This window comes from Rhinichthys klamathensis, unplaced genomic scaffold (assembly GCF_029890125.1).
Source record: "Rhinichthys klamathensis goyatoka isolate OS25496 unplaced genomic scaffold, OSU_Roscu_1.1 h1tg000247l_1, whole genome shotgun sequence".
Classification (NCBI taxonomy): Eukaryota; Metazoa; Chordata; class Actinopteri; order Cypriniformes; family Leuciscidae; genus Rhinichthys; species Rhinichthys klamathensis.
Window position 1 is genome coordinate 134,024 of NW_026606769.1, and position 241,401 is coordinate 375,424.

Sequence of the window (241,401 nt, forward strand, 5' to 3'; positions counted from 1 at the left end):
GCATTGTCATAAAAGGTTGAATATGATATTTGAAGACATTTTATGACCTTGACACACAGTAAGTGAGGATCTGCAGGGGTCTTTATCATTATGTGTTTTATGATATAATATAATATATATATATATATATATATGTATATATATATATATATATATATATATATATATATATATATATATATATATATATATATATATATATATTATAGTAACATGTTGTTGACCCATTTAACAGAATCTAAATCAAACGTTTGTTTTGTAGCATTTGATTCTGATCAATTTGGTGCATTTAAATATGTGCAGCAGAAGAAAAAAAACTTGTTCTCCCTCTGTGGCCTTTCAGAAAAGGCTAATGTTTCAGATGACTTAGTGACACCTGGTGGCAGATTCATTACTCTGATCTCTGCTAATAGAGTCAGTTCCCACTCCTCCAATGTTGGGGGGAGGACAGACCACAAGCCCGTCATTAATTAAGAGCCACATAAGATCATTAAAAAGTCAATAGGGCCTTTCAAGTCTGTGAGCGTTTTCAGCATGCCAACTCAAAGCCGGACCTTTTAAATCAGAGAGCGAGAATAGCCACAAGAATTTCGCTTTCAACTGGCTTCTGTTTCACTTCCAAGTCCTCCTCCATTAGCATTTCCAGAGTTTTCTTCTGCAAAGACCATTCCATATTTGATATTGTGCCTCAGCGGGATTCTCTAAGGGTGACTGTTTTCTTGATGTATGATATTTATGAGTGTGCACAGCCTTAGAGTGCGCCATGACTACTTGTCTGTGTTGTTTTATTTGAGCAAAGACCTTCTGATGTGAAGACTTCTGGACATACCAGCTTTACTTTACGTTTTCTGTTGTGTGCTTTGAAATCAATGCGATTTACACTGCATTAAAAGTCAAAGTATGTTCAGATGTTATGTTGAAGTGCTCTACACAGAGGAAGAGACTTTGCCTCAAAGACAAACCATCGGCATACGAGACCTCTTCAGTGTAGAAGCCTGTTTCCGCCTTAGGGTAGAAAATAAAAAGGTAATTGTGCAAAAAAGTTTAAAATAAGTAAGTAACAAATAAGTAAGTCACAATTGTCACTGCCACAAATGAGGAGGCCCTGCATTAAAATGATAGATGATAAGATAATCATTTTCATGTTATGCTGATAACTAAAAAACGTCAGTTATTTTTGATTCCTTTTTGTTTGCATAAAGATTAAACACTAAAACATAAGGTCAACCATTTTAAATGCTAAGTGAATTTATGCATCACAACATTATAATGTACACTGTGAAAAGTGGATATTAATTTTGAGATTTGCTATGGATTACATTTAACAGTGTAATGACTTAATCAACTTAATGTAGTCATCTATATGGAAAAATAAGAGGAAATTAGCATATAAAAATCCAATATTTACCAATTAAAAAAAATAATATGAATCCCTAGTTGCTCAGTATCTTAACAGAATAGCTCTGATGTGGCATTTCTTATGCACAACTTATTCAAACCTTAACACTACTTGTTCACTGTCATGTAAACATTGATATTTCTTTCAGGAATTCATTAAAACACTTTGGAAAAACCTATCAAAAGTAAGGGACACGTTAAGGCATTTGAAGAACCATCAACTCTCATTCCTCCTAATTGTCATGCCATGCATTAAGTTTCTCAGACAATAGATAAGAAAGACACAGGCTATCTTTGAAGATGAGGAATGGCATGCTTGCAATGTGCAAAAGAAGTGTGCGTTTTATTTTCAACTTTTACAAGTTAGTTCTGGTGCTCCTAAGGAATAACCTTGCCCTGCTTGTGTCAAGGCAAGGCATGCCTTAGAAGGAGATATCCTCTTGACAGAGGAGGCCTCTCATTCCTAAAACACTCCATGGTACTCTTTTAACGCTTGGGTTACAGCCCCCTTACTCTGAGCTTCTCATGAGTGATGCATTGATATGGCTGATATTTATACATGTTAGACAACCACAGGTTGACACACAATGGGCAATGCCACCTTCCACGTATTTCACGTTATCGGACCCAAAATGAGGTTATGAGATACAAATTAATAACAGATTATATACACTGATACTTGTATTAAGCAATGAAAACGTTCATAGAAAACAGGCATTGTCAGGGCTCCAGACAAAAAGAAAAAGAGAGAGAAACGAGGGAAGCCACAGTGTTTTGTAAGAATGTTTTTGTCTGTTTAAAAAATATATGCTGTTATATAATTATGTAATGATTCCAACATGCCACCAAACAAACTTTAATTCAACCTTAAATCTGGATTTTATATGCTAAAAATGAACCAATAATATTTTTGATGTGTCTTTAAGTACATGTTGTCATATGAAACCAGTCAGTAAATAGACTGATGTAAGTCTCACAAATCCACACATCAACAGTCATAGGTTTCGAAATTTTGAAAACAAAATCCAGTCATTTTAATAGGAATCCGCACAATCTGAGATTTTGTGTGCGAGACATTGGAGTCATGATTTACCACTGACCAACGTTTGGCTGCTTGCTTCGGTAATATCACAATATGCTAATCTTCAGAAAGACCCATACAAAATATATAATTAGGGGAGCTAATCACAGTACATTCACTCCGTGAGAGAGAGAGACCATTTGGCAATACTTCACATAGCAGAAAAAGAGCTCCAGAGTGCAAATAATTTTGTCGCAAATATGATGACAAAAATAATTTAAAATGTAGATTGGAAGACTATGTAGAAATGTAGATTGCATTCATGGGAGATTTTGTCTGATGTCTTGTTAAGGTGAGGTCGCATTAGCGAAATATCAGCAAAATGCTGATTTACTAGCAAAAATGCTCTGTTGTCCATTGTCTGAAGTGCCGCGTACACAGAAGTCACCATCCACTGAAAAGAGTGGAAGACCCAGAGAGACTGTAATACTGTAACACGCACTCACACTTGAGTCAACCCCAATAATTCTAGATCAATTGGGAATCTACCTACTGAAGATTAAATGATCATAAAGTATTAATGTGGGGAAATTTCATTAAGGTCCAAGATAGTCAGATTAAATCTACTTGGAGAGTAACTGGATATTCAATATAAATTCAGACAAGGTTGTTGTATAGTAAATCAATTTGGCTAGACATGTTCGTCTTTCCTCCAGAAACCAAGCTAATTCATCTAAATTTAAAGTGTCTATACAGACTAAACTCAGAGTATTATAAACCTGTACTTTGTGGGATACAGACGACGCTGAGATGTCTAGAGATTATCTATGAAACGACTGGCATCATGGTACTTTGAACCCACGCCTCTGACTTTGCCAATCTCCTTCTGCGTTTTGAAATGCCACAATCAAATCTATTTGAAATCTTCTTACGAGTAAGCTAAAAAGATTAATATCTTTTTAACCTTGCAGGTTATTACTTACCTTACAGAGGAGGGATTATTACAAACCTGTCTTCTTCCCAGGAACTATTTCTGGGTATGATTATATTCTAATGTAAGCAGGACAGGGTGACCAAATAGAAGAGAGCTGGACTTGGCATATAGCAAGGTCTCGTGTCTTTGACGATACTGTGACCTACATCCCTCTTTGTAAGGTTCTGAACCCGTTTAACAGAAAGACCAAGGAAGCAAACAAGAGATGGTTCACCCAAAAATACAAATTCTGTCATAATTTACTCACCCACATCTCATTCACATCCTGACTTTCTTCAGTGGAAAACAAAAACACAATTTTTAAAGAATATCCTGGTCACCATTTGACTGCTTGTGTTAACACCAGACCAACAATTAAGTCTTTATTTTTAGCACATTTATAAGAGAATCTGAGATTTGAAAATTCATTTGATTGCACAGGTGATGAAAAAATTACATTTTGGAGTAACACTTTACAATAAGGTTTTATTAAACTACCCAACATGAACTAAGAATGAACAATACTTCTAGAGCATTTATTAATCTTAGTTCATGTTCATTTCAACATTTGTTAATACAATATTAAAATCAAAAGTTGTATTTCTTAACATTAGTTGTGAACTAACATGAACAAACTACTGTATTTTTATTAACTTACATTATCAAAGATTAATACATACTGTAACAATTGTATAGCTCATTGTTGGTTCAGTTAATGCATTAACTAATGTTAACAAATGAAACCTTATTGTAAAGTGTTACCCATTTTGGTCTTTTTTTGTCAAACATAGCTATGATATTGCTTCGGAAGTTGGAATATTGTATGAATCACTTTTATATTTTTATGATGCATTTGCATCCTTCTTGAAGTTTGACAACCCCAGTCTTCATCCACTTTCATTAGAAAAGGAAGAAGTGACCAGAATATCCTTAAAAAATTGGCCTTTAGTGTTAAACAGAAGAGAGTCAGTCAGTCATACAAGTTTGAAACAACAGTAAACGATGACAGTATTTTTCATTTTTGGGTGAACTATCCCTTTAAGGAACCCCAACATTGGACAAAGCACCATTTCGCATCTGAAATATGGTTTCCCAGCTTCGTTATTTTTCCAGTTTAATGGTGCTGCCTCTTGTGACAAAGCGTAATAGAAGGTAGCCGCCAAAGAAACTACAAACTTAACTCCTTTTCCAGCTCACATGTCACTGAGCTTGACAAAAGGTCTTTGAGGTGGCCGACATCAACTATCCATGCTCTTTGTAACCTTTGTTTGCGGGATAAATGTGTGAAGGCTGAGGTGCCATAAGACAAGGGATGACAAGCTGGACAGCTGCAGACTGCAAACTCTAATCTTTAAGCTGCCTGGCTCTCTCAGTCCAATTGTTGCGGGCATGGCCAAGGAATTTCATTTATCATGAAATAGACACCCCCTCCAAGAACTCTTCTCCTCTGTACTCACTATAAATAACCTCCATTTTTCCTGCAGTAGAAAAACAGCACGTAACATCAGAGACACACCATTCCAGGTAAAAAAAAAAGGGGGAGGGGGGGGGGGGGTTGAATTATCAGGGGTGTTGAAGGACTAATTGAACAGATGAGATCCCGATAATCTCGACTATCTTTCAACTATACTTGTAAACTCCCAAATGTTATTTGAGAATGGTAGAGTGGTGGTACCAAGTGATGGACGCGCCATCTGTCATTGTTTAATCGTATTTTAGAGGATCACCGGAGGTAATAATTATATAAACAGAGACGATCCCAGTAATACGCTAATGCTTGGGGTGAACCGGGACTCCTTGGATCAAAGTGTGCTCAGGAGAAGGGATCAGCGAGGGTGAGGGCATTGGACGTAAATGTTATCTTTGAGAAGAGACTCACTAAGGCATCCGTGGCTTGTGTTCCTCAACAACTGTTGTCGAGCTAGTTAAGAGACAATGCAGATCAAGCCCAGGTATCCGACAGCTGTTAGCCAACAATAAATGGAAGAGGGGAGGCAGCCATGGAAGAAGTTACAGCACACAGCATTTAGTCAGCCCCCTTTCGCAGTTGTCACTTGGGCTATGTCCATCAAAGTCCAATTTAGGATGGCTATTGAGGGAGATGGACAATGCCGTTCTTTTTTTTCCTCCTTGCTTCTTGGGATGCCAGGAAGATGGTGCCGCGCAAACACACATGGATGCACGCGCTTACACACACACACCATAAATAAGACAATGACACATTGTTCCCTTGAAACCATGAACGTCTGGGCTATGAGAAGGTCAGCCGAAGGAGAGCTCTTGTTGTGGAGGCATAAGCAACATGGAAAGAACACAAAAGCATGCCAACTGGCACCGCGGCAAAGCACATTCTCAATCACTATCAGCGTGTTGACATGACATGATATGTCCGCAAGAATCCGCTAGAGGAAGTCAGAAAGGTGTCACACATCTCCTTCATGCAACTTTAGCCTGAATTGAACATCTCTAGATGCTCATGAAGCTTTTTTTCTATATGAGATTTCTGACAGATCATTACACTGTTACGTTCCCTCATCTTACACGTCAACTATTTATATTCTCCATTTGCCTTTCTCGACCAGTTCTTACCAGATTATGGTCTAGACCCATAACAAAGCAGTTTAATACTGTCCATCGTATTTGTGGATGAGGTACCTTTGAGAGATACAGTAAAAGAAAGTCAATGACTGGATTAAGAGACTTCAGAATTTACATATTGTGAGACATATTGTTTTTGTATTTTCTAATCAAATGATCTTCTTATCTCATAAGCCCAAGATTGAAGCACTAATCTAAACCAAGATTAGGCTCAGGTCTACCAATGGTTTTCATCTACGGTGACCCCAATAATGTAGGACACTTATGAGAAGATTTATATATATTTTTTTTTTTTTAAATAAACATCAAAGCTGACATACATGTAAGAAATCCGTTTTAACTAAGGGTAGATGCTTAAATTATTTTCTGATCTATATATATAAAACATGTTCCTCTGGTTCCAAATGCTTTTACTTAAATATTTCTGTCAAAAAAGTGCTGTTCTTTTAAAATGTTATTGATGAGAGAACTAGAAAGGTTACTTGAGCAACAAATCAGCATATTAGAATGATTTCTGAGGGATCATGTGACACTAAAGACTGGAGTAATGACTGCTGAAAATTCAGATGCTATTAGCTAAACTCATGCCAAAAAAACAAAACAATATAGAAGCAAATTAATTTTTTATAAACAGTATAAGGGGTTACACAACATTCCCTTATGAACATCACCTATCCCAGGAGGACTTGAAAGGATTTCATGATGTAACAGCAATAAACTAAATGCAATCTATCCAGGCGCAATGAAGACATTTGGTAAATGTAATATTTTCTGACGAGGATGCTTCGGTCTTTGTGTTTAATCCACAAAGAAGCCTCCCCCCTCTCTCCAGACAATCTCATCCTTTTCATTCAATCAAAAGATAAGCACACAAGAACATGGTCAATTCATCAAATCTGTACTCTACCAGTTCAATAATATTAGGTCCTTCTACTCTATGATGGGATGATTTTTTGGAACAAACCAAATGCTTATACAAAGGCAAGTACAACAAATCATGCTTGAGTCCATTCCTCACATCAACTGAGACGTGCCAGAAAATGCTTGATAGAGAAACTTGTCATTTTAACTATAAAAAATATTGAACTAAGACAGAAATACGGCATCTTAATCGTTAGAAATTATTTATTTCCAATGTTGATCTTGTTAAACAAGAAATGTCCTCATCCATATGAAACAGGTCATCGGAACATCTGTAAATGGCTATAAAACAGCATCTGTTTAGCACACATAATGGCTTGCATTTAAATGTCCAGATGTCCCGTTTTACCCATTTTAATAAAATGATTGTGGTGGAGGAATTAAAGAAAACTGCTCTCATCAGCTCAAGGGAGACTGTGGGCTTGTAGAAGCACAGCAGGGCCTACATTAATTCCTTTATTTTGCTTTAAATTTTCTTATTTGAGATCAGAAAATAATTTAAGCATCTACCCTTAGTTAAAACGGATTTTTTACATGTATGTCAGCTTTGATGTTTTGTGGCATTTAGACTAAAAAGTGTCATTTCAATGTCCAATATGAAGTTATATACATTTGAATTGAATTTATATCCTTGAGTTATTAGTTAAAAGCTAACATGAATGACAGGTGCTCACGCTGTCACTAGTAGCTATACAAGATTTAATGTCTATGACAACTGCAACATTGTTATGTAAATGTTAGGAAATACAACTAGCTAAAAAAAATTGTAGCTTGAAACAAATATTTAATGAACATTATTTCAAGACTATAATCATATATTGATAAAAATATTGTAATAAAATGATTTAACCCATTTTAAATGATCACTTATTATTATTATTATTATTATCAAAACAGTATTGACAGCTAAAAGAATTAGTACCACATAAAATTTAAAATTAATATTAATTTATAATATTTAGTATTAAAGCAATGATATTTGAAGCATGGTCATATTTGAAGCTTCTACATTCTTATTTCTTGTATTAGATTCAATATTATGATTTTACAGTGGTTTCAATTAAATATGATTATTTTCTCAATGTAAATAGATTGATACTTTACTGTTGGCACAAATATATTTTTTCTTGTACCCAATGATGCTCTACAGTCAAATTAAATACATAATTGGATGATTAAATAAATAAACAAAAGTGTATGTTTAAAAAAAAGCACTAACCAAAACAGAAAAAGAGCTTAGACTTTAAACACCTTTGGATATGATGTGCAGCACCTTTTCAGAAAAATGAAATGTAAATGTCACAGGTGTAAAGGTGCTTAACAGTATCATGCTAATTTTGTCACTCAAAGCAGAAGTGAGACCATCACTAACTTCAACTGAGGTCAGATGTGCACCTGTTTTGAGGGAATCGGTTGAATTCAAAGCTCCATAGTGAACACAAAGATCAGCGTGGTGATAGGAGGCCACAGGTTTGGCACTCAATCTGAGCGGCATAATAACACAGCAGCGCCTACAACTGCGGGGAATTTTCTTAAAGCACGTTATGGGCCAACAATCGCACATTACTCATGTCTGCAACAGCTGCAGTTAGAATCATGTGAAACTAAGATGTGCCCTAAAGGGAACGTGGAAGAACAGTGTGTGAAATGAAGACAGGAATTTTTGCAAGTACGTTTGTGAACAGTGATTCCTTTACAGAAGACACTGAAAATTCATGTATATTATGGTAGCACTTTATTTTACAAGTCCTGAGCCCACGTACATGTACTTATTATAGTAGTCACAAAAACTGGGTAATAAATAGGTACTAACCCTGAACCTACTCCTAAACCTAACCTTAACCCATGAAGTTACCTTATATTATCGGTAAGGCTTCCTTTTACAGTACAGTACTTGCGTGTACTTACAGGGTACTTACCTAGAAAGTACTGGCTAATATAAGGTAAGTAGATGGGTTAGGGGTAGGTATAGGGGTAGGTTCAGGGTTAGTACCTTACCCAGTAATTATAATTACTATAATAAGTACATAGTAAGTACATGGGTAACAGGACTGTAAAAGGAAGCGTTACCATATTATCTAGTACGTTCAAGTACACTGTAAATACATGTAAGTGCATGTACTGTAAAATAAAGTGCAACCTATATTCCCATACAAGGGGTGTGTGTACCTGAACAACATCTACAAGGTTGAAAAAAGGTTGGGGGGGGGGGGGGGGGGGGGGGGGGGGGGGGACTGCAGACAACAAAAGAAAAAATACATTTCTGCATTCAGGGTCCAAACTAAATGAGCTCAGAGTGTAGTATTAAGCTCTACATGTTTGTTATGGGGAGATTTAAGGGTTCAGACTGCTCTCTGTCATCTGCACAGATTGAAGCATTTTATCATATCTGAGTCTCCTTCAGAACTAAATCTACTTATATATATTTTTTCATTCCTTATCATTTTCTTTCATTCAAAATGACAATCCGGACTATCTAATCCATCTTCCTTTTATTAGAAAAAAATATTATTATTATTCCCATAGGCTCTGCCCTTGCTAATATGAAAACTGATTTAGTATTTGGGACATGACGACTGGGGGAATGCCAAACAGAGGGGGGGTATATCCCAAGAAACATTGGGTTAGACATTAATCAAGAAAAGAATTGAAAATTATAGCATTATTCACAAATGGATAGGTGTATTCTTCTTTGCCTTGATGGTATTATAGAGGGTTGTGTCTTTAGATTAGAACTACTAAGAAAAAAAAACATTTTGATTGGTCTGCAGGGTTGGGTAAATCCTTTAGGTGCATGTTTGTGTCAGATCCTTGTATTTATCTGAAAGGTGATTTTATGAAATTTTAATACAGAGAAGAATAGGGCAGAGAGGGAATTTTCGTGAGTCATTTCTTAATCTTTGATCCTTCCCAAAGAGCTTGGAATAACTTGTAAAATGTATTACAAATGAATCTGACTGCCTCATGAGATGAAACTAAAGCATGTTGGAGTCCCACAGGAGTCCCCAGTCAAACTGCAACACAAATGTCCTGTCATAATATGTGAAACAGAAATGCTGTTATAAATGCCTCTGGATTGTGTTGAAATGTTTAAAAATCTTCACTTAAAAAAAAAAAAAAAAAAAAAAAAGCAAAGGTAAATAAATTGGCCAATCCGATGATACAAGAATTGAGCACATCATAGTCTGAGATACTGCCATATCCAAACCGATTCCCGATATTAAATACTTGTTATTATATTACATTTTAAAATACTTGTAATCATTTACTTTTGTATTTATGACTACTTACTTAATGTTCACAAAATGGCTCCAAATTATTCATAAATAACGGATTATTCCTAATTCTTATCATTTAAAAAAAAATCTTTTTATTTTCATTTTCCTTTCAAAAAAAGAAAAGATAAAAAAAAGCCTATTGCTTTTACATGTTCGGAAAGTCTTCCAGTTTTGTAGAATTACACAAGAACGGTCATTAGTTAGGTAGCTTTAATTACATGCAAAATTGAGAGATCAGCATAAACAAGTAAAAAAAAATGTAAGCGTTTTATTTTGATTGTTTTATTTTAAAATATATTTTTTTAATTATTATTTTTAAAAGATTTCATTAATCATTAGCATTTCAACAATTTCCGAACCCCCTGCAGTTCCTACACAAACCCCAGTTTGAGAACGCCTGACGTATGTTTAATGCCTTTCACATTGTTGATATATTTTTATATCAATATGTTACAAGCTTATTGTATTCAAATCAATATGATAAAAAAGTATAAAAAGTAATCAAAAAGTAATCAGATTATATGTGTAACATAACAGATTACATTACTAATACAGTTCTCATGTAGCAATTTGTATTCAGTACTGAATTACTGATGGTAAGTAATCTACCCAGCACTACACAGTATATATATATATATATAGGCCTATATATACACAGTGTATATATATATATATTGATTTAGGGGCCAAAAGCTATTGCTTTTATTACATGATGAACAATTGTGATGAATTATTCAACTCTGATGATAACTTAACACAAAGAGCTGTTCTGTAACTTTGCCAATTGGACTAATTGATGATTTGCATGTGAATACTGGCCTAACATTAACCACCCTTTAATGTAGGATCAGCTAGAACCATTTTGAAATAAAACGCTCAAACATCTTTGTTTTTAGGGTTGCTTTTGTAAAAAATACCTAATTGATGTGGTGGTTCGTATTTGTTTGTCATTCAGGTATTGACCATTTGGCTCCTTCTCCTTATTATTATTGAAATCATTTTTCCACACACAATTATTTGCCAAAATATATTCAGATCAATACTGGAAAACAACATCCATGTTCACAACAGAAACTCCTCTGCCTTGACAGATGAATTCTTTCAGGCTTTAATTTTCTTCTGATGTGGCAAACATAATTCTAATTCAATAATTCTTACGTACACCATCCAGGACATCAGAAAAAACAACAATCCCAGTGGGACCAAAGCAATAAATGAGTGTAACTCGCTCTTACCAGCAGATGGAGGTATTGGAGAGCATGTTTCAAGAGTTACAGTAGCAGTGCACTATATGGTCAGCAGATGGAAGCACACATCAAAGAACAGGCAACTGTATTATGGGGAAATCAGCTCACTTCTTTGTCTGTCTGACTGTAAGGAAAGAAAGAATTATAATTCATATTTAATAGTATTAATACTAATTAATATTTCAAAATGAACATTTACTGGACTAAAGCAACTTATGTTTACCTATCCATGCATCATTTATTCGAAAAAATCGTGTTAAAATCTCAACCATCATTGAATAGCATTGCATTTATATGTTTTGTCCCGAAAATCAAAACTTTGATTATAAAACTAAGCATTTAAACACATCTTATTATAATACATATTATTGGCAGATGTAGAGTGCGACTGATATTTATACGTTTTATGCAAATGGTTTGTTGTAGCTACTATTGTTCAAATCTTATTGATTAACATTACAATCTTACTTTTTGACTATATAAATAACATTCTGCACCAAATTACATATTGAAGAGTTTAGGTCTTTTGGGGTGAAAATGGTGTTTTTTCATCTTTGAGTGTAAGCTACACATTTTCACAATATCCTAAATGGGCCATTGAAGCGTGATGTATCAAATTTGATACAAAACGTTAAAATGTACTCAAACTTTTTTAGATTTTCTTTAAAGGTTCAATAAACTGATCCATTTAAATATATATTATTTTTCTGACTATTTTTTTATTGAATATGTCAGACTTTACATGGTAATACTCAAAGGGCCGCTTAATGTCAGAGGTGGACAATAACAAAGTACATTTGAGTACTGTACTTAAGTACACTTTTTGAGTATCTGTACTTAACTTGAGTATAATTTTTTTCTGGAAACTTTTTACTTTAACTTCATTTGAAAGACAAATATCGTAATTTTTACTCCACTACAATTCTGTCAAGGTCCTTGAGTAGAAAGTAGTAACGTCAGTCACGGGATGATTTTAGTTGCAGGGGTTGCATTTTGGTTGGAAATGAAAGTCAGGTTAACGTCAGAACCCGACTGATGTTGGTTTCTGACGTCAACTCGATTTTCATTTTCAACATTGGGTTTGGTCTTCCAAATGCAAATTTTGACATTGTTTTGGAGCACACTAGCTTATAGATAACAGTAAGGCTAACATATTCATACTAATAAACTTTAAATAGGGCACTATTTGAGGGAATAGCCATTTGGGTGTCCGAAAGCATTGTGGACGTTATTGAGTGCACTTATTCAATCTCACATTCAATTCCACTAGAACTATGTTCTAGAAATAAATTTGATATTGATATGAGGGTAGGTAGGCAGGCATAGTTTCAGAGGCATAGGTACTGTAAGTATTACATACAACAATAATAAAACAATACTTTTTACTTTTGATACTCAAGTACTTTTAAAAACGAGTACTTCTGTACTTTTACTTAAAGGGTTCATCGGATGCAAAATTCACTTTTATATGGTGTTTGCATTTAAAGGTGTCTTTGCAGAGTGTGGACACAACCACCATACAATGAAAAAAAAATCCATTCACTCATTTTTTTTTAATCCTCAAAAAGCCTAAACACTCTCAATAATCAAGCCGTTTGGATTTTCTGAGCAATATGATGTCATATTACTCATGCTCCGCCCACGGCCACTGACGGACTGTCCCCCATGGAGGAGAGGGGTGGGGCGAGCAGTTGCTCATTATCATTTAGAGAGACATGCACCGAAACTTGTCACTGTGAAGTGAACAGAGCTGTTTTTGAGGAGGTAAAAAGAGAGTTGTTTTCACAACCATTGAGGAGTTTTAACCAAAGTATGTTACAAATTTTACATGAAGACCCAAAAGAATCATACCAACTTGTGGAAAATGGGCATCCGATGACCCCTTTAAGTAAAAATCAGTCTTTACAACTTTTAACGGAGTAATATTTGATCAGTATCTGTACTTTCACTCAAGTAGGAAGTTGTTTGTCCACCTCTCTAAGTATATATATATATATATATATATATATATATATATATATACATATATATATATACACACACACACACAGTTTTCTGATGATATGTACACTACAATTGATAAATGAGACCCAAGATAGCAATAAATGTGTTTGCATGAAAAAAAAAGAGAGAGCAAGTCCAGGGTTTCATTCAAGAGTCATGATCGTGGCCCCATTTTCAGTTACCTGGAAGAGTGTTATCTGCTACACAGCATTGTTGACAACAGGGAATTTTTGGAAATATCTGCCTGCCGAATGATTGATCAATCAGAATTAAGTATTCCAGGCAGCTGCGAAACAAGTACATATTTATTACGGCTGCTGTGGTTAAAAACAGCTATTTGCAGGTTCCTTGGGCCATGATTAACCACCCTTAAATTACATTTTGCCATTTTAACGCATCAGATATTTACAGCTAGCCTGGCATGCCAGACCTACATCAAGATGTTACACTGGCTGCGAAATAATTTTCGCTGCCGCTAGGGTGCGTCTAGATTTCTAGGCTAATTTACAGCCCTAATATTAAAATATAATATTCAAGTAAACAGACATGTGCTTTATCTGAAGGCAGTTGAAAGTATAACACAAAAACATCTATATAGAATTTACACAAGAAATACAAACATAAACTAGGCTATAAGAAATAAAATATAAATAATCAATTAACAACTCTAAATGCATGATTAAAGACTAAACACAATGAACTGGCAGTAAGAACAATTAAGTAAAATTAAATCAAAATGTTGGTTGACAGCTAAATAAATGCTTTCACAGACTTGCATTACTAACTGAACAGGAATGTGTTCAGTTATTATACATTACAATTATTATACATTAAAAATAGTATAAGTTTGACAAAGACTTGTTTGGTTTTGATGTGCACTGACATAAACTGATTACATTTCATCATGGGGCAAACAGTGGACACTGTTGAATCTGGAGATCTGGACTGGAGTTTTTTTTTTTTTTTTTTATTAATTAATTAATTGAATGGTGTTTCAAGGGTATATTGAAGGAGGGCATTCTGGAATCCACTACTGCTTCAATGTATATCTAATGAGTGATTATAATCACGGTATAAATCAATATTTTTCCTTCTAAATATCAAATGAGTTGAATGACTTCTAAGATTATGAAATTTTACTTATAGAAGTTACCAGTGTGATTACTGAAATGTTCTTTTCATGTATTCTCTACTGTCATGTATTTGATATCTGAGAGGTGACTGGGGGTCTAGCCCATGCTAGGAATACAGCAACAGTGCTTGCTTATTTAGCCCGGCTTCCAGAAATGAAATATGGACTTGTTTTGTTTGAGAAAGGTCTTCAACGTGTGTTAATATATCTGTTCTTCTAGCTCACCATGACGACTATAGGTCACAAGGGTCATTGAAACCTATAGTTGAGTGACCATTTCTTAGTTAAAGTCTTTACTTTACTGTTAGATTAAAGTGTCCTCTCATTGGGTTTTGAGAAGACTTTCCTGTTTATAGTTAGAGCCTGGCCAAATGCAACCTTGAAGAAGCTGTGTGTCTGACAATATGACTAAAACGACTATATGAAAACTATATGAAAAACTATATGAAAACTGACTTGTTTTCTTCGACACGTTGGCGCCCAGCAACCCAGATCTGCGACCTGGAAGGTCACGCGGTGCCTATATATTCAGGGTCCGAGTGTCAGTAGCATAATCGATGGAGATATGCTTCAGTCTATCTGTTTATGTGTGGAAAATCTGTGTTTATCTATTTCTTAGCCAATCAGAATCATTCAACCTGAAGCAAGGATGTAGTTTAGACCTTAGTCAAGGATATAAGTGCTGTGACCTTTGTAACTGTAAGCGGGGCGGCCTACGAACTCCTTATTAGTCTTGAAGCTGACTTCTGCCTGATGAAACTGCAAACTATCTTCAGTAAAAAATGTCTTTAATTTATTATAATTCTGACTCTTGTCTTTATGGTGCGTTCACACCGGACGCGAATAGCACGTCAGGCGCGAATGATTTCAATGTTAAGTCAATGCAAAGACGCGTTACGCACGTAAAAAATTCCTGCGGCGCGAATGAGGCGTAGAGCGCGGCGCGGCGCGGTAGACGCGAATACGCCTCATTCGCGCGTCAAGTTCGGAGGCTCCATTTATTATCAAAGCCTCACTTTTGGAGGCTCCATTTATTATCAAAACAAAAATAAATGACAGATTAGGTGGGTGCGGGCGAGGGTGAACCTCGCGCCGGGCTGTAGAGCGCGGGCTCGACAGGCATAGACCACTCGAGGCCGAGGCCTTATACGGCCTACGCTGACCTCGTCAGTGTCCTCACCGTTAGGTCCACCAAACCTAGCTCCTGGAGCAAATTGTGAAACTACTGAAACCCTCCGGAGGGTCTGGTGGACCCGAGTACAGCGACGATGTCCCCTACGCAGCTGTTTCTGCTCTCCAGAGCATATACGAGCGGTGACTCTCTCGATTAATGCTAATGCTAAGCGTGATTTTTTTTCCCAAACCACTTCAGCGGAAATCCCGCCCTGCAGCCGATTTCATTGGTTTAGGTTACAGTGACGGGTAGGTTTAGGGATCAGTGTTTGGTGTAGGCAATCAGTACAGTGATTGACATGACCAATGAAAACTTTAGAATCGGCTGCAGGGCGGGATTTCCACTGAAGTGGTTTGGGGAAAAAATCAAGCTAATGCTAATGCTTGATAAACATCTAAAAAGATGGCCGCCAATGGGTTTCGAAACTTTCGCCTCCGGATTTCGCCTCTGACGCGCGTAAATTTCGCTTCAAACTTTTGTTTTTAGGCGTGTCAATTTTGCCATTGACACACGAATTAACACAAAGTGGTCAAGCGTATAACTAGACGTGGCAGGCGCGAATTTGACACGCTATTCGCGTCCGGTGTGAACGCACAGTTAAAGGCACAATATGTAGGTTTTTTTCGCCACAAGAGGGCGCAGTTTCCAACAATAACAAAGGCGTAGGTTGATGACGCAGTGATATGCGGAATGATAGGACTTGCTGTCAAGCTGATGGATCTAATAATGTTTATGGATGAGTGCAAACATTCATGTTTTTTAACATTACAGTGGTATGAAGCAGGTCGCGATGCTAAAGAGACAGATATCACACGCGAGTCCCGCAGATATAAAGGAATAAGGACATTTAATTCTACCGAATAACCGCAAGTGCTGGATTACTCACACAGGTCAGTTTATTTGACGAATTAAACGTGTGAGGTAACGCAGCGCTGCTTCACTTGGTCTAACGTTACACTACATGAAGTTTTATGTAACAAAGTTCGGGAGGAGCATGTTCAGGTAATCATCCAATCAGCACAAGAAGAAGCCAGTATAAATAAAGCCTTCCCTTACCTCCTGTCTCATGACTTCTTTCTCAGCATCTGACTCCGCCTCCGTGCAGGCATGTCCGAGTTAGAGCTCTTCCCCTCCGACGATGAATCTTTCATCTCGGAGTCATCTCATCCGCAAAGCGCAGATCCAGCAACTCTTCCTTCCCCAGCAGCCAACGTCAACATCGAGCCTCCATCTTCAACCAGGGGACGTCGGCCCTCCAGATCCTCTCCGCATACCCCAAGACGCCGTAGACTCCCCTCACCACCGCCAGCGAGGATCTCATCATCTTCATCATCGTCTTCCTCTGCGCCTTCCCACCTTCCAGCTCCCCCTAACATCCCCCCAATAGGGAAGTGGACGGTCAAGGGGCTAAGACAAGCCCTAATTAATTCTGATGCAAATTTCTCCCGCAGGATGAAAAAAGCAGAATTATTTAATTTATATGTCACCTTACAATCTTCTCACCCTTCTGTTTCAGCTCCAATTCCTTCAGCTCGAGCGAGCAAGGCTCGACGGGCCCCGATCGCAGCACTGGGCTCCGCCCCCACGCCACGACGTCTCAGACCTTCCGCTAGCCTGGGCCGCGCCCCGGAACCAGTCACGGTCGAGCGCCAATCTCCTCCAGGTCAACTCCTCTCCTCAGCCCCGCCCATCGTGGTACCTCACACTTTAGATCCTGGCAGTTCCACTTTCTTACACGATCCCCAATCGGGTTTCTTCCCTTCTACTTCTTTCAGTTTTCCTCCTTCCCAAGCGTCAGGTGCTCACCCTAACGTGAGGATGCCTCCGTTAGCCGGTCAATCGCCGGCGCATTTCTTTCCCCTCCCCTTTCCACACTATGCTCTCCCTATTCCTCCTCCTCCATCTAACCCGGGGGCCGATCTCCGCGTGAGGATGCCTCCGCAAACGGCCACAGCCCCGATTTCCCATCCCTTTAACCGTCTCCAAGCGCGTTCTCCTTTCTCGCTCTTTTCAGCCATTCCTCAACCAGTCCCTCAGAATGCAGTAGCTACTGAACCTCCTCCAGTGACGAACAACATCAGAGCTCAAATCTTAGCAGGTGCAGACGTTGATTTGGGTTCTCTCCTGTCCTTGTTTCCTCCGGCTGAGTCCAATCGCCAAGTAGACTGTGGCGACATTTCAGTCACTCTAAAAAATAACGCACAGGTTACATCACGTACATTGTCACTAGCCGAATTCTGTATAGCCTTCAGCCGCTATACAGAAGTCATATGCTCATCTTTTCCCCACAGACGGCGCGAGCTGAACGACTATCTGTCTATTATAGCTGAGCTCGCGTTGTCTTACGGGGGTAGTCACTTTTATACGTACCACAAGCTGTTTTCCGCAAAATGCGCCGTCCGCGTTTCCCAGTGGAATCAGTGTCCCTATTGGGGAGCGTTGGACACCGATCTCCATAACCGAGTCTTCCTCGGGTGCAAAAATATCTCCTGCGCAATCTGCAGATCCATAATCCATGCCACCACGGCATGCCCCCAGATCAATCCATCGATCCCTCCCTGCCCAGAGCAGAATGCCATAAAATCCACAAGTTACGTTCCGCGCCACGCAAGAGAAGATTTTTCAATCAGAGCACCATACTCGGCACCCGATAGACAAGTTTGTAGGAATTTCAACGAAGGGAGATGCCCAAGACAACGCTGTCGTTTTCTCCACGTCTGCGATTTCTGCGGCGGCGCACACGCCCGCGTGATATGCCCAGTTAAAAAATCTGTCAATAAAAATGCAAAAAACTATCTCTCGACTCCTGTGAATGTTTTCCGTCTAGCCGAAGAATTATCACACCACCCTGATGTCAACTTCACAAATTATCTATTGACAGGTCTCAATCAAGGCTTTAAACCCGGCGTAGAAAGCCATCCCACGCAAAATGTTATCTGCGCTAACCTTCAGTCCGCCTTAGCAGAGCCTGGAGTAGTAAATAAGCTAATTAAAAAAGAAATCGAATCCGGTTTCATGATGGGTCCTTTCGAGGCTCCCCCGTTCGACAAATTTCGCATCAGCCCCATAGGCGTGGCCACCAGGAAATTCTCTGGGAAAAAGCGGTTGATAATCGACCTTTCAGCCCCCCATAATTCTCCATATCCGAGTATCAATAGCCTCATCCCTCTCGAAGAGTATTCTCTCAATTACCACGATATCGAACAAGCCATAACCATGATTAAAATAGCTGGTCGAGGTGCATGGCTAGCAAAAGTAGATATCTCCTCTGCTTTTAAAGTAATGCCAATCCACCCCGATTCATGGCACTTGTTCGGTGTAAATTGGCAGGAAAAGTATTATTTCGCCGTGCGCCTAACTTTCGGCTGCAAAAGCAGCCCAAAAATCTTTGACACTCTCTCCGAAGCCATATGTTGGATCCTTTCTAATAATTACGCAATTCCTCATCTTCTCCATCTGCTCGACGATTTCCTAATAATTTCACCCCACGACACCGTCCCCGAAGCTCACCTCCTCATAGTGAAAAAAGTTTTCGCCGAACTAGGGATTCCGTTAGCTCACGAGAAAACATCGGGTCCAACTACGTCCATCGAGTTTTTAGGCATCAATCTAGACTCAGCAAAATTCCAAGCCTCACTGCCTAAGGAAAAAATCGATCGCATTATTTTAATCGCATCCAATTTTACTGACAGCACAGATTGTGCAAAACGCGAACTTCTCTCGCTGCTGGGCCACCTAAATTATGCGATGCGCATTATTCCACAGGGCCGACCCTTTATCGCGCATCTCCTAGCCCTCTCTTCATCCGTTCATGCGCTGGAAGATCGGATCAACCTCTCCGACGAGTCAAAAAACGAGCTTAAGTTATGGATTAATTTCCTTAATCAGTGGAATGGCTTAACTTTTTTCTATGATGACTTTATCTCTCTCCCCCTCGATATCAAACTGTTCACAGACGCAGCTCCCTCGATCGGCTTCGGCGGCTATTACCAAGGACGCTGGTTCGCGTCCTCCTGGCCCCCCCAGCTCCTAGACACACCCCAGTCTTCAGCCTCCTCTGCCCTTTTCGAGCTCTACCCGATAGTCGTCGCAGCTTCCCTATGGGGAAAAGAATGGTCATCCAAAAGTATCCAAATCCATTGCGACAACGAAGCAATCGTGTACTGTATCAACAAAGGTCGTTCTCGCTCACCTGCGCTTATGCCACTCCTTAGACGCCTCATTTGGACCTCCGCATGCGACCAGTTCTTAATAACTGCAATCCACGTCCCAGGGGCTCAAAATCAAATCGCTGACTCTCTCTCCCGTTTCTCGTTTCAGAAGTTCAGGATGCTGGCACCAGAAGCAGACCCCACTCCAACTCCAGTACCTCCTTATTCTCAGCTGATCTTCCCATAGATCATCCGCTAAAATCCCTCCTGGACACGTCCATCGAATCCATCCTCCAAGCCGTTTCTCCCAGAACCCTGCAAACTTATTACACCGCATGGAAATCGTTCAAATCATTCCACCTCTCTCACAACCTGTCGTTTCCCGAATTTTCGCTTCTAACAGTTACTTCATTCATATCCCATCTTCACAGTTTTAAAGGTCTCCAAGCCGGATCCATTAAAAGCTATCTAAGCGGCATTCAATTTTTCCATAAATTAATCCACGGTAAACCTACACCTGCAATAAATAACTCCCAAACGTCCCTTCTAATTAAGGGAATCCAAAGATCCCGCCCCACGCGCCCAGATACCAGACAGCCAATCACAATCGATATACTCACCAGATGCATCTCATCACTCCGTCTTGGATACCACTCCATCAATACCGCATATACGTTAGAGGCCATGTTCATCCTAGCATTCTTCGGTTTCCTCCGCTGTTCCGAACTGACCATAACTTCCTTATTCGACCCAAATATCCATCCCGCAATTTCAGACCTTCAGATCGTAGATAACGAAACCATATCATTTTTCATTAAACAAAGCAAAACGGACAGAGACAAAAGAGGCCACTTCGTCTATATTTTCAATCTTCAAACTCCCATCCGACCGTACCATGCGCTTTTTAATTACCTGCAGTACAAACTTTCCTCGTCCAAATCCCCACTCGACCCTCTTTTTACTAACGACTCCAATCATCCAGCTACGAGATTCTGGTTCCAAAAACATCTAAAAGCAATCCTTACCAAATCCGGCGTCTCAGCAGAGCATTTCTCTAGCCACTCATTCCGCATCGGAGCAGCCACCACAGCTGCTCAAAAAGGTCTCTCCCAACAAAAAATCAAAACCCTCGGTCGCTGGTCATCGGATGCCTTCAAAACCTATATTAGGTCTAGCCGTTTTTTCATCAAAAATGCTCACCAAGCCCTAACTAATTAATTAAATTACCACCTGCTGCTCCCCTTTTCAGTTACATCCGTTTACACCTTCCGATTACATCTGGGCTCGCCGCTTGCACACTCGCTCAATATTCATAAGGTACGTTTTTCAATCACATGCAGACTCCCCCGTTCGCACGCAGCGATGACTCACCCGTTCGAAGGCCGGGTTCCGTCCCCCTTCCAAAACGCTGGTTGAAACCTCCCGTTCGAATTGCAGTGAGAGTCTGCCCGTCTTAGTCGTCGCCGGACGTCCGCGCTCGTGTCGCCAGGAGGGCTCCCCATTCGTCGGGACGTGAGGAGTCTTTCCCGTGACCCAGCCCCCCCTTCGAAGCGCCGGTCGAGCCCTCCCGACCGAGTCCAGCGGGCGCCCTCCGTCCAACCCAGCGAGGCTTACCCGTCCTATGCCGCGAGCATATAAGTTCCCGTCGGACGCTGCGAGAGCTCTCCTGGGTGAACGGTTAAATTCGTCCACAAATTCACGCTCGCATAATTCCTGCGTCAGCGAGCTGTCAGTTCAACTGCAGAATGGGCTTATCCGACCGATGCCGTGAGCATCCAAGTTCCCGTCGGTCGTCGCGAGAGCCTTCCCAGTCGAACTGGCAAGCTCGTTCCTTGGTAAACACATACCCTTCACTTTTTGGGGGGTTAAATTCTACGCTCGCTGTCCTCCGTTTATCTGGCATTTTGGGGAGTACTCTGGGGTCGGGCCGAATTCTGAGCTCGGAGCCCTCCCCCCGGACAGCAAGCCAAATACGCATTATTATATTACATCAGATTTCATTAACATGTAAACTCGTGAAATGAAGTTTTATGTAACAAAGTTCGGGAGGAGCATGTTCAGGTAATCATCCAATCAGCACAAGAAGAAGCCAGTATAAATAAAGCCTTCCCTTACCTCCTGTCTCATGACTTCTTTCTCAGCATCCCTCCACCACCCCTTCACCCCACATTCGGCGGGGTCCGCTCATAGATACCTATGACCTCTAAGGTTAGGGGGGAGTACTCTGGGGTCGGGCCGAATTCTGAGCTCGGAGCCCTCCCCCCGGACAGCAAGCCAAATACGCATTATTATATTACATCAGATTTCATTAACATGTAAACTCGTGAAATTTAAATGTGTGTTGAAAGTTACAATGTTATACTACGTGTTAGTTCGTTTGCTATACGAAAACTAGCAGTAAGCTAGATCAACATTAGAATAACATACTGACCATATTCTAACATTTCATCATGTTGAGCTAACGTTATACATTGATTTGTTTTATGTACATTTGCTCACCTGTCTAATAAAGCTGTCAAGTCATGACTGAAGCTCTGTCAAGTCCAAGTTAGTCGCGGACGTGGAGCTCTAGGCATCTCAAAAACGCCACGCTAATATTGATCCTCATTTTAGTTCTCCTTGTTTGTCCCAAAGTCTGCTTCCCATGGTCTATGTTTGAAAGAAACAAGAACTGCGTGCCGCTAAACGTTACGCACTATGCAGTTGTCCACGTCTGTCGCCATGGTTACGTAATGGCTATGGCAGTATGAACGGAAACCGAGGATAGCGCGGATATTGCGTCATTGACAGGCGACATTTTTTTCCGGGACGGCCACTTATTTAAAATTGGAATTTCTCTGAAATAAAAAATCTTTGGAGACTTTTGGGATATTGTAAGTACACAACTGCAGGAAATTTATCACACTGTGCAAGTGATTTTTGGATATTTTATTACAAAATTCTTACATATTGTACCTTTAAATTGACTGCACTTCTAACTCCTGGTCTTAATTGTTCATATCGGTCCTTGGGTCTTTAACTGTAAACCCCCTAACAATATGTTTACACGACAACAATATCCTCAAAACAGACAACAACGTTGTCAAACAATCCCCGTTCATGCGGATCTGCAAAAAAATGACTAAAAAGGTTGTATCTTCTCCTGGTTACTGTTTGTGTGGGACCGGAAACACCAGGTCCGACAGTGAGTCTCCAATTGTTCCAACTGCCATAAAGGAGCTGATGGCCACAGTACTCCTGGACAAAAGTTCTTGTCATGTATGACATTTCCTGTGCCAATGCCTCCCCTGTCCATCCAAAACTTGAAAGTATTGCCACCTCTCTCTCCCAGCTTGCCTGTATTGTTATTTTAATTGGGTGATCACACCTTTGACCCATCAAATTGACCCAATAGTTAGCCTGAAGCTGCTTTCTTCGCAAACAGAGTGGCATTTCTCCAGTGTATACCTGCAAGGAGCACACTGGAGAAGATCCCACAGCTCCTGTACATAGTCTCAGTGCCCAGCTTGGATTATATCTAATCCATCTAAAACTGACTAGGCTGCAGATCCATAAACCAAACACCCATATTCAATTCTTGCTCTAATTAAATATATATAAATTTGCTTCAAAGAAGCTATATCTGCTCCCAATTCTGTTCCAGCAAGACATCTCATTCAATTCATTACCCTTTTACATTTGTCTACTACGTTTGATACATGATCCCTCCATGTAAGTCTTGAGTCAAATAACACGTAAAAAAATGTAAAACCTTTCCAAATTCCTACCAAACAGCTCCAGTTTTATGCTTTTGTCTATTTTCTTCCTAGTAAAAACATAAACTTAGTCTTCTCAATAGAGAATCTAAAACCCCATTTCCTTCCCCAATCCTCAACTTCCTGTACCTTCTTCAGGGTATACTTCACATTTTACCCCTTTTCCATAGGCTACCATCGTCTACAAATAGTGACTTTCCAATTCCTGGCTGAACATTAGAAAAAACATCATTAATCATTATGTTGAACAGCAATGGAATAATAACACCTTGTGGTGTCCCATTTTCTACCAAACACCTTCTAGATGTCTCTATTTTCACCTGAATATATTTCTATTATTTAAAAAGTCCATTACCCAGTTAAACATATTTACCCCAATTCATATGCATTTTAATTAAAAGACCTTCTACCCATAGCATGTCATATGCTATGACATCCTCAAGACATATGATTGAGTCAATACTTCACCCCTTTCTAAACCACTCTGACAACCAGCCATCAACCCCCTTTCTTTAATAAAGTACTAGCCTACATTAGCCTTCCATTCACCAACCTTTCCATTAATTTACCTAAATGAAAAGTTAGAGCTATTGGCCTATAATTTGCAGGATTAGGCTACAATAGCATCTTTTCCCGGTATTCTTAATGGAAAAATAACTGCCTCCTTCCATCCTGCAGGAATCTTTCCTTCAATTTCCTTTCCACGTTTAAACATTTACCTAGAGTAAATTACCGCCATATTTATAGTGATACGCGCTAAATTATCTTTGAAAGAAAGAGGGCCCCTTGGTGGTTCGGGAGCTCTATGCAACTTGCATACTTTTTGTTATAAAGAGAACAACATCGATGTTGTGGATCCAAGCAAAAGATTAATTAATCATATTTGCAGCACAAATCGAAACGTATCAATGTCCAAACTTCGTTAAATTAACTAACATGAATAAAAAAAACTGACCGAGATCAGTTAAAACCTTTAGAACCACTTCACGGGTTCACCAGATCAACGCCATCCATTTTAAAATTATTCGAAATTCGAACGTAGGCCTATGTCGTATTCATTGGATCGAATCGCTCGCTTAATTGATTCAAGCTCTGGACCTAGGAAGTCAAATGGCTTTCTCAGTTGTGGCTCCCAAGCTGTGGAACAGTCTTCACTCTCATTTCCGGCTAGCTCAGACCATAGACATTTTTAAGTCTCAATTAAAAACGTATCTTTTTAACCTAGCTTTTAGTTAAGTGCATTGCACATTGTAGATAATTTACTCTCTTTTAGTTTTCACTATTTTAATTATTTCTACACTGACCTAACTACTGTTATGTGAGGGGGGTATGTCTAAGAGTGTGTGGTCTTACCTTCATGGGCCTATATGTCTTTATACATGAATGTCTTACTGTTTTTAGTTAACTGTGAAGCACTTTGGGCAACAACGTTGCTATTAAATGTGCTATATAAATAAATAAAAGTTGAAGTTGAAGAACCACTGATTGTTTCGAAAGCACCTATTACTAAAAAAACTGTCATAAAATATTTTAAAATGCATAATAATAATAATAATGTTTATATTAAAAGAAAGGACTTTGCAAGAGGAAGGTTATTTTGATTAAAGATTGCGAGCACAGGCTACGTAGCTATTTAAAAAAAAAAGATGTGTGAATGGATAAAGCATTTATAATAAATACTGCAATATTCCAGTAGAAAATATTAATTGTCATTTTTGATTTTATGGTGACTGATAATTTATTCATATTATTATTATTTAAATTTTTTATTTAGGAGATCAGTTTGAATGTTTCACAATCTCAAATGGCTCACTTTCCCCTGATGACCACGCGATGGCGCCATGAAGCCAACTATCGAGGTAGGCCGGTGGTGGACGCTGCTAGAGGACGGGCTTTAGGACCGCTGGGTGTGTGGGGCATTGCCGTAAGCCGCCTGTCTTCTGGTGCAGCTCGTTGTTCGGAGTCTTTTCGCTGAACATGTGGTGTGATAGTGGCGTCACTACACTTGCCGCAGTCACTAACGAAACCGATTGAGACCGAGGCACCGCTTTCTGACGAGTGCAAGGAAGTGTGACACGCGAGCAGCAGGTCAAGAGCAATGAAAACCGAGGGAATTGAGGGTACTGAAAGATTTCTGAGCCCTGGTAAAGGCCGGGGACTCAAAGCCACTAAGCAGTTCAAAGTTGGTGATCTAGTGTTCGCCTGTCCGGCATATGCTTACGTGCTGACAGTGAACGAGAGAGGCGGACACTGCGAATACTGCTTTACCAGGTCAGCGCTCCTTTTAAGTCCACGCCTGACACTTTGTGTACGAGACTAGATCCTCCTGACTTCTTGTGCTCGGATGTTTAATTTGACAATGCATGCACGTACACCAAGAGCTTTATAATAATGATTGTTAACTTTTATAATAGTTCTTGATCAACTTTGTTTTGGTCATGACATATTTGACAGGAAGCTAATCTGCATTCACTACAAGGCTGGTCCCACTTAAAGATGGCTGGCACATGCTTTCTATTTTCTCTGCGTTTGAATGCTGCTGGGTCATGCACTGTGAAGGGTGACCCACTTTATACACACCTCCAACACGGACACTGAGTGCTGTGCATGAAAGTTTAGTGAAATCTTTCTTTTCAGGCAGTCAGTCTGTAGATTTTTACAGGAGACGTGTGTGATGTGATCTACTACACTACATACATCCACTAGATACAATGGCAATACATCTATCATAAGCATATGTAAACACAAGACAATGTAAATGATTATATTATGGACTTAAATGAGAGCTTTTGGTGTGATTGATGCATTTGTCAATGGTGAACGTTTTGTTCTTTTGTATTGTTACAATGAAGGTGATGTATGACTTTGTTCCATTGAACAAGAATGGAGATGTTAAAGTTGGTATCCAAAAAAAATTCACCTTATCTGTTTTCTAAATGCTTGTTATTGATCTTATTGTGAGTGATTTATCCTTGCATATGTTTCATTATGATGTCATCAAAATGTCATAACTGGACCTTCTGGTGAAATCTTCTCTCTGGTGATGTATGCAGGACGTTTCCAATCATTTTATCTGCCTAACACGCAAAAAATGAAAATGTTATCATCATTAACTCCCATTAACCCCCATGTCGTTCCACAACTATAAGACTTGTTCATCTTCGAAAGGCAAATTAAGATATTTTTTAATGATCACTTAGAGATTTCTCTCTGAATAAACTTGGATTAAACACATGGATAAGACATCCATGTGAAACAAGTGGTTTAATCCAAGTTTATAAGGGATAGTTTAGCTAAAATGATCATACTGTCATTGTTTACTCACCTTTTTAAAACTGTAATAATTACATATTTCTATGGAACGTAAAAAATAAGACATTTTGAGAAATAATGAAGTGTTTTCAGGGTCAATATTAACTAAAACTATTGTTATTACCAACATTCTTCAAAATATCGTATTTTATGTTCTGCAGGAGAAAGTCGTATGTGGTTGGAACGGATGAGGAAATGATGATATGATTTTTATTTTTGAGTAAACTTAAGACTGAGAGAATGACAGAAATAAGATGCAATCATTGAAACTTAATGGTGACCGTGGCAAAATCTTTTGTGCTCTACCAAAGAATTAAAGTATTACGGTTTTTAAAAGGCATAAGAGTAAATAATGACAGGATTTTCATTAACTTTAACATAGAGGGAAACAGTGGCATGCTGAAGTGTGAATTGAGGATCATCTAAAAAAATAACTTTTTTTGTCATTTTATTCATAGGAAAGAAGGGCTGTCGAAGTGTGGAAAATGTAAACAGGCCTATTACTGCAATGTAGAGTGTCAGGTAAGTCTGTGTTTGTGCATTTTGTTGAGGGAAACGACATCACAGTCTCTCTGTTTGTGGATTTGCTCCATTGTCCATATTACAGAAATAGTTCACCAAAAAAAAAGAAAATTCTGTCATTATTTACTTACACATCATATTTCCTATATGCTGTGGAACACAGAGACATACAATACTGTGGATGTAATGCTGAAACACTGTATTGACCAATCAGAAACCACGGCCATAACGACCTGTTTCATAAAGTTCATTTAGCTCTGTCAGCATCTATCAGAGCTTTTTTTCCCAACACTTAGTACTTACACTACAGTGCTCTAATTGTGAGGATGGTCCCACTGGAGCAACGCTTGTTGAAGTGCTTTTCCTGTGTATGAGCCAGAGTAGCATAGTCTCAGAATGAACTCCACAGTTAATGCACTCACTTTACCTGGAAGCAAACCTGAAGCCTTTGTGTTAGCAGCGCAGTACCTCAACAACTCAACCACCCTATATGAGACTAGCTTTGATCCATCCATTCTAATCAAATGTAGGGTCGTGGGGATGCTGGACAGTTTATATATAAATAAATAAATCATTGTATATTTTTTAAGAAATATACACGAGCGTTTTCAACTAAAAACGGAAAACTTATGCATTTTGGCCGTTAATTTTTCGGGGCCTGAAAATGCATACTTCAGATTCAGATTAATTTAATTTAAATGGGGACAATGCACAAGTTAAAGCTGCAGTCCCTAGCTTTTTTTGGGTTAAAAATTATCCAAAATACATATTTGAGAAAATGCATAACCAGCCAGTGTTCAAAACGATCTGCTTGCCTTAGCTCGATTCAAAGCGGTAAGCTTGTAATAATGTTTTTAATTCCAGTGGTACTGGTGGATTTCTGCGGGATGTTTCTTACTAGTTCAGATGACATTTTCCGGTGAAAATTCTTATGTTGGTCATACTTCCAAAAAGAATAATCTGTGATTCTGAATGCCAGGATCCACATCGGCACGGCGACTGACAGCCTCACAGTCTCCTCAAACACTGTGTTCATCCGCGCTGTGCCGTGTCGAGGGTGTTGAAGTACAACTCACGTAAAGTTGATAATTCCGCGAATGACTGCAATTGCAGATTTCGAACAGAGATGGCGACAAAGAGGAAAAACGCCGGACTGCAGCTTTAACATTAACCTTGTTTAACAACAAGAAGAGATGCATTGTGCCAGGTTGTGGCACAAGTGCTATTTTCCGCCCGTAGTCCCTTGGCAGGTCAGTAACACAAATAATTCATGTAAGTAAAATACAAAACATTAAAAAATACAATTTTACTACCACAGTCACACTTAATTTGCAATTAAAATTATTATATGCTCAATTTTTCCCCCTTCCTAAAACCAACCCCACCCCAACAAAGCTAAACAATCAAAATCCCTATCTCTCCCAGTAAAAACACACACACACACACACGCACATTTCATAAATGTGTACAGTTTTGTTGTGACAATAACCATGCTTTTGTCAAACTCGTAAATGTTTGAGGATTTGTACATGTAATAAGGTGTGTGGGGAGATTTTTTGCGATTTGGAATATTGCACTCTCCTCTAGTGGCCGACCGAGTAGCTCTTTTTTTTCGGAGTTGAGCGCAATAAATCTTTTTAGAGGAGAAGCGACAGCATTATGAATGATTTTAAAAAGTAAACAAACATTCGAATGCATTATCAAATTTCCAAAATTAAAAAATTGTACTTAGTAATTATTTTGCAGTGGTGATATTGACGTGTCTTTTTATCATTGATCTTAAGTGCTATTTTTATGTTTTAACTTGGGTTTCATAGTGCAAGCTTTTGAAAACGATACTGTTATCTCCGTGTAAAATACAGAAACGCGAATTTGTGAAAACGGTGACGTCAGTCTGTAGACTTTAATGTGCCAGAGAAACAAGCGCCCAGCCAACTTTAGAATTTTGTTTTTTAACTTCCGTTTTCGCGGAAGCTCTGTATAATTCTATGGCATCGCTGTCGGAAAGTAATTTGCTGGTGAAGTGGATTTACTTATTGTAGCTTTAACGAAAGCGGATATCATAACAAATGTTTAAAGTGGATATCATAACAAATATCTGTAGACCGGGAAGATTTTAAAACGAACGGTTCATTCATAAATCCGGAAGATCTTACCTGCATACTGTGGAAATATAAAGCATAAGCATATTAGACTTAAAGGAGACATAAACAATCTTACCACCCCCAAACATTTGAATTGTAACTTTTAATTTATATATTGACTTTTTACTGTTCTAAAAGGCTTTAAAATATTTATTTCATCTCATCAACTTTGTATAAGACAAAGCACAGTTGACTCAGTTCCTCATTTATGAGTTCCTCCAGGTTGAGAAACGGGGATCTTTCTCTGTAGAAACCACAGCCAGAATGACAGCTCTGTAATTGATCATTGCGGGTGAGTGCCAAGCAGAGTCGAAAATCCAGCAGAGAAAATAAAGATCATCAATAATCCATTTGCACTCTACCACAAGGCCCTTCTCTCTTGTCCCTGCTGTTTTTCTGCGCCCTACAAGTTGTGGCGTTAGAATCAGCCTATATCCATCATCATACGGTTTTAACCTGTTCCAATTCAGGCTTGTCCCTCTGTGGATCTTTGCTCTGAATTTATTCACATATAAATGTTGATCAGCCTACATAAACAGAAGCTCAACCTTACTTGCTTGACGGATGAGGACAAACCTCTCATTGGTTCTTGTGGAAGCTCAAACGTGCTGCGTAACACAAGAATAAACCTCATTGGTTCTCGCACATCAAGCAAACATGCTTAAGCTTCCGTTTACCATGTCTGATGTGTCCGTTGATTAATGTTTATATGTGAATAAAAGCCTAAATTCAATCTGCTCATCATATAAAAAGCGAACATGTCTCTTCAGAAAATGTGGACTGCACCGCTCAATTAATATGGATTTGATTTACAATCTCTTTATGAACTTTTGAAGCGTCAAAGTGGTCATTTCATGGACTCAATGGAGAGACCGTGTCTTGAGGATGAACGAAAATCGTTTGGAACGTCATGATGATGACAGAATTTTTAATTTTGTGTGAACTAACCCTTTAACGTAAAGTAATAATGTAAGGTAATTTGTAAAAATGTAAGTTTTATGCATTATCATTCAAATCAGTTCCTTCAACATAAAAATGACAAGCATTTTTACTTCATCTAAAATGCAACGCTCTATTCCCTGCTAAATGACATACAGGAAGTCCCGCCTCAAAATCACATCAATGATCTAAGACTTGCAGCAGAACAATGATTTGATAGCACCTCAGTGTTTATACTGCGGAAAGGGAAGCTACAAATGGTTGTCTCTGGCAAAGAAATTACACACTGTTGTCCATTTCAATATAAAAAGCAAAGGTAGAAAAAAAGAACAACAGACCAATATAATTAAAGCAGTGATCATGGAGAAAATCTGCGTAGCCTGTTTATTTTAAGGGACTTGGTTGTTGCTCTATTCCTAAATTGAGCTGAAAGGCGTTCTGGCCACACTGTTGCTATGACAATCCGTCTCAAATGCATTAGGGATCAGTTTCTGTTTGCTCGCCAGAACACAGGATTTAGTTTATTCGTCGCCCAGTAGCCTGTGAGGCAGGCTGAGTCTAATTCAAAGTCTTATCTCTCAGGAATTCTCGTATTCGCCTTGAGGTTCCATTCCATTTGAAAGCATGACTCATCAAACGGAAGCGAGCCGACATGCGATTGGTTATATCAAAAGCATATCATCTCAAAAAGAAGAGCTGTGACCCTTCATGCTGGGTGTGGTATTCATCTGTTGATGAAATATGAAAATATGCTATATTTTTCCAGTTTGTGTGAAAATAAACAATGGCCTTGTCCTTTCCTCAGAGAGGAGACTGGTCCATGCACAAGCTGGAGTGCTCAGCCATGTGCGCATACGGAGAGAACTGGTGTCCATCAGAAACCGTACGACTGGTCGCCAGAATAATACTCAAACAGGTGAGGACAACCAGGCTTTTTTGGCATTGCAGTATAACTTTTTGTTTTCAGCTTTAAAGGAAAAGTTTATTTTACTATTGAATGCTATATATTATTTTGAATTAGCTATTTTATTAGTAACTTTTAATCGTTGTTTATGTCTATTTAGCCTTTATTTTATTTAAGTTTTAGTATTTCAGCATTTCTAATATGAAGTTTTTCATCAAATATTATTTTTATTTTATATCAGCTTTATTTCAATTACCTAGTATGAGTTTAATAGTTTTAGTTAACAATAACAACAGTGCTCTGAAGTCACCTATTTCCAGGTAACTTTTCATGCACGTACTAAATGCAGTTATTATTACACAGTACACTTAATGATATTTTGCTTACTAACAGTCTTTGCCTAGGTGGCAGTGAATTTACTGCAGAGTAGTAGCAGCAGAGACAATTTATATAGAGACATGCCACTTCCTCAATCCTCAATACAACTATATAGGGAAAACCCATAACGCCAAAGATGGTGGTTGTATGCACATGCCCCGCCCCTCCCGCTGGAAAGCCAATCGTCTGCTTTTAACAGTCAAGCCGGGAAACGTGTAAGCCTATCGTCTGGTTCCACTGACGCATGCGCACAGTTGAGGTTTGCGACAGCGGAGACGAGAACCCTTGCGCATGCGTAGTAAACGTATAACCTGTGGGGAAAAGGACCTTTTAAACCTTATTTTGGGGCAAAGTCATCAAACTTTTTCAGTGATTTTTATCATATTTTACTGCTGTTTCTATACAAGCAATTTTTATGTCCCGGTGACCAGTGAAAGTGCAGTTCTGACTCTTTGCCCATTCATTTAGATAGGAGCCTGGTCTTGTTAGTCCGAAATAGCTGTCCGGAGGCGTTGCCAAGATGGCGGCCAAGTGGCATGACTTGCCTAAAAGGACTTTGGTAGTAGTTACAGTACATTTTATTCTCTGCTAGAATTATATTGCCTGTTAGATCTTAAACGTTTTTTTTGGCTGTGGAAGTATGTTGAGGAGGCAGCTCTCCAGCTGCTCTGCTGTAATAATGTCTATAGCTACTACAGCCACTCTACTCATGAGTACTTCAGTTCAGAGAGTAAGAGAGGTCTAGTGCTTTCACATTCCTCACCTGCCAATTAGGTTTTTTTTTTTTTTTTGTAGTTTGAATGTAGTTTTAAATTTGCAATGCATTCAGACCCTGCAACTGTACATGTCTGAATGCCTTGAGAAAAAAAAAACTGTTATAGAGGGTTTAGAGAAGAGGCGGCTTGCTCAGGGTTGGTAAGATTTTTAAATGTTTTTAAAATATGTCTCTTATGCTCATCAAAGATGCATTTATTTGATCAAAAATGGTTTTCTATATTTTAAAATGTATTTTTTTCCTGTGCTGATTTTCCTGTGCCTCATGCTGATTTAGTGCTCAAGAAATATTTCTTATTATCTGTGTTGAAAACCGTTGTGCTGCTTAATATTTTTGTGGAAACAATGTTTTTTTTTTCAGGTTTCTTTGATTAATAGAATGTTTAAAAGAACAGCATTTATTTGAAATAGAAATCTTTTGTAACATCATGAATGACTTGTCACTTTTGATCCATGTAATGAGTCCTTCCTTGCTGAATACAAGCATTCATTTCTTTAAATAAATAAAAAGTTACTGAAACCAAACTTGAGCCTTCTTAAAAAAAATCTTAAAAATGTCAATGATGGAAATTGTTTTAGAAACTAATAAAACAAACATTAATAAATGAGTTTGCTCCTTTTAGCCACATCTTTCGATGCTATTATTATTAATGCGCCTGATCGTGAGATTATAGGCAGCGAAGACCGCACACATCTCTGTTGTCTTCAGAATCCAACCAGATCAAGGAGTTCCACTAGACAGGCTGTTACACAAACATTGGATTTAGATGTGCCTTGTTGCCTTCCTCACTCCATATGTTGCTTGTGAAGGCAGCATTTATCAGGTTTCAGACACATCTAGAGTGAGTCTGAAGGAACTCGGCTCTTTCTGCTGCACCTGTTCAGATGATTAACCTTCACAGGTGGGAAAACACGGATGGCTTTTCTTTTTCTGAACACACTGATGCAAAGTTCGCCAATAGTAATATTCAGTCATTTAAGAATCGGTACAATCCGTTTAGAATTAGATGTAGAATTTTCAGTGCTGCTCTGGCACATATGGTGCTACCATGTGTTTTTTATGGATGTGTCGGATCCGGCAGCTCTCCGTGACTCACTCTGCCGACACATGGCGCTTTGTGTCACACAGCATGTGCCCGTTACACAGTTGGCCAGAAAACTGTTCGGTCTCATCAAACACTGAAAAAAGGTTTTGTTTTGCATGTTTGACAGTTTGCGAGGATTGTCACATCTAACTTTTAAACATGTTCTTGCTTTCCAGAAAAGCCAGACAGAAAGGACTCCCTCAGAAAGAGTTTTGACTCTTAGAGAATTAGAAGCACGTAAGTGTCTGAGAGAGTCAAACAATATCCTTATAAGGTTTTAGAAATGCAAAGTCTGTTTCTTTTGCTTAAAAGAGGGTTTGAAGTTGAAGTCAGTAAAAGGCTGGTGACTTTCCACACCTTTTTATTGACCCTAACCATCTGCCCTGTTGGCTGTCACAGATATAGGACGCCTAGAGTAGGACTTGAAGTCTGTGTCTGAAATTGTAACTGGTGGAGCCATGTGACAAATAAAAAAATGTCAGACATTGCATGTTTAATGATAAGAGAGCTAATTCTGCTATTGTCCTGATATTCAATTATATATTAACATTCTATCTAATTTGTGGCATAGCCATAACTATGTAAGACTGGAGTCTTTTTGAAGATGAAATGCTAATTTAATTTTCTGTACAATGTTTGTCAGATCTGGACAAGATGGATGATGAGAAGAATGAGATGAACGATACAGACATTGCTGCACTACATCACTTTTACTCCCGGCATCTCGATTTTCCCGATAATGCAGCTCTTACCGAACTCTTTGCTCAGGTAAAGTTAACTGTAATATATATATTTTTTTAGTTGCGTGTAGTTTTGGGACTCTGCATGTTTTTAAATAAATGAACACAGAGAAATACTATTTAATCAGTTTAATGCATCAATGAAGAAATGCAGTAAAACAAGGAATAATTGAAGTATTATCTTATATTTTTACTGCAACATTTTAATAACTCATCAGATTTTGTAATAGAGTAATTGAAAGTGACAGTTTGAAGATATATTTACAGAAATGTATATATATTTTTTGCTTCTAAATAAAAAGGCGAATTTAAAAAATCACAATATTTACAGGATTGCTTTATTTTATATTGCCAGCAAAATCATGCAAACTATGTATTAAAAGAGCTGATTATATTCTAATCACTTTATAAAGTATGAATGCGTATCTATAAAAATATATTGTATTTATATTTCATAAAATATAAATTAAGTTTACTATGTTTAAATTATTTTAAAGGGATAGTTTACCCAAAAATGAAAATTGTCACTGTTAACTCACCCTGTTTGACTGACTTACTTTTGTGCAACATAAAAGATATTTTGAATATAAAAGAATATATTAGTGTTTTCAATGTCAATGGTAAATGTTTAGTTAGCAAGATTCTTCAAAATAAAGGCTTAAGAAAGTAAGTCATGTTTTATGTTTAGAATGACATGAATTCTCATTTTTTGTATGAAAAGTAAGGAGAATGTCAGACATGGAAGAAAAAAAATGCGATGAAAGTGAATTGTGACCGTGGCTTTCATTCTGTCTAGCATCTCTTTTATGTTCCATGGAAAAATGAAAGTATTATGGGTTTTGAAAAAATGATCCCTTTAAGTAATCCTAGGTTAGTCTAACATATCTAATAGTTCTCACTTCAGAAAGCATGACATTTGTTCCAAAACCTTGTTCCCTATTTGTGGATAGTTCCAAGTCTGTGTGTCTATGCTAATTCCTCCTTTTTACATCACAGGTGAATTGTAATGGCTTCACCATTGAAGATGAAGAGCTGTCTCATTTGGGTTCTGCTGTTTTTCAAGAGTAAGTCTCATACTAGAAATCAAAACCACTGCCTTGACCAAAATATATGAAGTACTTGATAGTAATTGAATGTCTTTCCATGGTAGTGTTGCTCTGATGAACCACAGTTGTAGTCCAAATGTGATTGTGACGTATAAAGGTACAGTAGCTGAGGTGAGAGCGGTGCAGGAGATCAACCCTGAAGATGAGGTGAGACAGGGCCACGTTATGCTTGTTCTTAATATTGTATTGTATTGCAGCATGTCTTGTCATTGTTTGACACTAAATAGTGACTAAAATATTACACTTATGGTAATGCTACATTTTGTTATCTTCACTGACTGGCCAGACCTCACATGATTTTTATTGTCACATTCACGAAGCCTTTGTTGTTTGTTATTTAGCATTATAATCATTGTCATTAAATTGTAATCTGAAATGCTCATGTAAAATGCAGTATTATCTGACAAGTCAGTATTGAATTCTGACCAGTGATGGGAATAACGGCGTTATAAATAAACGGCGTTACTAACGGCGTTATCTTTTTCAGTAACGAGTAATCAAACGAATTACTGTTTCCCCCGTTACAACGCAGTTATCGTTACTGACAAAATAAATTGGGCGTTACTATAATTGAACTCACTGAAGCGGTTTTCATCCGAGTAGGCTCTCTCTCCGCCATAGGACCTGCAAAGTTTTTTCTCGTGTGTGTGTGTGTGTGTGTGTGTGTGTGTGTGTGTGTTTGAGGCGCCGGAGTGGACCAAAGCGAAGCGAACGCCGTGAGTGCGCTCAACACTGCAACAATGCGCGAGAGACCGAGTGTGTCCGAGAGCGCGCTCAACAGTTGCGCAAGGGAGACCGAGGGTGTCCGAGCATTATATAGTTTGTTTATAAATAAATGACAAATTTCAGCATTAGAACAATCTCTATAGCCTATTGGTATCATCTGCAACGTTTTAATTAATTTACATGGTTATACAAATAAAATCTAAAAAATAACCTGCAGGGAACGTTCTGGGAAGGTTATGAAAATAAAACCTAAAAATTACAGGGAACGTTCTGGCAACGTTCTCTTTAGGTTATAAAATAAAACCACAAAATAACCTGCAGGGAACATTCCCAGAAAACATCTTTGTTTGACCGGTTGTAAACACGTGCGGCAAACATGCCTAGAATTTGGCTTAAATAACCTCTGATGATGACGTTCTCCGTAGGTTATAAAAATAAACCCCAAAAATATTATATTTATTTTATTTTTTGGTAAATTGTGCAGTATTATATTGAGAGAGCACTTCTTGTTAAACAGTTTACTTTTGTGAGGAAGAAAATACTTAGGCTACAGTATGTCTACTAGTTGTGAAGTTGTGTAACAGTTTTAGCATTTTAATATGCACTACAAAGAGTATGTATATTTTTTATTATTATTTATTCATTTTTGGTACATTTCTTAAGTAGCATCATTTATTTTTAAATTTATTTGTTAGCCAGTTGTGGTCTGTGCGATATTAAGTATAAACCATCTATTATGTTTTATTGTTCTACTATAGTAATGATAATATATTGAATTTAATAGGTGTCTCTCACATTGTCCCACAGCAACATTAAAATAGTGTAGATTAGTGTTCAATGTTTTATAATAATAATTTATTCTATTAAGTGTCCATTTCATTCATTTAACATATTTAATACTGGGGGCATCCAAGTTATTTGACATAGGCCTATTTGAACATTTTTTTAAAAAGTAACACACTAGTTACTTTCTCTGGTAATTAGTTACTTTTATAATGATGTAACTCAGTTACTAACTCGGTTACTATTTGTGAGAAGTAACTAGTAACTATAACTAATTACTTTTTTTAAGTAACATGCCCAACACTGATTCTGACATCTATTATAGCATTGCATACTCATCTCATTACTAATTTAATTGTTGTATATTGTGTGACGGTCCTCTTTGTTTCTCTGGGATAGATCTTCAACAGTTACATTGACCTCCTGTATCCAACAGAGGATAGAATTGAACGGTTGAAAGATTCTTACTTCTTCACCTGTGACTGTAAAGAATGCACCTCTAAATCAAAGGTGAGTGTCATTTTAACCCTGTAATAAACGACTTTTCATATACAGGTGCGTTCACACTTTTAGTTCAGTTCTTTTGGTCCAACCCAAAAAAAGATAATAATACATTTAGTCCTGGTTTGCTTAACGTTCACACTGTCATTTTTATGGCCGAGCCTAAAGATAAAAAAAAACGTATTTTGCGACTGAACTTACCGAATATCCAAAACAATGTTGTGTGCTGGGCTAAATGTGCTCGTTATATGTGTGTACATATGATGGCATTTTGTCCAGCTGAGAACTCGTGATCTAGAGTTTATAAAATGTGTAAAGGAGTCAAAACACACGTCAGGAATTCCTCTGTTGCACACAAACGAAGATCGAAGGAGAAGGCGTTTCTGACGCCTGTACCGAACTGTTATGGCTCCTATGACGAGGAAAAAATCAGGTATGCTTCAGCATTCTGTCCTTTTTAGGGTCGCATCTGGTGACATCACGTCATGTTTTGGTTCGTTTATGTCTTTGGTCCTTGTTGCGTTCATATTTCTGTCGAAATGCACCAGAGTTCGTTTGGAAGTGAACCGAGACCCATCTTTTTATATGTAATAACAGTATGAATAAAAATTAACACTAAGGAAACTCAAGTGGATATATGTGGAATAACACCTCCTTTTTTATTTAGGACAAAGCCAAAATGGAGATCCGTCAGAAGCTTAGCACACCTCCAGAGGATGAGGAAATCACACAGATGGTCATGTATGCCAGAAATGTCATTGAGGAGTTCAGGAGAGCAAAGCACTACAAAAATATCCTTCATTGGCCTTTTCTTTTTTTTAATCTTTATAGTTTTGTCTGTGATATCAGGCAATATTTTGAAGATAGAGCAATGGGGTCTGGGATGTAAACAGAGGCACTGGGATATATTTAGTCTCCACACTTGAAGCCATACTAACCTTTGGGATACATTGTGTCACAAAACATACACTAGTGTTTTTTTAAAAACACAATTGCTGAAAAAGTCACAAAAGTCTGAGGAAAATATAGACTGAGCAATTCAAACCAAGCTCTCTTTGTCAGACAATATACACTACTATTGAAAAGTTTTGTTGTTGCTTTTATTCAGAAGATATGCATAAACATTATATAGTTTCTAAAAATCTACAAACTGTTTTCAACAATGATAATAAGTTATGTTTTTTTAGCACCAAATAATATTAGAATGATTTCAGAAGGATCATGTGACACTGAAGACTGGAGTAATGATGCTGAAAATTCAGCTTTGCCATCACTGGAATAAATGAAATTTGTAAAAAAAGAACTTTTGAACGGTAGTCTATATATCCTGAAGTTATGGTTTTGACTAAAAGTTCCTTGACCGCTAAGTACCCCCCAGTGAGCTGCTGGAAATCTGTGAACTAAGCCTGGAGAAAATGGGTTCAATCTTTGCCGAAACCAATGTGTACATGCTGCATATGATGTATCAGGCAATGGGTGTCTGTCTCTATATGCAGGATTGGGACGGAGCAATGAAATATGGCGAGAAAATTGTCCAGCCCTACAGGTAATGCTGGGTCCAGTGTGTTTCCTGTCTTTCTAACTTATTTTAATTTAAAATTACACTGTAAGAATTTAGTGTATCCACTTTACTAATAGTGTCCAATGCACATATCTTTCTAGTGTGCACTACCCTCCTTACTCACTGAATGTGGCTTCTATGTACCTGAAACTTGGAAGATTATACCTAGGACTTGAGAGGAGTACACAAGGAGTTAAAGCTTTAAAGAAGGTAAGGTGTTAGCAGTGCTAATGTAATAATAATGTAATATTAGATGTGGGCGTCCTTTTGAAATCTAAAAGCAAAAAAAAACTAAATATTTTTGGACCCATCTAGGCTTATAAATTGTTGTGGCTGAATTTATCACAGGCTCTTGCAATCATGGACATTGCCCATGGTAAGGACCACCCGTACATCGCTGAGATTAAAAAGGAAATAGAAGAACAGAAATAATGGGAACACGTGGAGGAATATGCATCAAACACTGGCATGTGTCTTATACCTCTCCTGGGAATATAAAAACAAAGTGATGTCAAAATGATCTGTTTATCTGAGATGTCATTTAAATGAATTTTGTGTTTTGTAAATAGATGGCCTGAGTCTGAGATACTTTGTTGCTTGTATTGTCTGCACTTTGAACAAATGTGCTATACTGTTTTCTGAGAAGAAGGGCTAAGAATTAAGAATCATATCATATATGCCAGGTTTTTAAAAACATTTTGCCCCCTCATGTAGCAACACAATATACATTTTTTCAATAGCTAACGAATGTAAATCATTTATATATTCTCAATAAGGCGAAAGACTCTGATTCTGTTTTACTTGTCTGTTTGCATGGTTATTGTTTTTGCACTGATTAAAATATATCATGGATACTGTTAAGATATTGGACTTCCAATCAATCAGTGCATTTCATAGTGTTACTATCATTGTTGCTTATTTGTTAAATGTTTCTTGTTTGTTTAGTATTGTGCTATTTTGACAGGTAGTATGGGGAAAGAAAAAAGATGCAGACTGCCACATGCAAAATACATTAAATTTAATGTGACAACACTAAAGTAATAAATTCCTAATGACAAACACTGACTTTATGGATTACTTTTTTTTGTGGAATACAAACTATTTAAGATGTGCAACCATATCAAAATAACACATTTATCTCTGAATTGTATCACTAAATACATTCAGCGACTTATAATCATCATCATCTGCTATTGTTTTTGTCATAAGTCTTTTCATAAGCTGTGTTGCATCCCTGGCAGTAACCATGGTGATGAAATCCATATATGGCTCTCATACCATCTGCTATGACCCAGAGCACGTGTTTGGCAGAGCCCTTTGGAAGCAGTATGGTGCCATTCATCTCTACAGAGCACTGCATTCAGGAAGACAAACAGGAACAGAAGAGTAACCATTCGGAAGTGTATAGCAGCAAGGGATTAGAAATCATTACACATAAACACAAAGCATATGTGGTGTATTGACTATGATGGTTATCAGGTTTGCTCAAGTCCAGTTTCAGATGTCACTAATTATATACAGACAAACATGATTAAAGTTTTCTTTTAATATGAATATATAAGTTGCATTTCTTTGAAGTCTTTATTTGTGTTCAGGTGTTTTTAAAAGTGTTATTTTCTGCAAGTCGTCGGTTGAACTTTTGGATGAGAGTTTACTGGTTCACCCGGCTATTCATTTAAATTCTGAAATAAACAAAATATATTATAAAAAAAAAATAAAAAAAAGAGTGGGCGGAGTTAAATTCGAATGGACAGGGATGTCCAATCAGAGGCCAATATGTTCTTACGTCTTATGCCAAACGCGCCAATGACGACGCTGCATTCGGTCGCCAACAATTTTGAACCTTTTTTTTGAATTTTCCACTTTAGTAACTGAAGAAGAACACAAGAGAAGAACCTTGAGAGTAATTGCAGAGTAATCGTGAGGGGTTCTTTCTTTATTTCTGGTAAGATAATATATTTTTGTAGAATGTAGTACTTCATTGTTGAGAGTGGAATGTTAAAAGCCGTTTTAAAGTGTCATACTAGCCGACTCGTGTATGAAACATTTCTTTCACAACTTTACGTTAACGTTACCTGCCAGGCTCCCATTAAAACATATAAGATTTAAACACATAACGTATATGTCATTTTTATTTTTTGTTCTATTAAAATATAACATTAACTAAACCTAAAACCACCTCCGATCATAACTGACTACTTATTTAGATTTCGGTAAATATATTGCAATCTATATATGTATTCTTAAATTAAACTAATAGGGTGAAGAAGTTATTGTTCTCACAGCTGTGCCCCTAAAATATTAGTGAAATTAGGTAATATTAAACTAGGTTTTCATCCTGCAGGTCCTCTTTCTATATTTCACTTGATATGATCGAGTCTAAAAAGGTTACACATCATGTCCTGATGAGATCCGAGTTATTGTTACAATAACGTTACTAATTGTATGTACTTGTAAGCACTTTTGACATGTAAAATCTAATATAATCCCTCATTTTAATTAGATCCTTCAGCATTTAATACATGTGTGAAATACAAAATATTATTTTGTGAACAGTAATTTGACAACATCGTAAGATATTCTATCAGACTGGTGACTGCAGTAGATGAAGATGAAAATAAGTTTTAAACCATCCTGTAGTCTCCATTCATTAAGTGAAGTGGATTCAAGATTTGCCAATATTTATAATACATGTGAGGAAAAAAAATTGTATCCGACAGTGTTTAATAATTTAATGTTAAATTATGTATATTATTATTATATAATCAATTGTGCCAATATGTAGCCTGTTTTATCTCGGTGTTAGGTTATGCATATAATTCTGTAATATTTCATCTTGATCATTGATTTATAAAACAATGTTGCTTATTGCATTGTTCAGAGCATGCCAGTTTGTCTTTGAGGAGCAACACAGCAGCATCTTCAGTAAGTATGAGCTGGGCTGTAGAAGAGTGGAAGGATGGCCTTCCTGCAAAGGCCTTGCAAAAGATCCAAGAGATTGAAGGGCAGCTTGACAAGTTAAAGAAGGAAAGACAACAAAAACAGTTTCAGATGGATTCCCTTGAAGCTACTTTACAGAAACAGAGGCAAAAGGTCAGTTACCTAAGAAATATCGGAGTAGATTTCCTCCGATTTTAGCAGATTTAAATATCTCCATTATTTGTGTATTGTATTTCCCTACAGATGGACAGTGAGAAAAGTGAAGCGTCTGCCCTTAAGAGGGAGAATCAGTCTTTGGTAGAGTCTTGTGAAAGTCTGGAAAAGACTAGACAGAAACTTGCACATGACATCCAAACGAAGGAGCAACAGGTGAATTATCTGGAGGGGCAACTAAACTTGTGCAAGAAGCAGACTGATAGACTAGAGCAAGAGGTCAAAAAGTAAGTGGACTGTGTTTAATACTTTGTTGTGAGTTGTGACAAAGTTATCAATATAATATCATTATTTCTTTTAAATGTATAACTAACTTTTATATAATATTATTATATAACCTAATATGCATAAACTCTGTGTCAGAACACATTCTAAACTAGCCAAATATGACTCATCTTGGGCTTGGCTTAATTTTATTTATTTTTATTCACGAATCAGGTATAAGCATGAATTGGAACGATCTCAAACTTCACATTCTTCAGAAATCCAGCAGTTTAGTACACCACAGAAAACGTTTGCAACCCCTGCAACACCTAATCATTGGCAACAAGGTAAGATATGAATTGTATAGAAAATGAAAGTGCAATTCAGAATGAATGCATCATACTTAAACATTGTAATATTGCATCTTCAGACTCAAAAATAAGTGACCTACAGGAAAAGTACAATCGAGAGGTTGAGGAGCGGAAAAGGTTGGAAGCTGAAATCAAAGTCATGCATGTAAAAGTAAGTAAAATGCATACATTTTTGGTGAAAAGAGCCTTGTAGCTAGATGGTATAATAAATGAAAATTGTATAATTTGCTCACCCTCATGTTGTTCCAAACCCATAAGCCTTTTCATCTTCGGGAACACAAATTAAGATATTTCTAATTAAATCTGGGAGATTATTGTCCCAGATTTGACAGTCTGCGCAACTACCACTTTGATGCTTATAAAAATGACATAAACTGATTGTAAAACTAATCCATTTGAATTGAGCGGTTTAGTCCAAATTTTCCGAAGAGAAACGCATGATCGCTTTATGATTAACAGATTTAATTTAGGCATTTATTCACATATAAACATTAATCAACAACGCACACATTGGATATAGTAAACTGAGCTTGCTTGACGTGCAAAAACCAACGAGGTTCACTCTTGTTTCACATCCCTTTTGAGCCTCCACAAGAACTATTAAGGGATTTATTGTCCTGTGTTACGCAGCATGTTTGAGCCTCCACAAGAACCAATGAGGTTTGTTCTCGCATTAAGCAGGTTCGGTTGAGCTTTTGTTTGTAGTCGCTGATCAATGTTTATATGTGAATAAAAGTTACATTTAATCTGTTCATCATATATAGCAACTGAGTCTCTTCAGAAAATTTGGACTAAACCGCTTTAAGCATATGGATTAGTTTGACAGTCTCTTTATGAACCTTTTGAAGTGTCAAAGTGGTAGTTGCGTAGACTATTAAACATTTCTTAATGTGTGTTCCGAAGATGAACAAAAGTCTTACTGTTTTGAAACGACATGAAGATGAGTAAATAATGACAGAATTTCTAGTTTTGGGAGAACTAACCCTTTAATTTACTAAATGGTAATAGTGCATCTCTCTTTTGTAACTCCTGAAGATTCTGAACCAGTCTGCAGTGAGCCATAAAGACATTGCAAGACAGCAGACGGGGTCCTCAATTTTCCCTTGGCAGCAAGACCAAAAAACACACAGTCATCAGTCTCAGACTGTGATGGAGACACCATCTAGGAGAAGAAACGGACCCTCTGGGATGTCATGGTCTTGTGATGACACACCAGCACCAGTAAAGCCACACCAGCAGTTCACATCAGGCACTCAAAGTGACACAGCTGGATCACAGCAGATGGAACAGCTTAAGAATATAAATCAAGGTTGGTCTGACCTTAAAGATGGATTTAAAAAAAATTTATTACGTTATTGAGAATATGCTTTTGAATATAGCACTACAGTGACTACGTTTACATGCAGCCAATAACCTGTTCAAAACCGGGATATTAGCAATAACCCGGTCGCGCACGGCCATGTAAACACCTGAAAAAACCCGAATATGCTTATATCCCGGATTTTAAAAACCGGGATATGATACCTGGGGTACCCCTTTTCTAACCCGAATTTTTGGTCATGTAAACGCACATCGGCATATCCCCATTGTGATTTGTGTTCTGCGCATGTTCTATTCGCAAGGAATCTTGGTCTTTTGAGTAGAGGAACTTCTCGGCGCATACAGAAACCTACGTGCAGTATACCGGAAGTAAACATGGCGAGACGCAGCACAGCATACTTTTGGAGCGAGGTCAGTACCAGCACCAAAGCGCAAACAAAGGCGATCGCTATCTGCCCCGAACTATTCATTATCCGCGTGCTGCTGCTGTTGTTGTTGTCTTTGGATACAGGCAGGAAGAAGAATCGGAAATGACGCATATTGCGTCTTAAGGTTCTCCGTACGTCTTGACGCTAACCGTGCGTCGCCGTTTACATCGGGATATTGCAATTCCATGTATACAGGAGAAACTCTCTCTTCTCACGCATGTAAACGGGTTATTCCTAATGTTTCAGAAACCCGAATAGTGACCTTAACCCGACCATAACCCGAAAATTGACTGCATGTAAACGTAGTCAGTGATAATCTTCATATGCCTTGAGGTAACACATTTTTTCGCTGTGTTTTTTTTTTTGCTTTCTTATACTGATCAGATCTGAGGTCAAAGGTTTCTGAGTTAGAGCTCCGTCTTCAGGCTCAAGAGAAGGATATGAAGAATCAGATCAATAAATTCAGTGAAATTCAAACACAACTGGAAATGGCCAGGAAAGATCTGGCAGACAAGGACAAACTCCTGAGCAAATCCAGAGATGAACTCACAAAGACTACAGGCCAGTATGAGCAGTCAGTTTCTAAGGTAATGTAGATCTGTTTAATACATTATACTAGGGCTGGTCCGAATACCATTTTTTGAGCTTCGAAGCTTCAGTAATAATGAACATCGAATATTCAAAGCTCCGGAATCTCTATATGTCTGTCTGTCCGTTTGCATTTTGATTATTTCGAGAACCGTTTATCCAAACGACTTCACAAAGGAGTGCAGTGTCGTATTTGGTGCAATATACTGTAGATAGACAGGCGAGACGCGACACGTTCAGAATTAATAAGCTTTTAATAAACTAAGGAACAGCGCAAGCGGGAAGCGGCGCGCCTCACGCGAGCAGAGCTTATATGCTCCGAGAACGGACACTGCACTAGTGATATAAAACACACACAGGTCTGTTAACTTAAGCAATATTTTTAAAGCTGCAGTCCGGAGCTTTTCCTCTTTGTCGCCATCTCTCTGTTCGAAATCTGTAACTGCAGTGATTCGCGGAATTATCATCTTTACGTGGGTTGTAAATCGGCATGAAACAGCGCGGATGAACACAGTGCTTTGAGGCGAGTGCTGCTGTCAGTCACCGCGCTGTGTGGATACTGTCATACAGAATCACAGATTCACTTTTTGAAAGTTTGACCAACATAAGAATTTTCATAAGAAAATGTCTTCTGAACAAGTAAGTAAAATCCATTTTTGTTCTGACCAACTAAGGGGGAAAAAGCATTCGACATGATAAGCTTCGTTAGATTTAATCAATGTGATTTACAGCAACCGTGCAAATTATAGCCTACTTTGTTCTCAAATTGTTCATGTTAACAACATCAGCATTGCGTGACTAATGTTAAATTTAATGTGTTTTATGGTTACCTGCGTAGTTCAGAATTCATATTCTCCATAATAGCAAAACGAGAAAGGCACAACAAAGGAAACTCCATAACTGTGTGAATTAAGAAAACGTACTGTTACACGATTGAACTATTGAAATGTCTTACTTGTTCAGCAGAAAAAAGCCGTCTCTTCTTCCGTTTTGAACCCCTTCAAAACACGGAGTTCACGCACTTTTCAAAAGCCCCGCCGATGTTTAAATCCTTGTGTTTGCATGAGACGGTTTCTTTCTCTTTCTCTAGCCACCTTAAATCCGAAGTACGAAGTCTTTTGGGTTTTATAACTGCTGAATCTCCAGTTGACACTGATGATTGTTGTTTGGATCTTTCTGGATGCCATAAGTTTAATTATGTAAAGTGCTGCGAGAAAAGCCTATACATCTAAACATCTCGTCACGCGCAGTATAGCCGAAACTCCTTCTTTATGTGTACGGGTGTGACGTCATGACGCAAAGACATGCTCGAATTTCCCGCGGAAACCCACCAGTACCACTGGAATTAAAATCATTATTACAAGCTAACCGTTTTGAATCTAGCTTTGGCAAGCAGATAGTTTTGACCACTGGCAGAATACGTTTTTTTTAATATAATTATTTTGGATTATTTTTAACTTAAAAAAGTTACGGACTGGAGCTTTAATAAGGTAGTCTAATATTTTTCTCACTAACAAATTACTGACAAAGTAGAGTAGATTTAAATAAAGAAGCGGCGCGCCTCACGCGAGCAGGGCTTATATGCTCCGAGAATGGACACTGCACTAGTGATATAAAACACACACACACACACAGTCTTTTAACTTAAGCAATATTTTTAATAAGGTATAGTCTTATACTATTTTTCTCACTGACAAAGTAGGGTAGATTTAAATAAAGAAAAACGAAATTTAAATAAAGAAAAACAAAAAATAAATGAACGAACTGTAATAGCCTAAATAAAGAACACGGTAGCAATAACAACCACACATTTCAATTAATGTCAAAGCAACGCAGCTTAACCCAAAATACAAGCTCAGGCATGCACTTCTGTCCATACAAACTCCGCTGTTCTGCGCTCTGGCCAGAGAATACTCCCGTTGCAGGAACACCTTTAGTAGTCCAGACCTGCCAACATGTACGCATTTTGCGTAGCGGGCACGCATTTTGACCTCAAAGTACGCTGGTACGATTTGTCACTCTAAACTACGCAAAAACCTGGTGACGCCTCTTTGCACGCGCAGTCCTCAAATCAAGCAACAGAAAAGAAGAAGAGTTCGACCAATCATAGCACTGGGTTCATTCCCCAAATTGCAAGCGGAGATGATTGACAGATGCGTAAGCCCTATAATTAAAAAGAGACTAAAAATCGACACCAATAAAGAATCCCGCTCGATCCACCCTCCACTCGCACGCGCCCGCCGTCTGACTGATTTAAGCGAGGACAGTAGTCACGGTACTTCTGACTCCTGAAGGTAAACGGGCTTGGGTGGATGTGGAAAGTTGAAATATTGTATTTGAGTTAATTTAAAATGGATTGGTTATCACACGGGACGGGAGTGATCGCATGGATTATTTAAAAAATACTCCGTAATTCATTCATGGTAACTCAGATAAGAGGAAGTCATTCAGCCATGCAAATTATAAAATGCTCAAGTAATGTTGAACAATAAATCTAAATAAAATTGAAATCGCTATGTCTTAGTGATTATGAAAGTGATGCGATTTGTGGATGACTGATAACGTTAAGCGCGAATCTGGAGAAACAGGCGTTTATTTTTTCATTCTCAGTGTTGAGAAACGTAGCCTGCATGTATTACGTTATTATGTTGATAACTAAAGTACCGAATTATGTTACATAATTATTTTGTATGAAAACTAGTGAGTTAGTTGGCATACTTATGGATTAAAAATTACCGTTGTATGATATCATGTATCAGTGCTGCGCGAGCTCTCTCACAAACACAGACTCGCGCAGACAGAGAGAGAAGATATTTATAAAATAAAAATTGACAGGCAAAGTTCTTGCTTGTGTTTTTTATGTCAAAATGTCAAAGCTTTTTGTATTATCCATTCGTGTTTTTAAAATTCGTTAAATGACGGACGCTTTACTGTTAACAGCCCTCATATGTCGGATTCGTCTTATTCGAACACTTATATTATTGGTCATGTGACAGGACTCCTGTCTATTCATTGTTAACTGTTTTCTTTAAATATGTTTGGATTGGCTAAAGTTTATTCAGATAATGCGTGTCCTGTTTATAATGTGTAGCCTAATGTTCAAATGCAAAGACAGCACGTCACAAATATAAGCCCTTTTCCCTGTGGATTTAATATCATATTTGGATATTGGAATAATAAATTAAGTAGCCAATTTAAAATAAACATGTACACACCTGTTTTTTGTTTTGTTTTGTTTTTTACTGTTATGTAGGGGTTTCTTCATTTTAGACTAATTGACCAGCACAGATTATATGCAATACAATATTAATCATGAATAAAGAAATGGTGTTGAGCAGGATTGAAACTTTGGACTTTCACTGTTGCATTGCAAGTTAAATTTTGTATTTGTGTCAAATTAAAAAACCTTTAGAGGTCAAAACTAGAATTATGAAGATAGGCATGTGTCTGTGTGTGTCTTGCATTCTCAAAATAATGACAAAAATATATGATGCCCCCATAATATATGACAATATATGATGAATGTATGAAGAAATTTTATGAGCCCCAGAAAAGAATTTAAAAAATATACATTTAATTATAGCAAGGAACATTTATTTTAAAGCTAACACAAGCAAACTTTCAAGAAAATCATTGCACAAAATTTAACTATTTTGCTTCAAAAGTGTGCTTGTTTCTTTAAAATAATTACCACTTTATATTTTATTATGATTATACGTTTTGTATAATGTATGCAGATATTAAAACATTAAGTGTCCTAATATATTTGGGGAGGTTCATTGTTTAGAGACTCAATTTCTATTGTGAATGTAGTAGTTCATCTTTGGTTAATTTTGTCGTCTCAGTGTTCTTCAGTTGAAATGAAGCTGAAGCAGGTAACAGAGGAGATGAAATGTCAGAGACATAATGCTGAAAGCGTGCATAGATCTCTGGAGCAGAAAATCAAAGACCAGGAGAGAGAGAGTCAAAAGGTCTTGTCTCCTTACTGTCAAACATAATTTAAAAATATATATATATATTTCTGAATATTGGATGAGCTGAAATTTACAAATGTTTGTCTTCTCACTAATTTCAGGAACTTGCACAACTTCAAAGCTCCCATCAAGCTCTTGAGCAGCAATTTAACCAGGTAAAAAATAAAACGAGTATGGAGATCCAGCAAGCCAAAAAAGACTACAATGTTTTGCAATCAGATATGGATAAGGTAATTAGACAATTTAACTATGAATATTATTTTATAACTGTTATGAATAACACATTTCTGTTCAGTATATTTTCTTTTTTACTTTGTTTCTTTTCAATTTCTTTATACACATTTGGCTAAGTTAATCACAACAGAATGTCATTGCTTTTAAAGGTTACTGCTCTAAATAATCGACTGGAGAAAGATTTGGAAGATCTGAAACAGAAACTTCTCAGGTCTGAGCAGGGGTTACAGGCCAGTCAAGTGAAGGAGGCAGAGTTGAAGAAGAAATTTGATGTAAGTTCTTTGTGTATCTGTTAAAGAAAAGGTATTAGTTGGCTTGTTTTAATTTAATAATAATAGATTTTACTTTATGGGGAATGTGGACTAAAGTTTTTGGTACAAAAGCATGTAAATGGCTTGTTTCTGCTTATCTTAGGAGATGCAGAGAGAGAAGAACACTCTCAGTTGTCAGTTAGACCAAGGAATGAAGAGGGTCAAACAACTTGAAGAGGAAAAACAAAATATTGAGCAAAACCTTGCCAAAAGCCGTACGATGGTGGATGATTTAAAAAGTATGTTTTAAAAGTGTAATAAATCTCATTGGTACATTTTCAATATAACATAACATTTTAGAAAACAATTCAAGGAAAATCTAAAGAAATGCTTTATCTAATCATTTTTACTCATTACTTTCAGTGAAGACACAAACCCAGAGTGAAGAACTGACTGAACTTCGCAAAAAAATGGAACGTCAAAGTGCATCATCATCTCAAGAATTGGAAAATGCCAAGAAAACTCTGGCTGAAACAGAAGCAAAGAATATGAAGACTCAGGCTGAGTTGCAAAAACTAGTTCATGAAGTTGAACTCAAAGTTAACAAGATTTGTGCTGTGGAGAAAGAAAATGAAGACCTCAAAATGACCTCAAACTCCTGTCAGAAAGAAGTTGCTGAGATGAAGAAAGAGTATGAAGCTCTTCTGGAGTGGAAAAACGAAAAGGAACAGTTGATTAACAACACCGAATCCAACCTTGAGGAAATGCTGAGTAAAATTGCAGATCTGGAGATAGACAAGGCCAAACTCAGTGATGCTCATGATGGCTTTCAGAAAAAGATGCAAGATTTAGAAAATGAGAAGATTTGCCTATCTGGTCAGATTGATTCACTCAAAGGTGAACTGCTTCTAAAATCTGTGGATCTGGAGGAAAAAGGTAGAGTGTATGAGGAGCTTCAACAGCAGTTTAGTGAGACACATCAAAAACATAATAAGGAGATGGACAATTTGAAGCAACAAATCACTCTAATGCAGGAGCAGGTGAGCGAGCTTGAAACTAAACTGCATCAAGAAACAAGTAAGGTGGAAGGAATGGAGCAGGCCCATGGTCAGCTCCTTGAAGAATATGAAATTGCTTGTGACCTGGCTAAATCAAAGGACTCCATTATTGAAATGAACAGAACTGAGATTGAGCATCTTCAGGAATCATTTGCCTTGCGAGAGCAGGAGCTAGATAAATTCAAAGAAGAGAAAGACATGTTGGCTAAAGAATGTGAAGTCCGCCTGGCACAAAACAAAGAGTTGGAACAAGAAAAACTCAATGTGGAAACATCTCTGCAGGATGTTCTTGAGAATATTGCCCTCTTAGAATCAGACCTGAAGTCTCAAAAAGATTTAAATGCAGATATTCAGGAAAAATATGATGATCTTTCTAAAGTCAAAGAAGATCTAGTAGAGAAAGTGTCTTTGGTGGAAAAGAGGGAAAAAGATCTTATTCATGAAGTTGAATCAATGTTACAAAAGAATAAGTCCTTCTGTTCTCTTGAAGAGCAGTTTAATTGTCTTGTTTCTGAAGCAGAAGAAACCAGAAGTTCCTTAGAAAAAGTAAAGGAGCTACAAGTTCAGACCGCCACTGAGTTGGAAAATCAGAAGACAATAGCTGAAAATCTTGCAAAAGAAATAGAGGAAGAAAGAAGGAAAGCATCAAGCATGGAGCAGGATAATGCACATCTCAAAGTAAAACAAGAAGAGCTTGAAAATAAGGCAAAAGATCTATCTGAGAAGTATGAAAGCCTTCAAAAGCTCAATGATGTTGTTTGCCAAGAGAAAGAAAAACAGCTTAAACAGCTTTCCATAATGACGGAAGCACTTGCTGAAAAAGATGTAATGGCAGAAAAGATTGTTTTAATACAAAGTGACCTTGAGGCCTCAAATCATTTGTCAGTCACACTAAAGAATTCACTAGAAAGTCTTCAGAAACAGTTTGACTCTACCGTAGAGCTGAATTTATGTCTGGAAAAAAATTTACTAGACCGATCTGAAGAAAAAGCTTTATTAGAGACAAGTATCAAGGAGCTCACTGAGAGACATAACAGGGAATCTGAAGTGTATGTCTCTGAAAGGGAAACTCATTTAAAAAAACAAAATAGTTTAGAGGAGCGCATCAGTGTTCTTGAGGCAGAGTTACAGAGCAAATGTTTGGAGGTCAGAAATGCTTCAGAAAAACTGAAGGAGGCTGCCCTCGAAAAGGAAAAGCTGAAGCAAGATCTTGACCTATCAAAGGACCAACATAAAGAGAACACTGATTCCTATCAGAAAGTTGCAAAGGAACTTGAAGACTTGAAACAAAATGCATTTCCTCATGAGCAGGAGATAGAAAGTCTCAGAGCTGATTTGACCGTTCTGAAAAGCCAAGAAGCCACACAATCCTGTGAGATTGAATCTTTGAGAAACAAACTTCAGGAAGCTCAGTCTGAGAAAGCTAAAGCATTAGAGACATTGAATGAAAAAAAGATTAACATGAGCAAAATCGAAGTACAGCTTGAAATGTTGCAGATGGATCTTGAAGATAATGAAACACAGGTAGAGGAGTTGCAAGGCAACATCAGTGTTCTTGAAGCAAAGTTAAGTGATAGTGAGGCTCAGAGGTCCACCCTACAAGCAGAGCTTGAGTCTGTCAAAGATGACTATAAAAAGAGTGTCCTTGAAGTGTCCCTGCTATCTGCATGTTTGGAGGAAACCCAAAAGGAACAACAATCTAGTTCTGCATTAGTCAAAGAGTTGGAGTCTCTCCATGTAACCCATGAAAATCTTAAAGTTTCCCTAGAGCAAGAGAATTGCAAGCAGACAAACCTTGAAGCAATGTACAACAATCTTATGGAACAAAAACTAAAGTTGGAATCTGATATCCAGGGATTGAAAGCAGATGCTCAGAATTCCCAGGAGCAAGTGGATAAATTAAAGCAGGCACATGATTCTCTGCTATCTCAGATGGTTGAACAGCAAACTCGCATGGAACAGCTTCTGTCTGAGAAGAATCTTGATGCAGAAGCTTACTCTGATGCAGACACAATGAATAAAGAGCCAACCGCATATGAGAATGACCAAGATATTCGTGAAATGGCATTTGCCAACACATCTATTTTGCCCTTTGAAGAAGATACTGCTGTTCAGAGTATTTCATCACCTGGAGAGCAGCTTAATTCACAAGAAGAGGCCCAAACATCCTTGTCATCAGATGAGGATATCAAACAGTTACCACTGAAAGAGCTAATGCAAAATCAATCCAGGGAGCTTGAGGAGATATCTCATGTTCTTAAGCAGAATGTCAGAACCATGGAGGAGCAAACTAGGGTTCAAATAGATCAAATCAAATTACAGCATGCTAAAGAGCTCCAGAGCATGGAGGAGCAAATGCTCAATATAAAAAATGAGTTGGAGGCCAAACTCCAAAAAGAAAAACAACACACAGAGAACTTGTCCTCACAACTGGAGACTATGCAGCAACTGCAGGAATTGGACCTTGCATCCTCCTCCTCGCTGGCTACTGAAACTTCGCAGGTAACCTATGTATTCCACAATGTAATGTCAGATGTTTTGAATTCAGATATTATGCATTATATCAGTTAAAGTGCTGACTTAAAGGTGTATTTCACTTGTGAAATAAATTAATCATGACTTTGACATGCACGTGTTTGCAATTGCATCAGTGAACTGAAAATTTCCTTTTGCGTGATTCTACATTCAGGCTGCCAGTATGACATAAACTAAAAAATTACAGAGTGCAGCTTTAAATCATTGCATTTAAACAAAGTGTTACTGGGGGAAATATATGTTTAAAACTCTGCTGATATCAAAAAGCTATTTGATTTAATTTCTCTTGATTTTTATTCATAACTCCCTTTTTCTTTTTTTCTTGTTTTCATCTTGATTAGGAAATGACCTCCAAAGCACAGAAGAACATAATCCATTATCCTGAAGAGTCAGACTCCACTCCAGATATTAGCCAGGAAAGTGAAAAATTACACGTGGAACTTGAAGCACTTAAGGAATCTCTAAGGACACGCGAAAAGGAGGTTCAACATTTGCAATCCCAGTTTGAAGTCTTGGAATCTGAAATGGCAATTAGAAAACATTTGTGCTCTGACTTGGAGGGCAAAGTTCGTGAAACGGAAATAGAAAAGACAAACAGCACAGACAAATTGATGTCTGTCACTCAAGAAAACCAGAAACTGAGCAACCACATTGGAGAGTTAATAGAAGAGATCAATTCATTAAAACTACAGCTACAGACCTCCAAATGCCAGCTCTCAGATGTTATGGAGATGATGGAAAGCTTAGAGATGGCAAAAGGTGAGTGGGATGAGAAATTTTTCCAGATTGAGAGCGAACTAAAAAGAGTACGTTCTGAAAAGGCCAATTTAGAAAAGCACATCCTTTCCATGGAGGCTGACATAGAGGAGATACAAGAACAGAAACAAAGGCAAGCAGTAGAGCTTGATGCAGCTAGGAGAACAAATTACAGCCTTGAACAACAACTTAATACAACTATGGCAGAAGGTGGGCGACTTAAAGAAGAGCTTATTTTGTGTACTGATGTAAGGGAAAGTGAAACTCACTCCTTAATGAAGTGGAAAGAAAAGTCTGAGCTTCTGGAGAAGAGAGAGAGCAATACACGAGAACTTATAAAAGAACTAGAAGAGGACATTAGAGCAGGGAAAAGACAAATCGAGGCTGCATCTAACCAAATTGATATCCTGAGGAAAGAAAAAGAGCAACTTATTCAACAGTCTCAAAACCTTGAGAATACAGTGGCTCTTTTGAATGAAGACAATAAAAATGTGTTTAGTGAATTAAACAGTTTAAAGAACAATGAGAATTTTGCTTCAAGAGAGTCTGAAAACATGTCTTCCAAAATCCAATCACTTGAGAATGAGAACGTCAGGCTGTCCCAGTCCCTTGAATCGTCCCTCTTGGAGAAAGGTGAAATAGCCTCCAGGTTGATTTCGACTCAGGAGGAAGTAGCTCAGATGAGACAGGGCATTGAAAAACTGAAGGTACGAATTGAATCTGATGAACGGAAAAAGAACCACATGAGTCAGCTGCTCAAAGCTGCACAGAGGAAGACAGATGTTCTTCAGGACAACATTGAAAAGCTTGAGAGAGAAAAAGAACTTTCTGACGAGAATCTGGAGGACGCCATTCTTCAAGCAGAGAGTGCCAAAGCCGAGCTTGAGGAAATACAGGCTGAAACGCAAGAGCTTACCAAGAAAATCGAAGAGATGGTCACTGAGCTGAAGGATCTCAAGGAGGAGAAGTATAAACTTGAGCAAGAACTTCAGCAAAAGAACAGCCTAATTGATGAATTGCAGTTGTCCAATCAAGCAGCTTCTGAAAAGCTTAAATCTGTGGAAGAGGCAACAGTGAATCAGCAACAAATAATCACGGACTTCCAATTTAAAGTTGGTGCCATGGAGGAGGAACTTCAACTCTGTCGAACAGAAGTAGAATCGAAAGAACTGATCACACAGGATTTGACCTCTCAGTTGATGTCTTTGCAATCTGAAAACGAAGAGTTTGCCCAGAGAGTTCTCGAATATGAAAGGTGTCAGGCAGAGCTTTGTTCAACCAACCAGTCAGTCTTGAAAGACTTTGAAAACAGGCAGCAGGAGCTTCGCAAAGAAAATGCCCGACTTCAGTCACAAATAGATGAGCTGCAGGCGCTATCTTCAATTCAGGATGAGCGAGATAAATTGCAAAAGGACAAGGTCGAGTTACAGTGTACTATTGCACAGTTGGAGGAGAAGATGCATATGCAGTATTCCAAGATAGAGGACATGCAGAAAAGTGTCACTTCTCTAGAGAACAATATCCAACAGCTAGAGAGCCAACTTGATGCTATGAAGCTCATGAACTCCGAACTAACAGAAAAGGTATTTTTCATTACCTTTAGCAGTTTTATTTTTTTCTCCTTGTTTTCATTTCACATATTAATTTATTTGCATTTACTTTCAGTTAAATGCACTACATGAGAGCAGTTTGCTCCTCCATACACAACATCAGCAAGAACTGTGTGAGGCAAGGGAAAGGCATAATGTATTGGAGATTAATCATAATCAATTGACTTGTCAACTGCAGGAGTCTCAAAAACAAATCGAAACATACAAGGTAAGAATTTGTCCTTCACCATGATTTACATTGGCTTCATTAGCTGCGTTTCCATTGTCGGATAAGTGCGAGTCAGGGCTTTAAACGGGCTGCGCCGGGCTAATAGCCTCGGGCCTGTAGCACAAAATCTGCTGCGTTTCCACTGTTAGGCCAGACGCTCTGCAGCGCTTAACTAAAACACGCCCGGAACAACGTCACACAAACCCAAAATTTCACCAACAAATGGAAGTTTTATCAGAAAACTTATCAGTAAGAATCACTGGAAACAGCCTGATCGCAAAGCAAACATTATAAAAGCGACCATTTGCTGGCATTTTTGTTGTTTACTTGAATATTTAAAACCTAAGCATCGATGTTTTACCACCGGTTTACAATAAAAAGTGATACATTGGTCATAATGAATTAATTTGTGTCAAAATTGCACATTAGTCAGTCACAGAAATAGAGTGGTTTACCGTTAGCATTAGGTCTAACTTATTTCACAAAAGAAAGAGGACACACTTACTTATTCAGTCGCGTCTATTTCTGTTTATTTGGTAGTTGCAGGACATATTTTCATCACATTTAGAAAAAATGATCATTTCTACAAATATGCCACCAAAAATACGACCTGAGGAGCTTTAGCACTCTCTCCCAGTAGGCTACAGTTATATTTTCAGTCAGAGAAACAGAGGAAGCTCCTGAAAAAAAAGTTGTTTATTTTTATGGTAGTCTGGTATAAAGAGACGATACGTAGGCTACTGACAGATAAAATAAAAACATGATTATGATGGCCTTTATGATTTCTCTGATTTCTTCAAGCGGTCATATTTACCATGTTTACTATGGTGGTAATGGTTAGCGTGCATAGTCTTTTGCATTGCGTATAAATATTTCTACCTTATACGGTGATCAGAATCCACATCGGATCACAAACAGAAGGCATTCAAACATGAAAGTGAGTTTTGAGGTAAATTATTTTAAAAGTCTTTAATGCTGACAGAATCATCCGGCTCAGATAAACTCCGCCTCTGTTCGTAACCACTCCTCAAGCCCGAGCTGGCCTGCTTTAGACCAAGGTATTAGGCGGGCCAGTGGAAACGCGGCTATTGATGTTCAGTCTCTGCTTGCACTACATTTTCATTGCACCTTTCAGCTTGGCATGGAAGCATTGACGATAGAGAAAGATGGCCTGCAGAAAAATATATCTGATATTCTAGAAAGTCATGATGTTCAGATGAAGGAAAATAACAGGAGGCATGAGGAGAACCTGAAACATGTACAGCAGCAGGTGGGTAGATGTACAATGTGTTGTTTTTTTATATAGGTAGTGCGGTGCATTCTGGCAGTGTTATGATAACACAATGCCTTTTTTTCTTTTCTTTTCTTTTTATACATTCATTCAGCAAGGAGTCAAGGACGCGAAATACTTTTTCATCATTACAAAAAAAAGTTATATTTTAAATAAATTATGTACTTCGTATTTATCAAAGAATCCTGAAAAAAAATTATCATGGTTTTTGCAAAAAAATATTAAGTACTATTTTCAGCTGTTATAATTAGAAATGTTTCTTGAGCACCAAATCATCAAATCAAATTTTATTTTTATAAATTTATTTATTTTTATAAATTATAAAATGAAATTTATTCCTGTGATGCCAAAGCTGAATTTTACTCAACTGTTTTATATTTTAATTTTAAAATATTTTTTATTTTAAATTGTAATATTTCACAATAATACTGTTTTTAATATATATTTTGATCAAGTTCAGTAAAAAAAAAATGTTTTGTTGTGTTCTACAGCATGAGATGGAGATTAATAAACTGAAGGAAGAAATGACCTCTGACCTCAATAGCTTCAAGTCTCAAAATTCAGATGTGGAGTCTGCCTTAAAGGAGTTACAAAATAAATTGGTATATTGTGAAAATGAAAAGGTATTGTTTTTGTTGTTTTTCTGTTCATTCTTCATTATTTTAGACACAACTTTCATTCTATATTATATTTATTGGTCTTGGTCCCTGTAGGCAGAGTTGGACTCCAAGGTTGTGCGCTTGTCCAAAGAGAAGGACAGTGCTATGAGTAAGATCAATTTGTGGATGAAGTCATGCAAACAGCTGGAACGTGAGAAGCTGGCACTTCAGGAAGAACTTCAGCAGCAGGCACAACAGATAGCAGCACTGCAGGCCTCACAGAAACAAGGTATATACTGATTGGCTTCATCACTGTCTCCTCTCCACCAGTAAGCTGGTGTGTGGTGGGCGTTCTGGCGCAGTATGGCTATATTTTGTATTAATATAACATTAGCATATATTACATTAAACATAATATATGTTTAATGTAATATATGCTAATATTATATTAATACAAAACTACTTTCATGTTTTTTAAATAAAAAAAATGCAAAGTACAAGCATATTTACTGGTGATTTCAGACTTTTGGACACAGTATATCAATTTAAAGCATATCAGATAGATGTACAGATATTCACCTTTTTGTAAAAAGAAATAATAAAAATTACAGCATCTGTCATGTTAACAGGTGATGGCAGCAGTGACGGCCTGCAGGAAGAACTACAGGAGCTAAAGGAAGCCCTGGAGGAAAAGAGCCTTGAGGCGGACGACAACATGGACCGATACTGCAGCCTCATGGTCAAAGTACACAAGCTGGAAGAGACCAATGAAAGCCTCATGAACCAGCTCAAGCAGATGAGCACCCAGACAAAGACACCCAAGAGCAGGAGGTCCCTGAGGTCTGAGAAGAGTGACATGGAGAACAATAAGCCGGTGGAAAACACTAAGAGCGTGCCAGCAGGAAAGAGACAGAGAGCAGCGGATGACACCCCCAGCAAAGCACAGGAAGCCCTGCACAGTATCACCAAGAGACTGAAAGCTGCGGCTGCCACACCTAAAGCCACACAAGACGATGAGGATTACAGACCAGAGGGTTTGCCTGAACTTGTTCAAAAAGGTGAGAGGTTATCACAATTTGTTATACGTCCTCATGGCACAGCCTTCACATTCATATGTGAGTTGTGCTCAATCAAACTTTCACAATTGAAGGAACAAGTGAAGTTATTGATTGCTATTTTTAACACATCTACATCACTTCTTTCTGTACAGGTTTTGCAGATATTCCAATTGGAGAGATGAGCCCATTCATCATTCGCAGAACTGCAGTGCAGCGCTGCAGCCCTCGTCTGGCCGTCCGAACAACTGCGGCTCAGCAGAGCTCCGTTTTAGCAGAACATCCCGTGCAAATCTCCAAACAGACAGCAGAGGGCAGGAAATCAAACACAGTGAGTAGAACTACCTGTGTGTATTTCCTGCAACCACAACAACCTATATCTTTCAAAGTAAACTGTTTACTTGGAAAATGGTGATAATGATAGTATTGATTCCATGAAAGTTTGTTTGAATCTTTGAATCTAAAAACTATATAGGCTATATATATTAACCTTTAATTTGTAACATGTAAATAGCCAGATCTAATAATTCTACTTAAATGATATTCATTAACAGTTCAGATGGGCTGTTTGTCTCTTACAATTCTACTGTTTATGCCATCAATCAAAGCAGGATTGCAAAAAAAATGGTTTCACGCGATGTTAAAAGTCAGCAAAATGTTGATACTGGATTGGAGGAAAACTAGGATTCGTTTATATAAATAATAACAATACATTGACTTTTACTTAATTACATTTACATATAGTCACTTAGTAATTGCATTTATCTAAATCAACTTACACATTTGGAAGAAAAAAACACTAGCAATTTGTCATAAAGCAGCCAATAGTATTAGCAGTGCAGTTATACCAAATTTTAAGAGTAGACCAAAATAGTTGAATATGTGATATGATATGATAAATGTTCTGTTATTTTAGGAACAAAAATGGGGAATACAAACCTGAGAGGTTTATATGTAATTAACTCTCATTGTATAGCTGAAAATATGTAGGCATTCCTCAGTCTTTAACCACAGGAGGGCATCATAGACCCTCAGAAAATGTACCTGCAGTCTGTAGTTAACTCATTATGTCGCTCTTAAAGTTACTGACCATGAAAGCATTTCCAGATGAAACTCTGCATGACATTTCAGAGTTGGAAAGCCTTAAGTGCTCTGAGGCATTAAAGCTCTCCTGTCAGCTTATAACTCCCTCCGTAACTCTGATCATGTCACCTTACCCCAGGTCACCATTTCCTGGAGATTTTCCCATTTATTCTTCAAGAATGCAGCATGTGGTCTCCGCTTCCCTTTGTTAAGTTACTCTTATGTCCCAGAAATACCCTTCACCAACTTGAATACCTGATTCAAGATATAGTGAAGCTTTTATGGAGGCCAAAGTTCTGCATTCCTGCTTCCATGTGTCAATTTAAAGGAATGATCCGGGTTCAGTACAAGTTAAGCTAGTTAAAAAATTAAGTTAAAAGAAATGTGACTTGACACTCATTTTGATAAAAAAAGAAAGAGCAAGATTGTGAGTTATAGTGAGGCAATTGCAATATGTAACAATTAAAATAATCACTTCTTATATACTCTAACCTATTTCCCTTGTGTGTCACTGTCATTTTACTATGAAGAAAACGAGAGTATGGATGTGTATGAATTAATAAAGATCTATTTGCTCAAAATTTGGCTTTCGTTAGGCCAATATACCTCTAATATCACGGCCTTATGTGTGCTTTTACGCCTCTGTGGCGGCCATGAAACCACACCGTAAAATGGGCTGAATAGTGCAATACGACGTGCAAAAGTGCTCATTTTGGATTCCGTTAGAGCAGTTCATCTAGTACAAGGCTGAATTCAGAATCTTATTTGTTTGTCATTTATTGAAGCATGAGCCTCCCCTTTATATAATACGACACTTTCTAAAGTCCTTTGTCTATGACTCTGCTAGCAATAAGCGATCTTCGAATTGAATGGAGTAACTCAGCATTTTTCCACCATCTGTAAGGATGCGTTAAATTCGAAAGTGGTATAATAAAGAGTGTTTTGACCTTGTGAAATACACATTTTTAGCACATTTTACTGTACGTATATTTGTTTTAATTGGCTGTTAAAATTTTATATGGAACAATATAAATATACTACCATAACGAAATCCAAATTTTGATTACTTTTTACTATGCCAATGTTTTTTGTTTTTTTTAGGAACAATTAAACTTCGCATCTAGGACAATGAATACTGAGCCACCTATTGCACCATCAGCCCATTATGTGGTGCGGTTCCTTGGCTGCCATGGAGTAAAATTCATTAAAGCACATATACGGCCTTGAAATATGATGTACTGCCATAAAAAAAGACACATTTTTAGCACTTTTTACTGTCAGTCTTTTTTATGGACCCTTGAACTGGGCAGGTCTCTTTAGTGTCTCAAGTCATTATGACTGTGACCTTAATTGTCTATCTATATTGTCTAATTTTATATATATATATACACAGTATACACTTTATTTAAATAATAAATCATGTAATTAATTCCCTCTAAAGATATTAAGTATACAATTGACAACCCTAATTAATAGATGACATGACAGAAAAACCAACAACTAAACTTTGAATGAAACAGATGCTAGCCGAGATGAGCAAACCATTAGTCAGCTTGCAGCACAGCCAATTTTCAAGTATTATTCAGCACTGTTTCTTCTCCAGAAAGTACATGCTGGGTATAAGTCAAGGGTTAGGGGAGAACAGAAGATTGATTGATTGCAACATCTTATATTTATACATTTTGCCCTTGTCCTCAGCTTGGCACTTCACCCAGAGAGAAATACAGTACGAGTTGTTTTGAACATTGCTGCTGGGCATTCTTGACAGGTCCGTGTTGCTCTCTTCTGACATTGTTCATGTCCTTTTAGGTCCAGGCTCCTAAGGCCATCCAGAGCAGTGCGGCTTTATTATCTCCACTCGCAAATAGTCCACGGGAAAACAGCTGTCGAAGCCCTGTGCAGAAAACTAGCAGGCGCTCTCGCGGCTTCAAGAAGACCCCTGAGAAACAGGAATGCCTCAGCGCTTCTCCGAACCAAAACGACAACTGCCAAGTTCAGTGATTACTGGGATGCCATGCAAATTTCCAGTGTTTTAATTAAATGCTATATTTTGCAGAATGTTTATACACTGGCTTTTTAGCTTGTAAATAATATTCAAGAGCCGTATCTATATTTGTTTTTTTTATAATATTTTCTATTTCTTGTTTCGTTCTTCTCATATTTTTGTTCTTTTTTTTACTATTTCAAAACATCTGATGTGTTATCATTAACACAGAATAGCAGTATCGTTTTAGTGTATGTATTCTATTGACCTGATTTCTTATATACTTTTTGTATTTTTATAAATAGAAACATCACAACTAATCACTCCATTTTACCGTATGTCATTGTTTTTTCTGACTGCTTTACTAAACTTTACTCTGCCTTACAAATATGTTTGTTTGTGTACTTCTGTTTTTCTGGAAGTGGTCTTTTGGCTGTTTATTCGCACGCAAGAAATACAGCAGATTTTATTAAGCAATGATAAATTTCAGCCCTGAATGCATTAAGCTGTGTAATATGTAAAGATTTATTTGCAGACTGTCTAATACAGTCTATTATTAATGAACACACAACAACAGGGATCTAATTCTTAGTTCAGGCTCTGACTCAATACAGGTCTACTTGGCTCTTAAATCAATTCCTTTGCTCTTAAATTCACTCAGAAGTTCTCCCCTGAGGTTTGGTTAAGGTCTAGTTGAGAGGATTTGGGAAGAAAAAGACAAAGCTGTTATAGTATGTGATGATACAATAAATGAGTGTTTCATCATGATTGACAACCTTAAAATGTGTTCCCTGAAACACTGCATCCTCCTTATTGGTCAGTCCTTTTACTTAAATAATTTGACACCAAAAGCTGTTTTGATGAGTTTATTTTAACAATAATGTAACTGGAAACATTTGCTGATATTTTCTCTTACCTAAGATAAAAAGCCATTTTTAGCATGATATGATCAGTGTTATTTAAGAATTGTTTATATAATTAAAATTTGAATTAGCTTTTATTTTTTTAATTTAAGTTTTAGTAATTGTGTTATAGGCTTTTGTCTTCTCTTTTTAAGAAAATGCCTTTTTGGCTTTAATTTATATTTATTTTAGTTATAATAATCTTAGTACTTCTAATTCAAAATTTTATTTAAAAAAAATATTAGGCAACATTTCAAATTTCCGTTTTAAGTTTTTCATGTAATGTTTATTTTATGGCAGCTTATTTATAACTAAAACTAATTTAGTTTTAGGTAACAGCACTGGATATGATGTATTCATGAAGTATCTTTGTTGTCGGAAATAAATGTGCAATGCCGTTTTTCTCTTGTAGTGCAAAGCAAGAACAAATCCTCCAGTGCATTGAAGTTTCTGCTGGTGTATCACTGCACAGTAATAAATCATGTCATGTCATCTTTTAATAATTTCAGCAAAATGCTACCACATAGGGCTTTTATTACTCCACAGACATGCTTATTACGTAATATGTGTGCATTATTAAGTTGATCCCATTGTGGGAAATTGTGGTGACAGTCAAGACAAAATTCAACCTTAATATATCGTAAATTAAAAATGCGAACACGTTTAATTTTAATGATACTAACTTGCACTACCAAAATTGCATGTCACTTCCACATCATCACATTATTATATTAAATTGCACCATTTGTCAGCTGACATTTATAGCTATTGTTTTGAGTTTGAAGAGCTGCCCTTTGGATTAGATCATAGTTCGATATTTCAGGACAGACAGCTTTAATAGAAAACATAAATACTGTCCACAAAGACATTTTTAGAATTAGAATGTGGTGCCATATTAAATCCACTTCCTTCTGTGTACAGTGCAATAAATTGTAAGGCGATTCAATCGAATTTAATATCAACAGAAAAATTATATACACATCTGCGGTTCTGTTTCTGAGTTTTGAATTTTGATGTTATATTACATCCAATTTTAAAGGTGTATGTTTAGGGAATATCAGATGGTGTATCTTTTTTTCTGCCTAACAAGCACTGTACATAATAACTGTATTACTCACTGATATTGAATTTATAATTTGCATGCTAAAAGCACATGAAAAGATTTCTTTGTATTTTCAAAATCTATTAAATCATAATCATATTAAAATAGGCTACTCCAGATTTAAAAAGCATTCTACTGTGCTCTTGGTAATTGAAGAAAATTATGCTTTAGTACTGCTGAAGAAAATTCCATTATATAACTGACTGTGCTGACTGCTAAGAATGATTTTGATCAAACTCAAGGACTGAGGACAACATGTCAAATTTAAACACAATCTGTGACAACTGTACACATGCTATCTATTGGGGAAGGAAAAATGCAGTCCATACATTCTTGTCAATAAGGTGCCAAAACTGTTAACTATCGTAAGACTTTAGTTTGATCAGATCACTGCTGAGCTGCCAGTAATTAAAATTATATATTTTTTAAATATCTTAAAATGAAATAAAACCACTTCTCCTAAAGTATAGCCTAGAACATGGTCTTCTTTTCAATGAATGATATATGCATTCTCTATAACAACTTGCATTCATTCTTTATTCTTTCAAGCAGATATATTTATTTGTATAAACAAAATATAATTAACCCTTATTAAAGCTATTAAAGAGCAGTGAATGCTTTCTCTTTTTCTTTTGTTGTTTGATTAATATTAAGGGCACAGACGGCATAAGGTTTATTACGCACTATCAAGTCAAGTCACCTTCATTTATAAAGCGCTTTTAACAGTAGGCCTATGGATTGTTTCAAAGCAACTTTACAGTTATAATATAAATTACCGTAACAGATTGTTTAGGCTTTACAACAGCATTAGGATAAAGTTATTGTCCAGCTAAAGATAGTTTTGACTAATTCACTTCCGTTGCGAAGATCATTAGTTATTAACTTAGGGGCTGCTAACACGACAGCGCTCTAATAAAAAAAACTCTTAACGTGCTCCGGCCGCCAATCCGCACAAAACAGTGCCTGGTGTCTCGAGAACGCACTCCCTGAAATAGGTTTGAAGGTGCAAATGATTATCCGTTATCTCTGCGCAAACCTCAAAAACGCAAACCCGCGAAAAAGCAGACGGCACGCACATGCGCATCACGTGTTCAGTCCATAGGTATGCTTGTTTGAATATGTGCGCAGACGTGTAGTCCTTCTTCACAAATCAACCCTCAACAAACTACTTGTCTGGCCTTAAAAATTTATAATACAGAATTTTTTGTCGTGACTGCGTAGCCACACGAACCGGAATTATCCGGACAACGTTTTATCTGTACATAGGTAAAGGGAGGGAGGCCTTCACAGGGGAGAGACTAGTTGACACAGGACTGCATTGTCGTGTCCAGGCGCTGGTCCTTCATCAGATCTAGATACGGCTTGGATCCAGCGGACTGCGGTAAACCTCAGGGACAGGGTAAACAGAGAGATAATACTAGCGTAGACGCCATCCTTCTTATGATGCACCAAGTAGGGGAGAGCGGGGCACAACGTAGCGCTTTTTGACTTTCTCAGTTTGTGTAAATCTGCTTAGGGTTTAGAGTATTTATTTTTTCATACACATTAATTTCCCACATGTCTAGTACAATTATGTGGTTTTGTTTTATTAATACAGTGTATACTTTTTTCTTAATTTACCCCGAAAGAATGGAAGTGAAATGTGACAACAACATGCCCCATAGGTGGGACCATTGTAACATGTGAGGGGCACATTGTAACATCACCATATGACAGCTTAAAATGCTATCTAATCTAATCAAAAAAATGTACAAGTCAAACCAAAATATTTTCTTAATAAAATACAATTATTAACTTTTTCATATGAAATAATGGCATTTTTTAATAATTAAAAATAAACTAATTTTTTAGTTTGACAACAAACACACCGGAAAACACCGCTATACAGCATAGTTCAAAACAAAATAATAATTAATAATTTCTGAACATTGACTCTCAGTCTTTATTTACATGTTTCTAATGTTTTCTCAATAGAATTCATAAAAGTATAGAATATAATAGCATATTTCTAAGAGGGGCACATTGTAACGCAGTGTTACAACATGCCCCAACTGCACAACTGGGGTTTAAACCCTGCTAGTGTCTTCTGCTAGTTAGCGAAGCATTAAAGAACTATGTCAACTGTTAAACAACAGATTGAAGATTAAAATAATATCAGATTTGTCTAATTTTAAATAAACACAAAAAATAGAGATGAAAAATTAACTTAAGTAAGAAATGTACTTTTGCTAATGGTTAAATGTTCAGTGATATCTTACAAAGATTTCTGAATTTTGGTGCATTTTTTTCTAGTGTTGAAATGGCAACTAGTAAATACACCAAGTTTCGTCATGCTGGCATGTGTGGAAGTATTTAAAACAAGTGTGTTACAACTAGCCCCGCGTTACGTTGTGCCCCGCGCTCCCCTACATCAGGATTTATGGGAAGTTCTGGTCCGGTTCTGGGCTGGCTGATCTAAACTAGCCTAACATTGAATTATAGAAGTCTATAATGTGTTTTATAGAAGTCTATAATAAGTGTATATGTTTAGAAAATTCATCCTCATAGCAATGAATGAATCAATTTTTTCGTCAGGGAGACTACAATGCACTGCCTGATGCAATACTGTAGTAGACGGTTGCATAGTTATAATTTTCTCCCTGATATTATGAATTTCGTAAGTAAAGAAGTTCATAAAGTAATTACTGCTGTGCTGCGGAAACTTCTGGGCTTGTAGCTTTATTTTTCGTTAGTTTAGCCACCGTTTCAAATAAATACCTACGGTTTTGTTTATTTTCTTCTAATAGGGTTGAAAAATAAGCAGATCTAGCCGTTTTTAAGGCCTCTCTGTATGCAATCGTGCTCTCTTTCCATGAAATGCGAAATACCTCTAGTTTTGTTTTCTTCCAATTGTGCTACATTTTTCTGGCTGCTCTCTTAAGGGCCTGAGTGTGCTCATTGTACCATGGTGTTGGACTATTTTCTTTAATCTTAATTAAGCGCAAAGGAGCAACTGTGTCTAAAGTGCTGGAAAAGAGAGTTAAAAGTTTCTGTTACAATATCGAGTTCTTCTACGCTATATCTGGGATGCTGAGATGATGAAACTGATCAGGAAGATTATTTATAAAGCAATCTTTAGTGGCAGAAGTGATAGGTCTAACATATTTGTAACATTGAGTCGGCTTTGCAGCCTTGGCTAAATGAAGTTTACTCGAGACTAGATAATGATCTGAGATGCCATCGCTCTGCTGGAGAATTTCAACAGCATCAACATTGATTCCATGTGATAATATTAGATCTAGAGTATGATTACGACAACGTGTTGTCTAACTCCAATAGAGTTAAGAATGTCTTTAAATGCCAATCCCAATGCATCTTTTTTAAGAGCAGAGCAGATTATCTTCTCCTGTAATGTTACCATGAAAACGCACCACTTAGCTTAACGACTCACATCTATCACCCAATTAGCTCTTAATATTTCTGTTTATGCAAATAAAAGTTTATGAAATATGCTTTAAATACATTCAAAATTAACCACAAGGACTAGGCTACCCTGCAGCATTACCATAAACTGTAAAAAATTACTTCCTTGAAGTAATAATTCCATGTACCCTTCACTAACGCCCTTCAAGCACACAAAACCCTGTTTGAAATTCGCCCAATATTGTATGTAATATGTAAGTTGCTAAAAAAAAATTATTGTTGACAAATTTATAAAAGCAATGCCTGGCTGGAATAGGAAACCAGTCAAGAGTGAGGAGTCGGGCTGGTGGATGGATGCAGAATACTGCCGAGGTGAGTCGGCTACAGGCCTCCTCTTGTGCTGATTGGATAGATCACATGAATGTGTTCCTCCCGAACTTTGTTAATAAAACATACTTTTAAGAAGATTTTAAAAAGTTTAAACTATGAAAGTGAAACCATTTTTTACGAGGAAAGGAAAAGTTTTTGTTTTTTAATACCTTTTCATATCGCTCTGTGGTATTAAAATGGTGAACCACCTCGGTCCAGATCCCGGCTTGGTTCCACCCGGACCGCAGGAACATACTACTGGCATTTTACCGTTTCTACAGTTTAAAGTGAGCAGCGCGTCAAAGCAACAGAGGTTCACACCATAAGCGCTCAGGGTCTTTTACGGTAATAATCTTTCGTCGCTACATCCTCTAATATCTGTATCTAGAGCCAAACGCGCTTGATTAAAGCTTTTTCCGCTCCGTGTGTGTTGCTTCTTTCTCGTTAAAGACTTAAAGTTATTTATTATTATTTAAAGACACGGTTATTTTAACAACAGAAACACGGTGAGCAGCAAATTAGATACTTTTGCTAAAACGCTGCAGAAACCGAAAATGCAGCAAATAGGCCTACAATTATTTTTATATGTCTCACATGGCTCCTGCCGTTTGTGACAAGAAACGTGTGGCGCCTTTAAGGCTGATTTATACTTAAGTATAAATATTTATACAGAATTCTGCGTCGGACCTACGGCGTAGACTACTCGGTCCATAGTAGATTTGCTCGTTTGAATTCAAATAACAGAAAGAAAGAAAATCCTCTTCCCTTTTCCCTTGCTGCAGCCTCTGTTTCGAGTTCTCATTGATATTTTATTTCTGCCTCTCATTATAATGCTCCCCTTGACCTCACTCTCACTCACCAAGATCTGGGGGGAAAAAACCGATTGATGCTAAGCCAACTCATCCATCCAAGCTATAAATAGAACACAGCTCACCCTAATGGGTCAGTGAAATATTCAATTCATCTAAACACTTGCAACCTCTTGCTTCTACCTGGGATTCCTGCCAGTCACTTGGCTAAAGCAACAACACAAACATACACAGAAAAAAATAAGTCAACAATATGTAAGATAAATTTAAGGAGCAAAATAGAGAGTAGCAATCCAAGTGAGATCTGATGTGGATAAAAAAAGAATGCAGTATAGATCTTTCTGAATATTAAGCGATGAACAAGACAACAGAGGAGATTGCCATGAAAGCGTTTTATTCCAGTTGGGGACAATACACAAAGAGGCAGAAGACAAAGAAGGTCAGTAGAAAGCAATAATATAACACACTCCACAATAACAATACTTGCTTATAAGTAAAAAAGATGAGAGCAAACAAAGCATGTGGGTCATACTCAAACGAGACAAGGGGGAAAAGAGAATGGGTATATACAGTCCTTGATTGACCTGATGATGAGGGACAGGTGAATGTGATTATTCTGGTGATGGGACTGTGAAGAACCAGGTGCAGGTGTGAAACTGAAGGCTTTTTCAGGATGTAGTAGTCATATCCTTGACTGTCCTGGGACATTCAGTCAAACAGCACATGCTGACTCCTCATTCTTTTCAATCCCAGAGGTGACATCGTGTTTATCCTCATCCTTGCCTATGACTTCAGAATTCCCCAGTGGAGCTGTAAATAAGCAGAAAGTGACATGAAACTGTGAGTTCCTGATAAGTCTCATTTCCTTAAGCTATGGTGGAAATAGGTAAAGGTGACAGCAAATCAACTTTTGTGTGAAAGTGTATATTTCTTCCTATCTGTTCCTTATCAACAAACAAACAGAAAGAAACCCCTTTTAGAAGTTAAGACCTAGTCTATTTAACTGTATTTTCCACTTCATGTTCAAGGCACCAATGGACTTTTCTGGAGGTTTGTTTTGCTCAACAGGCCTGCATTTCCTAGAAGGCCATATGCTTCACTATTAGCCATTGTAATTTGTATTGGCAAAGTGAAGGAGGCTCTTAACCTCTATGAAACATTTTAAATGGTTCTGTATGTAAGCACACTTATATTCCACAGCTGTAGCACTTTGCTAAAGTGGTACAAAGCAATTGGTATAAGAGCATTATGGCCATGTGAAACGTATGAAAGCTGCTTCTATAAGAGTCATCTTGTTTGACGTTGCCAATCAAAGAATGCACCACAGAGATTTTCTTTAGAAGGAGAAATATCAGTTTGTGTACTTATAATTGCAGAGAACTTTACAAGACATGTTACACTTTTGTCCCTTTTTAACATGATAAAGTATAGTCTTGGAAACTTTTTACGGTAACACTACAATAAGGTCTCATTTGTTAATGCGTTAACTATCATGTTAGTGAATACAAATGTTTGTGTTCATGTTAATTCACAGTGCATTAACGAATGTTAACGGATACAACTTTTAATTAATGTATTAATAAATGTTTAGATTAACATTTATTAAGATTAATAAATGCTAGAGAATTGTTCATTGTTAGTTCATGTTATCTAATGTAGTTGACAAATTAAATTTATTGTAAAGTGTTACAATGCCTTCATTAACAACACCATATAGTATGTGACCATATAAGTCCTCAAGGCCAAAAGTGAAAAATAAAAACGGACATCTATTCATTATACATTAATGGTGAAATGTATTATTATTATTTCAAAACAACTTCTAAATTATTTAAGAATTTCATAATAACTTTCTCGCTGGTGCTATTTCAATGTAATGTCTTTTGACTTGGAGATGGACTGATAAAATGGTCCAAGTAAACGTTTGCTCAGGAGAACTTTCCCACTGACCACACTGTATGGTGAAACTTCATGCAATGCCAGTGTTTTTCTAAGGCATAGCATAAGCTCATTCACGTGCATGGCAAACACAAGCTAAATATTTTCACACTGCATGGGTCAAGGGGTTGCTTCTCAAAATGTTATGTAACGTGGATTAGACCGTTATCTTGCTAAGATCAGAAAACGGCCCTCTATTTATATACTGTGAGCCCCTAAAAAAGAATGGGCACTGTTTAACTTTCAAATGCCAGTGGATGTTCTCCCTGAGATTTACAATGAGTCAGCAGTTTGACATTTGACCCAAGTGTTTTTTCAAGTAGTCAATTGAAGTGAAGAGTGAATGCCAATAAATGGACAGATGCTAGTCATGAGCTTAAGCACGAATGTGCTGTACATAAACATTTTTTATTCTGCAAGATGGGACAGCAGGATTAAAGGTATAACAATACTGACAGACACATCCTGTAATGTTTACACTGCTTGTTTAACAGGTTTTCTGGAAAAATATCCTAAAATTGATGATTGCCGCATTGGTTAGTTGGCCCCATTATATGAGTAAAATTACGTGTAAATTGAATGAATCTGTTCTTAAAGTTCACTGAAAAATTAAATTATCACTTATTCATCCTGATGTCATTCCAATACTGCTTAGTGTTTTTGTCCATACAATGAAGAAGAAAAAAATACGTTAATGTGAGATATAGCAGGATTCTCATTTTCAGTGCACTGAAAGGAAGGATGTGCTATAAATAGAGAATATGTCTGTGTCCCTGTGTATTCTGACTTGAAATATCGCTTAGTGAAAATGATAAAGTTCTGGAGCAAGGCACAGTTCATTTCCATTTGTTTTTGTTTTTAAAAAAAAAAAGAAGCTATATAAACACAGTCTCTAAACTACACATTACGTGGTAGAAAAAGACCAGGTGTGCTAATCTTTGCTAATTGTCTTCCTGTGGGAGGCTTACGGTCTCAATACAATCACATAGTTAGCATTTTTCCGGTTACTGGCTGTTAAAACGGATGTATGAGTCATAGGTCAAATTCTGGTCAAAAATTATATCTAACTAGAAACCTGATAGTGTAAACAGCGATTGTCTGCAGGAGTCACATCACTTACTTTACTTTAATGAGAATTTGTGTATAGCTGCTCAGTAAACTAAATTGCCAAGAGTCAAATGTATTATACACTTCCTACATAATAGCACTGCATTATAAGTTCTTGAAGATGGTTACAAGCACTACAGGGTAATGTTTTCTCTTTAAAATCTGATGATTTTCTATTAATTCAATTGAATGTGAGGGAATACCAAAATGGTGGCTTTACCTTTTATGCCTTCATGAGCAATCCAGTCATTTATAAAGATATTATGTAAATATATTCATGATATAATGAATAATCTACAGGCCTATTGAGTTATTCTGCATGTTTTTGGAATCATTTCTTAATTCTTACTTAGAAAAGTTTTGCCAAAAACTGTGATGCTTGTAACTGAGCTATAAAAGTGAGTTGTTGTTTTGTTTGTTTTGGATTTTTTTTTTTGGATATGAAAGATGTTCACAACAATTCTAAGTTTTCCATGTCGTTTAGGCCTTTGTTCTTGCTTGAAATAAGATCCATGCCAATATTATGGTTAAGTTTGGTATTGTGATTCCAAAGTAAAACTGGCAGAGGATAACGACGGGCCATGGAGGAAGCTTATGAACACTGTGAACATGGAATGTGAATGCACATGTTGTGCCTTTGATGCACTTCTGTCACTGCCCAAAGGACACATAATTTTAGCCATCTCAGTGACAGAAAGTGTGATTGCCAAGGTGAAAAGACAATGGGGAAAAGGAAAGGGAAACAGAAGCTAGTGTATATGGGAAATAAAATATGGTGTCTCTTAACAGCTGTATTTTAAAATCATGATGTCTCAACATGAGCTATGATAATTCACTACATCATCTCTGCAGTTAACATAAGGCAAGGGGTCATGCAAAGTTAAACTCTTTGAGACTGTCTACTCTAATACATTAAATGCATTGTGCATGCACATATATTGACTGTGCAGTTATTGTCATTTGCTATTGACAACCCCCTCTCTGTTCATATTCAAACAAATATATGAGATAGGATGAATCTTCCTTTTAATACGTTCAGCCTTTTCATTTTCATCTCAATGGGAGATGTATTAGGAATGTAAGATGTTAATACGTTCACAGCTGGAACATTCCCAAAGTCATTATGGAAATTTTGTTGTACTGATAGATGATTTGAACCAGAATGACACATTAGAAGAATATGCTATTTAATGCAATCTGTATAAATATTTGAAACATGCCCAAAAGCAACCTTGAACAGTGTTTTAAAATGTCTACTATTTTGTTGGAACAATTTAACAGCGACTTAAGCACCTTACGTTTTTTGAAAAACACTGCAGTTTTAAAATGCAAGTTTGGGTAAACCTGGAAAAAAAAGTTTTGTCAGTTCAACTTAGAAAATGTACTTCATGTGGTAACATCTAAAATAGCTGGTTTTGTTGAAATGAAAGAAATGATTTAAAATGACTGATAAACTGAATTCAACCAACCTGAAAAAACAAGGTTTTACTGAAACATAATTGTCAGTAGATATAACCTGCAATAAGGTAAAATTAAAATTACTTAATACGTTTGATTATAATCTTTTAATTTTAATTGTATGTAAGTCCTTTTCCACATTGATGTAAAAACACTCAAAAAATTAAGTTAATTTAAAATAAATCAGTTTAATTGGGTAAATCAAATTTAATTGATTTAGATTGAAAGTGACTAGAGTAAATTATTTGTATGTTTAAATTAATTACATTAGTCAAATTAATGTAATCTTAAATTAATTTGAATTGATATTGAACCTGGAACACTTAGTGCCCACAGCCTAAGCACAAGTGCTATATATCTACTCTTCAGCACAATGGTAACAAAATTTAATAACAGAAACTCCTCTAAATTTACAACTGAACATTAGACATTACCATAAACTACCACCAACATCTTTTCCATTACTGATAAACGCATAAAAAACACTTAATTCCTACATTTTCTCTCCTAATGCAGTCCCTTGCAAAGCATGCTGGTAACTGATCCACTGCCTAGGGCTGCATTTCTCAAAAGCATCATGAGCTAAGTTGATCGTAGTAGACCATTGCGTGCCAATGGCTTTACGATCTACTTAGGCTTACGATGCTTTTGAGAAATGCAGCGCAGGTAGTCGTCAAGAAAATTAATTTGTTAAAACAATAATTTACTTAAAATACATTAGGTGAATTGAACACAAATTAAGTTGTGACAATGATACATTTTTGCTTTAGCTCATTTTAATTAAACCGAACAAGAGGCAAAAAATGATTAGTGTATGTTTGTTTTATATTATGTATGTTCTCTTTGATGTAACAATGTGTATAATAACCCCAAATCACAATTTCTCATTGAAGCAAAATTCGCCAAGGAGCAGCTAAACAAAAACCTTTCCTTCTTTTTTCTTCAGAGCAGATGTCAGACAAGAGTCATACTTAAACCTGATTGAATTAGGTTACAACAACAAAATTAGAATTTAGAGGTAGAATCAGGTAGATACCTCCTTAAAGCAACAACTGCACATATTCACTTTTTATGCTTGTAGCTATATGTTTTATATCGAGATATAAAAATATCTCCAAATAGGGCCTAATTTTAGATTAACCAAAATCTTAATTTTACTCATAAATAATAAACAACTAGCTTACCAGAAAGATAAATCATACATGACTAGCCAACAGAAAGATGTGACATGAAACATTTAAATTCATGACACTTAAAGGCCTTGATTGATTGATTGATAAGAGCAAGGTTGATACTAAAACAAGGTGATAAGGCAGTTTTGTGACCAATGCTGTACTATTCTTGAACGATGATTGAGCTGGTTCTTTAATGAATCAAACATGCAGCTGCGTGACCATTCCAATTCCTGAAATAATGACTCTTATAAGTTGGTCCTTTTCAATGAATAAAAACAGCCCGGTCTGTCGATGGCGATGCAGTCAGATTCCTGAACAAATTACTCTTATGAGCTGTTTTTTTATTGTAAATTCACAATTGTAGTCCGATTCTCATCAAAACACTTTCAAGAATCAAACAGACCAGCTTCCAAATGGACCCTTTTTTTACAGACTGATGACGTGTTTTAATGGTCATCAGCATGGTAAATCCTGCAACGTTTTTTATATTTAGTTTTTTTGTTGAAAAATGTAGGCCTATCTAGATTTATAACACTATATAGTGTAGCCTACCTTGTATATTACCTTTGCAACAAATAACTAAAAAAAAGTTATTTGCCCTATCAATCTCTCTCTATTTTTTCTCTCTTTTTAAAAGTTGTGAAATCACTATTGTGGAGTTTTTCTTTTTCAATTTGAGCAAATGGGAACACACACAAAACATATTTATTTAATGTATTCTCTCATTCGTCGCTAAAGAGCTTTACCCAACTACTTTGAAGACTTCTGCTTCCGAGAAACCCGGAAATCTGAAAAGGGTCAATTAATCAGAAAGACTTATTTAATAACCACAAGTTCAGTTTCCGTTTCAAAACCAACAACTGTCGCTGTAATGTTCGTGAGACTTGGCCTAAATCTGGTTGTTTATTTTATCTGCTTGGTTGAAATAATTTATCTCATCACTTGGAAACCAGCTGCTATATGGTTCTTTCAAATATTTACTCCCCAAAAGTAGCTCTTAAACCAGAATCGTTCAGAGAACGAGAATCGTTAAATTCCCCATGATTTCCTTCCCTATATTATTGACTGGCAATCGATGTGACCTGCGGCAATGGAGTGGCGCGCATGAAATCGTGAAACCTGCCCACAGTTTGCGAACAAACGAGGAGCTCGAGCGCTTGAGAGCGTGGAGACGGACAGCTCGCGCGCTCATGATGAGAACAGCCCGTCCAGTTATCCGTGTGCCCCCTTTGGACACTCCCTTCTCACTTCAGTGCTTACTCAACCACGAAATCCACCGCTGGATTCCAAAATACTGCTCGCATGGAGATTTAAAACTGGACAGAGGCATGATAGTCCAGAAGAGAATACGGAGGGATGCGAGTGTGTTTGCTGCCATGATTAACATCCAGTTTTTGCTAGTGTGCTCCTGAGAACGGCAAGACAACAAGTCAAGAGGTCCAGCACTCAAAACAGCCGATGAGGAAGAAGAAGAGATTTGACAAAGTAGTAAGTGCGAGATGTCTTTTTGCATAATTGAATTAATTATGTAGTAAATTTGGCATGATAGTTAACCCATTCACACCCGAATTATGTTCTAGGGACATTAAATATGATCATGCTTTAATTCTACTCGAGATGCGACCATAAATTATATCAGTCAAAATAATCAGTTCATTTTAATAGTTCTTCTTTATTACGGTTTGGGTTTGGTTCTGAACAAATAATTGGACAAAGTTAATGCAAAATCACTGTAGATTCCGTTTGAAAAAAATAAGTTTTTTTTCTGAAATTAAATAATAAAATGATAACTATAGATTAGCTGGAATATTACTAAAAGCAGATAAAAGTAAAAATCTAACTGTAAACACTGCAATACACTTGCTACAATGGTGATGGCTATTGAAGTGCCTTCTGCAGGGGTTGAACCTTTTACCTTTAGGTGACCAGCTCAAATGATGCATCACAGTGCCACACCACACACACACAGCTTTGACATGTTTTTTCCAGATTTGTAGGATGATTATTACTGAAATCACATTTTGCAGTGTGCCTCTTCTGCTTGCTTCATTACATCAAAAAATTATATAATGTGATCTAATGACTTGTCTTGCTCATATCAACTTTAGCTTTAATGTAAAAGTCAAAATATTATTGATATACTTTTAAGTTTGGCAGTTAGAGTCCTGTTAGAATAATCAAATAAAAATATTTAAAAACACCAAAGAGAAGTGATTTGAATGGATCTGCATGGGTTAAAGTTTCACATCCACATAAGTGGACACATGCATTGCTGGAACCCTCTGGGGCTTCAGTAACTAGATCTTTAATAAGCATTGAGGTCTGTATTATGCACAGCTCTAAATTAATGCTGAAACTTGTGCTGTCTTGCATAACGTAGTTCCACACGCTGCATACTGGACACTAGTGAGGAGAACATTACGTCCACTATCACTGGTTTGCTAGAGAGGGTTTTCACACTTGGCTGGAACACTGCAGAAGTCAGCTGAGAAAGAACCAAATTAATATTCTCACAGATGAAGGGCCAGATTCACTCCTACGCTAATTTTTTTTACAACCCTGAAAATGATTTTTTTTTTTTTGTTTAATTCAGTGTTACTTGCCATTTCTTTGTAATTTATTGTGATATTTACTCAGAAAATTGTTTACATATTTTTTTTTCTATTTCTGCGATGATGCTCTTATGAAAATCTAAAGTAAATTGTAAATGCTTGTATTAAGAAATAAGCAGTCAAATGTTTCAACACTGTTATTATAACCCTATCATAAAACACCATGTTCCCAAGGAACAGAATTTAAAATGCTTTAGATTCAGAATAAAATCTATTAAACTCTAAAACCATCAAATCTATGTCCATAATCTAAATCGAACTCATCACTGTTTTAAAACCCTGCAGCTGTCTGTGCCTTTCATAGCGACTATTATTTATTGATGGCTCCATGTAAAAAACATGAATGTGTTTTCGTTCATGTACAAAGACGCATGAAAAAATAAATTTAGAAATCTATACATCAAGCATGATTCTTTAAACTGTAATACAAAATTACTAAAGCCTCATCAGCAGTTTTTTGAATTACTGCTGGCTTTTATAACCTCTCTCTCGCTCTCTCTCTCCTCATTTGCTCTCTCTTACCTCCTCTCTCCCTTTGTTCCCCCCAGTGGCTGCACCTGATCTTTTAGATCCTAAATCAGCCACACACAACACCAAACCACGGCTGTCGTTCTCCTCCAAGCCCATTGTGTATAACTCGGGTGATGATTGTGATACCATAACCACCGTAATGAAGTGGAAAACAGTATTGGCGATCTTCCTGCTGGTGGTCCTGTACCTGATCATCGGAGCCACGGTGTTCAAAGCTCTGGAACAGCCCCAGGAGATCTCTCAGAAGTACCTCATCCTGCAGGAGAAAATGATCTTTCTCTCTAGACATGCCTGTGTCAACACCTCTGAGCTGGAGGACCTGGTCAAGGTACAAAATCATTTACCTGTGTGCTTGAAATTTGAATTCAAAATATTTATTTGTATAGGTAAAAACAGCCTTTTAAATGTTGATTCAAAGCATAGTGGTTTTGTGTGTGGTACTTTGGGTGAATAGACTAATCTTTGCCAAAAATCAATACAGACAGCTCTGAAGTTGGCAGAAACAGTGTGCCATCTGATTAATTGAAGACACTGAAAACACTAAGCCGAAGACATGTTGGTCTGTTTCTGAAGTGTGATGCAACCATATTTCTTAGAAATAAGAGGGATGGAAAAGATTGCTTTGCTGAAATGATAAACATGCTGAACAATCTGTTCTGTCTTGAATGTATTTATGAAATGTTCTTATGGCTAATAACTGTATGCTTTATCTGCTCTCCTAAAAGTTGTGTGTTTGCCAGTAATTTCTTTTAAATTGGTTTTAGGGAGTTCAGTTAACATTATTTCACCTGTTGTGAAATTAAATCTGCTCTTGACATTGCATCACTATGTGCCTTCTGAGTCTATTACCTTTGTGCAAAAGTAGATTGCACTTATAAAATGTCACTTTCTATTCAGAGATTTACTGCAATTCTAGCAGCAGTGTAAAGGTCCTGGATGCCTGTGTGTCATTAGCTGGGTTTTCATCCACAAAGTCTTATGTAAATCTTAGGATATTGCTTAAATCCAGGACAAAACACCAAAAAGTTTTTTTTTTTTTACTGTAAATGTGCATAAAGTTGTAAACACATGGGATGGGAGTGCTGCTTTTGTTTTTGCAATATTTTAATAATCATTTAAAGAATTTGAGCAATAGTTCTACGTTTGATTTCCATACTTTTAGTGCGGTTAGGTCGTTGTGCGCTGTGATGCGTTAAAGTAACATCCTACCTATAAATATTCCTGTAGTTCTCTGACAGGCTATAAATCTACATTTACTAACCCCAGGAGACAACTCGTACCCCTCCCCCTTACCTTTTACGATAAATTACATCCCAACACCATGCATTCATCTACTTCCCATCTCTTGATTATTGTTCTGACGCTCACATCCACACACCTCTGAACAAATGTTGGTTCCTGCCAAGTTGCTTTGCTGCCAAGAGCCCAAACCCAGTAGTGATTGTAGCGGCACTTAGTTTGTGTTCACAAACAGGAAAGCCTCCCCATGGAAAGAATGGCCTCTCACTTTTGCCTGAGCTCTTCTGCAGCCAGCTGGGAGGAGGAGGCATGGATGAGCAGCTGGGATACACTGAGTGACTCCAGCTTTATTTAGGCCAGGAGAACCTGCACAATGTGTTTTTGACAGTGTTTACATTGCTCACTCACTGCTTAGTGAAAACATGCCCAGTTTTTTTTTGCTACAGTTCTCTGGACTTTGAGCCACTGTGGCCAGAGTTTATCTCAGAGGCCCTGGTGGCCCAACACCTGATACAAGCCACTGCAGAATTAAAAAAGAGATAGATACTTAGTGCTTGAATATTTTGCAGTAAATATTGGGCCGATGTGACATAAATGAAGAAATGCGAAATTATGGGTCTTTTTTGTCCCATCTTCATCACTGTTTGGGGAGGTTCTAGAGACACCTTTTTTAAAAAAACTTTTAAGTTGAACTTATTTTAACTTGAGGACCGCATTTTTAGAACAAGACGCTGCTCAAGATGCGAGTGCATCAGTTAAAAATATCTGTCTAGTGCCTTTACATTGAAAAACAATGGAAAAGTAGAACAGTGGAAAAATGCATTCTGTGTGAGCAGCCCATTAAAGTTTAACGTTTGAAATGCTTTTCTTTGTTATTGTGGCATTATTTGCACCTCTATTTTTTGAACCATTTCTTTTTATTTGACATTATTTGTCTTTTTTTTTTGTCGACATTACATTGTATACCAGTAATTAGGGCCCTATAGCACCGATGATGAGAGGACCCTATTGGAATTACTCAGTTTATTGCTTTATTTTTATAACTTTATTTTTCATCTTTGCAATGCAGTTTTCCATTATTATATTTATATATCATAACTGCCACCTTATTAAATTCAATTTCCATTTGTTTTTGAAAAATTACATTTTATATTTTCAACTTATTTTTTATTGTATTTTTGCAAATGCAATTTTCCATTATTTGGACATCAACAAGATTTGAACATCTTGTAATCTCAACTTTAAAAAAAAATTGCAATCCAATTGTTCATTATTTGGACATTACATCTTGTACTTGCAACTTTTTTCACCTTATCTCGCAGTTGCGATAAGACAAGAGATGGCCATACTACGTTCTTGCCTCATGTACATGTAATGAGAGAAATGCTGAAAGAGATATGAGTTAAGGACCACGGACAGCTCCACCTTTTGCCCTTCACTTACTTCAGTTTCTGAAGTTTGCATACATATGAAATGAGAACAGAAAAACTTCAGCAAAGCTTTGACCTTCCACTCACTCTTTGAGTAATGTGTCCTTTTAAGTGCTTTTTAACTTATAGTGTTAAAAGGATAAGAACAGCTCTTTAAAGAACTACACATTCCCTAAGTTTGGAATCAGTCCAAGCTTGTAGTAAGTGACTTTAGGTCTTCAAGGAACACACTGATCAGAGAAGCAAAAATATTGTCAATATCTCAATTATGCCAAGATCCCTTCTTTAGAAGAAGAGGCACAGTCTGAAAAACAGTACAAGTATAATATCATTCCTGCTGCACAAACAAGGGGCCATACATTTGATAAGGCAGCCATACTATACCAGATTTGACAGTGAATGAAATTAGTTACAGGACAAATTCTGTCTTAACTCCCAGCTGACACTGTAATGTGTGACGTAAAATCCAGAGATGCTGTGGAACACTGATAAAGAACAGATCCGTGTCTTTGTTTGAGGGCCTGAATGTAGGCAATTGGAGCCAGCCATCCTGCTCATTCAGAGACAGTCTGCTTCCGATTTAAACGTGTTACATCTCTCTGCACAATAGCAGATGGGGTTATACTGGAAATAGCATGGCTGAATATGATTCAAAATGGGTAAATTGGAAATATAGCACTCTTTTTCTAAATAACATGTCCTGTATATTCATGTAATACTTTTCCTAATGAAGATTTGCCATAATTTTTTCAACCTTCATGTCATTCTGACCCTGTAATATTTTCTTTCTTTTGTGGATGGCAGAGTATCCACTTTTGTGTTTCACAAAGAAAGAAAATACAGGTATGACATGAGATGGGAGTTAATTATGACTTTTCATTTTTGGAGAAAGTTTGTTTTTATCAAGTGTTTGCTCCGTGTTTATTGCTCTCGTTTTTGGTTTGAGCTTTAAATGATTCGTTATATTTTTGGAGATTATTCCTGAGACCTGTTCTCTCATTCGCAGCAAGTGGTGGTTGCTATCCGGGCCGGGGTCAATCCCTCGGGTCACCCCTCCAATGACAGCAGCATGTGGGACCTCAGCAGCTCCTTCTTCTTTGCAGGGACTGTCATCACCACTATAGGTAACAGCTGTACTCAGTATCAATCCCCTTATTGATTCTTTAATTGATTAGTGACTTTTTGAATTTCATTATCACTTCATTTAGGTGATGAAAGCAACTTGGGGAAAGGTGCTTGGTAAAAACGAGTTTAACTCAGGGACAAAAGTCAAATAAATAGACCACCAGTAGGGCTGCACAATTGATGAATATTTTTTGCAATTGATTAATTGTGAAATGTGTCAGTTACAGCTTTACCTCTAGGTGTGGTCCTGTGAGGCTGTCAGCTTCTATTGGATGTGTGGGTCGGTATGATTTAAAAAAAAAAAAAAAAAGTTATTTTAAATTGTAATATTTAACAATATTACTGTTTTCTATTTCAAACCAATGTAATTTATTGCTGTGATGGCATAGCTACATTGTCAGCAGCCATTACTCCAGTCTTCAGTGTTACATGATCCTTCAGAAATCATTCTAATATGCTGATTTGGTGCTCAAGAATTTTTTTTTATAATTAAAGAACATCTGTGCTGTCGCTGAGACTGTGATGCTGTTGCGTCTTCGTCCATGGATCATTCATCCCTCCACCAGAGGGAGCCATCACCAGAATTCTAGTTCCACTTCCTTTGTCACTAGTTCACACTTGAAGGCAAACCTGCAACCTTAGCCGAAAAAAGCGTAATGCCTGCTACAAGTGGCCGTTAAAAAAAAAAAATCAATTTCAATGGAGGAGTGGCTTCACTATTCTGAATAAACTGCTTTTGTGAGGAAATCATTTAATGAATCAACTCATCGTCTAATCTTCAACATGTTTGCTCTTAAGGTTAACATTCGTTTGTATTGATCTCTTATTAAACAGCAAATTATTTTCAGTGCAAACTCTAAAAATAGAAGTCACGGACAGGCGTGACAGGCATGATTCAGTTTACGGCACTTATAATTCATTTCTATGGTATCCGCAAACAGTGATTGAGCTGTGAATCAAGGCACATGTGATCCAAGTTAGCCGTTACTCTTTTTCCAATGGTAGAGCCACGGACCCTCATATCTCCCAATTTCTGATTTAAACCATGCTCTCAGTAGCCATCTTTGAGAAGTACTGCCAGTTCACCTGCATACCAAGTGTTACTGCTATCTTGTCTCTTGAGCATGACCCTTTCAATGTTCTCTGGATTACCTCTTTTGGATTTGTTTGCTGTTGGACTGCCTACTTACACATACTGGTTTGTATGCTCTGGACTTGTTGATTTGTTTAATAAACTCCAGCAAATGGATTCTAAAACGCCTCCAGTAGTGGATCCATTACAGAATACTTCGCTGGACATGAATCCAGCAGGAGTTTCACAGCCACCAGTGGCTTTTGCTTATCAGAGCGAGATGCTAAAGGGCTACCAGGAACAGCTAATTGCACTATGGGCTACTAATGAACATCTAACTCAGTATATTCAAGCTCTACTGTCAACCAGAACTGAACCGGTAAGGCTGGCTTTAACTAATAAGTTTGATGGGTCTAAATGTCTGGTTTTTTTACATCAATGCTCATCTCTTTTCACATCAACCTGATGCATACCATAGTCAAACAAGTGTGCTTTCGTCATGTCACTTCTCATAGGCAAAGCGCTAGAGTGGGCGTCTGCTGTCTGGGACAATGATTTACAGATCCGTATAGTTCATTCACATATTTTGTGCTAAAAATGTGTTTGAATATCCACCCGGAGGGAAAGCTGTTTCATTCCAATTATTACACCTACGCCAGGGCCAATCCACCGCTGCTGAATATGCCACTATATTCCGCACATTAGCACCACAGAGCAGATGGAACGGCGTGGCTTTAAAAACAGTTTTCCGTGAGGGATTAAATCCCGTTCTACAATGGGAACTGGCATGTAAAGACGAATCCTTAATTCTTTCACAATACAATTATCTGGCAATCAAGCTTGACAGTTTAATTTGAACCCACCACTGAGCTATCCAGTCATGTTTCCCATGAATCTCCCGAACCTATGCAAATTAGGTGAAGAACGCCAGCGCCAATGACTTAACCATCTACAGCAGGGGTGCCCAATCCTGCTCCTGCCGATCGAGGCCCTGTCCCAAATGGCGCACTTCATGCGGACTTTCGGTCTCGTGGACTTAAATTGCGCGTGCTCGCCGAGTCTATGAGTCCGTAGGCCGTCCTATTTAGCATTTTAACGCTCAGCAGCGCCCCCTTTGTACCCTTGAAGCGGTCTTCCGCGAAGCCCGGATAGATGCAGGCTCCACGCACTTTAACTACCCAGGAATCCTTGCGAAAGGCCAATCAGACAACGGATGGGAGGAGATTTCGCTCACGGACAATTGTTAACATGGCTGAGAAGAAAATATTTAAGTGTAATTATCATTACGGTTTTTATGACAAGTTTATACAAACATTATGATCATCAACCAGTGGTTGATGTCTCAAACATAGGCTAATAATAGCGAGCTGAATAATTCCGATCGCATTATGATTCATTAAATAAATAGAACAGAATGTCAGGGCTTTACTGAGTCATATGTAAACACAACAACAATAGGCAACATATTTCCCCGAACCTGTAGCTCCTGTCCATAACAACAATCAGACCGTCTTCCTGTTTCCGGCGTGACGATCGAGTCTGTCCCAAAAATACCTCTCAATGCGCCCTCGCGGACTCGCGCTAAGGGCCCTATAGGTCTGCACTACATGACGTCACCGAAGTGTGGACTCTGAGGAAGTCCACAAGTCCGGAGTGTGCCATTTGGGACAGGGCACGACTATCCTGCACAGTTCATCTCCAACCCTAATCAAACACACCTGAAGCAACCAATTAAGGTCTTCAGGATCACTTGAAAATTAAAGGCAGGTGTGTTTGATTAGGGTTGGAGATGAACTGTGCAGGACAGTTGATCGGCAGGAGCAGGATTGGACACCCCTGATCTACAGTATGTTTCTACTGTGGATAATCTGGTCATCAGTGTGTCTCCTGCCCATTAAAGGCAAGGGTGGAACAACCAAAGCGAGCCTGACCTCACGTTTCCTCAATTTCTCACTACCAGTAAAAATATTTAACACTAATCAGACCCGTTGTGTTACAGCCCTAGTGGATTCTGGACCTGCAGTAAATTTGATATATCAGCAACTGTTCCATAAATTCCAACTCCCTACTGTGCAATGCTTTCCACCATATCACGGTAGTTGACAATAAACCCTTTGGGAGGGAAAAATCACTCCTGATTAAGCTCCAAATTTGACTTTTCATACTGAGGAACTTATCCTGTTTGTCATCTCCTCACCATTGCATCCCATCCTCTTGGGGCATCCTTGGCTGTCAGTACATGACCCACAGATCTCATGGAGGCAAGGGGAACTCATCCAATGGTCAAACTTCTGTCTTGAACCCCACCATCCAGGTCCCATGTCTGACTACCCGTGTGAAAAGCCCCAAACCTCAGAAAACTGTCCATATCCCCTAAAAATACCAGGACCTAGCGGAGGTTTTCGGCAAGGAAAAATCAAGCTAGATGAAAACCAGAACAAGAACATCCAAAAGTCCATGAAAACGAAAAGGAAACTAAACGTGAACATCGCATTAACGACTAAAATTTTAATGTAAATTCTATTAATTAAAATATTTACGGTAAATTGCAATTAAAATATCAAGGGAAATCAAGGATATTTACATATGATCTGAACACTCAGCATTTTATGGATTCATTTCTTAGCAAATAATCAGCAGCTGCATTTTTCATTTTGACTTCTTCGCTAAGGATGTGAAGGAAATTGCATTAATGTTATTTAATAAGCTTGATTAATGAACCTTAACTAATCCTTTCAGCAGCTTTGACTGTTCTTGAATACATGTGTAAGACATCTTTGAAACCTGCTGGAACGGAGCCAAGTAGTGAATTAAAGAGCAAGCCCCCTTCATCAATCCCCCCCAGTGTCCCTACTTAGGTTGCGAAGTACAAATTGAAATTAATGAACCGAGCTGGTCTGATAACTTGGCCTCTTTCAACTGTATAAAAGCAAGTTCTTGGGGCTGCACATCACATCTCCATGTTTTATGTACATGTTAAAAAATGTAGGGGCCCTAAACATTTTTGTTTAATGAAATTTATGCTTTTATTCAGCAAAGATGCATTAAATTTAATAAAAGTGACAGTAAAGACATACATAATGTTACAAAATAATTCTATTTAAAAAAAACGCTGTCTATTCATCAAAGAATCCTGAAAAAATGTCATGTTTCCACAAAAATATTTAGCAGCACAGCCGTTTTCAACATTGATAATAAGAAATGTTTCTTGAGTAGTAAATCAGCAAATTAGAATGATTTCTGAAGGATTATGTGACACGGAAGACTGGAGTAATGACTGCTGAAATTTCAGCTTTGCCATCAGGAATAATTGATAAAATATATTATTTGACCATTTTTATGGTAAAATAAATGCAGCCTTCATGAGCATATATATATATATATATTATCTGAATATATATATATACACACAGTTTAAAAGTTGTGTGTGTGCGCGTGAGGACAAAATAAATGTTCTTAGATTTGATTGTTTTAACATTTTTGTTAAAAACAGGTTGCTTGGAGTTATTTTATTAATGTTGTTGTATTATTTTGCATGAATCAACATCATCCATAATGTATTTGTGTCACCCAAGGGAGTCAATTTATAGGCTTGGCCTTTAAAGCTCCAACTGCTAATTTGTTTACCAATAGGTGACCAAATAATAATAATTTTTTTGACATTTGAACGAAAACCTGTCAACTCCCCCGACCACCTCCACCAGCAAGGATGCACTCACTTTGTAGTGTCCTTGTGCGTTCATCTGTTGGTGAGGGCATCACATTCACTAACAGGCATCAGCACATGTGTCCAGAGTATTTGCCAAAGCTGAAGCCCTCAAAAGACACACTTGTGTGCTCATTAAGCTCTTTTTGCGTCAGTCTGCCAGTAAGTAGTGCTTCTTCTCTAATGAGGGTGGCACGACATTGTTTTGTTCCCTGTGTCAAACTGACTTGTGTTGTGCTCTAAGACAGCACATGACATTCATTTCTCATCAGATTCGAGAACAGATATTACCCTGCTTTTTCAACACATAATTTCAGTAATTTAGGTGTTATGACTCATGAATGTGTTTATGGTGCTTTTCAATACTGGGACTACAGCTACTTTTTGTGTACATTTGTACAAAACATTTGAACTTTTAGGTACTTTTTATTTTCATTGTTATCATAATAATTATTATTCAGATGAAAATTTGAGGTGTTAAAATAGTCGTAGGTATCCAGTAAAAAATTGTACAGTCCATACATTCTTCAAAAGGACTACCTGGAGAACAAATATGACTTGATGCCCTAAAGTAACATGTTTCGGTTAAACATTATCATTGTGTTTTTATTTAATTTTTAAAGCTATTGTTTACAAATTCAACAAGTGATCAACAAATGTAAGACTTTGTGACTACTGGTGTGAATACAGACTTGAGTCGATGTTCAGGGTTGAGAATGTTGAACAAAACAAAGTCCGACTGTTTGCATGTGGCAGACAAACAAGATATATTGGTTAAGCAAAGAGAAATGGAGCATATTCCATTTTTATTCTATGAAGGTTCTGTTTTCATCATCGATTTCTCTTTCATTGATCAAGACACATGCGCGGACATACCACTGCATCAAATCCTGTGGCTCATGTTTTTTTTACATCTGAAGATTTGTTTGCATCGAAGTCATTCTTCTTTAGGTCTATGACAAATTAATTACTCGTTGTTTGTTTCTATTTAAGGTCAGGAAATATGATGTTATCTATCTGAACAATGAAGTGTCTGGCCACAGTATTTTTTGTATAAAGAGACAATAGAAATGCTGAAGCCATTAACACGCATTATACATTTTTATATACTTAAATCCTTATAGTTAATCTGCTGGAATCAAGCATGATATTATCCAACCATGAACATGTGCATAATTCTTCCAAAAGGCTATGTGTAAAGACATTACAGTTATTCGTCTCCATTGTGCCGTGTCTAATTAAGGTTGTCTCGTTGGAAACCATTTTATGTCTCTTTCAAGGTTTTTTGATTTAATTAGATTTAAAAGACGATAGAGTGCATGAGGAGTGATTGCCCAGTTAATGAGTTTCAAGGAAAAAGGAAATGTAATTGGATGGAGGCGGAAATGCCCCCCTACTGCTGTGCTTCACTCAGGGTGGGCCTGTCCAGTGGCTTAGCCTTTTGCTCTTGTAATTGCTTAAATTCCTATTGTGGTAGTATTACACACACCGCAACCACTGGTATTCTTGCTGTATTCTCACATTTTAATATACAAAATGAGTCAAACTTTCTTGAAAAAAATAATACATTTAGTTTTAATAATTTTTTGTTCAAAGCTTGTTTGTTTTTGTATGTCTTTGTGAATGCATAATGTAATGCATTTCAGGCTTAAAAGGAAATTTCCTAAATGTTACTTTCCCTTCATACTCCTAGAGCAAAATCATAATCTGGCTTGTAACCAAGGGATTTGTTAGATTTGGTTTGAACCAGGGCTTAATAGGTGAAAAAAATAATCGAATCGGTTCCCTTTTGAGCGAACTTCGATGCTGCGTTATTGTGTGGATGCTATGGGAATGTTGTCAGCGTGACCGGAGTCTGAATCATGTGTACACGCACCAATGTCATTGCCCATGTACGAAGTCAGGTGACGCTACGCAGTACGTGAAGTGTCTATAAAATGGCGCCTGACACGGCATCACCAGCTTCTTTGTCGTTAGAAGTCGCTTGTCTGTATAGTTTGTCACAGTGTCTGTGTTTTAGAGCAGGGGTTTGACTTAAAACAAAGAATAAGTGTTGGATATTTGTTCTGCCATGTCCGATATATATTTCTGAGGGTGATAGGTAATAATTTTGTGTTGTGTGCAGTGCATGGGATTAGAGCATGTTAGGTCAGCTCTTGAGGGAGCTGACTGTTCTCACTGCAAGCGCTTTTCAGCGAGAAAGCTCTGCTCCTGGCCCCCCGAGGGTTACCAGCTTATAGTCTCTCGAATGAGGTCTATTTAAATCATGGTGTGAACCGCATCATCTTAAAGGCCCTTGCACACTGAGTCCGAAATTCGCGCCCGAAATTTTCACACATTAAAAAATAAATACGACCTCAGGTTATGTCAATCACGCTTGCACACTGCCTCCGAAACTTTCGTCCGTCATAAAAAAAAACGTATCGGGTTTGATTTTCTGCGTTTTTCGCATCCGTAGCAAGCAGTTTGAATGGTGTTTGAATAGTGTTTTGACAATTCAGAGCCACCGAATCACGAATACGAAAAAACGCATACGAGAGTTTCGGACTCAGTGTGCAAGGGCCTTAACCCAGTTAACTGCCTGGTTGGTTCAGTACTGGAGTTCCTTCAAGAGCATCTCTCAGCAGGACTAACCACTGCTACCACGATGGTGTGTTGCTGCTATTTCGGCTTGCCACATTCACATTGAAGGGGCTTCAGTAAGACACGCATGTCTTGGTTTTATCCGCATCCTACGAGGTGTCAGAAGGCTCATGTCTGTCTGCAGATCACCGGTTCCTTCATGGGATCTCTATTGTTTTAGAAGAGTTGTCAGGAGGAACCTTTAGAGACGGCCTCAGTGAAGCTTCTGACTCTTAAGGTAGCTCTCTTGATACCTATAACGTCTGTTTTTAAGAGGGTAGAAGATTTGCAGGCCCTCTCAATTTTCTAAATTATTGGTTTGACTCAAGACAATGGTCAACAAAATACCTTACAAGCTTTAGAAAACAACTAAATAATGTTTCAGGAAGCACAGTAATACCACAGCTAACAAAAATGAATTCTAAGAACATTTTGTGAACATTCCCATTAAGTTATGAAACCGTTGTTTCTGAATGTTCTTTCAACGTTAAAAATGGGTGGTTTTTAAAAATGTTTTAAAAATGTTTTTTTTTTTCTTGATTCTTGGTGAACGTTAAGGTAATGTATTTTCTATTTGATCAATTTGCAAGTATTATTGGAACGTTACCTTTGAATGTTCTCTGAATTATCTGAAAAAGTAGCGAGTAACATTTTAAAAGACATTAGACCATAACATCCAACTAAAAACGTTTCATGAAAGATGTATAAATACAATTTTGGTGCTAATGGTTTGAGAGCATTATTATAGACCAGATAACTTTGAACAAAAATTCTATTAATGTTACTGGAAGAACGTTTGTTCATAACTTTGAGAGAACCTTACTAGAACGTTAACCAAATTTCTGAGAACATTCCTTGTTAGCTGGGACCTGTATGTTTTTGCAGATCATTCCTACACATAATGTCTGGGACTTCTCTTTCTGCAGGGTTTGGAAATGTCTCTCCACACACAAAAGGAGGAAGGATCTTTTGCATTATCTACGCACTGCTGGGGATTCCACTCTTTGGGTTCCTCTTGGCAGGAGTGGGCGATCAGCTTGGAACAATATTTGGCAAAGGAATCGCCAAAGTGGAAAAGATGTTTGTGGTGAGATTAAATTAAGCTAAAATCATGTACCCAAAACTAGCAAAATTGCTCACAGGATTTATACCATTAATGCACTTTATAATCTAGAGTTATAATCCTTTTACTTGTGCAGCAGTTTCTAGAATCATACATCTATACTAACTTGTTTCCAGAACTGTTTTTTCTTTTTACGGAATGAATGAAAAACATTTTCAGGGATTTTTTTTATTTTTTGACCTGAACGATGTAAATAGCTATTCAAGTTAAAACAACAGATTAGACCAATTCTGTGAAATATTTATAAAAACTTAATGTGTAATAACCACCATGGCAAGTCAAAAGATTACATCTAAACAATATTATTATATAATTAATTTAGAAATAAAAGGCTGTGCACATCAAATCCCTTCAATCAGAAATGCACTGTATCGTCTTCGCTCAATAAATCCCCTGCAGCTATAAAATAATGATTGTTTTGTAGAAATGCTTGCTTAATAGCCTTGTTTGGTGCTGCAGAACATTCGGCCACTTTAATGATTCGCTGTAATAACTGAAGTGCCTCTGGTGGCCATCTTGTTTACACTCGTTGCACATACACCAACATTCTTTTCTGCTGAGCTGTTGTGTTTTGGCACAGGAACAATTTGGAACATTGACACGTACAATGAAGTATTTTATTTTTTGTCAGAAATCAATACAGCATAGTGAATTATTTATTGCTGGTGCACTCATTCTTTTGTGTACCACATAATAAACACAATGGCTGAAAGAAAAGAAAAAAAAAATTGTAAGGGCAAGTGTTTATTTCACAAACTCTACTCAATGAATTTGCTTGTCGAGTGCAGCTTTCTGTCCTGTGATGACATATTTCCACATTGTATAGCCTTGAGTTACATCAAGAATCATCATTCATGATGCTGGTTGGTTGCAGCGTTTGATTGGACAACACTCGGTTTAGTGCAGCACGAGTCATCAGTTTCCTTCATCCATTCTTTATGATCTATATTTTGGTCCTGTTCTTATTTTTGCACATTTTAAATGTTTATATCTACTAAAAAAAAAATCTACATTTTGTAGTACCCTACCATCTAGGTGTACTCGAAGCTAACACAAATTGACTGAAGGCCATAAAGCTCTCATTTTGAGGGGGTCTTTAAACTAGTGATTGGCCAGTATTTCAGCCAGGCCGATCATTCATCCTACAGTATATTTGGCTTGAGATTATCAACATTGGGCAATAACTGTACATGCTTGGCTAATTAATGTATATTAATGTAGTCTATTAATAAAGCCTGATATAAGTATTAATAGCACTTAATTCACACAAAAATGTTTAGAAATTGAGTAAATGTGTAAAACAAAAATGTTAATTTAATTCAAATATGATTCAACTGCACTCTTTTTTTTTTTTATCAGAAAATAGACACCATTATGACATTACACAAGATAAATTATGTAGATGAACTATTTTATAGCTGAACAATTCTAAAAATGTATAATCACAATAATTTCTTTTAAGATTGGATTACATTTTAAAATTGCCCGATATTTCCAGGTTTTCCATGAGTGTGGGATGTATCAAATGACAGATAACAGTGTAAAATGTCATTAGAAGTTGATTTATTATTTTCATAAATTTTTCACTAAATTTGAAATCTATTTGTTTGTGATTTTTATTTATTAATTTACTTTATTTTCTTTGTATGTACACTACCGTTCAAAAGTTTGGGGTTTGTACGTTTTTTTTTTTTTTTAAGAAATGAATAGTTTTTTTAAGCTGCTGTCCGTAACTTTTTTAAGTCAAAAATAATCCAAAATAATTATATAAAAAAAAACATATTCTGCCAGTGGTCAAAACTATCTGCTTGCCATAGCTAGATTCAAAACGGTTAGCCTGTAATAATGATTTTAATTCCAGTGGTACTGGTGGGTTTCCGCGGGAAATTCGAGCATGTCTTTGCGTCATTACGTCACACCCGTACACATAAAGAAGGAGTTTCGGCTAGCCGGCTATACTGCGCGTGACGAGATGTTTAGATGTATAGGCTTTTCTCGCAGCACTTTACATGATTAAACTTATGGCATCCAGAAAAATCCAAACAACAATCATCAGTGTCAACTGGAGATTCAGCAGTTATAAAACCCAAAAGACTTCGTACTTCGGATTTAAGGTGGCTAGAGAAAGAGAAAGAAACCGTCTCATGCGAACACAAGGATTTAAACATCGGCGGGGCTTTTGAAAAGTGTGTGAACTCCGTGTTTTGAAGGGGTTCAAAACGGAAGAAGAGACGGCTTTTTTCTGCTGAACAAGTAAGACATTTCAATAGTTCAATCGTGTAACAGTACGTTTTCTTAATTCACACAGTTATGGAGTTTCCTTTGTTGTGCCTTTCTCGTTTTGCTATTATGGAGAATATGAATTCTGAACTACGCAGGTAACCATAAAACACATTAAATTTAACATTAGTCACGCAATGCTGATGTTGTTAACATGAACAATTTGAGAACAAAGTAGGCTATAATTTGCACGGTTGATTAAATCTAACGAAGCTTATCATGTCGAATGCTTTTTCCCCCTTAGTTGGTCAGAACAAAAATGGATTTTACTTACTTGTTCAGAAGACATTTTCTTATGAAAATTCTTATGTTGGTCAAACTTTCAAAAAGTGAATCTGTGATTCTGTATGACAGTATCCACACAGCGCGGTGACTGACAGCACCACTCGCCTCAAAGCACTGTGTTCATCCGCGCTGTTTCATGCCGATTTACAACCCACGTAAAGATGATAATTCCGCGAATCACTGCAGTTACAGATTTCGAACAGAGAGATGGCGACAAAGAGGAAAAGCTACGGACTGCAGCTTTAACAAGGATGCATTAAATTGATCAAAAGTAATGGTAAAACATTTACATTGTTACACATTTTATATTTTAATATTAAGCAACTGATCATTGATATTAAGTACCAAATCAGCATATTAGAATGATTTCTGAAGGATCATGTGACACTAAAGAGAATGATGATTAAAAAATTGCATCCTTGGTCTTACCGATCTTACTAAAATCTTACTGATCCCAAGCTTTTGAATGGTAGTGTGCATCTCTATGTCTTATGTGTGACAGTGTATACTAGATGCCAGACATTGGATAAGAATGAATGTTTTCAGACGGTTTCTGGTTAAGTACTGTGGACGTCTCTCAACAGCGATTATAATGAGCTTAATTGTCTTTTCCACCCGTCATTCTCAACCTCCCTTCGCATCTGTTTTCCCTTACAGAAATGGAACGTGAGCCAAACTAAAATCCGTGTGACATCCACAGTCCTGTTCATCCTGTTTGGGTGCCTGCTGTTTGTGGCCCTCCCCGCTCTCATCTTCCAACACATTGAAGGCTGGAGCGCTCTGGAGGCCATCTACTTTGTCGTCATCACTTTAACCACTATTGGATTTGGAGACTTTGTGGCAGGTGAATGAAGTCACTACTTTGCTCATTCATTCTCAATTTCAAGTACTTTGTGTTAGTTTCTGACAGCAAACAAATACCCTGAAAAACAACTCAAACTGAAGTAGTCGAGTGTATTCATGAGTTGGGTGGGTTGATGTGGGTTAATTTATCTCATTCAGGAGGCTCTGAGATTGAGTATCTGGACTATTATAAGCCCTTGGTGTGGTTCTGGATCCTGGTGGGTCTTGCCTACTTCGCTGCAGTTCTCAGTATGATTGGAGACTGGCTCCGGGTCATCTCCAAGAAAACCAAAGAGGAGGTATGTGCTTATTGATATGGTTTCAGGCAACACCAGGGTGAGAGCGGCACTTCTGTTCCACGCTTTTTGAGCAAAAATCTGAATTTCAGTTCCCTCTCAGTTCCAGTGTAAATGGGAATTGGTTAAGAACCACAGGATGTTGAAATGGGATATATATTAGAAAGGACATTTCCTGTATTGCAACACAGACACACAGCAGAAGAGTTTTATTTGTCTGGGCTAGAACAGATGGTGTATTTAAAATCTCTACCATGTAAGCCTTTTAAGTATGGACATATAGTATAAATATCAATACTTTTGATAGTGATGGTGTATGGGAGGATCATTATCACATAAAAATATTGATTCTAAGTGTTGGTTAATCTAGTCATTTTACTATTATTTACTATGTGGATGTTACTATGTGAATCAAATAATTATTAACTATAATATTATACAATAGTAGTTGAGAACAAAAAATAGAAATCTGATAATCTGCCGTTTTAGCCTAAACTGGTGTTAAAACTGATGGCTTCTAAAAAACAATGGCTATATTTACCCATTTTATCATCAGAAATATTTTTTTCATGTATGGTATCAATTTCAGTGTTATTAATAATCTTTTATTACATTATAACCTTTTTTGGAAATACATATGCTGAGTGCATGAAAACATGTTTAGTAATAAACTACTGTTCAAATGTTTGGGGGTCAGTAAGGTTTTTCTTAACTGTCACTTTTGAATACAAGTATTATTTTCTTTAAGACATTTATAATGTTACAAATATCTTCTATTTTAAATAAATGCTGTTCTTTTGGACCATCTATTCAACAAATAATCCTCCTTTTAAGCAGCATCTTTTTACAACATTGATAATAAGAAATATTTCTTGAGCACCAAACCAAGATATTTTAATCAAATAAATGCAGCCTTGGTTGGTAAGCATAAGAAACTTCAGTAACACTTTTATAATGCATTATACATAAAGGCTTTAAGTAAAGTATTTTAAATGCAGTAATTTTGTCTTGTTATGTACCTTTTATAATGCATTGTATAGTCTCATGAATAATTGTAACCACAGTTGTAATACTTATTTAATCATTGAACACACCTTTAGAAAGTGTAATGCATTAAAACGCTTGGCAAACAATCAATTTCAGAATCTGCAAATATTATAATGCACTTTAACTTTGGTTACAATATGAAAGGATATACTTATGAAAAGATATATGCATTATAGCGTACATTACGAGTACCTTTATAATGCATTATACATAAGGGCTTTAGGTAAAGTGTTGCTGAAACTTCTTTCAGTTATGCATTCTGTTTGCAACCTAAATTCCAATTCAGAAATGAAATGTGGATGAGGGCATTCCCAGTTCAAACATAAATGCTGAATGACACGCAACCCTTGACTGTACTTATTAATATTTTCCAAGTAGTTACATCACAAGGTTTTCCATCACAACTGTACCCTGCTAAACTCTGTACAGTTGATTTAATGTCCACTGAGCTGTATTTCTCCACAATATGAAAGAGGCATTTGACTTTATTGCTTGTATAGCATTTCTATAATGATTGTGTTTTATGAGGCCTGTATGAAATCTTCAAGGTCATGTCAAGGAGTTAATTGTGTGTTATCGTGGCTTTGTTTGCTATGTAGTTCACAGCAGAAAGTTCCAATGTGTCTGGGGGCCAATCACAGATCAGCGCTGTGTTCAGATTTCATTAACTTTTTTGACGTTTTCTGACGTTATACTCTATAGAATCACAAAAGACATAATTTAGTTTTATGTTTAGGAGCTGGGATTTGTCCTTTACAAGAACATGTACGGAAAGTCTAAAAAAAAAACACAGAATGTAGCCCTCAGTATTATTCAGCCCTGCATGTGTGAAGCAGCAGAAAACTGTAAATCTGAACCTGAAAATGTTTTCTACTGAAGTCCATTATCACATCTTACTGTAAATAGAGGAGAAGGCAAATGCAGTGGAGGATTAATGTGAATGAAAGGTCTGAATGACCCAGTTCTGCTATCTGATTCTCATCCATAATACATCACCTGTCAGGGTTTCTTAAATGCTGTAAAGGTGTTGTGTAGCACACATGCACTTTTTTTTCTTTCTTTCTTTCTTTCTTTCTTTCTTTCTTTTTCTTCTGCATCAGGAATAATCATCTCAAATTAGAACTTTTCAAGAGTCCTGTGACCAACTTACCATCTAATGACCTCATTAGAGAGGAAAGCAAATGTTCCTTGTTTACTTGTATCAGATTTTTTTTCTCAGTGGTGTTACTCTTTTATTACTCTGTTCTTCCTACTACAATTTCTATTTTGAGAGGCGACCCACGCAATTTGTCTTGACATTGACTTGGCTTATTAGTGAAATATTTCTTCCTGAATAAATTAAAGTGGTAAGTTATAATATATATTTAAGGTGCTTTCTGGTAATAGTGCATCCTGGAGAATCTCAAGCACAAGGCTGTGAACATTAGAGACTATAGTCTTACACTGATATTTTTGTGTAACTGTACTAGGTTTTAGCGGTTTGGTAGGTAGGAACTGATTGATCCTAAATTTGGAGTGCATTAACAGACAGTTACACTACAGTATTTTTGGATCAATTTAAAGCATCCTACAAAGACATACTGTATATAATGTAACCAATGACTATTTATATTCTTAAAAAATGCTATTATTCAAACGCTCTGTCTGTGTGCAGAATCGGCAGCTTATGCATTCAAGCACTTATAGTGCAGCACTTTCAAAATGTCTTTGTTTTTCCATTTTTTTAAACCAATATATTTGACTTGAAAGTGTACAGCGACCTGCAAATACTTCAGCAACTGAAAAAAACACTGTACTGCTGTTTCCACACTTTATTAGGCAGCACAATCATTTTCAACTGTGATAACCCATAATTGTATTACTATTATGATTATTATTGTGTAAGTACCAAATCAGCACATTATATGATTTCTTATATATTATATAACAGGTTTTTCTTGTAGATTCACTAGACTGGAATATTGGCTGCTGAAAATGGGAATTTATTCATCAGTTTTCTTGTATATTGAAATATGATTACCCTTTAAAATAATAATTCATGTTTTCTATTTTAAATATATTTTAAATTTAAGATTTTATATCTGTATTCCTGTTATGTCAAAGCTGAATTCACAGCATCATTGCTCCAGTCTTCAGTGTCACTTGATCTTTCAGAAATCATTCTAATATGCTGGTTTTCTGCTCAAGAAACATTTTTAGTAGTAGTAACATTGTATTGTTGTATGAAAGAGTTGTGCTGCTTAGTATTTTTGTGGAAACCTTGATTTAAAAAAAAAAAAAGGATTCTTTGATGAATAGAAAGATTATTTGACATCGAATTTAGTCTTTACAGTTTTTTGCTGAATCTGATGCTTCCTTGATGTATAGAAGTATTAGTTTCTGTTATAACAATATACATGGTATATATTACAGTAAATACACGAATATTGGAAAGAGTAATCAAAAACTATAATAAAATTTTTACATTATAGTTTGAACAACATGCCAATCTATTGTTACACCAGATGTGGCCTGGATCTGGGCCGACACTATGTTGCTGTCTGGAATAAATTTGCACAAATGTTTTTAAGTATCACATGATAAGCCCAATGACAGCTATAGATTGGGATGAGGGGATCCTAAAAATCTGCACACTGTGGTTGAGTTGTACAGTCTTATAGCACCAGGCCCAAACTACTTTCTTTAACACTCCCAGCTGCACTGAGGCTGAGTCAGCCGACATGCCTCTCATTCCCTCGAGCTGAAACATTCTCACAGAAAACAGCTTTTTGAAGTTCTGATTTACACCTCTTAAATGCTTCTAAACACACATGACAGTTGACTGCGTTTGGCCCCACTGACGATTCCTTGTGTTCCAGGTGGGAGAGTTCCGCGCTCACGCTGCAGAATGGACGGCTAATGTGTCAGCGGAATTCAAAGAGACGCGGCGCCGCCTGAGCGTGGAAGTTTACGACAAGTTTCAGCGGGCAGCGTACATAAAGCGCAAGCTGTCGTCGGAGCTGGGACAAAATCCAGGTCAGGACATGATGCAATGCAGGAGGACCCTGTCCGTGAACTTCACAGATGAACTAGAGAAAGAAGTTCTCCCGACCCTGACCAAAAATGGCAGCCTGTACCTGAACGGTCTTACCCCGGACTGCCACGATCACGGCGAGATCTCCATCATTGAACATCTCAAATGCTAAAACACTGATGAAGAAGAACAGGAAGATACATTTGTGTCTACATCTATGTTTGATCACAAAGCTATATCTTTCCTGGATGTATATGGATGTCCTTTTATCACAGTTTTCAATGTACTGGAATGAGAAGGGGACTTTATGCCTTGTGCCAGTGAAATGATCCTGTGGAATGAAAATGAAGTGTGAGTTCTTGAGCAGAACATGACAACAGCTTTTACTTTCCAATTAATCATATTTGTGCCTTATAGACTTCCCAGAAGCTGCTACTCTGATACAGTATGTGAAATGTATTGTTATTTTAGAGGATGAACCACCAATCTTGTCCAAACACTGACAAATTTGTTTGTTTTTTTGATGTGTATCGCAAACCCAGCATGTGTAAGCATTTAATAGTTAATAAACTATTACAGGGTATCAGGCAAGAATGGTTGAGCGTTTATGATACTTACACAGATGTGATTGGTGGCTCACCAGTTGTTTATATCTTGATTTTTAAAAAATCTACATTCACATTCTGTTTAAGAGCAATTGTGACCGAAAATACACGAAATAGTGTTGCAGTCAAAGCGTCTCACATTGTTTTATTGTAGAATATTTGATGTGATGTGCACCAATAGCATGATTCTGTAAGGAAAAACCATTTTTTCTGATAGAACTGGTCATAAGTGGACATACGGCCATATCATTAATCATTCGTTGACTGCTGAATAAAGTTGTGTGGTAATGCAATGTATAAATATATTTCTAGCAATTTAACTGGGGATTATATTTTCCTTTAGCCTGCACATGACAATTCTGTCGTCATTTACTCGCCGTCATGTCGTTCCCAACCTGTATGGTTTTCTTAAGTGTAACTCAAAAGGGGAAACTTTAAAGAATGTTGGAAATTCACTGACAATCTTAATGTGATTTATGAATAAATCATTAATTTGAGTTGGATCTTGGTAAATCGGTTTAAGATTCAATCACAAAAGTCTGGAACTGCATGAGGGTGATTCAATGACAGAATTTGAATTTTGTTTTGTTTTTTGGGAGAAATTTTCGTTTAAACTCATATAATTTAAAGCCAAATGTAATGACTGTGGAAACCAGTAAACAGAGGAATGGCCAAAGAGAAATGTGTTTTTAGGGAAAAAAGCTATGACTTTTCAGACTGTTCAGTTATAATCTATTTTGTCATAAGCAACTATTTTTTCATATGTTTTTAATAATAGCATACATTTGCTATTGTTTTGTTTTGAGGTCTAAATGTACAGAATGACCATGAATGTTCTGTCAAATCCATAGGCTTTGTGTCAATGCTGAGTGGATAATATACCAGAATGACAGATCAGCATAAGACAACCTACAGTAGACTGACTGAGAGAAAAGAAAGATTTAAATTATTTTTATTATAAAAGCTTTATTTTTTTGACATTGGCATCAACTGAAACATACAGTAGCCTGTGGCATTTCCTCATAGTGTATTGTGAGGTTATCAGTGATGTGTATGAATGGAAAGAATTTCAACACCAGCTAAACATCCAATTCATTACACTTTCTCGATGTAAAAATGAGGTTTAATCAAACAGGATATATGCATTTCAGTGTGATGATATTTTCTGGTTTAAGAACACTGTGAAAAATATTTGTGATTTTCCAGTTTCTCAATCTTCTTGCCTAGATTTTAACACTTGTCAGCTGATTGTCAAAAGAACAGTGCCATTCTACCTGTAGTAACAGTATGTCTATCTTGCCTTTGCTCTGTCTTCATGGTTGTTAAGCTTGGATCTTTCTTGTTATGCTAATAGCTTTGTATTTTTTTTTTTTCAACAGCATTTTTATGAGCATTATTTGTGATGTTTCTACACAGTTTTGCATCTCGGTGCTTTGCTTTTAAAGCAGAATAAACAAACCGATATTCTTATTCTTCAGGAGATTGAGTTTTTTTTATGTCTAATAGAATTGCAACTTCCCATATTGTTTTTATAAAATTCTATTGTTCCTGAATTAAAGACCTTTAAATCGGGCCTTTGTGGGAAACTAGGCCCTTGGATCGAGTCCTTGTGGGAAAGAGTGATGTTACCGTAAACTTGTGCCACATATACAGTGATTAATATGCTCTCAGTCTTCTCCCATAACTCTGCCGCTGATACAGTCGGAAGCTGACGGTAAATCTTGCCGTCATCAAGAGCCAATCAGGACTGTGCACTTCAAGCATGAGCAGATGTTATGTAAGCATGTCTGAGCATCCAAAGAAAACAAGAGCCACAGTGTGAAAGAACATTTCCACTCATTAAATCCTCCTGCTATGCCACTAGTCTCATCAGGGTCAATCGGCAGAGGACATCCCGAACAAAAACAACACCAGACTTTATATCTGTAAACACAACCTGTGTGAACTCAAATTCAACAGAGAATTTGATATCTATAATATCATTTTACTTTTTGGTTTATTCGAACATTATCATATCTATTGTGTAACAGGGAAAATATTTGATGACAACTGAATGTTGAGAGACATTTGTTGCTAAATATCAAACTGAACATGTGTTTGTTCTCATTTATAATTCAGCATGGGAAGTAGCCTAAATGTCATAATATATTATTTAATAAACACTGGCTGTTCCCATAAAGGATTTTTTTTTTTAAACATGCACACTTAAATAAGGCTAGTAAAATTAGAACTGTTCATAACATCTTTACCCCCAATATTTTATATTATTTATAAAGTATTTTATTTTATTTCAATTGATACATCTCCATTTGGCCAGAGGAGACTCGTTGTGATTTACATTCCTTTTTTGGCTCTGGAAGTTAGCATTCTACGTAGCCTAGTACATTTTAATTGCTGGCTTCTGACACAACGTTGTTCTCTGTAGGCTACCTTCTACCTTTTGTTAACTGGTCTGTTCTGCTTCTATTGTACTGCTCTATTTTTAACTGTTACCATGGTGAATTTGCTGACAAAAAAGGAGCAGTCTTGGGTCATGTCATGAGGTTGGGAGAACTTTTATTTACAAGATTTTAATAAGATGTTAGATTTTACATGTTTGATTTTCCCAGCCAAGCCTCTGCACACTGGGAAAAGCCTCTTGAGTTTAAAGTGTGGATATTTCTATACGCAGCATCGGTGGGACGCCTCCGAGGGGTTCTCTAGTGTCCAGGTCTTTCAATGCGGCACTACATCAAAAACTGCTACTTTTTAATTTGATGTTTCCCTGATATTTTCAATCTGATGTCGTAGCTTTTAACTTGACAAACGTTATTAATAGTCACATATCATCTGACTCCAGCAATAGCTATTCAGATTCAGAAACCCTTTACACATACAGTTTTGATCGATAAAACACACACACACACACACACAAAATCCAATATTACTTTTCCCTCTATTATGAGCAGATCCCTTAATGAGAGCCCAGAGAATGCTGAGATCCGGCAGTTCCCACTAGTCGATCTGTTCGTTAAACGTTTGGTTCTCAAGGGAGATGCCAATTGAGGCAGACAGCCTGTACAGTAGCTTCCCATGATGCAGCAAACCTCCGCTGTCAGTTAATCCACAGTCTGAGTGACAGCCAAGCGACACACTTCCTCACACACACACAGCTCACTTTCCCAAAGGTGATGTCTGGTGGTGAGAAAGCAAAACATTCACACACTGGCTTCATGAGGAAAGCCATTGTGGCAATATACCTGCAAATCCCTCTTTTTTCCCTTTTATACTTTATTATTATTATTATTTCATTGTTGTTATTATTATAAAATATTAATATTGTGTTATATTAATTTATTGTGTTAATATATTGTAATATATATCTAAGTTATTATTGATAAAAACATAAATTTTATTGAATACTATTTCATTTTGAATTAGTTTTTTGGCTGATTTGAAAATGTATTTTTTTTTTCTTTAAAAAAGGTGCTGGTTGTTAGTTAGGTGCTGGTTGAGTATCATGTTAACCAGTAAAATCAACTAAAAGACTAGTAAAAAGTACTAGTCTTTTAGTTGAGACTGGTTGACTGAGAAAACCTATAATCTCTAATAATCTAATCATTCATCAATGTGACTAAAAATAGTATAGCCGCCTCTAATAATAAACTTCCTGATTATTGATTATACTGTTGTTAAACATAGCACTCTGCATTCATCTGCAAACATAGCATTAATCTGCAATCAATGTGTTTTTAAATCGTGTGCCTATTCAGCAGGATGACTACATTTTGTAAAAGATCCCGACTGTAACCTAGTTAACATCAATTACACAGTGACATGACTGGGAGAAAACTATGGTATCCCAGCAGCACTTTCTGCCTGGCTTAGAAAAGAGCAGCTCATGCATAGTGTACAGATACAGAAGGGCTGTTCACACCAGTCAGATCAGTGAGAATATACTCATCTTTATCATGCTCTACTTATCACTGGCACTAATTTCCTTTTTGAAACACGAAGTGCATTAGTGCTCCTCTCTGCGCAGGCTTTTAAAAACATATCTGCATATCTTATTGTATGTCATTAATTTAGTATCATATTGCATAGATAATATTTTTATTTATAGCCTGATTCAGTATCATCAACTAACATATTGCATAAAGATGACATGCTTTTAATTAAATAAGACTTAAGCACATGTTGAGGACTGTTTCAATTGCTTGTAATCTTGCTGTAAGCTTGTGCACACCATGGATCATCTTCAAACAACACGTCTAACCTCCTATAACTTCAAGTTAGTAAGCAAAACTGCCCAAAATAAACTAAAAACAGTTACACACTGACTTAAGTTGGTTACAGTGGGTAAGCTCTTCTATTTGAACTCAAGTGCCAAGGTTCACTGGTTTAAATAAAATAGCATTATATAACAGTATATTAAAGTAACACTTTAATAGTTTTTGGATGGCTCTTGGTGTAAAATAGACTCATGTTTACCCTGTCTACTATATTTCTTACATAGATTGATCAGTCACATGGCATTTACAGCTCAGGTGTCCTGCACCAGCCACACAAGTGTCATTGAGATGAGGGAGAATGCTAACAGATACCTTTCTCAGACCACTTTGCAACTGTGTCATTGTTTGTCACATTAACTTTGCTGTATTGGGCTTTACAAAAAAATCAAGCGTTCATGGTTAATCTCAACTATGAGATTATCCTTAAAATTTTTCCAAACATATTACTGTTTATATAAAGTACTGCAGCTGTTGACAAAATATATTCTTGAGATATGCCGCTGTGTAGCATAAATACATTTACTAGACACTAAATCAGCAATGTCGGCATTGACCTTTGACCTGATGCCCCTAACGACCTACTAACAACAGCCGTTGGTTAATAAACAAATAGAATATAACTAAGGGAAAGCTTGGTTGCTATACCACTGGATTAGCAGGATTAGCATAAAATTGTTTGTAATGTTTGTGAAGACACAATAGCATTTTGGCTGATCTGCCAGTGGGAAAGAACAGATGGTACCGAAAGAAATGCATGAAACAGGCACAGCTGTTAGGAAATCAAACACCGTCCACACAACACACACTTGTGAGATTTACATATATGGATAAGAGGAAAGCTGATCAATTTATAATCATGCATGTAACTAACTATCTTTTTTCAAACCTGTGAAAAAACAACCTTATCTAATGTTAATTCTGAAAATGGAGCAGATATGATCGAAATATGTGCATTATTGCTACATAAAGAGTTACATGTGTTTCAGACAGAGCACACGTGATCCACTACAGAGATCAATGATGAACTAGGCAGATGATATCCAATGAGAAGAAATATTCAATGAACATTAGATTTACCTTACAGTATGACTGACTGCGGGGAGGCAGATATTGATTTTTTTTCTATAAACTAAGGTTTGTGCACTTTGAGTTGATCAACAACAAGTGAATCGATTAATTAACTAACTCTAAGTGGACTTTTATGATTGGTGTGTGTGTGTGTGTGTGTGTGTGTCCACAAGCCAAGGTGATCCTTTGAAGGAAACTATTGCTGTATCATAGCTGCCAACTCTCACGCATTGGCCGTGAGACACCCGCATTTGATTGGTTTCACACGCTCACACGCCACACTCCCGATTTCTCACGCTGAAGTGTCAACCCGGGCGGTCAAATGCCTGGAAGATGAGTTTATCTATATATCTACCTGTTGAGCCACTCGTGATCGACTAGTTATACCGCAAATTCGTTAAAAATCTCCCGTTATCTAGAGCGAGCGTGCATGCGAGACAGAGATTGTGCTCCAAACCGCGTAGAGCGAGCGAGAGACCTTGCGCGAGCGAGAACCCCCCCCCCCCCCCCCCCCCCGTCAACAAATCTCACGACGAGCAAAACTCAAAAGTTGGCAGGTATGCTGTATTTTGCTGGCTCAGACACTCACACATCATGGCTTTCCCAGTCCAACTGATAAAGAAAGGAAATCCATAACCTGCAGCAGGTTTGATTACTCTTTCAAACATACTTGCTAAAAGACAAGGAAGTCTGGGATGGATAGATGGACGGACGGACGGACGGACGGACGGACGGACGGACAGACAGACAGACAGACAGACAGACAGATAGATAGATAGATAGATAGATAGATAGATAGGCAGTCAGACCGTCCTAGGTAGCCTGACATAGTTAGCCTAGAGACTGATTCACAACTTAATCTGCACCCTTTGATTTAATTTACATAAAGTAATTAAATGAGTTTAGGGGGACATAGGGGGATAACCAACGCGAAAAACTAAACTTTCAACAAAGGGGAAACTGCTTTCATTGTAGTAGGCTACTTTGTCGCAGCATTTAAAACGGTAGGAACGCATTCGTGTGGCCAAACTGTGTAAAACATTTCTGTGTCTCATTTACAGTAAACCTACCACGATCCCTCTCTTACAGTAATATCCATATTATTATGCATCAGTCACGGTGAGTGAGTTTCACTGAGACAGTATCATTGTATTTGCGTGCCATCTTGTGGCCAAATTGTGCAAAACTTGGACCGTGCGGTCTGGGTTTCACTGAAGGACCGTGACGTGCTGTCTGATGGTCTGACTGCACTGTAATGCGTCTACTGCACATAGGTGTGAATATGTGTGATGCGAAATCATGCGATATACGGAGAAACAAACAATCATTGATTTTTAAAAAAGGAGTAATGGGCATGGGCATCAGCAGCAGAACTGTAAGAAACATTTGCGCAATACACACTTTTAAACGCAAGAAATAAATCAGACCAATTCTGCTGATGTAGCCTACTGTGTTTATTCTCGAAAAGCTACGATAAGAAATAGCACTTACCTATAGTAAACACGGGACATGTGCTAATAGGATCTTCCCAGTAAACGGATAAGATCTGCACATAAGAGGCGGTGCATGCGGAGGAATTGCACGTTGTAAATGCAGTGTCAGCGACTCTACGTGGCGACGATGGAAGCCGGAGGAAGGCGGATTGGCGGAACGCGGAGAGCTCGAGGAGGAGCTGATTTTATCCGGGCCACGACACGTCCACGGAATCCACGTGTAGCCCGTCACTGGTGCAAACACACGGGGCAGTGCTGCTCTCCTCAGATTCAGCCGGGGTGGGTTTCATCATGGAGCGACCGCTAACAGCCGCTGCGAGAGGTACAGTCGCATTTCACTTCTAGTATTGCTGTTACATCCTTACTGTTTGCCTTGCTAGTCATTCATTTATTATACTAGCATCTATTAGTACAATGCATTAAAAAAAGGCAAAAGAAGAACAGACTTCATTGTCGCAGTGTAAGATGTTGGGTCAACAGTCAGATTCTTCATATCCGTGTTTGATTCAAACAGTATACGTTACATTCAATTGCTGTATCATATAATTCTTGAATGATAGATTCCTGTAAAGGGCGTTTTTGCTTTCTTTAATGATTCATGGGTCGTTTCTTTGACCGTCTGGACTGATTGTGGTGACAGGTGTGCCAAAGCGATCCAGTGGAGCAGTTAATATGATCACAACACGGCTTCTGTTCTTGCTCATCCTTCCTTCACTGGGTCTGTGTGCTCCACAAGCCCAGAAAACACTCAGGTAGGCCGCAATAACGCCGTGTTTGTATATGCTACCGTTCTGTATTATGACTGTACTACAGTACTACACTATATCCCCCCAAACATTCACCCACATAATTGTTATTAGGATAGATAGACAGTTATCCAATTGTAAAATATGTCAAGATTCAGTATCTTGGCATTAAGATGGTGTGAAACATTTGTAAAAAAAAAAAAAAAATCAAAAAAAAAAAAAAAAAAAAACGTGACCCATTTTTTTCTTCTGATGTTGATGTTTTGTTCTGTTTTTCTAGCGATGGCATCGTTGCACCAGACCTGGCTAATCCTTTTGGGTCCAGCGAAGAAAACCGCAGGTTATCTCTTTTGAATACATCTCCCTGATCTTACCTTACTGTCTGTAAACCTACCTGATCAAACAAGGTAGCACAGTTGCCCCAAGGTTCAGAGTCCATTTTCACACCAGAGATAATGCTGAGATATCCACAGCTGACACACATGCTGAACAAGCAATAGCTATAAAAAAAAGTGATACAAACAAAATGCTTTGTTGTGCTTTCCTGCTTATTTAAAAAAATGTCGTAACATATTTTAGAGAAATGCTATGCAGTTTTCTATACAGTGCATTTTTAGCACAATTATGCCAGTATTTATCTTTAAAGTGTAGATTTAATGTGTCAACATGGAAAAATACTGAATGAATTCAGACCCATGCTCATTTCCCTATATAACCTTACCTACTGTAATCATATAAGGCAGAACTAAAGTGGGCAATGATCTTTGATTCTGTATGACAGGCTCCTGCAAAGCTACATCAAGAGCAGCGTAAAGGAAGGACAGAGCAGTCCAGAGCTGAACACCAGGGAACAAGGTTAATGGTTCATTATGAACATGATCTCTCAAGGAACTGCTTTTATTTCACTCCTTTGTGCTTTGCATGGATTTTCTATTATATTTCCACTCCCTATTTCCTGGGTCCTGATGTTGAATGTGAACACATTTCAAGGACTATGATCTTAAACAGTTACATTCAAAATACTTAAGTATAGTACATTTATTTTCCTAGAAGCACAGCAGATGATCTATGTACATAATGGCATTTATTTATATATTACAGGCACAAAGTACTCTCTCTCTCTTTATATATATATTAGTAGTCAACATTTGAAGTGGATCAAAACCTTTCATCAAAGTTATACATGAATTTTGAACAATACTCGTTCTTGTCTTAGGACAACTTTGATTAACTTTTTTGATCCACTTCAAATGTATGCCTTGCTGTGAAATGTATAAATGCATATAGAAAATGTATAATAATAATCATGTGGATGTATGCCTGTATTTTACTCTAAGGTTTTTATAAGCTTATTAATGATTTGTTCTCTTGTCGCAGAAGTGTTCTTCCTTTTCTCCTTGTATGACTATGATAGAAGTGGGCAGATGGATGGGCTTGAACTGATGCAACTTCTAACAGATTTCCTGACTTATCATGAAGTTATGCCAAAGTCAACAGATTCTGTGAGTGCTGTTTAGTTTTGTCATAACATTCTAAGTAATCTCTCGAGTTCTTTTACGACTTAAACTCATTTACATTTTAGGTTGTATCTTTGGTGGATTACCTGCTACAAGCTCAGGATCTGAACCTGGATGGACTACTGGCTCCTTCAGAGCTGTTATCATCATCCACGATTGACCAACAGCAAGAAAGCAATATTGTGCTCCCTGATCCACCAGCTGACGAGGCCTTAAAACAAGAGCGAACACATACGAAACCAGAGGATGGAGATGCAGAAGTCAACCAAGAGTCTGAACATGAGAATGAGACAAAAGACCCAGTTAAAGAACACCACACGCAGGAAGAGAAGCCTGTAGATCACCAGACACCTGAAAAGCTTGAAGAACAGGATGACTAGCTGCTGCCTTCAGAAGAGCAGGAGCTGCAAGATGATCATCAGGAGCAGAAGAACATGCCAGTCCATCAGGAGCAACCAGAGATGTAATGCCAAATTAAGCATGAAGTGCAACTTTTGACTGATTTTCTTTTTTTTAAAGACATCTCAAACAGATACATATCAGCCATACATAGGAAACCCCTCTCCTGCTACATATACAGTACTATGACCAACACATCATTTATTGCTGGATACTAAAGGTTGTTTTGAAGGTCTAAAAACATGTTAATGATATTAGCATCATTGTACAGTTTATTGTGAAACCACTAAACTATACAGAAATGTCCAGAGATGTGGAATCCAGACACACAACCATCTGAAATAGTATCAGTTCATCTTTTTTTGCACCATTTAAACTATGCAAACCTTTAATTTACTGAATTTGATGCAAAAATCTAGTCACAGCCAAGATCTAATAACCATTATTAGGGTTTGTATCCAACTCTTGGCATATTTCTATACTGCACTTTTTGGGGGGGTTAAATACCTTTGAATTAAATAGTTCAAAATTGAGCTGCTTTCATTTTTCTGCCTCCGTGCAAAAGGATTTGGATGGATCAGAATATAGATGTCTTAAGTTGTCATAAGTGAACAATTTTAACAGTGCTTTACCACTTAAAAAAAAATTAAGCTCAAGTTAGTGAAGTGCTGTATTGCACTTCCAGAGAGACAAAAAGCTCACTCTTGCCCAATTTCCAGTAGAGATCTCTCAAAACCATCAAGCCTCCGCATTGAGAATTTCTATACAATGTGTGAAACCGCAATTTGTGTCTGATACTTTTTTTACACTTTCTACCTAGGTGGAAAGAAAACCATTTAAAGGAGCTGTATGTAAGAAATTTATTTCAATTAATCATAAAATGACCCTGAAATGTCACTAGACATTAAGAAATCATGTACATTTCAAATACTTATATCACTGACAACAGTAGTCTGGCCAGGATATTGTCATTTAAAAAGTGCAGTTGCAGCCCTCAACTGATGTTGATGTTGTCATGTGTTTTGGTCTGATGCTCCACCCTCCACCTATCTACCAATCACGAAGTCAGTAGTGTTGCGGCATCCGGGTTGCCAGCTCTGCTCTAGTTACCACAGCTGCAGCTCGTCATGTTCCTGCTGGATCCTGCAGCTGATCTGGCAACCTTGAGTCAGGGAGGAGGGGGAGGGTATACACCACTCTACAGTAATTTGACAGTGATTGCAGTACTAGTTTTGGCCACAATCTTACATACAGCTCCTTTAAGGATAAAGATGTGTCAAGTGAAAAGCAGTCATGACAAAACCGTTTGGTCTTAATATTTATTACACTTTAGACAAAATGCATTAAAACACAATCAAGTAAAAATCATTCAATCTAAAAAGCAACTTTTAAAAGTCAAACATACTGAAAATGTGGCTGAGGCATCAAGATGTGCTAAAACTTTAAAGACATTGGACGAAAACTGACTCCAATTACCTGGACTACAGATTTTGTGCATAAAAATGTCACTCCCCAATTCAAAATAAACTAAAACATATCAATTGGGGGTCCCTGTCTTAAAAGACTCTTAATAAAACTCACTCATTGATTAAAACTGCTTATTGTACCATGGCCATGGAAGATGGCAGTCAGCTTAAGTTGAAGACATTCAATGTCCACGCTCTGAACAGTGCGCTCATTTCAGCTCTTGCAATTTTGTGGTTACATTGGGATTCCAGCAACAATTTCAGATTCAATGCCACAGTGGTCCTCACCTCGGAGAATCTTGAAAAATCCTGAAGTGGCGACAAAAGAAAATAGGGCAGATGAAGCAAATGCCTGCATGTTGTGTAAAATCAGCTGGGTTACAACCTGCAGACAATAAAATTTGACTTTATACTAAATAAATGACCCTCACCATTGTCACCCCAGTCAGTGTTCCAGGAGTTAGCAGCAAGCCAGTAAGGGACACTTTTCTCCTCTCCCCAGCCCAGGATCTTAATAGCATGACCACCTAGTGCAGATCCACTCACGTGCTGATATACACCTATTTAACAGAAAAAGAAAAGAATTAGAACTGTTCCATGCTGCACTAGTACTCTAGACAGACGCGTGAATAGACTGAAACCAACCAGATTTATACAGCAGGAAGTCCTCATACACCGTGAAGGCTGCCTCAACTGGGCCGTTCTTAAAGAGTTCTTGCATAATGGCATTCTGATCAGATGGGACACTATAGGACGTCTTTCCTAGAATGACAGAACGGTTCAATTCATGAATTCACATCTTGCAGCATTCAAATCATCCTAACTCTAAACCATCCTGTTCTCAACCAGGAGGCCGAGGCCCACTAGAGCGGCTCAGCAAACTTCCAAGGGGGGCTCAATATGGTGTAATCATTTAAATTAACTAAAACAAGATGTCTCTTAATTCACCCCCTCAATAATGGGTTTTCTTTTAATAACCAGGGTTTCCAAGGTCTTGGCAGACCTGTAAATCTGAGTAAGGGGATTTCTAGACCTGGAAAGAGTCATGAAAATGAATCTTCAAACACTGTCCATTTTTGTAAGGAATATACTTTTAAGTTATGCCATACTCTCAATATTTGATCAGGTTGAAACAGTCCTTAACCAGAAGTCATAATGATGAAGATGCAAATTTATTGGTTAAAAGTGAGATCACTGAAGAACAATGAGTTGTGAGAAAAAACGAAAAAAAAAAACCTTACTTTAACAAGTGAATATAAACATCAGATCTATAATAATGTTGAAATGTGACCTGAACCAATTTGTTTTCCCGGAGTTCTTACCAAAGTGCTTGTCCTCCTTGTAAGAAGGGCTGTAGCCAGATTCACAGGACATCTCACAGTTGGGAGTGTCACACCCTCTCCGGTACAAGGAGGGCGACTGCCATTCACATGATGCTCACAGGGTTCAATGGTGTATGGACGACAGCCTAAAAATAAATCTGGTTAATACACAGTTGAAGCTCAATGCTTAAAATGCTCATCAAAAATCAAGGTAGATACTAACCAACATGGGAGTTATAGAGTCCACCGGTGACCAGACCCTCTGTGCTCCAGTAGTCCCAAGCAGCAGAGGGGTATCCACCATTACATCTGAGATCAAAACACACTGACTTAGCATCTAGTGTAATATCTAAAAACCGCATCAAAACGCAAACATCAAGGCTGGAATACACTACAACCTCTGAACAACTTTTTGCCCCAATTTGCAGTCTGGACAAATCAAGGCTATTTTTGAAATTGACCCAATTTTAGAATAAATTCTTTTGTCATGAATTTTTGTAACCGGAAAGTCTGGTTTAGTGTAGTTAGTCTATCATTTAGTGTATGATACCCAGCTTTTCCTCTGTAACATTAACGTCAGCAAGCGTATGATGCCAAAACATGCTTTGAAATTTAAAACATGCAGTGCATTCCAGACTTAATTCAAGAAATGGTATTAACTAAACAGATCACAGAGTCACTGCAGGATGAAATCAAACAAATTGTTTGTGAAGTCTTGTTCTTGTCAAATAGCTGGCACTAGCACACTTAACTTACCCCATGCCACAGCTGTCACAGCAGGTAAGCAGGTCCTGAGAAGAGATCTCCACACTCACTTTAGCATTGCTGTGGATACATACTCTGTCAGAGATGGCTTCGGCAGCCCCAAATGCCTGTGTAAAACCATGAAACCATGAGTAAAAACATGAAACAAACACAAATTGCAATCCAAACTCATACTGTGTGCACCAGAGAAGACCTCACCCAGCATGAACCACAAGAACCCTGGTCTCGGATCTCTTTAAGAGTGGGGCAGTTGGGCCACTGCTCTCTGGCATCAAAGTTAGTGGGGAGCCTGAGGTTACCCGCATACTGTACCCTGGTTAAAGAGTGACAAAGCAAACTCTGTTATATACTAGAAGGCAGAACTGAAAAATATAGGTATGAGGAAACCTACGTAAAGCATGAAATCACATGACAAAGTAGTCACACAGTATGTACACAATGACTGCAAAGTTAACAAGTTACACTTCCTCTATAAGACTCCCCACTCATTTCTTTTCTCACACCACATTCAGTTGCACTCACATGACAGGGAGTTTGGGTCCTTTCAGAAAAGTCCCACACAACCTCTTCACATAGCTGTAGTCAACATCACGGAAGTTGTGTCCAGCCTACAGGGAGAACACCAGACTCTTGAATTCAATTTTAAAATTAAGAAGAGCAAGTAGCATAGGAAAACAGCATTACAAATGGTTTCTCAATATCGGCCCAGTCATCCTCCCTAGAATGCAATTTAGAGCATCAGAGTAGAAAACCATCTTACCTTCCAAGTAGTGTTTGCTTTATTGATGAAATTGACCATCTCATGGGACAGAGGAGCGAGGCGAGGTCGAGCCCAGCTAACTGAAAGGGCCGAGATCACGCACAGGAAAGCCAGGCGCCACATTCTGAAAACAAGAAAACTCAATCAATCTCACTTGAAAACAGACTAGGTTTAAGCCTAGACCAAGACTAAAATGCATGTTTGAGCGGAATTAACTGAAAGCAACTTGCACTGGCATATCTTAATATGTGTCAGTGCCATTGTTTTGTCTCAAGGTGCACACCAGTAATGTTTTTCTAAGGCACGTTTATAAAAGCTACTTAAATGTCCTAATTGAACTAAGGCCTAATTCTGGCTTAATCCAAGCCCTGTCTGTGAAACCAGGCCATAGTCTGAAACACCAAAGGGAGTCAAGCGGCACATCAAGGTCACTTCAATCTTCAGGTGAAACAGCTCACTGACTGCCTACAGTAGTGTCATCTTTAGGCTGCAGTCATGCAAAAGTGAAAGCTCTAGACATTTAAGATGTACATGAACAAGACAAACAAGCCTTGATCAACTAGGCTACTCAGGTAAGAGGTTTAGGTTTTAGGCATCTTATTTATAAAAGGGGGATCCACCTCAGTGGTTTAGCAGTAGTTGAGGAACTGATTTTGTTTTAAAACACCAAATTATTAAGATGCAATTTTGAAAAATCTGTAGATGCAATAAGAGTCTTAGCAAAAGCTCATCACAAATATACTCATGCTGGGTTGCACTTCCTCCAATAGGCATATGATGACATCAAGTGTGCGTGAGTCAGCGTAATTTACAGGAACTTGCTTATTAACAGAAACCCAGCCTACTTCGACCCCAAACCCAGGGGTAATCTGGACGATTACTATAGTCAAAAACAAAAGATACGAACACCGTCAGAAGCCAACTATGTAGTGAAGAATGCAATATGAAATATTGTTCGCTGCATTTGGGGATTGCCATTTAAGATAAGTGCAAGACCATTACCGGTAACTGCCTGATGCTGTTCGTGTTTGAAACACAATAGTGTCTCTTTAAGTAAACTAGCAGTGTAATGTCAACTTGAGCTACTGAAGCATTCCCATGCGCTTAAAGACAAGCTCTGGTTTCCATTCCTCATACTTTCGTTTTTAACTGCAGGCCTTGTTTGCATAAACCAACAATTAATCCATATTTTAAGGTCAAATGAAGAAGTCTGAAAGCCTTTGAGCTTACATTTGATAGCAGGAAGTGCCGTTGCACAGATAAAGATGAAGTCATTCCCTGATAAATGTTTTGAACAATAATTTTCGTTTGATAAGTTATCATACGCTCCTATATCACCATGACCTTTTTGAATATCTCTTTGGAATACAAATGAAAGAAAAATAATCTACAGTCTCATGATTTAAATGCAGATTTGAGTAGCAGTCTTACCTGTCGTTTGTCTGCTGGCAGTTGTGCTGTTTGAAAGTGTGTCTCGCTCCCCAAAAGTTCCACTGGGCGGAAATAAACAACAGGCGAAGAACACGCCGATGGCTATATAAAGCAACGACAGATCACGTGATGATAAGTCATGTGCTCGTGGGTCTGCTGACTCTGACGTGATCAAATCTGTTTACTTAAGCAATCACAGTACTGTTTGTTAATTTATTTCATATGTAAATGTGATGAATAGTATGGAAGCTAATTTCCACCACATAAGAAGAAAATCATGCTTGGTAAATTATGATATAAAAAAGTCATAATTATGACACAAAAGTCCTAACATCAAGGTTCGAGTTTTTTTCTGTCATTTTGACAGATCTCATAATGTCACACATGACTTTTGATATCATAATTTAAAAATTTTATGTCATAATTTCGATTTATTATCTCATAATTATTCATGCTACTTCTATCTCATAATACTTTTCTTTCTCTCATTATTTTGAAGTCATACATGCAGGGCCGTGCACAGACCTTTTGAGGGGCATGTGCTGAAACTGAAAAAGGGCACCCCCCTCCCTTTTTTATATCAAGATGATTTAGTAAGCCTACATTAAAGGAGGAAATGGTCTCATCTTCATGACAAATTCAATAAAAAAATAGTCTCAAAAGCTTTAGATTTATTCACTATTAATAACCGTAATAATAATAATAATATAGATAATATAGATATACAGGGTTTCAGGGCTTCTTTAAACCTAATTACAACAGCAACCTTCTGTGAGCCATGCTTGAAAATGTTTATGACTTCACTGTGATCCACTGGGATGTCCCTCTCTATGGCTATGAGGAGAAGGTCTGAGAGTCTCTCCTCTGACCAAAGGCTTCGGAGTTGGTTCTTAATTAACCTCATTTTTGAAAAGGATCTCTCCACAGTTGCAGTTGATGGCAAAAACCTGATACTGTGGAGGACCAATGTTGGTCTCTTGAAGGTCTCTTATTCACTACACTTCCCATAAAATTAGCCAGCAATGAAAAAAATTATAAAATAGTGTGAAAAGTACAGTTGCAGTGAAAAGCATTTCTGAAGGATCATGTGACACTGCAGAGTACTGAACTAAAGATGCTGAAAATTCGAAATAAAAAGTCACAATTACTTTTTATTTATTTATTTTATGGCGGAAATAAGCTTCCATAAATAGGCCCACATGAAATATAAAACCTTTTTGTTTAGATTTTAGACAAATTTAGATTATTTGTCATTTTGTGTTAGTTATATGAACGAAGCTGTTTTGAAGATTTATTATGGCTATATGGTTTTGAACTACGGTATTTCATATTTGCTCGGTGGGTGACGTCACATTGAGCGGCAGCCTCCAAAAACTGACCAGAAGGACTCGACTCAGAAAGAGCCACACAAAGGCACCCCATTCAGCGCAGAAGAGTCCTTGAATAACGGAATACCACAAACTTTGAAAAAAGACACAATTGCAACGATGCAGAATCGAAAGGGAAGTGCAGTCACATGGAGTCACGTATGTCTCTACTCTTTTTCAGGAGTCATTGTTTTATTGGAGAAAGCGGCACGTAAGTTATTTTCCGTGTAATCATTCCTTCCCAAACCGCTATATGTGCTTACTAACCATATTTGGCAGCTGCATCGGCATGTGGATGTGGGTTCTGCCAGTTCGTACTTGTTTTATTATGAGTTCAGTTTTGTTACTGCACATTATTACTACAATGCTGCTATGGTTTCTTCACTGCATTTGAGCGCCTTTTTCATGAATGGCGAGCAGGGGGCGTGTTCTGTCACACAGCTGCTTCATATCAGAGACAGAGCTCGAGAAGAAGAGAAAGAGGGCACCACACCAACAAATCAAAATCGAAATGGACTCTGTTGTTTGACTTTTTTTTTGTCGTTTCTGTCATCAGTTGTACTGTGCTTCACACACTACCTCTGGATGGGAGAAGAGCTGCTGGCCTGGTTGACACTGGGTCTGTGCTTGCCTTCTGTCACTGCTGTGCAGATGCTCAGTCTGAGGTGGTCCATCACTGATGATGCAGACAGATCCAAGCCCTCACTCATCCTTGTGCACTGCCTGCATCTGGGCATCTATCACAGGTCAAAACACCAAATCGTTTAGATTCAGAACTGCATTCATTCGGTTATAAAGAGTGAGGTGGAAAAGTGTAGTAAATTACTGTACAGTACAATAACATACTGTATAATCCGGTGAATTCATAAAAAAATGTCTAGGTTGTACCTTGCGTGAATAAAATGAAGCCTATTTTTAGGACCATTAAATGTTTTTGTTTGTTTGTTTTTTTGCATTGTGACAATATGCTTTGTGACACTTAAAGGGATAGTTAATAAAATATAATATAAATTATTATAATATAATATAGATATAATGCAATTTTTGTCATTAATTACTCACACTCATGTCGTTCCAAACCTGTAAGACTTTCGTTCATCTTGGAACACAAATAAAGATCTTTTTGATGAAATTGACGGTTGACACCATTGACGGTCCACGTGACGCAACTACCACTTTGACTCTTCAAAAAGTTCATAAAGAGATCATAAAAAGTAATCAATATGAATTGAGGGGTTTAGTCAAAATTTTCTGAAGAGACTCAATCGCTTTATATGATGAACAGATTTAGTTTCGGCTTTTATTCACATATAAACATTGATCAGCGAACATACACAGAAGCTCAACCAAACATGCTTGACGTGCGAGAACAAACCACTTGCGGAAGCTCAAACGTGCTGCGTAACACGAGAATGAATATCATTGATTCTCACACATCAAGCGAACATGCTTGAGCTTCTGTTTACCACAACTCATGATGTGTGAGTTGATCAATGTTTATATGTGAATAAAAGCCTAAATTAAATCTATTTTATAGTTGTGTGGACTGTCAATGGAGGGACAGAAAGCTCTCAGATTTCATCAAAAAGATCTTCATTTGTTTACTGAAGATAAACAAAAGTCTTACGGGTTTGGAATGACATGAGGGAGAGTAATTAATGACAGAATTGTCAATTTTGGGTGAACTATCCCTTTAAACACATCCCCCCCCCCCCCCCCCCATGATATTTTAAGTTATGTAAACATAAATAAAACTTTTTGAACTTTTTTGACCTATTCATCAAAGAATCCCGGGGAAAAAATGATCATGGTTTCCACAAAAATGTTAAACAGCACAACTGGTTTCGTCATATTATAATGATTTCTGAAGGATCATGTGACACTGAAGACTGAAGTAAAGATGCTGAAAATGTAGCTTTACCATCACAGGATTAACATTTTTAAATAAAATAGAAAACAATTATTATAAATTGTAATAATATTTCACAGTATTACTGCTTTTGCTGTATTTTTAATCTCAAAATTAAGTTTTAATTTAGTGAAATATGACTTTTGCATGTTCATGACAGGTGGATTCACCCAATGGTATTATTTATCACACAAAAGGCTGCTGTTGATTTCTAAGATGTGTGTATATGTTTTATATTTGCAGGTTATGGAGCTGCATGAAGTCTCAAGGTGGGCAGCTGAAGTTTGTTGCATTATTAATGCAACAGGCTGATGTTTCTGCTCTGTGTCTGATCGAGGCCCTGACGCTCAGCCTGCCTCAAAGTCTACTGCAGACCTACAGTTTATTCACCCTTCACCCCGGCTTTCTGTCACCAGGTATGTGACTTCCCATTGGCACGAACAGAACTAGCTTCACGTCAACAGTTTTCTGTGGAAGTAATGAAATAAGTCAGTTTACTGAAATGAAGCAGTCTCAATGACGTATGTGACCTCCGGAGGACGCAGCCTTCGAAATGAGACACAGCTTTAATCATTTTTGCTGTGCACACTACCAAAAAAGAAAATTATACATTTAGTCCTAGTTCGCTTAGCATTCACACCATCATTTCTAACAAAGAACCTAAAGAAACAAAACATAAGGTCACAACCTGATTGGACAGCTTTTATGACTACATATATCTGAGATGGAACATACACTCAAAAAAATGGTTTTGTGGCACTGTTCTTTTTACCCAAATATGTTTTGTTAAAGTAACACACATATATTTCTTTTACCACCAAAACACTATTGTATTGCGTTTAATTAACTTAACCTGTATAATTTTCAACTATACTTAATTATCATTCGTTAAACTAATGTAAAGAGTTTAATTTCGCGATTCAAAAAACCCTGGATGTGACTATTTCCAACGTATTGGATGAAGATGCCGTGTGAAGAAAGTGGAAAGGTGGATGGCCTCAGAGAAAATATAAAGTTAATCTAAAGGCAAAGTCTTTCATTTCTGTGAGTATTTCGGAAAGTCTGTCCTGGAATGCTTTAAATATATTGCAATGAAAAAAAATATATTTTGGCTGCTTGTTCAAATTGCTTCAAATGAGCTTAAGCAACACAATTGCTACATTTTGTCCAAACTTAATTTGATTGTGTTCAATCTGCTTAAATATGTAAAATTAAAGTTGACTTAATCCGTTTGTGTTGGATTACATGAATGATTTGTGTTGCATTAACTTAAACTGGGCGGTGCTTGTTAGTTCCCAGCATGCTTTGCATATAGCTGAATTAAGAGAGAATAAATGTTGAAATTAAGTGTTATTTTATGTGTTTTGAGAAAATGAGGAAAGGGGAAGACTTTATAGTGTGTAATTGTGTTTAATGTTCAATTACATTGCAATTATTAGAACCATTTAAATTACAGTGGGTTACCATTGTGGAGAAGAGTGGAGCATTTGGTTAGGATGTGGACTGATTAATTAAATATAACTCATGTTGCTGAAAGAGCATATACATCTTAGCATTTAATATGTTAATAAGTGCTATTATAAGCTAATAGCAAGCTATAGTATAGAATTTCAATTGAGAAATTATGTAAATCCTACATACTTTTATTTGTCAGTGAAGATTTAAATAGTAAACTTAACCGGTTTAAGTTACAGGGAAGCAATTCCATTGATTTGTTTGGACTCATTCAGTTGTGTTGTCACAACACAAGGAGCTTACATAGATTCAAAAAATCCCATTAATGTTAATAAAACGCAATTTGCTTGTGTGGAACCACTGTCCATAATTTACATTAAGTAAGTTTAAAGAGTCATTTTTTTGAGTGTATCAAACATATAAAACAATGCTGCGTGCTGTGCTTGTTGAATGTGCGTATATATGTGTAGTCAAAACAGTGCCAGGAATTCCTAATTGCACACAAACAAAGACACGTAAAGACCTTAAACAAGTACGTGGCTCTGACACCTGTACCAAACTGTAATGATAACATAGCGCATATGAAGAGAAGAACCTGTAAAAAATTATTTTCATGTTTTGTTATCACAACATTTTTTCGTTTGTCAAATCAGCTTAGATAATTTATGTGGTTCAGATAACATACTATTTTGAGTTTCTGTTGATTAAACCAATCTCCTTCATTGTATTAACTTTAGCTTATTTTTTTAATTTCAATGAACTTAAAACTTGAAACTAAAGACTAAAATGATTGATCAAAAAAACATTTTCGTAAACTAAAAAAAAAAAAAAAAAAGTCAAAATAAATGAAAAAACAAAACGAAACTAACAACAGTTACTGTAAAAGTGCACTGCAAACGTCATAATCGGGAATAAGGGACTAATCGATACTTCACTTGAAGTGGAGAGGGAAATTTACCCACCTGACATGCGCATCACCACAGTATCAATGCATCACATGCACATTTATTCAAATGTACCGCACTAACAGAGCAATCGCACCAGAGTTCGTTTTAATCGAATCAAACCTGCCAAGTGTAAACATAAACTGTTTATTCCCTGAACCTCTTTCTACAGTGGTCTTATGCGTCGGGCTGAGCCTGCTGAATGTGTCCTGGTTTCTGGTCCTGTTCAGCCGTTCATGCTTTCTGCTTCGTCCTGGTCACCTGCACATGACTCCTGCTGCAATGCTGTGCCAGCTCGTATGGAGAGGGGGCATGTTGGGTGCCAGGGTGGCCAGCCTCATGTTCTTCTGCAGTACGTTTCACTGGTGGTTCTCTGGAGTCTTGGGTGAGTCAAGCCTTGTGTCAAATCCTTACACATAAACGTCTTCACAGTTAGTTTGCGTGACAGTCTTGAGGGCTTTAAGGTAATTTGTCATTGCCCAACTCTTACCTGGAAAAGGATGATTTGTTAATAAATGGCTGCTTTGTGATTGTCTTTTAAAATCCCTGCTCAGGTTTCCACTGGCTCATTATGACATTCTGGCAAGTGTCCCAGCAGACAGACATCTGCATTAACCGGAGTTCCTGGCGTCTCTTCAACTTCATCTTAGGGGCGCTGCACATTTTCCTGTTTTTTAACGTTAAAGACGGTCCCTCGCGGTACCGCATGACTGGGTTCTATTTGGTAGGTTTCTCTGCACAGCAGTGTTATTTTACGATTATTTATATTGTCTTATAATATTTATTAAATATAATTTTAATTAACTTTTATTTATATATATTTAGTCTGGATTTGACTTTTAGTAATCTTATGTGCTTTTGTAATTTTATTCTATTTAGCTTTAATTTTTTTTCAGTTTTAGTTTGTCATTTTAGAAATTTTGATTAAGTTTTTCATCTAATATATAAAAATATATTTAATTTCATTAATATTTTTGTTCAATAAAAAAATAAAAGGATATTAAAAATAAAAAATATTATCATTTTTAATTAATACATTTTTAATAGTTGTAATTTTAGTAACAATAAAACACTGCTCCTCTGTCAGTAATAAATGTGAATGGCGAAATCAGCAGAATATTGTAACATTGTGCAAAATATTTGGAAAATTTTCTGGACTGTTTGTGTCCAGATTGTGTGAAATGCTGCAAGGTTGTGTTGACTTTTATGCTGATGACCATTTTAGATATAGTGAATCTTCTCTCAAGAATAATAGCTTTGTTAATATCTTTGTTTTTTTATTGTTTATTGATTGATTTTACAGTTAATGTTGCTGGAGAACACGTTCCTTCTACTTCTGGCGTCAGACTCGCTCAGTGGGCCTTCATGGGACAGCATGAGTATTCCTGTGGCTGTCTTATGCAGCTTCTTTATCGGTAAACATTATGGATTCACTGATATTAAAAAATCCTGATGTTATTTTCATGTTATGGCCAATAACCTTTAAAGGGCCATTATTCAAATGTTATACTATTTGGTCTAATTCAATAAAAAAATAATAATAATAAAATCAGTTGTTTAAAATGCTACAAGTGAATTTAGGCATCACAACCATATAATGTACAGTATGAAAAATTAGTATTCATTTTGAGATTTACTAAAGATTATATTTAACATTGTTATTAAATTATTATTAGTGTTTTTAAAGATTGCCGTTAGATGACAGCAAGGTGATCTGGATAGAAAAATAGGGGAAATGAGCACGTACAATTAAATATCCAGATAAAGGGGTCATTTTTTTTTTTTTTTTTTTTGTCTGTCACTTTCTTTAGTGTGTATTGTGCATTCCTAGAAATCACTTTTTCTTATAAAAACATAAAAAGCTCACATAGTGTAATGTAACGTTGCAAATTACTATTATAATGTTCTCTGGTCTCTATTTTTCTAGGTGTCATTTTTGTGGTTCTTTACTACCGATTTCTTCATCCAAAATCCACTGAGATCCTCCAGAGTCTGAGACTCCAAATGAGCTTGACAACTATTGACCGAACAACGGATGGACACTGCAAAGACACAACAGTTGAATCGTCCACACACAATCATGGCACTTTCTCAGTGACTGATTTTGCTCCTGTGAGGCATGCAGGAGGCTGTTCTGTTCAGCCTCTAGAGGGCGGTTGGCACCATCATTGTATGTTAATACACCTGGCTGTCAAAACTGGAAACACAGACAAGATCAACTGCCTGTATGGAGACAGAGGGCTTTCATTCTTCCTGGGGAATGATGATGCACCCGACACAGATGCTGAAGGGAACCCTTGTAACCAGCCATCAGTGGAAGGAGGAGAACGATCCGAAAGCTGTCAGGTTGAAAAGAGAGAGGGATTTTCTGGTGCTGAAGTTGGACAGCAGTCTCCAGAGAAGGGTGCGGTGTATAACACCTGTCCCGCAGACTGCAGTAGTACTGTTTACTTTAGTGCGGAACCCCACTCCTCCTATAGTGTCAGCGATTCTACCTTAGATAAAGAGAATATGGCTGTGATCAGTCCCATAATGAATGGAGCTGAACTGATCTTGACTGCTAAACAGCTGTTGAACAGGAACCCATGTTATACATCAACTCCAATGCAAGACCTCAAAACAATGCACAGTACAAGTCCTCGATTAGCAGGGGCTCGAAGACAGGTACAGTTTTAATATTAAAACTGGCATACCATAAAAATATGTGAATTGGGATAAAGCTAATAAACATGATCTGTTTATTATTAGCACATATTAACCACTATAAGCTGCAGGTTATCTTTATCTGCAGTTTGTTACCATTAGTTATAAGCTTAGTGAATTAAAATCCGTTTACATTTATTACTATTAAGTTACATGGACAAATTTTACTTGCTGCTTTTTTTGTCTGTTGTACCATAATGTTTGATATGTTGAAATGTTTTTTTTTACCCTCTAATTTTATATTTCATGTATATTTTATATTTTGTCTCATTTCTATATCTATATTTTATCAGGTTTAATATAGATTGTTGTGTTTTTGATTAATCTGTGGAGAAAAAAAAGTTTGTTTTAATATAATTTTACTGTTCAGTGTCAAAATAAGTATTTATACATTTGGTACTCTATGTAACTTTTTTTGTTTTGTTCAAGATTAACATTTAAATGAGTTAATACATTATCAATTCTTCTTTCAAAACATGTTTTTATCTCAGTCTGATTCTATGGTAAGACATTTAATCAGTGGCGTAACGAGCCAACACCGGGCCCTTATGCAGGATTATCAAGGCGGGCCCCCTACAACACGTGATGACGCAATGTCCACGAGTAGGCTTTTGCATGCAATACGCAAGGAACTGTTTACACCTGGCCACTTCATGCTTTTTCTGTGATCGTATAGCTATCCGATCGTGAAAAGACCAGGTGTAAATTCCCTTCGAAACGCATTCGAGACGGATTTGAAATGAATCCGGTCGCTCAAACCACTTCAGGAGGTGGTCTGGGCCGCATTCCAGACGACACTGGACAGGTGTAAATGCATCTGGTTGTTGAAACCACATATGTCAATTTTACTCCTCTAAAAATGCTAAAAAAAATAAACGTGCGAGAGCGTGTTATAGGCTATATGTCATAGTCAGATATGACGACGCTTCTGCAACAACACGCATCACCGCAGATGAGCATCTATTCATCAAGCCAACGCACAAACTATCGCAAATCAAAGTGAAAGTAAGTCGCAGACGCTCGCTTAACACACAATCATCTTCATTAAAAGTAAAGAAACGAAATGATCTTACCAGTACTGTTGCCGCTCTCTCTAATTAAGGTCTTCGATTTAGACATTTTAGCTGATGATCAATAAAATGCAGCTTATCTGTTGCTTTCGGTGACGTGAACTCTATTAAATCTGCATATAGCGCGGAAATTGAAGATCGGATTTATATCTGTTTTGCAAAAACACATTTATGTGACCAGCTGTAAATGGAATCGTTTTGATAAATCAGTAGCTATCCGATCTGAGAAAACGCATGAAGTGGCGCGCGCGTGTAACGTTAAACAGCCGACCCGGGGATTCCCCAGTCCCAGCTCAAAACAAATTACACCAAAATCCATGATTGTTCGTTTCACACATGTATGATCTGTAAAATATGTTGTTGTCATTATTTATTTAAAACAAAATCGTGATAAAGTAAAATGAGATCAAACTAAAAGTAGTAATATGCGATAGGGGGCCCCGGCTGTCAATCAATATATTCCAGTCAAGCGGGCCCCTGATTGGTCCGGGCCCGTAAGCAACCGCGTACCCTGCTTACCGATAGTTACGCCACTGCATTTAATATAAGTGTTTAATTAATTGACCTGACGGGATGGTTTTCGCGGGAAACTGCGTGCGTGTATGGTGTAGGAGTGGCATGTTCACAACAACCATAAAAGCGAGAAAGGTTGACATGGAACAACGAGCGAGAAAGGTTGACATGGAACACGCTAAATCTCCAACTTCCGGAAATCACCCGTTTAAAATAAACGCAGAACAGAGTAGAGGCCTGCATTTCAGCCCGAGCCCGACGGGCCCCGACTTATTTATGCTCCTAGGGCCGGGCTTCGGGCCAATTTTCACGTCATAGTTCACACGCGGGCCGGGCCTCGGGCCTGTTTTAGGCTTATCTTTTTTATAGCCTATTTTAGACATTAATTAAAATAAAACATGAGAAGATGACGATTGAAAAGCAAACATAGAAAGACGTTTTATAACCTATCACACTGACATAAGACTGACACATGACAGTCTGCTCATGCTCACGCTCACGCACACACACACACACACACACACACACACACACACAGGTTTCCCGGCGGCGCGATCTGAGATTCGCGCGACCGGCTCGTTCTAGTGTCCCGCTATGGTAGCGAGCGTGACTTCAGCGCAGCTGGAAAAAGTACGACTGGATTAAAACCTTCCACTGTGGATGCTGTGCTTTTTCTTCACGATGCTCTGAGACTGTTCTTAGCCATGTTAGGAGGAGGTTGTTTTTTGTTTGATTGGACTTTATTTTCATGAGTCTGTTGGAAACTATTGGAAATGGCCATGTTCTGTAGTGAAGACTTGATTTTTGAGGTAAGATAACCTGCATGTTTGTTTTTAATGTAATTTATTTGATTTGTTTAGATTGCATTCTCTGTATTGTAGCCTATATTATAAATTCATTTAGTTTGCGAGCGCTGTTGCGACTGAGCAGCAGAGCAGTTTGCCTCAGTTAACTGTCTGTGTGATATGCTTAAGTTGTTTTATATCTATGGATTTTATTGTAGCCAAGTAAAGTGTTGATTTGAGAGGCTATAAATCAATCAATGGATCAAACATGTTTAACTCGCTGTCGGCTGCTTGGTCGTCATAAATTTTGTTTTTTGTTTTTTCTTAATTAACTTTATAAAGAAATGAAAATAAACCTACCGGTAAATACTTTGCCATTGAAAACAAAATATATCTGGTTTACTGACTGCAACATAGGTCAGGCTGTTTATATATATTGTTTTCTTTTCTTTTTTTACGGGCTCGGGTCGGACTCGGGCTGATCATTCTGATGAGCTGTCGGACACGGGCCTGAGCGTCTCGGGGCAGGGCCGGGCTAGGGCCTAGATTTGAGGCCCGTGCAGGGCTCTAGAACAGAGGTAAGGGGAGTCTTCTGGCAAATAGAGAACGCAATCTGAGGTACGTAGTAATAAAAAAGAGATTGTTTTGGCTTGTGAGAACTGAGGGTTTTGAAATGTCCTAAAGGCCACGATGACAAAGATGGCGTTTTTATTACTCAACAGGTAAGGTATTTTATTGAACAGATGAATTATAGCATAATTGCCTAAGTCATTTTGTGTTTTTTATTGTTTTCCAAAGACATTGAAATATGACTTAGGCAATTATGATATGATGAGGCTAACGATATTTAGCTATCTAACAGAGTTCAAGCATCATCTAATGTGAGGGGGCATTTCATTTTGGTTGTTGTAGTAGCGCAGGTGGCTGGAATTTATTTTCAAGGTAACTTACCGTGTCTCTTCAGCTAGTCAGCTTGAGATCGTTTCCAACCTTAAAGGAACTCTACGACTTTTTGGGACTTTAGCTTATTCACCGTATCCCCCAAGGTTAGATAAGTCCATACATACCTTTTTCATCTCCGTGCGTGCTGTTACTCTATCTGATGCACCCACCGCTAGCCTAGCCTAGCTTAGCACAAAGACTGGATGTAAATGGCTCCAGCTAGCATACTAATCCCAATAAGTGACAAAATAACGCAAACATTTTCCTATTTACATGTTGTGATTTGTATAGTCACAGAGTGTACAAATAACAAGGTCATATGAGACACAGCCATCTTTTAACCGTATAAAGATGGGAACTATTCTCAGAAGGCGAAGCACTGCTACTTGGGCGGAGTGATTACCGCAGCACCTGAGACGCACCGCGGTGAGGAGCAGAGAGTTTGTTCAGAGTTGGAGTAATAGAGTCAGCAATTAATAGTAAAATCATAGTTTACAATCATGGGTGTTCGCTGTATTGTAAAGAGCTGCGACAATAAACAGATGAAAAATGGACTTATCTAACTCTGGGGGATACGGTGAATAAGCTAAAGTCCCCAAAAGTCGGCGAATTCCTTTAAAACTCATCACATGTGCTCGCGCTGATGACCGCTACTGAACATCTGAACACAAACAACGATCAAATGCACATCGACGGGTCTGTTCTCCAAAATGTAATTAAATGTATATTTCTTTCTGCAAGCATGGTTAAACTGGTTAACTGTGTCTAAGGCAGGCAAAGTAATTTTTCAAGTCGACTTTGCACGCCACTGCGCATTACGCACACATTACCGCGGGATGGTGGGTGTTAATTTCATAAACTGTAACCTATAAATTAATGTATGTGTCCAAAAAACGGATAATGTCATACTTTGTAGTAGAGCTATAGTGTTGTCACGGTACCAAAATTTCAGTATTCGGTACCAATACCAGTGAAATCCACGGTTCTCGGTGCCAATTTCGGTACCAAAGCTTAATTTAGATAAAATTTACATATATTAAAGTGTATATCACAGTTACAAAGATGGAAACTGTAGTATTAAAAACACTTTACAATAAGATTCTATTTGTTAGATAACATTAGATAAAATGACCTAACAATAAACCATAATTATATACTGTAGCAATTATTCTCCTTGGGGTTCATTTAAAAATATACTTATACATTTTTGAAATCAAAAGTTGTATCTGTTAACATTATTTAATGCACAACGAATGAAGTGAACAAACATGAACAATCAAGTGTTTGTATTAAATAACTTTCACAAACATTAATTAATGTTGTAAAAATATATTGTTCACTCAATGTGTTGATGTTAACACATTAAGTAATGTTAATGAATGGTATTTTATTGTAGTGTTACCAAACTATACAGGAGATAAAACATGTTTTATTTGACTTAACTGTAGCCTACTTTTATTTAATCCAAAACTGCCAAAAATGTCACTCTTGCCTGTCTTCAAAACTTGAGAACCCTGTAGCTGATTTCTAATGCAAGGGCTAGAAATCAATTAATTCTTTGCTGATACTTCTTCGTCATCACGGAGAGCGCAGTTTGCACAGCTTTCTCCTTCTCTCCACAAGCGCTCGCTCTCGCGTGTCTCCGCTATGCAACCATAAACAGTGACGCGCCTGGAAAAACAAGCTCGCACGTCGCTTCTATTATGAGCGCGCTTCCCGCGCGCCTACATTTGAAATTTGCACGCGCAAAAAACGTGCTATGTGAACGTGTGAACGGCCCTTTATGGCAACGTGACATTAGCCTAATTCAACATATTTCCATATGTGGCTCTTTCCTCCTTTCTTGTCAACAAGTGGATTCAGAGCCAGCGCATTAGCAGCGCCGCCGGTCGCCATGTCTCAGTGTTTTTATGAAGAGGACGCAACTCTGCACCTTTCAGACAGCGCGCATCAAGAACCGGATTAACTCGGTACCTAGAAAAGCTGGTACCGTAACCGTTCATTTTTTTTAGTACCGACTTGGTACCGAAGTACCGAGTTTTTTGACAACACTAAGAGCTATCGTGGCGTAATAATCTGTTTGGTTGTAAAATGTATTAAATGCATTTTGTTTAAAAAGGTCCCGAGGCAGGTGCATATAACGGTGACGGGTCGAGTGGTAGGCGCCTTTATCCGTGATGGTTGAGTGGAAGGCGCATATAACGGTGACGGGTTGAGTGGCAGGTGCGTATATCCGTGATTGGTCGAGTGGCAGGCGCATATAACGGGTCGAGTGGCAGCTGCCCCAGCGATGACTGGTTGAGTGGCAGGCACGTATATCTGTTACGGGTCAAGTGGCAGCTGCCCCTAGCAGTGACTAGTTGAGTGGCAGGCGTGTTTATCTGTGACAGGTCGAGTGGCAGGTTTTCTCATTTTAATGCTCTTATCAACATGGAAAAGTGGATTGGCTAGCTTTGTGCAAATGTTTTTTATTGAAAACATATACTGTGTTCAATTTCACACTAACATTCTCACTTGGAGCAAATAATCTCTCACACAATGTAACACTGTCCATCAATAAAAGGGTGAAAGAAATACTGATGAGGTCCTGATATTGACGAGGGAGCGGAGAATTCGAGACCCGCCACTCGACCCGCCACCCACTAGGGGTACCTGCCACTCGACCCGTCACTACTAGGGTTAGCTGCAACTCGACCCGTCACCGTTATGTGCACCTGCTATTAATGATGTGACAGGTCGAGTGGCAGGCGTGTATATCCGCGACGGTTGAGTGGCAGGCGTGTATATCCGTGACGGGTCGTGTGGTAGGTGCGTATATCTCTGATGGATCAAGTGGCAGGCCTGCTTGATCCCTACTGGGTGTGTGTGTTGACTACTGTATCTTCACTTCTTGACACACTGAGATGACAAAATAACAAAAGAATGATTCAGACAGATATGTTTAAATAAATGTGGCATAGTGGCGGGTTGAGTGGCAGGTCAAGTGACAGGTCGAGTGGCGGGTCAAGTGGCAGGTCGAGTGGCCACTTGCCACTTGACCAGTCACTTGACCCGCCACTTGACTCGCCACTTGACCTGCCACCCGCCACTTGACCTGCCACTTGACCTGCCACCCGCCTCTTGACCAGCCACTTGACCTGCCACTCGACCAGCCACTTGACCCACCACTTGACCCGCCACCCGCCACTTGACCTGCCACTCGACCTTCCACTTGACCAGCCACTTGACCTGCCACTTGTCAAGTAGCTGGTCCAAAGATGTGACATATGTGGCGGGTATATACGCCTGCCACTCAACCAGTCACCGCTAGGGGCAGCTGCCACTCGACCCCTCACCATTATATGTGCCTGCCACTCGACCCGTCACTACTGGGGGCAGCTGCCACTCGACCCACCACCACTAGGGGCACCTGCCACTCGACCCGTCATTACTAGGGGCACCTGCCACTCGACCCCCCACCACTAGGGGCACCTGCCACTCAACCCGTCACCACTAGAGGCAGCTGCCACTCGACCCATTATATGCGCCTGCCACCGTAATATGCGCCTGCCACTTGACCTGTCACTCTAGGGGTAGCTGCTACTCAACCCATCTAGGGGTGCACGATATTGACAAAAAGGTGATATTGCGATATCGATAATGAATATAGCGATATCGATATTAATTTCGATATTTTTAAACATATGTAAAACTACAAAAGTTATGGGAAAACGCATAAAAAGATTAATAAATAAAACAAGTTCTTACAACAAAAGGTTTATATCAACTGACAGTCATATTGGACTGGTACGACATGAATAAATAAATAATAACCATGTCTACATAACAGGACATGTTTTACTGGTTGTATGTACACTACAGTGTAAAAAACAATAAATAAAGAGCAAGTCTACAGAACACACCTGGCCACTTTATGCGTTTTCTGTGATCGGATAGCTATCTGTTCGTGAAAAGACCAGGTGTAAATGCCCTCCGAAACGCGTTCGAGACGGATTTGAATCCGATCTCTGAAACCACTTCAGGAGGAGGTCTGAGCCGCATTCCTGACGAAACTGGACAAGTGTAAAATGCATCTCGTTGTTTGAGACCACATATGTAAAATTTACTCCTCCTAAAAACGCTAAAAATGAGAACGTGTACAGGCTACATGTCATGTTATGGCCAGATATGACGACGCGCAACTGCAACACGCATCACCGCAGATGAGCTGCTGAGCATCTCATCAAGCCAACGCGCAAACTATCGCGAATCAAATTGAGAGTAAGTCGCAGACGCTTTACACACAATTATCTTCATTAAAAGTAAATAAACGAAATGATCTTAACAGGGCTGTTGCCATTCTCTCTTACTGCGTAATTTGATTTTGACATTTTAGCTGATGATCCTAAAATGCAGATCATAACTGTTGCTTTCGGTGACGTGCACATTAAATCAGCATAGGCTATAGCGCGGGAATTAAAGATCGGATTTATATCCGTTTTGCAAAAACACATTTATGTGACCAGGTGTAAAAGGAATATCATTTTGATAAATCAGATAGGTATCCGATCAGTGAAAATGTATGAAGTTGCCAGGTGGCCTGATACTTGTGCGCTGTGTGTGCGTCGAGCCGGCAAGTGTGTGTGTGTGGGGACTGTGGTAGTAGAGCAAGGGAGAAGTGAGAGAGTGACGGCGATTAGCTTTGGAGCGAGTAGCGACTTAGTCATATTGAGAAAAACAAAGTGTCTCTCCTGTTCTTTCTGACCACTGTGGGAAATCTGTAGCATGAAAAGTTAACCCTCTTCTTGATTTCATGTTGTTTATGGAGAAGGAGAATCAGGAAATGAGTCGGGGGGAAATGCAACGGTGCATGCATCATAAACAAAATATTGCATAAATATCGCGAGATTTTCGATATTGATATCGAGCAACGTGATATCGCGATAACGATATTGATTCGATATATCGTGCACCCCTAAACCCATCACCGTTATATGCGCCTACCACTCAACCCAATACCGCTAGGGGCAGCAGCCTCTCAACCCGTCACGGATATATACGTGCCTGCCACTCAACCAGTCTCCGCTAGGGGCAGCTGCAACTCGACCCGTCACCGTTATATGCGCCTGCCACTGGACCTGTCACAGATTATCACTCTCATCACTAATCTGTAGAACAAGTAGGTTACAGAATCAAATATTCATGGCTAGTGTTAGCATATTTTGCAAATGATAAGGCTATGCCACAGGAGGATACAGCTGGCCTTCAATGGAAAGGTAATACATGTTGTAAAGAGTAGTCATCCAACATTCATTTTTCTATTACATTTATTAAAACATATCTGTCTGAATCATTCTTTTGTTAGTTTGTCATCTCAGTGTGTCAAGGAGTGAAGATACAGTAGTCAAGTCAAGTCATCTTCATTTATATAGCACTTTTAATAATGGAGATTGTTTCAAAGCAGCTTTACAGAGATAAACATACAATTTACGGTAACAGAGATTGTTTTGGCTTTATAGCGATTTTTGAATAATGTTATTTCCAGCTAAAGTTAGTTTTGATTGATTCACTTCCAGCAAAATTATCATGTGTTATTACATTAGGGGTCACTAAGACGACGGCGTTCTCTCTAAACAGACTTTAAACGCGAACCTGTGACCTGATGGCGTTCACATGCGCATTAAAAATTGATTCTATAGTTAGATTCGTTTGAATATATGTGCGCAGGTTTGTAATTTCCCTACAAACCATGCCTGAACAAACTACTTGTCTTGCCTATACATTTGATAAAGAATTTTGTTTTATTTTATCACTTCGGGGTACGCGAACACAAAGACACCCAGTAGGGGTAAAATCTTTGCGTGGTAGGAGGCAGCTGCCACTCGACCTGTCACTGCTAGGGACAGCTGTCACTCGAACTGTCACCATTTATATGCGTCTGCCACTCAACCCATCACCGTTATATATGCCTGCCACTCGACCTGTCACCATTATACGCACCTGCCACCTGTCACAGATAAACGCGCCTGCCACTTCAACTAGTCACCGCTAGTGACTAGTTGAGTGGCAGCTGGGGCAGCTGCCACTTTACCCGTTACAGATATACGTGCCTGCCACTCAACCAGTCATAGCTAGAGGCAGCTGCCACTCGACCCGTCACCGTTATATGCGCCTGCCACTCGACCAATCATGGATATACGCACCTGCCACTCGACCCGTCACCGTTATATGCGCCTTCCACTCAACCATCACGGATATAGGCGCCTCCCACTCGACCTGTCACTGTTATATGCACCTGCCTCGGGACCTTACACAATATGTAAGGTGTTTTTAAAGGGGTCATATAATGGTACATGCACTTTTTCAAGTTGATTGTACTGAAATGTGTGTTGGCAGCGCCTGTACACAACCATCATATAATGATAAAAATCCATCCAGTGTTTTTGTTTTAATCTCCTTATATGTTTTTCCCTGTCTCAAATCGAGCCTGTTCGACCATGTGACGTCACACGGTCGGACGCCCCTCCCACGATTGTTGATTGACAGCAGTGTTTCAACACAGACCCGCACTGCGCGAGCTGTCATCATAGTCCGTCATTGTTGATGCGCTGGAGCAGATCTAAGCGAAATGACTTATTGTCTAAGCGATTGTGGTGTTCTGTTCTTGGGTGTAATAACGAACACAGCAGTCATTTTGATGTTCCTAAATCCGAACCGCTGAAGACGCAGTTTTGTTTTCGAAGGTAATATTCCCCACGATCAACGTAAATGCTTTCATGTTTTCGCGAATCATTTCTCACCAGACTGCTTAAACGAGGGTCAGTATAAGCTGCTCCTGAAAAAAGAATCGGTAGCAAATATTTATGTTCCCTCTGCACCACCAGAAGAATTGTAAAGTTATATTAACCTTTATATTCATATTTGCAAATCGAGAAAAAAAAGTTTTTCATGACCATTAGTTGTAACGTCAATCTGTCAATAAACTAACGTATACATCAGTAAACACAGCGTTCACTACTCTACCCTGCCAGTACATACAAAAATAGATCAAAGCGAGATTATGTTAACCAACCATTCAGAAACGTCCTGTTCAAGCCTTAATTGTCGAACTTCTTTGCGGCCGTCATCTTGTTCTGGTCCGACTCCGGTTCAAACTGATACGATTGCACAGCAGTGTTGCCAACTATTTTCAAAGGAAAGTAGCTAAGGCCTTCCCTAAAAGTCGCTAAATGTCGCTAGATGACGTCATACGTCAATTAGCATATTAATGACGTCATCGCGTCGTAGACTTGCGTTGTTGTCAGACAATAGAACGAGTAGCTATAATATAGTGAATGATTACATTTTGTATTGGCCTATGTGGAACATTATCTGAATTGAGAGAGTTAGGGAACCAGATGAACTCAGCCATTCAATGAACAGGGGAGACGCAGCTAGAGAGAGTGACGACAGGGAGAAAGCAAGACCTCGCGCTCGCAGGACAGTACTGGCAAAATTTGGAGGTTACTGAGGTTTGTCCAAAAAGTCGCTAAAATTGACGCTAGTCGCTTTTTTGAAAAAATGTCAATAAAGGGGTCTGAAAGTCACTAAAAATAGCGACAAAGGCGCAAAGTTGGCAACACATATGTGTCCTCAGAGACTCCCGCTGCCATTCTCTCTCCAAAATATACCCTCAACTGTTGTCAAGGCAACACTCCACGTGTGTTGTGTCTAAACGCCCGCAGAACAGAGGGGCGGAGTGAGCGAAGCTCATTATCATTTAAAGGCATATGCACTGAAATGGCGTGCTGAAAACAGAGCTGTTTTTGACCAGGTAAAATTAGTGTTTTCTTACAATACTAATGAGAATTTTTTATTAAAGTATATTACAAACTTTTCATTTAGACCCTAAACATTCATATTAACTTGTACAAAAATGGCATTATATGACCCCTTTAAACAAAATGCATTTAATACATTTTACAACCAAACAGATTATTACGCCAGGATAGCTCTACTACAAAGTATAACATTATCCGTTTTTTGGACATATACATTAATTTATAGACTACATTAAATAAGCTAACATTGACCACAGTTTATGAAATTAACACCCACCATCCCGCGGTAATGTGTGCGTAATGCGCAGTGGCGTGCAAAGTCGACTTGAAAAATTACTTTGCCTGCCTTAGACACAGTTAACCAGTTTAACCATGCTTGCAGAAAGAAATATACATTTGATTACATTTTGGAGAACAGACCCGTCGATGTGCATTTGATCGTTGTTTGTGTTCAGATGTTCAGTAGCGGTCATCAGCGCGAGCACATGTGATGAGTTTTAAAGGAACATTGCTGACTCAATTACTTCAACTCTGAACGAACTCTCTGCTCCTCACCGCGGTGCGTCTCAGGTGCTGTGGTAATCACTCCGCCCAAGTAGCAGTGCTTCGCCTTCTGAGAATATAGTTCCCAGTATTTATACGGTTAAAAGATGGCTGTGTCTCATATGACCTTGTTATTTGTACACTCTGTGACTATACAAATCACAACATGTAAATAGGAAAATGTTTGCGTTATTTTGTCACTTATTGGGATTAGTATGCTAGCTGGAGCCATTTACATCCAGTCTTTGTGCTAAGCTAGGTGCGTCAGATAGAGTTGCAGCACGCACGGAGATGAAAAAGGTATGTATGGACTTATCTAACTCTGGGGGATACGGTGAATAAGCTAAAGTCCCAAAAAGTCGGCGTGTTCCTTTAATCCAAGTAGTGCTAGTGAATGTTTTATGAGCAGATAACCATATTCATCCGCACAGTCACAGAGCTAGAACCATAGGCCAAAAACAATGTTCTTCCTCAAAATGTCTGAAGTTATTTTAACCGCTAGAGGACCAAAAGTTACGTAATGTATAGGCCTACCTTTTAAAATGACTACAAATTTGCCTTTTGCTTTTCAGAACTTCCTATCTTGTTTTCATTTGTACCAGGCTAATATAAATTATGGTCTTGTACCATTAAATGCTACTTCATAGATTTCAATATTGTTTCTTTGTTCAGTCATCTAAACAGTTATAAAAGGTTATTTAGGTACCTACTCTTTCTTCGTTCTTTTTGTCCATCTCCTCATTTACATGGCCTAATATTGGAATAAAAATCTTTCAAATGTATATTGAATTATGTCATAACACCTGCTCTCATCAGACAACAGAGGGCACTAATACATTCAGTAAACATTTGTGCAAAGAGACATTCAGAATGTAGTTACAGAAGTATTGGCATGAACAAATCGCTTTAAAAGCTTCGGTTTTTATTTTATGGAAAGATGTATTGACTTGATCCACAGACAAACTTTTGGCACATTACTCCCCCTCAAACACATTTAAAACAACCATGTAAAAAAAAATAAAAAAGACAACCAGATGTAAATTCCTCACAAAATCATTTTCTAATAGAAAATATATGAAATGAAAATATTTTTTAAACGTACTAAATCGGTGTGGAATTAGACGAGCCTCTTTGTTACGTTATTAAAATGCTGCATGTGTTGAACACCAAAGGGTGAAATAAGGACAGGGACATATTTGAGGACATATCTGACATTTCTGGACCATAGTTGGATTGCTCAACTGTGCTCATGCATGGATGGATTTGAACTATAGCACCATGTTGAAAATTCATACTATCCTCCTGATTCCTGTGAAAAATATAGTACAAATAGAGGTGATTGTCTTCCATGCATAATTAATACTTGCTTGAAAAAGGCCTACACTGTGAAAATTAAGAGATTATGTTAGATGTCTGTAAGTCCTCCACCTTAATATCTTTTTATTTTTACAGCGAATTTTTCGAAAATGAAGGCACAGACAATCATTATGTTTTGTCAGTTGACAAAATATCTCACAAATGAGAAGAAATCCTTCACAGAGGTCATGAAAACCCTGAGCTCCAAGACAAAGCTTTTGTATAATAAAAGTGTTTGTAACAGAAAGTCATTTTGCTTAAATAAAAAAATAATATTACAGCCAACTAAAGGTTAAGATCTTAATAAAATTAGGTGTCTGAATTGTCCAATTGTTATGTGACTAAAACTAATTTCAGACGCAATTCATTCCAATTAAAAATACAGTATTTCAAGGCAAGCATAGTCAAAGCTCAAGCATATTATTTTTCCTCCACCTGTTTTATATTTCATGGTGAATTCTTCATTAAAACAAGTTTTCATTCAAATGTGCACTCAGTAATTTCCCTCATTATGAAATTAATATCTGTTAAATTTTTCTTGGAGCTGGTCAAAATGTAGATTTGTTGAAGTTGCTCCAAGTTTGTGGCATTTAAAAAAAGACATATTTCTCTCAATGTATGCTGCTTGGATGTATTGTTATTGTGTTTAAATAATTATAATGCATGTTTGTTATTTGAAGAGTTTTAAAATAATATCACAAGATAATTATTTGAATACTTCAAACCATAAATTCATCCACGCCACTCAGTCCCTTACTGTATCCCCAAAAAAGTGTAATAGCTATTGTAGAGTTCAATATTTCCTCAAACCTACAACGACTTCAATAGTAGCGGTTCAGGCTGCGTGTGCCCGGCATGTCCGGCTGTCCGTTCATCCAGATCTCCCGTATAATCCGCTCGCGTTCTTCCAATCTCTGCGCGCGCTCCAGCTCCTCGGCGGAGGTAAACACGTTACCGAGCGTCCGTTCAAAGCGCCGGTGGCGGCGTGCTGACAGGTCGGAGGTATTGTCCCAGTCTGAATCGCTGTCGCTCGTGTCACTGGTGCTCTCCGCAGTCTTTCCTGTTTTCCTGGGCGCTTGCTGCCTTTTGCAGTCGGTTCGACAGGAGATCTGCACCACTAACGCGATGAGAGTGAGAACCAGTCCCAAACACACTCCACACACAAAATACAGTGCCGCCCGTTCCGGGTGATCTGCAAAAAAGTTCAGAAGGTTAGAAAAGTTTTCATTCGTTACGGATTGTGTCCGGATAAATTAAAGTAAAAAATATATAAAATGCAGTTTATGCTTCTGGTGATATTTTTCATTTCTAAATAAAATAATGTTTCTATATTTTTGAAAGCACGAAGTAAAAAATGTCAGTGTGTTTTATCTGTTTTACACCCCCATATGCATTGGAAAGCATTTCAACTAATAAACAGAATTTTGTATGCATTTTTGGCCGTTCATTTACACGACAACAGTGTTTTGGGGGCCTGAGAACACAAACTTTTGAAAACGTGTTTGCATGCGTATAGAGTGGTGCAGGTATGACATCACTCTATAGGCCAAAACGCGGAAGCGAGTTAACATTTCAGCGGTTCCATCCAGATATCATATAATAAAGGCTAGATGTCTCGTCCGCGCATAGACAGTATAAGAAGTGGACAGAGCCATCTCATTGGAACTCAGTTGAGACAGTTGAAGCCCATTTTTAGCGATTTTTGAGCACTTCCGTTCCTGACGCGCAGACTCAGACCGACTCAAACTAAGCTTGATGACGTGAGCAACCTGTCTGACAGACGTTAATCTTCTAGTAGCTGTGCGTGAAAATTGCCAACGTTATTCTTGCAGAGACGGGGAACTTGAGCAAAGAGTTCTTTGGCGTGAGTGAGCAGGAGTAAGTATTCCGTTGCTTTTATGGACTCATTATCTATGGGCTTCTCCCTTGACGGGACGTCCCCCCGATTGCCTGCGAGCTTCTCCTCCTGTCTGTACGGTAATTTCTGTACAGCGCGACAGAGAGTCGAGTGGTTATGACGCAATCGTTAGCCTATTTTTACTAAATCTGTTTCTACGGGGCCATACTGTAACATAGAAGGTAATGGAGCCCTTTATACATTGTCGTGTTTCTTTAGAAATAAATAATGGACAAATGGAGTCTTTAAACGCCTCAGATGTAAAGTTATTTGCTGTCAAAGTGACGCCAAAATGAATGGGAGTCAATGGAAATGCTAACGCAAGTGAAGTTCTGCTACAACATGGCGGCACCCGGCCGGCTTCAACTTCCGGTCGATGGATTACCCCCTTGCGTCCGCGCTGCTGGCCAATGGAGGTCGACATCCGCACGTGGCGGCCATCTTGTCACAGGCAGCTCGCTCACTCGTAACATTGTGTTTTAATGGTGCATGTACTTTTAAATAACCATAACTTGCTCAATTTTCTACCGATTTTCAAATGGTTTGGTTTGTTATAAACGTCAGAGATGTAGTTATGACACTGCATACATATGAATAATTATAACATATATGTTCAAGCATTCAGAATTATAGCCATGTTAATAAAGTTTGTAAGAAACCAAACCGTTTGTAAATCCGTCAAGATTTCAGCGAGATAAGAGGATTTGTGTTCATGCTGATCACTCACCTTACATCAGAGCCTGCCTGTGACAAGATGGCCGAACGGTGATGCCGGAAGTGACTCCGCCGTAAGACATCTAGCCTTTATTATATGATATCTATGGTTCCATCGTCCCGAAGTCAATGGGTTTTTTGAATAGGGTTTTGGTTAAATGTCTAAAATAAGTCTGCGGTTAACACAAGCTCAAGACACTTTTCACGTTTTATTCTACCACATAAAATACATCAATATTACCCCACTTATGATTTTTTTAAGCTGTTACGTGTCTTGAAAAAGGCGGTTGCTAACAAGTGGCTAAATGGGAACAGAGGCAGTCGGCATCTTAAACGTCCTCACACCGAACAGGTAAACACAGTCTTCTTTTACAGCCTCATTATGCTTATGCTCTTATAAACTATTCCAACTCAAACTTTCTGGGAAAATGTTTTTAGATAAAACTGAAAGAGTTGTCGGAAGCTTAGTGTAGGGGACATTGAAGTCGTGGGACTGTGGCGTGGTTCGTTTATAGCCTACTTTGTTAGGCTTCAGAATTCATAAAAGTTGTGTTCATCTGTGATAATTATCTTGATGGACAAAACGTGCAAGTATCATAAACTTTTGTTGATCACAGACCTTGTTTTTAGCAAGAATCCAAAAGCCTATGGGAAAATCCTATTGGGTTTTCTTAAAGTGTGATGCTAACTTCCGGTTGGCCTATAGTGACGTCATACCTGCACCACTCTATTACATGTTCAGTCTATAGGCGTGTAGTGTTTCCTGGCTGCATAATACAGCGGTTTTAGATTATTTAACACCATTACTCACTGACTTTGGAAACATCATGCAGTAATTAAACTCATATTTTTTAACAGTTGAACTTTAAATATATTTGAAAATAAACAATATAATACATACAATATAAATAATAAATGAAAAGAAATTAGATTTAAATACTTGAGACCTATAAATTGTTATATTGCACTTCCTTAGTCCTTGAGCTTATTTTGTATAATTCATTTCTATATATAGAATGAATTATTAGCAGTTTTCATTGAAAAGTAGTAAACATGTATTCAATATAAAAATATTTTTGGCATATAAAGTATAAAAAAAAAAACATTTAGGGAGGGGCGAAAAACGTGCCTCTGTAAAGGAAAAGGGTCTATTTATAACAAGACAAAAGAAGGGGGTCCATTGCAAAAATTGCAGAATTGCAATTATGCACATGATTATCTTGTGTTCATAATCGTTTGAAACCAAAATTGTAATTGAAAATAGAATAAAAATGAATCGGCCAGTTTTTGCGCAGGGTATAGTGGGGATGTGAGGGTAGTAGTAGTGTACCAAACTTGTTTTTACCTGCTATGAAGGAGTAAGCAGCCAGTGCATTGCTCACTAAAGCCATCTCCTCGGTAGTGGCTTGCCTTTCATTGAGGAAAGCTGTAACCATTTCATACACGAACAGACTATGGATCAGTTATTGTGTGGTACTGAAAGAGAGAAAAAAAGAGGGAGATATACCGCAAGTTAAAACCAGTCTGAACCCACCTTCATTTTTTTAAATCCCTATAAAGGGAAGCACTGAACCATAGCTTATAATAATGTTGTTTTAAAGAGTGTAATTATATTGGGATTTCTCCCTACATTTAGGCTGTACCATAAACTATTTTTACAGACAGGCTGGAAATTTTCCGAACACCAGAATCGTGCTATATTACTGTGCAACCACAGACATTGTAACAACCAAAATGTAATTTCTCCTCATCAAACTGTCACACAAGATCAGACAAAAAAGACATTCTGATCTAATGCATTATTATTCACTGACAAGGTGATTGATGACTGCATTTGAGACAATCATAATAGAAATTATAACCTTTCACAAAGAAAGAATTATTTATAGTATGCCATCCTACCCCTGACATTCTCTCATTCTCTCTCGTAAAACCATTTCTAGGCATCGGGGAAAAATTACCCGTAAATTATTGCCAGGACATATTGGCTGGTTTTTGTCTTTCATCCCAAAAAGAAGAAATAAAATGTAATGAAACAAAGGTGGTTGAACACAAACAACACAGAATCAGTGTGGCAGGATGGTTGGACAGAAAGCTTGGGTTAGTAAATGTTTTTCAGTATAGTCTGGGGCTGGGCTGAAGGTAGACGGCACTCAGAGCCAGTCATTCACGTGGGTGTAAAGGAATGTAGAGTCTTGGTCTGTCTCACTTAGAGGAAGACAGGCTGCTCTTTCAGCGTAAATAAGGAATTAGACTGTTGACACTTTACACAGATATAGGTGCGTGTTATTATATATATATATATAGGCTATATATAACTATCATTAAACTTGTTTTCTCTTTTTTTGTGTGAGTGAGAAATTACAGATTTTTTTAAATATTAGTTTTCAAATGTTTTTATCCTTAAAATTGTGATTTTGCCCTCTCCCACCTCAGAGTTCTTGAACTTCTTGACTGCATCCATATTGAACCAAGGCCTTTCACACCAAGGACGATAACTATAACCATAAAGATATTGTTCTAAAAAAATCGTTCTAAATATAAAAGAATAGCAGAGTCCACACCACAACTAACGATAACGGCACAGGGAAACGATACTATTGGAATCACTTTCAGAGCAACAATGTTTTCCAGCTGATGAACGATAGAAACATTGACAGCCAATCAGAATCCATCCTGCTTTATAGAGCTCGAGCATTTAAAGCGGCAGACCGTAACTGCAGCGCACGCTTAGAATAAACAGAACAATATTGTGCATTGGTTGCGGACACTAATATAGTTATCTTTATAGTTATCTTTATAATTGTTCTTGGTGTGAACAGGCATTTACATGACAACAGTGTCATCATTTTTACTTATTACCTTATATGGTGATATTCAAAAGTTTAGGATCAGTAAGTAGTCTCTCTATTCACCAAGGCTTTATTTATTTGATCAAAAATACAGTAAAAACAGAATTATGATAAAATTTTATCACATTTTAAAACTGTTTTCTATTTTAATTTATCTTAAAATTTTATAATTCCTGTGATGGCAAAACTGAATTTTCAGCATCATTATTCCAGTCTTCAGTGTCACATTACATATTGTATTGTATTCATACAATATAAAAACAATGTATGAAACAATTAACATACTTTAATATATAGAAAGTGCAGAAGAACAGCATTTATTTCAAATTTAAATCTCTAACATCATAAATGTCTTCACTGTCACTTTTAATCAATTGAATGCACCTTTCGAAATAAAAGTATTAATTTATTTCAAAACAAAAATCTTGATTCTAAACTTTTAAATGGTGTAGTGTACATAATTAAATTTTCTAAATTTTGTTAAAAATGTATTGCTAGAAAATTACAAAAACAAAAAAATCTGTTTTTAGACAGAAAATTCAGAATTCAGTAATATTGTCAAAGTAAAATAAAATAAATGCACAATAAAACAGCTTGTATAAAAGTCAGTTTAACTTCTTGGGAATCTAATTTTTAACTGCATGTTTTTAAAGCCCTAAATGGTACCATTTACATGGAAATACCTGTTTAAAATACCCAGCACTCCTAAGCAACTGTTCATTATGTAACATGTAACTGTTGAGTCTTTCAGTCTGATGAGGCTCTTCATTCACCCTCATTACTATCTTATAATTATGAATATCTCCCATGGCTCTGCACCATATTTTGGATGTTTAAACAGTATTTTCAGGTGTAACTACTCAAATGCTATGTGAAGCCTCCATGCAAGACAATCACATAACCTTTTGCAAAGTGCTACTGTCTGTGATGGTTGTACTTTTGCAAAAATTACAGCAACACAAATGAATTACTGTTATTAATACTGAGATGCTCAAGTCTTACTTGATCTGCTGATGTTATTGTTTTGCAGCGACATGTTTGTGGTTCTTTTTACCTGTTTAACACAGGATAGCATGAGAATTTTAATATCGCAGAGTCTTACCTGGAGTGTGTCGATACATAGTGGTCCATCTATGCGAACTTTAAGGTCACACTGCAAAGAACAGAGAACAAAAGAAAGCAAGACACAATGAGAAAGAAACTTCAGCATCCTCCCTTTGGCTCTTCAAAACTGATGGACAAAGCAAAAGAAAAAAATGTCGGGCTACTGTATGAGTCACAGTGATCTATATAACAGAGCAGCCCCCTCAGTGCTATGATAAGACCTTCAGTGGAAAAACGTTATTTTCCCAAACTTAGAGTTCATACATCACACAGTATCACTATGAGTCCTTTTCCTGTACACACACTCCTCCGTTTAACCACAGTGATTAGTCAGGACCAAAACCCTCCCTAACTAGACAAAAAAATAATAATATTGTGTGTTGAAGTTGTACAAAGTTCGCTTGGGACAGGCCAATTATCTTACAATTTGAAAGCCACAATGAGTAAAACATAAAATTCTGCTTACTGAATTATGACGTGATTTTTTTAAGAATGAACCTTGGTCACAATGCGAATATCAGGATTTGGTGTGAGAGCAATATATATGACATACAGTAGGTGGTAAATGACTAGTCAGTGATCATACCTTTCTAATTTTGCATGTAACAGATTGCAAAATTATTCTGTTTAATGTTTTCATATCTGTACTTCAGACTATTTTTTGGAAAACAGTAAATTGTTGTTCTTGTGGTATATAACATTTCATGTTTTTGGAAAACTTCACTTGACTTTTCCCATGCAGGACAAGTCCTTCTTTCCCACAGAAATCTCATGGGTCGTAACTGGTCATCATATTAAAATAGATCTAAATTGCTTAGCTTCTTCCAATATCAATACAAGGTTAAAAGAGGCCAGTAATTTCATCTTAAAGCTTAAAAAGGATGATTTCATTAAAAAATATGGGGGGGAAATATTAGACAAAATTATGAGAGATCACAGAAAAGCAATTTTATCCCATCATTCATTAAGGCAAAATACACAAACTACACATTGTCAAAAGTGTAGTGTTTTCTGTCCCTCCATATAGACCGTTACGCAACTACCACTTTGAAGCTTCAAAAAGACCCTAAAGAGATCGTAAAACTAATCCATATGAATTGAGTGGTTTAGGATTAATTTTTCGATCTCTTGTCTCATCAAAGTGGTAGTTGCGTAGCTGTCAGTGGAGAGTACAGAAGTGGCTCAGGTGAGTAATTAATGACAGAATTTCCATTTTTTGGGTGAACTAATCCTTTAAATAAGTAATAAGTTAAATCGGTTATCCTAGCCTATCCTGTGACAGACAGGTTTGGTTTAAATATGTTCAGATTCAAAGAAAACAAAAACATTTATATGACAACATGACATCATGACTTTGCGTAAACATACACGCCACTTTCAAGTCAAGTGGCGTGTTATCTATACGCATTTTGAGCTATCCGCGTGTATGTCCACGCCGAAATCTTTTGCGTGTATGTCTACGCCATTAAATGTCTGAGTGATTCCGCGTGTATGTGTACGCCGTTAAATGTCCGAGCGAAACGAAGCAAAATCTATATCTACATCTGTGGAGCGATATTTCTTTTCCTAGGATGGTAGGAGAACACTCATAAATGGCATTAACCCCAGTGACGGGTAGGTTTAGGGACGGGGTTGGGGTAGGTCATATATCTATATATACATAATACAGTAATATAACGTTAAGTCAAAGGCGTTGATAAACACGCTGAAAAGCGATTATGCGTGTTGATAGCACGCCAAAAATGGAAATACGAATTGGCGTGTCATACATACGCCATTTCATGAGATCAGTCTGTATATGACGTCCTTAAAAATTCAAATTTTAAGTTTAAGTTAAGCACAGCATATCATTTTATGAAAATATTAAACAAAATAATGAGAGATGTAATTCTATCATGCTATAATAACAATGAAATACGTCAGCCTATAAAGGCAAAATACAGAATGTCAAATGTGTTGTTGTACATTCACGAGAAAACCGATTTGTCAAAAGGCCCATAACATTTTTGAATGAATTGTGCTTACTATGTTCCCTGGAATTGTCTATTACAAATATTTTGAGAGCGTTTTCAGCGTTATCCTCCAAATGGAACCACCGTTATGCACCGCAATCAAGAGAGGAAAGCGGCAGCTCATTTTTGGCAGGACTTTATTGAAGCCAGAAGCCTGTAGTATTTGAAGGCCCGGACCAACGGAGCCTGGCTTTAATCAGACGCCGAGCCAAACTAAGCCCAAACCTGAGCTTCAAAGCTGGCACAAGCCAATACCCTTTCATTTGACTTCACAAATAGAAGTACAGCAAACGAGTAACTCTAAAAGGATGTTGTTCCTCATTGAATAAGTCAAGCAGCATGGCTGTTCTCCCGTTTCAAGCGCATAGTCACAAACAACAAACTTCTATAAATGTTTCCAGGATCTAATAATTTTAACAGGAATTCAAGCACCTGTTTCTCAACTATAACATGATATTTAAGTTGAGACAATAATGGGTGGACATCTGCTGTCATTAGCATTCACAGCCAGGGCCAAAATGAGTCAATGTCAACTAGACCTCCCACAAGCCTGCATTGTTGACCAAGAAGGTCACTTTTAGCTGGTTGGGCATTTTTCTGTGCCTTAAGTTCCTCAAGAACAAACAAACAGGTGGAATGGTAAAAAAAAAAAATTGTTAAGATTATAGGGACAGTTCACCCCAAAAAAACAGCATTACATTAACTTTTTCGTCAGAGGATTGGGATACAAGCAGAAAACCATTTAAGTCGCTAAATATCACAGGGAGTCTGATACTGCAAGTGGCCTTATGAAAATATGTCTTTTCACAGGGGTCTGTTTATCGTGAACTCATGAGATTCAGAAGAGAAACGAAAGAGCAGGGGGAATTATTCAGACTTCATCATTGTTTTCATAAGAGAGAGAGATTATACTAGACATCACAGAAAAAGATTCATTGGGGAGTTTCAGATTTCTATTTTTAGAGGAAATGTTTTAAAATAGAGAACTACACACAGTTTTCCAGCAGCTGTTTCTGATCAGAAGGAAAAACTCTGATCACAGAATATTCAGAGAAAGATAAGGAAGGTCCATGACAATACAGAATATAAAATGGAGAGAGTGTAAAACAATGGAATCCCTCAACTAGTCATGTCTTTGCTATATAATCAAACCCCTCAAATATAAACAGATTTAGATGAGCGTTTGATCAGACGCAAAGCAAACTGAATTCCCTCTACTAATGACTGGTTTATTTTTGTATCATGCGATTTTTATCCCATCCAGACTTGGTTGTAACCACAAACCACTCAATCTCCTCACACCTCATAAAGGGAGATTAGGAGAGAAGGCATAATGAATGCTCAAGATGTCTATGTCTGATCACATAATCCCACATACACATTTGACTTCTAATAATTCATTTGACTTTATTCAACATGAGCCTGCATGGTTTATAGACATAACTGCACATTTACAGAAACACTGTCATTAACAAAGAACAGAATGAGAAGCTTTTAACATACATAGATAGATAGATAGATAGATAGATAGATAGATAGATAGATAGATAGATAGATAGATAGATAGATAGATAGATAGATAGATAGATAGATAGATAGATAGATAGATAGATAGATAGATAGATAGATAGATAGATTGCACGGGAGATAATAGATTATTGAACTGTAAAATTTCAAATCATTTTTAATGATATATATATATATATATATACATACATAATTACGTGGGAGATATTGGTGATCATTTTTAACTAAAATTTAAAAAAAAATTTCATTGATATTTTTTTGCAAATTTCTTTTTTTACATTTAAATTGTACATTTATAAATTAATTTCCTGTGATATTTTATGGTTTATGGGTCATTCAAGCATGAATTAGAAGGAAAAAAAGTGGATATGCGTGTGAGTGCAAGATGAGTCATCAGTATTTTTAGTCCGTTTTAGAAGAGAAAGACAGTACATTTTAAATGTGTTTACTAAAGCATTTTTTCACCTTTCAGGAGTACACTAACATATCCAAAGTAAAAACCCAAAGACTGCAAATACTAAACTCCAGTTACGATTTCACAGGATCGAACAGATATTATCTTGCATCACTGAGTATTTCATGTTAGAGCCTGAGATCCTAAATACAGCCATGATTTATTTGACTCTCATTTGCCTGCACCACACCGCTTCACCCTCATTATAATCACAAAACATGACTTTGGGCAGATTCATTTGCCAACCTTAATGCTACACTTCCTCTCCCTTGTGTTTTTTTTTTCTTCCCCTTTTTTTTCTGCCCTGCTTTTTTCTTCTCTAATATTAGGTTTCAGAATGCAGGGCCAGTCTCGGCTCTCTCCAACTCAGTGAGAGTTAGCTCAGTGAAGCAGAACAGTGGAGCTGGAGGACCTAAATGTACTTAACCCCACACAGATGGGGAAACTAAAGCTTTTCCATACCTCAGCTGCCTCAAGACGAGAGACTACTATTATTTAACGTCACTATAGCCTTTTTTTTTTCCAGAAATGTTTTTATAATGCCACATTTAACCATTTATTGTCATGATGAGAGATTTACTTGGATGAAAAACAATGGGCCGTTGAAGGATGTTGCCCTTTTGTACTGATTTAGCACCAGTTTCTTTGACCCTTAACCACCACGAGAGAAAAGAGACTATTAGATGCTTTCGAGAACCATGTTTAACATGCTGCTGGTTTTTGCTGTAACGGCAAGAAAAACATGATGAGTTTATTTAGGTCTGGCTTCTTGGAAACGGAACGAAGCTTTCAACTAAAGAACGTTTTAGTAGAATCAACTTTTTTGAGCGCTTTAGTGGAGAGCTATGTTCAAACCAGCCCCAAGGGATGTCAATGTTGGTGTTCTGTGTTTGTACGACTCTGTGTGCATTAAAAATAAAGATGCCAAAAGAGGGTTTTCATAGTGATACCAAGAACAACCATTTTGCGTTCTTCAAAGAACCTTTCTTTTACCGGTTCCTAAAATAACCTTTTTTTCTTTTTCTTTTTTCTTAGTGTGCATTTTAATAATCTTAAGAACCTTTTTCCACTGTTAAGAACCTTTTGTGCAATGGAAATGTTCCATGGATGTTAAACTCTCTTCATGGAACCATCAATGCCAATAAGGAACCTTTCTTTTTAAGAGTGTAACTGGCTGGCATGGCATTCCCATTTGAATCCTATTCTCCATTGAACATTTCTTTTAAACTTGGGGTCATGGGTAATTATTCTTGGAATGTACAACTTCCAGAAATGTATATCCAGAGGCTCTTATATATTACATATTGTACTCCATTTGAGAAACAGTCGTTTTTAAAAACAGTGATGCTTGCCTTAAAAAAAATATTAATACTCACACTGAAGTATTAATGGATACCTTGTAAAATTCGTGCCATTCCACTGTCCTTCACAAAGGTCCTGTCTCTCAGAACACAGACCACGTAAGCAAGCCGGAGGCCAGATTATGCTCTTACTGACAGATCACACTAACACACATGGAAGCACACGCACACATTCAGAGCAGACCCCACAGGATAAACAAACAAACATTCAGCCAGGCTTTTTGCATGGTATCGTACACAGTATCGTCTTTGATCACCTGAGAGGCCCATTTGACTATTTTGAAGAACACTTGATCATTTATTTCATTTTCAATTCTGTCTTACAAAGCATCATACACTTCACATTTTAGTTGCTTCCAAAAAATATTGATTAAACTTTAAGACTCAACAAATCAAAACAGCTGGTCGAAGTCACTTGCTACACTGGGTGTAAAATAATCTCAAAAAAAAAAAAAGGAAGCCATTGTGTAATGGCAATGGTTACATGCCTGCAACAGCTGAAACGTTGCTTGCTCAGTTGATCTGCTAGAGGCCACGCACACCTGGCTCAGAATTAAACAGTTAGCAACTCCATAATTATAGGCCAAAGAGTCAACTCTATTAACATAACACATTAACTGATCTGCAGTATAAGAGTTTATTTGAGAAAGAAAGAGACCGTCTGTGTAGACAGATGCTAAGTATTACCATATTTATGCAAGATCAAGCTTCTAACCAGGATTAGAATTTATGGCTGCCACAGAACTGTTAAAAGTATTTTGGGTTTATTATGCTGAACTTGTTCACCACACAAGCTCATGAAAGGCATATGAAGGTTTCAAGGGATAGTTCATCCAAATTCTTTCATTTACTCACACTTATGTCGTTCCAAACCTGTATACATTTCCTTCTTTCATGGAACACAGAACTATCAAATGGCGTCAGAAGACTTGTAATATATTTGCGTATAAGCACAGCATCATGTTGCATTGTGTCAAAAACTGTCTGATGTCCACACTAGATGCATCACTTTATCCTGCATTGAGTAGCTAACAGTAAATGGATGCTCCGTTCTATTTGTGAGGTACTCCCTGTGCTTTTGCCAATTCTGGAAACATGACAAATGGATTTGGAATGTTTGCTGTAATGCATCCAGTGTTGTTGTTTTGTGGTGTAGTTATAGTCCCTTTGTGTCGTTTTTGAGATGCAGGGCAGTAGAATAAAAAAAAAAAGCAAGGTCTCCATTGTTTTTTTAAAGGAACCTCTTTTAAAGGGATAGTTCACCCAAAAATGAAAATTACCCCATGATTTATTCACCCTCAAGCCATTCTATGTGTATTCTTCTTTCAGACAAATACAATCAGAGTTATATTCAAAAGGTTCCTGGCTCTTCCAAGCTTTATAATGGCAGTGAATGGAGGATGAGATTTTGAAGCCCCAAAAAAAGGGCATCCATCCACCATAAAAGTACTCCACACAGCTCTGGGGGGTTAATAAAGGCCTTCTGAAGCGAAGCGATGCTTTTGTGTAAGAAAAATATTCAGATTTAACACTTCCGACAGACGGCATTTATTAACCCCCCGGAGCAGTGTGGATTACTTGGATTGATGCACTTTCAAAATCTCCTCCATTCACTGCCATTACAAAGCTTGGAAGAGCCAGGACATTTTTGGATATATCTCAGATTGTGTTCGTCTAAAATATGAAAGTCATATACACCTAGGATGGCTTGAAGATGAGTAAAACATGGGGTAATTTTCATTTTTTGGGTGAACTATCCCTTTAACATGACTCTGCATTCTAAATATGACATGAGATGCACAACTGGGTCCATCTAGTGTGTTTTACATTGAAAAACAATGGAAAAGCAGTGGAGTAGAATGCAAAAACTTATTTTGGGTAAACGACTTGAGGGTAACCAAATAACAGATTTTAGTAAATAAGTATTACAAATATAAACAATTGGGGACTATGGCTATTTAACACAAAACCCATTTTTGAGGTTTAAAAATGCAAGATGAAGGGCAGTGTAATTGAAAAAACTGCGAGGTTCAAAAAAAATGTATGTTTACACAATGCAAAACGTGTTCTGTGTGAATGGCCCCTTATTACCATATAGAGTATGACTTTAAATTTGAAAATGGTAAACATGGCAGGCTTGCTTTTAAATGACGTAACCCTAAAACAGACAACACAACGGCCCATTGTTTTTAGTTTGTTTCCCTCATTTTTCTTTTAAACCATAGCCACTTGTTCTCTTTTTAATTGCTTAAATGCACCCCATTGGCAGTGCTGATATATGCTGAATCATGAAAGCATGTGACAGGCTGGCCGTAATGCTGCACAAAACACATATCTCATACAAAACAGGCAAATCCCAGAGTATAATGGTACAGGGGCTCATAAAATACCACATGCTCCCTGCCAGGGTCCTGTGTATTTTTGAGCTTGATTCATACGGACAGAAGGCTTTTTTCCACTTTGTGGAATTACATTATAACGGTGCATTGTGACTTCAACCAGCCAAACCAACAGGGAAAATAGTAAATTAAGTTTGGAGAACAACTGGAGAAAACAAAACAAAAAAAAAACGTGAAATAGGGAACATAATGAACAACAGCAGGCTCATTAAAAGATTTCAGGAAATATGTAAAAGCTGATGATCAAATGTTATTCATTGTGACACTACTTTTCAAGTATGTGAGAATGATATATTTTTTTGTCATTTTATGCTGCTTTTTGTCCTTATGGATCTTGACAGCCGCAAGTTATTGTATGCTTCCAATGAATGGAAAAAAGCAACGAGAACATTCTTCTAAATATCTGCTTTTGTGTTGTGTGTCCACAGGAGAAAGAAAACTCATACAGGTTTGAAACAACATGGCCATTCAGTTTGAAGTCTCTGGCCACCACACTTACTTCAACTCAGACCTGTTTGAATCCTGTGTGTTCAGCCTGTCTCACTGAACAATGCCGCCCTGTGTGTGTTCAGGGCCACTGGCCCCACCGTTACTGCTCTAGGAGCGGGAACCGGGACAGGAGCTGACACAAAGCAGCTGTCTGAGACCACTTGATTTGCAGGAAGTCCTGCCAACATCTGGTCCTTCTATTAGAGACCTTCGAGAACCAGAGCAGGGCGACAGCAGGCTCTAAAAGTGAGACAAACTCTTAAGGTGAGGGAAAGTATTGTTTCTTTCTAGTCATGAGGTCTATGGCCACAAGGATATCACACTCTAACAATTGGCTAGGTAGCTATTAGCTAATAGTTCAATTATGGTCTAGACATTGAGGTCTTTGTGTATTTGAGGGTGGACGTATAAAATAAGAGGTATGACTAAAGGACACTTCCTCCTCACTGACTCCGGTGGCCAGCACAGAGAAACTCCTGTTAGTGATGCCATTAGATACGAATATAATGCTAAGAAACCTGATTGAGGTATCTGGGGCCTGAAATTGTGCGTGCACTACTAAGTAACATAAAGCGTCAACACCTTACAGTTGGGTTTAGTGTGTTAAGTTTAGTTGCTGCATTAGCTAACATAAAATTGCAATACCTTTACAGCATTTAATCTAGCTTAATGTTAATTTTTACATAAATTCTTAACATTTGAAGTTGTGTAAATCAACATTGGTTAATATATTATGAACAATCATGAATTACCTGCATTAACTAATGGTAACAAACCGAACCTTATTGTTAATCTTAAACTTGCTTTAATTGTGTCAAACAGCCATAATCACCATTTCGGTTTTGTTTCAGGGCTCAGTGGGTGTCTGGTTGTGCTTGAGGGATGATGTTGACCCTGTTTGGCCCTCCTGAGCAGAGAAAGGACATCAATCTAATGTGAAGTGTTAAAGGAAATCCTGCGAGCGTGCTGTTGTTCAAACAGAGTCCAGAACCCCTGAGAGTCATTCAACAGCTTTTATTTAACACAGAGAGCAAAGGTGTTCCCCTTTTCTTTTCTTTTTTTTTTTTGTTGAAGGGGTGGATAAACTAGTTGCATAGTCAATTCAATTGCAATGGCGCGTCGTGTTATTATATCTTCCTTATAGTGAGCTCTGAACCACATTATGCAAACCTTGATAATTTATAGCTTTAGCAGAGTATATTTATTCAGCAGAAAAAATGATATAGATCATATCTGTATATATGGCCATAGACAGGGGATGTCAACTAATGTAACTAAACCGTATATGTTACAGTTATAGTCAATACCTAGTTGACATTTCACTTGTAAAACATTAAATAAAAACATTAAAGTAAAAGGGCAGTGAAACACCTATAAATAAGCCAATATTACATTATCTGATAATAAAAAATATAATTATTTACTATAATTGTAAAACATTTCGGTATAATTTATCAAAATAGAAAATATTTTATATTTAATATCTTAAATATTTTATTTTATATATATATATATATATATATATATATATATATATATATATATATATATATAAAATTGTAAAACTTTTTTTTTTAAATATATTAAATAAGTATATGTATTAATTTTTATTATTAAATATAATGATTAACTATTTAATAAGCATTAAATAAGTGTGACATTTAATTTTGTTTAATCAGTAACTGCCAAACCCACAATTGCAACATGATCATCATACAGTTCCACTCAAACTCACCCATTGTATTCTGTCCATGCACACATCTGAGCTGAAGCCGTAAAAGACTGTTTCATTTGAGTATTCCACTGTGCATAAGTGAGCTTTCTGTATAAATGAGAATCCATACAAGTCCAAAAGGTCTCAAAGAAGGGAGCAAAAAGAAGGAAGGTAAACTCTCCTGGAGAGTCTGTTTGCCTATTCAAAACAATTCAAAAAATTCACTGGTGGCAAAAGGTGGTCATAGCGCCGAGTGCAGATGCATACTAGAGCTGTGCTTCTCTTTATAACCCATGTCAGGAGGACGCTGTGCCCTAGAAGCTGGAATGTGACACGGAGAAGGCAGGAGGCAGAAATATTCACCACTGACAGACACAGACCAGTCAGAATGAAACTCTGGAGAGCAGTGAGTATGAAAGAAAGGGAAAGAGGGAGGTCTGGAAGACTGAGTGAGAGAGAGAGAGAGAGAGAGGGAGTCTGGAAAAGAGGGAGAAGGAGGGGGATGGTTGGACGACTAGTAGAGAACAGGACATGACATGGGAATTTCATTCAGCCTGTACTTGGAATTTGCCTGTAAACTTGTGCTGGGAATTCTGCTGCGAGGCTCTCTGGGGGAAAAAAAAAGCATTTTTGTACATATGTGTGTGTGCACGTGTACAGGAGTGACATTCATAAAAAATGCATGACCATCAAACAGCCATGAGAAATACAGTGGTCAGAGAATATATTTGGTAACGTATAAGCCACACTTAATAATGTATGCATTTTTTGCAGTATATAACAAAATATCATACAAAGTGGCCTTTATTTTAAAGACGGAGAGCACAAGCACGCACTTTTAAAGCAAAACATTTCACAAAAACTGGGTTTAATAACAAACCAAATGTTCAATTTTCAAAATTCCAAATTTTCTGGTTGTCAGATGTTAGTGGATCATGTTCATAGGTAACTAAATATGTAGTTACCTGTAGGACATCTGTGTGAAAAGGAACAGTTTTCAACATTGATAATAATAAGAAATGTTTCTTGAGCAGCGAATCAGAATGTTAGTATGATTTCTGAAGGATCATGTGACACTGAAGACTGGAGTTATGATGCTGAAAATTCAGCTTTACCATCACAGGAATTAATGACATTTCAAAATATATCAAAATAGAAAAGTTATTTAAATTGTAATAATATTTCACAATATTACTGTTTCTCCTTTATTTTTGATCAAATAAATGCAGCCTTTCTGAGCATAAGAGTCTTTAGAACCAGAAAAAAAGGCGGCAAAAGCTGAAGCTAGTTCTAGCATCATTTGTTTGAAGCTGCCACTTGAAATATTGTTATGGAATGCAATAAAATTCATACATTTTAAGTGTGGCTTAATGCTTTTGGCTTGTATCTGACAAAAGATCCAAAAAACAATGACAAAAAAAAAACAGGTTTAATGCGTTTAACCTTAGTTTGTCCATATAAACAACGAGCATTCCCATGACCTTTGTGCACACTCATTAAGCTGAGTTTCTGTGGCTTTTATAGACCATAAAAGCCTTAGATAGTCTTTGACCTGCCCACCCAATGTGGCCATCTTCCTCTAATCTGATAGGAACCACTATAGCTGTCTGTCTGTGACTGAGACCTGAGCTTTTGATCGCTCAGCCTGATCTTCTAACAACTCCATCATCACCATCCATGAAATGATCAAAGTTAGTTAAATGTGACCGGAAGGAACTGTGGTTAAATATCAAGCAAATGCTTTGAAATCACTAACGAACAGTGTTTTAATGTCTGAAATCTGCTCTAAATCAATGAAAAGATAAGGAAGGGACTAAAAAGTGGGTTAGATTTGCTGCAGCTTACATTATTTTCATTCTAAACAATGAAGTGCCGTATGAGAATTTAGTAGTTGCACAAATAGTCCATATTGCACGAGAGTGCACGATCATCAAAGAGTAGCCGAGTGTTGACGTACCTCATGTAACCTTACTAGATAATGGCTGGTAATAAAAGCTGTTTGAGCAGAGACAGCCCGCGATAAACAAACAGTGGAAAACAATGAGCTCTGTACATTTGTTGTCTTGTCTGTCTTCTATTTTCAATTCTCAAATGGCTGAAAAACACTGTCACTAACCAGATGAACGTAATGGGGCTGTCATGATTAAGAAAACCTCTTTTCCCAGGGAAGGTAATTAAGCATTTAATGGGCATGTCAAAAGCACACGAGACCACGTGAGCGAATAAAAGCAGAGAGACAGAGCCGTGCTCTGCCAGATGAGATCCACAGATTCTGAAGGCACATTATGTAGCAGATTGCAGAGCTACTGAAGTCCAAACTCACTCATGGAGATGATTAGATTAGCGTGATTGTTCAAAAGCTTTACGTAACGTTGGAGCATCTCTGGGGGAAAAAAATAATGAGGAAATCTTTTCCTGGCCAAAGATTACATCTACAGCAAAAACCATATTGATGATGCACACAAGTGAAAAACAATGCATTCAACTAAACTATGTATCAACAGGTACAACATTAAAGGGATAGTTCACTTTGAAATTAATTTTTGGTATGTTTTAGCTTACCTCAAGGGCATCCAAGATGTAGGTGTCTTTGTTTGCGCAGTAGTTTCAATTTTGATATTTTTAGGTAAAACCGTTCTTGTCTGTTAGTCATATAATGCAGGTCTATGGTAACTTCCTCAAAGAGCATGCACAGAATTAATTAATCATGATTTAATGACTCGTAAATGTAAGTACACATTGATGGCCTAAGACACGAAACGAGCGGTTTGTGTGAGAAAATGAACAGTATTTATATTGTTTTTACCTCTTGTAAACACAGCCACGTCCAAGTGATCGTCACTCATTGTTTACACAGAACAGAGATTGTAGGTAAGACGGCTAATTAAAATGGTACTAATTTGCGCTTATCCGGGATGTTTAAACCGTCGTAAAATAAAAAAATAAATAAAACAATTGTATGAGTGACGTACATGCGCGAGAGATCACTTCCGGCGCCCGCGCCCTCAGATCACTTGGACGTGGCTGTGTGTAAAAACATTACCGGGGTGCATCTTGAGGCAAAACAATTATATTAAGATATGTCAGTGCAAGTTGCTTACAGTTGAAACATCTCAAACATGCATTTTAGTCTGGGACTATAGGCTTAAGCTTTGTCTGTAAAACCAGGGGTATGACTTACCAGCTTTGCGATTCAAAATGTTACTGCTTTAATTTTGATAATCTGGATCCAGAACTTTTCAATGGATATAAGCATAAACCACATCCTTAACAACACCCCATCCCTCATTTGTGTTCCTGTTGAACAGGCATAAGAGTCTGCTGAAACAGCACAATTCAGCATCAGCCATTCAGCTGCCCCATGTGCTGGCCTTTACTGCCCTGCTGCCCAGAGTCAACACATTTCACACAGAGCCCTTGATGGGTCAGCACTGGAAAAATGACAGTATGAAACTATGTCAAAAACATTGATACATTGCATACACATAGGACATTCAACAGTATTCAGTTCAAGTGTGTGGATTATAGGATTATTTGTAATTCTTCCGAGATTTTGTCTATTTGATGCAAAACAAACACAAATGATGTTATATTCTTACATTTCAAGTATAAAATACACTCTTGGGCAAAAAAACTAAAAAAAGCCCAAAATAGCAAATTATATATATATATATATTAGGGCTGTCAAACGATTAATCACGATTAATCGCATCCAAAATTAAAGTTTGTGTTTACATAATATATGTAAACACATAATGTACATAATATCATGATTAATTGATTTGACAGCAGTGGCACTAATTATTAATAACAACAAATATCAGTATTCAGTACCAATACTGATTAATAGTCATAATAATCATAAATAAAATAATAATAAATTTCAAAATGTGAAAAACAAGAATGCTGCTAACGGAGTGCATGGAGATGATGCTATTCTGGTCTCCTGACAGGCTGTCTGAACAATGCCCACCCAAGCATTTATATGCCCTAGTTCCTACTTATCCTTCTGGCTATGTCTGCTTTCACATGACATGTTTTGATAATGGCCGTCTTTTTGATATTACATTAGCTGAACATCTTAAACAATCTCTCACTTTTAGAGACCACAGAATAAATTCTTAATGAGGAATTAAAATGTGTACGCATATGTATTTTATTGAAATGTATTTTATCCTATTTTAGTGAAATCTGTGAATATAAATAAAAGATGGATTAGCATAATTTCAGTGAAATAAAACAATATCTTTATATATAGCTAATCAAAACCAACAGATTTGAATTCAGAGCATGGCCGCAGCACTAGACGTGGTTAAATCTAGAGTTACTTTAACAGTGCTTGACATTTGGAGTCCAGCTCTTGCTGCCTCTAGATAGTGTGTGTTAGCCTGGATTTGACAGTAGTTAGAGTGCATTAGACCCGAGTGCCCTTAACTCTCTCGTGTCTAACATCAGCCTCCCTACGAGACACAATTAATCATGTCCTTTGGTGCCTGACACAAAAATATGGACTCCGTGAAGCTAGCAGACAAATATTACCTCAGTGTACAGTGGAGTTCAGAAGACACATTGAAGAGCTGGGATTCAGAATCTATTTTAAACCTGCAAATAAACAGAACGTTTAATGGTTTTAAATATTGAAAACAAAGAAGTGTTATGATGCACTTTGGAACATAGTAAATGCTTTAATTAAACTCTTTACTCCTAATACAAATGCTAAATCATTTTTATGTGTACTAAAATATCTGTGTTGATTCGTTTTATTCGTAAATGTCCTGTTTGCTGTGACATGCTTATTGGATTCTTAGTGAGTCATCATCAGAACTGACGCAGAAGGCTCTCGCTGTGTGCGTAGAAACTGTAGAAAAGGGGCTGATGATATAATTCTACCTTGTGACTCTTAAGATGGAGAAATCTGATAGGAAAGCAAAAGTTCAGGATGAGGCAAAATAAATGTATTCAGCAACTCCCATTCAAATGTTCAGCCTTTGTTTTCACAGAGGTTGAACTGTGTCTGTTTAAGTCATTTAGAAGGATTACCACCCCCTCCTGATCGAGACCGGAGAAATTGAATCCCCATCAAACTCTACCCCTGGAAGAACCTCTGTAGGTATTTTGTGTAACCAAAAAGACATGGATGAATCAAGAAAGACACAACAAGGATTGAATGCCTCTACCTAAGGGGAAGGCAAAAGGGAAAAGAATATTGTAGTTTTATGAGACCCCCATCTAACAGAATATAAGTACTTGGATCTTAAACCGAACACTTAATTCAATCTGAGAATGCAAGCCAAATCCTACCATTTGACCATTTAGACTTCATGTACATCCATAGTTGGCATATAACATTCATGCCACTGCAAATCCTGGATCAGAGCTTTTGAATTGCCAACCTAAACTTCAGAGAAAATACCTTGGAGGTAAGGAAGTACAATTCAAGTGAGTTCATTTATAGATAATCTTTAGATTCTACAAAATGTCTTGATGAGCAGTTTTCTGTCTTCATGTACTTCCTATTGAGCATTGTAAATTCTTTAAAAAAATTAATAAATAAAAAAAACTTACTGACCCAAAACCTTTGATTGGTAGTGTGTATATAAAAATACCAAATAGCTTGCTATTGCTAGTTCAAGGAGTGTGGATATTTTCACTCTAGAGAGAATTTGATTGGACAAAATGAGCGAGTGCAGGATGAGTCATCAATATTTTTTAATGTGAACTAAAAGCTAACTCAAAATGTGAAGTTGCAGTCTACAAATTAATACTTAGTTGTTTTGATATCGAAGCATATAGTGAGATCTGAGACCATCAGATGAACTCCAGGGGCATCATTTATAAAATGTTGCGTATAAACCGTCCTACATTTGATCTTGCGATCATTTGCGTACGTGTGATTCAAAAAATGAATGTATGCACAGAAAACGTGCGTACAACTCTTCCAGATGTGAAATTTATAAATAGCAAATGATCTTGAAATTGTGTGCAGTTGAATGGTCTCAGATCTCAGCTTTGTAAACGCCCCCTAATTAATCTCATTAACATATAAAAGAGCACCAGTCAGTCTAAATCCGTTACTTGAGAACGGCGAGCGTAAAGAATCACTTCGATTTCCAAATACTCGGGATTTACTCCGACTCTGCCACAAGGAAAAGTGCGTACGTCTGCTTAGACCCTGACGTGACGCTTAACACTTTTCCAAGTCAAAGACAGTTTTTTATAAAAAATGAATGTTGGCATGGATATTAGCGTAAGCACACTCGAAGTTGAAATCTGTACATGTTTTATAAACAAGGCCCCAGAACTGCAACTGATAAGGTTAAGATAGAAGACAACAAACAAAACCCATCTATCTGTATAAAACAATTGAGATCTCATCTGGCATGTGGCTGGTGTATAGAGCTCATGTGATGTGAACCTCATACAGCATGATGACACACTTCCATTGATCTAGAACTCCTGATCATATTGATTCTGCTATTAGATGTGAATCAGCACTTCAAAGCTTTGAAAAAAAAAAAGATTGCACTACTATTAAATAAGACAAATTATTTTAGCCTTTTGTCACACACCAATTCCACTGTTTCCCAGGCCCATGGAACACATCCATCCCGACAGCAAAACCTGATTATAATGATATCCAGCATGATTTGAAAATGTTACAAAGAGTATCTTATGTTGTTACTGAATGCTTGGTTTTGTTGTACCTTTTGTTTATTTCCAGGGCTAAACTTTAAATCCCAGATTTTCAGTGAGGATTTCTGATCCCTACAGTAGTTCAGTTTCTACATTTATTCCTCCTCTAGCAGTGCTTTCCTGCAAGGTTTTTAATCCTATTGTTAAGTTAGCAAAGCCCCACTTCAGGGGTCAAAGGATAGAACAGTAAATATTTCACAGCATGAAAAATCCTTGGACAAAATCAAGAGGCTTCTGGTTGATATGGCGACAATAATGAAACTATTTCACAAAATATCTCAACATAGAAGAATCAAAGAGTAATAGTTAATTAAAACAAACCTCGACACAATAACGGACTAGTCGAGAGATGGGCTAAAATGTTGCTGAATCGCTACACATAAACGATTTAAGGGGCAGCTACGTTCTGGTCATGTGTGTCTACTTCAACTGGTCTGATAGAAAGGCATTCTGGATATGCAAGTTGTCTCTGAGGATCCATCCATTCATTCATAAAATTCCATTGTTTGGTTTACCGGTAATGCTGTCATCAGTCATCCTCATAAACCGAAACATGCACAGGGGGAAACAAGCCACAACAAAACAATAAACCTATTTATTGAGTCTCTTTCTCTACTGAGAAATAACAACAACAAAAAACTATAAAATATAACCAGGCTTATATATTTTCTGGATCTTTGCCCGTGCAAAACTTGCAGCATCAATGCCAGTGTGTTATCAACTTGTTAAAAGTCGGTATGAAATGGAAGACGTGATAGTCTTTTCTTGCCTATTGTGACGTACATCCAAGTCAAACGGCTTCTCCAACAAGAAAAATGTAAAACTGATATAGAACCACTAATTACATCACTGAAACACGGATCTCTGTACAGATGGAAATAAAGTGGTGGAAAAAAAGGTTTGCAATTGGGGAAACATCAGTTGGATTGCTTCTCAGATTCAAACATCTGCGAGAGTATTTTCTTGGAAGGCTAAGTTACTTCACAACAGGAAATCTTCTAAAAAGAATCATATTCATGGAACCTAAATCACCGTTCATGGTGACTCTGAATGGTACGTCTTTGACTAAGCCAGGATTTTTAGATCCAAGACTACTTAAAGACTTAAACAGCTCTTTTGGGATATATGTACAATGAGTACCGTCTAGGCCTATCATTTCATAAAAAATAACTATTGTGGAATAGTAAAAACAAAAATAGTTCGTTATTTGGACAGAAGTAAATGACAGTTCCAACCAAGGTAAGGAAAATCAAAACCATGTGGGCCAAAATAAAACATTTTATTCACTATACATACACATATCAAACTGACTTTGCAAATTAAAAACATATAAAACCTTCTGCAGACACAAGATGGCTGCTACTGGAGAGCTTTTAACAGATCCTCACAATGATATTTTTCTGTTATTGTCCTAATACTGTCATGTGCCTTTATGTTCTTAAGGACAAACAGCACATCAGATAAAAGCGCTCTAAAAAAAAAAAGAGGGGAAAATAGTATTAGATCTATTATACAATATAAATAATTTGAGTCATTTTACTACAAATAATTAATAAGTATTTAATGGCATAAATATAGTGAGAAGAAGTGTAAATGACTGCACACACACTGTACATTACATACCGCGTGTTGCTGCAGTCACTGTTGTCCTTGAATATCGCATGAGCGGTCTGAAGAAGATGTTTGCTGAAGTTCTGCAGCTGAGGTAGTGATGTTCCAGCGTTCACATCAATAAACCATGAGTTTGGAAAAACATCTGCAATCTTTTTAGAAAGATAAAAGTTAGTTTTATAACTACCTTAGAAGTAACCATGAAATTAGATTGATGTTGTACGTTTATGCACCTTTTTGCATTTCTGGATGGTGTGTTTCGGATCAGATATGTTAAGAACGGTTATCATCAAGTAACGGCCAAGAAGTTTCTCCAACATTAGCTCTTTAAGAACATGTTCAGGAATCAAACCATCCCATAATGCCATGCTACCAAGCAACTGAAAACAAAAAAAGATTTAATCTACAAACAATCAGCATGTCACAATGAAACAATTTACTCTAAATATTAGTTTAATTAACATGAACATATACTCTACCATTCAAAAGTTTGGGGTCAGTAAGAAAAAAAAGAAAAGAATACTTTTATTCAGCAAGGTCAAGATTTAAGATCTTACCTGCCCCAAACATTTGAACGGTAGTGTACATTAATGTACAGAAAGATGATATGAACAGTCAACATGTCAAACCTTCACTGCTGACCAAAACTGTTTGTTCTGAAACTGGAACTGTGGTGACCTCTTATCCTCTAAAAACCTAACACAAAAGCACCATGTCTTTCACACACAAATGTAATGTAATCTTACAAAACACATCAACCTTTTAAATTATGATCAAATAAAATATTAAAAACAAATAAATCAAGATAAAACTTACTTTTTTGGGTACAGTGGGACAAAGACGTCATTATCCACTGAACTCCTTAACCTCTGAATAACTGCTTCAACAAAGGCCTGCAGGATGAAATCACAGGTTCATTATACTTAATGACATTATATCCATAGTTACATTCGTTTTGATCCATACAGAGTTTTAATGCATCATAGGTCAATACCTTCACGGGTTTGCTTTGTTCACCATCAAATACAGAATAATCATCCTGTATTCTCTTGCACAGTGTCGTGAGGGTTTGAGACTGCTGCGTAGACAAAGGGTCCCAGACCAGCTCCACGAAACCTGCCAAAAACAACAAGCAACATTTTAATGAGATAATTAGTTCTGATCTTCCAAACAAATCCTACAGTGAAAGCAAGACATTATAATCTGCTTAAAGTGCAACTTTGCGTTTATCTGTCAGCAAAAGTCTGCCGGACGCAGGGCTTTCATGAAAACTACAGATTATACTTCCGCATTTTTGTATCCCCGCCCACGGACAGTCGGACAGACAGAGCGTTTCTAAGGGTAGGTTTATCATTAAAAAATTGTATTGTTCTATGTCTACTCTTTAAACAGCATTATAGTAAAAATGGAAAACTATGGCAACAGCTTGCTTTCTTGTGCTCAACAGCGTTTTGCTTTTGGTGGGTTGGGCGGAACTGACAGAATGGCAGTTTCTTTCAGTTTTCCCCTCCGTAAACACTGTTCATGTAGCCATCAAGTTTGAAATGTTGACTACAAAAATGGAGGGTTTTTTTTCTCCAGATTTTCTGTTTCAGCATTCTCTTTGTAGCATTTAGCCACTGCTTACAACACTGGATCCTTCGGTGGAAAAAGTTACCGAAAGTAACTAACTCCCTCTAAACGTTTACTCTTTGAATTCTTGACCCGGGAACAATACAAGACGACACCATTATGACTAAATGTTTGCTAGGAAGTATTTCCTACTAAAGTAAGGCGGTATTTGACTCTGGTAAGCGCATCCATAGCAGACTGGTGGGAGTGGCCTTGGACAGCCACATGCCCAGTGCATTGTGGGTGTTTAAGTTTTCCTACCTATATGGCAAAAATGAAGGCAACAGCTTTTTTCTGATTTCTCTAGTCAGATAGCAAAAGATTAAAAAAATTCCCGCCTTTCTACTGTATAGGCAGCCTAGGCAGAACTTTTTGCCAGCGGTGAAGTACCCCTTTAATAGTAAATTACAATCAAAAGCTTGATATTAAAATATTCTCTGAAATATTCTGTTCCCAAACTCAATATAAATTGTAGCAGACTGGTGGGAATTATAAAAATGTTGGCGTAAATATGTGCAAATGACTCACCTTGAACTTTAGAGAGGATCGTCTTCTCAATTATGGTGGGCAGTGTCGTCTTATCCATGTTCTCAGATTCCTCAAAACCCAGACCGTGACAGAATTTCTCAACAGCAGAATACCACGGCAATGCCTCAAAGTCATCACCTTCTGCCTACATTACAATTTTTTTTAAAAACATGTTAGGTACAACATGAGTGGCAAGACGTCAATGACAGACAGATATAAGAGGGGGGGTTGGGGGTCCAGTGAATCACACATTTAAAATACAAGTGTAGGGAGGCAGAGAGAGAGTTTGTAACCGCAACTCCCAAACAATTGCTAGTTACGTTTTAGGGCGTTTTCACACCTGAAAGTCCGCACCACGGTCCGAACCAAAGTTCACGTTTTGATACATTTTACACTTTCAACTTTTGTTGTCAATTCGGCAGGTAACTTTGACAACATGAATGAACCGACGCATATCGTTGCAACTATATTGTTATTTTTATGGCATAATTACCTGCAGCACCAACTGTACACAAGGCTATTTCAAATTCGCCAAATGAACGTCCTCATCGTCCGAACATTTTATCGTCGCCGGCAAGAAAGGAGGAGAAGACTGCAAGTGGACTTCTTATTATGTCATCAGACCATACTTCAATTAAAAACCTCGTCTCCTCCTCTCCCCATGTGCCACGGCTCATTTTTCCTGCCACCTTCTGTTTGTTCGGCTATGCGGGAACCACCGGAACTTCCTGTAAAAGGTCTGAAAGTCCGAACCATACAGAAATGCTTCCACACTAGAAACGAACCAAGCCTTTGTTCAGTTTGATCCGGACCAAGACTACCTCTTTTCGTCTGACCAAATTTCGTCTGTTTGGTCCGGACCGTGGTCTGGGGTTGGTTTCACACCTGTAATTTTGATTCGGACCAAACTGAAAAGTCCGAAAGTCCGGATCAAACAAGTTAGGTGTGAAAGGGCCCTTATTCAGGTGCAGGTAGAGTGTCTTGCTTTTACGTGTCCTCTCCTCAAACATGATTCTGAGCGGCTATTGTATGCTAGTTTGTGACGGGTGGAAGCCAACGTTAAGGTGCAATACCGCCATCTGCTATATTGTCAGTCAGATAGTTACTGGGGCTGGATTATTTACAATATTATTGTATATGTACAGTAGTATTGACACAATATCAGTATTTCTTTTTTTACTATCATGGTTATCGTCAATACCAGTATAATTGGTGACAGAGCTTTTAGTGTTGACGTTGCACAGCACTGCAGTTCTAATTATCTGTAATGTAATTTTGTATGTTAATGTTCAAAAGCTAATATAATAAACTAGTAATTTAGTGAAGAAATATATGTAGGTTCTTTTTGAACAAGAACAAAATCAGTTTCAATTATATTCAGTACCATCATTTAATTTGTCTGACGCATAAGTTGCTGAATACACACCTTCAAATCTACAATGCAGTCTGAGAAATCTGGCTTATAAAATAATAACTAAAAATACGCAGCAGGCGTGTGATATGTGCTGTACTTAAGCTGTAAAAATGCCATATTTGACAATAAGCATACTTAATCACTACTCATAATTACTGTCAAATGCTGAGTTTGTCCTGATCCACAGTTTCTTATGGATGAAAAACCGGGTGTTTCAGATCCAAACACAGCACATCATTTCCAGCTGATTTGAATGTAGCACAAAATGATCAGATGGAACGTCAAAACAACCATAGATCACCTGAAGAGGATTCCAGCCAATGAGCTGGTGTCGGATCAGGGGTGCCAGGAGCTTAGGGAGGCACAGGCCAATGTAGGCATTACTGTAAGACTCTTGGAAGGAGACGCGCCACTCATTAAATCTGGAGAGGATTTTCTTCACGTCCCAGAAGTCTGTCTGAACATCTGCAAACACTTCCTGTGCCTTTTTAAGTAGATCATCTGAAATTGAATCAAAGTTATAGATGCCGTACACATTTCATATAAACACAAGTATTGGATGCGATCTTTGTATTCTCTAAGTATTTCTAGGCTCTGACGCCACTGTTTAAAGTCAGCATGAAACGGATACCCTTTACTCCTGTGTTGGGGGAGTAGGTGGGGTGAATTAGCTATTTTGATTAAAGATTACATATGCATGGATATATAATTTATAATAAATACAGCAATATTCCATAAAAAATTCCATTTTCAGTTCAGGTATTTTTTTTTTTTTTTGTGCTTCAATAAAGCTTCTCCCACCTCTTTTACTTTGTAGCTCCGCCTCCTGCTCTACTGTTGGTTCCCAGTCACAAGGTACGCACCCAATGTCTTCATAGGACAAGCTTAGACATGAAAACACATAGAGAATAGAAAACCCAATGATAAATGACTTTGACAACGGTAATTTAAAGATTATAAGCATCTCAGAAAGCCTCCAAAGGCTGTATTCTATAAAGACTCATAATGTCAGGCTAAGTATATCCAGTATTTACAGCAATAACATTCAGTAATGGTGAAAGTGCATACATTATAATCCATCTCACCTCTGCTGAGTTGGGCTAGAGCCTCCGGTTGAGTCACCATTGCTGTGTGAATCAGTGTTATCTACGAGACATCCACAACACACAATATTATATGAATGAATGTGCATTCAGTCCTGTGATTGATGGAAGTTATGATCATTATAATCATATGTGAGGGTATAAGATGTGAGGCCTCCTCTACAAAATAATTTTGCAATGAAACTAAAAGGCAGTATTCAGTTGTAGTCTTACAGGTTAATTTTTGAATCTGTGACGATTCCTCCAGTAGTGCTTCTCTTCTCTGACTCAACAGCGCCTCCGCCTGGTCAATATAGAGACTGTGCATGTCCAGCTCAACAGAGTTTATTAAAGCCATCTGAAAAATAATACAATCTACTTAAAGGCTGTGACACACCAAGTCGCCGTCAAAGAACTAGAGGTGACGAAAGCCGATTGTGTTGTTGCCTCGCATCGGCTGCGTCTGGGCCAAAAAGCTGCGCTTTTACACACCTCAAAGACTACAGATGACTGCCAACTAGGATGTGTGTAAGAAAAAAATCTCTATATCAGCAGGTATTCGTCATTCAAAAAGGGAAACCGAAACTAGGATTGCAGATATACAAACTGTAAATAAAGCAGCATTTGTTTACCACTTTGAATATCAATCATGCTGATCACTTTATTCATTCCAGGTGGCTCATGCTAATATGAAAATATTATTATTTGTATAATATAATATATAATATATTATACGTATAATAAATATTACGTATTCAGGTAATGCTCAGGTAGGATGACGTCAAATTAGAACAGCCTTCTGTCTGTGCCGTCTTGACTTCTTTGCTCACTTTCACCATTTTTGCTTTTATTCTCGGAGTCAGCACGCCGAATTGGGCGAACTCCCCGCCAACGTGAGCCCGACTACAGCCGTCGTGTGGAACACACAGCAAAAACTAGCCCGACAGACGCTCACCAATGGCCCAACGTTGGCCGACCATCGGCTTGGTGTGTCATAGCCAGGGGCGGAGTGGGACCAAAAAATCTACCGGGAAATTTCGTAGACCACCGGCCCTCGTCGCCGGCAGGGCCGGATTAAGAGCCCCCTGGGCACAATGTCTTGTAGGTCCCCTCTTAGGCAGGCCAAATGTTTATTTTGTCCAGGGACATTTTAATACGGCATTTACAGTTTTACTGATTTAAAAGTAACTTTGTTGTACTATGCTGGAGTAAAGTTCATAAATGGTCGTTCTTTCCCATAGGAATTTTTAAAACTATGTTGGGTGGACCTCTGTGCCTCTAGGGGGGTTCGGGGGCATGCTCCCCCGCAAGAATTTTTTTTACATTTTAAGGTTAAATGCATCAATCTCGTGCTCTTTGAGAGATCAAAATTTAGAGCTTCAACCCATGAACTGCTCGTTGAACAAAGAAAAAGCATTGATTTGTACCAGGACAATAAAGAGGGCATCTTTTTAGTTATGAGAGTCTCAGTCTGCATTACATTATCAATGATGTTTTAGGATGCCAAACAATTATTATTATAATGTAATAATGATTTATATAATTATTCCTATGACGTAAAATCCATTTAGCCTATAAATGTACTATATAAATGAAAATGAATATTTCAAAAGTATATTTTAGCCTACATTACACTATAATATAGGACAATTAAAATATTTTTGTCCTAATTTCTTCATTTGCAAGAAATAAACCCTTGAGCTTTTAGGAGAAAACACCAGATAACCATGCTGATCGCGTGAGCAAAGTAATCACCCAGCACAGACAGGATGCCTATTCTTAAAGTCTTGTGCTGTTTTATAAAGACACAAAGCCATATCATGGTTTCAATTTTAGTTCGTTGGCAAAATATAACGCTAGAGACCTTAATGTTAGGTTATACATTTTACATCTTTACATATGTGTTGGGAAAAGGGAGAAGAGAGAGTTCGGCAAAAGGCGGATTCGAACTCGGGTCGAGCGCATCAAAAGCTGCTTTCAAGCACTTCACGCCCTACAACCTACGCCACTGTAGCTGTTTCGTAACGAGTGTCTTTTTGCTTTAAAGACAGGCACTTAGTGCAAATATACGCTCTGTTATAGAAAATGTTAAAAAAAAAATGTTTTCTTCCCCTCGCTTGGGCCCCAAGTGCGCATGGCGAATTTGCAATGAATATATTTTATCAGACCGGCCCTCGCGGCCTCGAAACAATACCGGCCCACCGGGAAAACTCCCGACTCTCCCGATTGCCACTCCGCTACTGGTCATAGCCCTTACACCATTAAATCCGTGGAGCATCTAAATTGTATATAATTATTCTGTATTACATACATACTTCATTTAGTAACAATCAACTTTGCCTACCTTCTCAGACAGGCATTCCAGTAGGTTCTGTGAGAAAGCGTTCATGGTACGGTAGAATCGGAGCTGCTCATCTGCGGGGTGGTTTTCGAGGCTCTCTAAAGAGCTCTTGGCCATTTCCACATCCAGCTGCATCCTCCTCAGCTCTGCCTCTCGCGCCCTGTGCACCTCCTTCAGCGAATCCAGCCTGCAGTGAGATTTTTTTTTTTATCAATTATATATACTGCCATTCAAGTTAGTAAGATTAGTATGATTTTTTCTAATGTTCTAGAGGCTGCATTTATTCGATTAAAAATACTGAAAAAAATAAATGGATTTACAAATTTTTTTTTTTTTTACATTTCTATTTGAAAATATTGCTGTGGTGGTAAAGCTGAATTTTCAGCAGTCATTACTCCAGTATTCAGTGTCACATGATACTTCGTTCAGAAATCAAATCATTCTAATATGCTGATTTGCTACTCAAGAAACATTTCTTAGTATTATCAATGTTGAAAACAGTTATACTGCTTAATTTCTTCTGGAAACCATGATAATTCTTTTAATTTTTCATGAATAGAAAGTTTAAAAGAAAAGCATTTATTTGAAATATAAAACTTTTGTAACACTACATGTCTTTACTCTCACTTTTGATCAGTGCGTCCTTGCTCAAAAGTATTAATTTATTCTTCAAAAATAAATAAATCTTACGGACCGAAACAGTAGTGTAGTTAAAGGGGTCATATAATGGTACATGCACTTCTACAAGTTGATTGTACTGAAATGTGTGTTGGCAGTGCCTGTACACAGCCATCATATAATGATAAAAATCCATCCAGTGGTTTTGTTTTAATCTCCTTATATGTTTTCCCCTGCCTCAAATTGAGCCGTTCGTTTTTGTGACGTCAATAAAACGGACGCCCCTCCCACGATTGTTGATTGACACAGAAGGGTTTCAACACAGACCCGTCCTCGCTCGTGAGCTAGGTGTCAATCATAGTCTGCACGGACCGGCGCGGTCATTGTTGATATGCTGGAGCTGTCTATGAGCAGAATGGCGTCTAAGCGATTGTGGTGTTCTGTTCTTGGGTGTAATAACGAACACAGCAGTCATTTTAATGTTCCTAAATCCGAACCGCCGAAGACGCAGTGGCTGAGTATTCCCCACGAGCAACGTCAATGCTCTCATGTTTGCGCGAATCATTTCACACACCAGACTGCTTTATAAACGAGGAGGTATAAAGCTGGTTTTGCTAAGAAGCTGCTCCTGAAAGGATCGGTACCAGCTATTCGTGTTCCTGCAGCTGCTCCAGAAGAACTGAAGTGAGTGTAACGTTTTATTAAACTTTATATTAATATTTATATTAATCCTTGTAAATCGCTAGCTGCACGCTTCACAATGAATGCGTCTAAGGTTTACACTCAGGGTACATTACGGCATGTTTTCTATGTATGACGTTCTCAATATAATGCATAATCCCACGTTTATACTGAACAACGTGTTATGGTAATTGTGTTATTGTGTTACAAACGGTGTACGCCAGAGCCGGCTCTGGTGTACGCATAGAACAGAGAGGCGGAGTCAGCAAAGCTCATGATCATTTAAAGTCATATACACTGAAACGGCGTGCTGAAAACAGAGCTGTTTTTTACCAGGTAAAATAAGTGTTTTCTGACAATACTAATGAGAATTTTTAATTAAAGTATATTACAAACTTTTAATTTAGACCCTAAAGAATCATATTAGCTTGTACAAAAATGGCATTATATGACCCCTTTAATATTCATATTTTAGTTACATTTTATTTATTTATTTTTCATTAAAAAAACATCTATAACGAATGCATAACAGCAGCTTACTTTCCAATGATTCTCTTCTTAATGACATCAATTCTGACTGGTGGTAGCTTTTCAGGGATGTCCATTTTCTTCTGTCGGGCTGGTCTAGGAGCCTGCCAATCCTTCTGAGAATACAAGGAAAGGTCCTTGAAACACTATGGAAGTTAATGTTAAGTTAAATATTATCCAAAAAGGCTCAAGGTGATTAAAATCTGTCACAGTGTCAGGTCTCACTTGGTGTCTTTTGACTCCTTTTCCAATCTGTTGCTCTTCCCACATCTGCTGGTCTTCCTCCTCCTGGCTATCAGAAAAACTCTCGTCACTATCACTTCCTACAGAGCACAAACACAGAACAATCCATCTCTCTCCCAACTACTTTAGTAGTGATTTAATATACACAAGTAACACAAGTTTCTCACCCATCTTCTCAGCCATTCGCTCTCTCAGAGTCTTGGGTTTGGGTGCAAACTCGATTCTGCGCTCATGATCATCCAGATCATTGTCGCTGTCTTGTTCTTCATTGCTCGGATCTTCTTCCTGTAGGCTTCCAGGAGTGTGGGGTGAATCCAGTGAGATGTAATCTTGCTGGCCTCTGGCATTTCTCCTTTTCTCTTTAGCAGCACGAATATTTCTAGCATCAGGAATGATGACTGCAACAATTGACAAATTAACAATGAGTAAACAATGACAGAATTTTCATACTTTGGACCATCGCTTCAAACCTCGGGTAGTCTTTGGTCATTTTAGACAGAAAAATTTAATGTTTTAAAGTCCCCCTGTAGACAAGTTGCAATAGTATGAAATGGCTTCGCAAACAAGAAAAAAACGTAGGGCGGGACTTGATTTTGTCGATCGGGAATTGATTGGACGGTTGTGGTGTCATGTGAGAGACAGGTTTTCCCGGCCTCAAGCCAGTAAACGAAGAGAAGAGAATAGAATAGACTCATTTTTTTTTTTATGGCGACTTTAAATTTTGTACTTCAGTGGAATGGTGCGAAACTTGGTGACTTTTCTGGCACTTGCTATATAAACACAGTGGATTTTTCTTACAGCTAAATGGCCCTAAAAAAAAGGCCACCATAGGAAGTAAATGGGGAAAATATTATTTCCAATTAATATTGTGTTTAATTTATACAGAAATAAATGGTGCCTAATTCAGAGACACCATGAGATCCCCTCAAAATATGAATGGAATAATATAGTACATTAATTTCATTAAAAAACGTTATGCTTATTGTATTTAATCTGTTTTGTTCAGATGGTTAATGGTTACTTAGGCAAATGATTTAGTTGAAGACAGAACCTCTTTGTGGTTTTGAAGAACCAGATGAACTTGACATGGTAGAAGAGCTTTCCTCATCATCATCATCACTGTCAGGAGGTATTTCTTCAACAGAAGTATCGGCATCACTGTCAGATTGCAAACTGACATCCTTATTCTTCTTAACTGAAAACAGAATAAGTGTTATGGACCATAACATTCACTGACAGATGAAAAGCATGTCTTCAGATCAGACCTAAGTAGTTATTTCAGTTACTGTACCTTGTAACGGTACAGGAGAATCCTCTTTATTCCGCGCCTGGAACACAACGTCTCTATTGACTGAGCGTTTTAATTTAAAACTTCCCTCAGTGGCTGTAACTTAGAAGTAGCAGTAATGTTTCTTCGTTAAAACGAATCTATTTACCATATAAGTGCATATGACTGGTTATAGTAAAATGCTTACCGTCTTTATCGTCAAAGAAGCTGAGTGTTTTGCTCTTCGACTGGTGTTTTATGTCTCTGGACTGGAGTCTAGTGACTGAGGGCTCCTCATCATCACTGGAGTCACACTCGCGAGCCTTTGAACTGCTTGAAATGCCTCCTCGCGGCAAATTTGCTTTTGAATCTACTTTCTCCGTTTCCTTTCCATCGTCAACACCGCCGAGCTTTTCATTCTCATCTTCTTCACTGGACTCATTTTTCCGTTGCCTAAAATTTCTGCGCGGCTTTTTATTAAACATTTTAAATACAATCCAATGTGAACGTGAATGGTGAAATCAACGTTTTGTAGTGACGTATTTTGTACTTCCTGGTCGTCGTTTAAAAACATTACACAATAAAAGTCTTATATCTGCATAAAGAAAGCCATATTTAATTTGTGTTGTAAAAGTTGGCAAATACCTTACAGTCTATGGCAAATACATGGTAAATGTCTCCGACCTGAGTCTTGAGTGTTTCTAATTGAAATAGAATTTGTTAAGGCTGTTTTCTTCAGCCTATAAGCATTTATACTATATAACAACTGTTTACTTTATATTTTGTTATTGTTTTAATAAGCCTCTGCTCAACTAAAACTGGAAATCCTATCTTTAATGTTTGCTGCCTTATTTGGAATAAAAAAACTTAAATAAATAAAACATGCTGCTAATTACTTTTACAACTAACTGAGGGTGCTTTGTGTAATACTGTGAATTACTGTATTAAAACTAGTCTTTATACTAACAAAAAGGTCATCATAGTGTTGTATTTGGTTAAAAACTATAAAAACTATATGAGGTAAGTTGCTTGCTTTTTAGAATTTTTTTTAGAAAAAAAACCCAGCAAAACAATTCATAAACCCAATCAGAAAATGTGAAAGATAGCATTCAGGAATATTAAACCACTCAATATAAATAATGTAATAAAAAAAAAAACTATAGAAAATCTAAAATGTCTGACAACTTTCCCCAATATCACACTAATGAAAAACACGCATCAGTTCAGTTCAAGCCTTCCCTGACTTTTGCCCATGTATAATAGTGTGATTTCATCATTTTCCACACTTGTTACCCAACAGCCTCTACAAAAATATGATTAGTACTATAGGTTTATTGATCCCACGTGGGAAATTGAAGCGTTTTAGCAGCAATACAAGAAGACAGTTAAGTACTCACAGTTCACACTGTATAACAATAAAAACAGGACAACAGACTATAAAATAAACCCAATACAAATATATACCCTATAAAAAAATCACATACTATACACGTGCAATAAATAAACAAATTTAACCCACATTTAGAAATTAATCAAGTAGTTATATAAATTAAAAAATATATTATTGCGTATTGTAATTATGCTAAGACCATATAAAACAGTGCCAAGAAACAATAATTATTGCACATATTTGTTGAAGTATTGAAAAAAATAACAGTAAAATTTATTCAATTGCACTATTCCTTGAATTTACTGCATTAAGTACAGGTATGAGATGAGCAGAGACCAGTTCCTAGGGTGAAGGGTTATAGATGATAGATGAATTGTAAAGTCTCACAACAGTAAGCATAAATTACCTCCTGTAGAGGTCTCTGATGCACCAGGGCTGGATCAATCAATTGCTGAATGTACTTCTCATTCCAGCATGCATGTCATGGAGGGGGTGTGAGGTATTGTTTGTAATGGACCGCAGTTTGGACATTATTCTCCTCTCAGCAACAGCCTCAATAATATCCAGATCCACTCCAACGTCAAAGCCTGCCTTCTTAATAAGCTTATTCAGCATCTCCAGCTTTAATTCCAGTGCCCCAGTACAATACAGTGTAAAACAGGGCACTAGCATCGAAACACATTGAAGGACCTGAGTCTTCTCAAGAAGTAGCGTTGGCTCTGGCCCTTTTTGTAGATCTCTTCTGTGTTCTTTGTTCAGTCCAGTCTGACATCTATGTGGAGGATTGAGCTTCACTGTTTTGAATCATGTTTGAAACCAATATACAAACCCAGAACAAGCAAAACACATGTAAATACACTTTTGACTCAAAACCTAATAATTGGAGATACAGCCCAAGTAGTCCAATTCTCCATTATAAATCTCCAAAGTGAAGATTGTCCACTTTTTAAATGAAGCAAAAAAATAAAAAAACACAAGACAGCAAATTGGTTTATAAAATGTAATTTTTAAGCATGTTACATAACATACATAGGGCATAAAACATTTTCACAAGGCTTTTGTGAGACTAAAATCCATGGGAAATTGAGAGAGAGAGAGAGCGAGAGAGAGAGGGAGAGAGAGGGGGGAGAGAGAGAGAGAGAGAGAAATCAATCACATACACAATTAAAAAAAAGATAAAAAGGAGAAACAAGGTAATAGTGGTCCAAACTATAATGACACTCTCTGGACAACCACACACCTGTGCACAATGCATTGAAAAGTACTAAACAGAACTTTAATATTGGCAATATGGCATTGATTCCCATTCCAGTGTTCTGGACATACACAGGCAATGTTATTTGCCAACAACACAAATTCAACGCTAGCAGTCAGAAGAAAGATACTTGTTTCTGGACTTCTATCGTTCTTAACATGCGTTATGTGAAATAAATTTCTAGAGTGGGCCATTAATACGTGAATCAAACCATCAAGACCATATTACCACATTGTGCCACAGATCGTGTCAGAACTGGTCTGCATGCTAGTTGGGTACTGCTAAATGCACAGTTTCACTTTTAACATTGCATTACTAAACAAATAAAATAAAATATGCCCTAAGTCATCTTACAAATGGTTTTAATTTCTATGGATGATTTTGATTTCCAAAAAAAAACAAAGGGAACACTAAACAGACCAAAATCAAGTGAAAAACTGTAAATATATAATTAACAGTTTATAAACTGAGGACCGTCAGATACTACATACCACTGCAGATGCTAATATTTCCAAGTAAAATCTGAAATGCACGCCATTTCAACAAACGTCTTTTTTTTTTGTTAAATTTCCATATCGAACTATCTAAAGCGTGACTGACCACCGCTTTCAGTGGAAGTGCACAACCTGTGGTAGTGCTGAGGTGAAACAGGTAAGAGTGTTAAAGTACAAGATACAGTAGGTGTATATGACAACAGTTATCTAAATGCTTTTAATATCCCTGCAATTACTTTTTAGTCTCAGACTTAGCTGTGATGAAATGCATGTCCTTATTTTTAATTTATTCATTAATTTATTTTCCGTTAACTATTACTTTAAGATTATGTTTGTATAAAATGACACTAGTCATACTTTTCTACAGCAGAAACTGCACATTATGGAAGGCCAAGACAAACAAACTAAGGAACAGGGTTTCTCCCCAAATATCTTTCTTTTCTTGTCCAAAAGCTGCACTTGTGAAAAGACTAAATGATTTTTTTTTTTTCATAAACAGCTCTTCATTAATCATGGGTTTGATCTTTACTGGAGGAATTCTGACATGGAGTGATAAGGGAAAGATGTGTAAAAAGGTTGTTTTCTTTGCTGAAGGAGTGTGTAGATTAGTTCTCTCCTCCCTCGCCTCCTTCTCCCTCATCTGGTGCGTTGTCAGATGTCCATAACTGGTGGAAGAAAAAAATTATATACCAGGGTCAGAACACAAACCATGTTATTTTAGTATTACTTATATACCACTATAGTTTATATTTACTTCTTGTTCATTTAACTGTTGTATAAAAGCAGTATCACATTTGCAATCACGCATGTTAACCGGTTTCATCTCTGTGTTTTGAGCTTGATTTGCTGACTGAAGGCATGAAAAGCAGCCGATTGTAGTGCAAAACTTTTAAAAATTAAAATTCTGTCATTAATTACTCTCCCTCAAGTCATTCCAAACCTGTAAGACTTTCGTTCATTTTTGGAACACAAGTGAAGATCTTTTTGATGAAATCCGAGAGCTTTCTGTCCCTCCATTGACAGTCTATGCAACTACCACTTTGACGCTTCAAAGACTTCATAAAGAGATCATAAAATTAATCTATATGAATTGAGTGGTTTAGTCAAAATTTTCCGATCAGTTTATATGATTGTAAACAGAGGGATTTTTCTGATCTCTTAAATCACATCTCTCTGTTTTTACATTTTACGGTATTTCTCCACTCTATTAAACCAAATAAGCAATTTCAAAGCCTCTATACATTTTTAAAACTGTTTGCGATGCCTCTACTCACTATCCCACACCTGTGAGGAAATAAAATGGCTCTGGCGTAACTTACTGTGAGGTTGTCTCTCAGTAGCTGCATGATAAGAGTGCTGTCTTTGTAAGACTCTTCGTTCAGCGTATCAAGCTCTGCTATGGCCTCATCAAATGCCTAAATATGTACAAAAACACATTGTTAAAAATATCCACATCCGTAATGGATAGACAGCAAACATTGTAATTTGAAGCGTACCTGTTTAGCAAGGGCGCAGGCCTTATCTGGAGAGTTAAGGATCTCGTAGAAAAAGACAGAAAAGTTTAGGGCCAGACCCAGACGAATGGGGTGTGTTGGCTGCATCTCTGTCTTGCTTATATCAAATGCTTTCTGGTAAGCATCCTGAGAGTTTTCTATGGTTGCTGTAAAAAAAAGAAAGAAAAGTAAATGGTTAGTCATGCAACACATATTGGGTACAATAATGTCAAAGTAGGGCTCAACAATAATATGAAGTTTCAGGCCAGTGCTGCTTTCACCAATTCTGAATGGCTTCAAAGTTACAAGTCAGTATAAAATCTGTAATATTTTGCATATTATTAATTCATGGAGTTAAGTTAGCTGCATAAATTCTACCTTTTAACAAACTAAATTAACATTGCTAATTTATTAAATATTACTACAAATATTGTAAATGTTTTATAAAATATTGTACTTGCACATAACATACATTGCTAATATATGAAATACTACTGCAAATATTGTAAATGTTTATATATATATATATATATATATATATGTGTGTGTGTATATTACTTGCTTATACAAATATACTGCTAAAAAAATGTATTGTATGTTTTTGTGGTGGGGTCAGTAAAAATATTGGCAACAGTAAAAAATATTTACCGCTCAGGCCTACAGAGCTGCAAAAAGAAGCCTAAAACCAGGGCTTCCAAAAAATTATAATATTTGAAATTTAAAGAAAGAAAGAAAAAAAGGAAAGAAAATGAGCATTTGTATTGAGCGGATGACTCAACACACGAGACAAACTTCCCCTTGTTTCGATGTTTCCAGTTGCGTCATACCAAGGAAAGTCCAGTCCTACATTTTATGCAAACATGTTTGTAAAACCTACAAAACTAGCAGCCATGCATTCTTACCTTTCTTGTCATCTCCTGAGGCAACTTCAGCAAGGTATCTGTAGTAGTCGCCCTTCATCTTCAGGTAGAAGACTTTGCTCTCGGGATTTGTGGAATTCTCAATTAAATATTTGTTCAGCAGCTCCTGTAGAAGAAGAGTAAATGAAAGAAATGAACCGGTGGAAAGGCATGAAGGCTTAGCTAGAGACCATGTTTAGACACTTTCTTCATGTCATTTATTCCTGTCATTTCTCCAATAAAGACCCCAATAAACATCCACAAACCACCAAATACAGGCTAAGTATCAGCTCATCGTCCTGTTAGTGCCGTTACCACAGTTTTAAGGGATTTCCCTCCAAACTTAATTTTAGTCCAGATTTAAACTTAATCTGAGTCTCAGAGGCTAGCCTTCTGCTGGATCTTCCCATCCATCTAAGACTGCTTCAGCAGTAATCTGTGTCAGTGAAAGCAACAGCTTTAAAGTCCCCGTGAACCGGAAGTTGCAAACGACTTTTCTCCAGTGTTGTGACGTTTTTCCGAGAGAAACGGAATACTAAATGAGGCGAAACGGTGGGCGTGGCTTTTTTCTCAACTAGCACCTGATTGGATCTAGAAAAGTAGGTGTTTTCATTCAGCCTGTCTACTGTCAGTTGGAGGGGCGTGATTACGGATGTTAAGCAGACGCCCAAACCGTGAAACCTACGTCATCAGGCAAGGTCCTCCAACGCAGAGGGGAGGGGAAATTTCAGATTTTGATTAAAGATTACGAAGCCAAAAAAATTTTTTGTGTGGATTGACTTGCATGGATGAATTGTTCACCACAAAACGATCAATTTAGGCAAACAAAGTAAGTATGGTCAATTTTGAATTCATGGGGACTTTAAGGCACGGGTAAATACCAGATTAACCACCATACCAAGGATGAGACAGATTACCACAGAAAGGCCAACACAACATCATGAGGTATGACCCACGCCTTACCACGCTATGTTTAAGATCAGGTCAGAAAATGCAACGAGAGCTTAATTTTTCTCTGCTTCCTCCTACACTTCTGTGCATCACAGACACTGTTACAACACAGAAATCATTAGGAAACATATCAGCCCAGCTTCAGATCAGCACACAGTGAACTGCTAGGAGGTTTGATTAAATCTAGGATAGTCCAACATTTTATTGCTCTCTTAGTGATCAAAGGGAAAGAACACCCAAAAATAAAAAGCCATCATTTACTCACCCTCATGTCATGCCAAACCTGAATGACTTTCTTATGTGGTAACAAGTAAACATGTTTTTGGCCATACAATGAAAGTCCAGGGTTTTGGACCCCATTGACTTCTATAGTATCGTTTTTCATAACTTGTTTTGTGTTCCACCGAAGAAAAAGTCATACAGGTGCAGAACGACATGAGTAACTTTTTTTTTTTTTTTTGGATGAACTATCCCTTTAACCGAAAGCATGCAAATCATTTTTTTTGGCTTTAAAGAGTACAAACTGCACCCTAAAATGTCAAAACAGACAAAACCAAAAGCGTAAGAAAACATTCTCCGGCATGAGGGCCTGTTTCTTCATGCTTGCCTGAGGTGAAAGGCCTGCCAGAGCATTTTTTTCATTCTTCACACTTGTCAAGGATTCTCAGCACAGAGACGGCAGTCTTGAAGACCAATCCAGAGAAACAAGGTCAGTGCTATTCTAGAATCCTGTTTCTGACCTAAAATATAACAGCATTTGAAAAGACTACAAACAGATGTACACAAAATAGCACAAAGTTGAGCATCCAAACTAGAAATCTCATTTTGAGACTTTGTGTTAGGCCTAATTTATGTGTATGGGCTTACATTAGTTTAAAATTTTGGGCTTGTTTTTTTTGGGAAGATAAAACATTAAAAAAAACTTTTATTCAGCAAGGACTAAATGAAATTGATTAAAAGACAGTAAAAACGTCTAAACGGTTAAAAAATATGTATATGCTGTTTTTTGTTTTGTTTTTTTACTTTCCATTCATCCGGTTTCAACATGAGAAACAATGTTTCTCAAATCAACATATTAGAATATTTCTGAAGGATCATGTGACGCTTAAGACTGGAGTAATGCTGAAAATTCAGATCACAGCCATCACAGAAATAAATTACATTTTTAAAATATATTCAAATATAAAATATTTTAAATTGTTATAATATTTCACATTATAATATATTACAGTTTTTACATGCAGCCTTTGTAAGCATATGAGACTTCTTTCAAAAACATTGAAAAAATCTTACTGACTCCAACTTTTGAACTGCAGTGTGTTTGAACCAAGCGGCAACATTCTAATCTGAAAAATGAAGCCTACCCGGAAGTGCGAAAAACTGCAATACATCAAAAATCCGCTAGGGGCAGGTCCCAAAAGGGAGCAAATCTCCATAGACCCCATGTTAAACTGTCCGTTTTCACAGCATACATTCATGTTTTTACAGGTTGGTCGGTCCCATGGACTTTTATTGTATTTTTCGATAGGTTCCGAGTGCCTGACAACTGTGAGGGGGGTGAATTTTTTTCTAACTCATTAGTTTAGATTGTATTTAGATATAAAATTTATGACAAATAAGGGCGTGGTTAATGTGACAGCTGATAACGGGCTGCGCCGAGTGGAATTCCTGAAATTTGAAAATTTTCCGGTAAGTGACATTCCACTACTATTTCACGTAGTTAGCACTATTTAGCATCAATGTTTGTGGGCAGTGGCACTGCAACAGTTAGCATTAAATCGCCTCAGATAAGTTAGCGTCCGAGGTACTTTACCTATGGTTATAACCGGTTATAACTGACGTTTGAAACACTGTAAACGCGTCTGCCAAATGAATACATGTAACATAAGAATAGACTGATGTGTCCCACATTGGAGTGTTAATATATTTTGATGGGTTGTACTCTTCAGCAGCTTTGCAGAGAATGTAGTAGCCATAGACTGTAAAAAGTAGCCTAGTCTGCCAGTCGATCTTGTAACGTTACAAATAGCTGAGGCTGCTTGGCTGAAGAGGCGCGTCCACCGGCCGGCTCAGTCTCACACAAAGCCCGCCCTTTTACCCATATATGGATTGGCCAGAAGGTGGGCGGGGTTAGGATTTCACAAGATTTTCAAAAGATGGTGCCACCCATACCCCCCATAAACAGCCTCAAAACCGTTATTCAGAAAGTCTATGGGTGACGTCAGACGCTTTGTCCATTTTTTTTTACAGTCTATGGTTTGAACTAAGGATTGTATACTAGTCTTCCAAACAGCTGACTGGGTTAAAAGTGAGGTAAACTTATCTTTTTATTTAAGCTTTATTTTTAGAGGTGATGCTGTAAAGGGGAGGAGTTTAGTGACATCTTCTCTGTGAACATTTAGCATGCTGTGCTTTAGTGTGGAAACAGTAACTGCTGGACAGTCAGGAATCTAAAACTCTTTCTGAGAAATTGTTTCTAAATCCATCCCAGCTAGAGCCAACATGCTTCTTGTTACAAATTCACCAGATTAAACAATACATTTACTGTCAGACTCCAAATATGTTTAATTGTTGATCATGTACACACACAGGTGAACATCTTTATAAACATTCCCCTGATGTTGTGACAAATATAAATTAATGATAAATGCTGGAAACACTTGGCACTTATTCATTGAGCCTAGTTCTCCCTACTGGGAGTATGAGAGCTGGCAGCATGTGGCAGGCTGTCTGGACAGGTGGGGGTGTGGAACATCCTTGATCCCATAGCAGATTCAACAGTGAGATGAGTCACAGACACACCCTTAGCCATCTCAGACAAGCTGGGAAATTAAGCTCGAGTTCTCACTAAACCGTGCACAGAAACTGGCCATGACTCACTACACAAACAGTTCACCACTCACATGGATTTAGACTGGACTACAGAAAAAACACTGATAACAGCCCCACTGACTTACTAGAAGGAAACTACAGTGACCGACTACTTTCGCTTTCTGGAGGAAGCACTATCTTAATTTTTTTTTTTTTTTTTTTTACAGATATTAAAAGTTAATATTTTTTAATGTTATAGCAGATAATTGATAAATGTAGACATAAAATGGAAATTCACCCTATTTTATAAATGCATGTTATTGATCAATAACATGTCAGTACTTCAGTTTCATCGCAACTTTAGTATTCTATTATTATTTACAAATAATTTATTTCTAATTTATTAAATATTAATTCAAATAAATATATATCGGCTTCATAACGGCATTGGCTATCAAAAAAACAATATCGGTCGACCACTAGTTGCTATGATAGTTATGATGTAAACGAAGGGCAAAGCTTTGCCTCTGCTAGCCTGTTGACTAACATTACAGTACTGATGTAGTTTACTTTAGCTTTTGTAAGCTCTTGCTTGTGTAAGACTGTTCACCGTCCCTTAGGAAAATAATCCATGATATTGTGATTGATTACTGTTTGTATTACCATAGTTTTCCGACAATATGATTAAATGGTGGATGATAACATCGTATCTGAAAGAAAATTACAGGAAAAAAACATACCACTCTGAAACGTCCTGTGAAATCTGTGCTTGCAAAGTCTGTGCTTGAAATCCGTTGTTAGTTAAAATGGTCAGGGTCTGAATCGGGCTCGAAATGGTTTGAAATTGACGCCATCATTAATATTTAGATCGGATTAGAGCTAGCGGTTATAAAGAAGCGTGACAATTCCCGAACACGCCCGCCCCTAAGCGCTGCCAATCACAACACACTGGGCCAGCTAACCAATCACAGCACATTTCGTATTTCGGAAGGAGGGGCTTCGTCGAAAATGACGAGTTCAACCAGACTGCGGAGAGAGGAGCTATAATAATGTAAAATATGTGAAAAATAATACATTTTTGAACAATCAAGCATGAAAAAACATATTCTAGTAAACCCCAAAAACAAAAACAGTAAATCTACAAGTGAATTTAGCCATCACAACATTCAGTAGAGTAAGAAGCATGGTTATTAATTTTTAGATTGGCTAAAGCTTTCATTTAAATGTGTTATTAAATAATTAAAGTTTTAAAAGTTTAACTTAAGAGAGCGTTAGATGAGTAAAAATAGAGGAAATAAGCATGTACACATTAATAGCCAATATCGACCAATATTTATCTAATACCGATAAATAAAATATATCAAATATACCGTATTTTCCGCACTATAAGGCGCACCGGATTATAAGGCGCACCTGCAATGAATGACCTATTTTAGAACATTTTTCATATATAGGGCGCACCGGTTTGTAAGGCGCATAAGATACTGCAGTCAAGCGTTTGACTGGGTTTGCGTTATGCATCCACTAGATGTGCTAAAGGGAATGTCAACAAAACAGTCAGATAAAGTCAAACTTTATTAAGCGTTCTGACAACTCCGTTCACTCCCATGGTAACGTTGTTCAAACGTTAAAGGAGAACTCGGGTCAATTTTAACATTGAGCTCATTTTGTTGTAAATTTGGAGTGCTGTCGGTACAGATAACAACGACAAAAACCGGTGTTGCCTACACCGTGTTATCCTCTTTTTAAAATGTGCACCCTGTTGACTTAAACGGGGCAAGTTTTAAACCTGCTTTTAGCCTCTTAACAACCTTAATGTGTCATTACAAGTGCACAGCCATGTGAGTGAACACGGCGAATCTGACTGCAGTAAATGTGAAAGATATGAATAAAAATGATGTTTATTCAGCCAGCTCACATACCCGTATTTTCTTCCTGTTTTCAGTCGAAGTCCACAGTAGGCGATTGTCGAGTGCGCGCGCGCGATCATTGGTAACTAAGCAACAGTGGAGACTCAGACTGTCAGCCGATGACGGTGCTGTGTGGTGTTCTGAGAATATCAGCTCAAATGGATAGTTCATCCGAATCAGATGTTGAACACGTGGAGGAGGTTTGATCGCGCGCGCGAACTCGACAATCAACTACTGTGGACTTCGACCAAAAACAGGAAGTAAATACGGGTATGTGAGCTGGCTGAATAAAGAGATTATTCCTGCCTTCGTGAAAGCTCGGATCACAGTTGAGACTGATATATCAGCCCAGGCATCCACGATCCATTGGCAGATAGTGGCGTAAGTCGCCGGCGCTGTCTCCCCGTCTTGGTGAACGTGTGTTCACCATCCATATATAAGGCGCTCCGGATTATAAGGCGCACTGTCGGTTTTTGACAAAATTAAAGGCTTTTAAGTGCGCCTTATAGTGCGGAAAATACGGTAATTAAAATCCGCTAATTTGTCTATATCTTACAAATTTGATCAAGTATTTATAAACCCCCTAGATTAGATATCACCTCTAGTTTTGGCATCTGCCATTGAAAAAACAAAACACATTTTGGTTGACCACTGCATACATAAAACAGGGTCTTCTTTATGAATACAACACTTTTTCTGTTGCACAATAGCAGACTCGTCCTACCATTTCAGCACAGGCTATGAGAAAATAAACCACAGCTTCCATTTTTAGAACAAACCTCCTTCAGGCAATGTTAAACATTGTATTTATTTAAAGAAACAAAGTGTCTGAGAGGATGAGGCTGAATTGTTCCACCAGTAGCACAAGCATCAAGAATGAGGAACTGCACAAATCACTATTACCCAGCAGCAATTCAGACAGCGTTACTAAACTGCACCTGAACACACCTTCACACACACCCACCTCTGACCTTTGATCATCTCATCTCTCTGTGGACAAGGCAAAGACAAAGCCAGGCACATGATTTGACTATATAAATAAAGGCTTCCCTCTGTGGGAAGTGTCTAACAGGAAACACTTCTCATTATCTTCATGCCAATTACATCAAGAGAGGTTTGCTTTACAAAAAGGTATTAAATACAAACTGCACACCTTCTAATTGGACTTATCACTACATAAGCTAGATATAAAAAATAACGAGACTGTGACTGTCCTTGTGCAAGACTGTGCATGCTCCCCTTAATATAGACACCCTCGTCTCCAGCGAGAGCCAAAACTGGGCTGCTGTTCCATCAGAAAAGAGGACATATTCTCTGCCATGTTATGTGTATTGCACATATGTGGTCTACAGAGGAACACATATTCTGATATATACAGATATGTCTATGATTGAATCACAGCAGTGCTAATGTTCAGAACAAACGCACTTTGCTTGTGTGATTAATTCAGCAAATACCACTTAATGGTACAGATTCTATTCAAAATTGTACATTATTTTGGTCTTTGGTGTGCTGTGCAATATATACGTAACATTGAAGATTAAAGTGAAACAATAATCCACAGTTAAATGTGAAGAAAAAAAAATTCAAAATGGCAGCAATGGAATCTTTGTATTATTTGTATACTGATTTGGATTGCATGATTTAGGGGGAAATTTGAATAGTGATTTTTCTGATAATTCTGGTTTTAAATGTAATAAAAAAAAATCAGCTGTTATTTTGGCAAAACACTGCCAGGAGCCCTTGAAGAAGCCCTCTCATTTGTTGACAAGAGGCGTTTTATAAGTACTTCTTATTACAGGTTTGGGAAGATTTTTGGCACATAAAGTTATAGTGAAACTCAGAAGACATGTAGAGATTAGTTTGCATTAGGGGCAGCTTTTTACAGTGACACTAGATCACAAGCTGCTTGTGTTTAAAATGTATATCACTCTAAAACACATAGCGCGTATATTTAATTATTTAAACTGCAAATTTGCATATTGTGAGCCATATCGTGATTGATTTCGATTAATCGAGCATTTTGTGCTTTGATCTTTTATGTAGTTTTTTTTTATATATTTGTATTTTACTGTCTATACAGTCCTTTGGTCTACAGCGTAGTTGTAATGGGCTCTATAAATCTCAAGTCTCAATAGAGCTTGAGACTTGAGCCCTATTACAGACATTTGCATTCTTCATTGTGTGTAGGGTTTCCTTTCATACTGTTCATCCATTGATATCACAAATTATGGTATTTAAAAACGTTACACTATGTTTTTGCATTGTATGGACATGCATACTCACCAACACATCGTTGCAGATGTCTCGCAGTTCGGACTCCACTTTCTCCCGGTATTCCTTCACCATCTGCAGTTTCTTGTCGTTTCCTTCAGTCTTCTGCTCGATGCTGGAGATGACCCTCCAGGCAGACCTCCGGGCACCTACCACGTTCTTATAGGCGACGGATAGCAGGTTTCTCTCCTCGTTAGACAGCTCGGACCCAGCTTCAGTCACCAACTTCATACAGGCTGCCATATCGTCATAGCGCTCGGCCTGCTCGGCCAGCTTCGCCTTCTGGATGAGCTCTGTTCTGTCCATCCTGCTGCTTTTCTTTAAGTCTGTGAGTGTTTCTAGGTCTATGGGACACTCGACTGATCAAAGGAGGGGAATGAACCGCTGCTTAATCCCTAGAGACGCTGAGGAGGAAAGATAATGACAGTCACACTCCATATATTGATTAGAGAATCATTTATGTGAACGAATCATTCACTTCTATACACTGAAGTCTCTCCCCTTTGAAGTGTGTGAGTGCTTTAGCTGTAGCACAAGCAAATAGCATTTGAGTACAAGAGGTGTAGCATATCATCAACAAATACAGCCTTTACTGAACAAGTCCATGTTAGGAGATCAGAAGATGTCTAACAATGAACTCTTGTCGTAAATGACTGAATAACAGAATCGGTTGAGAGAATAGTTCAATTCCTCGTTCATACCACGTCAAAACACGCCATTTTTTTCGCCACCTACAGGCGAAACAATGCAAATGTTAGAAAGAATCAGTGAACAAATCTTTTTTTGGTGAATGATTCAAAAGATTCAAATCACTGAAATGAGACAAAATCGCTACCAATGCTCTTCCGTGTGAATCTTACACTTTCATTCTCAACACACGGACTAAAAACACGGATATCAGCCGAGATTAATGGATGCGTCTTAAAAGTGAGCAGCCCACCAAAACAGACAGCATTTCTGGGTGCGTTTTGACAGATGCTGTCTAGATAGGCAGCTCACTAGGTTTGGAGACAAGGGCAGGGTGTGTGTGTGTGTATGCGGCTTAACACATCTGTGTCAGTGTGATCCGTATAGCCCTGCCCTGTTCACTAAAATATCATACATATATACCATACATATCTCGAAAGTGGACCCGATTTAAAGTACACAAAGTAGGACATCGCAGTTCAATATAACTTACCGATCACAATCATACCGAGTCAATTTGGATCAATGAAATCCAGCCTGCTGATTTCCGTAGCAATGAGGTTAACATTACTGCTCATTATACAAGGCGCTATTTTGACAATTTCAGCCGTCAGATATCCACATCATATCAACATAAATATTAGTTTATACTATCAATACAGCTCGATGTAAATCATCTTCAGGATGATGTAAATCAGCTAAAAAAAAATTTTTTTTTAGAAAATCCATTGTAGCGATGTGACGACCCGCCTTCAACAGCGATGGGTCTCATCTTGTCCAATCCATGTTATAATTTTGGACAACAAATATTCAATCTGCGACTACAAGTATCGCACATCAAAGGGAAATAAATGTTTACTACATTGTAATAAGCAAATCAACATTTTCCCCCCTGATCGAAATGGACGCAGTTTGGCAGCCCCTCCTGCCTCTCAACCGAGCAGCGCGGTTATACTGATTACGCCGTCTATTGCAACAATATAAATTATATTTAAGAATCTAAGCTTGTATATTAAATAAACATAACACCTTAAATCTATCAGATTGCATCTCACCTCTCGATCAACGGTTGACTCCAACGGATTGATAGCCTTTGAGCTTGGATGGTTAGGGGAAAAATGTAGTAGAGAAAGACAATCGAAAGTGTTACCGTAGGACGTCGCTAATCCCGCCTGTCAACCAATCAGATGCCGCGCTTCGCTACTATAACGCGTAATTCTTCAAATGATCATCCAATAGCAGCTCAGCGCGGGGAATGGAGGCGGGCCGAAGCGAATAGGTTCGGTTGACCCGTAGACTCTGACTTGTAGCCACGGGGTTTCCTCCAATTAGAGCACGGGGGATGACGTCACTATTGCTATGGTGATCCCCCCTCCTCCTACTCATCCCCAGCATCACCATCAGCATCATGATTGGGAACTGCCTGGATGCATCAACAGCAGATCTAGCCTACCTACTGAGACCCAAATACCATCTCTCTAATTAATCAGATTGGAAAGATAATTGCTTTGCTTCTTCAAAGGGCTAGTTGAGTTTATACAAGGTGTGTTTGGGGGTTTGAAAAAAATTTACAGTATTCAGCTCTATGATAAGAAAAGATGCTGAAATTCCAGCACAGATTCAAAGAGAAGGACATATTTCTGAACACAATAATAATACACAAGCACATATAGCATGTAGAAATAAACAATAAGGTACGAGAGGCCAGTACACATTGAGAATACAGACATGGCTAAAGGACATCATTACAAGGTCATAATTGCAACACATTTAACTGCGGCTTTAATCACAATACACCAAGGCATGCAGTGATTTTTTGCTTCTATAAAACCGGTATAGGCTACTTTTTAAAAATATTAAGGACGCAATGTTTTATTAAAATGGTAGCAAATTCATTAAGTGGCATCCTTCCACTAGAAGACAGTCCTTGACGTAACACAACGTTGCTATGCAACAAAAAATAACAGTCTGCTAGGTAATAAACAGATATTTCGTCTGTTACCATATTATTATGGTGTCAGTTTTATGTTTTTGAAAGAAGTCTCTTATGTTCACCAAGGCTGCATTTAGGCTATATGATCAAAAATACAGTAAAAACAGTGATATTGTGACGTTTTATTTCAATTTAAAATAAATGTTTTCTAATTTTATATAGGATATATTAGAATGTAAGAAGCAAGACATTTATTAGCCAGCCTGACCATCCCTTAGTTCCCGCAATGGGCATTCTAACTTTGTTGAAGCATGTTTTATTCTCCACAGTCAATTTCCTGTGAGGTAACAAGAGTCAGTGTAATAGGGTGGGGCTGAATGTATGACAAATTCTTACATCTTAGCTTTGTCTGAACAGGTTAAAGTAGTCATCCATTTCAGCACTCAATAATCCACATAAGTTAGTAAAACATGCTTCTTTTCTTGCCGAAATAATTAAAGAATTGATGAAAGCCAATTCAGAAATTAAATTAAACAGGTAATTAATCAGATATTACCATAGGAATTTTAGATGTACTTAGACAACTCACGCCCTACTTGGCTTTAAACCAGAATCTCAGGATTTCACCCTTCCATAACCTGCATGGGCGAAGACCAGGCTCAGCTCAAAGAGGAGAACGCTTGTTTAATCTAAGTTGAATGGTGATGTGTTAAACTCCAGCAGGTCATGTCATGCAGAATCCTACAGATACAACCTGGTAACGTGTGGGCTATTAATGTTTGTTTGACTTTTTTAAATATTATTTCATGGACTATATATATATATATATGCATTAAACCGTCAACTCATTGTTACCAGAAACTGAAATTTGTATACGAGTGAAATCTGCTGTGATATTGGATCAAGTTGCAGCATTGAGCAGTCTGTCGGGATGGTGCTGTCACTGTGGCTCACAGTCACACCGCCTGAGGGGAATCAATATGTGGCGTCAGAGGTCTGTCAGAGAGGAACAAAGACATTCGCCAACATATAACAAAGTCCTAAAAATGGCTGTAAACAGATAATAAGAAAACAGACAGACAACAAGATTTTCTGACTGTATTGACTATTCCCTCAAAGACCATGGTGGTTGAGGACTGTCCTGCCTGCAGAAGGTCTGTTCAGTTAAACCTAGACTGGCTTTCAATGTAGCCTGTGGTCTTAGAGAGCCATATACAGTAGCAACATGGAGGTGTTAAAAGAGCTGTTTCACATGAAGCGAACAATCCGCCCACCCATAAGCAAAAACGTCAAGCTGCAAGTAAAAGCTCAAACAAATGGTCAGTGTTGCGCTTATTATCCTGTCCAAATTTCCTCCAACCCTATTAAACAACACCGTTTACATTTTCACAGTCTACATTTCACACAGTAACAACATGATCAGTTTAACAAGCAGGCCCTGGTTCAACACATTCATCCATCTTTACTTAAATTAGATTCTGTTCTAATTACCATATGAAAAATACAATAACCTTGTCTCAGTGGATACATCAAAGGCCTTGCTGAAAGTGCTCAAACCTGGAGAACTGATTATCTTATTGCTTTCCCACTGTAAATGAGGAGACTGGGGGGATGTAGCAGTTACGTAGGTGGGTGGGCTCGGGGAGTTGTGTAGGCAATCTGATTGAATGAGACGAGGGTGTATTTCGTACTCTGCATGGCTGTGTGTGAGTGTGTAGGAGTGAGGGGGGGTGTAATTGGCCCTTGGCACTCTAATTTTCTGTCCTTTCACCATTGTTATCATTGTCAGTGAGAATGTAACGTTGGATCTACTACTACACAGCATTAACACAGCAACAAAGAGATCCTTTCTTTTCTTTTTCTTACATCATTTGTTAATGCTAAAACCAATTCAAATTTGGTCTATTTACTTTCTTACTATTTAATTTGCATTTGACTTTTCTTGTGCACAGTTCAAATGTATACTCTTTTATTTCTTTCTTTATAAATAGCTTCTTCTCTTAATATTTTATCAAAATGTAAAACATTTCCTGGTTTTAAATGACTTTCCTTTTTGTATGACATCACAAATCCCTCCTAATTTCCAACTCCTTCTCTCCAACTGGCAACTCTAGTAAGGAACTCCCACTTTTCACAATCCATTTCCCAGTAGAAAAAAACAAGTCCTGTCCTACATTTTTTTCTCTCAGAATATTCTATTGCACTTAGGAAAATGTCACTTTACGACACTTCACATCGATTTTAAAACAGTGATACAGCAACAACAATACAGTAACACTTTACAATAAGATTCTGTAACATTAGTTAATGCAGGTATATTGAAATAACACTGAGAAAAACTTTTACAGCATGTAATAATATTGGTTAATTGGTCAATTTCTACATATAATTTTTTTTAAATGGTAATTGTTAGTGTGATACCTAGTGCATATTTTTTTCCTCTACCACTCATGGCGAATAACACTTATGGGCTTTTAATGACACACCAGAAAGGCAACAAAAAAAATAAAAAAAATAATCGGTGCTATATGAGAGAAATCAGAGAAAAATATCTGTGGCCCTTTTTTGCCCAAAACTTCAACTCTTTTGATTTTGGCACCACCCCTCTGGTAATCTGTCCATGAGCAGGAAACAAAAATGTGAACACACATTGTTCATTTACATATAGGGTGAATAAATTCAGGTTGATTGGGACACTTTTCCTCAGTCATCTCAATAGCAAAAAGTTTCCCAATCAACCTGAATTCACTCCTACTACCAACATTGTAACAATGCAAGCTGGCTGAAAATCAGCTAATTATCCTTTAATTGCTAATTACATTTAAAGATTGTGTGTTGCTATGCAAAATAAAATAAAATAATGCATTTCACTGCATTGCACTAGCATTATTGAAATATATGAGTACCGCTCTATAAATAATTCACACACTAAGTGCAGAATGCTCAAAGGACCTTAACCACACAATCACATGTGTAAATGCATGTGTGTGTGTCAGTCGGTGTGTGTGTTTGCATGCTCTGTCTTAAGCTTAGTCTTAATGGTTCCTTTGCATTTAAGTCATTCTGACCCCTGTCTTTCATTTTCTGGGATTCACTGCACACTATAGGAATCCATCATAATGCAGGGCTGCCAACTCTCACGCATTCAGCCACACATCCATATTCTCTCACGCAGTGAAAAAAACATAGCGGGGCAAAGAGGACATGCACTGACAGACAAGACACAGTAGGTTACTTTTGATGTAATAAAGTCTCAGCTTTAAAAAAAATCAAAAGTTTTACTACGAAATTCAAACAATTAATACCGTTTTGGCGCTCTTAATGTGTCGTGACAGATCGCTGTATGTATCATCTCTTCCTCTTTACTGAGTTACAGCACCAAATAAACACGAATGAACATTAGAGGGTATGTAGAAAGAACCAGTACATTAGCTACAACATAATGAAATGTATCGCTCAATCAGTGTTTCAACCGCGGATAAAACAGCTTGTAAACCTCAGAAAAGTCATTCAATGTACATAAACTATAGTTTAAATATATTAGGCCTATATTTTTTCATTTCATGTATTTATGTATTCTCTTTTCATGGTAATGCAACACGAAATGCCACAACAGCAATTTAACAAATCCAACAAACACAACAAAAGTACATTCTATGACAAGAAGAACAGGATGAAGAAAAAAAATCTTATAAACTCCTACCCCATTCTTATAATTAAAAAAATTACAAATTAGATGGCCTCACAGACATGACAAAAGATAACAACAACAACAAAAAATAACAAAATAGCCCAGACCAGATATAATTTCAATTTTAACAATTTTCCCTTTTTTATTTTTGTATTATTAATTCTGCTTACACAACACTAAACAAACAAAAACAACAATGATGCAATGATGACAACTCTAGCAACAAAAACAACAACGAGACCATCATTGTTGTTATAATTTTATCAATTTTCACATTCATCTTTATATAAATTAAGTATCTTCTGTTTATACTTGTATTTAAATTGTAGAATGTTTGAACAACATTTTAGATCATTTTCTAGAAAATTCCATCTTTTCACACCAGAAACTGAAACACACATTTGTTTGAGGGTATTTCCAGCAAAAGGTTGTTTAAAGTCATTATTTCTTCTGCTTGTCTCACTATAGTAAAAAGGGTTTGCAGTCCATGCGGTAACAGGCAGTGTTTTGCTTTATGAAAATCTTTGATTCATCACAGAGATCATTAATATATAAAGTAAATAAGTTAGGCCCCAGCACAGAGCCTTGAGGGACTCCACACTGTATTATTTCCAACTTAGATTCATGGCATATATACTCTACATATTGTTGTCTATTTTCTAAGTAACTATAATCCAGTTTAATACTACACCTCTAATTCCATATGTCTGTAATTTAGATATCAATATACCATGATCAAGAGTGTCGAAGGCCTTTTTAAGGTCAATAAAAACACCAACTGTGATTTTTATTCTCCAATTCTGTAGTAATGTCTTCTGTGATTTTCATCGAAGCCATAGCTGTTGAGCGGGTGCTTCGAAACCCAAACTGATTATCATGTATCAAAGAATGTTTTTCAAGAAAATAATCCAATTTTTTAACAAAAAGTTTCTCCAGAATTTTTGAAAATTGAGAAAGCAAAGATATAGGCATTATATTTTTACTTTAGTACCACTAAAAAGGTTTTAAAAGTGACAAAACAGCCTTATATGTAATTGTATAGAAGATATACCAGCTGACAGGGATAGAGTTTATAACTTTAGTTGAAAAATTAGCATGTAGCCTACTATAATCAATTGATATGGAATAGCAAGCTTATGAATCAAATCATGAAATATGTGTCAATACCACCCCCACCCACGCCCTAATTCTCATTTCAAGCTGAACTCAGTTGGCAGCCCTGACCCTATAGGCCTATCCATTGATAGCAAATCTCTTTCTCAGCCTTGCACAAGGTTTTAGTGAAAGTTGGTGTTTTGGTGTTTAAGGTGTGATATTAGCGTCAGTGGTATTTTTGCCTTGTTCAGACCTGCTTACACTGAGTCACAACCAATGGCTTCAGTATAGTCTCTTATTTATCATGGATATACACTCACCGGCCACTTTATTAGGTACCCCATGCTAGTAACGGGTTGGACCCCCTTTTGCCTTCAGAACTGCCTCAATTCTTCGTGGCATAGATTCAACAAGGTGCTGGAAGCATTCCTCAGGGAGTTTGGTCCATATTGACATGATGGCATCACACAGTTGCCGCAGATTTGTCGGCTGCACACCCATGATGCGAATCTCCCGTTCCACCACATCCCAAAGATGCTCTATTGGGTTGAGATCTGGTGCCTGTGGAGGCCATTTTAGTACAGTGAACTCATTGTCATGTTCAAGAAACCAATTTGAAATGATTAGAGCTTTGTGACATGGTGGAAGTAGCCATCAGAGGATGGGTACATGGTGGCCATAAAGGGATGGACATGGTCAGAAACAATGCTCAGGTAGGCCGTGGCATTTAAACGATGCCCAATTGGCACTAAGGGGCCTAAAGTGTGCCAGGAAAACATCCCCCACACCATTACACCACCACCACCAGCCTGCACAGTGGTAACAAGTAGGGGTGTGACGAGATCTCGTGCCACGAGATCTCGCGAGACTAAATATGACGAGATTTCTCGTCGAGTGAAAAAGCTGTCTCGCGATATCCCCATTAATATTCCACCGCTACACTCACATTCGCCTAAACTATCGTTTTGTTGTTTTTATAAAAAAATAAAAACCATTATAAACTAATGCAAAAGTCTGCTCTGCTCATCCAGCGCGAGTTGCCGTTGCAATCAGTGCAGCACGAATCACAGTTCACTGATCGCGTGACGATGGCGGAGGATTCGTTGCGCAACAGACTAAACGTCTGGTAAATGTCTTATCATTTAGAATGCGCGCTCAGCACCGCTGCTCCCTATACGCGCGGTCACGAATTTGTAAGTGAAAGTAAAACACAAGCTCCCTGATGTGCATTGCGCACAAATTAGGCTGCATACATAAAATAATCCGTCTCCCAATACCCATCTCTGGACTGTTTATTTGCGGCTCTGGTCTCTGTTGGCACTGCGAATATTGAGAGAGCACTGTAACGTACAAAGGACAACAGACAAGGGAGGCTCCGTTTCTGAACTTATAATCGGAACGCAAGAACAACTGTAGAGACAAACAGCCTCGTTTCTCTCGGCCTTTTCCGAACTCACCGCATTAACCCTATAACTGCCGGTGCAAAATAAAACCGCAATTTCACAACAATTATAAAGAGTCTGTGTGCTAACTTTGATTATGGTTGCACTCGCACTTATTGTTTGCACTTAATAAGACTAAGAGAAAACAGTTATTTATTTTTGTTATTTATACGGTTTTTATTTCTCTGTTAAATGTGTGTTAAAAGGAGTTCAGTTAGGAGGTCACACACAGCCTCAATCAGAAGTTCTGAAAGCTCTTAAATGTACAGTAAGGTCTGAAGAGACTAATGTGAAATTATACAGGAGAAAAGCCAGTCAATAAAAACCTTTTACAGTGCTTGAATATTGTTTTCTTTCAATGCATTTGATAATTCATACTCATAAAGTAGACCTGAAATGACATGCATTAGAAGATTATTAGTTAAAACATTGAAAAATGCACCTGCATACTATTTTTCCAGCCATGAATTTTGTCATTGAGGATTTCTGAAAAATTGTGCAAAAATCTCGTCTCGTCTCGTTCTCGTGAACCCAATCTCGTGTCTAGTCTCGTCTCGTGAGATAAGCGTCTCGTCACACCCCTAGTAACAAGGCATGATGGTTCCATGTTCTCATTCTGTTTACGCCAAATTCTGACTCTAACATCTGAATGTCTCAACAGAAATCGAGACTCATCAGACCAGGCAACATTTTTCCAGTCTTCAACTGTTCAATTTTGGTGAGCTCTTGCAAATTGTAGCCTCTTTTTCCTATTTGTAGTGGAGATGAGTGGTACCCGGTGGAGTCTTCTGCTGTTGTAGCCCATCCGCCTCAAGGTTGTGCGTGTTGTGGCTTCACAAATGCTTTGCTGCATACCTCGGTTGTAACGAGTGGTTATTTCAGTCACTGTTGCCCTTCTATCAGCTCGAACCAGTCTGGCCATTCTCCTCTGACCTCTGGCATCAACAAGGCATTTCCGCCCACAGAACTGCCGCTCACTGGATGTTTTTTCTTTTTCGGACCATTCTCTGTAAACCCTAGAGATGGTTGTGCGTGAAAATCCCAGTAGATTAGCAGTTTCTGAAATACTCAGACCAGCCCTTCTGGCACCAACAATCATGCCACGTTCAAAGTCACTCAAATCACCTTTCTTCCCCATACTGATGCTCGGTTTGAACTGCAGGAGATTGTCTTGACCATGTCTACATGCCTAAATGCACTGAGTTGCCGCCATGTGATTGGCTGCTTAGAAATTAAGTGTTAACGAGCAGTTGGACAGGTGTACCTAATAAAGTGGCCGGTGAGTGTATTTTTGCACTGTTTCCATGGATGTGTATCACCTCTACATTTGAAGTGATAGGTGGATGGAGAGATGAGAAAGACATGAGAAATAGACTAAAGAGAAACGTGCAAGCACAAAAAGAGCAACTGTTTTTATTTTTTTAAGCAATGTTAAGTAGAATCCCTTTGAATATTGAGAAATAAATAAGAATATTGTTCTTTTTAATGAAATTCCCCAGGGGGTTCAGAAAGGTTAGAGTTTCCCACTGTGATTCAGGATAAAGAGAGAACATGGTCATGCCCGAATTAAGATTATTGTGTCTCTAAACAATTTAATTAACACAGCTGTTGTAAGCAAAGCAAAGCAAGTTCTTGTTTCCAAGCTGTAGACAGACAGAGCGGTTAGGAGGACGTATAGATAACTTGTGTGAGGCAATAATCTCTGCTCTCTGTGCAGTGTGGAGGTGGAGAGCTGTTATGTAAGAAGTGGGTGTCCTCCTACTAGCTGCTGTAGATTTCACTGCACAACTCTCGTGTGTGGGACGAAGTGCTTTTGTCCCTTTTCACTTTCTCTCTTCCTCCTTAGCCTTCCCACCTCCTTTATTATACTTACTTTCTTCCAAACTCTTGTGCCAAAGGTCACGACTGAATTACGTAAAGTACACACACGTGTACGTACTGTGCGAATGTCTTCCTGTGAGGAAACACTGTTGTAGTGCTGTGTCAGCAACAATGCTAAGCAACTGCAGGACAAGATACTTCATGGTTTCATAGCAACCCGTTTAATCTGAGAACATAAATACTAAATATAGAACACTTTACGTTATTATTATTTTTTTTTTTACAGATTTTGTTTGCAAATCAAAACATTTGTTCATTCTTTGCTACAAAGAGTGACTAATTGCAACCCCTCAAATGAAAAAAAAAACATGGTAAACATTTTTTTTTTTGACATTTTATGAAGTAAATGCGAGTGGTTCTTGCCAGGCTGTTTCTATGTTGTTGCTAATGTTTTCTGCATGGTGTTCTGAGTGGTTTTAGTGTGTTGCTGTGTGCTTTCTAGGGTCATCTGTAAAACTTGTGTCCACTCATTGCTGAATAACAACCTTAGGTGACCTACTTCATGCGAGGGAATGTGGGGCACTGACTGTAGTAAAGGAGTGGCACATTTAGGGTGTGCCTTATGGCGGGGAGCCACTGGCTGAGGTGCCGTTGACTCAAGAGAACTCGGAGTGCAAGAGAGGGCACACCCGCCTATTAAATTCACATTAAAAGGATTCAGTGATGGCTTCTGCGCTGACTTCAGTGAGGGTGAACAGCAGCAAGGTAACAGGTGTGGCTGTAAAATCATTAATGTTACTCCAGGGCCGGGTATCTGTGTGTTTGTGTCCCCCTTGGTTGAAATCCCGTACCGTAGGAGGCGTGGGGGGTTGGTTTCGGGGTATGAAATGGGTCGGGGTCCCCCTCTGTTGAAATTGCATTCCGGGGAGGGGCTGAGGGGGGTGTTTGTGTTTGTGTCCCTTTCGGTTAAAATCGCGTTCTGGGGGTGCTTGTCCCCCTCACATGAAATTGCCCTATAGTGACAGCCCTCCATTATGTTTTTTTAATCCCCCCTTGAACCTTTCAGAAGTCTGTTATAATTGTTCTGTTCACTCTGCTCCCTACTAGACGGCCTCAGCTTAAAAGTTATCTTAATTAATTATTATAAATATAACAAAATGATCAAACTCTACAATAATTAAAATTTCTGGAATCCCAAAATGAATTGTGGTTAATGAATGTAATATATCCAAGTGTCTGTTAAGTATATATATATATATATATATTTTTTTTTTATTAAGCAATGTTGGTCTGTACAATCCCAAACATGTATATATATTTCAAAACATCCTAAATCCCTGATTTCCTGAACATTATTCTATAATTAATTAATTGCTCTTCTGACCAACGGGTGATGTCATGCTGGGAGTAGTACATCATGCACTGCCACTGAGCTCTCAACCTATATTGATTGACTGTCTCTGTCTCTCTCTCTCTCGCTTGCGCTCTCTCTCTCTCTCTCTATCTCAGGCTGCAAGACAAATGTAATTACAGTTCTGCTGAGTCACTTTGTTTTGCCTCCAGATGAGTATCTGAAAGATCACTGAGGTCACACAGGGAAAGTTGAATTAGGCCAAGCTTTGAATTTATGTGTGTATTTAATTTTTTTTTTTTTTTTTGGCGAACAAAAGCTTTACAGTATTATTCATGGCACTTAGGGACAGAGGCAAATGAAGGTTATTTTGAATTTTTTTGAGTTTTATTCTTGGACCTCGGAGGTTAGCAGTTCATGTCTTTGATGCTGATTGTTATCACTGATCTCCATGACAAACCTCATCAAAAGGAAAGTATTGCTGCCTATTAATATCAAGAATATATACACCTTAAAGGCAATTTGTTTTTGTTTCAATTTGGCTAATTTTTGTGTACAAAATTCCCTGCCGCGCGCATGCGCGAGGCGAACTTGTTCAGACTTGTTCTGATGTATGCGCAAAAAGTTTCATCCAGCAGCATCCAGCGCACGGAGTTTTTCTGGCATTGTTTCGTTCCTAAAAGTCTTTCTTCTTTGTGTGGTATTGCTGTGCGTTCATAACTACGTAAGTAAAGATATTTAATGTCATTGTAGATGGTTTTTAGAGAGTGTCAGAGCGGGATTCAGTTTATTTTACCTCAGAAATATTATTGTGTCAATATACATACAATCAGGCGCAGTGCTCGCGCGTATTCAGTGAGTCATCATGTTATATTTGTTAACGATGTTTATTCATATGGGAAAGGGAGTTGCTTGTCATGTTGATTCAAATATTCGTCTTATCGGCATATTAATAATGGTACAAAGAGCGCACGGGAGTGCTAGAGCAGCGCACACACTTTGTAATCTGACACCTCTTGTTAGCTGCAGCGGTCTGCATTTAGAGTATATATATTTCAATACGGTTTACTTTAACCTAATACAACTTTAACCTCTCCATGTATATGTATACAGGCACTATTTGTGTATATTCTGTCATATCATGTTATCATTTATATTTATCATCCTTATTTTGTTCTCTCACAGAGACCACTGTTATATGTATATCCACGCAAACCTGTCTACGACTTGCACTTTTGTGGCTTAATAAATATTGAGAATGGACAAGTTCACTCTGGAGTAGCTGCAGTTCTTTCTAACCGAAGAATTAGGCCAGTTGAGTTCCAACCATCCCACTGCGCGCAGAATATCCCACAAAATTGGTCCTTCGAGCCGGATCGGGACATCAGCTGCGCTATGGCTACATCCAGAGATTACTATGAGGGAGAACAAGTGCCAGATCCTCGTCCAAGTCGTACCCGGCGGGTGCCCACCTACTTGGAGGATTATGTGCTTGATTATCCACTTCCACGTCATGTTCATTCTTCATCAGCAGAGGTCGCTGCAGGAATATCCTATACAAGCCAGGGCACTCCTGCTCACAGGGACAGAGACTTTGAAAATGTAAAGCTTCATCACTTAGAGGCCCGCTGGAAAGATTTAAGCAGTGAGATGAGAGAGCTTCAAATCAGAATGGACAGTGCTAGACAGGTATCTTTTGAATCTAGATCTCCTGCTTACGGACAATATGAGAGTCTTCCTCACATTGAACTAAGTAACACTGGATTAGAACCCTCTATGACTGTAGCATCGTCTCCACAATATGAGGAAACACTTTACCACGAGCCCTCTATGCAGCTGCAGTCGCAACCGAGCCTGCATCCACCTAATATAGCTCGTGTATCTTCCCTGCCTGGGCCACAGCCTCAGAGGCCATGTGCGGAACTCCGACGATCAGACTCATGGCCCCCCACGGCTGCTCAGCCTGTTCAGCCTGCCTATTCTCAGTTACAGCCACAGCATCAGCCGACTCCAGTTCACCCTGCACCAGCCCGCATACAGCCACCGCATCAATCAGCTGTTGTACAGCCTAAGCATTTTTATGTGCAACCCCAACGTCAGCCAGTTGCTATACCAGCTGCGCCAGCCTCACTGCGGTCACAGTACCAGCATATAGGGCCAGCTCCAGTTCCTCCTGTACCAGCGCAAGCAGCGATGCATCCTCAACGCCCTTATCAACCACTGCCTCTGCCTCCACCTCCTTGGCCTGGACCACAACCACAGTATTATTATCCTGTCAATCCTGTGGCACCGGGACTTATGGAAATGGCCATTGCCTCCTCCTATGGCATACCCAAACCAAAACTGGCAGTCTTCTCTTCTGGGAAAGAGAGTGATTTCCTTATGCTCAAGAAAGGACTGGACAGCATCCTTGGTCCACACAGGCATCTAACAGAGGACTATAAATATCAAGTGCTTTTGGATCATCTACCTCTACCCGCTGCTTATCAGGTAGCTAAGAGATATGTTAACAGCCCATTTCCTTACACCAGTGCCATGCAGGCTCTTGAACAGAGATACGGTCAACCAAGACAGTTAATTCAGAGCGAGTTGAGAGCTATCCTCAATGCACCAGCTATTCGACCAGGTGATGCGCAGGGGTTTGAGGACTTTGCGGCAGCTGTTAACACACTGGTGGGCATGTTGAACACAATGGATGGACCCTCTAGATACGAACTGCAGTGTGGCTCACACGTTGACACTCTACTGACCAAACTGCCTGTCAGCTATAGAGACTCATTCATAGAGTACTGTCTCAACAAGCATATAATTGTGAGCGGCAGTTCCAGGACTTACACTCTGCCTGAATTTGCTGAGTGGCTGGAAAGGAAGGCCCAGGCCATTCAAATATCTAGGCGTGTAACAGGGCCAGCGCATACAGAGCCCTATCGGCGAGAGCAGAAACCTCTTTCTTATCCCAAAGCCAAGGCAGCCACAATTCTCACAGGCAGTGAACAACATAAAACCATCAATTTGCCCTCCAGCTCCCTCACAGACACTAAAATGGCAACTACAGCTAAAAAGCGGGATCGCTTTAAGCCCTTTTGTCCCTACTGCAACAACCATGAGCATTATCTCAATGCTTGTGCAGCCTTTTGCAAGTTGAGCCACACACAAAGAGGAAGCTGGATTAAAGAGCAAAATAAATGCTGGAGATGTGGACGAGGTCACAAACAGGACAGCTGCACGCTCAAGAAAACTTGCTCTACCTGTGGAGGACTCCACCTGCCTGTTCTGCATGAAGTTGCCGTGGCTGCGGAAAACCAGAGCATACTCACAGTGAGCACAACCACTTCTCAAGTTTACTTGGATCAGGCCAGTCATTCAGGCAGAGTGATGTTAAAAGTTGTCCCAGTAAGACTTCGCAGTGGTAAAAGGTTCATGGATACACATGCTGTGTTAGATGATGGTTCGGAAAGAACAATTATCCTGCCAGCAGCAGTCAAACAACTGGGCTTGAAAGGATCAGAAGAAACTTTGACTCTCAGAACAATAAGACAAGATCTCGTTCAGCTAAGAGGAAATGCAGTCTCCTTTGAAGTATCTGCGATATCACACCCAAATGTGAAACATCAAATCCAAAGGGCATTTACAGCTGAAGAGCTCAATCTGGCTGAACAGTCTTGTCCCGTGAACTCACTGAAAGGAAGATATGGTCACTTAAGGGACATCCCGTTGAAAGGTTTCACTAAAGTGCAGCCTTTGCTACTCATAGGATCAGATTTCCCACAGCTGATCACACCAAACTGCCCAATCCGTATGGGACCGCTTGGTAGCCCTGTAGCAGTACACACTCTTCTTGGATGGACAGTTCAAGGGCCAACAACCTTTCTCCAGCAACCCTCAAATGTAAGCTCATGCCTTCACACCACATTCCTTCCTCCCATGCAAGAGTTACGTCAACATGTTGAGCGGTTGTGGCAGCTTGACCTACTGCCACAGAGAAACGAGAAAGAAGTAGTCCGTTCCAGACAAGACAAAGCTGCACTTGCAATGTTGGAGGAGAAAACGGTGCATGTTACAGTTGATGGTGCAACCCGCTATGCTACCCCATTACTTCATAAGCGAGACACGGCTAAACTCCAAGCACCACCAAATGCTGTCATGGCTCTTTTACGAGCTACAGAACGTCGCCTTGTTAATAATCCTGATCTGGCGAACGTGTATGACAACGAGATACACAAGCTTGAGCAGGCAGGTTATGCAGAGCGAATAACCAACCCAGAAGGTGTCAATTCCGGTAATTCATGGTACGTTCCTCACCACATTGTGCTGCACAATGACAAAGCCCGGGTAGTCTTCAATTGCTCTTACACCTACAATCAAATGAGCCTAAATGACAATCTACTCCCTGGTCCCACTCTTGGTCCACCACTGCTGGGAGTCCTGCTCAGGTTCAGAGAGTATACCGTTGCGATAAGTGGAGACATACGAGCCATGTTTCACCAGATCAGACTGTTACCTGAAGACCAGCCATTGCTCCGCTTTCTCTGGAGAGACATGGAAAGAGATCGTAACCCAGACATCTATGAATGGCGAGTGTTACCATTTGGGACCACCTGTAGTCCATGCTGTGCTACTTATGCCCTCCAGAGACATGTCAGAGACAACAGTGAGGGCAATGAAGATGTAGTGGAGTCTGTCCAGCAGTCTTTCTATGTGGACAATTGTTTACAATCTCTTCAGTCTCAGCATCAGGCTAAAAAACTCATTGATAAAATGAGAGCATTATTAGCATCTGGTGGTTTTGACATAAGGCAGTGGGCTAGCAATGTTCCCAATGTGATTGCACATCTACCCGCTGAAGCCAAATCAGTAGGCTGCGAGCGGTGGCTTTCGGCAGACAAAACTGATCCACAAGAGTCGACCCTCGGCCTAGTGTGGCATTGTTCCCAGGACACTTTAGGTTATAAACACAGACCTGTGTCAACAAGTGGAGAAACCTCAATGAGAAATGTCTATCGCATCCTGGCAAGCCAGTATGACCCATTAGGTTACATCATCCCGTTCACCACAAGGGCCAAAATCATGGTGCAATCACTATGGAAGAGAGTTGGAGGTTGGGATGAACCTCTGCCAGCTGACCTTTTCTCAGAATGGCATGCTTGGGAAGAAGAGCTTCCTAACCTACAGAGAATAACACTACCTAGGTGTTACACACCAGCATGCAACAACACCTCCTCCACTATCGATATGCATGTCTTCTGTGATGCCTCGGAGAAGGCATATGGCTCTGTAGCCTATTTACGGGTAGAAACGGGTAATGACATTCAAATCGCATTCATCATGGCGAGGTCACGAGTGGCACCCAAGAAGCAACTCTCCATTCCACGCCTTGAACTCTGTGCAGCATTGTCTGGAGCTCAGCTAGCCAAAACACTGAACACAGAACTTACACTTAATCTCAGACAGACAATCATGTGGTCCGATTCAACAACCGTATTACACTGGATACAGTCTGAGTCATGCAACTACAAAGTGTTTGTGGGCACGCGAATCGCAGAGATTCAAGACCTCATTGGATATGAGAACTGGAAATACGTGGACTCGAATAACAACCCTGCCGATGATATAACCCGGGGTAAGACCCTCATAGATCTGTCCCAAACCTGCAGATGGAAGCAAGGTCCAGAATTTCTGCACCAATCTCCAGACCACTGGCCAATCCACCCGTCAGTGTCAGTAGAAGATTCAGAAGAACTCCGTAAATCCACATTCTGCGGTAATGTCACAATCAGTCATGCCTCTTTACCTGATATAGATAACTGCGAATCATGGGACGATCTCATCACGACCACATATCAGTCTCTGCATGGTTCGGCAGCACCCCCTATGTCTGCCACAGAACGCATAGAGACTGAAACTGCTGTACTCAGACGTGCACAGACTGAAAGTTTTCCTAAGGAAGTGCATGCCCTTAAATCCAATAAATCGGTGCATTCAAACAGTCGATTATACTCCCTTGCTCCAACTTTGGATCCTCATCTTAATCTGATACGAGTGGGTGGTAGATTACGCAAAGCAGCAACACTGCCAGAGGATGCACTTCATCCTATTGTGTTGGCCCCAGAACACCCCATAACAAAACTGCTAATCCAAGACTTTGATAACCGCCTGATGCACGCCGGTTCAGAAAGAGTCTTCGCCGAGCTAAGACGAACCTATTGGGTTCTCAGAGGCCGCCAGGTGGTAAAAAAGTACCAGAGACAATGCGCTGAGTGTCGCAAATGGCGTGGCAAGCCCATTGTACCTAAAATGGCTGACCTGCCTGCCTCCCGTCTGAGAATTAGTCAACCTCCATTCTGGTCCACGGGAGTTGATTGTTTTGGTCCCTATGTAATCAAAATTGGCAGACGACAAGAAAAGAGATGGGGCATAATATTTAAATGTCTCACTACAAGATGCGTACATCTCGACTTGTTATGCAGCATGGATGCAGATTCATTTTTACTAGCCCTCAGACGTTTCATATCAAGGAGAGGAAAGCCCTTTGAGATCATCTGCGACAGAGGCACCAACTTCAGGGGGGGAGAGCGTGAGCTCTCTGAAGCCTTTACTGAAATGGAACCATCACTCCAAGAGCAACTAGCCAAACAAAAAATTTCCTTCCAATTCAACCCACCTCACGCACCTCACTTCGGGGGAGTATGGGAGAGGGAAATTAAATCAGTCAAAGCTGCCCTCCAAGTTGTCCTGAAAGATCACACCGTCTCGGAGGAAGTCCTTACCACAGTATTGATCGAAGTGGAAGGCATCGTAAATTCAAAACCCCTGGGGTACGTATCATCTGATATAGCAGATCCTGACCCTATTACCCCCAATTTGCTGCTCATGGGGCGGCGGGACGCCTCCCTACCTCAGGCTGTGTATGGACCCAGCAATCTACTTGGACGGCGCCGCTACAGACACAGCCAAGTGATCGCCGATCACTTCTGGACCCAGTTCCTCAGAGACTACCTACCCAGTCTTCAGCTTCGACAGAAGTGGCAGAACATCACACCAAACCTAGCAGTCGGTCAGGTTGTATTGATTGCGGACTTTCAACTTCCCAGAGCAAAATGGCCTGTCGGTAGGGTGACCCGAGTCCTACCAAGCGACGACGGTGCAATAAGAGCCGTCGAAGTTGACATCAAGGGCAATACATATGTCCGCCCTGTTGCTAAACTCATTGTGTTACCTGAAATGCCTAAAGTTTAGTTCTTAGCACCAGTAGTTAATTTCGGACATTTTGTGGATTTACAAATTTCCTGTGTAAATTTGTGGGGCGGCTGTACAAAATTCCCTGCCGCGCGCATGCGCGAGGCGAACTTGTTCAGACTTGTTCTGATGTATGCGCAAAAAGTTTCATCCAGCAGCATCCAGCGCACGGAGTTTTTCTGGCATTGTTTCGTTCCTAAAAGTCTTTCTTCTTTGTGTGGTATTGCTGTGCGTTCATAACTACGTAAGTAAAGATATTTAATGTCATTGTAGATGGTTTTTAGAGAGTGTCAGAGCGGGATTCAGTTTATTTTACCTCAGAAATATTATTGTGTCAATATACATACAATCAGGCGCAGTGCTCGCGCGTATTCAGTGAGTCATCATGTTATATTTGTTAACGATGTTTATTCATATGGGAAAGGGAGTTGCTTGTCATGTTGATTCAAATATTCGTCTTATCGGCATATTAATAATGGTACAAAGAGCGCACGGGAGTGCTAGAGCAGCGCACACACTTTGTAATCTGACACCTCTTGTTAGCTGCAGCGGTCTGCATTTAGAGTATATATATTTCAATACGGTTTACTTTAACCTAATACAACTTTAACCTCTCCATGTATATGTATACAGGCACTATTTGTGTATATTCTGTCATATCATGTTATCATTTATATTTATCATCCTTATTTTGTTCTCTCACAGAGACCACTGTTATATGTATATCCACGCAAACCTGTCTACGACTTGCACTTTTGTGGCTTAATAAATATTGAGAATGGACAAGTTCACTCTGGAGTAGCTGCAGTTCTTTCTAACCGAAGAATTAGGCCAGTTGAGTTCCAACCATCCCACTGCGCGCAGAATATCCCACATTTTGTTTAGTTAAAGTTGAAGCACTTAGCTAAAACTAAAACTATAAAATAAAACAAAAACTATATAGACCTATTTTAAAAAAACGAATTAAAAACATAATTAAACTAAAAAAAATTATAAAACAAAATCTAATTCAAAATAGCAAAAAGTGTAATAGTAAATCATTGATACTAAAATTTACAGTTTTGTAAATTGTTATTATGCCTCTATAATGTACTGGTTCATATAGGATTTTATACGGAATAGAGAAAAGCAAACCAAAAGTAAACCTCTTGATGTGGTTTAAGTATTACACTGACACCGAACCCGTCCTATATCCCTAGCCCTAAAATTAGAGGGAAATGCTAGCTGAATAACACTGATGTAGAAGCACCCTAACCCTGGTTGTAAGCCTAAACTTAACATAAACAGTAAACTTCAAATCTGATTGGTTAATTGGAATGTTGTTCCAGGATCAACAAAGATGTTGACTGGAACATGTTGCACTTAGTGAAATCAGGTTCTGCTGTTGGCTCATCCTGTAGTGTTGCCTTTTTATTTATTGCATTACTGTCATTTAGCCAGAGCTGAGTTCATATTTAAAAATGAGAGAATAAGAAATGACTATATGCCAGCTCCGAGTCCTTTTTCTCACTAATCTCACTCTTTGAAAGCCTGCGCACCTCTCTGCATTTCTCCCTCCGCTTTTCTTGTTATGCGCAAAACACCACCCTCGTGGTTTCTATAGCAATCCTCTAGGACAACCTACACTTCCTTTTGTTGTGACATGTAGAGACTTAATGCACAGGACAAAACCAATAGGACCATGTTTGTTTATTGCATTGTTATGGAATAATCAAGCAAAAATGCTCCAGGATATGCTTTGCACATTGACACCCTCCTAAAGAAAGTTGCTTTTGGTCTCAAGTTTCCAAGTTTCTCTCAGCTAAACTTAAGTGAAGCCCTTGCAGATGGTTTCTGTAAAAGGTACCGTAATTTGTCATATCAGTGGTGATACAATAGAAGAGGTTTGAGGGGGCCTGCAAAGAAAAAAACAACAACAACAACAGCATATTTGCATATTCATCCTCTCAAATGCTCTGTGATATAAACCACACTTTATAAAGGTCCATCTCGTTTGGACGTTGCTGTTGTCATGGGGATTTGGTTTAATAAACAGCATGGTTCAAGAAGACATTACTTATGTCTTTCCATGAATCACTGTTGAGTTCACTTGTTCCACACACACATATAAATACACAGAGTGAATAATTTGTGACTATGCCTCTCTCTGACACCAGAGGTTACATTACTTCTGTTACAAATCCCCACAATATATATATATATATATATAAACACTATTCAGCCAAGGTTTGAAATGTTGAATGAGCAGATTCTTCATTTTCATGAATCTATTTGTAATGCAGCGAATGAGATGATTTCCACAAAAATGAAATGCATTGATGGCTGCTGTATCTTTTCAGTTTAATAACGGAGTATTAAAATTCAAATTGTTTAAGCTGAAATCAGTTAGACATTATGTGGTAAGAATACATTTGACAGCAATATATTGAATATATATGATAGTGATGGTTATCATTGATTTCAAATTACATTTCTCTGCAGTATGTTATAACATATCGCATAATGTTAAACTGCTGCTTTAATCTCTGTTTGAGATTTGTGACATCATACTCAGTGTAATTAAGTTACACACAGTGACTACAATAATGGAAGACAGTAATGCATTTCAAACAGCAAATCCTCTGTTATTCTCTGTTAAATCTATCTGTACCTCTGTCTCCATGGTTACCAATATGCTGGGACCGAATGTGGGCTGAAACTAATAACAAGTCCACTGAGAAAATCAGTGAGGAAAAATATGAAAACTGTTTCTGTAAATGTAGTGTGTGTGTATGGGTGTCTGGATGAAAAAGGTGAATGGAATAAATGTCCTTATCTGATGGATCACAACCAAAAAACATTTGCACATTTGTTCTCCGGAAAAGAGGAAAGAATAATGCATAATGCAAATAATCAAATACAACTAACTATATAATTGTGAATAGTTAGGATAGCCTTTTAACTTTTAAAATAATTTTTTCTGTGATTTTTGATGCCAAGCATCCCTAAATATGATGAATCCGCGTGCAGGACCCGGAGTCCCTATATGGAAAGCGCCAGTCACTGAACAATGCTACGAGTGTGGAGACGCTGATGCAGGCAAACTGCGGTGTGTACTTTTGGAAACTGCTTCCATTAAGTCACAAACTACCCAGCACCCCACATAAGCCCAAATGATTGTCCTACATCCCAACGGGATGGAAGGGACAGGTAGGGCCCTATGAAATCCGTTTTATTTTTTCCCAAATTCCGTTTTATTTTTTCCCAAATTCCGTTTTTTCCGTTTAAATTTTTGGGAATTCATTTTTTTTTACCCTTTACTGTTATTTTAGTCATAAAAAGAGTGTGCTTTTAAAGTTAATGATTAAAATGTATACAAATAAAATAGGAATGACCTTAAATTACAGACATTTACTCAGTAGCCTTTTCAGGACAAATACTGCATGATGCAACATGACACTGCACTCTTCAAGTAACAACAAAATATGGTTATGAGCTTTAAACTGTCCAGTAAAATAAATTATATTAGTTTAAATAAAAGTCACACTCTGTCTCTCTCTCGCCCAGTGTCGCTCGCGGAGTTCGCTTCGCTTTTGTCCAGTCCGGCGCCTCATAGACAGACGCGGTGTGTGTGTGTGTGTGTGTGTGTGTGTGTGTGTGTGTGTGTGTGTGCGCGTGTGTGTATGTGAGAGAGACGCGTGAGTGTTAGAGAGACGAAACGGAATATGTGGCGGCCGGAGTTGATTTTGTGGCCGCGAATTAGTCTATGTGTGGGAAACACTGCATAAAAGTCACGTGCAAACTGCTCGGCTCGGTACTGAGGGCTTATAGCGTCGAGTTTCTTAACTTTTTCGCCGACGAAAGCAGAGTCGTGGAGAGCCGCTTCGCCATGCTTTCATTGTTTTGATGCCGTCATTGGAGCTGAAATGACGGGAGGGGTTGTGTCGCCCAGATTTGCTTCCCCCGGTCTGCATTTTCACCAGACATACGTTCTTCTCCCACACAAAAACAGAATTTCAATCCAAATATGTAAAATTCCACAAAATTCCGCGTTAACACTAGATTCCGCGTTAATTTGCCAATTCCGTAATTCCGTCCGCGATTCCGTAATCGCGGAAATCATAGGGCCCTAGACAGGGCTTACCATGGAGGCGGTCATAGCAGCTGTTCTTGATATATCAGTTCAGGGCTTCGGCTCACTTTTTTTCTTGCAGTCTAGTCGTTAACAATGGGGAAGCAAACCTAGTCCAGGTTGATAGGGACTCTACGGAGACCACATTCTACCCATGGGGAGGAAAATGTGGAAATAAACATATGGGCTGACCCTAGGTGCAGGGCTACATATGGAAGACGCAGTAAGTCCTGCCTAGTCAGGGATGGAACTACTACAGATGCAGAGACGGGGCAGAGCAGAATCTGTCCAAGGAAAGACACGGGTTTACCGATAGGAAAACCGTACCATGGAAGAATATACATATGGGATTACCAAAGGGTAATCACAACATATGGGGCATCTAGCCCAGCACAAAGGCTGACCGACCAGGCATGAATCTTGAGGACTGGGCCTGGCATCGGACGCCTCCGCCACATCTGACTGCTGAAGGATGCTCAGAGGAAACTCAATCCAGGGTTCACCAGTTGAGGAAATCACCTTAAGAGCAAAGAAGGGGCTCATATCCCCCACTTAGAGGGGGAATGGCAGTGCAAGCGAGACACAGAGGCAGTCTTCCTGCATATTACCTGTTTGTACCCAACACATGAAAACCGGATCTCGAAGGAATTAGGTGTCGCCCAGCCCGCAGCTCGGCAGATGTCTGCCAAAGAGGCCAGCGTCAAGGAGGAGGCAATAATCCGAGTGGAGTGAGCCCTCACTCCGAGGGGGCATGGCACGCCTTGGGATTCGTACACCACTGGCATCCACTATCCAGTGGGCCAACCTCTGGTCCAGTGGCAGAGCCGATCCTGACCTCCCTGGGGCCCTAAGCAAAAATCTGTTAAGGGGCCCTCCTACCTGACCCATGAGCCATGTAAACCATTTGCCATTGCCACACAGTCACACCTGACACCCCAGTTCTCCCACTACAATCCTCCCTCGTTTAGTTAGTACTAATGAAAATGTAATTTCTGATAACAGAAAGACATATTTTATATTAATGTCAATAATTCACATTTTAAATAGTACAAATTTAATTATTGTTGATATAAAAAATGCATCCTGTGAATTAATAAAAGCTAAAATGGCTTACCATTGCATGTCACTGTGTTTCAAATGATAAAAGCAATACTTGATGGTTATTATTTACTGAGGGATGAGCATCCATATTGACCAGTATGTCTAGCCAATCAACATTTTAAATGCAATATAGTCAATGTCAATATGCTTTCCATCTTGCTTTATTGCAGAGTTGTAACTACACTGACTTGGAGACTAGATAATCATTGTCTTGTTTTAAAAGTATGAGCGCCTAATGAGGAGTGCCATCACGCCCATATTGTACTGGTAACTAGTCCCCATAGATGTTTTACTGGAAAGTGCGCGTTTCATTTCGTGCACGTGCATATGAACTCATGTTAACGCGCAACGCGGTTATCTTTTCCGAGCTGCCAGGAGGTTTATTTGCAGATATGGCAGGAACACATTACATAAACAGGTAAGAGATTATACTTGAGTTCCTTAGGTGAGATAGGCTTTTATTGTTAACTTTCAGTCTTTGTCTTACAGAACCGTTGGAGCACACACACAGGAGGGAACTACACTGATACGAGGGATGACTGGAAGATGACGTGATGATGACTGGAAATCAACTTGAATGAGGTAACAGCACTAGCTATCGAGGTAGTCAGGAACACACACAGTCCTGGTGGCCGGCATTAGCAAGCAAGACACAGAAAGACCAAAAGATGCACTGCGGCTATAGGCTATAGACAGACAGATAGAGAGAGATGCACATCAACTTAACTTTACTGTTCTTTGCTGACATCAAACTTGGAGAGGAGAGAACACAAGTCTGCCTGATCGCTGTTCCCGCAATTCATTTTCTCTCAGTCTCTCTTTTCGTGACCAGAAGGATAGTTCCGCTTAATTATCTCATCAATGTTGTAAACTTTGATTGACGCGCTTTGACACGAGGGGGAGGCGGGGCCTTGAGTAATTTGCGGGGCTCTACGCAACTTGCGCAGTGTGCGTATAAGGAGGATCGGCTCTGTCCAGTGGGCTTACCTCCAAAGCAGATAAAGAGCTGTTCAGAGCTTCTGAAGCTCTGCATGCGGTCCACGTAAATAAGCAGGGTGCAAACGGGACATATCAACGCAAGGGCTGGGTCTCCCTCCTCCAGGGGCAGCACTTGCAAGTTCACCACCTGGTTCCAGAAGGGAGTGATGGGAACTTTGGGCGCGTATTCGAGCCGGGGTCTCAAGAACTCAAGCCACGATTCGCTCAACAATAATGCCTGCAGGTCCCCCTCCCTCTTGATGGAAGTGAGCACGGTCAGGAGCGCTGTCTTAAAAGACTGGATCTTAAGCTCAACTGACTCCAGTGGCTCCACAGAGAGATCCCAGAAGGGGATGAGGCATGGCCTGGGAGGATTTTACCTCCTGGTAACTCTCAGAAACCTGACGACCATGTCGTGCTTTCCTAGTGACTTACCGTCAACTGCAATGTGATGTGCTGCAATGGCAGCAACATACACCTTCAAGGGGAAGGGGGAAAGTCTCCGCTCCAACCCTTCTTGCAGGAAGGGAACCACAGGGCCGTTTGGGCATCTCTGGGGGTCTTCCTAGTGGTACGCCAATTAAGTCCTCCACGTCCCATCAAGAAGCCACACGTGGCGATTCAGGAGGTCCGGACGCAGGTGCCATATGGTGCCCCGTCTTTGAAAAAGAAGGTACTTGCTCAGGGGAATCCACCAGGGAGGGGCTGTCACGAGGAGCATCAAGTCCGAAAACCAGGTCCGGGTGTGCCAGAAGGCGCAACCATCAATACCCTGCTCCTCGTCCTCCCGGACTTTGCACACTGTCTGTGCAAGCAGGCTCACTGGGGGAAACACGTATTTGTGTATAGGCCCCGGGGCCAGCTGTGTGTCAGCACGTCCATGCCGAGGGGAGCCTCATTCAGGGAGAAAAAGAACGGGCAGTGGGGGGATTCCTGGGAGGCAAACAGCTCTACCTGTGCGTTCCCGAAGTGAGTCCAGATAAACTGGCATTAGCTGTCGTAAGAGTGCGTCGGCTGCACGATTTAGCTTGCCCAGAATGTAAAGGGCGCAGAGCATCTGTTGTAACAACAACATTCCTGGACACTTGCTCTAAGGACACTCTGGCCCATAAAAAATAAGGTCTGACCAAGAGCTGAAAAATCGGTGAGAGATCAGTGTGATGGTCAGACGGAGTGTGCCGAGGCGCCATGCCCATCTCGGGACTCGGCTGTGTAGCCAGTGCTGTTGCGGTCTCATATGCATGAATCCGGGTGGCGTAACCGTTGCTACAGATGCCATATGCCCCAGGAGCTTCTGAAACTGTTTGTGAAATCGCTGTTTTCCCCCTGAACGTATTCAGGCAGTTCAGCACTGACTGTGTATGCTCGTTGGTGAGAAGCGCTGTCATATTGACGGAGCCCAACTCCATACTGAAAAAAACTCCATACTGCTCTGCACGGTGGATGAGGATGCGGGGAGACAGGGACAGCCTGAACGGGAGCTTGTGAAGGGCCCAGTTCAAGACTCGCAGATCCAAGATCGGTCGTAACCCACCGCCTTTCTTGGGTACAATGAAGTAAGGGTTGTAAAACCCTGACTTCATCTTGGCTGGAGGGACAGGCTCTATTTGCGTCCTTCACAAGTAGGACCACAGTCTCCGCGCGCAGGACAGTGGCGTCTTTGTCTACCACTGAGGTAAAGAAGATGCCGCTGAACCTGGGGGGACGCCTGTCATAGTCGGAAACTAAAACTATTAAAAAAATGTCTGTTAATTGAAATAAGGCTGAAATAAAATAAAATGTAAATATTATTTGAAAAACTTAAACTAAATGAAAATTAGAAATGTTGTCTTGGTAATAAACTGAAATAAGTTAAAGCACTAAGTTGAAGCATTAAAATTATTAACTGGAAATAAATAAAAACTAAATAATAAAACTAACTGAAAAATAAAATTTAAATAAAAATAAACTAAACAAATAGAAATACATTTAAATAAATAAATGAAAAACTAATAAAATGACAAAAGCACACGAGGAAACAACTAAAAATTATACTACATGAAAGCTAAAACCTGTAAAAAAAACTAACACTGTTAAGTAAAACTGCTTATATTAAATAAACTTATATAATTTTATTTGTTATACTGTACAAACTGTATTCTAACCCTAAGACATAAACACAACCCTCACAGAATGCAATTATCTAATCAACCAATCACATGGCAGTTGCTTCAATGCATTTAGGGGTGTGGTCCTGGTCAAGACAATCTCCTGAACTCCAAACTGAATGTCAGAATGGGAAAGAAAGGTGATTTAAGCAATTTTGAGCGTGCCAGACAGGCCGGTCTGAGTATTTCACAATCTGCTCAGTTACTGGGATTTCCACGCCCAACCATTTCTAGAGTTTACAAAGAATGGTGTGAAAAGGGAAAAACATCCAGTATGCGGCAGTCCTGTGGGCGAAAATGCCTTGTTGATGCTAGAGGTCAGAGGAGAATGGGCCGACTGATTCAAGCTGATAGAAGAGCAACTTTGACTGAAATAACCACTCGTTACAACCGAGGTGTGCAGCAAAGCATTTGTGAAGCCACAACACGCACAACCTTGAGGCGGATGGGCTACAACAGCAGAAGACCCCACCGGGTACCACTCATCTCCACTACAAATAGGAAAAAGAGGCTACAATTTGCAAGAGCTCACCAAAATTGGACAGTTGATGACTGGAAAAATGTTGCCTGGTCTGATGAGTCTCAATTTCTGTTGAGACATTCAGATGGTAGAGTCAGAATTTGACGTAAACAGAATGAGAACATGGATCCATCATGCCTTGTTACCACCTTGTTACGCTGGTGGTGGTGGTGTAATGGTGTGGGGGATGTTTTCTTGGCACACTTTAGGCCCCTTAGTGCCAATTGGGCATTGTTTAAATGCCACGGCCTACCTGAGCATTGTTTCTGACCATGTCCATCCCTTTATGGCCACCATGTACCCATCCTCTGATGACTACTTCCAGCAGGATAATGCACCATGTCACAAAGCTCGAATCATTTCAAATTGGTTTGTTGAACATGACAATGAGTTCACTGTACTAAAATGGCCCCCACAGTCACCAGATCTCAACCCAATAGAGCATCTTTGGGATGTGGTGGAACGGGAGCTTCGTGCCCTGGATGTGCATCCCACAAATCAACTGCAAGATGCTATCCTATCAATATGGGCCAACATTTCTAAAGAATGCTTTCAGCACCTTGTTGAATCAATGCCACGTAGAATTAAGGCAGTTCTGAAGGCGAAAGGGGGTCAAACACAGTATTAGTATGGTGTTCCTAATAATCCTTTAGGTGAGTGTATATATGCATACAGTAACACAATAGCTGTTCTTTGGGAGAAGAGCAGTAGGTCTCTTTTGTGAATAGGTGCCTGACACACATGTAAGCAGATGCACATGAAAGATAAAAGGCCATACAGAGAGAAAACCTACAGAGAGCAGAAGAGACCAAATTAGAGACTTATTATCATAACATATTCATAGGTAGCTTGCAATCTGCTCATGTTTTTATCTTGTCATGTGCCTTCAAAACATGCAAAATCATTGTAAGTAAAGGTGAGGTGGGAGTAAGAGTTTATCAAACCACACATCTACAGCCTCAGCACTCAGTGATTTCCATAAACACTGGATGAAGGGGATAATTTGAATAAAACATAGCTGTGAGTAAAGAGGAACAACAGTCATTAGACAAGACTGATGTCATGTTAGTGTTGTATAGTCAAAACATTGCATCAATCATTAACCTTTTTTGAGATCATCAATAACCAATTTCTGAAGATAAAATTCACCTACGCTGACTGACTAAGAATGTGAACATAGGCTATTTATAATCTGTGATGTAATTTATATTTTAAAGAGTAAGCAAAACTATATTTGAATTGTTCTAACTGCTGTTATAGATATTTTAGTGCATACAAAAATTGTCATAAAAGCAGTTCCGTGTATGTGATGACGCTCAAATACAACAGGAATAGGTCAATGCTGCCCCCTTGTGGTCATGAGTTAAAATCATTCCTTGCCTAATAAACCTGATACTTTTGGTTTCAGAAGCATATGTTCCAAAAATAATGCATAATACAAATTTTACAATGAGATTGAACGTAATTAGAACAATTGTAACAACCGAAATATATGAAGACTTCAGATGCAAAAGCCTCTAAGTGCCATCTGAAATTTTCTTCTAGAATGATCATTTTTATCAAGCTTGTATGTTTATGTTCAGTTATTTCACTTTAATGACAATGACAATTACCTATTAATTGTCATTAAAGTGAAATTACTGTAGCCTAGAAATCTAGACGCAATCTAGCGGCAGCGAAAATTATTTCGCAGCCAGTGTTGATGTAGGTCTGGCATGCCAGGCTAAAATTACTGAACTTAAATACTTAAATATACGAGCTTGATAAAAATGCTCATTTTAGAAGAAAATTTCAGATGACAGTCTTCACACACACACACACACACACACACACACACACACACACACACACACACACACACACACACACACACACACACACACACACACACACATATATATATATATTTACAGAAGTTGTTCGTTATATATATATATATATATATATATATATATATATATATATATATATATATATATATATATATATATATATATATATATATATTTCCTTTTTGAGTATTTCCCAGATCTTTGTGGAAACTGGAATCACAACTGGCACCAACCAACAATGCGGTAGTCACATAGCAGCTAAAAGTCTTGGCCATTTATGCATGCTTTATATATTATACGTTTTATCCACACTGTGCAATTTTGGATAATGAGCATGAAGGAGAATAAAGTTGCCACCCATTTCAATCATATGTTGTAACAAGCACACTAAATCCAGACTACAATGTTTTGTTGCAGATTTAATATGAGTGGAAAGGAAAAAAAAGCTCTTTATACCAAAATGCCTCATTCCGTTTATAGAAAAAAAAAGCTCAGTGATCATAAATGCAAAACGGTTGTTGCAGCAATCTGACAGTTGAGGAAACAATCCAGTTTTCTTTTGAATTGCATTGATTTAGATCTTGAGGAGCATGGGATGGGCAGTAAGACTAGTTTAGAGGTTAACGCAGGGCAGGTCAGACTGGTTTTCTTTAAGAAACAGTACATTCACATCCACAGAGGTGCTGAGATTAACCCAGTAATGACAAGACACTGCCAACAACATTCTCTTAAAAAAGTCATTTTTTAAGTGGACAATACGCACACAGACACAGACACACACACACACGTCATTTTTGTAAAGAAGTGTATTTTTCCTGTACTCATTTTATTATCTTAATATGTAATATGTTTTTGATCATAAAACATAAAAATATAACAGTTCTATAAATATATACTGAAAATAAAATTTGTATGTTTCTCTAATTCAGAGAAAAACATAACATTTTTGATTTACAGTAATTAAACTTGAGCAGTGTTCAGTAGACCATTTTTATTCCATTCCATTAATATCTGTCATATAATCAAGATATTTCAGTGTTTAGTCTAAAAATGTGACAAAATGGGGAGGGGGCTGCTTTAATGTCCCTTAAACCCACCCATAAAATTCCATATAGCGCTAAAACCCTACAAATAAGTGTTTATTGTCATAGTGTCAAGAGAGATTTTCACCAAATCACATTGCCAATCTAAAGGCATTTAGACATGTGATAATTGATATGTACGGCAAAGAGTTTGAGTCTGAATCTGTCAAATTTAAATGGCCAATTTGCTTTTAACGTAACTGAATACACATTTGCCTTTCAAATCAATATGGATTTACAGCATTTGCTTTGAATGATTGTGTCTGTGAGTGGTGTTAATCATTGGATTACTCTTGCCTTCAGTAATACCCTGAACGCTGCCTTTTCCCCTTTGTCTAAAAGATCTGGCTAAGGTTCAACTGAAACTGGAATGTTTTTCACAGGGAGTCGTCTTGCCCTGAGTTTATCTGACACTGCGAAATCCTCTTCAATTCCACAATCACAACACAATATCTCACTTCACTCACTCAGTGAACATCAGCTGATCTTCTACTCTGGCAGCTGTTTTCAGCAAATGATCTGTGTTTGGGTTAAAAACTCTCTAAGAACAAATACAGGTTTAGTCCTCCAGAATCTAGCTGGAATTGCCAGTAACTTTGAGTCAGAGTGCAGTTTCTCATGTTTTGATTGATGACACACTTGCGAGGCTTATTAGTTGTGCCAAACCCCTGGATAATTACTTAAAGTGTGTCATTTCATTAAAGCATGAGGAAAAATTAGATGATGAGGTGGTTTATAGTTCATACTTATGGTGACTCACAAAGCATTTCTTAGCATCTATTGGTCATTTCAAGAAAAGCTTAAATTAGGTTATTCCCCAGAAGATCAGTCTGAAACAAACATGCAGATTTCCGTGTAAAACGGTCATCTTTGTACCGGTAAGTAAATTGTCCTAAACAATGGAACAATGAAGTATTTAAAATGTTTTTTTTTTTGTATAATGTAAACTAGAATCTATATAATGACTAAGGCCCGTTGTTTAAAAAAAAAAAAACAATATGGGAGTGTTACGGAAACAGATTTCTCAGTAGTTCGCTGTAATTTTTGTGTGCCAAGACATTATAGTTCCAATCTACAACTGACACTTCCAAGCCACACAATCCCCCACTTAAGATGGTTCATAAAAAAATATTTTGAAAGCAAATGTGGTTTGGTTTTTGGATTAACAAGTATCATGTGGCAGATGCTCTCATGATCAGATCAAATCTAAATTTGATTGTGGATGGAAAATGGTATCTAAAGGAACAGGAACATGTGGTGTTTCATCAAAACTGAGCCACTTTTCAGGATAAAAAGGAAATCAATGATGTCAAATCTAGAAATAACCTACAGCCTTCGTTTTCTCAGGGAAATGACAGTGGGAAGATCCACATTTCAACATGATGAAAGCAAGTGGTCAAAGGACAGGATGAACAGTCTTGATTGAAGGGCAGTGTTTTATCCAATGTAATTTAATAGACTATTTGGGAACAGACGTCACAGTTACGTCACTAAACCATTGTGGTGGCAGAAAAGCAGTGGTAACAAGTGTAGGAAAAGGGCAAAATACACAGAATAAGAGAAAAAATCTTGTTGTGCCTTTTGATAATCTATGATTTTAAACAGTATTTCTATGTTATTTTAAATTGTAATAATATTTAACAAAAAAAAATTTTACAATTTAAAAAAAAACGTTTAAAATGGTATTATATTATAACACAAAGATCTACTTTTTAAAATAAGGCTAAATTGTCCAAATACTTTTTGGGGTCAGTTTAAGATTTCCCCCCCCCCAGATTTTTTATTCTTTTCATTTCGGCGTTGCAAAGTACAGTGAATAAATAATTGTATTAAATCATTTATATACTACTATAACTAGTACTACTAATAATAATCATAATAATTTAATATTTTGTTTTGTTTTTTTTAGCTTTTATTCTCATTTTTAGATCACTGCCCTTTTATTATAATGATAAATGAGCGGTTAGAAGCTTTCTGCAAAGCTTTGTATAAAAACGTGTTTTCTTTCATTACCTCATTGACAGACCTTCACACTTGTGACACTAACACGGGCGGCAGAGCATTGTAATGGGAGACAGATGTGTGTGTTCGTGGTTCTGAGACTGAGGTGACTAATAATTTCAGTGTAAAAGGCTTTGGCTTGGACTCAAGTGAAACCTGCCTGTTCCTACCTGCCCCAGTGCTTGCTGCAGCAGAGCGTGAATGTTACATCCATCACACAAACATACTGTATATCTGACTGACTGTCTGTCTGCGTAGGCCTATCTGTGCACCAAACTGACCGTTTTTTCTTCCTGTTTGTTTTTCTTTCCATCTGTCTTTCACAACTGTCTGAGTATTTAACTCATTCTGCACTCTCGCTCACAGTATTCTGGAATAGAAAAGTTTTAATGCCACTGTATTTGCATTGTAGTCTACAGAACCGAATACTAAATAACCTGAAAATGTCGGACAGAATGTTGAAGTGCTTTCTTATACCGTACGATCGACTTAGAAATCTGAAATCTCTGTACAGCTGAGAACTTGACAGTGCTGTAAAAGAAGCCTAACCGGGTATGGCGGAGAAGCATGTTTTACCTTTGTAGTTTGAGGTTGTTCTACAGGTCCTAATCTCAGTTGTTCACAATGTAAACCGCCCTTAATAACGGCCACATTCACAGCGCGTTTCACTCTAATGAAGGTTTAAACGCTGTTGTTTCGAGTGGAAAGCTCTGGGTGTGACATACACATGTGTTAACTTGCTCTTTTAAAGGTTCTTCTCGTATCAAGCTCCTGTCCCTGTACCTATGAGCATCAGGTGTCATCTTGTGAAAATCTTTGCAGTGTCAAAAGCAGTAGCGTGTCGTAAAGAAGGAAAGAGAAATGCTATTGACGATCTGAGATCATTTCATAGCATGGCTCATGAAATTTGCTCTTCTCATTTTGCACTCATGTCATCTGTTATTGCTGGAGCATAGATTTATGTGTGTTTCGCCATGGACCAAGTGCAGTTTTGTGTGTGCATGCATGCTACTACTGTGACTATCCATAGGTGTGTGTGTGTGTGTGTCACTCTTCCCTTTCTTATAACCTGAAAACAAAGGTGAGAGGTATTATTCATCCATGCAACATTCTGTGAAACTTTGCAATAGTATTAGTACAATGTCAGTAGTAGTGTATGTAAATGAACAATGTTTACTCGTTTTCTGTGGTACCTGGACCTAAATATTCACGTTTATTTGTCAGTAAAAGTGCAAAAAAACTTCATTCAGAGTTGTGCGACAGTCAATCACTGTTTGCGGATACCATACAAATGAATGAGAAGTGCACTAAACTGAATCCTACCTGTCGCGCGATTGACCAAGGCTTCTCTTATAAAACAGCATTTATTTATTTTTGCTGTAAAATCTAAAAATAAATCAATCCAAAAATTAATGTCTTTATGTACATTTGTTTATTTACATAACTTACATTTATCTAATGTAAGCAGTGTTGACAACAGTGAATTCTACTGCACACATACATCACTCAGATGTCTATTTCATGTTGTGATGTGCTCTACTGCAATACTTATCGCATATTTTCCTGTCAGATGTTAAATAGAGTAAGTGTCTTTAAGATATGGTTTAGAATGTGTGTAAATCCACTTTGGAGACATAGGCCTACATGTGCTTGGAGCTCCCCTGTTAGCTATACATAATAAAATGTGTTTTTACGGCAAAATCACAAATATACTACTATCTAGCGTCTTTACACCTTCAACAATTCGACAGTTTACTCTATAGTAGTTAAACAAATGCAATCTTAACACAAGGAACCGTGTTTTTGGTTTCTAATACTCACATTTGAAAACACCATGGAAAACACCCGCGTCACTGTTCTCCGCCATGTTCGATAATGACGTATCCATTCCCGTGGCCTCCTGCAGGGATAGAAAAGTAGCCTATCCATCGATGAGTGTAGCAAGCACACTTTTTTTTTTTTGCTAACCTTGCAGGCTTGCCTTCAAGTGGCTTTGTCCAGGGCTTTCATGAAATCTACAGATTCTTTTTCTGCATTTTTGTATCCCCGCCCACTGACAGTTGGATTGACAGAGGGTATTAACAGAACAGTTATTGTAAGGGTAAATTAAAATTGCATTGTACTAGGCCTATGTCTGCTCTTTAAACAGCATTATGGTGAAATGGAACACTATGGAAACAGCTTTACCTGTATGTGACGCCGTTTTTGCAGACGTTTTTCTTTCTTTTCTTTTTTGCAGATAGAGTGTGCAATAATATTCTTCCATATGTAAACAAATTATATTTTGACACAAATAATGATATGGGGGGGGGGGGGATGGCATTTCTTTTAGGGTTTCCCCCTCCGTTTGGCCCAAAACAGTCATCCAGTTGAATGTGAATGTTGAATGTGCACTTTTAGTGTAGTCTACTTCAAATATTAAATGTATCTTTAAAAAAACTGTACATGCAGATAATATTATATTAATAAAATGCCACTCAACTGTACTTAAAAAAAAAGTACACTTCCATGACTATGTTTCTTTACACAGTTTAAAAAGATACTTTTAAAAAGTGCACTTTTTAATCATTATGTTATGCATTATTGGGTGTTATATTAAGTGTGTAGTTTTTTTTTTTTTCTGTTTTTCTATTTGCCTGTAAAGCGCTTTGAGAAAGCAACTTTTAAAGGCGCTATATAAAATAAATGTATTATTATTATTATACTATGGTGGTGTTGAATGCTTGAATCTGATTGGCTGATGAACGTTCTAATGTGTGCAATTATTTCCAGTGAAACACACGGCTAAAGTACCAGGCAGGGCTTGACCGCATTACCTACCCATATCACTTTGCCAAATTATTTATTTCAAAATTCCTCACAGCAACAGCAAAAGAACCAAAAGCCACAATGACACCAAGGAAATAAATTAGTAAATAGTAGGATAAAACGACAAATGTTTTCTTGCCACAAAATTAAGGAAAGCCCATTCTCTCTTTCTCTGAGATCCAGCTGCAGATGTAGTACCTCTGAAGAAGTATAAGATGATTAAGAATCAAATAAAAGAGAAGAGAGCGCTGCAGTGATTGCTTCTTTAACAGTGTATTGATTCTGAATGGCAAATAATAAAAGCATACATGTGTAACAAATGCTCAGTACATTATATTATCAGTAGCCAACATGTATCATTTTTCTTTCACAGTAATGACTGGCTGTAAACATAAGTGACTTCAAACATGTCTCATCACACAAGAGACGTGTGGCATTTACAATTGACACAGTGACACTCAAATCCTTTACAAAAAGAAAACACATTTTCAGAATTAATATTTACCTTGACCCACTAAATGACAGTATGAAATTGATGACAACACTGGAGCTGAGATACTAATAACATACTCATATCTAACGTTACCCAATGTTCACAATGACATCGTGTCCTATGCATTTCCTAATATAAAGTCACATACAAAACTGATGGAAACTAAACAAAATGCATAACTCAATTCACAGACAGAGTTAATTACCCAACTATGCAAATTTAAGATAACTCATAAAACTTATATATTCAAATAATGTTGACATAAGTGTACGTGACCGTCCCTCGTGTATAGCGGGCTAACGCGCTAACCGCGGAGATCCATGCTAACCATGTGCTCGGACAGGCTAACTCATGACACACTATCACTAAACTAAAAAGAACTATCACTAAACTAAAACGAACTATTCTCAGTCCGTAAAACTCATCAGTATTTTATTAACAATGTTTAACTCAAAACCGAAGTGTTTTAGTTACCTGAAGAAGTATAAGATGATTAAGAATCAAATAAAAGAGAAGAGAGCGCTGCAGTGATTGCTTCTTTAACAGTATTGAATGGAGCGTATCACGGGCGCGCGCCACATACCGAAGTGTGCGATGACGTCATCACGCCGGTATGCCAAACGAAAATAATTAAATTAATAAATACACATAACTCTCTTTTCTTGTTTTGTTAACATAGCACAAATAAGCATTTAAGCACTATTATCAATATCAAGAAAATAACATTGAACAATTCTATAATGCATTTGAAGAAATTAATAAACATAAAATTCACTCTATCACACAGACACGCAGCACCATAGATCTATATAAAGATATATAGATATCTATGCGCAGCACCACCAGTTTCAGAACCCCAGCGCCAGAACCGGAAGTGAGGGAGGGGCGGAATTACCAGGGAATAGGCTTTATGCACAGCTTTACTACTTCCTGAACTTCAGCCAGCCCTTTGTTTCCTGTCTGTCATTATTGGACACACTGATTAATCCAGGTGTGCCTGGGCTCAGTAACAATAATCAGGCACACCTGGATTAATCAGTTTGTCCAATAATGACAGACAGGAAACAAAGGGCTGGCTGAAGTTCAGGAAGTAGTAAAGCTGTGCATAAAGCCTATTACCGGTATTGACAATGACACAAGCATGGTTATTTTTGCAAGTTTTTGCAAAATTGTTGCATCTTTTAAATAATATTTAGGGTATGTTTTTATTACACAGTGAGTCTATAGGAATACCAGACTTACATTTCACTGCTCGTTGTATGAACTATAACTGGTATGTGACAAATAAAGAGCAAGACAGCGCTCGTGTTGTTTGAAGACGTGAGAGTGCGCGCGCGCGGCCGGGGCTCTCTCTCTGCTCGCCCTGTCATGCGCAGCAGTCATTCTCACCGATCAAAATACTAGGCTTTGGCGGGACACAAATTTGCTTTGGCAAAAAGCGAAAAAGCGGACGATCTGACGGGTTTTAGAAGATTAAATACAACCTGAAACTAAAAAACAGACCCGACCTCTATTTGAGACCGGCCTTTATTTACCCAAACCTGCAGCCACACCAGGTGTGTAAAAGAGACAATCGTCTATTTTGGGACTCGGCTATAAGTTTTACGGTACATTTGTATTGTTTCTTTTAAAGCAATGCCGAATTTTCCCTCTTTTTTAGATTTTTGACATTATTTTTACATAAAGAAAAATGCATGCTGCTGTTCTTGTGAAATAAAGTATATTTTATATAAAATACCCATAAGTTTCAAGCATTATTTTTCACCATCATGATACATCATGATCATAATACAATAAAACGAATCGGTTACCTAACGTAACCTCGGTTCTCTCTAGAAGAGGGAACGAGTATTGCGTAAGCTAGCTTACGCTGCGGGAAAGATTAATCTTTGCTGAGATATTGAAGCCAAAAAATTATTTCATAATTTGTATCCATTGACAACGCAGTTCCTCTGCGGCAGACCTAGAGCAGGCTAGCTAGCAGCTCATTGGTTCGCTCAGAGAGAACTGCTTAAGCCTATGGGAGAGCGGGGCTGAACCCGCTTCCAATGAGAGGCGCCCGCGCGCTCATTGCGTCATGGCCCGCCAGAATGGGCGTGGCTATGGTGTATATAACAGTCTCTCCCAGGCTTATATGTTGATTTATTTCAGCGTGAAGCGAAACGCTAGTAGCGCAAGCACGGCCGGGAACGCAATACTCGTTCCCTCTTCTAGAGAGAACCGAGGTTACGTTAGGTAACCGATTCGTTCTCTTACGAGAGGTTCTCTCGTATTGCGTAAGCTAGCTTACGCTGCGGGAACACCTGGTCAACGCCGTGCGCGCTATGAATCCACTCATGAATCCCAGGGTGATACCGGGGGATTTTTAACGTGGAGTGAATGTATTATGAGGCCGGCAGAGCGGGCACATGAAGTGTATACATAAGCATGTATGAGGCCGGCAGAGCGGGCACATGAAGTGTATAAGCATTTAAGGAGAGCACAAGGGGCGAACCGGTTGTGTGAGGGACTCCCAGTAATGCAGCTTCTTAGGGAGCTGGTCGTTAGACAGCTAGTAATTTTGCCTGCAAGGCGGGAACTTCCAAGTTGTAAAATCTGACAAAAGTGGACGGGGAGGCCCATCCCGCGGCCACACAAATGTCATGAATGGAAATTCCACAGGACCATGCCCACGATGAGGCCATGCCTCTAGTGGAGTGCGCCCTGATGCCCAGAGGGCAGGGCAGGCATTTAGATGCGTAAGCAGAGGCGATAGCGTCTACTATCCATCTAGACAGTGTCTGTTTAGAGGCGGCCAGACCTTTGGTGCGCCCCCCAAACGACACGAAAAGCTGCTCAGCGCGTCTGAACGCGGCAGCGTGCGTAGTGTACAATCTCAGAGCCCGCACCGGGCAGAGGAGATTGGCGTCGCGCTCACTATCGGATGAAGGCAGAGCCGATAGGGAAATAATCTGAGCCCTGAACGGGGTACCAATCGCCTTCGGGACATAGCCATGTCTAGGTTTGAGAATGACAACAGAATCATTCGGACCAAACTCGAGACACGCGGCGCTGGATGAGAGCGCGTGAAGATCCCCCACGCGTTTTACTGAGGACAGAGCCGTCAGAAAAACGGTTTTGAGCGAGAGGTATTTTAGGTCCACAGACTCGAGCGGTTCGAACGGGGGTGCTTTCATAGCTTCGAGAACTATAGAAAGATCCCAGATAGGACCGAAGGGGGGCGCGGAGGGTTCATCCTCTTAGCTCCCCTGAGGAAGCGGATGACTAACTCGTCTTTGCCCAGGGACTGAACGCGTCGGGGTTCAGAGAACGCCACGACGGCTGCCACGTAAACCTTGAGAGTGGAGGGGGACCTGCCCTTGTCCAGCATCTCTTGAAGGAAAACAAGCAAAGACGGCACCTCGCATGACCGTGGGTCCAGATGTTTGTCGGTGCACCATTTTGAGAACACAGACCATTTAGACGCATAGAGCCTTCTCGTGGAAGGTGCTCTAGCCTGTATGATAGTGTTTCTTACTCCTTCTGGCAAATCAACGAATAGTCGCTGATCACCCATGCATGTAGCGCCCAGCGCCGTGGATGGGGGTGCCAGATCGTGCCGCGAGCCTGAGAGAGGAGATCTGCTCTGACTGGGATGGGCCACGGGGCTGTCTGCGACAGCTGAGTGAGCTCCGGAACCCAATTCTGACTCTCCCAACGCGGGGCTATGAGGAGCACCGAGTGGCGTGTGTCCCTGATCCTCTGAATTACCTGTGGTAGCAGAGCGATCGGAGGGAATGCATAGAGCGGGCGGCGAGGCCATTCCTGGGCTAGCGCGTCCTCGCTCCTTGAGAAAAATTTTGGGCAGTGAGCGTTCTCTTCTGACGCGAAGAGGTCCACCTCTGCTCTGCCGAATAGCCGCCACAGTATTTGGACCGCTTGTGTGTTCAGGGACCATTCTCCTGAGGAGATGAGGTTCCTGGACAGTATGTCTGGACCGTCGTTCAGATGGCCCGGCACATGCGTCGCTCTGAGCGAGAGCAGGCGGCTCTGAGACCAAACTAAAATGCGGTGTGTCAGTAGGAAGAGATTCCTGGACCTGACACCGCCCTGACGGTTGAGATAGGAGACCACAGCCATGTTGTCCGAACGGATCAGGACGTGGTGTCCCCGAATGAGCGAGAGGAAGCGCGAAAGCGCGTTCTCGACCGCAAGCATTTCCAGACAGTTTATGTGTAAGGGGCTTTCCTGTGTCGACCAATGGCCGAAGGCCGGTGAGCCCTCGCAGACTGCACCCCAAGCCGTGTTGGATGCATCTGTCGAGATGACTTTTCGGCGAGAAAAGGTCCCCATCGTGACGCCCTGTCGAAACCATTCTGCTACTGTCCATGGCTGCAGCGCCGTGAGACATGTCTGCGTAACTCTGATCAGCTGGGGGCCCGTGTTCCACGCGCGGTGGGGTACACGGCTGTTTAACCAAAGCTGAAGCGGACGCATGTGCAGAAGGCCCAGCTGAAGCACAGCGGAGGCTGAGGCCATGTAACCCAGCATCCTCTGAAAAGTTTTCAGAGGTGAGCGGGTGCCCATCTGAAACGAGGCGGCCAGTCGCTGTACACTGCGCGCGCGCTGTGTAGACAGGCGAGCCGTCATCGTGACCGAGTTCAAATCTATTCCTAGAAAGGAAATCGATTGACTGGGTTGAAGGGAGCTCTTTGTCCAGTTGACAGAGAGGCCCAGCGTTTTCAGATGGTCGAGGAGAACTGCGCGGTGCGACAGAAACTCCGTCCGTGATTGGGCCAAAATCAGCCAGTCGTCCAGATAATTCAATATGCGCAGCCCCTGGCTCCGCAGGGGGGCGAGCGCCGTATCCATGCACTTCGTAAATGTGCGGGGCGCCAGAGATAAGCCGAACGGGAGAACGGCGTATTGATAAACATGACCCTCGAAGGCGAAACGTAAGAATGGCCTGTGACGGGGATTTATCTGGATCTGAAAATAGGCGTCTTTCAGGTCTAGAGAGATGAACCAGTCCCCCTGGCGCACCTGCGCGAGGAGTTTCCTGGTAGTGAGCATCTTGAACGGTCTCTTCATGAGCACTTTGTTCAAAGACCTGAGATCTAAAATCGGTCTGAGGCCGCCGTCTTTCTTGGGAACCAGAAAATAACGGCCGTAAAACCCCGACTCGCTCATAGATAGAGGAACTCTCTCTATAGCCCTTTTGCACAATAGTTTTGCTATCTCTGAACGGAGCAGAGTCACTGCTTCTGGGTTCACAATAGTTTCTAGCCGCGCTCGGAAACCTGGAGGGCGGCGGTGGAACTGTAAGCGATAGCCTAGCCTTATTGTGTTTAGCACCCACTGGGAAATTCCCGGAATAGCTTCCCACGCTTGAAGCGTAACGCTAAGGGGTGAATGGCTACATGGTCCCCGTTGCTGCACACAGCGGGCCGCGCGGGCGCGCTCATAGTGTTTATGACAGCGGGACTTACACTCAGAGAGGAGTTTAAGGGCCGTGTAACAGAGAGAGCAGAGGTGGGACGCGCACACGGGCTCGTGGACGCGCTTATGCACTCTGAAACTCGAGCGGGTTGGAACCGCTTTATGAGAGTGGGCTCTGTGAGACACACGGGAACTGAAAAGCTTTTGTGTATGAGTGAACACAGTGTTGTGGGCACATTTTCTACACGTGAGGCTTTTATGCTCTTTTTGAGCTATCTCTGGGACGCCGTGAAAACGGTGTTTGTGCACATGCAGTGCTTTGTGTATGAGTGAACACAGTGTTGTGGGCACATTTTCTACACAATAGGTTTTTATGCTCTTTTTGAGATATCTCTGGGTCGCCGTGAAAACGGTGTTTGTGCACATGCAGTGTTTTGTGTATGAGTGAACACAGTGTTGTGGGCACATTTTCTACACAAGAGGCTTTTATGCACATTTTTTTTTTTTTTGGATTTCTCTGGGACGCGGTGAAAACGGCGTTTGTGCACATGCAAGCGGGAAAAGAGACCGGCTTGTTGATGGCGGTGTACACTGCTGCAGTAGCCGTGTGAACGGGGACTGACAGAGGGCGAAACCTTGATGGCGGTTCAGCCATGGTGAGAAATAGCCGTCCTTTTCTCAGCTGAGGCTGGTCACGTGAGCGGCCTGCAGCGGGATATATATATAGCCTGAAATCGCTGCACTTGTGACGCGCGTCGCGTGCAAGTGCGTGTTAGAAACGTGAGCGCTGCAAGCGGGCACGAGACTATTTTTAGCCTGCAGATGCTGGACTTGTGACGGCATAAAAATTATCTGCGAGAGCCGGAATCGAACGCGGGTCTCTGGCGCGAAAAGCTTTGTGATACACCACTGAGCCACAGGGGTAATGACACAAGCACAGTAGCGCGAGCAGATAAGAGGGCGTGATAGCAGTAACAGGTTCGGCCTCAGCGGAACTAACACACTATAACCCATTTGTCCAGCTTTATGCTCGGAAATGAGAACGTTTCTCATGAGCGCGGGAGAGCGCGGCCGCTTTCTGTCACGTGAGAGAGCTGGGCGCGAGCTCAGAGCTGCATAAAGATTATCTGCGAGAGCCGGAATCGAACACGGATCTCTGGCGCGAAAAGCTTTGTGTTCCACCACTGAGCCAGGGGTAAAGACACAAACATAACAGCGCGAGCAGATAAGAGGGCGTGATAGCAGAAACAGGTTCGGCCTCAGCGGAACTGATACACTATAAACGCTTTATGTAGCGGCGTTATATGCAGGCGGGAGAGCGCGGCCGCTTTCTGTAACGTAAGAAAGCTAGCCGAGAGCTCAGAGCTGCATAAAAAATTATCTGCGAGAGCCGGAATCGAACACGGGTCTCTGGCGCGAAAAGCTTTGTGTTCCACCACTGAGCTAGGGGGAAGACACAGGCTTAGTAGCGCGAGCAGATAAGAGGGTGTGATAGCAGCGACTAGTTCGGCCTCGACGGAACTTAACGCACTATAAACCCACTTGCCGGTGACGCGTATGCATGGGGCCGGGCTAGCTCTCTTGTAAAGTAAAGAAAGCTAGCCGCGGTTGGCACAGCTGTAAGCGGCTCGTCCCCCATTCAGCGCTCGTAGGCGGTGAGAGGGGGAGGCGGCGTAACGCTTCGAGTCGAGCCCGCAGGGTCAACAACAGAAGCCCAATCGCAGAGGAAACATCCGCCGTTGGCGAGAGAAAGCTCTGCGTGTCCCAGTCCCAGGCAGAGAGCGCAGAAGAAGGCGGGCTCTGGCGCTGAGAGGGACGCAGCATGAGCCGCAGGTGTGCGAGGCATCTTAAAAAAGACGCTCGCTGCTCTTTTAGATACACACACACAATACAAGAAGCTTTTTGGTAAAGGATATGAATCCGTCGGATGGCGCTAGCTTGCAGGACGGCTGAAGGTGGCGAAGACGGCCGGCTTCCTCAGACTCCCAGATGCTCGCTAGAAGGTGCCTTTTTCCACGACGGCGGCTTTTCTCAGGACAGCAGAAGCGTGTAGCTCGCTGAAGATGAAATGAATCAACATATAAGCCTGGGAGAGACTGTTATATACACCATAGCCACGCCCATTCTGGCGGGCCATGACGCAATGAGCGCGCGGGCGCCTCTCATTGGAAGCGGGTTCAGCCCCGCTCTCCCATAGGCTTAAGCAGTTCTCTCTGAGCGAACCAATGAGCTGCTAGCTAGCCTGCTCTAGGTCTGCCGCAGAGGAACTGCGTTGTCAATGGATACAAATTATGAAATAATTTTTTGGCTTCAATATCTCAGCAAAGATGAATCTTTCCCGCAGCGTAAGCTAGCTTACGCAATACGAGAGAACCTCTCGTAAGAGAACGGATAACTATATACAATTATATTACACAAAATCAATGTTTTAAAATGCTTATTGTACTATACCTGAAAGGGATAGTTCACTTTGAAATTAATTTTTGATATGGTTTAGCTTACCTCAAGGGCATCCAAGATGTAGGTGTCTTTGTGTCCACAGTATTTTCAATTTTGATATTTTTAGGTCAAACCGTTCTTGTCTGTCGGTCATATAATGCAGGTCTATGGGGTCCACCTCAAAGAGCATACACAGAGAAGTCCAAATTAAACATGATTTAATGACTCGTAAGTAAGTACTCATTGATAGTGGTGTGACATTTGAACCGAGGCGTCGGAGCTTGTGTCGAGAAAAAATGGGAGTGTCAGATGAAGCCGCGATTCGAGGCTTGTGTTGTTAACGTGAAAATCACGTGACTAATGACAAACGAGGACTCGGTTTGTGTGAAAACGTCATCGGTTCGCTCCTACTGTCTATGGTTCGGTCTGAGTGTCGTTTCCGGATAAAGGGGGTTCGAAACTCGCGCCACCTTGTGGCTGTTTCAGGAGTAGTAGAAGCAGTTGTAGTAGCGTCAGAGTTAGAGAAATCTCATTGTCGTTATTGTGTCATATATGTGTTAGGGCTGTATATTATTACACTATATCAGGTTAGAATAGTTATTAATAATAATTAATAATTGTTATTATCAATTATAGTAGCTATATTATAGTCTTGTTATATTAATTAGATAAGATGATTTCGATTGCTTTGGATTTTTGGATCTGGACTGGACTGCTTTTTGTTTTGGATTGCCCTTTTCGATTTGTTCGCTTTTTATGACATCTTCCTTTTTCATGGTAATGGAGCCAGCAAGAAAGAGGAAATCCTCCCCTGTCTGGGCTCAACAGAAGCATCAGTATCTTCATTTATACCCGCTGGCACTGACATCCTCTGTTCCTTGTGAAAAGATATTTTTCCAAGGCTGGAGAGGTTTTGTCCAAGAAGAGGAATTGTCTAAACCCCAACACACTTCAAAAAATTCATTTTCTCAATAAAAATATATTGTAATCCTTCCTTCATCCACCCCAAACTGCAGTGTTTACTGCAGTTTACTTTATTACACTCCCTCGAGTCCCTCCACCATAAGCACTGCACTCAACACAGTCACTTTTGTTGTTCATACTGTCACTATCCAATTTTTTTCTGAATAATTAATTAATTGTGTGTGTGACAGTTGTCTCTGTACAAGTAAATGCAGAAAGAGAAAGATACACGTTTTATTTCATACCCAGGCAATGGACAGATGTCTGCACATATCTCTTTATTATTGCAAATGGAAGGTTACAGAGACATTAACAGTGAGAAGAAGATAAATAAATAAAACAGAGCGGGAGGGGGCGGGTCATTGGTTCAGAATGAATTAATTTGTCTGCTATTTCTTTGCACAGTAAGTTAGCTAGGTGTCACTAGTAAGCAATGCTGAATGAAGCTTCGAGTAATGAACCTTTGGGTGAAGCAATGGCCTGCGAGGTCTCAGTGGTTCAGGAAGCCTCATCTTGCCATCACTACTCATTGATGGCCTAAGACACGAAACGAGCGGTTTGTGTGAGAAAACGAACAGTATTTATATCGTTTTTACCTCTTGTAAACACAGCCAGGTCCAAGTGATCTGACGGCGCCGGCGGTTCGGTCTTTTCCGGAAGGCGCCGGAAGTGAAACCTAGCGCGTGTACGTCACTCATTGTTTACACAGAGCAGAGATTGTAGGTAAGACAGCTAATTAAAAGGGTACTAATTTGCGCTTATTCGGGATGTTTAAACCGTCGTAAAAGAAAACAATTCCAAAAAAATAAAACAATTGTATGAGTGACGTACACGCGCGAGAGATCACTTCCGCTGCTTTCCGGAAACGACCGAACCGCCGGCGCCGTCAGATCACTTGGACCTGGCTGTGTTTACAAGAGGTAAAAACGATATAAATACTGTTCGTTTTCTCACACAAACCGCTCGTTTCGTGTCTTAGGCCATCAATGTGTACTTACATTTACGAGTCATTAAATCAGGTTTAATTTGGACTTCTCTGTGTATGCTCTTTGAGGTGGACACCATTGGACTGCATTAAGTTATATGACTGACAGACAAGAACGGTTTGACCTAAAAATATCAAAATTGAAAATACTGTGGACACAAAGACACCTACATCTTGGATGCCCTTGAGGTAAGAATTAAAAATTAATTTCAAAGTGAACTATGCCTTTAATGTATCATTATAATACGTATAAAGTAGCCTATGACGTTTCGTGTGTGATAATGCCCTTTCGTGTCTAAGCAAATTACGCTCCAAAACGTTAGGTGGCGTTACTCGGTTTAGAACGTAAAAGAGGAAAAAAACCGTGCAAATTATACTTTGTTCTCAACTTGTTTATGTTCACAACGTCAGCATTGTGTGACTACATGTAATGTCCTTCCGATATGTATCCTTGTTTTTGCATGGGCCTGGTTGCAGTCTCTTTTTTTCTGTAGCCACTCCGAAGTCCGAACGAAGTCTTTTGCATTTGACAACGGGTGAATCTCTAGCACTGGTGATTGTCGTTTGAACCTTTCTGGATCCGCCATCAAATTGATAAGTTTAATTATATCAAGTGCTGTGAGAAAAGGCTATAAATCTCCACCTCCAACATCCTCACACGCAATAGCCTACTAGCCGAGACTTCTTCTTTATGTGTACAGATGTGACGTAATAACGCAAAGACAAGCTCGAATCTCCCGTGGAAATCGTCTCCGGTTACTTACGTAACCTCGGTTCCCTGAGAGGCAAGGAACGAGACATTACGAATGTCGTATATGGGAACTCCTCTCATCCTTCACTTCCGCTGAAATCTTATAGGCTAACGCCAGCAGAGCTGGCCAATTGACGCGAATATGCAAATACTGACACCTCGTAGCAGTATAAATGCAACTGAGCGCCAATTCCTCTTTAGAATCGAACAAAACGCTAAAATCAATAGCGAACACGGCAGCGAGCGTAATGTCTCGTCCCTTGCCTCTCAGGGAACCGAGGTTACGTAAGTAACCGGAGACGTACCCTATCAAGGCTACGGAACTTCGACATTACGAATATATGGGAACAGTATAGAATCCCGCCGTGGTAGCCAAAACAAACCACTGACACAGATCCAATACCAAATAACCGCCCTCCCAGCATGCAAGCTTCCGATAGGCTGAGATTGGCCAATAGCGAACCTCTAACCTCTGATAGGCCCAAAGGGACCTATCACAAGCTTACAAAACACTGCCAGAATTTGCATATCCCGAGCAGTATAACCGGGGAAAGTTTGCACTGAAGAACAACAGGGCAACAACAACAGTAAGAGAAGGCCAACGCATAGCGGTGGCAACAGTAAAAATACACAAAGCACAGAACAACTCATGAGCAAAGTGCAGAGCAGCTCTCTCAATGCTGTGTACACAATGAACTCACCGAAAGCACTCGAGACGCTACAGAGGGCAAATCCAACTTATAAAACCTGGCAAACGTGTTCTGAGAAGACCAGCCAGCCGCAAGACATAAATCCTGAATAGAAATCCCCTTAGTCCAGGCCCACGAGGAGGCAATCGCCCTAGTCGAATGAGCCTTGACGTTAAGGGGACATTCCTGCCCCAGGCGATCATAAGCCAAAACAATAGCGTCCACAATCCAGTGAGCAAGCCTCTGTTTAGAGACTCCCCGTCCCTTGTTGCACCCACCAAAGCAGACAAACAGCTGGTCCGATTTCCGAAAAGCAGCCGAACGAGAAATGTATTACCGAAATGCTCTGACTGGGCAAATAGCACTCTGAGCATCCGAACCCTGGGAGGTTGATGGCTCAGCAGACAGTGACGGCAGAGAAACTATCTGCGCTCTGAACGGGGTATTTAGCGATTTAGGGACATAGCCCGGCCTCTGTCTGAGAGTTACATTACAGTTTCCCGGCCCAAAGCGAATACAAGCCTCACTTACAGAGAAAGCCTGTAAATCCCCAACCCACTTCGCCGAAGCGAGAGCGAGAAGCAGCGCCGTTTTGACCGAAAGCTCCTTAATGGCAATAGAAGCTAAGGGCTCAAACGGTGGTCGTGACAATGCTTCCAAGACCAAAGCTAAATCCTACGGCGGCACCGAAGGCGGCCGTGCAGGGCGTGATCTCCTAGCTCCCCTGAGGAACCGAGTCACCGACGCATGCCTGCCGATAGACTGTCCATCAACATCGGGGTGAAACGCTGCAATAGCGGCCACGTATACCTTCAGAGTGGATGGAAGGCTCCCTTCATCCATCCTGTGCTGAAGAAAGCGCAGAATAACCGACACAGAGCAGTTCGCTGGGTCTATATCGTCATCCTGACACCATTTTGAGAAAACACCCCACTTAAGAGCGTACAGGCGCCTGGTGGACGGGGCTCTCGCTTCCGCGATGGTATTCAAAACTCGCGCGTGTAGCGCATCCCGCCCGCTCAGCGACCCTGCAGCGGCCACACATGAAGGCTCCACAGTCCGGGGCTGTGATGCCAGATCGTTCCGCTCGCCTGTGACAGCAGGTCCTTCCTGAGCGGAATCTCCCATGGCTGCCCTGCCAGTAACTCCACCAAGTCCGCGAACCAAGGCTGATTCGGCCAGTTCGGGGCTACCAGAGTCACCCACGCCTTCTCCTCCCTGATTTTACACAACACCAAGGGCAAGATTTTCACCGGAGGAAAAGCATAGAGACAGCCTTTCGGCCACCGCGCAGTTAGCGCGTCCGTCTCCCGAGGGGAACGGGACAGCGAAAAGAACATCTGACAATGCGTGTTCTCGCTCGTCGCAAAGAGGTCGACCTCCGCCCTGCCGAAACGATTCCATATCAACTGAACCGTCCCGGGGTGAAGCCTCCATTCCCCTTGAGGAATCCCGCTCCTCGAGAGCATATCCGCCCCGCGATTTAGAACACCGGGGATGTGCGCCGCTCTCACCGAGAGGAAGAACCGGTCCGCCCACAGCAGAAGGGATTCCGCCTGTTTGAATAGGGCTCTGGAATGTACACCACCTTGACGATTTATGTACGAGACCACGGAAGTGTTGTCGGTCCGAATCAACACATGTTGCTGCTCCAGCCGAGACCGGAAAACTTTGAGAGCTAGAGAGACCGCTTCCAGCTCCAAGCGATTTATGTGCCACTCCATCTGCCTCTCTGACCACTGACCCGAGGCGGGCTTGCCCAAGCAGACCGCCCCCCATCCGGTGGACGAGGCGTCCGTCATGATCTCCACGTGCCGCGTCACTAAACCCATAGGGACGCCTGAGCTGAAGAGATCGGGGTTCTTCCACGGGGCCAGGGCGCGGGCGCATCCGCGGGTGACCATGATGCGCTTGTGGCCAGAATACCACGCACTCGGGGGAACGCGCGTTTTCAGCCAGTGTTGAAGCGGTCTCATATGCAGCAGCCCCAGATGACACACTGAAGAAGCCGCTGCCATCCGTCCCAATAGTCTCTGAAATTCCTTCAGAGGGACGAGCCTGCCTGGTCTGAAGCGACCGAGAGAAGAGCTCAGAGCCTCCGCTCGCTCGGGGGAGAGACGCGCTCTCATTCTCACCGAATCCAAGCATATTCCCAGGAAAGTGGAAGTCTGACTCGGTGTGAGCACACTTTTCTGGAAGTTCACCTTCAAACCAAGCATCTCCAAGTGACGAAGGAGGACTTCCACATGGCTGACCAGCGTTTCTTTCGACTGCGCGAGAACCAGCCAGTCGTCCAGATAATTCAAAACGCGCATCCCGCTCGATCTGAGGGGTGATAGTGCCGCGTCTATGCATTTTGAAAACGTTCGAGGAGCGAGAGCTAGCCCAAAGGGAAGCACCGTGTATTGGTACACTGAATTCTCGAACGCAAACCTCAGGAAACGCCTGTGATGCTTTACTATCTGAATATGAAAGTAAGCGTCCTTTAAATCCATCGAAGCGAACCAATCCCCGGGGCGAATTTGCGCCAGGATTTGCTTCAGTGTGGTCATCCTGAAGGCGCGCTTGTGAAGCGCTCTGTTGACGGGTCTCAGATCCAGTATAGGGCGGAGACCCCCTCCCTTCTTCAGCACTACGAAGTAGCGGCTGTAGAACCCACTCTCCCGCTCGGTCGGGGGGACGGGTTCTATCGCTTTCTTCTCGAGCAGGCTGCACACTCCTTGTCTCAGTATGTGAGCACTTTGGGGCAAAGTTAATGACTGAATTACGCCGCGAAAGCGGGGAGGTCTGCGTTTGAACTGAAGTGTATACCCGCGCCGAATTACGTTCAACACCCACGGCGAAATGCCCGGAATAGCTTCCCACGCTGTCTGGAAACGACTGAGTGTGGGCTGAACTAAACCTGCAGTCATCGCCGCTATGTGAGGGCTGGAAAGCGCGAGGTGCCTTTTATAGTTAATGACCGTGACTCTGCGCTGCTCGAGGGCAGGGCGGGTAACACAGTGTGTGGTGCAAGAGGAGAAAAAAGCTCTGTTTGTGAAGAAATAATTTGCTTTATTTTTTAACAACACACAACATTCACAACATAACTGCACGTGTCGCTCGCAGAACGCTGAGGGACCACGTGCTCTCGAGCGCGTCGCTTGGACGTGGGGCCATCCTGGCGCTCTCCTCTCCTCTTGCCCGAGCAGTCAGGACGACTGCTTGGGCCTTGCCGGGGACGCGGTGGGCTTCCTGCGCGGGCTCCTCTGAGCCGGCCTCTTGTTTCCCGCTCCATGCCACTGGCCGCTTCGGCCTTTACGGGCATCCGGTCCCGGGCGCGGCGCTGACTGATGCCTGGCCGCAGCTTGAGGCTGACGACCCGAGGCGGAAGACGAGCGAGAGCGGGGCTGCGGAGGCATCGGCGCCCTCCGAGGAATCGCGTGACTCATCGCCTTCGCCTTTTTCTGCGTCTCGGAGTATCGCTCGGTTACCTTTTCCACTGCGTCTCCGAACAGGCCTGCAGGGGAGATCGGTGCATTTAACAGCGTCTTCCTGTCCGCCTCCTGCACGTCCGATAGGGTGAGCCACAGGAGTCTGTGGAGGACCACCAGACACCCCATCGAACGGCCAATCGCCTGGGCCGAGTGCTTCGTGGCCAGGAGCGCGAGGTCCGTGGCCGAACGGAGATCCCGGATGGCGTCAGCGTCGACAGAGACGTCACCATCCAGAGACTTCAACTGCTTGGCCTGCAGCACATGAAGAACGGCCATGGCGTGTAGTGCAGAAACCGCCTCCCCCGCGGCGCCGTAGGCCTTGTTAGCCTGGTGAGCCGTAAACCTGCAAGCTCGGGACGGCAGGCTGCGGTCCGAGCCCAGGGCGGGAGCCGACGGGCAGAGATGTGCGGCGACGGTCTCCTCGACAGGGGGGATGCGGAGGTAGCCATGGTCTCCCGCCTCGTCCACGGGGGCAAACATGGCCTGGGTTGAAGTGAGGGTGCGCGCCGATTGCGGGGCCGCCCACGACTTCACCACGTCCTCATGCACGTCGGGAAAGAACGGTGTTCCTCTTCTCGAAGCGGCCTGACGGCGGCTCGATTGGAGGAACCACGTATCCAGCTTGCTCTTTGATGGCTCATCGGGGGCTTTCCACGATAAATCCAGTTCCTCGATGGCCTTCGAGAGGATACGGAAGAGCTCTTCCTGCAGGTCCGCCGGGGTCTCTTGCTCCGTGGTTGCCAGAGGAGCGGCCTGCTCCGCATCCCAGTCGTTCTCGGAGGCCGACAAGGACATAGAGTCTTCCTCCTCACTCGCCCCGAAGGACACGAAGTCAGCGACCTCACGAGGGGGTTGAAAGGAAGGGTCGGGGAAACTCACCGGGGGTCGAACCTCGACTCCGCAGTTGGGGGGGCCTGCCAGCAGCTCGGAGGCGGCAGCAGGCCCAATCCCCGCAGCAGCGCGAGCTTCGTCCCGCCTGGCCTTGAGGGCTCGGAGGGACATGTCCGCACAGAGATCGCAGGACCCTCCATCCCTGAGGGCTGACTCAGCGTGGGCCAGCCCCATCCACGCGACGCAAAACAGGTGCATGTCTGGGGGCACTATGGGGCCCGAGCATAGGTTGCAAATGGTCGCCATCGGATGCTGGAGACAGTTCAGGTATCTCCGGCGCACCTTCAACGACAGCGAATTGATCCAAAGTTTGTTGAGTAGTATCAGCTTTCTAGCACACGATTTGAGCGTGAAGAGAGAGATTCTAAAGAGGAATTGGCGCTCACTTGCATATATACTGCTACGAGGTGTCAGTATTTGCATATTCGCGTCAATTGGCCAGCTCTGCTGGCGTTAGCCTATAAGATTTCACCGGAAGTGAAGGATGAGAGGAGTTCCCATATACGACATTCGTAATGTCAAAGTTCCGTAGCCTTGATAGGGAACCACCAGTACCACTGGAGTTAAAAACATTATTACAAGCTTACCAGTTTGAATCGAGCTAAGGCAAGCAGATAGTTTTGAACACTGGCTGGTTATGTACTTGCTCAAAAATCTATTTTGAATAATTTTTAACCCATAAAAGTTACGGAATGCGCCTTTAAGCATTATAGTCTGGGAATATAGGCTTAAGCCTTGTCTGTGAATCAAGGAGATAAAGATATTTAAGTAATAAAAGTGTTCAAAAAACACTCTAAAGTTCAGCACTTAATATAAATCTAAACTATAATACATTTTCATTTAATTGCAATTAACATGTAACTCAGTGTCCTAAAACATTTTCTTTTTCACAAGGGGTAACAGCATCCTGCATCTAAATTGAAATAAAACTAAAAGTCTTATTTAAATAAAGCTATACTATCAATGTCACTGGTGAAAGTGGCATACCAACTAATTCAACATCTTAAAAGTGATTTTTCTGAGGCTTCGTTTGAGTGCTGGAACTAAATGGAATGCAGACAGTTGTGTTCATCAGCATTCCGGTTCCTGTTGAAGCAACCAGTAAACATCCAACCTGAGTGACCCAGCATATTTACTATGATCACTTTCAACATTAACTCAAACTTTCCTCATCAAATTCTTCCAAGATCAAATGATGTTCAATTCAATCAATTTCTGTACTCTCACTGCATGAAAACAATTGTCTCATTTGTGTCATTTATCCTAATGATTTTTTTTCATGAGACAAAGTTAATATTTCAACTGAGAACTATTGCGTCTTCTGAGACAATATAGCCTACAATATGCAAAATATATGTACATATTAAATACAGCTTTAAAACAAACTACACAACCCACAAGTCTGACTGCTGTTTGCTTTAGTAATTAGTTTTGTCACTCGGAAAAATAAAGGACAGTGTCATGCAGTTTGCTGTTTCCCTATGAGAATTATTTTGTGAGGCTGTGGGTTTCTGCTTATCAAATGCACCGGATGTCTTTTTTTTTCAGAATGTGCATGCTGAAACATTGCTCTGTGCTTCAAGCATGTTTCAACCTGCATATTTCAACTGCTAGAATAAACACAAGGAAAGAAAATGATAAGTGAGGGAAACTTGTGGTAAAGGGTCAGTTTTTCAGTCTTGACAGTTGCAAGCTCAAGCCAATCAGGGGTCTTGCAACATCTTCACAACGGAACACATCCCACCATCTATTGATCCACAAATTAGCTCTTTTACCAAACCTGGGCAAAACTTTGGATATAAACACAAGTCAACATTTACTGTCAGCCTGTTGTGACATGAAACTGAAGTTGCCTGTAAATTATAGGCCTATTGGTCATTATTTGGATTTCTAAATAGTCTAGGCCTACTTCAGGAAAAAAAAGTTTTGAGCTGTGTACAGATAGAAAGTCCATAACTAGTCAGTGATGTGATCTGTTAACTAAATCGTTCAAAAATAAATTATAGCTAATACAAATCCATCGAGGACACGGAACGCACAAAGGCTTAATTGTGAGAATTGAGATGTTCTGCGATCTTGTTGCTATAGTGACCGTCTAATAGTAGCGGCTAATTCAAAATTAATATAGGCTACAGCTTAAAAACACAAACGAATGTCACAACCTATTAAAACATTTATTTTATATTATCATAGACATTATTTTCATATAATTTTATCTGACAATAAAAATACTGCAGGCTATCTTAAAGGGATACTCCACTTTTTTTGGAAATAGGCTCATTTTACAACTCCCCCAGAGTTAAACTGTTGAGTTTTACCGTTTTTGAATCCATTCAGCCGATCTCCGGTTCTGGCGGTACCACTTTTAGCATAGCTTAGCATACATCATTGAAGTGGACAAGACCATTAGCATTTCTCAAAAAAAAATGACCAAAGAGTTTCGATATTTTTCCTATTTAAAACTTGACTCTTCTGTAGTTACATTGTGCACTAAGACCGACGGAAAATGTAAAGTTGCGATTTTCTAGGCTGATATGGCTAGGAACTATACTCTCATTCCTGCGTAATAATCAAGAAACTTCACTGCCGTACCATGAGAGCAGCAGGCGTAATGATATGACGCAGCGCCTGAAAATAGTTCCGTTGTGTTGACGGAAGGTGGCCTATTTTCAGGCGCTGCGTCATATCATTACGCCTGCTGCTCTCATGGTACGGCAGTGAAGTTTCTTGATTATTACGCAGGAATGAGAGTATAGTTCCTAGCCATATCAGCCTAGAAAATCGCAACTTTACATTTTCCGTCGGTCTTAGTGCACGATGTAACTACAGAAGAGTCAAGTTTTAAATAGGAAAAATATCGAAACTCTTTGATCATTTTTTTTTTTAGAAATGCTAATGGTCTTGTCCACTTCAATGATGTATGCTAAGCTATGCTAAAAGTGGTACTGCCAGAACCGGAGATCGGCTGAATGGATTCAAAAACGGTAAAACTCAACAGTTTAACTCTGGGGGAGTTGTAAAATGAGCCTATTTCCAAAAAAAGTGGAGTATCCCTTTAAGGTTATCACTTATTGAAATTAAGCGAAACAAACGGACAAATATTTACTTTCACGAGCAGTCACGTATTTGCGAGCTTGCAGCGGGAATCTTTTAAGTGAGAACATCAAGTTTGAAGCTTACAGGCTTCCGTACGTCGACCGCCCGCATTCATCTTAGTTCTGGGATTTTTAAAACGGTTCGATTCTCACAAGTCTGCATTCGATGCATCCTCGATATCAAGAATACATCCAGGTAGGCTACTTTCATGTGCTATTAAATCGATGAATTGTGATTAATCGCATCTAACATAAAAGTTTGTGTTTAATGTGTACACACACACACACACACACACACACTATATATATATATATATATATATATATGATAATAGCCTACTCACACAAACATATAAACACAAACTTTTAAGTTAGATGCATTAATCATGATTAATCAATTTGACAGCAGTAATAGGCTATATAGGCTATGGGCTATTATAATGATGTCAATTGAACTGAGGCTAGCAAGTCGAGCAATTTTTAAATCTGCAAAAATAATAAGCAGCCAGTCTGCTGATGTCCCAAAAACCCGACCTTTCTGCTGACCTCAAGGATATATCAGAAATTAAAGGACTGGGATAGAGGTGGGTGGGTTCATTATACGGGCCCACGCTACCCTCACCCTCTCGCTGTGTTTGCACTGTAAGCACAAAAGACAGCTTGATAACATCTTCCTAATAGTTTCTCCAAAACACCAGAGCTTATCCCAGCAACCTTCATCGCTGGTCTGTTTATTGGGAAAACGCAAAAAGCAGTTAGTTGTTTGGGTATGTCAATTTCAGCACATCATGGAGATCCTTCAGTATTTCTATTTTATTTACTTAACATTCCACTTTTGTCTCGAGGCAGTAACTGGTCAATTGGCAATGAAGAGGAGAGCAGCCGTTACTGTGAGCAAATAGGATGTGGCTTGGATGTAATGAAGATCAGTACTACTTTATTGGTACCTGGATGAGAAACACTAGACTCTAGATACATGCAGTCAGGATGAGTCCTGGCATGTCTAAAAGGTGGTCTGCATTTGCATCTTATTGCCCTCACATCCTGGTGCTCTTTATTGAGACTTATGACTGAAGTTGGCAAATAACTGTCAAGAGTAGGAGTTAGGAGAGAGAACACAAACAAAGGAATCACGCACCACATCCTGAGGGAACTGCAAATAGACTTAGATCTTCCTTCTAAGGATATGTGTATCAATATAATTTCAGTGTATAATTTCAAAGTATAGCCACATACTGTATTATATTTATAAATATTTGTGTACATGTTTTATATTTTGTGTCATCCCATATATATATTCTCAAGAATATATATTTCTTGTGATATTATTTTTCAAACACTTCAACACTGACATTCTGCATGATCTTTACTGTCCTCATTTTCACTTGTGACCAAAATCTAGAGGGATACATAAGCGTGTGCTGAAGTTTACATACTCTGTTTGTCACATAGGTCTATGCAAATGAACTCTTATTCAAGCAGGTCTAATTCTGTTCTATTCCAGCGATGGCTATAGAGACAGCTGTTACTGTACTTCCTTGTTGATGCTTTCAATATAATTAGTTTCTTCCATATACAGTATTCATTTAATTCACAGATTACATGTTTACACAAGGAATATGACAAAAAAATGGTTAGATACTATCACATATAAATAAATACAAATTTGCAGATCTATTTGAAACAACATAAAAAAATAATTGTGTTTAAAACAAAAAAAACCTGATTGACTATAATTTTGCTCCAGGCTTTTAAGGATTTTCTTTGAATGCATAGTTTTGTAGGGTGTTCTTCAATGGGTGTTGGTTCAGTTGTTTTGCTATGAGCAAGACAATAAATCGTTATTAAGTTAGTTTCATGTCTACAATCACGTCTCTTTATTGAGTACAAACAGGATTTTAGGACATTAGACATTGCTCTTAATGAAAGAACTGCCAAGTACAGCAGTGAGCCTAATCTCTATTTTTATAAAATACAAATACAAAATGTATATATATATATATATATATATATATATATTAAAAGCAAATTATAAATGCATTATATTCTGTCTACAGAACACACATTATTACCACCCTAATGCAAATGGTAATTAATTGCGATAATTATAATTAATAATGAGTGAGCGAATTTTGACACTGAGTCAGAAGGGCTGGAAGGGCAGCCGCTTTTGCATAGTTTGTGCTTGCTGTTTAAAAATCGTTTGAAACGTAGAAAACTGGCAGCTTTCAGTAATGAAAAGATTTATCTTTAACTGTCATGGATACTATGTATAAACCTTAATTAAACAATTTAATAATCAATTAATAAAAAGGAATTGATGTCTGCATGAGGTATGACAGGCAGGTAGGACATCCTATAATTTAGCGGTTTAGTCCACATTTTCTGAAGAGACTTGATCGCTTTATATTATGAACAGATTTAATTTAGTCTTTTATTCGCATATAAACACTGATCAGCGAACATAAACAAAAGCTCAACCGTACTTGCTTGCCGTGCGAGAACAAACCTCATTGGTTATGCGGAGGCTCAATCATGCTGCCTATCACATGAAAATGAAATTGGTTCTCGCATGTCAAGCAAACTTGAGCTTCCGTTTACCATTACTGATATGTGAATTGATGAATATTTATATGTGAATAAAAGACTAAATTCAATCTGTTCGTCATATAAAGCGACTGTCTCTTCAGAAAATTTGGAATAAACCGCTCAATTCATTTAGATTAATTTTACGATCTCTTTACAAACTTTTTGAATTGTCAAAGTGGTAGTTGCATAGCTGTCAATGGAGGGACAGAAAGATCTTTTATTTGTGTTCCCAAGATGATCGAAAGTCTTATGGGTTTTGGACCCAAAACGACACGAGTGTAATTAATGACAGAATTTAAATTTTTGGGTAAACCACCCCTTTAAGACCCCGCACATGACGCGAAATTTGACACACATCCAATTGTATCACAACTCTTTACGTTAATCTAAGACTATTTAACTCATTTAAGAGTTTGATTATGAAGATACTGACCAAAAATGGGCATTTTGACAGTTTTTTTTGTGTTTTTGTCCATTCAAGCGCGAAAGAGCGGTACTGGCTATTTTTCTATTTTGCATCTTATCACGCTTGAATGGTTTAAATCACTTGCAAGGTTATATCTCACAATTCTAATACTATAATGTGCAATTCGGAGAAAATTGCTATTCTTTTTT

The 241,401-nt window shown here is 38.8% G+C and overlaps 9 protein-coding genes and 1 pseudogene across 14 annotated transcripts; 6 read left to right on the plus strand and 4 right to left on the minus strand.

The window, feature by feature from the left end:
* The first annotated feature begins 16,853 nt into the window (after positions 1-16,853).
* On the plus strand, positions 16,854-20,144 carry LOC130100750 (uncharacterized; annotated as a pseudogene).
* Positions 20,145-25,566: 5,422 nt separating this feature from the next.
* Positions 25,567-39,852, plus strand: smyd2a (SET and MYND domain containing 2a). Its single transcript, XM_056266367.1, has 12 exons — positions 25,567-25,923; positions 27,423-27,486; positions 31,375-31,485; positions 33,887-33,947; positions 34,354-34,478; positions 35,447-35,514; positions 35,601-35,703; positions 37,465-37,575; positions 38,234-38,357; positions 38,938-39,112; positions 39,229-39,337; positions 39,476-39,852. The coding sequence occupies exons 1-12, from the start codon at positions 25,751-25,753 to the stop codon at positions 39,557-39,559; spliced, it is 1,308 nt and encodes a 435-aa protein (XP_056122342.1). The 5' UTR covers positions 25,567-25,750; the 3' UTR covers positions 39,560-39,852.
* A 1,135-nt stretch (positions 39,853-40,987) lies between these two features.
* On the plus strand, positions 40,988-62,219 carry cenpf (centromere protein F). Its single transcript, XM_056266296.1, has 19 exons — positions 40,988-41,072; positions 42,009-42,220; positions 42,311-42,507; positions 42,719-42,831; positions 42,915-43,006; positions 43,891-44,164; positions 44,988-45,190; positions 49,037-49,162; positions 49,267-49,395; positions 49,549-49,671; positions 49,814-49,949; positions 50,074-53,210; positions 53,585-55,582; positions 55,665-55,817; positions 56,953-57,087; positions 57,822-57,996; positions 58,337-58,765; positions 58,918-59,093; positions 61,655-62,219. Exons 2-19 carry the CDS (start codon positions 42,059-42,061, stop codon positions 61,844-61,846), a joined length of 7,950 nt encoding a protein of 2,649 aa, XP_056122271.1. The 5' UTR covers positions 40,988-41,072; positions 42,009-42,058; the 3' UTR covers positions 61,847-62,219.
* Positions 62,220-75,164: 12,945 nt separating this feature from the next.
* Positions 75,165-98,035, plus strand: kcnk2a (potassium channel, subfamily K, member 2a). The gene is made up of 7 exons (XM_056266391.1): positions 75,165-75,579; positions 77,252-77,562; positions 80,910-81,027; positions 89,355-89,515; positions 92,774-92,960; positions 93,119-93,258; positions 97,161-98,035. Coding segments are annotated over exons 1-7 (1,245 nt in total). The 5' UTR covers positions 75,165-75,578; the 3' UTR covers positions 97,488-98,035.
* A 6,801-nt stretch (positions 98,036-104,836) lies between these two features.
* Positions 104,837-107,947, plus strand: cgref1 (cell growth regulator with EF-hand domain 1). The gene is made up of 6 exons (XM_056266381.1): positions 104,837-105,074; positions 105,393-105,504; positions 105,779-105,838; positions 106,280-106,353; positions 106,876-107,000; positions 107,081-107,947. The coding sequence occupies exons 1-6, from the start codon at positions 105,044-105,046 to the stop codon at positions 107,393-107,395; spliced, it is 717 nt and encodes a 238-aa protein (XP_056122356.1). The 5' UTR covers positions 104,837-105,043; the 3' UTR covers positions 107,396-107,947.
* A 1,160-nt stretch (positions 107,948-109,107) lies between these two features.
* ctsba (cathepsin Ba) lies at positions 109,108-113,315 on the minus strand. The gene is given in 11 exon segments (XM_056266375.1): positions 109,108-109,189; positions 109,312-109,440; positions 109,526-109,642; positions 110,203-110,274; positions 110,277-110,348; positions 110,426-110,511; positions 110,959-111,074; positions 111,166-111,280; positions 111,490-111,575; positions 111,728-111,851; positions 113,159-113,315. Coding segments are annotated over 10 exon segments (990 nt in total). The 5' UTR covers position 111,851; positions 113,159-113,315; the 3' UTR covers positions 109,108-109,115.
* Positions 113,316-114,574: 1,259 nt separating this feature from the next.
* On the plus strand, positions 114,575-121,711 carry xkr5b (XK related 5b). The gene is made up of 7 exons (XM_056266384.1): positions 114,575-114,736; positions 115,082-115,271; positions 116,678-116,850; positions 119,006-119,218; positions 119,388-119,557; positions 120,137-120,248; positions 120,761-121,711. The coding sequence occupies exons 1-7, from the start codon at positions 114,646-114,648 to the stop codon at positions 121,507-121,509; spliced, it is 1,698 nt and encodes a 565-aa protein (XP_056122359.1). The 5' UTR covers positions 114,575-114,645; the 3' UTR covers positions 121,510-121,711.
* Positions 121,712-135,359: 13,648 nt separating this feature from the next.
* Positions 135,360-153,648, minus strand: eva1a (eva-1 homolog A (C. elegans)). Of its 3 annotated transcripts, none has more exons than XM_056266407.1 (4): positions 153,630-153,648; positions 141,110-141,160; positions 138,501-138,631; positions 135,360-135,736 (listed from the first exon to the last, which is right to left on the minus strand). In XM_056266407.1, the coding sequence occupies exons 3-4, from the start codon at positions 138,589-138,591 to the stop codon at positions 135,366-135,368; spliced, it is 462 nt and encodes a 153-aa protein (XP_056122382.1). In that variant the 5' UTR covers positions 138,592-138,631; positions 141,110-141,160; positions 153,630-153,648; the 3' UTR covers positions 135,360-135,365. The 3 variants fall into 3 exon arrangements, with proteins under 3 accessions (XP_056122382.1, XP_056122381.1, XP_056122380.1); XM_056266406.1 differs by lacking the exon at positions 153,630-153,648 and adding an exon at positions 151,089-151,586; XM_056266405.1 differs by lacking the exon at positions 153,630-153,648 and having other exon boundaries at positions 141,110-141,625.
* Positions 153,649-159,020: 5,372 nt separating this feature from the next.
* On the minus strand, positions 159,021-170,226 carry gcfc2 (GC-rich sequence DNA-binding factor 2). 4 transcript variants are annotated; one of them, XM_056266400.1, is made up of 18 exons: positions 169,893-170,226; positions 169,709-169,801; positions 169,469-169,612; positions 168,585-168,815; positions 168,400-168,497; positions 168,187-168,320; positions 166,351-166,534; positions 164,241-164,364; positions 164,010-164,070; positions 163,726-163,808; positions 163,226-163,425; positions 161,511-161,655; positions 160,366-160,487; positions 160,188-160,264; positions 160,001-160,067; positions 159,605-159,751; positions 159,384-159,523; positions 159,021-159,231 (listed from the first exon to the last, which is right to left on the minus strand). In XM_056266400.1, exons 1-18 carry the CDS (start codon positions 170,167-170,169, stop codon positions 159,120-159,122), a joined length of 2,439 nt encoding a protein of 812 aa, XP_056122375.1. In that variant the 5' UTR covers positions 170,170-170,226; the 3' UTR covers positions 159,021-159,119. The 4 variants fall into 4 exon arrangements, with proteins under 4 accessions (XP_056122375.1, XP_056122374.1, XP_056122377.1 ...); XM_056266399.1 differs by having other exon boundaries at positions 169,709-169,807; XM_056266402.1 differs by having other exon boundaries at positions 168,187-168,290; positions 169,893-170,224.
* A 2,053-nt stretch (positions 170,227-172,279) lies between these two features.
* On the minus strand, positions 172,280-185,039 carry ywhaqb (tyrosine 3-monooxygenase/tryptophan 5-monooxygenase activation protein, theta polypeptide b). The gene is made up of 6 exons (XM_056266404.1): positions 184,904-185,039; positions 183,174-183,565; positions 175,219-175,342; positions 174,320-174,483; positions 174,143-174,238; positions 172,280-173,488 (listed from the first exon to the last, which is right to left on the minus strand). The coding sequence occupies exons 2-6, from the start codon at positions 183,465-183,467 to the stop codon at positions 173,429-173,431; spliced, it is 738 nt and encodes a 245-aa protein (XP_056122379.1). The 5' UTR covers positions 183,468-183,565; positions 184,904-185,039; the 3' UTR covers positions 172,280-173,428.
* Positions 185,040-241,401: the final 56,362 nt, after the last annotated feature.

Bases quoted from the DNA above. Each gene is read 5' to 3' on its own strand.
- smyd2a (XM_056266367.1), top strand. From the start codon at position 25,751: ATGAAAACCGAGGGAATTGAGGGTACTGAAAGATTTCTGAGCCCTGGT. The intron at 35,704-37,464 runs GTGAGACAGGGC...TCTCTGGGATAG, and splicing joins AGATCAACCCTGAAGATGAG to ATCTTCAACAGTTACATTGA. The intron at 39,113-39,228 runs GTAATGCTGGGT...ATATCTTTCTAG, and splicing joins AAAATTGTCCAGCCCTACAG to TGTGCACTACCCTCCTTACT.
- cenpf (XM_056266296.1), top strand. From the start codon at position 42,059: ATGAGCTGGGCTGTAGAAGAGTGGAAGGATGGCCTTCCTGCAAAGGCC. The intron at 44,165-44,987 runs GTTGGTCTGACC...TATACTGATCAG, and splicing joins GCTTAAGAATATAAATCAAG to ATCTGAGGTCAAAGGTTTCT. The intron at 59,094-61,654 runs GTGAGTAGAACT...ATGTCCTTTTAG, and splicing joins AGGGCAGGAAATCAAACACA to GTCCAGGCTCCTAAGGCCAT.
- kcnk2a (XM_056266391.1), top strand. The intron at 77,563-80,909 runs GTACAAAATCAT...TCTCATTCGCAG, and splicing joins AGCTGGAGGACCTGGTCAAG to CAAGTGGTGGTTGCTATCCG. The intron at 81,028-89,354 runs GTAACAGCTGTA...CTCTTTCTGCAG, and splicing joins GACTGTCATCACCACTATAG to GGTTTGGAAATGTCTCTCCA.
- cgref1 (XM_056266381.1), top strand. From the start codon at position 105,044: ATGGAGCGACCGCTAACAGCCGCTGCGAGAG. The intron at 105,505-105,778 runs GTAGGCCGCAAT...CTGTTTTTCTAG, and splicing joins CAAGCCCAGAAAACACTCAG to CGATGGCATCGTTGCACCAG. The intron at 106,354-106,875 runs GTTAATGGTTCA...CTCTTGTCGCAG, and splicing joins GCTGAACACCAGGGAACAAG to AAGTGTTCTTCCTTTTCTCC.
- xkr5b (XM_056266384.1), top strand. From the start codon at position 114,646: ATGCAGAATCGAAAGGGAAGTGCAGTCACATGGAGTCACGTATGTCTC. The intron at 116,851-119,005 runs GTATGTGACTTC...CTCTTTCTACAG, and splicing joins CCCCGGCTTTCTGTCACCAG to TGGTCTTATGCGTCGGGCTG. The intron at 119,558-120,136 runs GTAGGTTTCTCT...TTGATTTTACAG, and splicing joins GCATGACTGGGTTCTATTTG to TTAATGTTGCTGGAGAACAC.
- eva1a (XM_056266407.1), bottom strand. From the start codon at position 138,591: ATGGTTACAGCTTTCCTCAATGAAAGGCAAGCCACTACCGAGGAGATG. The intron at 135,737-138,500 runs GTAAAAACAAGT...ACTTTTTTGCAG, and splicing joins TGCTTACTCCTTCATAGCAG to ATCACCCGGAACGGGCGGCA.
- gcfc2 (XM_056266399.1), bottom strand. From the start codon at position 170,169: ATGTTTAATAAAAAGCCGCGCAGAAATTTTAGGCAACGGAAAAATGAG. The intron at 168,321-168,399 runs GTGAGACCTGAC...TAACTTCCATAG, and splicing joins AAGGAGTCAAAAGACACCAA to TGTTTCAAGGACCTTTCCTT. The intron at 160,488-161,510 runs GTGAGTCATTTG...TGTTTTTGGCAG, and splicing joins GATCCTCTCTAAAGTTCAAG to GTTTCGTGGAGCTGGTCTGG.
- ywhaqb (XM_056266404.1), bottom strand. From the start codon at position 183,467: ATGGACAGAACAGAGCTCATCCAGAAGGCGAAGCTGGCCGAGCAGGCC. The intron at 174,484-175,218 runs GTAAGAATGCAT...TTTTTTTTACAG, and splicing joins CTCAGGAGATGACAAGAAAG to CAACCATAGAAAACTCTCAG. The intron at 173,489-174,142 runs GTAAGTTACGCC...TTCTTCCACCAG, and splicing joins TACTGAGAGACAACCTCACA to TTATGGACATCTGACAACGC.